Raw genomic sequence first — 288358 nt, forward strand, 5'->3', positions numbered from 1 at the left:
CACAAGTCCGCCGCACCAAAGGTCAGTGATAAACTGCCGATAACAAAACCTCTACCGTCACGCCAACAGAAATACGCCCACACTATCACGACACACGAATCCACGCAGCGGTCTTTGAACCGCGGTATTCCATTGGCGGTACACACCGCCACAGTCAAAATACACACACTCTTACAAAACACAGCCACATTGGACAATTCCAAATACACACACCTGATACACATACACACACCACTCCCACACACCCAATACACTATAAAACACACACCCACATCACCCACAAACCCTTCCGACAACAAATCACGACCGAAAGCCAGAGAGAGACACCACCATCAACAACACTAGCATCCACAGGCACACAACACCATCACCCACATAACTTTGACGCACCTCACACAACACCCCACTACATATCAGCACACTTATCACCCCACACACCACCCCACACATCACCTACACCACCCCATGGCACGGCAAAGACACCCCAGGTTCTCGGAGGAGGAGTTCAGGGTCATGGTGGAGGAAATCGTCCGGGTAGAACCACAGCTATTCGGATCACAGGTGCAGCACACCTCCACTGCAAGGAAGATGGAGCTATGGTGAAGAATAGTGGACAGGTTCAACGCAGTGGGACAGCACCGAATAAATCGGGAGGACATCAGGAAGAGGTGGAACGACCTATGGGGGAACGTGCGTTCCGTGGTCTCCAGACACCACCTGGTGGTTCAGCGAACTGGCGGCGGACCCTCACCTCCTCCCCCACAACTAACAACATGGGAGGAGCAGGTCTTGGCAATTCTGCATCCTGAGGGCCTCGCAGGAGTAGGTGGAGGAATGGACTCTGATAAGTCAAACCTTTAACTACTTCATCCCCCACCCACCTGCATGCTATCACCAACCCCCACCCTCGCCCTCACCCCATCACTCCTACTCCTCACAAATGTCCCACTATCACAAACCACACATCCCAAATCCAAGCCCTGCATGCAACACCAAAGCATGGACACCCATCACTAAAGCATGCCCACTGCACATACCCATACACCCCCTAAACCATCATCACACAAGGTCCCACACAGGAATGCTTGCACTGGGGTACACAGTCACCCACCCATTGCACACCTTGACACACACAGATGCAATAATCATGCCTTTATACCCCTGCAGGACCCCTACCCAACGTCACCAAACAGGAGGGTCCACACATGTCCACACCACCAACAGAAGAGGCCCACAGTGATGACAGCACCTCTGTCCAACTGGATCTAGATGACCAGCCCGGCCCATCGGGGACCTCGGGACAGTCGGTTCCCCACACCCAGTCACAGGCCACTACAGAGCTTCCTCCCTCTGGAAACACCAGCACAGCACCCACCCAGCGGGCCCATACCTCCGTCCCCAGGACACGTCAATCAGCAGTGTGTCCACCACTACAGGGAACCCAGGCTAACCCACCACCCCAACAACAACAGGGACCTGGGGGCAGTGGTAGTGGGCACACGGTCCAGGGAACGGAGGACCAGGAACACAGGGGAACTGGGAGGGCTGCTGTGCGACAGGGGGCGGACAGGCCAAGGGAACCCACTCTCCACGAGGCCCTCTCATCCATCATGGGAGCCTACCACCACTCCCAGGAGATGATGGCAACGGTACTGGCCAAGTTTCAGGAGACCCAGCGCCTGCAGGAGGAACAGTATATGGGCTTCAGGGAGGAACTCAGAACCATCAATTCCACCCTGGGCGCCATCGTAGGGGTGCTGAAGGAAGTACTCAACACCAGGAGGGACACTGTGGCACTACAAGGGGCCCCTGACACTAGCCTGGATGATGAACTGCCCACCACCTCCGCCGGCGCTAGTGGACAGGAGGCACCGCCACAGGACCACCACACCAGCACCCAACCCCATGCAGAGGGAGAACCACCTCGCAAACGGTCCCTGAGATCCAGGAACAAGACAGAGAACGATGCCAAGACCCCCACCAAGAAATAAGACCATCCTGATTGTCATCCTACTGTCCCACTTTGTCACCCTGTCCATCCTTAAACTGCCCCAGCTCCACTTCCTATGCCCATTTGGGCAATGCACCTGTGAGACGAATAGACTGGACTCTGCCATGGACATTCCTCCGCCATCACCCCTCACCATTTTGCTACCCCCTCCAATTTGGAGCACTAAAATAAACACCCTTAAAGCACAAAACAATTTGGAGTCTGTCTGTGATTTCGGAATACTGTATTAACAATAACTGTGGCAAAAAGCTCTTTCATTTGTAATGTCAACATACCTATGTCACACAGCTCTAGTCCATGAGGAATCAAAGCAGATGTCACACTGTGGGACCCAGATCTGTGAAATCGTAAGGGAAAGTGACAACTCAGTGACCATACACTGGGTGAAAAAGACAGACAATAGAGAGGTAGTAGTGTATAAATACATGTAGTAGCCAGGTTTGTATTCTTACCTGTGTTTCACTGGAAATATTGCTGGATCACTGAGTCCCTGTTGTCCATATCTTCTTCCTCTGCTTCCTCGTCTTCACTGTCCACAGGCTCCACAGCTGCAACAACACCGCCATCTGGACCATCCTCCTGCAGAAAGGGCACCTGTCGTTGCAAAGCCAAGTTGTGAAGCATACAGCAGGCCACAATGATCTGGCACAGCTTCTTTGGTGAGTAGAATAGGGATCCACCTGTCATATGGAGGCACCTGGACCTCGCCTTCAGGAGGCCGAAGGTGCGTTCGATCACCCTCCTAGTTCGCCTTGTGCCTCATTGTAGCGTTCCTCTGCCCTTGTCCTGGGATTCCTCACTGGGGTCAGTAGCCATGACAGGTTGGGGTAACCAGAGTCACCTGCAAATGGCGAGGGACAACTGTTAGACACACACTAACCTGGAGGGATAACCCCAGACAACCATTCCCACTGACTAGCTTCCAGGTGCTCACCTAATAGCCACACACGGTGCCTCTGGAGTTGACCCATCATACAAGGGATGCTGCTATTCCGCAGGATGTAAGTGTCATGCACTGAGCCAGGGAACATGGCATTCACATGGGAGATGTACTGGTCTGCCAAACATACCATCTGTACATTCATCGAATGATAACTCTTCCGGTTTCTGTGTACCTGTGGGGGGGGACCAAAGCCACATGGGTCCCATCAATGGCACCAATGATGTTGGGGATATGTCCCAGGGCATATAAATCACCTTTCACTGTAGCCAAATCCTCCACCTGAGGGAAAATGATGTAGCTATGCATGTGTTTCAGCAGGGCAGACCACACTCTGGACAACACGTTGGAAAACATAGGCTGGGACATCCCTGATGCAATGACCATTGTTGTTTTAAATGACCCACTTGCAAGGAAATGGAGCACTGACAGCACCTGCACTTGAGGGGGGATTCCTGTGGGATGGCGGATAGCTGACATCAGGTCTAGCTCCAGCTGGGTACACAGTTCCTGGATTGTGGCACGGTCAAGCCTGTATGTGATTATCACGTGTCTTTCCTCCATTGTCGACAGGTACACCAACGGTCGGTACACCGGAGGATGCTGCCATCTCCTCACATGTCCCAGCGGACGGTGCCTATGAAGGACAACAGCGAGCACAGAGTCAAACAACTCAGAGGTACGTACCCACAGCTTACACAGAACACCATTCAAACTCAAAAAGTGGCCTGTATGTGTGTTGAGTCTAGGCCTAGGTATGTGTGAAGCAGTTGAAAATGAAGCCATGTGGGACCCTGAAATGGCGGCTGCCTGACCTCTAAAGTGGGACAATGGGATGTAAGGTAACTGCGCTGGTGTTGTACACCGTTGCGGTAGGCGGTCGAAGACCGCGGCGCAATGCTGCATTGGTTAACAGTGGACCCTATGGGTCCCAGGAGCCAATGACGATGTACACCGGCAGTGACGGTACGCACCGCCGCGGACGTGACCGCCATTTTCTATCTGTTCAATCCCTCGATACCTGATCTTTGACAGGAGAGGACCTACACTGCAAGTGCTGCTGTGACCTCGGTCTAGAAGAGACAAGGGCTCGAGTGTCTGGGGAAAGGGCCCCTGCCTTCACATCGGAGGAGTTGGAGAATCTCGTGGATGGGGTCCTCCCCCAGTACACGCTACTCTACGGTCCTCCAGACAAACAGGCAAGTACACTGGGACCATGATGTATGGGCTATGCCTGTGTAGAGAGGGGTGGATGTAAGAAGGAAGGGGGGAGAGTGCGGCGTGCATGAAACGACAGTGAGTGCATGTGCCACATGGCAAGGGTAGGGATGGGGGCCAATCTCTTTGATGGTGCAGTTGGTAATAACTTTCTCTTCCCTCTGTACAAATCATGTAGGTCAGCGCCCACCAGAAAAAACATATTTGGCGTGCCATCGCCAAGGATGTCCAGACCCTGGGGGTCTACCACAGACGGAGCCCCCACTGCCGGAAAAGATGGGAGGACATTCGCCGCTGGAGCAAGAAGACAGCGGAGGCTCAGCTAGGGATGGCCTCCCAACGTGGGAGGGGTGCCCGTCGCACCATGACCCCCCTGATGTTCAGGATCCTGGCGGTGGCGTACACGGAGTTGGATGGGCGCTTGAGGGGATCACAGCAGCCACAAGGGGGTGAGTACACATGCATTCTGCTGACTTTGCGTGCAGTGGAGGGGTCTGGGTGGGGGTGGTGGGTTGTGGGTTTCCCTAGGCCAGGGTGAGTTCTGTAGGCAAGGTCCCTCCGTAAGGCAGGCCATGTGGCAGCCCACTCCACCTCTGTAGAGTGACAACTACACCTAGTCATGCCCCTGTGTCATCTATGTGTGCAGATGCCATCCATAGCCTTGTAGGCCATTTCCCAGGAATCAAACAGTGGAGCCCAAGAGCACGGCGTAGTGCAGGGGGCTTCTGTGTCTGTCGTGTCCGCCAACGGTAGCGGTAATGCATGCACTCAACGTGTCTTTCTTCTGTCGCCCCACCCCCTTTTTGTGGTCTCCCTGTTCTTGTGTGCATAAGCATCACCAGGCGGAGGAGCAGTGGCACTGGAGCAGGAGGGAGCTGCATCCCACATGGCCATGGAGGGCCACACTACGGACTTGGAGTTCACCAGTGGGACAGAGGGCGAGGGATGCTCCACGTTGGGGACAGGAGCTGGGACCAGTGACACGGACTCGTCCTCTGATGGGAGCTCCCTTGTGGTGGTGGCAACATCTGTGCCCCCCCATCTACAGGTACAGCCGCCACCCCACCTTCCAGCCCCTCAGCCTTCGCCCGTGCCCGCTCACCCAGGAGGGTGGGCATCACCTTCGCCCCAGGCACCTCAGGCCCTGCCCCAGTCACCGCTGCTGCCCTCAGTGAGGAGGCCATTGACCTCCTCAGGTCCCTCACTGTTGGGCAGTCTACCATTTTGAATGCCATCCAGGGTGTAGAAAGGGTGTAGAAAGGCAGTTGCAACAAACAAATGCATTCCTGGAGGGCATTCATTCTGGTCAGGCAGCCCTTCAGCAAGCAGCACTGATGGCAGCCATTGTCCCTGTGTCTAGCCTCCCCCCTCCAACTTCTTCCACCCTGACCCAAACCCCTGTACCTCAGCCTATCCCAAGCACACCTCTAGACCAGCATGCACACACGTCAACACACAAGGGAAGCTCAGGGAAACATAAGCACCACACATCCCACAGGCACTCAAGCAAGCATCACACACATGCAGACACACCAACATCCACTGCCTCCACTGTGTCCCCTCCTCCTCGTCTCCCTCCTCCCTCCCTGTCTCATCTACACTCACACCTGCATGCACTACCTCTACAGCCACTACGTCCCTCTCCAGCACACCCACCATCACACCCCGCTCACGTGCAGTCACCACCCCCACTACCATTCACACGTCCTCTGTGTCCTCTCCCAGTGTGTCTGTGACGCCCCCTCCGAAGATACACAAACGCAGGCACACACCCACCCAACAGCCATCCACCTCATGACAGCCTCCAGTGCATGCACCTTCACCCAAAGTCATCAAACGAACACCTCCTACAACCACAACCTCTTCCTCCCCTCCCAAACCCCCTCCATCTACCCGTCCCAGTGTGTCAAAAAAACTTTTCCTGTCCAACCTTGACCTCTTTCCCTCACCTCCCCCACCCCGTCCGTCTCCTAGGTCCCGAACTAGCACCTCAGCCACAACATCTCTGGGACCAGTGGTGCCTGTAGTGACCGGAATCTGGAGTGCACCGGCCACCAGGGCAGCCAGTGTGGCACGGAGCCACAGCACAGACAGTCCCCCACCTGTGAAGCATCAGAAGTTGGCCAGTGCCCGGCGGGAGAGGGGAAAGACTCCAGCCACCAAAGCCGCTCCCAGGGGACCCGGTGGGAGTGTGGATTCAGCTGTGACACCTTCCAAGGTGGGGAAGGGCCACAAGAATCCCGGCAAGTCTGGGAAGAGCAGCACGGCGGAGAAGACCGCCATCATCCCCGCTGCCCAGGAGGCCACCGCCAGGATCAGCCCAGTGCCCAGGAGGCCACTGCCAACATAAGCCCAGCTGCCCAGTAGGCCACCACCAGCACAAGCCCAGCTGCCTGCCAGCACAAGCCCAGTTGCCCAAGAGGCCACCGCCAGCACAAGCCCAGCTGCCCAGGAGGCCACCACCAGCACAAGCCCAGCTGCCAGCACAAGCCCAGCTGCCCAGGAGGCCACCGCCAGCACCAGCCCAGCTGCCCAGGAGGCTACCGCCAGCACCAGCCCAGCTGCCCAGGAGGCCACTGCCAGCACAAGCCCAGCAGCCCAGGAGGCAACCGCCAGCACCAGCCCAGCTGCCCAGGAGGCCACCGCCAGCACAAGCCCCGCTGGGCCATGAAGAACTGCCAGCACAAGCCCCGCTGAGCCATGAAGGACCACCAGCAAAAGGCCCGCTGGGCCGTGAAGGACCGCCAGCAAAAGCCCCGCTGGGCCAAGAAGGACCGCAAGCAGCTGAGTCCCTGCAATGGAGACCACCGTCTCAAGCACCGCTGAACAGGGCACCGCCGCCTCAAGCATCACTGAACAGGGCACCGCCATCTCAAGCACCGCTGAACAGGGCACCGCCATCTCAAGCACCGCTGAACAGGGCACCGCCGTCTCAAGCACCGCTGAACAGGGCAGCGCCGTCTCATGCACCACTGAACAGGACACCGCCGTCTCAAGCACCGCTGAACAGGGCACCGCCGTCTCAAGCACCGCTGAACAGGGTACCGCCGCCTCAAGCACCGCTGAACAGGGCACCGCCGTCTCATGCACCGCTGAACAGAGCACCGCCGTCTCAAGCACCGCTGAACAGGGCACCGCCGTCTCAAGCACGCTGAACAGGGCACCGCCGCCTCAAGCACCGCTGGCCCATGAGCGCCAAGGGCACTGACGCTACTGAGTCCGTCACGGGCAGAATGAAGCACTCTGGGCACCATGCCCCCTCCAGAACCAGTGGAGAGATCCATCCACTACCTCTGTCCTTAGCAGGATGAAGCACTCTGGGCACCATGCCCCCTCCAGAACCAGGGTAGAGATCCATCCACTACCTCTGTCCTTAGCAGGATGAAGCACTCTGGGCACCTTGCCCCCTCCAGAACCCATGGAGACTGTTATCCACTTGAGAGACTGTGGCTTTGCACTCCCCAGGATGGAACAGTGGGCAAACCCCCCACTGTAGAGACTTGAGAGACTGTGGCTTTGCACTCCCCAGGATATAGCAGTGGGCAAGCCACCCACTGTATAGACTTGAGAGACTGTGGCTTTGCACTCCCCAGGATAAAGCAGTGGGCAACCCACCCACTGTATAGACTTGAGCGACTGTGGCTTTGCACTCCTCAGGATGGAACAGTGGGCAACCCACCCACTGTAGAGACTTGAGAGACTGTGGCTTTGCACTCCCCAGGATGTAACAGTGGGCATGTGGCCCCCTCGTGGATTTGGTGTCGTGCACTCAAGCGGCTGAGGTGCCCCCCCTTTCCCTCCCCCTGAGGAGCCTGTTTAGTTGCTGTCTGATGCCTCTGCAGTGTTCTCTCCGTCATGGTCGGGGATCTTGTGTGGGCCTCGCCCATACGGTGTGGGCCCAGTGCTCCACCGACTTAATTGGAGCACTACCTGGACTACTATGCTTGGTATATATTTTGTAAATGGTGTATATATATATTTTTGCCTACTTGATTTTAATATATTACAATGGTTACTCTCATTTTCTATTGTCTTTGCATTCTTCCAGGAGGGGGTTGGGGGGTGTAACTGTGATGTATTAATATGCATTAGTGTGTGTGTTGTAGTGAGTGAGGGGGTGAGGGTGGGGTTGGGGGTGTTGCGTGTGTATGTCCCTGTTTTTTCCCTCCCCCTTCCCCTGTGTCGTAGGTGCAGTACTCACTGTGGTCTTCGCCGCCGGCGTTCGCGCTCCTGGTAGAGGAGCAGGAAGACTATTGCAGGTAGAATTTGGAGTTCTGGGTCCATGGTGTCCTCGTTCCTCGTGGGGTGTGTAGAGGTGAGCATTTTCCCTTCGAAATTCTTGTTTCCGCCGTGTTTTTATCTGCGGTGAATCCGCCCCAGAAAAGGTGGTGGATTGGCCTGTCATAATAGTGTGGGCGGTACATTGTCTCCAGCCTGTCTGTTGGCGGTGACCGCTGTGCTGTTTGTTTGTACCGTCGTGGCGGTCGGAGTGTTAAAGTGGCTGTCTTTGTTGGCGTTTTCCGCCACAGTCGTAATTGCAACATTTTTACTGTCGGGCTGTTGGCGGTCTTCCTGCCGCTTTAACACCGTCTGCCAGGGTTGTAATGACCACCTTTGTGTCCGTTCCTCCACAAGTGATTTAATAAGGCAATAGTATCTTGCCTGCATTCTTCTTTCGTCTTTGAAGCAACCAACAAATCATCAATGTATTGGACCAACGTTGACTGAAAAGGCATTTCCAATGATTCCAGGTTCTTTTTCAATATGTGATTGAAGATGGACGGTGACTCTGAAAACTCTTGAGGAATTCTGCACCAACAATAAACACACTCAATGAATTTAAAACAGAATAGAAACTGACTATTCTCGTGAAAAGGTACAGAAAAGAATATGTGGGATAGGTCTACTACTGTGAACCATTCAGCATCACATGGGATCTGAAATAATATCACAGCTGGATTTGGCACTACTGGACAACATTTAATCACAATAATTCAAAATTTTCCACATGGCTTTCGCAATCCCATTATGAGTGAATTACATGGGCTGCTAAACATTTCTTTTAAGACACCTTGGGGGTGATTCTAACTCTGGCGGGCGGCGGAGGCCGCCCGCCAGAGTTCCCCCCTCCAGAATACCGCACCGCGGTCGTAAGACCGCTGCGGTGATTCTGGGTTTTCCACTGGGCTGGCGGGCGACCGCCAAAAGGCCACCCGCCAGCCCAGTGGAAAACAACCTTCCCACGAGGACGCCGGCTCTGAATGGAGCCGGCGGAGTGGGAAGGTGCGACGGGTGCAGTTGCACCCGTCGCGAATTTCACTGTCTACAATGCAGACAGTGAAATTCAAAGTGGGGCCCTCTTACGGGGGCCCCTGCAGTGCCCATGCCATTGGCATGGGCACTGCAGGGGCCCCCAGGGGCCCCACGACACCCCATACCGCCATCCTGTTCCTGGCGGCAGAGCCGCCAGGAACAGGATGGCGGTATGGGGTGTCAGAATCCCCATGGCGGCGCAGCGAGCTGCGCCGCCATGGAGGATTCTTTTGGGCAGCGGAAAACCGGCGGGGGAATGACCCCCCTTATCTTACAAATTCCGTAATTATAGGTGAAATCCCTTCAATAGTGTCCTGTGTCATGTGATATTGAGGAATCAGGGGGAAAATTCCATTCGGCTTAGCTGGGACTTTGACAGGCTCAACTCCTCTTATGAGACCAATATTGTTTCCTGAAAAATCCCATACCTTCATTTTAACATTTCCCTGTAAGTCAGAAGGAAGATCTTGCACGTGAAAACAGGAAAGAAACTGATCAAGGAGTACTCTTTATTCACTAGGTTACAGTCTGTTGTCTCAAGCTGGTCATCTTCGTCATCACTATTTGTCTGGATGGCAATCCCATCATTTGAACAGGTAATTGAACATTTTGTTTTCCATAGCAAGTCCCTTCCCAGTAAGGAAACCAGACTCGAATCACAAACTACAAACGTGTAGTCCTCTGAAGTTTCCAAATTTACTGAAACTGGATCTGTAATTGGGTTTGTCAAATACTGGTTTGCAACTCCTACAATCTGTACTGTTTTCCAAAAAATTGTAAATTAGGGACTTCTGCACTTTTTACATTAGAGTGTGTAGCTCCTGTGTCAACTAGGAATGAAACTTAATGACCCATTACCTTTCCCTCCACATACGGACTCTTCTGATCTACTTCTAATGAAGCTGCCAACACACATTCGTCTTCATCTGAACTCTCACTCACCCAGTCATCATTTGTTTCAGCCTCACTGTGTAATGGATATTGGTGAACTGTGTTATTACTGAGATGAAACCTTCGACCTGTGCCCTGCTGAGGAAGCATCATCTGTTGCTGATCTATTGGGGCCTGAGGTATCTGTATTTGTTGCCTAGGTACCATTTGAACTTGGGGCTGCATTTGCTGTGACTGTGGAATCTGCAAAGGTGGCATTTCCATTGTGTGCATGGGCTGAGGACCTTGCACCTGATTCACATTATTTTGGAAACCAAAATTCTGACCTCTCACTCTGGGTCCTCTCATGTTTGGAAAATAATTGATTTCATTTGTCTGTGGGGCAACACCCTCCTGTACTAGCGTTGGAGACTCCCCCTTCCAATGTCTGAGGCCTCCGCAAATGTGACAAGGTAACAATTTCTTCATTCTCTGTACATCAATCTGATTGACTACAGTATTCAAATTGGGTCACAATTCATAGTTCCATTACCATTACGACCTTTACCTTTGGCCTGATTCTGAAACACCATGCTTCCCTCCTGTGGCTGCTTTGGAAAACTTCCTCGCATTCCTGATTGTGCCACTTTAATCTGCATCACCATTGCTTTCTCTTTCAACTTTCTCTGTTTCAATTAAATCTCATCACTACAGTACTTACCATATTGCAGTACTTCATCAATCGGCTTTGCTTGTCAACAAATCAAATGACACTTGATCATCTGGCCAAATTTCAGGTTTCAATCCTTCCACAAATGTAAACAAAAAATGAATCATGTCTTTAGGCTCAATTGGTTCCGTACCACATTGGTAATATTTTTAATTGATCGTCAGTCTGCTGCACATTAACAGTTAGATTTGCAGATTCCCTTTTCTTTTTGTCTCGTTGCTTTACCCACCTGCTTTCCCATTTATCTAATGCTCCTCATATTTAAATGCTCTGTAGTAATTCTCTAGTGGGGATTCTTATTCCCAGAATTCTCATATTCTCAATATCCTTTGAGTCAAATTCTAACCTGTAACTCCTTCTCAAATGCTTTGTCTTTTCAATTTCTATGTCATATTTGTCTGCTAAGTGTTCTAATTTCTGATGTACTACTCCTGCTCTGTTGGTGATTAGTTTGCACAAAAGGCGCAACTCATCTTCTCTGTATGAGTCAAGTCTATCTGCTCCAATGGTTCCCTCAACCAAGTCATCTATTTCGGATTTAAGTCTGGTCAAATTTAACGGACTTCCTGCGCTGGAATGTCCTGTTGTGCTACTTAACTTCTCCAGCCATTCAGTTAATTGTTAGGCTGTTAGACCTTGTAAAAAGACATTATTGTTACTTACACTGTGTCTGTTCTGTAATGTTAGACATGGAGCATATGGTGTCATCGAAAATGGGTGAAGACCTATTTCTGGCCTCCCCGGATTATTCGGTGGAGTCCTGGTGTAACTCAAGTTAATTAATGGGCCTGCCGTCTCCAATGTCGGCCTCATTGGAGTCATCATTCCTGTATGCATATTGAACCTTTCCATTTCTACACTCGGACTCAGGATTTTCTGCTTACTGCCCTTGTTGTTTCCCGATGCAAATAAGGGTATGACGGGACCAATAGTAACAGGTACTGACACAGCTTCAGGAGTTTTTCGGACATTTTGATCTCTAGGGTACATTCCTCCCGTATTCTGACTTATTAATGCAGACATCTCTGTCTGTGACCCTGTTATGGGGGTGTATCTCGGGACTGTCCGAGCTTGCATCGTGGACATCAAGTTAGGTGTTGATTCTAATTGAATCAATGTCAGGTTCTGGTAAACCTGTCTCATTTGGATGATTGTCTTGTCGGTACCATTAAGCTCGGTGTTGTGTTCACAGTAGGGACATCTGGGTAAAACCTAGGTATGTCAACCTGAGGTATAGAAGTCTGAAATATGGAAGTTCTAGGGACAGTATGACTAACCTGTACTTGTCTTGGTGTAGACTCATTTGGTGCCAGAGCTGTAGGATCTACACTAGTACTTGGACCTGCTTCACTTCCATGTGCTGCACATGATGGGGACGACTTCTCAATAACTGTAAAATAAACTCGTCATCATCTGATTCTTCATCGTAAGTCAAAGTTTTTCTCGACTATGTCCATCTCTGCTCTCTGTCATCTGAAGAATACGAATCTCCCTTTTTAGTACTCTTTCTAGCCTTGCTCTCGTTTTATTGAGTAATTGCAGGAAATATCACAATTCCCTGTAAAGTCTCTACTCTCCAGATTTTCTGTTCTCTATCTCATCTCGCGTCAGCTAAAGTTTTTTCAGCTTTCCTCATTCTCCTCTCAATTTTCTGTTGCTGCTGTTTTCTGGCAACTAACTCCCAAATAGCTAATGCTTCAAATTGTGCAGATCTCGGAGGAGGCTTTGAATCATTTTTTCTTTGGATTGGGTTTGTCATTACCTTTTTTCTGTTGATACATGGTCATTTTCTTCCCGAGAGATCAGCGGTTGAACAGGTGGAGGAGGTGTTGAAACCACATTTTTCATCACATACGGTTCGAAGAGACTTCGGATGGGATTGGGTGGGATAAAGTAATGTTTGATATGTACGGTCCCACTGAAATAATTCAAATACTGTATGTGCTAAAGTTATCTATGAATGATATAGTAATACCAGGCATTGTATCTGATGATTGGGATGCGAAGACAGTTGACAGAATTACAATATTATACTGTCTATGAAAATGAAGATGTTTACCAGTTTAAAGACAATTATGGTGACATGTTTTGCCATAATTATTATGGGCACCACTTCATACATAAAGCAAGTAGTCCAAAAATGATATTTGACTATACGCAATGGGAGCATTGCCCAACTCCCCCGCAAGGGAGTTCTAAAACTTATTTTGACAAATTTGAGTATTTTTCTGGGCATCATCAAACGAATGCTAAGTCATATTATTTTAGGTTAACTGCGACTAAAAATAAACAAATGTCGTTCACCAACACAAAATTTATATATTCGGACTGCTTCGTTTCCCGGTTATCAATTGAAGGTTATGAATATTGGTCTAAAAATGTGGATTTGAAAAGTGTTTGGGGAACAAAAAATTGGCAAACCAAGGGTAGAGAAACATTGTTTAGAGCATGTCTCATTCCTGTTCAAATTATTTTTTTAAAATTAAACAGTACAACAGACTAGCTGTTTAGGCTTAGCCACAATCAGCGAATTAAACATAACTAGTATACCTGCCCCTGCAAAATTTGATGACTGCCAAAAGTACACGAATGCAACTTTTAGTGAGCTTACTGAATGGGTCCAGAATGGTACATTTAATGCTTCACAGACACGTCTAGGTGGGTGGGTATTGTGGCCAATAGATACCAACGGGTGTCATCAATGTTTTGTCACCTCCTTGGGGGGTTTCAGAACGAGTAGGTCAGACCCTCGCTATATATCAGCAGAACATGCTGAAATAATTACAACATATAGGGGGTCATTCTGACCCCGGCGGGCGGACGGAGCCGCCCGCCTGGAGGGAACCGCCGAATGACCGCACCGCGGTCAAAAGACCGCGGCGGCCATTCTGGCTTTCCCACTGGGCCGGCGGGCGACCGCTAGAAGGCCGCCCGCCGGCCCAGCGGGAAACCCCCCTCAACAATGAAGCCGGCTCCGAATGGAGCCGTCGGAGTTGTAGGGGTGCGACGGGTGCAGTGGCACCCGTCGCGATTTTCAGTGTCTGCAAAGCAGACACTGAAAATCATTATGGGGCCCTGTTAGGGGGCCCCTGCACTGCCCATGCCAGTGGCATGGGCAGTGCAGGGGCCCCCAGGGGCCCCATGACACCCGTTCCGCCATCCTGTTCCTGGCGGTTAAAACCGCCAGGAACAGGATGGAGGGAAGGGGGTCGGAATCCCCATGGCGGCGCTGCAAGCAGCGCCGCCATGGAGGATTCCCTGGGCCAGGGGTAAACCGGCGGGAAAACGCCGGTTCCCCTTTTCTGACCGCGGCTTTACCGCCGCGGTCAGAATGGCCCAAGAAGCACCGCCAGCCTGTTGGCGGTGCTTCCTCTGCCCCAGGGTCAGAATGAGGGCCATAGTGTGGGAAAATTGTGCCAGTAATGGCTAAAATCATCCTCGTTAGATGCAGTTAAGACACATCTCACTCTCCTGTCTAATAACACTGACTTACAAGATTTTTTGTCAGGCCCGAAGACACCACATAGGAAGCGTTTCTTGTATGAAGTGTATAATGAAATATGGAAACTTTCCCAACAAGATGCTGCAGCCCGGTTAAGGCAGATAGATCAGGAAAATCTGAAAAAAGCATTAGCTGTTGTGGATAATGGAATTCACACCTTGTCCGACCGGATATATACAATTAACAACATTGTTTCTTCTGCTATGGACATTGTACGATCTGATGTGTCTTCTTTATATCATGGACAAAGTCAGACCAGGTCCATTATGCAGTTGGGTTGGACGCTTCAGACATTGAAGGCGGGTCACGTTCCGTGGCAGCACATCAGTGCCAGGGAAATATTTTTTTCCTTTAATTTAACGCGACAACAACAACTAATGGCTAAGAAGGAGGCGACTTATGTCATGCTCAACATTGAAAAGTTAGAAAGATTACCTTTTACTGTGGCCAAGATTCCCTCTGCAGAGTGGTTGATACACAGGGTTATTAATCTGCCTATTTCTACATTACAATTCACTTCTTGTTTGAAACATGTTCCGGTAGGCAGATATGAAAAGTTGGGAGATAGTTACATCCATGAGGTGTGGGAGCTTCCATTCTTGTACAAATGCCTCAATGGTATGAAATAAGTTTTTCTTAGCGGTAGTGAATGCAAGACTTCAGTCAGCCATTCGATGATTTGTAAGCAGCTGTCCTTGCATGGGGCGTGTAATGCCTCAGTGGCAGACTTGGCTTGCTATCTGAAGGGAGTTCCGGTCCCCTTGATTAAACGCACATTCCAGGTGCTTTCAAACGGCAGCTACGTCCTCCTCAATAGTGAAGACTGTTGTGGCATGCGGGCCGGAATAGTTTACATTGTTTCGGTCACTAAGTTCGTTACTTGCTGCAGGAGTGTGTTGTTTCCCCCCACTAAAATTAGGGAGGTAGCGGATATTTGGCCTCACATTGCTACTTCCAAGGTGAATTTCGACAAGTTAAGTAGACTGAAGGCTTTATTGTTTCAGAAGCATGTGGCCCTTACATCTGCACGCAAGACCTACGCACTTCAGGTGGCAAGGTCATCAGCGGAAATTCAGTCCCTGTTAAATACCAACTTTCCGAGCCACTTTGGTGAACTCGTGGGACATATATTTAATGCGTCCAGCACGGCTGGATTAGCACATTTTTTCAAAGCCATTGGTGTTGGTTTCGTTCACACCTTCTCTTCCATATTCGGTTTAATACCTTCGGCTATTCATTCAATTTTCAGAAGCATTTTTGGGGGATTTCCGATAACTTTGGCTTTATTAGCCGGCATTTTGCTGTTGCTGTTGTTTTTCCGCAATGGCTGTCCCGTCGCAACAAGGACGAATGTGGACACTCCCATCAGCGCAGCTGTGTCGTGAACGCATGATGCAGCACTTTGGAGCAACACTCCTGGAACATTTGGAGTGTGACTGGTCTCTGTCATTCAGACCGGTTTTGGATTGTGTGCAGTCCGTGTTTCGGTGCTGCTGGTGCGATTTTGAACATGCACTGGACGTCTGTCTCTCACAGTAATGCCCCCCAGTGGTTGATGCTGATCTGTTGATGTTCCCGATGAGGGCTCATGACCAGACATGCGCGCTGCGGCTGCGTTTGCTCCGAGAAGCTGATTACGAGATACCTTTCCTGGAGGAAGTTGATATTAACTCGTTCACAGGCTTTGCACGGGATGCCGCCTTGGTTGACACTGGGGCTTTGGAACACACTTGCTCCTTGATAGTCTTTGGTGTGGATTTTCCGGTTTTGTCATCTACCGAAGTGGAGAATCTCCTGCTTTCCATGACCACTGTTTGAATTGAACCTATTCTAAATTGACATTGTCATTTGAATTCGGCATTTTGCTGCATGCTCATTTTTTAAATTGAGGATTAATAAGCTTTGGTGTCCTCTTTACTTGTTGAAATTTGATAGGGTTTTAATCATATTTTAGCTTAGGGCATTTTTAGCTTCAGCTTAAACCACTTTCTACCAACAAGGGGAGGGTGTAGTGTAGCCATTTTTAATGTAGCTTTATGCGCGTTAGCTTAACGTATTAGGCCTCTGTGCACTTTGCCCTAGATGCATTTTATTCAACCTTGCACTGTTATTTTACAATAACCAGTTTCACGGTCTTGTTTTTATTTCAATCTATCACACTGTTTAGCTTACTTCAGCACTGTGTTCTCAAACAATACATTCTTGCTCGCTCTGTGCTTCCGTCAAGGCTACAGTCTGGTACATTGCCGGTAAACGTGGTAGAAGTTTAGTCTCTAGTGTTCGTAGAAAGTACACATCCTTACGTAGGGACATTTCTGAGAACATCTGCGTGTTAGTTATAAAAACACTTTCTAGTCCTAGTACATGTGAGAGGGAGATTCCGACCAGGAACCTACAACTAGATGCTGACTGCCCCGCTGCAGATGCTGATGCAGATTACAGGCCTTTGCTCAGGTATGAGGGTTGATGTCATCCTGGGGGAACCTGAAAGGCAGGCTTAGAGCTTCACATGCTGTGCTCAGAATATAACTTAGAGAGAACCTAACCTAGTTGCACTATGATAGCCTTATTCTTGTGCTTCACTCTCATTGTTACTATTTTAATCCTACTGTGTTGTGTAGTTCTGGTTATTGCAGCTCATGCTTTACTATCTAAAATGCAGTCGTTTTATTAAACCAATCTTTAAAACTTAAACTGCCTCTATCATTTCTATATGAGACCGCACTGTGTATGAGAGAACCGGTTGTGACCTGAGTGACCACGACTTCCCTGGGAAGTACTAAGATGTCATGCGCTCAGCTGCCCAATTGTCTCTTCCCTTCAGGAGAGATGAGGCACTGCTAGTTAGCCGGAGCAAAAACTGGATTTGGGGTGACAAGGGTCCTTCACCGTGGGTCAGACTTAGGGGGTCATTCTGACCTTGGCGGACGGCGGAGGCCGTCCGCCAAGGTACCGCCGTCAGAACACCGCACCGCGGTCGAAAGACCGCGGCGTTGATTCTGACATTTGCCCTGTGCTGGCGGGCGGCCGCCAAAAGACCGCACGCCAGCCCAGGGCAAATCAACCTTCCCACTAGGATGCCGGCTCAGAATTGAGCCGGCGGAGTGGGAAGGTGCGACGGGTGCAGTTGCACCCGTCGCGTATTTCAGTGTCTGCTGGGCAGACACTGAAATACTTTTTGGGGCCCTCTTACGGGGGCCCCTGCCGTGCCCATGCCATTGGCATGGGCACGGCAGGGGCCCCCAGGGGCCCCGCGGCACCCCCTACCGCCATCCTGTTCATGGCGGGAGAGCCGCCATGAACAGGATGGCGGTAGGGGGTGTCAGAATCCCCATGGCGGCGGAGCGCGCTCCGCCGCCATGGATGATTCAGACGGGCAGCGGAAAGTCGGCGGTACACCGCGACTTTCCGTTTCTGGCCGCGGCTGACCCGCCGCGGTCAGAATGCCCCGCGGTGCACCGCCAGCCTGTTGCCGGTGCTACCGCCGACCTCCGCCATGGCGGTAATTACCGCCATGGTCAGAATGACCCCCTTAGTCCCCCACACTGCAAATGATCTTGCCACCCAAAAATCCAGTAGTCTCATTAGGATAATGAGAGCCTACGCGACAGGACCAATAAGCAAAAAACTATAAATCTAAGATATAACTAAACAGTTGTTCACATGTCAATGATTGGTTCCTCTTCTTCTGTTCACATCATCAGGTTTTTCAGGTAACTCTTTTGTTGCAATCCCAGCTCTAATCAGTGTGGCCATTGCCCAAGCCTGAGAAAGTCTCTGTCTCATGCTTTGAATACACATTGTAACAACTTCTAGTACAAAACATTTCAACCGGCAGTTCTCATGCGAAAGTTAAAGGCATCTACAAATTGCTTGGACAACTCCGTGTAGACAATAGACAGTATTAATTCTCGGCTTTCACAGAACATGTACATTTATTTAATTATTATCGTCGTGCAACTTAGCATGAGGCTCTGTCGACTAGGCCCCAAACCTTGTAATTAATCAATGCCTAATATAATTTAGGTAAACACATAGTACTAATATGTCAGTACTACCTACTAATACAATTTTGTTTACGTGAGCACATCATTCAGACTATAAACATAAGCTCCTTATTAAATTATGTCATACTGATGGCGGCCACATCCGCGGGCACATTTTCTATGATACATTTTTTTTCTACGCTACCCTAACTCATGCAAATTCTTAACAGTTAATCAACGCTAATTTATTAGAAATTTATTCAGCTGTCACAATAGTTAGAGAGCACCATGCACCTAACTATCAAAAAACAATATTTTTGAATCACTTCCTGTCACTGAATCATCATGTATGCATCGCCAGCTAAAATACAAGCAAAACTAATAAATTGATATCATTTCAAAACCTGCAATTATCCTGAAGGTAATCTGTCAATCTTTCACTTACTTTCATATTTGTGTGTTTAATCATCTATCTTTGCAATCCTAGGTTCGCAAAACAATACGGCAGTGTGTGAGCCAACAAATCTCTTTTAAATACAAGTCCAAGCATTAGGAGAAGAGGATGCCCATTACTTGACTTAATTATAAGCAAATAAAAGTATTTTCAGACCCCTAAACAAACAGCACATATTCAAATCAAAGCCCCCACATCCACGCACTGTGTGTCTGCCTGGTGATCTTGGCGTATTTGTCATGCACCTCCTTAACAGAGTAAAACTTTTCTAGCAGCTAAAAAAGGCATTACCATGATCACTTGGACCGCTTCCTTTAAGCATCCCTTTGCAATTTCCAATCGTGCAATTCAAGCTTATCATATTTAAATTGGGACAACCAGATATCATCTTAGAGAACAATTAACACCTACGTCCCATCATCAATAATCTTTATCCGGTATGAGATAATCAACCATACATATAAATGAATAATACATATACAAATACATAACTAACACCTAAAAACCATCCACCAATATTTATAAACCTTAAAAATTCATTAAGAAGAGAATAAGACCGTCCCTTTTAAAAATAAAGAGAAGGAAAATAAAAAACTTTTTTCCTCCTGTTTTTTTCCCCTTTCTCCTCCTTCCCCTTCCCTATCCTTTTCACTTCCCTCCCTACCCCTTTTCTCTTTCCTTCTCTTTTCCCTTCCCTTCTTTCCCTTACTTTTTAAAAGATACTCTAGCATATTCCTCCAGGTAATGGCACCCTTCAAAAAGGACCCCAACCCACACCACACCAATGCATCCGATGCCATACGCGACCACATAAAAGCGGGGCGGTATTGCACAAAACCCTTTGACCTCAACAGGGGGAGTAAATAACGACACCTGAAAGGTGCATAAAAGTCACAAAACAAAGTAAAATGCACTAGAGACTGCACAGACACATAATCTCAGGGACAAAGACTAATTCATTTTTCATCGTACTGACCCAGCGGAAAACATAAGCTGCTCCTCACTATCCCCAGGCGGAAACGCGTAATGAGGCACCTTTCCCTCACATCCCTTAACTCTACGAGATAGGGCTCAGGGCCCACCCCCATCTTTATCATAACAAACTCCCTAACCAATTTTTTCCTTAGGGCTTCCTCCTCTCTTTTGCCCCCCCCCCCAGATTTTCAAAAAGTTAGCCTTGGCCTAATGTTTATCGCGGCTAGACAGACCCTCCGGAGCCTCAAACATATCCGGGCGCCCCAGGAGATAGGCTACCTTTCTTATGTACATCAACCAGGGGATATCCTTCACCCTATCACAGGCTAGGCAATCCCGCACGATCTCTCTGTTAAATGAGGCACATTCATTAGACAAAATAGAGATCCATAACAGAAGTGGAGCAAGCTGGATGGTGTCTTGTACAAACTCCAGAACTAATACGGTGTGTAGGCAGAACCCAGAATTGTTCTGGCCAACTCCCAGTAACCTTCTACAAAACGATTTTCCTCAACTACAGGGGCCCTGATATCCACATACCCTCAAAGAGCAGCACCATACAGGAGAACTGGAAGGCACTTGCGCCTATAGACTTCAAGAAGGGGTTTGATGGGTTTGGATCCCACCCTTGCAGCAAAATTAAAAGTGGCACCAACTGTAGCATTATAAAGTGCCCCTTGTCTAGAAATGCCTGGTTTCCAGGAACCTTTATCATCAAAGACAACCCACAAATATGGGAAATCCTGCACATTTGTTATTACTTGTCCTTCAACCATCAGCATCCCCACCCTACTAAGAGGCTTCCCAAGGATCATAAAGTATGTTTTTTTACAATTAATCTCTAAGCCAAGTGCTGTCATAAAGGAATCATAGGCTCTGACTGCGTCCCATAGGCCATTCATGGTACATGCCAGAATCACCGCATCATCTTCATAGATCAAAGCAGGGACACTTTTACCGTTAATGTTTGGGGCATCTCTGCAGTGCTCCACTAAAAAGTCAAACAATCCGTTAGTATACAACAGGAAAAGAGTAGGAGCAAGGACACATCCCTGGTGCACCCCCCATTGAGCTCACAAGTATCCGAGCGTTCCACATTGATCCCTACCCTTACATTTGCGTTTGTACCTGATTGAAGGTACCGTAGCAACTCCACAATGTGGGGATCCATGCCTAGCTGATTTAGCCTCTCCCAGAGCCTGGCCCGATTCACCTTATCAAAGGAACAGCTAAGGTCCATGAAGGCAAGATTAAGGTCCCTTTCCTAGCTAAGGTATATTTTCCAATCAACATAAGCAAATTTAGGCACTTTTCCTGAGTGCCAAGCCCTTCCCTGAAACTATACTGTGCCCGGCACCAAATTTCATTTTCAGCCATCCAGGCCTCAATGCGCCTAAGGATAATCTGGCCCAAAAGTTTAGCGGAGGAATCCAAGAGGGAGATTGGACGATAGGATTTAGGATCATATAATTTTTTGAAGACAGGAATAATGCAGGCCAATCTCCAAGAGGCAGGGTTTCCCACAGTAACCGCCTGTCACGGTTTCAGGCGGGTCTGATCAGGACTCTGGTTGGGACACCCCATGAGGTCACCGAATATCCTAAAGAGGCAGTATACTGGGGAAGAAGAGCAGCTAAAGGCATACACGGAAAGGACAGCTATGAACAGGCACAGGAAAGTAAAAGCAGAGCAACCCTTGTGTGAACAAACAGGAAACAGATTACTAATGGACAAACACGCTGAGGTTGTACACAGAGTAATGTGCAGAACCACCCACAGTGACAGGGAATGTCAATGCCTCTGTGCAGTTTGCTCTTACAGATAGTCACCCTGCCAGCCCCATAGAAAGGAGGCAGCAGAAGTGATTCTGTCTCTGGACCCTAGAGCACAGACAAGGAAAGTACTTACATACACAAGACACGCTCTTGTGGGTCCAGCTGGAAACACAGTGGCGATTCCTGACAAAACAGCAATAGCACACTGTCACTGTTAGGCACGAAAGACAACGTATAACACTGGACAAAGATGGGGGCCGGAATTGCCTCCTGGAAACCAGGAGCCAACCCCAGAACAAAGGAGGACACTTATACACTGGTGAAGACTGATAGAACACTTACCAGACACAAATAACCAAGAAGAAACAGAAACAGAAGGGAACAAACTAAGAGGCAGAGGCAAGAACTAGGAACAGGCTCAGGCTGAAGCAAAGGCAGGACTAGGACTTGAAAACAGGGCGCAAACCTCTGGCTGGGACAAAAAGAGACAGGACTGGGAAACTGAGAGCAGGCTCTGGCTGGAACAGGCAAGGACAGGGCTGGAATACAGGGAGTAGGAAATGAGCAGTACACAGGACTGGGAAACAGAGAGAAGGTTCAGGCTGAAACAAGGCAGGAGCAGGGCAGAGAAACAGGGAGCAGGCTCTGGAAGAAACAAGGCTAAGAGATAGGGAGCAGACTCTGGCTGGAACAATCAGGAGCAGGGCAGAGAAACATGAAACAGGATCAAGCTGGAACAGAACAGGAACAAAACTGGAACACCATCCGACAAAGGGTCTGTAACACAAAGGAATTGAACTCCAATGCACAACGGGGATCTTGAGGAAATGGCTGCTTGTAAGCAGTTCCAAGCTGGGCTACATAGGAGAAGTCTCAGGTGTGTGTAGTTTCAGACACTTGCAAGTCCTGGAGGAGAGGATCCGGTGAAAAGGGGCAACTGGACTTCTCCCATAGAAATCAATAGGAAACAGAATCCGGGCTTTCCTGACTACCAGGCTGTGCATTATGGGATTTGCAGTCCCAGGAAGCAAATGTAGTACTACACAAGTGTACCATGGAGGAAAGAGAAACAAACAGGAGTCAACAAGGGACTCTAGATAAGTGTTTAAGGTGATTCCCAGGCTTCTGACAGTCCCCTTACAGAGCCCCCTAGAAATGGGACGACAGAGTCGTAACACCACCACATTAAGAACATTTAACAGAATAGACACACTTAGCTGGGGACAAGATTTATAGAGATCCATGGGGATTAAATCCGGGCCCGGAGCTTTATTACCAGCACTATCACAGAGCGCCTCCCTAACCTCGTGAACTGTGAACCTAATGGCTATGTTAGGAGGAGCATCTAATTGGCTATCTCTAGTGTCTCTTAGGGGGTTCCCCTGAAAAAGTTTACAAAAATGATTCACCCAATCCTCAGAAGCTATATTACAGCCTAGGCTCTCTGAGGTTTCAGTTTCACTGAGACCCCTGTTTACCACCTTCCAAAACATGTCGGGGCTCTTCAGCTCAACTGCACATTCCAATTTGCTCAAGGCAATTTCCTTGTGCTTGAGTTTTCTTGCCCGCAGGACAATTTTATACTTAAGCCTCGCGTCACTAATCAGGACCCTGTCTCTGGGGTGGGTTTTAGGAGCCCTCCTCGAGGTTTTCTTCGCATCATAGCAGTCTTTGCTAAACCAACCACCTGCATGCTTACCAAGAGGCTCAGCAGCCGAGGACAAGCAGTCCTTAACAGCTACATTAACTCTCAGCATTGCGTACATTAATTCCTTTGGACCAGCTGTCTCAATTAGGAGAGTGCCTGTGAATAAATTAAGATTTTCCCCCACCACCCTTTCTACTGCTTGCTGGATATTTACATGTTTCCATCCCACTCTCCTGCCCTGGTCTTTTATCTTCACCAACGCAGGCCCACCCCATCTTGGTTTGCATAGGGTCTCTGTAGTATTAAAAAAAGCAACCAGGGGTTTGTGATCACTGAAATGGTTCTCCAGCACTTCTCCTCCTATCACAAAATCTTTCAAAGGAGGAGACACAAAAATATAATCAATGGTGGAACCAACTCCTCTTCCCACGAAAGTAGGGCGCTGCTCGGGGCCTACCATATTCAGATCACGAATATTCACAAGGCCCATATTCCTTACACCCTCAATCAGGACCAAGTCCCTGGCATCCAAAGCCCCTCAGCTAAATAGCCCTCGCACTCAAAGGGGTTAAGCACTGTGCTAAGGCCTCCAATCTTAGCATTGAAATATCCGGCCACAACAGTGCACAATTCCATCCCCACCTCCTCCATTCTACCCTTCAATACCTCCAGAACAGAGAAAAGGACCTTAATTTGACATCCCATGTCTTAGACAGCATTGTAAAAATTAACCAAGAGAACATTTGAGTTGTCGGAAAAAAAAAAAAAAAAAATCAGTATGCCCTGATGGTTACAGTTTACTTGGAATGCTCTCACTGTTTTGGAAAATCTAATCAGGGTAACCAAACCACCTTTGGGGCAGCCTCCACCAGACTGGACAGCCGGGACCGCAAACCCATGGTAGCCGCCCCAGACTGCCTGCCCATCCGACCAAGTTTCTTGGAGCATAACCAAATCATAATAAGACAGCCACCTGACCCATGCCCTATCTGAGAGTTTTGAGTCATAACCTGCAATATTCCATGAGTTGAGACTGCACTATATATGTTTCCTACCCAGTATCTCCCTAGACAAACCAGAATTATGGGGCACTACAGTGCTTGCTATGGGACTCTTTTTGTGGTGTCAGTCCACCCCTTACAAATCAGGAGTTCTGATGGAATACAAACTTCTACTAGCTGACTGGCGGGCACTCTGGTCTACATGAGAAATCCTACCCAACCCAGATAGAGGCTCAACACCTTGCCGCAAATGCTTATAAAAGTAGCACAGGGGAACCATATCAATCTTTCCCTCTCTTAGAGAGACCCTACTCTGTGTAGAGAAAAGGCGCTGAACCAGGTTGGGATATCGACAATTTATAATAATGCAATCCCCGACACCCTCTTTTTCTTGGGGTCCCACCCAGTCAACTCTTCTGACAAACAGAATATCTCTGAGCTCCTTCCAAGCAAAGGCACATTTCATACTCAGCCAATGGCCAACCTTATTTTTCAATTGGTCTGTGGATTCACTGAAGCCTGGGGCAAGAACGGGGACGTTTGGCAGTACCACCACATAGGGGGCACAGGCCGGAGGAAGCTCACATAAACCAAAGGGAATCTTTTCTTCATCACATACATACTGATTCTGTTCCCTACTGAGTTGTTGAGAAACCCCCTCGTTCGCCACCCGCCCACACACCAGTTGCCTTCCATCCCTAGGGCTATTTGCCGCCCTCACCTCTGTCGATGGAACAAATCGGGGGGCCAGCTTGGACTCTACACAAGAGACCAAAGCCCCTAGGTTTGCACCATTAGCTGGTTGGTGTGTTTCTTTCTCCAATGTCCCAAGAGCGCCACCATGAGCATCCAACTGCTGTGAGCTACTGGTGACTGAAGGTCCATCTACAAGGTGTCTAGGCTTTACCCACTCACGCTCAGATAGGGACAAACTAATCTCAATCATCTCCTTAAATTTTATCAAAAGATTGTTTACTTCAGGGAGAACAGGGACATCATTTGGGTCCATAGGACTGTCAGGTAGGGACAAATTTGATTTATTCTCAACTTTTTTCAGGGCCTTTCTCTTCCTGGGAGGTGGACTACAGTTCTCCAGGTCACAGACCGGGGGAGAGGCCAACAAGCACCTCTTACTTTTCCTCCGAAGACCAGGCCCACCATCAACTCCAAATTCTCCAGATAGGGGGATTTCTAAGACAACATTTACCACCCCTGTTCGGACCACCTCGGTTTCTGGAACCCCCAGAGCCTCATTAGCTACAGAAGCTTGTCGCCAATCGTCCATCTCCAAGGAGAGTCTCCTTTCTGCCAGGTCGATCTCCTTTGTCACAACCCCCACAGCTCTGGCAAGAAAATAATCTAATGTAGTATTTGTGCTTCCCTGACTTCCTCCACCACTTAAGGCTCCTGATTGCTGACCTCTTTTCCTACCCATCCTCACCAGGTATTTCCAGACTCACCCTCCATGTGAAAATCAAGGGGGATGGCCCAGCCCAGTCTCTGTCGGTCGATGATGGGCGAAGGATGGGCCTGCCCTTGGTCCGGGCTTTGCCCGGGCACGGCCCACGCAGCGGGAGGCTTGCCGCACTTTTAGGTGCTCCTGGGGCTAGTCACCGCCCCCTGCTCCTGCTCCTCTGCTCCACTGGCCTCCTGGGACTCGAAGTCCCTCTTGATAGTGTCCCATACATTCCAAACAAAATCACTATACCTGCGTACGATTTGTCCACCTAATTAATTTGTAGTCTTCAGTTTATGCCATCTTATCATTGTCAATACCCCCATGGAAACTGACACGGACATTACCAGCAACCATAATCACTCAGGCAGCCATCTTAAAGTATCTTCTTCTCACTTGGAGCCAGTCACATAATTTATTACCTTGCAAAAGTATTTTTTCTATTCCATCCCAGATGATTGATAAAACAAATGTAGCATTTTCCAGCAAACAGACAGTGGAAATACAAGAATTGTTTTTTCACTCTGTTTTGCTTCCTTTCAAGCGCACCCTAAAGTGTATATGTAAATCCAGCAGACTTTTTCAGACAGCATTTGACATTCAATCAGGATTTGACAATGTAATGCCAAAAAAGATGCCCATGTTCCCACCTTGCATATTTGGTGATGGTCAAAGGAGTCAAATCTGCATATTCAGGTCAGCCTATAGTTTGACCTAGTGACACTTAAGGGCATGTTCACAAGAAGGTTGTGCAGGGAAGAGCAGCAAGTGACCTTTCTGCACTGCCCTACACCACAGGGAAATGGCAGAATTGCACTGTATTTATGAAATATGGTCCATTTTTGTCTCCTCCCCCTGCACTGGCGCCCTTTTGGCTGCCTAGCGCCTACACAGGCACTTTTGCACCAGAGCGAAAGGGTGCCTGTGTTGCATACAGGATTGTTTATGTGCAGGAAGGGACTCCTTGCTGGTGCCAGACATAATTGTGGTGTCTGCAATACTCTCCTTAGAGCACTCTCTGAAACTGTGGAAGAACAGAAGAGAAATGGATCTGTTGTTTGTTACCTAAGAAGAGCCTAGAAGACTGAAGCTGCTCTCCCTTTTGTACCCAAGAAAAAGAAGTGGACTCCAAGGGTTTTAAGGCTGACCTCCCGTTCAGGCTACAGGGACACAACTAGCTGCAAGTGTCCTATTTATGTAACTGCCCAGCTGACCAGTTCCAACTGGACTTGCCCTGGACTCTGCTGATGGCCTTTACTTGGATGAATCTTGACACCCAAGTCCTGTCCCATGTTCCTGGCCCCTCAACTAATGCCAAAGCATGATTCTCCTACCATCTACTGCAGAATGGGAAGCCTTTTAACATAAGGAAACACTGGAGGACTGGGACCAACCTGCAAAGCCAATTTGACCAAGGTGTTGTGCAGCTCTACCAAAAATTCAAGCTGCTCCTTTTCTGAGTTTGCTTGTAGCAGCAAATCCTATTCAGCGTGACCTTGTGGAGGATGTACACAGTTACATGGAGCCCTTTTTGGCTACACCCTGCAAGCCTGCCCCACTTGAATCTGAGTTCAAAAAAATGTGATCCCTTACCCTTTGAGAGTTCAAAAGAAATATATGATTTAACAGCAGGTAGTTTTCAAAAAATGTTACTTTAATGTTTCATGTATTTCTTCCGAAACACATTTAGCTTTTGTGTTTCTAAGAAAAAACATTACTTTATTTAAAAGCAATGATAGGCATGTTGGTCTGCTGACCCTAGCATGCCACCACTCTTGCGATTACTATATTTCCTACTGGGTTGCAAGCAGTGACCTACCTCGTTAATATTCCTGAGGTAGGTTGATTTGCAACACACAAGGAATTCCTATTTTAATTTAGCGAAATAAGATTAGTGATTACCAAATAACAATTCAGTAACAATCACTATTTTGGAATCGCTATTCGTAATATGTGTACATCTGGCTCTTTGTCAGAAGGTATAAATCTTCATCGGGCAAAAGCGCCAAAAATATCCTACTGGCCAGGGACTTTCCGTGAGCGTGAAATTCAAATTTCTCACTCTCAGATATTTCCTCCCAAAAGTCAATGGCTTCAATGGCTCATCCAGCGCTTTCTGATGTTGTGGAGCACCTTCCCAGCACAGCCTTCTGCTTAAACCGCTGAGGATTTTTGACTTTCATTTCAGAGTCTATGACCGCATGTTAAACTTTTGACTGGATCAAATGTAGATTCTGCATCTAATTTGTGCTCCATCAACCATAGTTTGCTCCTAGGTATCAGTCAAGCACAACCAGAAGGCTGTGGTTTGAATGTAAGGTTGTTTGATGCTTTTTTAATATTTAACTTTAATTTTTGGATTTTTGTTGGTTAGGTATTTTTTTTAATCTAGTTTGTTTTTCTAAATTGGGTTGGGTCTTTTTCTGTTGTATTTGTTGTGTTATACATTGCCTCTAATGTAAGCCTGTTTGCTCTGTGCAATAGCTTCCCTGGGTTTAAGCTCAGGCTTATTTACTGACTCTATTGGTTCACTCTGACAAGGGTTGTGGTTATTATTTGAGGTCTGTAATGACACCCTCAAATAGTACTTCATCTTGCATAATCTATTTCAAAACTTTCATATTACTTTCTTGTCTCTCACTCCAGCATATAGGCCCATATTTATACTTTTTGCAGCAAAACTGCACAAACACAGTTTTGCTGCAGAAAGTATAGCGCTGGCTTGCTTCATTCCAAAGCGCCAGGTGGCAATTTAATGGAATCCTGCAAGCCATAGCTAAGATAGGGCTAGAGTCAGGAAAAATTATGTTAGCAGGGTGGGGGTGGCGGTATGGGGGAAGCGGGTTTTGCCTTGAAAAATGACACTAGGCTGGTTAGAGGCAAGAACAATGCTGTTAACCAGATTAGCGATATTTCCTGATGCAAAACCATCCATACCACATGCCTCCTGTCTAATAAAAGACAGGACCCATGCTCACTACCCCAATGGCCAGCAAAGGGGACCAGTGTTCCCTGGACATGACCATTGCACCCCGTGCCATGCAGGGCCCCCAATGGCACTTAATTTGTTTGTTTTTTAAATACTTACCTATACTTACCCTACTTTCCTGGAATGGGGGTCCCCCACCCTCTGGTGTCCCTCTGGTGTGGGTGGGCTTGGAGAGGGCACCTGTGGAGCCATTCCATGGTGTTTAACCATGGAAATGGGTCCATAGTTCCCCTAACGGCTGGTCTGACCCAGGCGTTAAATAATGGTGCAAAGTAAGCTTTGCACCATTATTTGGCGCCTCCACTCACCTGTGTGTCATTTTAGCACAGCAGGATAAATATGGGGCTATGGGGATAGCACCATTTTTTAGATGGAACGCCTACGTTGCATCTTATTTATGCAAGGTAGGTTCATGCATCCGAAAAATGGTGCAAACTCCAATATTTTGACGTTAGACTTCTCTAATGTCAAAATATAAATATGGACTTAGTTTTGCGCTGAATTTACGTAACAAAATGATGCAAATTCAGCGCAAATGGAGTATAAATATGTCCCATGGCGTCTAGCAGGGTATTTTTACACTCAGATACTGTTACTTGCTCACTTTGGTTAAAATTATACATTATTCAGTACAAAATCTGATCACAAATCGGTTGTAAAATTCCAATTCCTGTGCAGCTCAATTATTCAGTGATGGACTTCCAATTTATGCAGAGTTTAATCACATGGTCTGCTGCAAAAGACTCTGCATCGCTGCTGTTTTAAAAAAAGCATTGGTAAAGCCAACAGGTCAGGCATTGGCTGCCAGCGTTTTTGTTTTCGCAACTGTTGTTTGCTCTGTCATAGTTTGTGCAAAACCTTACTGTTGGGGAAGCAGCCAGGCCATCAATCTAAAAAAAACAACTGACTAAAGTCAAAAATATTTTTTGTTTCAAATAAGTACATATTACCATAGTTGTCCCTCACAGTCAAGAAGACTACTTTGTGTGTGGATGTGCTCCTTGTGAAAGCTATACCTGGCTGATAAGGCCTAATCAGGGTAAAATTAGACCTGATTCATGTATGTTCTGCTTAAGTTGGGAACTGACTAGTCTATGGACTGATTTGCATATGGCTGGGTACAAACTGAGATGGAATATTGTGCAGAATAAAGAGATACTGGGATGCGGCCCCAAGTAATTACAGGACGCATGGAATAAATTGGTCTACAAATATAAGTGTAGCCCTCGATTAAAACACATGCCAGAACACAGTAGTTCAGATAAAAATGCATTTAATTCCATACATACAAAAGAAGTGACAACTTCATGAAAACAGTTTCAAATGGATTTTGATCCAAGGGTCGGACTCCTGAAGGGTTGCAGGACAGACAGGCAGAGAGGGCTCACCAGTTGGAGTTTGAGAAAATGAGGATGGCCATAGAAGAGAAAAAAGTTATTGTTGGCTCATGAGCTCAGCTTGAGGGAGTTGGATCAGAGGAGGCAGTCTAGTAGGGATGGTGGCACAAATAACATAAGGGCAGCCTGAGAGGAGGGTGCACATTCCTTAGGAGCTTGTGAAGGATTACAAGAGGGAGGATGACATACTGGTGTGGTTTAAGGGGTATGAGTCTGCTCTCCATATGAATCTGGTCCCTGAAGGTCATTGGAGGGGGGGATTGTCTGTGGAAGCACTTTGAGGTAGAGGGAAGGGATACTCTGACATCCTTAGGGGATTACCAGTGGCTCACTTAACCTATCATGAAGGACGCCCTGATCACTTGATCAGTATAAGGACAAGTTTAGGTCCTATAAGAAGAAGGAAACCCAAACATGGCTGGAATGTGTTGATTGTTTTTGCAGGTCACTGGATGGTTGGGTGAAAGGCAGTAAGGTAAGAACGTATGAGGGGCTTTACAATTTGATTACTTGGGAACACTTGTACAGTTTATGTTTTCAAGAGCTGTGCCAGCACCTAATTGACAGCAAGCGGACTAACCCCAGGAAGCTTGTGCTGGAAGCGGACCATTGGGAGAGCCCCAGGGTCCAAAAGAAGTATGGTGGAAACCATGCCAAGAGTGGGCAGGGTCATCATCAGAAGAAGTGGAGAGGTAAGGGTAAACAGGGGGAGTTCCCTGGAGGGCCCCAACCTATTTCCCAGGGTAAAGAATCCCAGCCCCTAGTAGACAAGAAACCATTGATCTCTACAGGGAAACCTGCAGAGAAGGGGTCCCGCAAGTGCTTTGCATGTGATCAGGATGGTCACATGAGGGGGGGCCCCAAATGTCCCATGTGGACACCGGCACCCACTGGTGCTCAGTCACACAGTTTGGCCAGTGTAGCGCTTAGGGAGGAGTTGGCTTCAGGTGGGTGGGAGCCAGCTGAGATTACCCTTTTCTCAGTAGGGGACAGTGAGATGATCCAGAGGACCCTCATGCCTGATAACACTAAGAAATACAGGTGGTGGGTGAATATTAATGGACAGAGGGTGGATGCTCTTAGGGACACAGGAGCCAGTGTGACTTCAGGAGGGGTCACCTGGTGCCTGAAGAGCAGATAGGTCCACGTGTACTTCACCAAGTAGTTGCAGTGGACAACTCATAGCGCCTGTGCAGAGTGGCGCAGATTCCCTTTTGAATGGGGGGGGTCTCAGGTTCCTTGAAGGTAGCTGTGAGTGCGACCATGCCTGTAGATTGTTTGCTTGGCAATGACCTGAAGGATTCCCCTTGGCAGGAGGTGGAACATAGGTCACACTTGGAAATGTTGGGTCTGCTGGGGTGGGTGTGTGTGTCTACCCGGCCAATGGCAGCCCATCAGGGTGATCAGGAGACCCTGGAGCCTGAAAGAGTGGCCCAGGTGTCTACCAGAAGGAGGAAGGGCAAGGGGCGCAGGAAATCGGACCCAGCAGTTCCCAAGGTCCAGGAGGACGCTGAACCTGAGGGGGAGGCCCTGGAGCCTACAGGGGAACAGGTGGCTGAACTGGATGAGGTCCCTGAGTTGTCACAGTGACAGCAGGAAGCGGGCCCACCAAGGAAGCATTCTGTGAGTGTAGGAAAGTAGCCTCTTTCTAGCATGGTTACCCCTACTTTTGGCCTGTTTGTGAGTGTGTGTCAGTGTGTTTTCCTGTGTCACTGGGATCCTGCTAGCCAGGAACCCAGTGCTCATAGATAGAAACCTATATGTCAGTGTGTTTTGCCTGTCTCACTGGGATCCTGCTAGCCAGGACCCCAGTGCTCATAGTGTGTGGCCTAATGTGTATATCTGTGTAGTGCCTAACTGTGTCACTGAGGCTCTGCTAATCAGAACCTCAGTGCTTATGCTCTCTCTGCTTTTAAATTTGTCACTGTAGGCCAGTACCTTCATTTACCAATTTCAATTGGCACACTGGACCCCCCTTATAAGTCCCTAGTATATGGTATCTGGTGTAGGAGGCTGGCCTGGCTAATGGTGGGTGCCTGATGGTACTTACACCTTGTGGCAGGTCCAGTTATCCCTTATTAGTAGATTAGTAGTGTTCTAGCAGCTTAGGCTGATAGAAGGTAGCTATGGCAAAGCAGCTTAGGCCGAACTAGGAGACATGCAAAGCTCCTACTATACCACTTATATCATAAGAAACACAATACTCTGAGTTACCAAAAATAAAGGTACTTTCTTTTAGTGACAATGTGCCAAAAATATGTCAGAGGATATACTCCCTTAGGAGGTAAGTAAACTACACAAAATATACACACAAACCAAAATCAGGTAAGTAAACAGTTAGAAAAGTAGTGCAAACACCGTAGAATACAATAGGATGCAATAGACCTAGGGGCAACACAAACCATATGCTAAGAAAGTGGAATGCAAACCACTTAGGGACCCCTGGCCTAGTGTAGTGTGTAGAGGGTCGCTGGGAGTGTAAGAAAACACTAAGAGTGTCCAAGATACCCCACCCCAAGACCCTGAAAAGTAGGAGTAAAGTGACCCTACTTCCCCAGAAACACACTAAAATCGTGATAGGACATTCTGCAAAGACCACAACTAACTGCAAAGCACTGAAGAGGGATTCCTGGACCTGAGGATCTTTAAAGGAAGGGGACCAAGTACAGGTGTCACAAAAGTGTCCAGAGGGGGCAGGAGCCCACTAAACACCAGATGAAGGTGCAAAATGGCTGCCTCTGGGTGGAAGAAGCTGAAGATTCTACAACAACGGAAGATGCCAGGAACTTCTCCTTTGCACAGAAGTGCTAGAGGATGCAGAGTTGTTTCCTTGCAGAAAGTTCACAAACAAGCCTTGCTAGCTGCAAAGGTCACGGTTGAAGAAAATGGGTGCTGCCTGGGCCCAGGAAGGACCAGGAGGTCACCACTTTGAAGAGGAGGCAGAGGGGGCCCTCAGCATTACAGAGAGCCCATGCACAAGAAGGCAGCCCCCACAGAAGTATTGAACACGGGTTCAAGAAAACTGAGCACAGTGGTTTTCTCAACACTACAAAAGAGGGTCCCTCAAAGCCGGTGGTCAACTCAGTGAGTTGAGCAATGCAGAACGGAGTGCTGGGGACCTGGTCTATGCTGTGCATGAAGGATTCCTTGCAAAAGTGCACAGAAGCCCTAGCAGCTGCAGTTCACGCAGTACACAGGATTACTATCTGGCGAGGGGAGGCAAGGACTTAACTCCGCCAAATTTGGACAGATGAACCACTGGACTGTCGGGGTCACTTGGATCCACCACCTGTGTTCCAGGGACCACGCTCGTCTCGATGAGAGGGGACCCAGAGGACTGGTGAAGCTGAAGTTTGGTGCCTGCATTAGCAGGGGGAAGATTCTGTCGACCCACAGGAGATTTCTTCTTGGCTTCCAGTGCAGGGTGAAGGCAGACAGCCCCCAGAGCATGCACCACCGGGAAACAGTTGAGAAAGCCAGCAGGATTAGGCGCTACAATGTCACTGGTAGTCTTCTTGCTACTTTGTTGCAGTTTTGCAGTTACTTGAGCAGTCAGCAGTTGATCCTTGGCAGAAGTCGAAGAGGGAGATGCAGAAGCACTCTGGTGAATTCTTGCAAATCGTTATCTAAGGAAAAGCCCACAGGAGAGACCCTAAATAGCCCTCAGAGGAGGATTGCCCACCTAGTCAGGTAAGCACCTATCAGGAGGGGTCTCTGATGCCACCTGCTGGCACTGGCCACTCAGAGGCCTCCATTGTGCCCTCACACCTCTGGATTCCAGATGGCAGAGGTCTGGGACACACTGGAGGAGCTCTGGGCATCACCCCTGGGGTGGTGATGGACAAGGGAGTGGTCACTCCCCTTTCCTTTGTCCAGTTTCATGCCAGAGCAGGGGCTGGGGGTTCCCTGAACCGGTGTAGACTGGTTTATGCAAGGAGGGCACCATCTGTGCCCTTCAAAGCATTTCCAGAGGCCTGGAGAGGCTACTCCTCTCAGGCCCTTAACACCTATTTCCAAGGGGAGAGGGTGTAAAACCCTCTCTCAGAGGAAATCCTTTGTTCAGCTTTCATGGGACTAGGCTGCCCAGACCCCAGGAGGGCAGATGCCTGTCTGTGGGTTGGCAGCAGCGGTAGCTGCAGAGAAAACCCCAGAGAGCTGGTTTGGCAGTACCCGAGGTCCATGGTGGAGCCCCGGGGATGCATGGGATTGGCACCCCAAAACCAGATTTGGCATGGGGGGACAATTCCATGATCTTAGACATGTTACATGGCCATATTCGGAGTTAACATTGTGAAGCTACATATAGGTGATGACCTATATGTAGTGCACACGTGTAATGGTGTCCCCGCACGCACAAAGTTTGGGGAAATTGCCCTGAACTATGTGGGAGTACCTTGCCTAGTGCCAGGGTACCCTCACACTTAGTAACTTTGCACCTAACCTTCACTAAGTGAGGGTTAGACTTATAGGTGACTTATAAGTTACTTAAGTGCAGTGTAAAATGGCTGTGAAATAACATGGAAGTTATTTACCTCAGGCTGCAGTGGCAGTCCTGTGTAAGATTTGTCTGAGCTCCATATGGGTGGCAAAAGAAATGCTGCAGCCCATGGGGATTTCCTGAAACGCCAATGCCCTGGGTACGTAGGTATCATATACAAGGGAATTATAAAGGTGTTCCTGTGTGCTGATTAGAATTGGTGAAAATGGTCAATAGCCCATAGTGACAATTTTAAAGGCAGAGAGAGCATAAGCACTGATTAGCAGAGCCTCTGTGACACAGTTAATCACTACACAGGGACACACATTCAGGCCACAAACTATGAGCACTGGGGTCCTGGCTAGCAGGATCCCAGTGAGACAGGCAAAAACAAACTGACATACAAGTAAAAATGGGGGAAACATGCCAGGCAAGATGGTACTCTCCTACACAACCCCCCACCCCCCAAACGAGGGACAATAAGGCTAACCTTGCCCAGATGAGTCTTCATTGACTAAGTGGAAATATCTGGAAAGTCCATCTGCATTGCAGTGGGCACTCCCAGGTCTATGTTCCACTGTATAGTCAATTCCCTGTAGGGAGATGGACCACCTCAACAATTTAGGGTTTTCACCTTTCATTTGTTTAAGCCATAATAGAGGTTCGTGGTCTGTCTGAACAATAAAGTGAGTTTCAAACAGGTATGGTCTCAACTTTTTCAGTGCCAAGACCACAGCAAAGGCCTCTCTCTCTATTGCAGACCAACGATTTTCTCTAGGGGTCAACCTCCTGCTGATAAAAGCAACAGGTTGATCCTGGCCCTCAATGTTACACTATGATAGAAATGCCCCTACCCCTAATTCAGAAGCATCAGTCTGCACTATGAATTTTGTGGAGTAACACAGGCTTTTTAGAACAGGTGCAGAGCACATGGCCTGTTTTAGCTCATCAAAAGCCTTTTGACAGCTAGCTGTCCACAATACCTTTTTAGGAATCTTTTTCCTGGTGAGGTCATTAAGAGGAGCTGCAATGGAGCCATAGTTCCTAATGAATCGTCTTCTGTAGTACCCTGTGAGGCCTAAAAAGGCTCTCACCCTGGTTTGAGTTGTGGGGGAGCCCATTCCATAATGGTCTGGATCTTCCCCTGCAGTGGTGCAATCTGTTCCCCACCTACCAGGTGGCCCAGATAAACCACTTTCCCCTGCCCTATCTGGCACTTTGAAGCCTTGATAGTGAGGCCTGCCTTTTGCAGGGCCTCCAAAACTTTCCAAAGGTGGACCAGGTGATCATCCCAGGTGGAGCTAAAGACAGCTATATCATCTAGATATGCTGTACTAAAAGCTTCCAACCCTTGCAGGACTGTGTTCACCAACCTCTGAAAAGTGGCAGGTGCATTTTTTCAAACTGAAGGGCATAACAGTGAACTGATAGTGCCCTCCAATGGTGGAAAATGCTGTTTTAGGTTTAGCATCTTCTGACAACTTAATCTGCCAATACCCTGCAGTTAACTCAAAAGTGCTTACATACTTAGCAGGAACCAGTGTATCTATTAGCTCATCTGCCCTGGGAATAGGGTGAGCATCAGTTTTGGTTACCTGATTGAGTCCTCTATAGCCAACACAAAACCTCATTTCCTTTTTACCATCTTTAGTGTGAGGTTTGGGGAAAAGCACCACTGGGCTAGCGCATGGGCTCTCAGAAGTCTCAATCACTCCTAGATCCAGCATTTTCGGTACCTCTTGTTTTATGCAATCTCTGACATGGTCAGGCTGCCTATAAATCTTACTTTTGACAGATAAACTGTCTCCAGTGTTGATTGTGTGCTCACACCAGGTAGTTGTACCTGGGATCCGTGAGAAGAGGTGAGAGAATTGGCCTAGGAGATTTACACAGTTGTCCTTCTGCTCAGCAGTAGGGAAATCTGCAAGCACCACTCCCTCTACTAAACCATCAGCTTCAGTGGTGGAGAATAGGTCAGGGAGAGGGTCACTCTCTTCCTCCTGCCTCTAATCAGTTGCCATGAGCAGGGTTAAGTCAGCCCTGTCATAGTAAGGTTTCAGACGATTGACATGGAGCACCCTAAGGGGACTCATGGCAGTGCCCAGGTCTACCAAGTAGGCGACCTCACCTTTCTTCTCAACAATGAGATGGGGTCTACTCCATTTGTCCTGGAGTGCTCTTGGGGCCACAGGCTCCAATAGCCACACATTCTGTCCTGGGTGATACTGGGTCAGGACAGTCTTCTGGTCATGCCATTGCTTTTGGAGCTCTTGGCTGGCCTGAAGGTTTTTACTGGCCTTTTTCATGCACTCAGCCATTCTGGATTTTAGGCCAAGTACATAGTCCACAATGTCTTGCTTTGGAGCTTTTAAAGGTTGTCCCCAACCCTCCTTCACAAGAGCATGGGGACCTCTCACAGGGTGTCCAAAGAGGAGTTCAAAGGAGCTAAAGCCCACTCCTTTATGGGGTACCTCCCCGTAAGCAAAAAGGAGGCATGGCAACAGGACATCCCATCTCCTTCTGAGTTTCTCAGGGAGTCTCATAATCATACCTTTGAGAGTTTTACTAAACCTCTCAACCAGACCATTTGTCTGTGGATGATACGGAATAGTGAACTTATAAGTTACACCACACTCCTTCCACATGGCTTTGAGGTATGCAGACATGAAGTTACCACCTCTATCTGACACCACTCCCTTAGGGAAACCCACTCTGGAAAAGATTCCCAGGAGGGTTTTTGCCACTGCAGGAGCTGTCGTGGTCCTTAAGGGAATTGCTTCAGGATACCTAGTGGCATGGTCCACTACCACAAGGATAAACCTATTGCCTGAAGCTGTTGGAGGGTCAAGGGAGCAAACTATGTCAACGCCTACCCTTTCAAAGGGCACCCCAACCACTGGGAGTAGAATTAAGGGGGCCTTAGGTGTGCCACCAGTCTTGCCACTGGCTTGGCAGGTCAAACAGGAGCGACAAAACTCCTTAGTGTCCTCTGACATGTGCGGCCAGTGAAACAATGGGACAAGTCTGTCCCAAGTTTTACTCAGGCCCAAATGCCCAGCCAAAGGAATATCATGTGCCAAGGTCAGAAGAAACTCCCTATACTGCAAAGGGATGAACGATCTCTTGGCAGCTCCAGGTTTAGGGTCCGTTGACTCAGTGTAGAGGAGGTTATCTTCCCAATGGACCTTATGGGTATCAGTGATATCCCCATTCTGCTGCTTGGCAGCATGCTGTCTTAAACCCTCTAGTGTGGGACAGGTCTCCTTTGCCATACTCAGCTCTTCCGTAGCAGCCCCCTGCACCCAAAAGCTCAGCAGTGTCTGCTGCCAGCTTATCTGGTGTAGGTTCTGCACAGGGAGAGGATTCCTCTTTGTCAAGAAGGGGAATCTTCTGGAAGGGAGGGGTAGTGGGCAAGGAATTACCCTCCCTAGCTTTTGGGAGCACTTGGTCCATTGTTCCAGGATGCAAGCTACTCTGTCCTCTTTGCTTCTGGGCCTTGCCCTTGTGAGAGCAAAGATATGCCCTGGAATGCCCAGCATTGCTGCATGAGCCTCCATCTTCACTTCAGCCCAAGCTGATGTCTCCAAATCATTGCCTAGTAAGCAGTCTACAGGTAAATCAGTGGCTACCACAGATTATTTGGACCAGTAACCCCCCTAGTTGAGATTCACAACAGCCATGGGGTGGCTAAGAGTGTTGTTATGAGCATCAGTCACTTTGTACTGCTGACCAAGTAGGTGTTGATCAGGGTGAACCAGTTTCTCACTCACCATGGTGACACTGGCTCCTGTATCCCTGTAGGCCTCAACCTCAACACCGTTAATTAGGGGAAGTTGCTTATACTTACCCATATTAAGGGGACAAGCAACCAAGGTGGCAAAGTCAATACCACCATGAGAGACTAAAGTAGTCTCTGTGGTCTCCCTAACAAGACCAATCGAACCACATTACCAATAGTGAGCACAGCTACACTCTTTGATAGGCTATTTGTAGTAGACTTCCCACCACCACTGCTATTACTAGGGGAACTAGAGGACGCAGTTGGGGTTGTGGTAGTGGAAGCCTTGGTGTTTTTCTTTGGGCAAGTGGAATCACTTGCCCAATGGCCTTTACTTTTACATAAATAACACCATGGCTTATTTTGATTGTTTGAAGAGGACTTGGACCCACCTCCCCCAGAGGATTTTTGTGGGCCTGATGAAGACTCAGAGTGCTTTTTATCTTTATCCCCACCCTTGTCAGAAGACTTACCATCCTTCTTCTGGCCATCCTTGTCACCACCTGTATCAACTTTTCTGTTCACTCTTGTTCTGACCCATTTGTCTGCCTTCTTTCCCAGTTCTTGGGGAGAGGTCAGATCTGAGACTACCAAGTACTGATGCAACACATCAGACACACAATTATTCAAAATATGCTCTCTCAGGATTAGATTATACAGGCTTTCATAGTCAGTCACCTTACTGCCATGTAACCATCCCTCCAAGGCCTTCACTGAACAGTCTACAAAGTCTGTCCAGTCTTGAGAGGACTCTTTTCTGGTATCTCCGAACTTTATCCTGTATTATTCAGTGGTTAAGCCAAACCCATCTAATTTCATCTTTCAAAACCTTGTAGTTGTTGGCATCACTTTCTCTGACTGCAAGGAGCCTATCTCTACCCTTACCAGTGATAGATAGCCATAAGATAGCAGCCCACTGACTTTGAGGGACCAACTGTACCATACAGGCCCTCTCAAGTGCAGCAACCCACTTGTTGATGTCACCCCCCTCCTTGTAAGGGGGACTATCTTATGCAGGTTTCTAGAATCGTGTTCCCTTACAGGATTACTATCAAGAACACTGCTGCTGCCACCATGGGGAACTAACCCGAACCTCTGTCTTTCCCTCTCTACATCTAGAGATTCCCTGTCTAAGGCCAACTGCTGCTGTCTCAGCTTCAGTCTGGCCTCTTCCAACCTCAGCTTCCTGAGTTCCCTGTCTAGGGTGTTATCCTCAGCGTGGGATGCTTGGGAATTCTGAGACACAGAGGAAATATGGGAATGTGCAGAAGTGGACCTGTCTCTGACTACCTGAACCCTAGTTACCTGGCCTTTTGAAGTGAAAGGTACCCTACTAGTGTGTGACCCCCTCCTACTACCAGTGTCACTAGGTGGTTTGTCAGCTGACAGGTCTTTGGAGGAACCCTCCCCAGAGTCCTCAGGGCCCTCCCCTGAATCTTGCTGGGTACCCTCCTCCTCTACCTCCTGATCCTAGGATGGGCGAGACTGGTTCTGGTTACTTTCTAGGAGAAGGCTAAGGAGAAGATCTTTGGTAGGGTTCTTACCAATGCTTAAACCAATTTCTATGTAGAGACCCCTCAAACATTTTAAGTTAAAACTACCATAGGTTGCTGAACAACTGTGAGAGTAAGCTCACAGACATAGTTGTAAGAAAAGAGTTTATGATAGAGAGAAAAAAGTTTCTAGAACTTTTAAAGAAAAGAGGAAAACTTTTCAAACTTTTTCAAAACTTTTGCAACCTTTTTAGAACGTTTTTAGAAAGAGAGTTAAATTGTTTAGGTTAACTGTATATTTTTAAGTATTTGGAATATGTTTTTCTTATGAAAAGCACCAATGAAAAAGTGGTAAAGCAGTTACAAGTACTTATCCCACCGCTGCACCACCAATGTAGGAGGCTGGCCTGACTTATAGTGGGTATATGATGGTACTTACACCTTGTGCCAGGTCCAGTTATCCCTTATTAGTAGATTAGTAGTGTTCTAGCAGCTTAGGCTGATAGAGGTAGCTATAGCAGAGCAGCTTAGGCTGAACTAGGAGACATGCAAAGCTCCTACTATGCCACTTATATCATATAGCACTATATCATGAGAATCACAATACTCAGAGCTACCAAAAATAAAGGTACTTTATCTTAGTGACAATGTACCCAAAAATATCTCAGAGGATATACTCCCTTAGGAGGTAAGTAAAATACACAAAATATACACACAAACCAAAATCAGGTAAGTAAACAGTTAGAAAAGTAGTGCAAACACTGTAGAATACAATAGGATGCAATAGGCCTAGGGGCAACACAGACCCTATACTAAGAAAGTGGAATACGAAACACTTAGGGACCCCTGGCCTAATGTAGTGTGTAGAGGGTCGCTGGGAGTGTAAGAAAACACTAAGGGTGTCCAAGATACCCCACCCCAAGACCCTGAAAAGTAGGAGTAAAGTGACCCTACTTCCCCAGAAACACACTAAAGTAGTGATAGGAGATTCTGCAAAGACCACAACTAACTGCAAAGCACTGAGGTTGGATTCCTGGACCTGAGGATCTGTAAAGGAAGGGGACCAAGTACAAGTGTCACGAAAGTGTCCAGGGGGGGCAGGAGCCCACTAAACCCCAGATGAAGGTGCAAAATGGCTGCCTCTGGGCGGAAAAAGCTGAAGATTCTGCAACAACGTAAGATGCCAGGAACTTCTCCTTTGCACAGAAGATGTCCCATGGAGTGCTGGAGGATGCAGAGTTGTTTCTTTGGAGAAAGACCACAAACAGGCCTTGCTAGCTGCAAAGGTCGCAGTTGAAGAAAAATGTGCTGCCTGGGCCCAGGAAGGACCAGGAGGTCGCCACTTGGAAGAGAAGATAGAGGCGGCCCTCAGCAATACAGAGAGCCCATGCACAAGAAGGCAGCCCCCGCAGAAGTATTGAACATGGGTTCAAGAAAACTGAGCACGGTGGTTGTCTCAACACTACAAAAGAGGGTCCCTCAAAGCCGGTGGTCAACTCAGTGAGTTGAGCAATGCAGAACGGAGTGCTGGGGACCTGGGATATGCTGTGCATGATGGATTCCTTGAAAAAGTGTACAGAAGCCCTAGCAGCTGCAGTTCACGCAGTACACAGGATTACTGTCTGGCGAGGGGAGGCAAAGACTTAACTCCGCCAAATTTGGACAGATGAACCACTGGACTGTCGGGGTCACTTGGATCCACCACCTGTGTTCCAGGGACCACGCTCGTCTCGATGAGAGGGGACCCAGAGGACTGGTGAAGCTGAAGGTTGGTGCCTGCGTTAGAAGGGGGAAGATTCCGTCGACCCACAGGAGCTTTCTTCTTGGCTTCCAGTGCAGAGTGAAGGCAGACAGCCCCCAGAGCATGCACCACCGGGAAACAGTTGAGAAAGCCAGCAGGATTAGGCGCTACAATGTCGCTGGTAGTCTTCTTGCTACTTTGTTGCAGTTTTGCAGGCGTCCTGGAGCAGTCAGCAGTTGATCCTTGGCAGAAGTCGAAGAGGGAGATGCAGAGGAACTCTGGTGATTTCTTGCAAATCGTTATCTGAGGAAACGCCCACAAGAGAGACCCTAAATAGCACTCAGAGGAAGATTGGCCAACTAGTCAGGTAAGCACCTATCAGGAGGGGTCTCTGACTTCACCTGCTGGCACTGGCCAGTCAGAGGCTTCCATTTTGCCCTCACACCTCTGGATTCAAGATGGCAGAGGTCTGAGACACACTTGAGGAGCTCTGGGCACCACCGCTGGGGTGGTGATGGATAGGAGGGTGGTCACTCCCCTTTCCATTGTCCAATTTCACACCAGATCAGGGGTTGGGGGTTCCCTGAACCAGTGTAGACTAGTTTATGCAAGGAGGGCACCATCTGTGCTCTTCAAAACATTTCCAGAGGCCTGGAGAGGCTAATACTCTCAGGCCCTTAATACCTATTTCCAAGGGGAGAGGATGTAACACCCTCTCTCAGAGGAAATCCTTTGTTCTGCCTTCCTGGGACTGGTCTGCCCAGACCTCAGGAGGGCAGAAGCCTGTCTGTGGGTTGGCAGCAGCGGTAGCTGCAGGGGAAACCCCAGAGAGCTGGTTTGGCAGTACCTTGGGTCCATGGTGGAGCCCCGGGGATGCATGGGACTGGCACCCCAATACCAGATTTGGCATGGGGGGACAATTCTATGATCTTAGACATGTTACATGGCGATTTTCGGAGTTACCATTGTGAAGCTACATAAAGTAATTGACCTATATGTACTGCACGTGTGTAATGTGCACTCACAAAGTCCGGGGAAATTGCCCTGAACTATGTGGGAGCACCTTGGCTAGTGTCAGGGTGCCCTCACACTTAGTAACTTTGCACCTAACCTTCACCAAGTGAGGGTTAATCATATAGGTGACTTATAAGTGCAGTGTAAAATGGCTGTGAAATAACATGGATTTCCTGGAACCCCAATACCCTGGGTACCTAGGTACCATATACTAGGGAATTATAAGGGTGTTCCAGTGTGCCAATTAGAATTGGTGAAAATGGTCACTAGCCTATAGTGACAAGTTTAAAGACAGAGAGAGCATAAACACTGATGTTCTGATTAGCAGAGCCTCTGTGACACAGTTGGGGCCAGATGTAGGTAGAAATAGTTTTGCAACTCGCAAATTGCGAGTTGGAGTGACTCGCAACTTGCGAGTCGCAAAACCATATGCAGAATGGTGTCCCTGACACCATCTGCGAATCGTAAGGGGGTCGCAAAGACCCACATCATTAATATTAATGAGTTGGGTCGCAATTTGCGACCCCCTAGCGATTCCTTGCACTCACAGGGATGGTGGCCTACCAGAGACAGCAGACCTCCATGTCTGTGACTGCTTTTTTAATAAAGCAATTTTTTTTTTTGTATTGCAGACCGTTTTCCTTAAAGGAAAACGAGTTGCAATACACTCGGGAAAATGAAACCATTTGGTTTCATGTTTTCAGAGTAGGCAGTGGTCCATTGGACCACTGCCTGCTCTGAAAAAATATTTTTGGCGCCATTCACAAAGGGGAAGGGGTCCCATGGGGACCCCTTCCCTTTTTCGAATGAGTTAGCACCCACTTCACATGGGTGCTAACTGCGAATTGCTTGCGACCGCGTTCGTGGTCACAAAGCAATTCTGCATTGCGGTGCGAATCGCAAATAGGAAGGGGAACACCCCTTCCTATTTGCGAGTAGCATTCCCATTTTGCGAGTCAGTACCGACTCGCAAAATGGGAATGTGCATCGCGATGCACTTTTTGCATGGCGCAAACTGCGAATTTCGCAGTTTGCGCCATGCAAAACGCTTTTTACATCTGGCCCTTAGTCACTACACAGAGACACACATTCAGGCCACAAACAATGAGCACTGAGGTCTTGGCTAGCAGGATCCCAGTGAGACAGACATAAACAAACTGACATACAAGTAAAAATGGGGGTAACATGCTAGACAAGATGGTACTTTCCTACACCTAGGTACCCAGGGTATTGGGGTTCCAGCAGAGCCATATGGACTGCAGCATTTCTTTTGCCACCTATAGGGAGCTCAGACAACCCCTTAGACGGGACTGCCATTGCAGCATGTGTGAAATAGTGCACACACTATTCCACAGCCATTCTCACTGCACTTAAGTAATTTATAAGTTACCTATATTTCTAACCTTCACTTGCTGAAGGTTAGGTGTGAAGTTACTAAGTGTGAGGGCAACCGTGCACTAGCAAAGGTGCCCCCACATAGTTCAGGGCCATTTCCCTGGACTTTGTGAGTGCGGGGATGCCATTACACATGTGCACTACATATAGGTCAATACTGATATGTAGCTTCACAATGGTAACTCCGAATATGGCCATGTAACATGTCTAAGATCATAGAATTGTCCCCCCATTCCAAATCTGGTATTGGGTAGCGAATTCCATGCATCCTGGGGGCTCAACCATGGACCCCGAGTACTGCCAAACCAGCTCTCTGAGGCTTGCACTGCAGCTACAGCTGCTACCACCTCACAGACAGGGTTCTGCCCAGTCCCAGGAAGGCAGAACAAAGCATTTCCTCTGAGAACAGGGTGTTACACCCTCTCCCTTTGTGAATAGGTGTTTAAGGCTGGGGGTAGCCTCCCCCAGCCTCTGGAAATGCTTTGAAGGGCACAGATGGTGCCTTCTTTGTATAAACCGGTCTACACCGGTTCAGGAACCCCTTCTCCCCTGCTCTGGTGAGCAACTGGACAAAGGAAAGGGGAGTGACCACTCCCCTGTCCATCACCACCCCAGGGGTGGTGCCCCGAGCTCCTCCAGTGTGTCCCAGACTTCAGCCATCTTTCTTTGCAAGGTGTGGGGGCACTCTGGAGGGCTCTGAGTGGCCAGTGCAGCAGGTGACGTCAGAGACCCCTCCTGATAAGTCCATTCCTGATAAGATAGCCAATCCCCCTCTCAGGGCTATTTAGGGTCTCTCCTGTGGGTTCTCTTCGGATTCTGCTTGCAAGTTTCCATCAGGAATCCTCTGCAACAACTTCAAACTTTTCTGACCCCGGATCAACCGCAGCCTGCTCCAAGAAACGCTGTAACTGCAACAAAGTGTCTACTAGAGACACTTTTCTTCAGCAACCTCAGCTCCAAGTCAGCAACTGCAACAGTTTCCATGGTGTGCACGCTCTGGGAACTCCCTGTCTTCATCTTTCACAAGACGAACTGTAGAAATCTCCCGTGGAGTGACTAAATCACACTCCTGCTCCAAGCAGGCATCTTCCAAGGTGACGACCGGTACACTGGGACTCCTCTCATGGCAATGAGCATGCTCCTAAGGACACAGAGGGTGGGCATCATCAACATAAACTGTCCTGAGGTCCTGCTGATGTAATTTCCAACCTTCCAAGGCGACGACCGGTACCCTGCATCTCCTCTCACGGTGACGAGCGTGCTCCTGAGGACACACAGGGTAGACATCATCGACATAAACTGTCCTGAGGTCCTGCTGATGCAATTTGGAGAAGGAAAGACCATGGTGAGAACAACAGTACCCCGTCATATTGTGTCTTCTTCATGGCCTGACGCCTCTGTGCACTCTTTGCTAAATTCCTTCATGCACTGCCTGGCCCAGGTCCCCAGCACTGCACCCTGTGATGCTCAACTCGCTGAGTTGTTCTCCGGCGGCGTGGGACCTTCTTTTGTTGTGCTTCATCAACCATGTTTTGCACCTCCTTTGAACCCAGATCCTGCGGCTTCTGGGTGTGCTGGCTGGCATCCTGAGTGCTCTTTAAAGTTCTGAGAGCCTCCTCTTCCTCCTCACACAGAGTTGAGGCCCCAGGCCCCTCCTGGGTCCATTCAGTGCCATTTTGATTAAAAACACACATTGTCGTAGCCAAAGCTTGTTGGCGCCTTCCAAAACGAAATCTCATCTGCAACAATCTTCACGCCGTAGGACATATTTTGCATTACACAGGAACCCAGTGGCATCTTCCTAGGGTGCCTTTCTGCAGACTTCTACTAACTGGGGATTCTTCTTTTGCATCCTCTTCTGGGTTGGCAGGGGCTCCTGTCCTTTCTGGAACTTCTTTCTACTTCTGGACTTGGTCCCCTTCCTTTTCAGGTCTTCAGGTCCAATAATCCAGCAGTTGTTCTTTGCAGACTTGGTTTGGCTGCTGCAAAATCCACAACACGAGGTGTAGTGTGTCCTAAGGAAACTTGCAGTACTTTACTCCTGCTTTTCTGGTCTCTGGGATGGGGTAATTTACTTACCTTTACTGTATTCTTACTCTCTTAACAATTCTGCACACACTACAGTTGTCTAGGGGGGAATTCGTGATTCACATTCCACTTTTTTAGTATATGGTTTGTGTTGCCCCTAGACCTATTTTCTCCCATTGCATTCTATAGGATTTCCTACTGTTTGCATTGTTTTATGACTATTTAGTTGTCTAATTGTGGTGTCTAGTGCATATATTGTGTATAATACTTACTTCTAGAAGGAGTATTGTCTCTAAAATATTTTTGGTACTGTGTCATCCAAATAAATACCTTTATTTTTGGTAACACTGAGTATTGTCTTTACTTGTGAATAAATACTGTGTAACTATAAGTGGTATTGCATGAGCTTTGGATGTCTCCTAGTTCAGCCTAAGCTGCTCTGCTATAGCTACCTCTATCAGCCTAAACTGCTAGAACACTACTACTTCGCTAATAAGGGATAACTGGACCTGGTATAGGCTGTAAGTACCCAAGGTACCCACTACAAACCAGGCCAGCCTCCTACATTGGTGGTGCAGCGGTGGGATAAGTACTTGCAATTGCTTTACCACTTTGTTACCTGTGCTTTTCACAAGAAAAGCTTGCTCCAATACTTAGAGCATATATAATATATACCTAGAAGTAATTTTCTAACTTTCTTAAAAGTTCTTTAAACTTTGCAAAAGTTTTTACAAAGTTCTGGAAGGTTTTCTTCTTTTCTCTAAAAAGTTAGCTCTGTTATTCTACTAACTTTTTACTCACTTTCCCAAAACTTTTTTTTTCTTTCAATATGTCTTCTGTAGATGCTACCCCTAGAGTTGTGAAAACAACATATGAGAATCTAAACTTTAAAAGTTTGAGGGGTCTCTGTATTGAAAGAAGTTTAGAATAAGGAGTTCCTCTTAAATCTTCTCCTCCAAGATGACCATGCACTGGTCCAGATCAGACAGGGGAAGAGGTAGAGGATAACTCCAACCAGAAAGGCTCAGAGGAGCATGGTGACAATCCTGGGGAGGGTCCTTCCACAGACCTATCTGTCAACAAGCCCCTTAGTATAACTGACTGGTAGTGGGAAGGGTTTACACACAAGTAGGGCTCCCTTCACCCCTAGAGGCCAGGTCACTATAGTGGCCCCTGTTAGAGATAGGTCTGCCTCTGCACACTCTCATCTTACCTCTGTTTCAGAGGCTTAACATAATTCTAACCCTGAGGACCAGTCCCTAGATAGAGAACTCAGAAAGCTGAGGATAGAGGAGGCTATACTGAAGCTAATGCAGCAGCAGTTGGCCTTAGACAGGGAGTCCCTGGCTGTGTAGAAAGAGAGGCAGGGTTTGGGGTTAGTTCCCCATGGTGGCTGCAGAAGTTATAGAAATAAAAATGTTAGGGAGCCTTCATTTGATTCTAGAAATCTGCACAAAGTTGTCCCTCCTTCCAAGGATGGTGATGACATCAACAAGTGGTTTGCTGCACTTGAGAGGGCTTGTAAAGTTCAGAGGGTCCCTCATGTACAGTGGGCTGCTATCCTTTGGTTATCCTTCTCTGGCAAAGGTAGAGAAAGACTTCTTATTGTCAGAGAAGATGATGCAGATAATTACCAGGTTCTTAAGAATGCACTCTTGGATCATCTGGGATTAACAACTGAACAGTACAGACTTAGGTTCAGAGAGACCAGAAAGGAGTCATCACAGGACTGGACAGATTTTGTGAATTGTTCTGTGAAGGCCCTAGAAGATTGGTCACATGGCAGTAAGGTGACTGATTATGAAAGCCTTTATACTTGATCCTGAGAGAGCATATCTTAAATAATTGTGTGTCTGACTTGTTACATCAGTATCTTGTGGACTCAGTTTTGACCTCTCCCCAAGAATTGGGAAAGAAGGCAGACAAATGGGTCAGAACAAGGGTGAGCAGAAAAGCTCATAGAGGGGGTGACAAGGATGGCAAGAAAGATGATAAAAAAAATCAGGACAAGCATGGGGATAAAAGTAAACAAAAAGATCCTTCTTCAGGTCCAAAACACTCCTCTGGGGGTGGGGATAGAACTTCATCATCTTCTTCAAACTCTTCACACAACCAGAAAAAGCCTTGGTGCTATGTGTGGAGAAATAAAGGCCATTGGTCAGGGCGTAAGTCCTGCACAGGTAAAGCCCCTGAGCCTACCACCACTAAGACATCAGACTCTAGTGCCCCTAGCAGTAGTAGTAATAGTTGTGGGACTACTGGCAAACTAGTCAAACTAAAGGTGTAGTTGGGTTCACTTTTGAGTCAATAATGGAAACTGGGGTAGACAGTCCCAAGACAGTTTCTGTCACACCTGGTGGCATTGGCCTTGCCACTTTGGCTGCTTGTCCCCTTAACATGGATAAGTACAGGCAGTCAATCTTAATAAATGGCGTTGAGGTCCAGGCCTACAGGGACACAGGGGCCAGTATCACTTTGGTGACTGAAAACGTGGTGTGACCTGTACAAAACCTCCTTGGACAGAAGTACCAAGTTACTGATGTCAATAACTCCACTCAGTCTCTCCCCTTAGCTGAAGTTCAACTTAGTTGGGGTGGAGTTACTGGCCCTAAGCAGGTGGTGGTGTCACCTGGCTTACATGTAGATTGTCTCTTAGGGAATGACCTAGAGGCCTCAGGTTGGGCTGAGGTAGAGTTTAGTACCAATGAATCCATGCTGGGTATCCCAGAGGAATTGCTTTCTCTCATTTCTGGTGAAATGAAAAAGCAAAGGAGAGAAAAAGGCCGGAAATCTCAGGATCCCTCTCCAACAACAGGTAAGAAGGGCATCACAATATCCCTCCCCCACCCTGCCACTAAATATACCATTCCTGTGGTGGGAGAAACCGCTCCTGGGGTGGAACCTGTACCAAAGGAGCCATCAGCTACCACAGCTGGACTCCCAGAGGTAAAAGTACCTCCGTGTAGAACTACTAATCCAGATGTGCAAAATTGCACCATTTTAGTAAGTATCGAGCATCCCTCCAGCCCTCCCAGAGAAACTTTTGTGCAGCAGCCCTGCACTACCTTGAAACACTTAGGACAGCAGCCCTGTCCTGGTGTGGAGCTTATAGGGCAGCAGCCCTGCCCTGCTCCAACTCAAGAAAAACAGCAACCCTGTTCTCTATTACAGCCATATGGACAAAGTTTTTGCCCAGCTAAAGCTTTATTGAGACAGCATCCCTGTCTAGTATTTCCTGCATTTGGCATAGGCACAGTGGACCAATCCCACTGCCCAACTTTAAAACATACTAATAGGAACTCTGAGAATTTACACTCACACTGTTGGTTAGGTAAAAATCTCCAAACAGGGTAGCTTACATGCCCAAAGGGAAGTAACCATATAGTGGATGATAAAGGGATTAACCACTCTATTGCAGATCTACTCTTCACTTATCACCACTTAGACAATAAAGTCTCAACTGGCCAAGGTTGGCCTTATTGTCCTTCGTTTGGGGGGGTTGTGTAGTAAAGTAGCCTCTTTCTAGCATGGTGACCCCCCACTTTTGGCCTGTTTGTGAGTGTGTGTCAGTGTGTTTTTACTGTGTCACTGGGATCCTGCTAGCCAGAAACCCAGTGCTCATAGATAAAAACCTATGGCCCTCATTACAACCCTGGCGGTTGGTGGTAAAGTGGTGGTAATACCGCTAACAGGCCGGCGTTTAAAAAAATGAAATCATGACCATGGTAGAAACTGCCAACACAGACAGCCACTTTAACACTCAGACCGCCACGGCCGTATCAACAAACACCGCGGCAGACACCGCCAACAGACGGGTGGAACGCAATGTACCGCCCACACTATTACAAGGCACCAATCCGCCAGCTCTTCCAGGGCAGTACCAACGCCATCAAAAGCACGGCGGAAACAGTACACAGAAGGGAAACCACTCACCTCTCAACACTCAACGAAGAACCAGGACGCCAAGGAGCCCCAGTTACAGGTCCTGCCCATGTTGCTGTATCTATTAATACCCCACGAAGTGGAAAGAAGGCGGCGGCGGTTACGATGGCGGTGAGTACCGCACCTAGCACACAGGGGAGGAGGGAAAAGAGAGTGGCACACACAGGCAAAACACAACACCCCCACAACAACACACACACACACATATCCAATAACATCACAGATACACCCTGTCACCCCCTGGAAGAACGCAAGGACAAAATGAAATGAGTTTAACTAGCGTAATATTCGAACAATCGGATAGCCGAAGAGAACAGCAAAAAATCAGTATACACAAATATTTACAGCAAGTACACAAGCCCGTAAACTGTCCCATGAAATGTCCGTGGACCAGTGGTCCCAAAAATCATGGGCGAAGCCCACACATGACACCTGCCTCAAAAAGGAGAGAACACTGCAGGAGCATCAGGTTGAAAAAAAAACAGGCACCTCAGGGGGAAGGGGAGAGAGGGCACCTCAGCCGGATGATTGTACAACGCCACTGCTCCTCGAGGGGGCTCCATGCCCACTGCTTGCTCCTGGGGAGTGCAAAGCTACAGTCTCTCTCTCAAGTGGGTGGGATGCCCACTGCTTTCTCCTGGGGAGTGCAAAGCCACAGTCTCTCAAGTCTCTCAAGTGGGTGGGTTGCCCACTTCTTGCTCCTGGGGAGTGCAAAGCCAGTCTCTCAAGTCTCTCAAGTGGGTGGTTTGCCCACTGCTTGCTCCTGAGGAGTGCAAAGCCACAGTCTCTCAGGTGGGTGGTTTGCCTAGTGCTTGGTCCTGGGGAGTTCAAAGCCACAGTCTCTCAAGTCGGTGACATGTTCCACTGGTTCTGGACGGGGCTTTGTGCCCAGAGTGCTAAATCCTGCCAAGGACTGTGTTAGTGGATGCTTTTCTCCACTGGTTCTGGAGGGGGCTTTGTGCCCAGAGTGCTTCATCCTGCCAAGGACTGTGTTAGTAGATGCTTTTCTCCAATGGTTCTGGAGGGGGCTTTGTGCCCATAGGGCTTCATCCTACCAAGGACTGTGTTAGTGGATGCTTTTCTCCCCTGGTTCTGGAGGGGGCTTTGTGCCCAGTGATGCTGCACCTGGGGTGTGGCATGTTGACTTCGTCTCACCTGGAAGTCACAGCCATGCGATGTACATGGAACAGGTAGCATGATACTCCATGGAGGCAGACCCACACTCCATCCTGCGAAGACTTATGCTGCCAATTGCTGGTTCGTGTCAGTGCTGGAGGTGGTGTCTCAAGTGGTGTTTCCAGGGTCCAGTATGTCACTTGCAGACTCTGACGGCTGCACACTGGGGACGGGGCCGACGTCTGACAGAGTGGCATCGGCTGTGCACGTGGCGGTGCTGATGGTGGTGCAGGCGGCGGTGGCTGCCGCGGAGATGCTGCCAGTGCTGGCCATGGTGCAAGTGACTGTTGCAGTGGATGGAGACACCATACCGTCTTCGGCAGCCTATGGATGGCTGATCCTTGGGGAGGATGCTGCAGACTGACATTCTGGCAGTGGCGGTGCAGGTGGTGGTCGGAGCGGCGGTGGTGATTGTGGTGCATGTGGCTGCCATCCCTGATGATTTGGTGGTCACCAGCCCCTCACCAGGTGACATCGTGCCCAGAGGTCATGTGCTCTTTGGCTTGTGGCTCTTCCTCATCCTGACAGTCGCTGCAGGGACCTTGGCACTGTCCACTCTGTATTTGTGTGAGCCCCTGCTGGGCGGGTGGTGTGATTGTCCCCTGCTGGAAGCCGGTCCCTTTTTGAGCTTGCAGGTGATGGAATAGGGTGGTCTATCTTTTCTGTCGGTGGCACACTGGCAGCTCTGACGGGTGCCCCCTTTGACCGTACTGGAGTAGCAGGGACCACAGCGGATGCAGATTTGCTGGCTGCGGTGCTGGGCTGGGATCTAGACATCTTGGCCATAGGAGAAGGACGGTGGGGGGAAGTGTAGGGAAGAGGTTCAGGTTAGGTAGGTAAAGTTTTTTTGACACACTGGGACGGGAAGATGGAGGGGGTTAGGGAGTGGATGAAGAGGTGGTGGTTGTAGGAGGTGTACGTCTGCTGAGTTTGGGAGAAGGTGCATGGGTTGGAGGCTGTTGTGAGGTGGATGGCTGTTGAGTGGGTGTGTGCCTGCGTTTGTGTACTTTGGGAGGAGGGCTCACAGACACACTGGGAGAGGACAGATGGGGCGTGTGAATGGTAGTGGGGTGGTGATTGCACGTGAGTGGTGTGTAGTAATGGGCGTGCTGGTGATGGATGTAGTGGCTGAGGGTGTAGTGAATACAAGTGTGAGTGGAAACGAAACTGGGAGGGAGGTGGAGGTCGTGGAGGAGGGGAACACAGTGGAGGCAGTGGATGTTGGTGTTTCTCCATGGGTATGGTGCTTGTGTGAGTGCCTGTGGGATGTGTGGTGCTTATGTTTTCTTGAGCCACTTTTGTGTGTTGATGTGTGTGCATGCTGGTCTGATGGTGTGCTTGGGATAGGTTGAAGTACAGGGGATTGGGTCTGGGTAGTGGAAGTTGGAGAGGGGAGGCTGGACACAGGGACAATGGCTGCCATTAGTGCTGAGGCCAGAGCCTGAAATGCTCTCTGTTGGGCCTCCACCCAGAATGAATGCCCTCCAGGTATGCATTTGTTTGCTTCAAATGCCTCTCGACACCCTGGATGGCATTCTTAATGGCTGACTGCCCAACAGGATCTCAGGAGGTCAATAGCTTCCTCACTGAGGGCAGCAGGGCTGACTGGGGCAGGGCCTGAGGTGCCTGGGGCGAAGGAGATGCCCACCCTCCTGGGTGAGCGAACACGGGAAACACACTGAGGGGCTGCTGGGAGGGCGGTGCTGGTAGGGGGCGGTGGGTGGGTGATGTACCTGTTGTTGGGGTGGGCACAGAGGTGTCAACCACCGCAAGGGAGCTCTCATCAGAGGAGGAGTCGCTGTTGCTGGTGTCCCCTCTCCTGTCCCCATCGTGGAGCTCCCCTCGCCCTCTGTCCCACTGGTGCCTTCACCCTCCTGGGCCATGCATTCATGGCCCACGTATCATGCTCACAGTTTACTCACCTGTTTGTCTGGAGGACCGTAGAGTAGCGTGTATTGGGGGAGGACACCATCCACCACTTTGTCCAACTCCTCCGCGGTGAAGGCAAGGGCCCTTTCCCCAGACACATGAGCCATTGTCGCTTCCAGACTGAGGTCACAGCAGCACTTGCAGTGTAGGTCCTCTCCTGCTGAAGGTCAGGTATCAAGTGAGTGAACAGATAGAAAATGGCGGTCACGTCCACGGCGGTGTGTACCGTCACCGCCGGCGTACATCGTCATTGGCTCCTGGAACCCATAGGGCCCAATGATAACCAATGCTAAATTGCGCGGCGGTCTTCGACCGCCTACCGCAACACTGCACAACACCAGCGCAGTTACCTCATTTCCCCTTTTCCCTCCTTACAGGTCAGGCAGCCGTCATTTCAGGGGGGCACATGGCATGGGACCTAACTGCGTCACAGCACATTTTGTCAGAAATACGCACAAACTACGCCACACACGGATTTAATCACATTACTGCAAAAACACTTGTGCAACCTATGTGGTACATGACCCTCTGCTCACCATTCTCCTTCATAGGGCACATCCGCTGTGGCAGATGATGAGATGGCGTCATCCTCCAGTGTACAGACACCTGGTCGACCTGTCGACAATGGAAGACAGACACATCATTATCACCTACAGACTTGATCGTTCCACAATCTAAGAACTGTGTGCCCAATTGGAGCAAGACCTGATGTCAGCTATCCGCCATTCCACAGGAATCCCCCCTCTAGTACAGGTCCTGTCAGTGCTCCATTTCATGGCAAGTGGCTCCATTCAAACTACAGTGGCCATGGCATCAGGGATGTCTCAGCCAATGTTTTCTAACATGTTGACCAGAGTGTTGTCAGCCCTGCTGAAACACATGTGCAGCTACATCGATTTCCCCACGGTGGAGGATTTGCCCACAATGAAAGCTGACTTTTAATCCCTGGGACATATCCCCAACATCATTGGTGCCATTGATGGTACACATGTGGCATTTGTACCCCCGCAGAATTGAACAGGTGTACAGAAATTGAAAAAGCTACCATTCTATGAATGTGCAGATGGTGTGTTTGGCAGACCAGTACATCTCTCATGTGAATGCCAAGTATCCTGTGCATGACGCTTACATTTTGAGGAAAAGTGGCATCCCTTATGTGATGGGCCAACTCCAGAGGCACCGGGTGTGACTAATAGGTGAGCCGAAGGTCCCCACACAGTATGACTATGTGTCTGGGTATGGGGTAGTCACTAAGGGTTAGTGTGTGTCTAACAGATATCCCTTGATATTTTCAGGTGACTCTGGTTACCCCAGCCGCTCATGGGTACTGACCCCAGTGAGGAATGCCAGGACAAGGGCAGAGGAATGCTACAATGAGGCACATGGATGACCTAGGAGTATTATTGAGAAGATTTTCGGCCTGCTGAAGGCCAGATTCCGGTGCCTTCATCTAACAGGTGGCTCCCTATACTACTCACCGAAGAAGGTGTGCCAGATAATCGTGGCATGCTGCATGTTGCACAACCTGGCTTTGCAACGCCAGGTGCCTTTTCTGCAGGAGGATGGGCCTAATGATGGCATTGTGGCAGCTGTGGAGCCTGTGGACAGTGAGGAAGAGGAGGCAGAGGAAGAAGATATTGACAACCGAACCAACATCATCATACAGTACTTCCAGTGACACACAGGTAAGAGACTGGCACTGCTTATCTCATATCTGACTACTGTAGGACATTGTATAAGTCAGCCTCTTAACCTCTGTCTATGGACACTGACAATTCTCTTTGGCTTTCCATTTCACAGATCTGGGTACCTCATTCTGCCTTCTGCTATAATTACTCCTGCCCAACAACTGTCCTACATTGGTATGAGCAAATGAACATTTACATTGATATTTGTGGATGAAGATGTAAGTATACATTTGTGAAAGTACAGACTGACTCCAGATTGGTTTGCGATTCAAGGGTGTTTATTTATGGGCTAATGTGGAAAGGGGTGTGTGGAAGGGGCTGGGGTGATGGTGGAGGAAGGTCCATAGTGAGTCCAGTTTCTTGGTATCACAGGTGCATTGTCCAGTGGGGCATAGGAAGGGGAGCAATGTCAGTTCAAGGTGGACAGAGTGGAACACAAGGGTGACAATCAGGAGAGTCTTCTTTCCTGGCGGGGTCTTGGCAATGTTTTCTGTCTACTGCCTGTATCGCAGGGACCGTTTGCGGGGTGGTTCTCCTTCTGCAGGGGGTGGGGTGCTGGTGGCCTGTTGGTCCTGTGGCGGGACCTCCTGTCCACTAGCGCCGGCAGACGTGGAAGGCTGTTCATCGTTTGGGCTGGTGTCAGGGGCCCAGTGGTATGCCAATGTCTCCCTCATGGTGTTGGCCATGTCTGCCAGCACCCCTGCAATGGTGACCAGGGTGGTGTTAATGGACTTCAAGTCCTCCCTAATCCTCAGGTACTGTCCCTACTGCAGCCCCTGGGTCTCCTGAAACTTGGCCAGTACCGTGCCCATGGTCTCCTGGGAATGATGGTATGCTCACATGATATTTGATAGTGCCTCGTGGAGGGTCGGTTCCCTGGGCCTGTCCTCCCCCTGTTGTAAAGCAGCCCTCCCAGCTTCCCTGTTATCCTGTGCCTCTGTCCCCTGAACCGTGTGCCCACTGCCACTGACCCCAGGTCCCTGATTTGCTTGAGTTAGTGGGTTTGCCTGGGGTCCCTGTAGTGGTGAACACACTGCTGATTGACGTGTCCTGGGGACAGTGGCATGGGCCCACTGGGTGGGTGCTGTGGTGGTGTTTCCTGAGGGGGAGGTTCTGTGGTGGGTTGGGACTGTGGCAGGGGAACCGACTGTCCAGAGGGCCCTGATGGGCCGGGCTGGTCATCTTGATCCAGGCGTGCAGAGCTGCTGTCATCACTGTGGGCCTCTTCTGTGGGGGGACTGGATATGGCTGGCACCTCCTGTCTGGTAACTTTGGGTAGGGGTCATGTTGGGGTGTAAATGCATTGTTATTTTATCTGTGTGTGCCATCTTGTCCACTGGGTGTGTTTTCCTTTAATACTGTGCTTGCAATATCGCCTTGGCCCTTGTATGAGTGGTGATTGTGTGCCCTGGGTGAGGTTCTCCCTTGGACATGCTTTGGTGATGGGTGTCCATGCAAGTCTGTGATGGGTGTTCATGCATTGGTGTAACATCCAGGGCTTGGTGAGGATGGGTGGGTTGTGATAGTGGGTATATGTGAGGTGGTGGAGTGATGGGCATGAGGGTAGGGGTAGGAGTTTGTGGTGGCAGGCAGGTAGGGTGGGGGGTATAGTAGTAAAGATTTGACTTACCAGAGTCCAGTCCTCCTGCTACTCCTGAGAGGCCCTCAGGATGCATTATTGCCAAGACTTGCTCCTCCCATGTTAGTTGTGGGGGAGGAGGGTGGGGTCCACCGCCATTCCTCTGTACAGCTACCTGGTGTCTGGATACCACGGAACGTACCTTCCCCCGTAGGTCGTTCCACCTCTTCCTGATCTCGTGTTCTTGGATGCTGTCCCACTGCATTGACCCTGTCGACAATTCTCTGCCATAGCTCCATCTTCCTAGCAATGGATGTCTGCTGCACCTGTGATCCAAATAGCTGTGGCTCTACCTGGATGATTTCCTCCACCATGACCATGAGTTTCTCCTCAGAAAACCTGGGGTGTTTTTGAGGAACCATGATGTGGTATGAGTGATGTGTGAGGTGATGTGTGGGGTGATGTTTTGGGGTGTGTTGCGTTTTGTTGGTGGATGGTGTATGAGTGATGGTGGTATGTGCCTCTGGATGCTGGTGTGGCCTTTGCTTTTCTGTCTCTGCTTCTTCAAAAATGTTCATTATAAGGGGTTGTGGGTAATGTGGGTGGGTGTTTTATATTGGATTGGGCGTGTGGGTGTGGTGTGTGTATGTGTGTCAGGTGTGTGTATTTTGAATTGTCCAATGTGATGTAGTTTTGTAGTTATGTGTGTATTTTGAGTGCGGTGGTGTGTACCGCCAATGGTTTACTGCGGTTGAATGAACGCCGCGTTGATTCGTGGGTCGTGATAGCGTGGGCATATTCCTTTTGGCGTGAAGGTGTGGGTTTTGGTACCGCCAATTTATCACTGACTTTTGGTGTGGCGGACTTGTGTGGGTGTCTGTATTGTGGCAGATTTCTCCGTGTGGGTCATAATAGCAGATTTCCGCAGCCTACAGAGTATATTGGCGGCCGTCGGCACGGCGGTCAGTGGACTTTACCTCCAGGGTTGTAATGAGGGCCTATATGTCAGTGTGTTTTGCCTGTCTCACTGGGATCCTGCTAGCCAGGACCCTAAAGCTCATAGTTTGTGGCCTAATGTGTATGCCTGTGTAGTGCCTGTGTCACTGAGGCTCTACTAATCAGAACCTCAGTGCTTATGCTCTCTCTGCTTTTAAATTTGTCACTGTAGGCAAGTGACTTCATTTACCAATTTCAATTGGCACACTGGACCCCCCTTATAAGTCCCTAGTATATTGGACATCTCCATATAATTCCCGAGTATATGGTACCTAGGTACCCAGGCCCATATTTATACTTTTTGACGCAAAACTGCGCTAACGCAGTTTTGCGTCAAAAAAATTTGCGCCGGCTAACACCATTCTGAAGCGCCATGCGGGCGCCGTATTTAATCAATGACGTTAGCCGGCGTTGGATGTGGAAAAAAACGACGTACACCAGGCAGCGCCGGCGTAGGGGGATATGGGGCTTGGGCGTTAAAAAATGGGGCAAGTCAGGTTGAGGCAAATTTTTCGCCTCAACCCGATTTGTGCCATTTTTTTCGACTCCCAACCCCCATAGAAATGACTCCTGTCTTAGCAAAGACAGGAGTCATTCCCCCTTGCCCAATGGCCATGCCCAGGGGACTTATGTCCCCTGGGCATGGTCATTGGGCATAGTGGCATGTAGGGGGGCACAAATCAGGCCCCCCTATGCCACAAAATTTTTTAAAAAGAAAACACTTACCTGAACTTACCTTAATGTCCCTGGGATGGGTCCCTCCAGCCTTGGGTGTCCTCCTGGGGTGGGCAAGGGTGACAGGGGGTGTCCCTGGGGGCATGGGAGGGCACCTCTGGGCTCCTTCAGAGCCCACAGGTCCCTTAACGCCTGCCTTTTGCAGGCGCTAAAAAACAGCGCAAAAGCGGCCGTACGTCATTTTTTTTGACCCGCCCACTCCCGGGTGTGAATTTTGCCCGGGAGTATAAATACGACGCACATGCTTTGGAGTCAATTTTTTAGATGTGAACGCCTACCTTGCATCTCATTAACGCAAAGTAGGTGTCCACGCTAAAAAATGACGCAAACTCCATGGACTTTGGCGCTAGACGCGTCTAACACCAAAGTATAAATATGGAGTTAGTTTTGCGTCGGAATTGCGTAAAAAAAACGACGCAATTCCGGCGCAAACGGAGTATAAATATGCCCCCCAGGGTATTGGGGTTCCAGGAGATCCATATGGGCTGCAGAATTTCTTCTTCCACCCATAGGGAGCTCAGACAAACCCTTACACAGGACTGCCATTGCAGCCTGCATGAAATAGTGCACACACTATTTCACAGCCATTTTCATTGCCCTTAAGTAACTTATAAGTCACCTATATATCTAACCTTTACTTGCTGAAGGTTAGGTGCAAAGTTACTAAGTGTGAGGGCACCCTTGCAATAGCAAAGGTGCCCCCACATAGTTCAGGGTCATTTCCCCGGACTTTGTGAGTGCAGGGACGCCATTACATGCATGCACTACACATAGGTCAATACCTATATGTAGCTTCACAATGGTAACTCTGAATATGGCCATGTAAGGTGTCTAGGATCATGGAATTGTCCCCCCATTCCAAATCTGGTACTGGAAACCAATTCCATGCATCCTGAGGGCTCCACCATGGACCCCCAGTACTGCCAAACCAGCTCTCTGAGGCTTGCAGCCCAGTCCCAGGAAGGCAGAACAAAGCATTTCCTTTGGAAATAGGTGTTACAGACTGGGGAGGGGAGGAGAGGGGTAATCTCCCCCAGCCTCTGGAAATGCTTTGAAGGGCACAGATGGTACCCTCCTTGCATAAACCAGTCTACACCGATTCAGGGACACCTTCTCCCCTGCTCTGGCAGGAAACTGGACAAAGGAAAGGGAGTGGCCACTCTCCTGTCCATCACCACCCCAGGGTTGGTGCCCAGAGCTCCTCCAGTGTGTCCCAGACTTCCACCATCTTGCTTTGCAAGGTGTGGGAGCACTCTGGAGGGCTCTGAGTGGCCAGTGCCAGCAGGTGATGTCAGAGATCCCTCCCTCCCGATAGGTCCATACCTGATAAGGTAGCCAATCCCCCTCTCAGGGCTATTTAGGGTCTCTCCTGTGGGTTCTCTTCAGATTCTGCTTGCAAGTTTCCTTCAGGAATCCTCTGCAACAACTTCAGACTCTTCTGACCTCGGTTCAACCGCAGCCTGCTCCAAGAAACACTGTAACTGCAACAAAGTGTCTACAAGAGACACTTTTCTTCAGCAACCTCAGCTCCAAGTCATCAACTGCAACAGTTTCCATGGTGTGCACACTCTGGGGACTCCCTGTCTTCATCTTGCACCAGACGAACCAAAGAAATCTCCAGTGGAGTGACGGAATTACTCCCCTGCTCCAAGCAGGCATCTTCCAAGGTGACGACCGGTACACTGGGACTCCTCTCATGGCAATGAGCATGCTCCTAAGGACACAGAGGGTGGGCATCATCAACATAAACTGTCCTGAGGTCCTGCTGACGCAAATTGGAGGAGGTAAGACCTTGCCTTTCCCTAGAACAATGGTAACCCTGTGTATTGTGTCTTCTTCACCTCCTGAGGCCTCTGTGCACTCTTTGAAAAAATGCCTCCATGCACAGCCTGGCCCAGGTCCCCAGCACTCCACACTGTGATGCTCAACAAGCTGAGTTGTTCTCCAGCAACGTGGGACCTTCTTTTGTTGTGCTGCATCAACCGCGTTTTGCACCTCCTTTGAACCCAGATCCTGCGGCTTCTGGGGGTGCTGGCTGGCATCCTAAGGGTTCTCTAAAGTGCTGAGAGCCCCCTCTTCCTCCTCACACAGAGTTGAGGCCCCCATTCAGCGCCATTTTGATGAAAAATGCACTTTTGTCATAGCCAAGGTTTGTTGGCACCTTCCAACAGAAAATCTCATCTGCAACAATCTTCGTGCTGTTTGTCATCTTCTGCATCATGCAGGAACCCACTGGCATCTTCCTAGGGTGCATTTCTGCAGTCTTCTACTAACCAGGGACTCTTCTTTTGCACCCTCTTCTGGGTTGGCAGGGGTTCCTGTCCTTCCTGGAACTTCTTTCTATTTCTGGAATTGGTCCCCTTCCTTTGCAGGTCTTCAGGTCCAATAATCCAGCAGTTGTTCTTTGCACACTTGGTTGGCTGCAGCAAAATCCCCAAAACAAGGTGTAGTGTGTCCTAAGGAAACTTGCAGTACTTTACTCCTACTTTTCTGGTCTCTAGGGTGGGGTAATTTACTTACCTTTACTGTATTCTTAGTCTCCCAGCAATGCTGCACACACTACACTTGTCTAGGGGGGAATTTGTGATTCACATTCCACTTTTTTAGTATATGGTTTGTGTTGCCCCTAGACCTATTTTCTCCCATTGCATTCTATAGGATTTCCTACTGTTTGCATTGTTCTATGACTATTTACTTGTCTAATTTTGGTGTCTAGCACATATATTGTGTATAATACTTACCTCCAGAAGGAGTATTGTCTCTAAGATATTTTTCGTACTGTGTCACCCAAATAAATACCTTTATTTTTGGTAACACTGAGTATTGTCTTTACTTGTGTATAAGTACTGTGTAACTATAAGTGGTATTGCATGAGCTTTGGATGTCTCCTAGTTCAGCCTAAGCTGCTATAACACTACTACTTCACTAATAAGGAGTAACTGGACCTGGTATAAGGTGTAAGTACCCAAGGTACCCACTACAAACCAGGCCAGCCCCCTACAGTGAGGCACAGAAGTCATGCCCTACTCTGGAGGGTTTGTGTCAGGAGGCTGCAGACCACGCGTCTGGCAAGAAGCCTGCATTACCTTTGATTTACTGGGAGGATGGCCTCCCATATAGTGAGCCTAAGGCTCCTGAGGCTGGGTCCGCCCGTGTGTTGGTGGTACCCCAGTGCTTCAAAGCCTTCCTATTGGGTCTGGTTCATGACGTGCCTTTAGCTGGTCATTTGGGGCAGGACAAGACCAACTTCATAACAACCTATATGAAGTCTCTGTGGAAAATGTGTGTGATAACATACAAGTTCACCACACCTTACCACCCCCAAAGCAATGGTCTGGTTGAGAGATTCAACCACACCTTGAAGGGCATGATAATGGGCCTGTCAGAGCCCTTGAGGTGGAAGTGGGACGTCCTCATACCATGCCTTCTGTTTGCTTACAGGGCAGTGCCTCAAAAAGGGCTTGGCTTCAGTCCTTTTGAGCTGTTATATGGCCACCCTGTGAGGGGACCATTGAGTCTGGTCAAGTGGGCTTTCGAGGAAGCCCCTAGTAATCCTTCTCAGGATGTATTCAGTTACATGCTGGCTCTGAGAAACCAGACTTCCCGCTTCAGAGTTCCCGCACAAGAAAACCTGGGATCAAGCCAGGAAGACATGAAACGCTGGTTGAGTTTCAACCTGGTCAGAAAGTGTGGGTGATGGTGCCATTGGTGCCATTGGAGCCTATGGCACTCCAGGACAAATGGACTGGACCATTTGATTTGGTGGAGCGCAAGAGTGAAGTCACTTACCTGGTAGACTTGTGGTCTCCCAGGAACCCTTTAAGGTTCCTGTATATGAACCGGCTCAAGCCATACTTTGAGCGGACTGAATTGTCCATTCTCCTAGAAACAAATGATGAGGTGAAGGAAGAGACTGAGCCTCTTTCCTGACCTCCTGTCTGCTGGAGAAAAGGGATGGGTCTGTGGAGGGAGTGATCCTCTCCCGCTCCTTGACCCCAGAGCAGCAGAGGGACTGTCATCAGGTGTCGGGTCAGTTCACCTCTCTGTTCTCCCTGATCCCAGGGGTCACACACTTGTGTACACACGATGTAGACACTGTGGACAGTCCTCCTGTTAAACACAAAGTTTACAGAGTCACTGACAGGGTAAGGGCTAACATTAAAGAGGTAGTCTCTAAAATGTTAGTGTTGGGGGATATTGAGTTTTCCAGCAGCCCTTGGGACAGCCCAGTGGTTTTGGTCACAAAGCCTGCTGCTTCTGGTGCGACTCCAGAACTCCGGTTCTGTGTGGATTACCAGGGACTCAATGCGGTCAAGAAAACTGACACGCACCCCATCCCCCGAGCTGATGATCTCATTGACCGGTTGGGAGCTGCCAAGTACCTAAGTACGTTTGATCTTACCTCTGAGTACTGGCAAATCGCCCTGACTGAGGGGGCTAAGGAGAGGTCTGCATTCTCCACACCAGATGGGCACTACCAGTTTAGGGCGATGCCTTGTGAAATGAAAAATGCCCCTGCCACCTTTCAGAGGTTGATCAACCAGGTATTGGCTGGACTGGGTGATTTCAGTGCCGCCTACCTGGATGACATTGCTGTCTTTAGTTCCACATGGGAGGAACACTTGCAACACCTCTGTAAAGTGTTGGAGGCCCAGCCACACTATTAAGGCAAGCAATTGCCAAATAGGGCAGGGTTCTGTGGTATACTTGGGACACCAAGTAGGCAGTGGCCAAGTGGCACCCCTACAGCGTGTTAGACTTTGCATCTTTGGCATGGTGTCCCCTAACTTTTTGCCTCTACTTCCCAGGTTGTTTCTGTGTGCCGGACTATGTGTTTGCTGTTTTGTTTGCCCTGGACACTTATACCACTCCTAACAAGTGCTAAAGTGTAAGTGTTTCCTGTATAAATTGTATGTGTACATTGACTATCCATGATTGCCATATTTGATTTACCAGTAAGTCCCTAGTAAAGTGCACTAGAGGTGCCCAGGGCCTGTAAATCAAATGCTACCAGTGGGCCTGCAGCACTGCTTGTGCCACCCACATTAGTAGCCCTGTAAACATGGCTCAGGCATGCCACTGCAGTGTCTGTGTGTGCAGTTTTAAACTGCCAATTCGACCTGGCAAGTTTTCCCACTTGCTAGACCTAAACCTTTCCCTTTTTATACATGTAAAGCACCCCTAAGGTAGGCCCTAGGTAGCCCCATGGGAGGGTGCAGTGTATGCTAAAGGTGGGACATGTATGTATGTGTTTTACATGTCCTGACAGTGAAATACTGCCAAATAATTTTTTCACTGTTGCAAAGCCTATCTCTCTCATAGGTTAACATGGGGGCTGCCTTTAAAAATGATTAAAGCATAGATTACCTTTGGGAGCAGATAGACATGTGGAGTTTGGGGACTCTGAACTCACAACTAAAAAATACATATTTTTGTGAAGTTGGTTTTTAGGTTGTGTGTTTGAAAATGACACTTTTAGAAAGTAGGCATTTTCTTGCTTAAACCATTCTGTGACTCTGCTCTGTTGGAGGATTCCCTGTCTGGGTCAGTTTGACAGTTGGGCTGTTTGTGCCTCTCTCTAGACAGTGACAAAAAGGGAGCTGGGGTGTAGCCTGCATATCCTGATGAGCCATCTGTGCTAGGAGGGAGAGGAGGAGTGGTCACGTACACCTGAAAGGGCCGTGCCTGCCCTCACACAATGCAGTCTCCAACCCCCTGGTGTGTGTCTGGGGCCTGGCCTGGGCAAGTCAGGATCTGGAAAACAACAGAGACTACTCTTTGAAGTAGGCCTACTTCAAAGACATTAAGGAGTATAAGAAGAGCCCCCAAAACCCCTGAAAATCAGATTACTTCCGGAACCAAGAGGAACCTCTGCTAAGGAGAAGAGATGGAGAAGCTGGAGGAGGAGTACTGCCCCTTTGCCTGTGATTGTGCTTTGCTGTGTTGGCCTGCAATAGCTGTTTCTAACTGAGAGAGGACAAAGACTGGCTTTTGTATGAATTCCCACTGATGACCAATCTCCAAGTGCTTGAAACTGAGCTTGTCTCATGTTGTTGAAGTCTCAGGGACAGCAAAGACTTCTCTCTGCCAGCACTCTGCTGTGTCCTGCCTGCCAAGTGGTGCCCTAGCCTGTCTCTGGGCCCTTGAAAGGTGCAGCTGGATGAAAAGGACTGAAAACCATTCAAAGACCGCTGTGTGGGGTAACTTTCGACGCACCACCCACTTCGCGGCTGAAAAACAACATGCCGTTGGCCTTGCGGCTAAAAACGACACTTCAACTGCATCGCGGCTGAAAGATCGATGCAATGTGGCTGGAGAAATGATGCGCAACACCCGCAGCAGCTGCTGTTATTGATGCAAGCCCCCCCGCAGCGCGGTTTCTTGACACAGTGCACGGAAAATCAACGCAAAGCCTGCCAGGACCTGAGGTGTCCGTCCAGATCGACGCATCACTCACTTGCGGGAGAGAAGAAACGATGCACGTGACCCGACCGCAGGAGAAACGACGTATGCTCTCGCTTGCGAGTGAGAAATCAACGCATCGCTGCCCTTTTTTGTCACACGTTCGCCCGTGTGGCTTTATTTTGCCGCTACCCAGGTAATTTTGTACGCTTTTGCTTTCTAAATTCATAACTTGACTTGTGTATGTTGTTTTGGTCTTGTTTTGTTTAGATAAATATCTAGTTTTCTAAACCTGTGTTGTGTCATTTTGTAGTGTTTCCACTGAGTTACTGTGTGTGTTGGTACAGATACTTTACACCTTGCTTCTGAAGTTAAGCCTGCCTGCTCATGCTAAGCTACCAAGGGGGTGAGCGGGGGTTAACTGAGGGCGATTCTCCTTGGCCCTGACTAGAGTGAGGGTCCTTGCTTGGACAGGGGGTAACTTGACTGCCAACCAAAGACACTATTTCTAACACCCCTCAATTTGCCTGCCCAGAATAGCTGAGGAAGGCACCTGCCCCCACACCTCAAATCCTTTAGGTTCAACCCAAATCCTTCCATGTACTGTCATTCCTACAGCTGCATCTGAGGCTGAGCAGAATGTGTCCTCTCAGATCTTACAGGATTTCAGAGATTAATTTTGTAGGTTCTGAGATGCACATTCCAGGGATATGGCCGACCTCACTGCCTTCATCTCTTCCTTGGGATGCAGCCATATTGTCTGAGTAGGTTCACTATCCCACCCAAACCACTGTAGTTGTGTATCCCATTTCATGTTCCCTCTTTGTTTTCCTTCTCACCCCTGGCACCCCTCATGTTTGGTGCTCCTGTGGGGTGTCTGGTCCTCACCCACCAGCCAAGAGGTATCCACAGGGGCAGAGAACTTGTACATTATTGTCAAGGAGGACACTGAGGGTTGTCAGTGACTGGAAATTGTTTGGACTGTGGACTTTTTTTGTTTGTCCCTTGTACATAGACATGTTCCGCTAATGCTTCCTGATGTGTCATATTTATTTTGCCCACCCCCTCCAAGTTCCCTTGCCCAATCTGATTTATTTGATTTCCTTTCTCCCTTTCAAATGGACAGTTTTTCTTTTAATTTAAATACTATCTCACATACATTTCGAAAAACAAATATCAAAGTATTGTGTGTTTCATTATATCTGCTGCATTTAATGCATTGAGGTTTCATTGTACATTGGTACACAGATGGTGTACTAATCTACATGTCTTACACACATTTATCAACACTAATTGGCCTACAACTGGAGTAACCAAATGACCGTCACCAACTAATGCTCAACTCAATGGAAATGTGGAAGATATCTATTTATTTACAAATATTAGTGGACAATATATATTACAGTAATCATGGGTGATCCCTCTTGTGACTTCGAAATAGTGGTGCTGAGGATCGATGTGAGTAAGTGCATTTACTGTGCTGTTGCTGATTTGTGGGTGGGTGTGGTGCATCTGCCTTTGCAGCCTGTGGGTGCCTTACAAGGGGTGAGGGTAGCTGTACAGGTGGAAAAGGTACCTATACATGGGCTTTGGGTGGCTGCACAGGTGGAGCAGGTGTCTGCACAGGGGGTGAGGGTGCCTGTACAGGTCAGGCAGGTGCCTCTACAGAGGATGAGGGTGGCTGTACAGGTGGTGCAGGTGCATGTACAGAGGGTGAGGGTGGCTATAAAGGTGGAGTGGGTGCCTGTAGAGGTGGGGGATGAGATTAGGTGGAGGGGCAAGTGCAGGGGGTGGTGTCTATGGATATTAGGGGGTGCCTCTGCATGTTGTGGTACAGGTGAGTGGGTGGGGTGTGGTGCAGGTAGGTGTTTTGGGTCCCCTCCATGCATTGACCATGAAGGAAGACTGAAATAGTTTCAACATGCCCTCCATCATCTTTATGGCTTAGGCATGTTGTCTTGCACATACTTCCTGGTTGATAGCTGTGATGTAATTTTACTTCCTTGTCATGTCTTAGCACGATTTCTCAATACTGTCCAAGACATGGGTCTGTCAATCATCTGAGGAATTTACTGTATTTCCTGAACTGAGTCTGACATGTCAGACAGAATACCCAGCCTGCTGTTGGAAAACCCCATCCTCCCACTGGCCACCAAGACAATCTTCCAGGGTTGGCATGTGAAAGACTGTGCAGAGGAGATTGGTGCCCAGGGAATACCTGCTCCTCATCAGGGGTGTCAGGTTCCTCAGATGCTTGAGAGAAGGCCTGGGAGGCACTGTCATGGGAGAAGTGTGTGGAAGAACCAACATGTATAGCTTGGATGTGAGGGCTGTGAGGAAGAGATGGTTGTGTAGGGGTAGGTGAATGTTGTGGCTGGTTGGCTGACTGCTGGAAATGGGCAATTCCCAGAGGAAATGTGGGAGGTGCAATGCTGGCCTGACCTGGTGTAGTCTTTGTTTTTTTCCCTGCAGACCAACAAGGCACCCCTGAGACTCCTCTTCCTCGACCAGCACCAGATCATCTTCTTCATCCTCCTCTACTTCCTCCTCATCCTCCTCTTCTATTGCAGTGCTGGTAACATACACAGCTGTCACCCTCCACTGGTTGATGGTTTAGCTTCCTGAAGCAACTCATTGTCCTCAGCACCTGAAATACTGAGGTTGCAACAAGTATTTACCTTGGCATGTCATGTACTACAATACAAGGGTTGGGTCAAACAATCTTTGCATGTATCTTATGTTCCACATGTCACCTTGTTTGTGTAAACCTACATGTGGCAGCTCACGCTGTAGCACTGAGATGCTCAATGCAGATGTGCAATGCAAAATCAAATTCACTAGCTCCAGCCAGAGCTTTGTGTGATATTGAGATCCCTGACATGATGTCATCTGCTGAACCTAGCTCTTTGAGTATGTTGCAGAAGATGTGGTCCTTGATCCAGCAGCATCAGAAGGAAGTGACACTAAAATTAATCTTCAGCATGATTTATATGTGAACATGCAGGAATAACACAGATGTTACTGATTATGTTGTGAACATATTACAGGCCAACTTCAGATGTTACAAAAAATGGCATGGCAAAATCTGCTGATATTCTTTCACAAGGAGTTGGTTTATGGGCACAATTTGAGAATCAACAGTTTATAACACTATATGGCACACTTACCTGACGGGTGGATTGTAGTATGTCTGAATGCTGCAGCCAGGGTGTTTACCAAACCACTGGATGGTGTTGTCTGGATCACAGAGGAGGGCCTGACAGCAGGTGTAATGTGCCATGCATATCAACATTTCAATACAGTAGATGATGGTAATCATTTTACATGTGTATGTCATAGGTATAGACCAGTGATACTCAAATTACGGCCCGGGGATCACAAGCAGCCCTCCTGACCTTCACATGCAGCCACCATGGCCAACACAGCACTGGTGTGCTCTTAACTCAACATAGCACTGAGATTGAAAAGATGTGAAATTAACAGGCAAAAATGTATTTGAAGGTAAATTTAGGTTAATGAAAGGAAGTAACTGGGGTGTCCTGTATTGTTTAACGTTAGAAACACCTTGAATTGTAAAAACATCTTGAAGCATACATGCAAAAGAATGAAAAAGTATCTTAATTTGTCTAACAGGGAATTTCATTGATGTGCAGAACTGTTTCACCCTGGCACGTTCCTATTAAAAATAAACAACATCAGCATTTTTTATATCAAACACCGGAGAATGTTTTGTACAGCACACATCCTGAAGTCATGTCTTTCAAGGTTCTCTGATATGCAATCAGGATGAAAGAGGAGGGAAGGTGAAATGAATCAATTGCCTAGGATAACAAAATTTGGTCACATGGAGAAACAGGGATTAATCACACATATTCAGGTATCACGTTGTGCACTTTAGCCACCTGAAGCATATGGTTTGCTTCACCTACATCCACCTCATCACCAACCCCATCCACCCCCCATATACCAACAACGACCCTGCTCCTGTCAGTTTAAGCCTCTGCCACATCACTGACCATACATTTTTGCCCCTGGGAAAATGCTTGAGCGTATCCATAGTACAGACTTTCAAGCCAGTTGTGGCTACTACTCTTTAGATGAGACAGTATAGGCAATTTGGTACATATTGTAGTAATGTAACATAAACATGGAGTCATCCTATCACTACCCAACTCCTTCTGAAGTACTCTCATGAGCCATATCTGCACATATGGAGATGAATGATAACAGGGAAATTAGACACATGCCACATGCTACTGACATATCATCCAATATTTAAGAGCATGGGCATTTTGTGAAATCCTTATTAAGAGAACTTACCCGGGTCTGCCATCTGCCCAGTGTGTGGTGCATGACCAGATGTCACACTCTTCCGTGGAACAGAGATCACTGTAGTAGAAGTTTTTCTGGCTAGTGTCACAATGTCTGAAATTATATGAGTGTATTTAGTCTACATTCAAGGTGACACATGTAACATACTACATTTCCTAGTTCAGTTCACATGTTTGAGAGTATTGTTGGATTCTATGTAAAATATCTGTGGGTTGTCAGATTACAATGTAAGCAGAAGGGTCCCTCTTCAGGCCATATTTACGTACCTGTTGGTGCTGATGGAATGGGTTGATGTGCCCCATAACGCTGCTTGCCTGCAAATGCAGAGACCTCTGCTTCAGTGTGTATACCTACTCTGGCTGTATGTGGCAATGAAAATGACAAGTCAACAGATAATAGCAAGAAATAATGATTATGGACAACAATTTACATATTTACTCAATTACATTTACAAGGCAACAGGATGGTTACTACCTCAGGCACATTTTCTAGTGCAATTTGCCAGTGTAAAACCAAATTACCAGCAGTGATGGGCCACTGTTTGTGAATGAGAAAGTGACTATTACCATTTCTGTCACAAAAGATTCTGGGACTTGTAGTGAAAAATGAGACACTTGAGAGTCTAATTCAATATAAATATCTGAACAGCCTTGGAATGACTTCCATAGTCTCATTTGCATTGAATAATACACATATTGCATTTTGAGTCAGTGTTTAATTCTTCACATATTACCTGACACCACATTAGGTTCATCAGTCACAGACAGCCCATGTAGCAGTTGGAAGTGCATGGTGAAGAGAACATTGCCGTCAAGTGGTGTGACTCGGAGGAGGGTTCAGTAAGTCCACCTGTGAGAGTCTAGCCATCTCTCTCCTGGTGAACGTCTTCACCTGCCTTTTCTCGTCATTCTCAAAGGTAGCATGTTGTAAGAATTTCCAGGCAGAGAGCAGGCAGGTGTCGTGTTGGTGTGGATAGACCAGAGCCTTGAATGTATGCTGCCTTTATGTGGTCTGTAGTGCAGCGTTGCAGGTGATATTGATTGTCTGCAAGTGTCTGCAATTACAATAATTCCAGGCAAAGTGTAATGTCTCAGCCCCGAGTGTGGAGATTCTACCTTGAGTGAAGAGTCTCTACCCCGAGTCCGGAAACTGAACCCGAGTGGGTACATAAAGATACCACTCCTAACTTTCCTTTGTGAATACCGAAAGTCATAAACTTAAACTTTCAGTCTAAGCTTACCTTCGTGAAACAGGCCCACAGTGTCTTACAGTTGCTTCATAGAGTCAAAGTAAATGCTCTTTCTAATTTTGTAAGAATTAAACAGGAAAGAAAATGACAAGAAAATAGGAACAACGTTAACATTGGTAAAGTCCCACAATTCTCATGTCCACTCCTTCCATTTGGTTACATTCAAGCGATGCTCATTGAATTTAACCACAATGGTCACAATACATCTTTGCTCTTTTTATGTGGTTCTCGCAATACAGCTCATACTTCAAAGTGTTTCATACAGTTCAGTTGCTGTCTGCCAATCCTAACAAAGGATTCTCGAAATTTTAATCTTCGGGCCAGGAAGTAGACTGTGCAGGGTGGATCCTTTGATGATAACACTAGTACAGGGCAGCCCCAAATCCCTTCAAAACTATGGGGGTCATTACGACCCTGGCGGTCGGCGGAGAAGCGGCGGTCTTACCGCCAACAGGCTGGCGGTAAAAATTTTGAAATTATGACCATGGCGGTTACCGCAATGGTCATCCGCCACTTCTCCGTTCCGACCGCCAGGGCGGAGATGACCACTGGGCTGGAGACCTGGGTCTCCCGCCCGGCAGTTGTCACAATACCGCCGGCGGTATCATGACCCGGCTGACCGCCATGGATTTCATGGGGTTTGGAACCGCCATGAAATCCATGGCGGTAAGCACTATCAGTGCCAGGGAAGTCCTTCCCTGGCACAGATAGGGGTCTCCCCCACCCGAGTCCTTCCCCCCCCCACCACCCCTGCCACCCCCAAAGGTGTCAGGACCCCCCTCCCCACCCCTACCCCCAACATTACATTACACACCCGACATGCACGCAGGCACCACCAACACACATACCCGCACACACATCAACATACATGCCAACAGCCACACACACAGTCATACGCACACACCCACATTCAGACATACATGCACACATCCATACTGACATACACGCACTCATTTCGAAACACACAACACCCCTGCATGCATACACGCACTCACACACCCCCTCTACACACACACACGCACACCCCCATGCACGCACACAACACACAACACCCCCCCACCCCCCTCCCCTAACGGACGATCAACTTACCTGGTCCGTTGATCCTCCGGGAGGGGACTGGATCCATGGGGCTGCTCCGCCACCACCACACCGTCAACAGAACACCGCCACGCTGAATCACAGGACATTATTCGGTGGGCGGTGTTCTGTTGACGTGGCGGTGGAGGTGGAGCAACCTCCACTTCCCCGCCGCCCGCCAGTATGGCTGCTGGCGGCTCTCCGTCCAAAAAAGGACGGAGGGCTGCCAGCAGTCATAATACACCGAGCGGTCTTCAGCACGGCGGTCCCTCGGCGGTCTTGTCAAAAGACCGCTGAGGTCAAAATGACCCCCTATGTGTTCCTCACGCACATTACTAATTAATCATGCAATAACAATGAAATCTTAGGATCTGCTGTACCATCGGAAGCCTGAGGGAGGTTCTGCTTTTTTCAACCAAAAAGTTGTTGTCAATTTAGCATCTCCCATGCATATAATTCTATTGTTTTTGTGAGATGCTGACAGCCAGGTGGCCTTATTCCTAATAGGAATAGCCCTGGTGCATGCAGAAGGTGGTATCCCAAATCCTCCTTAACTGCCAATGTGATCTCTTTCCAGGACTAGGATAAACCTGTTTCTGATACAAAGATAGTAGATGGAAACATTTAGGTACTTTTATAGTGTAGTAATGCAATCCATATAGATATTTATGATGTATTTCTCTTATTTTCATGGAAAATGAGCTTTTGTAAATATCTCTCCATGGAATCTCCCAAACTTCTCGACCAACCACCTTCTCTCATTTATTTACTTATTTATAGAGATTACCAAAGACGTCACAGTGCTGTACAAAGTAATCCTTACAGTAGGGCTGGCAGATGCACAGCGCTTGGTCTGAGAAACTCTCCTTCCATCTGCTACACCGCCTTCACAGTGCAGCACACTGCTATCAGTGGCACATGTAAGTTATAAACGAAGCATTAAAATAATGCCTGCGCTACAGACGTATTGCCCCGAAATTAAACTTGCAGCGTTTAGGTCCTTCCAGTCAATGATAGGCCTAGCGGGCATGCAACAGTGGAAAGCCGCAGTGATAGACACAGTGGGAGCATTATCCCATGATAAAGTACTTTAGTCTTTTGATCACCTGCATAGTGAAGAGGGAATACTGACAGGACATTTCATAGCACACGCTAGGTTAACTGCCATACTGACTGAGCAATGGCACATAACCGACAAGGAGTGGGATCCTCATCCGTTAGTGCATGCGCTACACGTCACGGGCAGTGAGTAGAACATAATCACTTGTCTCAACCGGGCACTAGTACACACAACCAAAGACCCCCGGCAGCTCTTGCATGCAAGATTGGAACAGAATGTGAGGGGGCAGTTCCAAGATAAAGAATGGGATAGAGTGCTGATATACCACAAAAAAGTCTCCAGAAACGCTAAATTTCAATACATACAGTACAATATATTACATAGGGCTTATCTAACCCTGGACGTGCTAAATAGTATGTTTGGGACCTCGTCAGTGTGCCCTCAGTTGCCAATATGCTCCACATATTGCCCAGAATCGGTCAGTTTCTAGCAACAAATAGTGGGGTTCATAACAGAGTTAAATCACCGTACGACCTTTATAAGGCAGAAAGTGCCCTGCTGGGCCTCTTTCACCACTCCAAGCGAGCAGCTGTAACAAATCGCTTCATTGACCTGGCGCTCATTATAGGTAGAAGAGCTATTGCCATGAGTTGGAAATCACCCACGCTCCCGACCCTCTCCCACTTGGGTGCCAATTTGTTAAAATGGGGTAAAGCAGTGGGGACTGCACTTAGGCTGGAGGACTCCAGAGGATTACGCAGGGTTCCAATCACAAGTGGCATGTCTATGCAGGAGCTGAATGAGTACCGCAAATGAATGGTGCCTTAGGAAAGGTGCCTTCATGACAAGAGTAGGGATAGAGAGTCCTAATTGGTAAATATATTGACCCCCCCGCCCTCCACGCCCCCGGCATCCACACCCCAGGACTGAATGTTGACATCCCATATTAGGAACTGCGGACAGTGGACGCCACACTATCACAGACTGTAAAACGTTAGAGAATCAGAGGCTTGGGGACACCGTGGAGGTGTAGACATACCACCATACCATTTTAACAATACACAGAGACTCCTGTTGGATTGCGTGCTCCATCATCCTTAAGGATGTAATGTGCCTGTTTGTAATGCTGATGTCACACATAGCTATAAATCTTCCAGTTTGCCTGTTTTGCTTACATTAAGTTTGCTTATTAGTTCAGGTTAGAACCAGAAACTCCTGTGTTAACATAACAGCATGTATTTAAAACTGCCTGAGCACTGTTATAATCACTAACAGATATATACAGTACTATTATGAATGTTCTGTATGTCTAATAAAAAAAAAAAAAAAATGGTTCAACACTACAGTAGGGCTGGCAGTAGTATGCTTAACTTCCAAAAGTGGGGACTGATCAAGAGGTAAGTTTGCAGCAAAAATCACTGTGGGGAAGGATGTTCTTTCCGGGAAACCTTTCATTTGATGATGTTGAACATTCTGTTTTGGAATAATCTCTTTTACTAGTTTTCTATTAAGTCCTTGGGCAGCAGGTGACCAGCCAACCATGATGGTCTGTTTGGGTAGGCAGGTTATAGTGGGAAAAATCTGTTAATCTATTTTGATTCTCCCTTGGGGTGGCAAACGGGGATATTCTCTTGAGGAAAGGAGATTTTTTTGGGAAGAATCTGTTTATTTGTTTTGGTTATCCAGGTGATCAGCTGACTGGGATGGTCTCATAGGGCAGGGAGGTTTACGGTGTGAAGAATGTGTTCATCAAATGTTTTTGCACCCCACTTTTCAAAATGATAATAACAGAAGGTTTCTGGAATTTCAGGTTGAAGGGAATTCCAGATAGTCGGTGCTGCTCTGGAAATGATCAAGGGTAGGTGATCCTTCTCTTAAATCCCAGAGGATCCAGTAGCAGGGAGAGCTACTGCTAGGTATTTAGGTATACAAAAATGTACAGCATCAAACAGGTTACCTCTAGCATGCTTCTTGCATCTATGGGGAACCTGATGCAAGACAGGGAGTAATATGATCAAAGTACTGGTTGCCGTTCTTGCAGCTGCATTGAGGGTTGCATTGAGTAGGTCCAGGTGAGATTTCAGTGTACCAATTAGCGTAGCAAAACCATATTTTTGTTTGCCTACTACCAACACACCATTTGTTTTAAAATACCCATTTAAGGTTAATTTCTGATACTATTATCTATATCTTAAAAATAAGGCCTTTCTTAGAGGCCAAAGAAGGGAAAAGTTTTTTTGAACAATGTTTTTCCGTGTGTTGGAAGTAATTGAAATTCTGTAAGTATAAGCCAGTGCTTCAGCTGCAAGTACGGAAATCTCTCAGTTTCTTTTAGCTGAAAGACATGTTTTATTGAATAAATTACTTAGGGCCTGATTTAGAACTGGGCCGGTAGGTTACTCCATCACAACGGTGATGAATATCCCGTCTGCCAAAATCTAAATCCAATAGGACATGATGGGATTTAGATTTTTGCAGACTGGATATCTGTCACTTTTGTGATAGAGTATTTGTCCGCCAAGTTCTAAATCAAGCCCTTAATTTTGTTTTTATAAACGTGTCAGAAGCAAGTCAACAACTCCTTCTGGCCTTTTATCAAAAGGGCCCATTTGAAATGTTGGGATAAAGAACGTTGAAGTGAATTGATGTGTACCGAGAAGGGAAGAAAGTAAACTGTCCCTTTTAGTGAATGCATCCTAGACCTGTGTTGTTGGACTCGTGGGGGTAAATAGGATGGGCATTTCATGCTCTGTGCTCGCTTCATAGCCAGATTATATCCCATAGTGGTCTTGTCATTATTGCTCTCTCCATATACTTTGTTTGAATATTTGTTACCGCCTTGGATCATTGTATTATTGTGCTTATCTGTGTGGCCAGATGGAAACGTTTACAATATGGTAAGGTTAACCTTCCCTGCTGTTTACTTCCACACAATAGTTTAAGGGGCTACTCTAGAATGTGAGCCTTTTCTAATAAATGTAATACCTGTTTTCTGTAGAGACTTAAAGAACCCTCACCCCTACCAGAACAGGTAAGTATTGGAAGACGCACAGGACTCTCTGAATAGTCATTTTTATTACTTTAGTTCACCATATCCACAGTAGAATTTAGTGGGTCGGTCCACCCAGGTTTCCATGTATCTCCACAAGGAGAAAAGGGTATTTGGAATTATCCAAGTCTTGTATGTGTGGGGTGATTCTAACCCTTAATTATTTGACAAGTGTTATGGACAATCTGAATAAAAGTTTGCTTTAAATAGTGGTTACTTCATATAGGGATAGTGCCAAATTTAAGAATATGATTTCCCTATCTTGATGTTGTACCCCACATGTTGTTTATATTCTTCCAGTTGTTTAATTAGGCCGTTCAGTGAGCAGGCTAGGTCTCCCATTGTAAGGATAGCATTTTCAGCAAAGAGTGCTAACTTACATGTTTTAGTTCCATACATTATGCTCTGTATGTGATCTGCTTCCTACATATGAGTGTCCTTGCCATGCACAGTTTACTCATCAATAATTTTACTACAAATGTTATAGTGATATTATCAATGATGTCATAAAAGATGTCATGAGTGATGTAATATCTGGGGTAATTAGCAGTGCATGGTAAGGACGCGAGCTATAGTTACCATAGGGCACGAGTTATAGTTGCTTGAAATAACTCTAACAGCTGAATTTCAATGGTTTTATGAGTATACAATCTGAACCTAACTATAACCTCCCTGTAACCTTTGGCTTTTTATAGAAATTCTCTGTTTTTTAAAATTCTATTTCCTAACTATAAAGGCCCTGTAACCTTTGTTTTTTTGGGTGAATTTCTAGTTTGTTTTGTAACATTAGGTAAGTTGCCCATCGCAATGCACAGTGGGGGGCATTGGACGCAGGGCTGGCCTGACATTGTGCAACCCCTACCAAAGCTTGCTGCTCCTGCACCTCCCTCCTCTTTGCCATCCATTGCCCACTCCTCCTGACCTCTGTTGCCATATTCTCTGCCCCATCATTGTCCTGCTTAGCCTCTGTGCTTAGCTTGCTAACCCTACCCACCTTCCCCCTGCCCTCTGATGTTTGTGTGCATGCCCCTGCTCCCTTCTTTTTGCCCACCATGTTCCATGGACCTGTCACTGTCCCTCCTATCTACTCCAAGTGTTCAGTTGAGCTGCCACTGACCCTCCCACCTGTCTAGCATGGTCTACTGGAGGTTGCCTGGCCCTGCCACCTCCACCCTGCCTGTCCAAGTTCCATGACCCTATCCCCTCCCTCCTGTCCTCCATGGACCATTTTACTGTCACTCCTGTCTGCCCTCCATGCTTTGTTGTGCTGCAATTGCTTCTCCTGCCTGCCCTGCTTTGTCAATTGTGAATCCCTTTCCCCGGCCCTCTTTTGACTGTGTACAGCACCCATTCTTCCCTTCTATCCTCCATTGTCCTTTGTGCATGTACCTGGCCCCTCCCTCTTGCCCACCAAGGCAGTTGTTAGGAATGGGGTCTCTGGTTGGCAGTCAGTTTGCACTCTATCCAAGCAGAGACCCTCATTCTAGTCAGGGCAATGGAGGTACACACTTAAGATAACCCCTGATCACCACCTAGGTAGCTTGGTACAAGCAGTCAGGCTTGTCTCCGAGGAAATGTGTAAAGTATTTGTACAATCACACACAGTAACACAGTTAAAACACTACAAAAGGACTCAACACGAGATTAGAAAAACAGCCTTGTCTGAGTAAAACAAGACCAAAATGACAAAAATCCAACATACATAAGCAAAGTTAGGAATTTTGTAAAGATTACACTTCAATATAGGTCTTAGAAACACAAATGCTTCGAATTGGTGATACCACTGCGTCATGACAGATTTGTTCCCAACAATTCGGCGCCAATGGCACCGGTCACAGAGTTGCACGGACCCCCAGGTACAGTACCTTGTGAAAATGAGGAAACAGGCGTTGCTGGATCTGGTGCGGCATTGGTTCTGGTGCTGCGGAGTGAAGCAGTGGAGGCGTTGGTGAGAGACATCGGGCCTTTGCTGCAGAGCTGTAGAGGTGAGGTGGCGTCTGTGAGAAGTGTTGAAGCTGCGCACTTCTGGAGGGGTTGATATTTGGTGGTCCCGGCGTGGTGCGGTGAAGTCAGGGGTCACGGACTTCAGTGACATGGCATTTTGGGACTTACGGAGGCATGGACTTCAGCGAGGGTGCGGTGGCATAAGGCCTGTGGGACCCCGCAGCGGTGTAAGTCCGGGCGCTTCTAAAGTCAGGGCACTGGGTTTTTCTTAGTTTTCTATCAGCTTTGCCTTTCAAGGGCCCAGGGACTGGATTAGGCACCACTTGGCAGGGTAGGAGTCTCAGCAGAGAGTCCAGGTGCCGGCAGAGGAAGTCTTTGATGACCCTGAGACTTCAGAACAGGGGGCAAGCTCAATCCAAGCCCTTGGAGACACTTCATAAGCAGGCATATACCACAAAGTCCAGTCTTTGTCCTCTTTCAGACAGAAGCAGAAACTCCACGTCAACCCAGCAAAGCACAGTCACAGGGAAAGGGGCAGTACTCCTCCTTCAGCTCTTCTCCTTGACAGAGGTTCCTCTTGAGTTCAGAAGTAATCTAGAAATCTGGGTTTTCGGTCCACTACTTGTACCCCTTTCTGCCTTTGAAGTGAGCAAACTCCAAAGGAAAGTCTCTGTTGTTCACGATCCTGCCTTGCCCAGGCCTGGCTCCAGACCCACACCAGGGGGTTGGAGACTGCATTGCGTGAGGGCAGGCACAGCCCATTCAGGTATAAGTGTCAGCTCCTCCCTCCACTGTAGCCCAGATGACCCATCAGTATATGCAGCCTACACCTCATCTCCCTTTGTGTCACTGTCTAGTGGAGATTCATAAACAGCCCAACTGTCAGTCTGACCCAGACAGGGAATACACAAGGAGGCAGAGTCACAGAATGGTTTAAGCAAGAAAATGAACACTTTCTAAAAGTGTCATTTTTCAAACAGACAATTTAAAAAACACCTTTACCAAAAGATGTATTTTTAAATTGTGAGTTCAGAGACCCCAAACTCCAATCTCTATCTGCTCCCAAAGGGAAACTGCATTTTTATTTAAAGGCAGCCCCCATGTTAACCTATGTGAGAGATAGGCCGTACAACAGTGAAACCGAATGTGGCAGTATTTCACTGTTAGGACATATAAAACACATCAGAACATGTCCCAACTTTTGACATATACCTCACCCTGCCTACGGGGCTACCAAGGGCCTACCTTAGGGGTGCCTTACATGTATAAAAAGGGTAGGTTTGGGCCTGACAAATGGGTACACTTTCCAGGTCAAATTTGCAGTCAGTTTTAAGCTGCACACACAGACACTGCAGTGGCAGGTCTGTGCCATGTTTACAAGGCTACCCATGTGGGTGGCACAACCAGTGCTGCAGGCCCACTAGTAGCATTTGATTTACGGGTCCTGTGCAACCTCTAGTGCGCTTTACTAGGGACTTACTAGTATATCAATATGCCAATCATGGAAAAGCCAATTACACATACAATTTACAGAGGGAGCACTTGCACTTTAGCACTGGTCAGCAGTGGTAAAGTGCCCAGTGACCCAAAACCAGCAAAAACAAAGTCCAGCACACAGTCAAAACACACGAAAGCAGAGGCAACAATACAAGGGAGACTACGGCAAGGATGCCAGGTCTAACAGCGGTTGTGCTGCTGCTAACCCTCCCACTTGCCATGCATGTGCTTCTGTGTTGCCACAGTCTCTCCCACCTGCCTTGTGTAGCCAGTTTGCTCCCCCTGACTCCTTCACACCTTCCTCCGTAGTCTGTGTTTATGCTATTATGGTCTTACTATTGCCCTCCAAGGTGTGTTGTGCTTCCAGTGTCCATCCCGCCTGCCCTCCATGGTCAGCTTGCTGCTCCTGCCCTGCTCCATTGCTCCTGCCCTTCGTTTTCCAGTGCAGCCCCTATTCCCTCCCTCCTGACTTGTCTGGTTAGTTGTTGTGCCCCTGCCTCCTCCCTCCTCCCCTTCATAGTCCATTATGCTGCAACTGTCCCTCGTCGTATGGTCAGATTGCTGCCCTTGCCTCTTTCCCTTCTGCTCTCTGTTGGCCATGTGCATGGCCCTGTCCCCTTCCACTTGCTTTCTATGGTCCATTGTGCTGCACTGCTGTCCCGCTTGCCCTGAGTGGTGTGTAGTGCTTTTGCAACCTCTGACGCCTGCCCTGTAAGGTCAGTTTGGTGCCCCTGCCCATCTCTCTTCTGCCTTCTTTTATCTGACACCATGGCCCTCCATGATACAATATACTATACTTGCCAACATTTTGAACGTGGTAAGAAGGAGATTTTAAAAAACTGGGGAATTGATTTTTTCCCATGGACTTACATTGACAAAGAGGAGATTGTAGGTAGGCAGTAGACAGATAAAATAAAATATTACATCACTGATGACATGTTCTAAGACATCATTAATGACATCATTGATGACAACTCAAATGAATCATTATTGACATCACTGATGATATAAATGATGATATCATCCAAACTTCTTTTGAACATAGTGCTCTCTTTAAACATAAGCGGCAATAGAACTGGTTTTAGAAAATGGTTTTCTGGTTGGCAGAGGTATGCACTCTGTCCAAGCATTGACCACAATTCTAGTCAGGGTAAGTCATTAACAAACCCTAAATGAACCTGTGCTCACCTTCTGGTAGCTTGGCTCAGAGTAGTCAGGCGTAATGTAAGAGGCAATGTGTAAAGTATTTGTGCAACACTTCAAACAATAGAACAGTGAAAACACCTCACAAAAAGATACCACATCTGCTTAGAAACATAGTACTTAGTTTAATAAATGAAACAAGATGAAAAAGGCAAAAATCTAATAAGTAGAATTTGAGATATTATTTTTTAAAGAATAAACTGTAAAAAATCTCTTAGAAACAAGAAGCATGAACCAGGGGTATCTGGTTGTACCAGACCAGGACAAAGTCAAATGTTAAGGCCGAGTGCGATAACTAAACATTGTCCTTAATTTGGAATACAAAACAATAAACCAAAAATACAGAAACACAGTCACATACACAAATGATAACACATTTTATTTAATTAGCAAACAAACGCTGTAGCTTTTCTAAATTCAATTGAAGCCACACATCGTCCATACTAGATTCTGTTTGATGCACATGCACTGCTTCCACAAATCAACCTGAGGATACTAATTACATTTTTGCCCTCCAATTTCAAATTCCTTGACATTTATGTGCGTTTTAAAATGTTCAATTGTAGATATAGCCACTTTATTTACATACACTTTTTAATCTGCTAATATTATTTAATTTTCTAAGCAGTTGCTGACCACCTGAGGAGGCTTTGTGTACCCCCAGTGGTACCCGGACCACACGTTGGGAACCACTGACCAAAGCAGTTTGGTATTCTCACCCCTCATCTGCATTAACTATCTGATGTGCCTGCTGTCTGTCTGAACCCGGAAGTGAGCACCAAACAGGCATGGTCTCAGCTTCTTTGGTGCCCAGACAACAGCAAAGGTTTCCCTCTCTATTGCACTTCACTTCTGTTCCCAGGGAAGAATCCTCCTACTGATGGAGGCTACGGGTTCATCCAGTTCTCTTCATTTAGCTCTAAGACCATGTAACCTATACCATGCTCTGAGGTGCCCACATGCACAATAAACTCTTGGGAGAAGCTAGAGGCCTTTGGCATGGGTGCTGTACACATGGCTTCCTTCATGGTGTCAAAAGCTTTCTGCCACACCTCTGTCCAGATCACCTGACGGGGCTGCTTTGGGCAACAATGTTGCCATATCCCTTGATGAATCTTCTGTGATAGACAGGGAATCCTAAGAAGGCCCTCGCTTCTGTTTGGGTCTTGGAGTATTCTCAAGCCAGGATGGTTACAATTTTGGCCTGGAGGGGCTGCACCTTTCCCCCTCCCATTTGGTGACTCAAGTAGACCACTGAACTCTGCCCTATGTGGCACTTGCTGGCCTTGATAGTCAAGCCTGCCCTTTGCAAGGTGTCCATACAGAAGTTCAAAGGGGCTGAAGTCAACTCTCTTCTGCTGTACCTCCTAGTATGCAACCAAAAGACATGGCTCGAGGACATCCCACCTACACCTCATGGGTTCTGACAGATGAATAATCATGCCTTTTAGGGTCCTATTGAACCTCTAAACAAGCCCTTTAATTTGAGGGCGATATGGAGTGGAGAACGTCTTCCACATGGCCTTCACGTACCCTGATATGAAAGTGGAACCCCAGTTGGATACCACCTCCTTGGGGACCCCCCATGGGTAAAGATCCCCATCAGTGCCCTGGCCACTACTGGTGGGGTCACTGCCCCCAGAGTGATAGCCTCTGGGAACTGAACTGGGTGGCATGGTCCACCAAGACCAGGATGAACCTGTTGCCTATGGCTGTCTTGGGGTCCAGAAGCCCAACAATGTTGATGCCTACCCTTTCAAAGGGGGTGCCTCTAACAGGAAAAGGTTGTAGGGGACCGTACACTTCCCCCGGTCTTGCCACTGGCCTGGCAGGTAGGACAAGATCTGAGAACGCATCTGAGGCCTTCCTTATTTGAGGCTAGTAAAAGAAGGTAACAAGCCTCTCAAAGGCCTTATTCTGCCCCAAATGACCTGCTAGGGTACATCATGAGCCGGGCCCAGTTGGAAGGCCCTGTAGCACTGGAAGACCACTAATTCATGGGTTGCACCAAGCTCAGGAGCCCGAGGCTCACTGTACAGGAGTCCATTCTGCCAATAGAGCAGGTGTTTACCAGAGGTGTCACCAGCTGCCTGGGTCTCTGCCTAGTGCCACAGACCCATAGGAGTAGGGCATTTCCCTCTGTGGATTGCAGAACTTCTCCCTGGTTGGACCCGCTTCATGCTGCTAGTTTGTCAGCTCAGGCAGGTTTCCCGGTTCAGCCACATCCTCCCCTGTGGGCTCTGGGTTGTCCCCTCAGGGTCAGCCTTCTCCCGGACTATGGGAGCTTCAGGAGAGAGATTCCACTCCCCTTGCCTTTCCACTTCTTGGCAGGCCCCTGGGCCATTCTTTAAGGCCCAAGGTACTCATGACCACCCTCTTGGGCTGCTATGGAACATGTGGTCAGGCACACTCACTCAGGCAACCCTAACATCTCCAAGTGGGTTCTGAGCTCTACCTCCTTCCAGCTGGTATGCTCCTGGTCACTGCCAAGCAGATAATTCCCAGGTATGGATGGACTCACAGCTAACCTCAAGGAACCTGAGATCCTGTCCCCCATTCAAAGGGATCTAGAACTACTAGGTAGTAACTCTCATGGTTATTAGCTGCAACAACTTGGTGGAATACATCAGGGTCTACCTGCTCTGAGGACAGTAGATGACTTCTGACAGTTGTCATGCTGGCTCCAGTATCCCTCAGAACCTCCACCCTCTGCCCATTGATGGTGACCTACTGCCTATACTTCATAGTGTTGCTGGGCATGAGGGTCCTCTGTACAATCTCTTTGTCACCTACGGACACCAGGGTAACCGCTTCTTTGTCTCCCACATTACCTGGGACAATCTCATCCCCAAGCACTACACTAGCCAACCGCAGTGACTGCCCATGGGTGGGTGGGGGGGGCTGTGCCTGCTTGGAACACTTGGCATCCCCCTTGAAGTGCCTTTCCTGAAGGCATTCATTGCACTTAGGGGTGCCTTCGCTGAAGACTTACGATCAGGGAATAATCTATTTTTTTCATCTCAGCAGGGAGATGGGAATCCTGACCATAGGAACTAGTTTAGGACACTTTAGAGAACTCCTTACTTTTGTGTTTGTACCTTCCTCCTTCATCTGATGGGGATGCTGACCACTCTTGTTGTGATCCCACAGTTAACGTCTTTTGAACCCTGGTGCTGACTCATCGGTCTGTCTCCGTAGCAAACTACCTGGGGTCAGAGAGCTTACTATCTGGTACAGATCTGGAAAGCAAAGACTGAATATGTGCTGGTTTGCAATCTAGTTGTACAGCCCCTGATAATCTTTCACTTCACTGCCCTTCAACCAACCATTCAGTGTCTTGCAAAATGAATACACACAGGGCCTGATTCTAACTTTGGAGGACGGTGTTAAACCGTCCCAAAAGTGGCGGATATACCACCTACCGTATTACGAGTCCATTATATCCTATGGAACTCGTAATACGGTAGGTGGTATATCCGCCACTTTTGGGACGGTTTAACACCGTCCTCCAAAGTTAGAATCAGGCCCACAATTCCTTCAGAAATATTGGGGCAGCTTCTGCCTGTCTTTTCTGGGTTCAGACCATACATCCTGACAAGAGCTTCATTCATGGAGGGATACCTCATGCTGTAACCTGCATCTAGGGCCAGTAGAGTGTCCCTCCTCTCACTAAGAACATGCCTCCACAGACTAGCCCCGCCAACCCCCCTCAGGGATCTTGTGCATCTACCAGGCAATGTCTTCGCCCTCAAACTACATGTCAATGTCATCTCCCACAATAAAGTAGGGCAACAGACCTTTTGGAATATGGACCCTCCTCTCACCAGAGGACACTGAGGAATTGCTGCCAACATCACAGCTTTACCCCTCCACAGGTTGCAGTACCAGACATTCGTGTAGGCCTGGCTCTGATTCATCCTCAGACTCTTCAATCTCCTTCTCCTCCTGGTCATGTCTTGTGCCTTACAATTGGTGTCCATGCTCTCAAACTTTTTGCGGCTCCACTTTCTTGATTCCTTTCTTAGTGGACAAAAATCCATGAGCTCAGCCACAGTGTAACCCTCCAGGCGGGCAAGCTCAAATTCCATCTTTGCAGGTGAAGTCACAGGTAAAAACAGTCAGAGAGCGTAAGAATGAATTTGGAAAAATTAAAAAGGGAGAATTTAAACTCAAATTGGTCTTAGATGTGGCTTAGTAGTGTCACCTCACTCACCTGTAATGATGTTGGGCCTCCACTCACCTCTAAAACAGCATCCGGCTCAGAAAGAACCTCTGATTATCTGATGCTCCAGAAGGGAAGGGGGTTAGGAGGAAACAAACAAAGATGTAGACCTTTAACTCCAAGGCCTGTGTGAGGTTTTCAAAGGAGATCCTTTCGTTCTGCTCTACTTGGTCCTCACTCAGACCGCTGATCGTCTCATTGTGGGAGGATGTATACATCTGTACATGAAAAGAAAACAAGAATTGTGTTGCCAACATACAAGAGTCATACACCTGATTCACAAACTGTATATAATGCGATGACACTCAGTACTTACATTCAAGGAATCTATTGCTGCATAGAAGTAGCCTCATTAAATCTGCAACTGTGATATTGTGCCTTTGGAGTAGACTTCTTCTCTTATCAGGGCCCTATCAGGGTTGAATCTCTCAGCCATATCAATGTTGACTGTCTTTGAGTAAATGTCCATCTTGTAGATAAAAAAATCCTTTTCTAAATATCTTCTGCCCAAGAGTGTTCAAAATATTGGGGGTCATTACGGCATTGGCGGGCAGCTACCGCTGCCCTCCAAGCGGTAACCGCAGTGCGGTCGCCAATGCGGCGCACTCCCGCCACCCCCATCACGACATCCCCGCTGGGCCGGCGGGCGCAAACCAAGTTTGCGCCCGCCGGCCCAGCGGGATGAGGCCGCAACTTAGGAGCCGGCTCCTAATGGAGCCGGCGGTGTTGCGGCTGTGCGACGGGCGCAGTTGCACCCGTCGCGCTTTTCACTGTCTGCTATGCAGACAGTGAAAAGCTGGCCGGGGCCCTGTTAGGGGGCTCCTGCACTGCCCATGCCATTGACATGGGCAATGCAGGGGACCCCAGGGGCCCCAGGACACCCCTTACCATCAGCCTCTTCCTGGCGGTGCAAACCGCCAGAACCAGGCTGGCGGTAGGGATGTCATAATCCCCATGGCAGCGCTGCTTGCAGCACTGCCCTGGTGGATTACATCCGCCGGGGCCATTGTGGCGGTAAACCGTCGGCCCCGGCGGTGCGACCACGGTGCTACCGCCGCGGTCAAAATACGCCGGGAGGCACCACCAGCCTGTTGGCGGTGCTCCCGTCGTTTTAGCCCTGCGGTTATAATACCGCCAGGGTCATAATGACCACCATTGTGTATTACTCACAATGTTCAAGTGTATGCATTGTCCAAAAAAGAAATGTTCAAATCATGTGCATTGTCCTTCCTAGGTAAGTTAGTTCGCTAACCTCTTGGATACACGTGAAGTCTAGATCCAATCAACTTTTTTGTTACCTTTTCTTATAGGTGCTGTGACAATGGACATACTCAAATAGTGCCACTGCAGATGAAGGTTATTGCTGTGGAAGTGGCCCGTTGCTACAGGTAAGTGGAAGCAGGTAGATGTCCTTGGTTCTTTATGCAGAGTGCTGGCTTCCACGAGTGAAGAGAAGAGAGATACGCTCTCTCCATCCGGAACAAAGCCAAGTGCTGCCTGGTGGTTTATGTGCAGTATTTATACCGTTCTCAAATCTAAAATGGCCGTTGCAGCATGTCATTCAAAGTCCAGTGAGTTTTCGGGTGTCAAAAGGTATAAGGATGTGGACAGACAATCTTGGGCCTCGGGGAAGTGGTACACCGTAAACAATGACAATAGGGCCCGGGGGATTATGACAGTATACATGTACTGTGGAAAGCTAAGCTACCCTGAATAAGGTATCAAGCATTAAGTGTGCCCTGGAGGATTCATGAACCGCGCAAACCCAATTAAGCCGGGCCCCAGGGGATCACTATGTGGGCAAGAGTGCTGTGCACAGATGACACAAGAGGGAATGAGGGAATCAAGAAACATGACAGGTAGTGAACACCAATATACTGTATAGCACTGCACAAACACAATTCCTGTACTCACTGCAGATCATCCATGTTACCAATTGGGTTTCTGGTTGGCAGAGGTATGTATCATGTCCAAGCAGGAACCACAATCCTAGTCTAGGTAAGTCACAAGCACACTCTAATTAAACCTGTACTCATGCTCTGGTAGCTTGGCAAGTCAGGCTTAACTTAAGAGACAATGGCGGTCATTCTGACCCTGGCGGTCTTTGACCGCCAGGGCGGAGGACCGCGGGAGCACCGCCGACAGGCCGGCGGTGCTCCAATGGGGATTCCGACCGCGGCGGTAAAGCCGCGGTCGGACCGGCACCACTGGCGGGCTCCCGCCAGTGTACCGCCGCCCCATTGAATCCTCCACAGCGGCGCAGCTTGCTGCACCGCCGCGGGGATTCCGACCCCCCCTACCGCCATCCAGATCCCGGCGGTCCGACCGCCGGGATCCGGATGGCGGTAGGGGGGGTCGCGGGGCCCCTGGGGGCCCCTGCAGTGCCCATGCCACTGGCATGGGCATTGCAGGGGCCCCCATAAGAGGGCCCCTACATGTATTTCACTGTCTGCTGCGCAGACAGTGAAATACGCGACGGGTGCAACTGCACCCGTCGCACAGCTTCCACTCCGCCGGCTCGATTCCGAGCCGGCTTCATCGTGGAAGCCTCTTTCCCGCTGGGCTGGCGGGCGGTCTGATGGCGACCGCCCGCCAGCCCAGCGGGAAAGTCAGAATTACCGCCGCGGTCTTTCGACCGCGGAACGGTAATCTGACGGCAGGACTTTGGCGGGCGGCCTCCGCCGCCCGCCAAGGTCAGAATGAGGGCCAATGTGTAATTATTTGTGCAACAGGTACTGTTAAACAGTGAAAACATCACACAAAAAATACCACAGCTGCTTAGAAAAATAGAACTTAGTTGAATAAATACAGCAAGACCAAAATGACAAAAGTCCAATAAGTATAACTTGAGATATGAATTTTTAATGAATAACCTGCAAAATAGTGTTTAGAAACAAGAAGAGCTAACTGGGAATATCTGGCCACGCCGGACTAGGGCAAAGTCAAAAGTTCAGGCCAACCATGATGGAGCACTGGTCGGCTACAGGGACCCTGTTGGGCCGGCTGAAAAAAGTACCACTGAACAAAAGTACCTTAATTCTGGTTGCATCAACATCAAAGATGCAGGCAGCAGGCTTAAGCGATCCGTCTGTGTTGATCCCAGCAGTGGATGCGTCAACCTTCCCATGCAGTAGCGAAGATGTGTTGATTTTCTCCATGCAACATCTGTGATGCATGGGGTCTGAGATGCGGCAGTCCTGAAGCGATGTGCTGAGGTCAGTCCACGCTGGAGAGGCAATGCATCGACTCATGCATGCAATGAGGTGATGCACCCATTCTCATTCACACAACAGAGGTGATGTGCCGGTTTCGGATCTGCGCAGTGGTGGCGATGCATTGTTTCAGCTGCAGCAAATACCTTAAGCCCACGGCAAAGGATCCAGGACTGGGGTGGTACCACTTGGCAGGGTAGACTCAGATGACATAGTCCAGGTGTAAATGTAGGTAGGTTGTACATCTTTTATGTCCATGAGACTTCAATTAGGAGACAAGTAAGCTGTCCCTTGGAGTCACTCTGATTTCTGGGTTGGAGTGATGCAGGTCCATTTCTTCTCACTCCCAGGCAAGAGGGCAGCAGGCCAGCACAACAAAGTAAGAGTCCAACAGAGTGGTAGTCCTTACAGCAGCACAACAATCCTTCTTCCTGGCAGAGTATCCACAGGTTCAGAAGTGTACTGAAGCGGTGGTGCCAGCGGCCCATTACTTATACCAGGTTGGGCCTTTGAAGTGGGGGAGACTTCAAAGACATCCATTTGAAGTGCAGAGACTCCCTGCCCTTCCTGCTGTGGCTCCAAATGCACTACAGGGGTTCATGCAGCCCTCTGTGTATAGGAAACAGCCCGTACAGGTGTAACAGAGGCTGTGCCCAGCTCCTTCCTCCCATCCTGCCCAGGACGGCCCATCAAAATCCGTCAGGTCACACCATTGTATGTGGCTGTCTAGGGGGAATGTGAAAGCCCAGCTGCCATTCAACGCCAGCCATGTGGTCAGAGACAGGCAGCAGGCACCAAATAGCTAAAGTAGGAAAATTGTCCAGGATGCTTGTGTCTGGTCTAGGGAGGACATGGCCTGGTACTTCGGGCTGAGCTGTTCCCCTTGGGAGCAGGGTAAAGACTGCATATACCAGGGTCTAAACTAGGTTGGCATGATGGGCTAAAAAACAATGGATTGGGATGCAGCACCAGCAATTGCCAGTGGTTGAGATTAATTCAAGCATTCCACCCATCAATTTGTTGTTTTTGCATTTGCCGCCCTAAGTGTGCCGGGCAAGCCCAGAGGCAGGTACTGGGCTCACTGTGCCACTGGATTCAAGCTAGCCTGGCTGATGAGGAGTGATACCTCCAAAACGGTCCCAGAATGCTTGTTTCCAGTCAAGGGAGAACCTGTCCTGGCAGTTCGGCCTGGACTGTTCCCTTGGGGAGAAGGGTCAAGACTGATTTGCACATGGCTGGGTCCAAGCTGGTGTGGAATGGTGGGGAAAAAGTATGGATTGGGATGAGGTCCTAGTGATTTCTAGTGGCTGAGATTAATTCAAGCATTCTATCCATCACCTTGTTGTTTTCGCATTTTCTGCCCCAAGTGTGCCTGGTATGTCCAGACATGGGCTCCGAGCTCACTGTGATTTGGATTCAAGCTAGCTATATCATACATTTCACAGGTAAGCTAGTTCACATTAACAATCAACCACAGATATATGGTAAACCTCATTACACATGATGTTCAGAGTTCAGAGACTGTTCAGAGAAAGCCACGTTCCTCAAAATACTCATTGTCTGTTCTAAAATGAATGCCCTACCATTTATTTGTATCAATTATTATTCATATCAAACCCCTGTCAGTCACCAAACCTGCATGATCAATAAAGTTGATATGAGTGGAAAAGTGGGCACTGTAACTAGTGTTCACTCTAATTAGTGTTCACTCTATAGAGACAATTTACTTTGTGACACACTGTTTTCAGAAAAGGAATCTCTTATGAGGAATACACTACTAGTATTTAAAAGTACATACTAAGAACCGTGTACACTCTATGCAACAAGTGCCAAAAAAGGGCACTATTCACTTAAAATAACTACAGTCTGAATGTGCTAGAGGCCATTCTACCTGCAGTTTTCACACTGAGGTGAAAATTTCACATATAGACCATCTTCTATAGCAAATTAAGCACATGTACATAGGTTAATACCTGGTGCACGCAGACTTCTATGTTACATAGAATATGTCACGCTGAGACAATTCTGTCTAATAACGCAAGGCTGCTTAAAATACTTTGGACCTAATTTAGAACTCGGCAGAGGGGAAACTCCATCACAATGGTGACAGATATCCTGTCTAAATCCCATTATCTTCAATAGGATTTAGATTTTGGTGGATAGGATATATGTCACTGTTGAGACGGAGTAGCCCGTCTGTCAAGTTCCAAGTTAGGCCCTTAGTATGTAGTAAGCAGAATCTGTGCCCTGTTGCAAACTTTTTCTATAATGCCAATAAACTTGTGTGGAACATGCTGAACACCAGTCGTCAACTGTCACCTGTACAAAGGGTTACCTTTCAATGCAAAGATTTGTAATGCGTTCACTGCCTCTGCACAGCTATGGGAAGGGCATGCCCAGACGTGGGTCCCGTGCTTGCTCTCCCACCAGATTCAAGCTAGCCTGGCTGATGAAGGGGGATACCCTGAAACTGGTCCCAGGAGGCTTGTTTCTGGTCCATGGAGGACCTGGCCTGGCAGTTTGGGCTGGACTGTTCCCATGGCGAACAGGGTCAAGACTGATTTGCATATGGCTGGGTCCAAACTGGAATGGCATGGCAAGCAAACAAAATGATGGATTTAACCTAGATCTGTGACTGGGGTGGATGTTTGATTTGCTCTGCATTCTGTCCATCATCTGTTGTTTTTGCATTCTATGCATAGAAAATCATTCTTGACCCTGCTTCATGGGAACAATCCAGCCAGAACTGCCAAGCCAGGTCCTCCCTGGACCAGAAACAGCTGATGCATTAGGAGCGCATGGTTTATATTAGGAGCACATGATTTTGTGAACACTTACACCCATTAGCTGGACACAAGCTGTACAAATTAGGTGGAGTAGTGCTATGGTAGTTACCCACCACTATGTAAAATATAAAACAAGCTAACACACTCATTAGAGGATGCCATTAGTGATTTCATCATTGATTGGGATGCAATCAGTGATGTCATTAATGATGTGATGTAATATATGAGATCATAAGCAGTGCATATGGGATGTGAATATAGTTATCTCTATAGGTAGGTGGTATGTATAACTGGTGAATTTCATTTTTTTTTTTCAGTTCAAAATGTTAATGTAATCACAGACATATTCACTAATTATAATGTTACTTTAACCTTTGTTTTTTTTGTGAATGTGTATGTTTTAAAAAAAAAAAAAAACAGATCTACTTATCAGACCTAACTATAACGTTACCTTAACCTTTGATTTTTTTTCAGTGCAATTCTAGTTTTTTTTATTTATGTAAAGTAATGTTTTAATACCATATGTAAAGCCAACCCCTGCCGTACATGGCCTTTGGCCATGCACGGCAAGGAGTTGGTTAGAATGTTGGCTGTGGCTTCTGTCCTGTGGCAAGGTCCTGCAGCAAACCCATGACATACAGCCAACCCCACGTTGTGCAATGCAACCCACCCAGAGGCAGCCCACCTCCCTGCAAGCAGTGAAGCCCACGCTGTGTACGGCCGTTTAAAGCGAGCGATGTGGGGTTGGCCACAGCGCTTGGCTTGCAGCCAAAACATGCGTCCAAATCCCCGCAGGCAGTCACCAGGACTCAGCAGTTACCGCGTGTGGCCTTTGGCATAGAGTCCCTCTCCTCAAGCCTTCTTAAACCCAAGAGAACCCATCCACCAGGGCCAGGTACAATAAAAAAATGGAGGGGCCATGTGCCACCCTCTACAAACCTGCTTAGGCCCAGAGACCCCATACCTGGGATTCAAACCCAATAACAATATAGAGGGAGCTGCATAGCCCCCTTACTAAACCTTATTAGGCTCGGGGACCCCAACACCTGGGCCAAATATAATAAAAAAGAGGAGGGACCACATAGCCCCCCACCCCAAGCCATTTCACTTCCCTGGGGACCTTGTCTCCCTGGGCCATTCATTTTTTTCAAAGAGAAGGAAGGGCCATGTAGCCCTCCTTCTGAGGCTCCATGTACCCTATCCCCCAGGGCGCAATACACTTAAAAAGGTGAAGGAACAGAGTGACCCTCCCTCCCTGAGTCTTACTATGCCCTGGGTACTGCATTCTATAGGGTCGTATTCATTTCAAAAGGGAAATGGTGCCAATACAGCCCTCCTCTCTCAGCCTCCTCAGGCCCTAGTGTCCCCAATACTCCAGGGCCATATTTCTTTTAAAAGGAGAGAGGGGCCTTGTGGCTCCTCTCCCAAAGCCATCTCAGGCCTTGGAACCACATCCCCTGTATCCTCCAGGACACCACCAAGCCCAATGTTGGGTCTGTGGGGGGAGCCCCAGGACCCCCATGCCCCCAGCAGGCTTTCCACACAGTGTGGGATCGGCATAGCTCCAGCTAGGAGGAAGTAGCTATTTATGCTGCTCCCTCTGGGAGGGGAGCAGATATTTTTGCTGCTCCTTCCTGGGGAAGCAATATGTTGTTCTGCTTTCCCTTCCACATCAGGGCAGGTAGGAAAACAGATTTCAAGTCTGCTCCCAGCCAGTGGCATTTTTAAAGCTTCCAGCTGCTGGGGAAACATTTTGGCCCATATTTATACTTTTTGACGCAAAACTGCGGTTTTGCGCCAAAAATATTACCGCCGGCTAACGCCATTTCGGTGTGCCATGCAGGCGCCAAATTTATACTTTGACGCACGGCGGCGCAAGCCACAGGTGTAAGTCATTTTTTTTTACGCACACCGCAGCGTCAAGTCGTAAAGCAAAACAACGTTAACGCGCCGGAAATGACTGTGGGTCGATTTACGACCCCGCAAACCGGATATGCGGCGTTTTTTGACACAATAGCGTCAAAATTCCCCGCAAACAGCCATTTCAGCAGAGGAGAGACAAAATGAATCCCAGATGCCTGTACAGACCCCAGGAAGATGACAACTGACCAGGAACAAGCCAGGAGGACCCACACAAGAACCAGGACAGTTTTAAGAAGAAAAGAAAGTGTCGCTTCAGTGCAGAGGAACAGGAAATTCTGGTGAAAGAGGTGACAGAACACCAGCACCAACTGTTTGTCACCTCAAAGTTGCCAATCAGTGGGAGAGAGGCAATATGGCAACAAATTGTTGACCAGATTAACAGTGTGGCAGAAGTACGCAGAACAGTCATCGAGTGCAAGAAACGCTGGCATGACTGCAAGCGCAGGACAAAGGAAAAGATGGCCAGGAACAGGAAGGCAGCACTGCAGACTGGAGGTGGGAGTCCAGCACAACAGGAGGCCCTGGGCGACATGGAGGAGATGGTGGCAGCCGTCATCCCTGAGGAGATCGTCACAGGGATTGAAGGACAGGACAGCGTAGACTACCAGGAGACAACACACATGCAGGGTAAGACGCATGGGGAATTAAAATGCACTAATGTTAACTGTAAGCGGGGGGGATACCGACCACAAAATGCATGGAAGCCATGATATAGATGGAGTGGCATGGGTAAAGGGGTATGGCATGGGGGCATGGCCTGTACAGAGAGAAGCTGGGGCACACCATAACACAACACGAACAACAGTCCCATGGGGTTATGCTGCCATGCCAACGATGTAGCAAAGGCAAAGCCACGCCAGGAGGGAAATGCACAACATCAAACTGACATCCCGTCACACGTCAGCCACTATACCCCCTACATTAACTAAGGCCCACTTAACAACCTCTAGCCATACCAACAACTGGAATGTAACAGTGACAACAGTTGCCACTACCACCTCCGTTCTGTGTGCAGCTCAAGTAGCCAATGGCAGTAACGTCCCCATGGATCATACACACCTAAATTAGTGGGTTTAGGATGACAACTTTAACAATCCCCTGAAACAAGACAAATGTTCCAGTCCTGTCAATTGTGAATGCCCATAGTTGCCGCAAACATCAGCCAATGTCATCAACATTAGGAGGTACACAGCACTAATGTCACACCCATGCTGCATATGTCAGGGTCCATCCTGTGCCTGGGACACAATGCAACATCCCAAATGGCATACTGCTCAGACAACAGCATTGAGGGGGAGGACACATGTAACTGGTCACTGGAATTGGAATACACCTGCACAGTCAGAGGAGGAAATAGGACACTGCTACAACTATCAGGGCAATCCAATGTCCACACATTCCCCCACATCAGCTGTACACATTACCAATGCTGACATCCATATCGTGCCATAACAATGCTATGCATAGAATACGCTACATTTCAACTACATATAGGTGGATGTGAAAGATCAGAGACTGGGGCAGGTCCAGATTGTTAAGTGTGCTGGAAGTGCCATCTGGGCACCCACAGCCAGTGAAAGGACTCATCATGAGAATGGATGTAGACAGAGGGTTGAGTAGGACAAGAAGGTGGCAATTCACTATTTGGCCTAAACCAACACCTAGAGGAGATAATGCTGACAACTCTAATAACTTACCACAATACATGTGACATGCAGGTGGGGCATAGGCCTGGGAGAATGCCCATCTGACAGACTGGAGCAATAAACAGGAAACAATATCATAATGTGAAATCATCACAAGGCAGGCATGCCACATCACCAATGCCACAACACAGACACACTAATTGTACCCTATTTCATTACAGAGGACAATGGATCTCCTACGGATATGCCTGTCCAGGACTACCCTGATGACATGGATGACGAGCTTACAAACATCAGCCACCAGACCCTCCAAGATATCCTTGGAACCCTCCAGACCCCACCTTCTGTCACAAGGAGGAGCTCAGAAAAAGCAGCCATCACAGAGGACCCACCCACCACCCCAACTGTAAGACCTGCCAGCTCCAATACAGCTGAGGACTCAGATGCCACAGGCACCAGCTTTGAGAGAACTGTAGTCGGAGTACAGTGGGAGCTGGCCGAGGAGGTGCGGGTGGGGATGCAAACTATGGCAGCCAGCCTAGAGGGGGTGCGTTTGTGCATGATGTCAACTGAAGAACAGGCAGCATCTATGCAAGGGCGAACAACTATCTTGCAGGAACTTGAAAAAAGGCTGAAGGAAATCAGCACAGCTGTAATACAGTTGACCCAACACCTACAACCCTACAACAGCAATCCTGTCAACGCGTGCACGAATGCAACATTGAACCCCTCAGGGCCGATATGGCTGCCTACCATTGTGATGTGGCTGCTATTCTCAAGAACCAGCAGATCCTCCTTGCAGCAGTACTGCCCTTAACACCCCCACAGGTAGCAGATGTCTGACTCCACGTCTTCTAACACTGAGGTGTGTGTTGCCCCTTCACAACCACCACCACCAAGGACAGAGGAGGCAACACACACATCAGAAGAAGAAGACATGGAACAGATCACCTTCACACGGAAAAGTACCCGGAAGCACTAATCCCTGCCACATGGCCAACTATTACCAAGGTCCAGCGTTTTGTAACATGCCGGTGTTACAACAACTGTACTCAATGACTGTTCTGCAAACCACTGTATATTTTGTCAGCCTGCCCAGTGTTTGTCTCTCACTTACTCATTGGCGAATCCTGTCCCTCTGCACATCACCCCAGCATGTCAAATGCATTTTCCTTTAGCACTTGTGTAGGATCACAATGGAAGATGTCACTATAATGGACTCACAATCATGGACAATGTACATATAGCACTACAGCACTTTTCAATAAATAGCACTTACACAACCACTTTGTCTCAGTGTAATGTGAAACATCAACTGTGCAGTAGATAACTGAAATGTGCCTCCTGTCAAATTACATAGCTTGTTTAATACAACTGTCCTGAAATTATGTAGTCTGCTAACTATGAACAGTGGCCTGGATTGCACCATACTCTGCCCTTCCTGAGGGTAATATCTGATGAAAATAGAAACCATACACCATAATGCTGTGTTGGACAGAATAATGCTTCCTAAATGGATATCTAAGCCATTAAATAGTGGCAGCAAAATGTTGCCACCATGCAATACTAACACATATAGCATTGCCCACAAATCTAAGCAAACAGTCAACAAACTGCGTGAATTAAGGTCTCTGAGTTTACATCCAAATAAGTAATCATGCTGAACAGTGTCACAAATGATCTATGTGAGTCATGAACACGATACTACAAGAGTGCTTACTACCACTCAGCTAATAAGGGTTTCCTTGAACATCACACTGCAGTCAGACATAACACAGTGTCCCCAATCATAAATCTGGAAGCACTGTGTGTGACATTGAAAACATACTTAATGAAAAAAACACTTTGGGATCCATAGTAACTGTGATTGGTGGTTGCAATGAATGGTCGAATCTTTGCAAGGTAGCTCTGGGGTAGCTGCCAATCTTACAGCTCAGTTGGGATTTGTTCGTAGCATAGGACACAAATGTAATACAACAAAATTCATGTACACTTATGGCAAGGCCCTGATCTACAAGCATTTCACACATACTGTAAAGGGTTCACTACATATTTTGTCCATGAGGGGAGGGGGGTGGGGGGGTGTTGTGTGTTGTGTGCGTGCATGGGGGTGTGCATGTGTGTATGTAGAGGGGGTGTGTGAGTGCATGTATGCTTGCAGGGGTGTTGTGTGTTTGGGAATGAGTGCGTGTATGTCTGTAGGTATGTCTGTATGGATGTGTGCATGTATGTTTGAATGTGGGTGTGCGTGTCTGACTGTGTGTGTGGATGTTGGCATGTATGTCGGTGTGTGAGCGTGTCTGTGTGTTGGTGGTGCCTGCGTGCGTGTCGTGTGTGTATGAATGATGTTATGTTGGGGTTCGGGGTGGGGAGGGGGGTCCTGCCACCTTTGGGGGGTGGCAGGGGTGGTGGGGGGTAGGTGAGGGAGTTGGGGTGGGAGTGGGGGGGTGGGGGGGGGGTGGGGGAGACCCCTATCAGTGCCAGGGAAGGAATTCCCTGGCAGTGATAGTGCTTACCACCATGGATTTCATGGCGGTTCCAACCGCAGGAAATCCACGGTGGTAAGCCGGGTCAAAATACCGCCGGCGGTATAGTGACGGCCGCCGGGCTGGAGACCCAGGTCTCCAGCCCGGCGGTCGTCTCTGCCCTAGCGGGCGGAACGGAGAAGCAGCGGATGACCACGGCGGTAACCGCCAGGGTCATAATACAAAAAAAAAAGACTGCCAGCCTGTTGGCGGTCTTACCTTCGCTTCTCCGCCTTCTGCCAGGGTCATAATGACCCCCTAAGTAAGTAAATCCACTCAGACATGATGATACTGCATCCGATATAGCACGGCTAACTTTTACATACCATGGGTCTCCTGTGAAATTTACACACATATTTGCACACATTCAATGGCCCTAACTTTCCTGTGGTGGCAAACATGCTCCTTCATTAGTGAGTAGACATAATAATGGAGTGTATTCGTCTCATCATGTGCATCCAAGAGAGACATCCAAAGCCAGTTTCCTTGAGGAGTGCATTACCAGTCAAACAGCCATTGTGGCCATGACAAATGTATGACACATAGGTACAATGTACGGAGGGGCAGGGACATTTGTAAGCCCTCATGTTGTTACAGTTCCTTCATTTGAGTTGGCCCAGCTATGATGAGTTGCACCAACCATATATATATGAACCCATGTGCATACCTTTGGACTGCCATCCCTAAACGAAAGGTGGAACACTAAACACCAAAGACCAGTGTAAGATGTTAGCTGAGGGCACCTTGAACTTTTTCTCTATGTCTCCAATTCCAGATCTGACATGCATCCAAAATGATGAAGGACCACAATAATCCCTAACATTCATAGAACTTCTGTGAACGCTTTCCTCACACACTCACCAGACACACATGAGACATATGTCTGGGCCACATTGCTATCAACAACTGACGTGAAGCCTGCCCTAATTTTCTGCATCATGTAGTGTTTCTAAAGTCAGTTTAGCTGTTGCGTCAACAAAGGTCGGTAATGTTTTGGAAAATCTATACCTTACAGGCAAATGTGACCTATATATACATAATTGGCTCCTAATTTGTGTTGCTGTCTGACACAAAGGCGGCACCAACTTAAATTAAGCAAAATTATTCAATACGTTTACAGAGCACTTGCTTCCTGACAGCTAGCAATTGTGGTCCTTAACATAGTCCATCAATGACCCTGTATGTTTCCAAAGCATTCTACACACTCAACAACATAGCTGGAAGATATTGTCCAAATCATCTGATGTCACTACAGAGCTTTTAATCCTGCACATTTACATGATTTGTACTCACCAACAGGGCCACCAATCACAATTCCCAGGTGGTCCAGCAGATCTTGCTCCCTGGAGATGAGGTCAGCCCAGCAGTGCTTCAGCTAGTTTTCATTCCTCTGGCTTCGATTCACACGTTGCAAGTGATGCAGGATCTTTCCCCACCGGATTCTACGTGCCTCTGTGTGATACCCCTCTATCACCGGCCCCCCTGCCTCAATCATAAGTGGGAGGAAATGGCACACCAGCCATATGAACCCCCCAAGCTTCTCCTCACCCATCTTGCCAAGATGTGGTCTACCTAACATCTTAGCGCAGAAAAAGGGGAATAGAGGATAAAGAAGAACAAAGGAGAATAGGGGGAAAGTAGAATAAGAAAAAAGTAAACTTAACAACTAAAAGATCCCAACTATCCCCAAACTATCACTACCCACAACAGACACCAACAAACAACAAAGACAATACAATACTGGCCAACAGTACACAATAAACACTCAGACAGTATACAACAACAATATTTAATTCACAAACTAACAAGTAATGGACCACACAGGAGAGAAAAGCACAATTTTGCTGGACAAAACTCAGAACACAGCCACACAGTCGAGAAGAATCACAGACTGCAAAGTGAAAGTGAAAGTATCCCCACTGTACATAATCTGTAAACAGGATATCCTATTACATCACTTCCTGCTTAAAATGGCTGCCGTTTTTATCGTTATGCGTCATAATTGTTTTACACCTACAGTATGTGCGTCATTTTCTTCGACGCACAAGAGTAGAAATTAGGACGCATCCATATATTTGGAAATAGTCTTACACTTAACCAATTTTAAGGGCATAATGCATCGCCTTTCGGGCATAAGCGTCATTTTTTGACGCTTGTGCGTCATTTTTTGACACGTATGCGTCAAAATTTCAGGGCATTAACTGGGTTTGGGTCATTTTGCCATTTTAATGTAACGTTACATTTGTGACACAACTGAGATAGGCTGATTGCACCCACTTTGGTTTTGATGGTGTATGGTCACATGTGAGACATCATACTGCTGCGGACCATGATCCGCTACTTCCTTAACAGGATTTTCACTCTTGGCTGACCCACTAGATGGGCATATGTGTTGCCTACATATATGTATTGCACAAATTGGGCATGTTTGACGTAAGGAGAGGATAGCAATGGGACGCACATAAGTACAATACCTCAATGCCTATGGCTCAAAGTGTGTGCATTGGCTACTAATGTAGTTGTTGACCCAGTGTGTGTGCACCACAAGATGCATTAGTGAAAATACGCTTGGATGAATGTGAAGTCAATGTGTCCAAACCTTAGATGCAAGTCAGTGTGGAAATGAGAGAGGACATGTGTTAGTCATACATGTAGCAACATCTGTTGAGTGCACTTCCAAGATTTTGGGTGACGTAGACACCACAAATGACAAAGCATGCACCGGATAGATGGCAGACGCTTGTTCATGTCAATGGTCCAAAAGTTGCCCATCCCATGTCCTGGAAATTTGGAAACTGCTTCCTATGCACTTGTTGGTGAACCCACCGTGAGTCAGGCACATGTACAGACAAAGTGGGCACCATGTTATTGGCACAGACAGCCAAAGGTGACCCACAACTGTAATATCATGCCACAGTTGTGGTCATATAACAGAGCCACAACTCTCCTGTGGCAGTGGCGGACCAGCAGACCAAGCAGCATGTGGCCACGTATTTCCAGTGATCAATTGCACAGAGGTGTCTGGTTCATGTGTGTGGTGCAATGATGATCCTGTATATTTTTAGGGGTATATGTTGTCACAGTCATGTCCAGGTCTCATCATGAGTCAGTGGCGGCTATTCCTGTATCTACTGCGTATCCTTCTGAAATCAATGGAAGTAAAATCGATGAGGACATGAGAACCTACATGGGGATGGTCCCACCCTGTCACTGCAGATGTGTTATGAGACTGTCAACAGGGCAACCTTGGTGTGCTGAGTGAGATGATATCTCAGGAGTCATGTTCCGGCAGGTGTCATAACAACATTTGTACACAGGTTGGCCTGTAAAGTTCCCACTGCATCTGGGAACATCATAGCCTCTGTGTTGATTAATCTAGCAGCTATTCAGCATGCACAGCCCATCAATATGTTGTGAGCAATGTGATTCAGCGTGTGAACTGTCAGGGTCCTAACATGTGTGGACTTTTCATGCACATTATAAGAGGTAGCTGGTTCTGCTGGAGGCACGATACACAATCCCTGCATACGGCCCTGGTACTCTGTCACACTTTGTCGTTCATCCATACATGATACCCAGACAAGGGATAGGCCATGATTTTGCTATTCCAAGACAATTTTAAAAATATGGTACAATTAAAAAGCAGATGATGCTATATAATGTATTTGGGTATGCATTGAGGAAGCACCTGACAAAATAACCCCTGAGGAATCTGAGGTTTGGTAGAGCAAGTGTGGTACATATGTAGCCACAAGGAACCTTTAGGGTGATGCACAGACAGTTGCCAGTCTGGCTGACAGGATGCAGTGTCAATCGGGATCCAGCAATTTCACAAGGTACATTCTCAGTGGTCTGACTAAGACTGGTCCGAGGAAGAACAAGACAGTTGACATGGGAAACTGTGTTTGTCCTGTGTTTTGGAAGGTGACACATAAAACCAAGGACTGTGTTACACAGCTTAATTACTAACAATGCATAACAGTGTATGTGACAAAATGGCAACTTCTATGCTGTTCCAAGCATCTGCAGGGGCAGTGCATGTGCAAATGGGTGATGTACATGGAGGTGATCACAGGTGTGTGCTGCATCAGTTTCTCACAAGTCCTGTGGGTGAGATTCGAGTTCAAATGGCCAACAGTACCTTTCACACGGGAAGCAATCTACAGGTGATAACAGGGCTTAGAAACTACAAGCCAGTGTATTAATTGACCCGACGTCCATGCAGTCAGATATACTATGACAATGGTATACCATAGGAAAGGGTGTAGCACACTGTATTACTATTGTTAGTCGCTGTGTGTAGAGGAGGGAATATCGGGGTACACATATTACAATTCCAGGGACCTCTTCAGACAGGTGGGTTGAGACTAGGAGCATGGGTGTGTCAGGAATTAGGAAATGGGCTGACATGTACATGGAATGCCATGTGCACAATGCTTGTCATAGGTGTGACACTTGTGCTGTCTATGTTCTGCTTCTATGGAACTCTAGTTACAGATAGTCCTTGCAAAGATAGGTGCTGTGCGACTTACTGCTGTCAAGGGTTTGGACATACATTCCTGTTACCAATGCAATAGCATATCCACTGCCTCATGTATGAGGCTTTTTTTTACCTTATAGACTGATGGTGTCTTTGTTGTGTGCCATACGCTGCAATGAACCATGTTGCCAACATGTATGTGTAAAATAGGTGTGGTCCTCTGCTATTGCCCTTCAAAGGTGAAATGTACAGGATATATGTAATTTACAGTGTGTGTGTATGTGACTGTTGTATAATACGCATCACAATTGCTTTGGAAATTTCTGTGTCCTGATCGGTATGTCAGCAATGCTCCATGAGGCTACACTGTTATTCTGATAGTTAGAGATAAAGGTGAGCAAAAATGATTAGCCAGACCATTACATGGTGATTATTATCGGTGTTTATTTACATTAGTTAATACAGTGGTGATGGTGAGTTGTTTTAAAAGAAATTGTTCACAATATGTTGGCGCCTACGCAATCCAGCAGCTGTGTTTTGTTCTTCCCCCTCATGTTGCAGGCCAGCATCCTCCTCTTCCTCCTCTTCATGCATTTGTGGCTCTGGTTCTAAGAGGGGAATGTTCCTTCGTATGCAAATGTTGTGCAGGATGTCACATGTTAAAAAGATCTTACAGACCATTTCAGGTGAATATAGGAGGCTGCCACCAGTGATGTCGAGGCACCTGAATCTCGACTTGAGGATTCCGAAGGTCCTCTCCACTATGGTGCGTGTCCTCCTTTGTGCCTCATTGTAGGCACGCTATGCTGCAGTGCTTGGGTTGCCAAATGTTGTCATTATCCATGGCTGGACCCCATACCCCTGATCAGCTGAAAAAGAAAATGAATGGGATCATGTTGATGTAGCTTACCCCATTGTTATCACCTTGCATGCAGTAGTTGTCTTGTGTTGTCTATGACTCTTTTGTGTTATTGTGTTCCTTCCTAGGCTTGTAGGATGTACCATATGCATTGTGTTGTTTCCTTGTCTGAACGAGTGTTTGCCTGCTGACCGGTTGTCAGCAGTATGTTTGGGTATTTGCTGTACAGTGTGCACTCCCTAGCATTGTGACTTGTGATACAGGTGTCCCTGTGTCTTCACTGGGGGTGAGATGATAGTTCCATACACAGATTAAAATTGACAGTGGTGGTAACACGTTGGCATCTATGTACCCTGGACATCCCATACCTTTAGACCTATGCAATGGATTAATTTAGACATCAGTGAGACGCTTACATTTTGCAAGGTGACAATTAGCCAAACCTCTCCATACGTTGTGATCATTGACGTCTTAACATTTGACTGTACACTAATTTCAGATGTGTGACAGGTTCACTGCAGATCTATTAAACATGGCTAGCGATGTCACGACCTCAGTGTGTTCCTGTCCACATGTTGCTGTCATGGTGCATGTGTTGTGTGTCCTAGAGGGTTGCTGTGCAGTGTGTATAAAAGTAGGTTTTTGTACTTACCAACAAGTAGTCCATTGCCACATCGTCCATCCTGGAAGTGCTGATTGATGGTAGAGTGACGGAAGATGAATGATTCATGGACACTCCCAGGATACTTTGCCACGATGTTGGTGAACAATCCTTGGTGATTCACAATGGCTTGCACATTTATGGAGTGTGTGTGCTTCCTGTTGCGGTAGAGGTGTTCAGTTACAGCAGGTGGCACAAGGCGTACATGTGTGCAGTCGATGGCACCAAGGACGTGTGGGAATCCATTTATGATGTAAAACCCCTGTTTTGTCTCCTGCTGCTTCTGCAGTGTGTTTGGGAAGCAGATGTTGCGGGGTGTGAGTCCAATGATGGCATCCAGTACTTTGGGCAAGAAGGCAGAGAATGATGGCTGTGATATTCCGGCAACCAGGGCGCCAGTGCTTTGAAAGGAGCCACTTGCCAACATGTGAAGTACAGCTTCAAGGAAATAACACAATGCATATGGTACATCCTACAAGCCTAGGAAGGAAAACAATAACACAAGAGTCACAGACAACACAAGACAACTACTGCCATGCAAGGTGATAACAATGGGGTAAGCTACATCAACATGAAGCCATTCATATTCTTTTTCAGCTGATCAGGGGTATGTGATCCAGCCATGGATTATGACACCATATGGCAACCCAAGCACTGCAGCATAGTGTGCCTACAATGAGACACATAGGAGGACACGCACCATAGTGGAGAGGACCTTTGGTATCCTCAAGTCTAGATTCAGGTGCCTCGACATCACTGGTGGCAGCCTCCTATATTCACCTGAAATGGTCTGTAAGATCATTTTAACATGTGACATCCTGCACAACATTTGCATACGAAGGAACATTCCCCTCTTAGAACCAGAGCCACAAATGCATGAAGAGGAGGAAGAGGAGGATGCTGGCCTGCAACATGAGGGGGAACAACAAAACACAGCTGCTGGATTGCGTAGGCGCCAACATATTGTGAACAATTTCTTTTAAAACAACTCACCATCACCACTGTATTAACTAATGTAAATAAACACCGATAATAATCACCATATAATAGTCTGGCTAATCATTTTTGCTCACCTTTATCTCTAACTATCAGAATAACATTGTAGCCTCATGGAGCATTGCTGACATACAGATCAGGACACAGAAATTTTCAAAGCAATTGTGATGCGTATTATACAACAGTCACATACACACACACTGTAAATGACATATATCCTGTGCATTTCACATTTGAAGGGCAATAGCAGAGGACCACACCTATTTTACACATACATGTTGGCAACATGGTTCATTGCAGCATATGGCACACAACAAAGATACCATCAGTCTATAAGTTAAAAAAATGCCTCATACATGAGGCAGTGGATGTGCTATTGCATTGGTAACAGGAATGTATGTCCAGACCCTTGACAGCAGTAAGGCGTACTGCAAGGACTTTCTGTGACTAGAGTTCCACAGAAGCAGAACATAGACAGCACAAGTGCCACTCCTATGACAAGCATTGCGCACGTGACATTCCATGTACATGTCAGCCTGTTTCCTAGCTCCTGACACACCCATGCTCCTGGTCTCAACCCACGTGTCTGAAGAGGTCCCTGGAATTGTAATATGTGTACCCCGATATTCCCCCCTCTACACACACAGACTAACAATAGTAATCCAGTGTGCTACACCCTTTCCTGTGGTATGCCGCTTTTCATAGTACATCTGACTGCATGGACGTCGGGTCAATTAATACACTGGCTTGTAGTTTCTAAGCCCTGTTATCACCTGTAGATTGCTTCCCATGTGAAAGGTACTGTTGGCCATTTGAACTCAAATCTCACCTATAGGACTTGTGAGAAACTGATGCAGCACATACCTGTGATCACCTCCATGCACACCACCCATTTGACCATGCACTGCCCCTGCAGATGCTTGGAACAGCATAGAAGTTGCCATTTTGTCACATACACTGTTATGCATTGCTAGTAATTAAGCCGTGTAACACAGTCCTTGGGTTTATGTGTCACCTTCCAAAACACAGGACAAACACAGTTTCCCATGTCAACTGTCTTATTCTTCCTCCGACCAGTCTTAGTCAGACCACTGAGTGTGTACCTTGTGAAATTGCTGGATCCTGATTGACCCTGCATCCTGTCAGCCAGACTGGCACCTGTCTGTGCATCACCCTAGAGGTTCCTTGTGGCTACATTTGTACCACACATGCTTTACCAAACCTCAAATTCCTCAGGGGTTATTTTGTCAGGTGCTTCCTCAATGCATACCCAAATACATTGTAAAGCATCATCTGCATTTTAATTGTGCCATATTTTTTAAATAGTCTTGGAATACCAAAATCATGGCATATCCCTTGTCTGGGTATCATGTATGGATGAACGACAAAGTGTGACAGTGTACCCGGGCCGTATGCAGGGATTGTGTATCGTGCCTCCAGCAGAACCAGCTACATCTGATAATGTGCATGAAAAGTCCACACATGCTAGGACCCTGACAGTTCACATGCTGAATCACATTGCTCACAACATATATGTGGGCTGTGCGTGCTGAATAGCTGCAAGATTAATCAACACAGAAGCTATGATGTTCCCAGATGCAGTGGGAACTTTACAGGCCAACCTGTGTACAAATGTTGTTATGACACCTACCGGAACATGACACCTGAGATATCATCTCACTCAGCACACCAAGGTTGCCCTGTTGACAGTCTCATAACACATCTGCAGTGACAGGGTGGGACCATCCCCATGTAGGTTCTCATGTCCTCATCGACTTTACTTCCATTGATTTCAGAAGGATACGCAGTAGATACAGGAATAGCCGACACTGACTCATGATGAGACCTGGACGTAACTGTGACAAAATATACCCCTAAAAATATACAGGATCAACATTGAACCACACACATGAACCATACACCTCTGTGCAATCGAGCATTGGAAATATCTGGCCACGTGCTGCTTGGTCTGCTGGTCCGCCACTGCCACAGGAGAGTTGTGGCTCTGTCATATGACCACAACTGTGGCATGATATTACAGTTGTGGGTCACCTTTGGCTGTCTGTGCCAATAACATGGTACCAACTTTGTCTGTACATGTGCCTGACTCACTGTGGGTTCACCAACAAGTGCCTAGGAAGCAATTTCCATGACATGGTATGGGCAACTTTTGGACCATTGACATGAAGCGTCTGCCATCTATCCGGTGCATGCTTTGTCATTTGTGGTGTCTACGTCACCCAAAATCTTGGAAGTGCACACAACAGATGTTGCTACATGTATTACTACCACATGTCCTCTCTCATTTCCACACTGACTTGCATCTAAGGTTTGGACACATTGACTTCACATTCATACAAGCATATTTTCACTAATGCATCTTGTGATGCACACACACTTGGTCAACAACTACATTAGTAGCCAATGCACACACTTTGAGCCATAGGCATTGAGGTATTGTACTTATGTGCGTCACATTGCTATCCTCTCCTTATGCCAAACATGCCCAATTTGTGCAATACATATATGTAGGCCACACATATGCCCATCTAGTGGGTCAGCCATGAGTGAAAATCCTATTAAGGAAGTAGCAGATCATGGTCCGCAGCAGTATGATGTCTCATATGTGACCATACACCGTCAAAACCAAAGTGGGTGCAATCAGCCTAACTCAGTTGTGTCACAAATGTAACATTACATTAAAATGGCAAAATGACCCAAACCCAGTTAATGCCCTGAAATTTTGACATATACGCGTCACAAAATGACGCACAAGCATCAAACAATTATGCCCGAAAAACAACGCATTATGCCCTTAAAATTGGTTAAGTGTAAGACTATTTCCAAATATATGGATGCGCTTAATTTTTACTCCTGTGGGCCGGAAAAAATTACGCACATATTGTATGCGTCACAAAATTATGACGAATAACGATAAAAACGGCGGCCATTTTATGCAGGAAGTGATGTAATAGGATATCCTGTTTACAGATTATGTACAGTGGGGGTACTTTCACTTTGCAGTCTGTGATTCTTCTAGACTGTGTGGCTGTGTTCTGAGTTTTGTCCAGTGAAATTGTGCTTTTGTCTCCTGTGTGGTCCATTACTTGTTAGTTTGTGAATTAATTATTGTTGTTGTACACTGTCTGTTTATTGTGTACTATTGTCTAGTATTGTATTGTCTTTGTTGTTTGTGGGAGTCTGTTGTGGTTAGTGATAGTTTGGGGATAGTTGGGCTCTTTTAGTTGTTAAGTTTACTTTTTTCTTATTCTACTTTCCCCCTATTCTCCTTTGTTCTTCTTTATCCCCTATTCCCCTTTTTCTGTGCTAAGATGTTGGGTAGGCCACGTCTTGGCAAGATGGGTGAGGAGGAGCTTGGGGGGTTCATATGGCTGGTGTGCCATTTCCTCCCACTTATGGTTGAAGCAGGGGGGCGGGTGATACAGGGGTATCACACAGAGGCACGTAGAATCCGGTGGGGAAAGGTCCTGCATCACTTGCAACGTGTGTATCGGAGCCAGAGGAATGACCACCAGCTGAAGCACCTCTGGGCTGACCTCATCTCCAGGGAGCAAGATCTGCTGGACCACCTGGGAATTGTGATTGGTGGCCCTGTTGGTGAGTACCATTCATGTAAATGTGCACAATTAAAAGCTCTTTAGTGACATCAGATGATTTGTACAATATCTGCAGGCTATGTTGTTGAGTGTGTGGAATGCTTTGGAAACATACAGGGTCATTGATGGACTTTGTTAAGGACCACAATTGCTAGCTGTCAGGAAGCAAGTGCTCTGCAAACGTATTGAATAATTTTGCTTAATGTAAGTTGGTGCCGCCCTTGTGTCAGAGAGCAACACAAATCCGGAGCTAATTGTGTATATATAGGTCACATTTGCCTATGAGGTATAGATTTTCCAAAACATTACCTACCTTTGTTGACGCAACAGCTAGATTGACTTTAGAAGCACTACATGAATGCGAAAATGAGTGCAGGCTTCACGTCAATTGTTGATAACAATGTGGCCCAGACATATGTCTCATGTGTGTCTGGTGAGTGTATAAGGAAAGCGTTCACAGAAGTTCTATGAATGTTAGGGATTATTGTGGTCCTTCATCATTTTGGATACATGTCAGATCTGGATATGGAGACATAGGGAAAAAGTTCAAGGTGCCCTCAGCTAACATCTTACACTGGTATTTGGTGTTTGGTGTTCCACCTTTCCTTTAGGGATGGCAGGCCAAAGGTATGTACATGGGTTCATATATCTATGTTTGGTGCAACTCATCATAGCTGGGCCAACTCAAATGAAGAAACTGTAACAACATGAGGGCTTACAAATGTCCCTGCCCCTCTGTACATTGTACCTATGGTCATACATTTGTCATGGCCACGGTGCCTGTTTGACTGGTAATGCACTCCTCAAGGAAACTGTCTTTGGATGTCTCTCTGGATGCACACAATGAGACGAATACACTCCATTATTATGTCTGCTCACTAATGAAGGAGCATGTTTGCCACCACAGGATAGTTAGGGCCACTGAATGTGTGCAAATATGTGTGTAAATTTCACAGGAGACCCATGGTATGTAAAAGTTAGCCGTGCTATATCGGATGCAGTATCATCATGCCTGAGTGGATTTACTTACTTATGTCATCCTACACATAAGTGGTCATTATGACCCTGGCGGTATTAGAACCGCAGGGCCAAAACGACGGGAGCACCGCCAACAGGCTGGCGGTGCCTCCCGGCATATTTTGACCGCGGCGGTAGCGCCGCGGTCGCACCGCCGGGGCCGACGGTTTACCGCCACAATGGCCCCGGCGGATGTAATCCGCCAGGGCAGTGCTGCAAGCAGCGCTGCCATGGGGATTATGACATCCCTACCGCCAGCCTGTTTCTGGTTGTTTGCACCGCCAGGAAGAGGCTGGCGGTAAGGGGTGTCCTGGGGCCCCCTAACAGGGCCCCGGCCAGCTTTTCACTGTCTGCATAGCAGACAGTGAAAAGCGCGACAGGTGCAACTGCACCCGTCGCACGGCTGCAACACTGCCGGCTCCATTAGGAGCCGGCTCCTATGTTGCGGCCTCATCCCCGCTGGGCCGGCGGGCGCAAACTTGGTTTGCGCCCGCTGGGCCGGCGGGCGCAAACTTGGTTTGCGCCCGCCGGCCCAGCGGGGATGTCGTGAAGGGGGCGGCGGGAGTGTGGCCGCATTGGCGGCCGCACGGCCGCCCGCCAATGCCGTAATGACCCCCATAGTGTTTGTCTTTGGAATTGTTGGTCAGTGCACAGAATTTGAGCACATTTCTTCCTTCAATTCCTTAAAGGTGGACGCGCACCTTACACTGTGGGCGAGGTGGCTTCATTCGAGGACACCGACAACTCCAGTAAGTGTTGATATGTCTGTTATGTGTTGTGTTTGCTGATGATGTGTGATGGACTACTGTGTGTTGAACAAATAGCAAGGTGTGATGCGCTGGCCCATCATTTGTCTTGTTCCATGGGATTTCATTTTCTCAGAATTTTGGAGTTGGCCAATCCTTATCCTATTGTCTTATTTAGGGATTCTAGGTCATTCCTGTAGGCCCCGCAATGTGAATTGGGATGAGTCATGTGGATAACAATTGTATCAGAAAGAGTCGAACTGGAACTAATCTCAGATTTAGTCAGCCTGTCAGACACACATTCTCCAAAAATGGGGCAGCAAAATGCTTACCTACAGACTTCTGCTTCCCTATTCACTAATGTACTCATGAAACTGTAGGTTGAACTTCCTAGCAGCTTGTAGCTCTACATGTAGTGCTACGAGTATGTGGCACTTGAGTGCAATGGCCTAGGTGTGCATTCAAATCATGGCCAGGGGTGTTCTTGCAACTCTGTGTTAGTTGTAAGTCATGGCTTACTGGAAGTATATGATGTGGACAAAGTTCTGCATTGCAAGACATGTGTGGCGCTGGGATTGGGATTTGCTGTCTCCTATTTGTAAATACACCTTACCTGTGGTGTGTGTGTTGAGCCAAACACATGTCCAGCTTTCATAATCTTCCTGGGTGTCCATGTTGTTGGAAATTGCTAGTTGTTTCTCCACCCCGCCACCCTCAAACACAGACATGGGTTTGTAAATAGTGTACCTAGGACTGATGATACAAGTATGTTACACAGACATGTAAATCAGTGAATCTTTGGTCTGAACCTAGTATGCACACTCAGGTTTAGCACATGAGTACTATACTAGCAAGTCCATTTACAACTTGCAGATCATGTGGCCCTAGATTTCTATCCCGTACACTGCCATTTGTAGTCCTGGCATTGGCGGAGGATGTGCAGCATGATTGTTAGCTGACAACTGGCAGAACTCTGATGCCAAAATCATGCCAGTTGTTAGGGTTTGGATGTGCTACGTGTGATACGACCTTTGTAGGCTGGCCTGCCATGTAGTTCCTCAGGGATATTCAATGATCTGTATGATGATAGGAGCTGTTACAAGTACAGTAGATGTACTGTCTGATTTACTTCTTGTGCTATTTCACACAATGCAGTTCCTAATGTAATTTTTTTCATTTGTCTTCACAGCTGCTAATATGACACCCATCCAGGTGCGTGAATTCCAGAGGCGGGCAATGCGGTACCAGCATATCCTGCTGGTAGAGTCGGGGTACAGAAGGATGGCCCAAAGATACAGGACTGAACGGGCCTCCGGAGCCGGGACGGCTTTCCCACAGGGTGGCCCTTCTTTGCCCACCACAGCCACCACCAGCACCACCACCACTACCATCCTGGTGGCACCACCCACAGATGGGCCATTGTGCCAACAACATCTGCAAGTGCTCCAGGCCCTAGCAGTGGACCACCTTCAGGGCAGCCCACCGTCATTGACCATACACGGCCACACACGCCCTCAGCTGGTACACAGGCCACCCCAGCTGCAACAATTGACTCTGCTGCTTTTGTGGACATGCAGCACAAAATGGACCGTGTCCTCAGGAAAATGAGTCACCTGCGGCGGGATGTTCGCCATATCAACAGGCGTGTGCAGTCCATTAAGCAGACCCTCCGGAGGGCCAACCTCTAGACTTTTTTGATGGACATGATTCCCTCCGCTCCCTCCTTTTTCCTTATTCTTATACTTTGTGGGTTTGGGGGGCTTAGTGTTAGGTTAGTATAGGCTGTTAGTTTAGTTAGTGTTAGTCTGTGGGGGGGTCCTGATTATTTCTATTTTTTCTTTTTGAGTGTGTGGGTGGGGGGCTATGTTGGGATTCCTGTGTGTTTTGGATTTTTTTTTTTTTAAATATAAAAAAAATTACAAAAAAATATAGATTTGTTTAGGATAGGATAGTATGTGTTTAGGTTAGTATCTGTTGTCCTCCATGTGTCCCGTCTCATAATGGGGGTGGGGGTTGATGTTTAGAACATTTTGTTACATGTGATAAGTACGTTTAGCTTAGGTTAGTTAAGACAGTTGAGGGTAGGTAAGACTTTCCCCCGAGTTTTCTCTTCTGTTATTACCATTTCATAAATATGGAGTGTACCCTTTACAGTATGTGTGAAATGCTTGTAGATCAGGGCCTTGCCATAAGTGAACATGAATTTTGTTGTATCACATTTGTGTCCTATGCTACGAACAAATCCCAACTGAGCTGTAAGATTGGCAGCTACCCCAGAGCTACCTTGCAAAGATTCGACCGTTCATTGCAACCACCAATCACAGTTACTATGGATCCCAAAGTGTTTTTTTCATCAAGTATGTTTTCAATGTCACATACAGTGCTTCCAGATTTATGATTGGGGACACTCTGTTATGTCTGACTGCAGTGTGATGTTCAAGGAAACCCTTATTAGCTGAGTGGTAGTAAGCACTTTTGTAGTATAGTGTGCATGACTCACATAGTTCATTTGTGACACTGTTCAGCATGATTACTTATTTGGATGTAAACTCAGACACCTTAATTCATGCAGTTTGTTGACTGTTTGCTTAGATTTGTGGGCAATGTTATATGTGTTAGCATTGCATGGTGGCAACATTTTGCTGCCACTATTTAATGGCTTAGATTTCCATTGAGGAAACATTATTCTGTCCAACACAGCATTATGGTGGATGGTTTCTCTTTTCATCAGATATTACCCTCAGGAAGGGCAGAGTATGGTGCAATCCAGGCCACTGTGCACAGTTAGCAGACTACATAATTTCAGGACAGTTGTATTGACAAGCTATGTAATTTGAAAGGAGGCACATTTCAGTTATCTACTGCACAGTTGATGTGTCACATTACACAGAGACAAAGTGGTTGTGTAAGTGCTATTTATTGAAAAGTGCTGTAATGCTATGTGTACATTGTCCATGATTGTGAGTCCATTATAGTGACATCTTCCATTGTGATCCTACACAAGTGCTAAAGGAAAATGCATTTGACATGCTGGGGTGATGTGTCAGACAGTGCAGAGGGACAGGATTTGCCAATGAGTAAGTGAGAGACAAGCACTGGACAGGCTGACAAAATTTAAAGTGGTTTGCGGAACAGTCATTGAGTACAGTTGTTGTAAGACTGGCATGTTACAAAGCGCTGGACCTTGGTAATAGTTGGCCGTGTGGCAGGGACTAGTGCTTCCAGGTACTTTTCCGTGTGAAGGTGATCTGTTCCATGTCTTCTTCTTCTGATGTGTGTGTTGCCTCCTCTATCCTTGGTGGTGGTGGTTGTGAAGGGGCAACACACAACTCCGTGTTAGAAGATGTGGAGTCAGACATCCCGGTCGCTGCTACCTGTGGGGGTCTTAAGGGCAGTACTGCTGCAAGGAGGATCTGCTGGTTCTTGAGAATAGCAGCCACATCACGATGGTACGCAGCCAGGTCAGCCCTGAGGGGTTCAATGTTGCATTCGTGCACGCGTTGACAGGATTGCTGTTGTAGGTGTTGGGTCAACTGTATTACAGCTGTGCTGATTTCCTTCAGCCTTTTTTCAAGTTCCTGCAAGATAGTTGTTCGCCCTTGCATAGCTGCTGCCTGTTCTTCAGTTGACATCATGCACGAATGCACCCCCTCTAGGCTGGCTGCCATAGTATGCATCCACACCCGCACCTCCTTGGCCAGCTCCCACTGTACTCCGACTACAATTCTCTCAAAGCTGGTGCCTGTGCCATCTGAGTCCTCAGCTGTATTGGAGCTGGCAAGTCTTACAATTGGGGTGGTGGGTGGGTCCTCTGTGATGGATGCTTGTTCTGAGCTCCTCCTTGTGACAGAAGGTGGGGTCTGGAGGGTTCCAAGGACATCTTGGAGGGTCTGGTGGCTTATGTTTGTCAGCTCGTCATCCATGTCATCAGGGTAGTTCTGGACAGGCGTATCTGCAGGAGATCCATTGTCCTCTGCAATGAAATAGGGTACAATTAGTGTGTCTGTGTTGTGGCATTGGTGATGTGACATGCCTGCCTTGTGATGATTTCACATTATGATATTGTTTCCTGTTTATTGCTCCAGTCTGTCAGATGGGCATTCTCCCAGGCCTATGCCCAATCTGCATGTCACATGTATTGTGGTAAGTTATTAGAGTCGTCGGCATCATCTCTTCTAGGTGTTGGTTTAGGCCAAATAGTGAATTGCCACCATCTTGTCCTACTCAACCCTCAGTCTACATCCATTCTCATGGTGAGGCCTTTCACTGGCTGTGGGTGCTCTGATGGCACTAGCAGCACACTTAACAATCTGGACCAGCCCCAGTCTCTGATATTTCACATCCACCTATATGTAGTTGAAATGTAGTGCATACTATGCATAGCATTGTTATGGCACAATATGGATGTCAGCATTGGTAATGTGTACAGCTGACGTTGGGGAATGTGTGGACATTGGATTGCCCTGATAGTTGTAGCAGTGTCCTATTCTCTCCTCTGACTGTGCAGGTGTATTTCAGTGACCAGTTACATGTGTCCTCCCCCTCAATGCTCTTGTCTGAACAGTATGCCATTTGGGATGTTGCATTGTGACCCAGGCACAGGATGGACCCTGACATATGCAGCATGGGTGTGACATTAGTGATGTGTACCTCCTAATGTTGATGACATTGGCTGATGTTTGCGGCAACTATGGGCATTCACAATTGACAGGACTGGAACATTTGTCTTGTTTCAGGGGATTGTTAAAGTTGTCATCCTTAACCCACTAATTTAGGTGTGTCTGATCCATGGGGACGTTACTGCCATTGGCTACTTGAGCTGCACAGAGAGCGGAGGTGGTAGTGGAAACTGTTGTCACTGTAACATTCCAGTTGTCGGTATGGCTAGAGGTTGTTAATTGGGCCCTAGTTAATGTAGGGGGTATAGTGGCTGACGTGTGAGTGACAGGAATGTCAGTTTGACGTTGTGCCCTTCCCTCCTGGCGTGGCTTTACCTTTGCTACATCGTTGGCATGGCAGCATACCCCCATGGGACTGTTGTTGCCGTTGTGTTATGGTGTGCCCCAGCTTCTCTCTGTACAGGCCATGCCGCCATGCCATACCCCTTTACCCATGCCACTCCATCTATATCATGGCTTCCATGCATTTTGTGGTCGGTATCCCCCCCTGCTTACAGTTAACATTAGTGCATTTTAATTCCCCATGCGACTTACCCTGCATGTGTGTTGTCTCCTGGTAGTCTGCGCTGTCCTGTCCTTGAATCCCTGTGACGATCTTTTCAGGGATGACGGCTGCCACCATCTCCTCCATGTGGTCCAGGGCCTCCTGCGGTGCTGGACTCCCACCTCCAGTCTGCAGTGCTGCCTTCCTGTTCCTGGCCATATTTTCCTTTGTCCTGCGCTTGCAGTCATGCCAGCGTTTCTTGCACTCGATGACTGTTCTGCGTACTTCTGCCACACTGTTAATCTTGTCAACAATTTGTTGCCATATTGCCTCTCTCCTACTGATTGGCAACTTTGAGGTGACGAACAGTTGGTGCTGATGTTCCGTCACCTCTTTAACCAGAATTTCCTGCTCCCCTGCACTGAAGCGACACTTTCTTTTCTTCTTAAAACTGTCCTGGTTCTTGTGTGGGTCCTCCTGGTTGGTTCCTGGTCTGTTGTCATCTTCCTAGGGTCTGTACAGGCATCTGGGATCCATTTTGGCTCTCCTCTGCTGAAATGGCTGTGTTTGCGGGGAATTTTGACGCTAAACACTGCATATCCGGTTTGCGGGGTCGTAAATCGACCTACAGTCATTTCCGCCGCGATAACGTCGTTTTGCTTTACAACTTGCTGCTGCGGTGTGCACCGAAATGGCGTTAGCCGGTGGTAATATTTTTGACACAAAACTGCGCCGGCGCAGTTTTGTGTCATAAAGTATAAATATGGGCCTAAATGGACTGGAGGGGGGACCCTACTGACGTTTCCTTCCCCATATATATTGATAATAAACTGGCAGCTGTCTTTTTTTCTTTACTTCAGGACAGGGGACTAAGGCCCTAATTATGACTTCTACGGTCCTTTCTCAGACCGCCGAAGTCACGCCCGTCACATGACCACCAGTGTTGGCGGTCTTCAGACCGCCATATTATGGCTGCTGGCTGCTCGCTGTCACTATTTTATTTGGCGGGGTAGCCACCAGCATCCATACTGGCGTTCAGCGGTCTAGTGGAGCTTGCTCCCTCATGACCGCCACTCCACCACAACACCGCCTGCCGTATTACTACATTGTAGATGGCACAGTGGTGTTGTGTTGGTAAAGTGCTGGCAGCGGAGCAGGATCCATGGACCCCGTTCCCTCCCAGACGACCACAGGTAAGGTGATCAACCAACAGGGGAAGGGGGTAGCTGAGTGTTGTGTGCGTGAATGGGTGTGTATGTGTGTGTGAATGGAGGGGGTGGGGAGTGTTGTGTATGTTTGTGTGCATGTGTGTGCAAGTGTCTGTGTGCTTGTGTGCGTGCGTGGATGGTGGTACAGTAGAGGGATGGGGTCATCGCTGTTTGGGGGCTCCTGATGGGGTTGGGGTGAGGGGGCTCTGACATGGAGGGGGGATGGGTAGTCCAGTAGTGGCAAAAGGAATGAGTATTCCTGTTGCCAGTATCCTTACAGCCAGGGATTTTGTGGCGGGCCTGCTGCCATGGAATTCCTGGCAGTAAGAATACTCAAAATACCGTGGGCGGTGCAGGGAGGACTGCCAGGTCGAAGGTGGACAACCTTCAGCCAGGCGAGCCTACCCCACTGGCGGTACAGGTGGTGAACTGGCTGCAATGCAGCCTGTTCACTACCCTTGTCATAATTTGGCGGTCCTGCACCGCCACGCTGTCGGTGGTCTGGCCCACATCGCAGGGCAGGAGCACCAGGGTCATAATAACCCCCGAAGTCTTTTCTCATGTTGATGGCAGCCAATCAGAATGGAGGAAAAAAAGCTCCCCGGGGGCAATCAGAACTCTCTATTTTTTAATTGTCACTCTTGCAAGGCTCTCGTGAGCCTCTCACGGACCCAAAGGTCCAAATATACAAACATTTTTAAACCTTTATTTTTCATAAACTACTAAACAGATTTACACCAAATCACAAAAAGCACAATCTGTGGACGAAGATCTAGCTTCCTCCCAAATGTGGTTTAATTCCCTTCAGTAGTTTTTGTGGTAGCTCTTCTTAGCAGTTTATGGAAAATGCAAGGGGAAATTAGCTTTTTTGACCCCCCTTTTTTTCTATGGCCCCCGTGTGTGGACTTAGCCCTTTTGGTTAACCTGGCCTTCCGGCCCTGGCTGCTTGATTTACGCAGATACTAGATTATTGTGAGCCCAGGATATGAGAGACGAACCACAGGCACGAAGAATAATGAAAAGAAGCATTTTGTCACCTGACATGCAAATGGCATTATACTTTCTTATAACAATAAAGCTTATCTCAGAACATCAGGATTGCAATACATCATGCCCTTCACTTCTGGCATTTTAAATTGGAGACATACATCAGTAGAAATGAAAGCCTAAAATATCAGCCCATTCCCATTAGTGCCACCTATGGATGCATTGCCTCTAGTTACTGAAATCGCAGAGCTAATGAGCCACTCAAGATGAGCTCGCAAACTCTGCATAAACACAACAGGAGAACAAGTGCTCTGCCCAGTAACACACTCCTGTGGAATCAATTGCAGTACAATTACGAAAATAATTGACAGCTTTAGTCCACAGTACACAGGGGTCAGACTATTTCCTTTTACTTGTTTTTAATGAAGAGTCAATTATACTAATAATGCACAATATTGGTTGGCTACAATATGTCTTGCAGTAAAGAGGAAATAGACGTTATAATGTTGTTTTGCTGTAATACTCAAGAAATCAACTGCTACGTCTTTGCTCTTTGTTTTTACTTGATTTTGCATTTGCATCTCACACTATATAGAGTCTGTATTTTTTGTGTAAAAAGTATTGGCAAAGCCAGTTGGTCTAGCCTTTTAGATTTGTCAAGTCAGACTGCCTATATTTTTTGTTGAGACAAAAAAAGGGTAGTACTGATGCTAAATAGCATCAACAATTAAAAAGTGTGATGATGTATACGTGTGGATGCGTCAGCACGAATATGCATGAGTGTCATGATGCTACACCTGCTGCTTTGTGATGCTGTATATATATGTCCGTGCATCATCACACATAAACATGCATACATTGTGAAATCACTGCCTTTTTAGGGTTGAGCGCAAAGCGCTCCGTCCCTGTTGTTATCTCTCAACCAGCTTGTAACCACTCCCATGTCCTGCCCATTAGTTTGGTTGGTTCGTCGGCTTGTCTTTTACAATTCGCTTGACTTCATCAGTGGATGGCATACATACGTCATGCCTTTTCTGGTAAGCCCGCCTTGTGTGCACTGGCCAACTACTGAAAACATACGAGGCTCCATGTTTTCTGTATGGTTTCTGGACTACTTTTTCTCTTTAGTTCATAGGCAGCACGATCTTGCTGGCCACTAGTCGAGCACTTTGCATGACGTCAACTCAGTTACATGGATAATTGAAATTTTGCCGGTTACATGGGTAATTGCACTTTTGCCGGTTACATGGATAATTGCACTTTTGCCGATACGTTTCACTACGAGCAAACTTATGTTTCTTTTTGTGTGTTTGCTTTGCTCTATTGGCGGCCATCAGCTCGCTTACGAGAAATTGTTTTACTTTTCAGTTTATGTGGCAAAAAAAGTCCTGTTAGGAGTTGACAACGCTAATAGCTTTAACTCGAGTAAAGGCAAGACCCATTGCATTGGAAATGCTTGTTCTATTTGCCATTTCAAGAAACCCCTGAGGTTAATTTAAATAAAGAAAGACCACAAAATATCTTTGCAGCTGTTTGGCCCTCCTAAACATGCACATATAAATTACATAAATGGAGAGGAGAAGGGAAGAGATCAAAAAGCCAAATACAGTACAAGTAAGTGCTAAATGGTAACCGGAAAATGTATTTCCTTTGTGGTAAGCACTCCAAGGATACATGCCACCCAGTGAATGGCAGATACTATGCTCACCTAAGGCCTACTAAGTGCATATGTTTTAATGTATGGGAGAACAGGTCTTTTCACAAGCAGCTAAACCTATGAGTAGTAAAAAAAAAAAAAACGGTGACAACACGCACAAAGACATTAGGATTTCAAAAAATGACTCTATGGCCTTAGCTCCATATTTATTCCCCTGTGCTAAAATCATGCACAGAAGCTGGCTTTGCACCATTTTTTAACACCTGGGTCAGGGCAAGCGTTAGGGGACCTGTGGGCCTATTTCTATGGTGGAACACCATTGAATAAGCCCACAGGTGTCCTCCCCAGACCCCAGGGACACCCACACCAGAGGGACAGCAGAGGTTGGGGGACCCCATCCCAGGTAATTATAGGTAAGTACAGGTAAGTACAGGTAAGTTATGTAAGGTATATTTTTTTTAAGTGCCATTGTGGGCCCTGAAATGGGCCCCCCTACATGGCACTGGGTGCAATGACTATGCCCATGGCACCCTGGTTCCCTGTGCCGGCCATTGGGGTGGTGGGCATGACTCCTGTCTTTTCTAAGACAGGAGTCATGTGATATGGATGGTTTTGCATCAGAAAATGACTACAGACAGGTTAGAGTCATTTTTTCTGACTCTAACCTGCCTAAAGTAATTTTTTGGTGCAAAACCCCCTTCTTCCGTAACCGCCAGCCCCACCCGACTAACGTATTTTTTTTATACGCTAGCCTACACTTTGCACCAGCTTGCACCATTCCATAAATATGGTGCCCGGCTGGTGCAAAGAAATGGTGCAAGCCAGTCCTACACTTTTTTGTGCAAAACTGCGTTAGTGCAGTTTTGCACCAAAAAGTATAAATCAGGGCCTAAGTGTATATATTTTCATGTATGAGGGCAAAAGGACTTCTATCAAAGTCAGCTATAGCTGTGCAATCTCTTGCTCAGCCACTAGTGCTGTCTATTTTAACTCTGTCTTGATTGGTCTTGCTGAGACCCATATCTGAGGTCTGAAAACAATCCTACAATCACTGGCACGTTTTGTCCGTGGGGCCTAAAGCAATGAACATGTCTCATCTATGCTTGTTACTCTTCGCTGGCTACCCATTGAACCCATTACCAAATGAAAGATGGGTTGCGACACCGGCACGTCTGACACAATTCTACTCCTCGCTACTCAGTGGTCAAAATTAAGCTATCTCGAGCCACCACGCCATCACAAAATGTAGAAGCTCTGTTGCTTGAACTTCCAACCTTTAAAAAGGAATGATTTAAGACACATTCCTTCTAAAAGAATTAGACCAAAATATGGAAATAATTACCTCCGAACCTATGCAACACCATCTCATTGGCGATTTTCCAAACAGCCCTTAATACCCTTCTCCTTCAAAGACATTTTTGCTAAATATCCCCTTAGTTGCCCTCTCCAGTGGAAATGTGCTCTCACATCTATTGTTTAATTGGCCAACCACTCTCATAGAAATTCGCTCTCACATATGATGCATAGGTTAATTGCACTACCCTGACTTCATTTCACCTCGCCAGTTGATAACCTGCTCGCTGCTCCTAATTTTTTTGGAAAGCACTCCTACACATTTCGATGTCCATGCTATAAATAGTTGCATAAATACATAAATAAATAATAGTTTCTTATTGACGTATCACTTTCTCAAATGCATTTGAATAGTTCTTTATACAAACTTAGGGTGTGATTTGCAAGTCACAACTCCCAGTCAGGCATTTACTCTTTGAGTTGTACATGTATTATTTGCGTAAATGTCACAGTGTTTTAAGATTCACAAAGAATTCCAGTAGTACCCTTTAAGGACTGCTACTGTTGCAGTTTCCCAGGAGTATTCACATTTATGCACATTTACACAAACACATTTCTGCAAGTGTATTGAAACACAAAAGGTATTTTTATGGATGTTTTTTTCCTTATATAAAACACCTACAACTGCATATTCAAAAAAACCTTTAGGCTATTATATGCCCATTCCTACCCTGGATGCAGATTAACTCATGCACTTGACTGGGGCACATCCTCAGCCTAATTCATAGTTAAAATGTTCCTGCTCACAAGTTTGTTACCACACAACAATCTTCCAAGTATGTGGATGTTCACCGTCTTTAAAAGGGATCCACAACCTAGAACACTGATAACCTGCTCCTTTGAGCAGATCTACTTACCCAGAAAATTCTACATTCTGGAGGAATTTTAACTGTGTCAATCTATTTATGAATACACAACCACATTTTGTGAATCCCTGATGTGAAGGTGCATTATGTAGGAAAACAAATACCTTTATGAATTGGGCTCCCATTGACTTGGTTCACAATTTGCATTGGACCTTTTGGGATGGAGATTTTGGCCCTCATTATGCACATGGCGGTCTGGGCCGCCATGCCGGTGGTGGCGGTAATCATTGCCACCGGCATGGTGGCCTAGACTGCCATATACTATACGTGGCAGACCTGTCACTGGCGTAACTCCGCCACCACCAGGCTTCTGCCGCCAGGCAGCCTGGAGATGGCGGTGTTACATATCCGACAGGGCAGCGCTGCAAGCAGCGCTGCCCGCCGGATAATGTACCTGATTCCACCAGCCTTTCCCTGGTGGTTTACTCTGCCAGGGAAAGGCTGGCGGAATGGGTGCCTCGGGCCCCCCTGGGGGCCCCTGCACTGCCCATGTACTTGGCCCACAGGTCCAGTAGTGGACAAATCACCTTGGTGTCTGGATATGGATGACAAATCTAGCCCATCAGGCATGAGTGGTCAGTCCACCACCAACACCAGCCTCACCCTGCCCACAACTGAAACAACCTCCCCTGTGGCATCCATTGCACAGCAGAGCCCAACTTCTCAACCCTGTGTCCCAAGGTCACATCAATCACCAGTGTGCCCCACATGACAGGGGCAGGAGTCAACGGTACAAACCGAAGACAATGACGGTCCTGGTGTCAGTGGGAGGGGGAAAAATGCACCAGTGGCACTGGCACAGGGTGCAAGGGCCAGTGGAAGGGCAATCGTGGGCCAAGGGAAGAGGTAGGTACATGACAAGACTGGCCAGGAGGCTGTCTCCACAATCCCGGGAGCCTACCAGCAATCCCAGGACAAGATAGACCAGGTACTCACCACCTTGCAGGACACCCAAAGGCTGCAGGGGGAATACCACTAGGAGGTCATGCAGCAGTGGCAGGCACTTAATGCCACCATGGTCTCCATATTAGGGGAGTTCAAGGAACCGAACAACATCCTGAGAACATCCTCCACCCAATAGCAAGCCCCATCCAGTAGTCAGTCAACACCACTGCACTCAACATCAGCACCTGCTGTAATGGAGGCCCAGCAGGAAGTCCCACAGGCCACCAGAACCCCTACCACTGCAGCTAAGGGACCTCCCGTAAAAGAGGTCAGCCATCCAGAAATCCTGTAGGACCTAATGCAAAGACCAATCTCCCGACGCGGAAGAGATTCCTCTTCTGAACTGTCACCTTTGTGTGCCACTGTTACACCCCGTTGGCTGTCAAATACCAAGTTCCCATCATTCCGAGGCAAATGGATACAGGACCTGTGAAACAAACAGCTGTACCACCCACTCTGATCTTCACCTAGACCATTACCCCACGCCTTTAAACTGTGATTTTAAACACTAAATAAACACCAACTATCACAAGTCATGGTGCATGTCTCTTCATTGTATGTAGTGGCATTTCTGTTTACAAGCAACACATGTATACACATGTCAATACAACAATAATGTCAAAGTGACACATGTAGTGGGATACTCCAGTAGGTGTGTAACTACATCCATATTGTTGTAACATCCACTGTCAAGGATGCCAACAGGCAATTCAGTAAGCAGATTGCAAACAGAGATGTGACATGAAGAGGGAAAATTAAATTGAATTAGGCACAATGTTGTAAGGTATGTAATCCACAGTCATACATCAACAGCAGTTGAACAAAAACACAGGATGACTTTCCCTGCAGCTATGATACCACATATGTAAGGGGCTGCATTGTCACTCACATCCATGTGTTGGACAGGAAAGATGTCACATAGGTAACATCCTCTACTGCCCACCTCCCCGAGTAGTCAGAAACAGGTAGTTGCCACACAACAGCTGACAAAGCAGCATGACATGCAGAACAAAACTGATAAGTCCCCCTTACATTAACCCAAGCAGGCAGTCTGAGGACTCAAAACCTTAAGTACAACCTTAAAGGCACCAGCATTCAACACATGTCATTAGCAGCAATGCATTTCCACTACCCCTCATGGTAAGTCATCTACCTTTCAGGGTCAGAAAATAAGATGTAAGGCAGTAGTCCCCACACACACCTTGATGCATGCAAAGTCTGGGTACAGATTGGCATTAATAATACATATTCCAAGTGCAGATGACATACAAATTACACATACCTGTTCATCATTAAAAGTAGTGCCGAATCAGGTCAGTCCTGTTGTCATGTGCCTCATCCTCGTCTGCCTCCTCCTCACCATCAGAGTCACCTGCCCCAAACACTGCTCCAGCATCAATGTCCCCGTCCTCCAACAGTAGGAGGGCCAGATTATGAAACCTGCAGCATGCAACAAAGATCTTACATACTTTCCCTGGTCAGTATTGTAGGGCACCACCGGACACATGGAGGCAACGAAATATAGCTTTCAAGAGGCCGAAATTCCTCTCAGTCACTCGCATCGTCCAGCCATGTGCCTCATTGTACCTGTTCTCCCCTCCTGTAGTTGGACATCTAACAGGTGTCAGGAGCCAGGGCAGGTTGGGGTATCCGGAGTCACTTGTGTGGAAAAGGGGACATGACTGTAGGTAACAATGCTAGGCAGAGTGCAGACTGTGTTTTGAGGGGTACAAACATCTGACATGGAAGGAAGTATACATACCTATGAGCCAGGCCCTTTCTCCTTGTAGCTGCGACATCAATGCAGGGACACTGCTGTTCCTCACAACGTAGGAATCATGTACTGATCCTGGAAATTTTGCATTTGCATGTGTTATGTACTCGTCTGCAAGACACACCACTTGCACATTGAGCGAATATGTACTCTTCCGGTTTCTGTAGACCTGTTCATTGGCCCTCGGAGGTACCAAGGCAATGTGAGTCCCATCAATGGCTCCTATTACATGTGGGACATTTGATATATTGTAGAAGGTTGCTTTGACAGTGGCTATTCTGCATGTTGTGGGAACCTGATGTACCTGTGCACATGCTTGAGTAGGGCATCCAGCACATCCTGCAACACCTTACTGAACTTGGGCTGTGACATTCCTGCAAACTGTCCCACAGTCACCTGAAAGAATGTTTCTCATGCAGGTCAGTACCCACCAAAAAAATGGGATATGGAGAGCCTTTACCAAGGAAGTGCGGACCCTGGGGGTCCATAGACCTATAGGCAGCGGAGCACCCACTGCAGCAAGTGGCTGGAGGACATGAGACACTGGGCCCGGAAGACGGCAGAGGCCCAGCTGGGGACGGCCTCCCAACGTGCAAGGGGTGCCCTTCGGACCCTGGCCTTCCTAAAGGCCTGCATACTGGCGGTGGCATACCCAGAGTTGGATGGGTTCTTGAAGGTAGCACAGCAGCCACCACGGGGTAAGTGTAGACTGTTTGGTGATTTCTGCATTGTTGTGTACTGTGACCCTCACTGGACTTGAGATTTACGTGGTCAGATGAGATTTAGGGAGTGTACAGTCCTGGCTGTCACACCAATCATGTAAGAGTGTGATAATTTAGCTATGTAGAGCCATGCAGGAACAGAAGTGTGTGACACACATTTAAATGTACGTATGGGTCTCTCAAATGTTCTATTGTGTCATTGGCTGTATCTTCCATCTCTGCATGTACTGTAGTAGTACAAGGTGATCATATTGGCACTGTATTTGGGTAATGGCATGTATGTTTTGTTAACATTGCAATTGCTTCAATTGCGACATCAATGGACCTCTGTACCACATGTACTCCACACATTCCTGTCAGCTCAGATTTGTTTAATCCTGTAATGGATTACATGTGTATGGGTATGTTCTTGGGTTGAATTGTTGGATCAGTCATTTAGCCAGTTGAGCGGCATGTAGTAGTTTTCAATCAGGTGTATAGGCTGCATGATTGAGGTGATTGCTGATAAGTTTGGGTATTGCTTGCATGACTTTATTGTTATTAATTGCAAAATGGTCTCTTGTTTACCCTGCAGCGGCTAATTTATGTAATGTTTGTGTGTGAAGTGGAAGTGTGGGTTATCACAATTTCCTCCCTTTCTCTTTCTCCCACCCTCTTTCTCTCTCCACCTCTGTCTATGTGTGCATTAGCATAATCTGCCAAAGGAGGAAGGGCATCACGGAGTGGCGATGCGGCAGCCCATGGGACCCAGGAGGCTGGCACCAGCGAAGCCGAGGGGCAGTGGGACAGAGGGCAAGGGGAGAACCCTGGGGAGAGACTGGAGCAACCACCACATCAGATTCAGATTCCTCCTCTGATGGTGGCTCCCTGGTGGTGACGAACCCGTCTGGGACCGCCCCAGCACCATCCTTGTCTACCATCCCTTACCAGCGCTGCCCTCCCTGTAGCTCCCTGTTGCTCGTACCCGCTCACCCTGGGAGGATGGGCGTCTCCTTCACTGCAGGCACCTCTGCCCCTGTCCCCAGTCAGCCCTGCTGCCTTCATTGAGGAGGCTATTGACTGCCTGAGGTCCATCTCTATGGGGAAGACAACCATCATGAATGCCATCCAGGGACTGGCATCCCAGATGCAGCAGTCCAATGCATTCCTGGAAGGCATTTACAGTGCCTTGTCTGGCATACAGAGATCGTTTCAGGCTCTGGCCTCCTCATTGAGGGCAGCCAGTGTCCCTTCATCTTCCGTCCCCCCTCTCCCACACCTGTCCATGGCACACATACAGACCAGCATACACCCACTACAACAGACAAGGTGCACAAAAACAGACATAAGCATCAAAACGGACCCACAGCCCTGCACACACACAACACACAACACACATCTGCATATACAACAACAGACATTTCCTCCTCCCTTAAAGTCACATCTCCACTCACACCTGCCAGCACTGCATCATCACACACTGGTAATGCTAGCATTCCTGTCATACCCTCAATCACCACAACAGCAGACTCACAGACACTCACCCCACACACCACATCCACACTCACCATGACTACCTTATCTGCCACCTGCAGCACATCCACCTTCCTTGCACACACCACCTCAACATTCACTCACACATCTCCCCTTCCCTCTCCCTACAGCTCTACCCCTCCTCCCAAAGAATGCACACGCACCCTCTCACCCACTCAACATTCACCCACCACAAACATACGCACATCGCACACACCAGCATCCATGTACAGCATACCAACACATCAGACGAGCACTCCCTCTGCCTCCACTCCCAACGTCAATCATGTGACCACCTGTGTACCTAAAAATGTCTTCCTTGCTGCTCTTGACCTCTTCCCTACTCCCCTCTCACCCTGTGTTACCCCTAAACATCATGTCCCCCTGCCCCTCCCAGGCCCTTCCACCTCCCATTTCTCAGGTGCCCCCTCTTTGTGTATCACATGCTCCTCCACCCAGCAAACATTCCACCCCTCCCAGAGCTAAAGTCCCCATTTGCAAGCCCTAACTGAGACATGCCCCTTCCAAATCAAAGCCACCCCCACACCCACAAATCCCTGAGGTGCCTGCCTGTCCCATTGATGCCCCTATGACACGGAGGTCTATTTGTTGTCAGGAGACAAGATGGGGCCATTATCTAGACAATGTGTCCTGCATTAACGGACATTGGACTTGCCATTTGGCACATTTTGTATATAATTTATTTTAATATTTGGTTTACAAATACATCTGCCCACATTGCTGTGCTTGACAAGTTGAGATGCTTGTCCTGGTTTCCTTCTACATGATGATGTGACATCTGTGTGCAACGGTGTGTGTGGTCTGTGTATGGGTTGTGCCTGTGTTGTTACATGCTCTGGGTAGATAGGTTGTGCCATGTGCATGTTGTTTTGTGTCTGACTGCTTGCTTGTGGGATTGTATGGGTTGTTGTGTGTTCCCGTGTGTATGGTGCTGCATGTGTGGATTTCCTTGTATGTTGTTTGTACATGACGTGTCACCTGTGTCTTTGTGTGGATATGTGTTCACTGTTGTTGATTGTGAGTCATTGCTACATACAGTTTATGGTATGTGTGTGTGTGTGGTGTTTCACAACCTGCCTGTCTATGCCTGCATTGATATGTTTGTTTTCTAGTAGTCATTGTGTGGTTATGGGGTGTTGTGTATGGATGTGTATGACTATGTCGGTGTGCGTTGTGCTGTTTGTTTGGCATGTATCTGCTTGGCTTTGTGTGTGTATTGGATACTTGGCTTTGACGTATTTTGTGTGTGCCTGTGTGTGTCTGGATGTGTGTGCTGTTACGGTACATGTGTATGCGTGTGTGTGTAGCCTTCACTGTCCGTGCTGGGAATGTGAGTTATGTGTGGGTGTGTATAACTGCCATTTCCTCCACTCTGTGCTAGGGGTACTTACGGTTGTCGTTTTCGTTGTTGTCATTGGCCCTGAAGGTGTATGGCGAGATACAACGCTGGGAAGACTAGCAGTTCATTTGCCATGGCGGCCCCGGAGGCGTCTCTGTGCCTGGAGGTGGGTGTCTCCTGTTGTACTTTCTGTTTCCGCCAGGATTTTCGTTGCGGCCAGCCAGCCCCAGATATCCTGACAGTGTGGTGACTCGGAATGTGGTTGGCAGGACATAGGTTTCCACCTACCTGAAGTTGCCTACTGCCGCTGGAGGCTGCTCGTCGGCAGTAGTGGTACTGGCAGTCAGTTGTCTGTGTTGCATTGGGTTCACCACCTTACTAGTTATATGGTGGTCTGCTCCACCACCCTGGTGCCCGTCATAACACTGCCGCCGGCGTGGAGGTCAGGTGACCTCTAAACTCGGAATGACCACCTTAAAGTCTTTCACTGCTTTCAATTCCACCAAATACATTTTGATGTTTCCTGAAGTATGTTTCTTCCCTTAAAATTCCTCCCATTCAAACAAATGTGTGTAGTGTTATAGATATGGCACAGTGTCTACAGGCCTCTGGGAGCAAGATGCCTGGTGATTGTAAATGAGACATTCAAATGGGAGAAAATATAAATGATGATTTTTATGGAATCCATAAAAAGAAAGGCACAACGACTTGTGACAAAACATAATCACAGGGCAGATGCTAAATATTATTATTTAATTTGTTTGTTATATATTTTTTATTAGGTTTTATACAGATATGAAAGAAGTGAGCAAGTAAAATAGAACTTTGTGGACTGAGTTGAAGTGAAACAGGTGTCGTGGTTCTCCTCAACCTTTCCACCATGTTTGATACTGTTTCCCACTTTTGCCTACTTGGCTAACTCTGTGAGATAGGCATAAAAGATGGGGCCTTTGATTGATCTTTTCAACAATGGAACAGGTCAGCAGTGGTACCTCTCAAGGCTTAGTGCTGAGCCAAACACTTTTAAACTTTTACGCACCTGTTGATAAACCATGTGTTAGGCCTCTATTTCTATGCAGATCATACCCACTTGTTCTTACCTTCCTTAGATCATCCTACTCATATTCCTTCTCTGTACATTAAATGCTGTGTGTCTCACAGACATCATACGTGGATGGGGAACCACCAACTAAAGCTGAATTCTAGCAAAACAAAGGTCATATTTTTTAGAAAGTCAACCCACAACATTAAAGTCATCTTGAGTGGACACTTCACCTACTCAAGTCACTCATGCCTTACATTCTTTGAATTATCTTTGATCATCAGCTATCATTTTGGATACACATTTCTAAAATGGCTTCCTCTTTCTCTCCTTCCACCTACCACACATTTCAATGAAGATTTCACCTTTTTTTTTATCTGTATTAATCTTTTTGTTTTGGCATTCTTCACATCAAGAGTAGATTACTGTGACACTATCCACTTTAGCCCTCCTCACTTTGTGATCAAGCAGCTCCAGTACATGGAAGCTCTCTTGAATTTTAGTATTTCTCATTCTTATTTAAATGTGTCAACCCTTGAAGTCTTGTTATTGACTCTCAGTCTCTTTAGTGGCACACATTCCATTAGTGTGTCACATTTAAGATCCTTTGCGTCTGCACAATGCCAGGCTTCAAACTGGCTCCCTGTTCATCCATGACTGACGTGTCTTATGCAACTTCTTGTACTCTACACTTCTGATGTCAAAGCTCTTGTAATAGCTGTGGAAGCAGGGAAGCCAATTGCCTAGCCACCAAGCTCTGTAACGTTCTCCTTTTATCCACCAGAAAGATTTCCTCACACCTTTCTTTCTGAAAAGCTATATAAACATAGATGTTTGCAACTCATGTCATTTTGAATCTTTGTCAACGTAGGCGATATTTACTTTGAGTGGCACCAGCACACCTTGTCACGGTCACTACTGCATTTCACCAAGCAATTTCCTTTATTCATGCATGTATTCATTCATTCATTTGTTTATTCATTCACATGGAGGTGGATGGCATGAGGTTCTATCATGGCTGTTGTTTATTTAGGTAATTGACAGAATTAAAGTGAAGTGCAGGACTGGTCCAAAACCCCTACGTAGTCTTGGGGGCTCATGGTGATAAAAGAGCGTTGGGAATATGGAGACCTAGGACAAAATGGAAGAGTAAATTACCCACAAGGTAGTGATATGGTGAGTTGTGTGTGCTGGAGAGCAGGGCAAAGCCATACTAATAGGGAAGGGGTGATCTGGCATATTGACAGCCTACAGAAAATGGTGTCCAGATGGATGTACTGAGTGCTAAAAGAAGGTCTTGATCTGGACCTGACCTTCTATGTGAGGAATGTGAAAGCTGCCAGTGTGGTAGGCAGTAAAGTTGTTGACTTTAGGACAGTGTGCATGTATTACTGATAAAGATAAATGTAAAGAAGGCATGCCCTGTTAACTAGAAGAGTAGGTCATGAATTACTGAGAAGTGAGGAGTGCACAATACTAATGAGTTCTTAACTTTGAAGTTGGGTCATAGGTAACCAGAATGGTAGGTTATTAGATAGAGAGACCATGAGGCTGATTAACAGCGACTGTCAATCAGGAACTTACTTTGATGAAGATACACAATAGGCCACTTTGATTGACCTGAACGGGGAGGGTTGACTCACAGTGGGACAATCAGTGAGGGAGCTGCCGATCACCCTGTTGACACTACAGTGTCAAATCCTCCTTGAAGAGTCTGTCTGAGACACGTCATGTTATGTTGTGCTATGTAATGTTATGCTATGTTATGCGTATTTGTAAAGCGCACTTTCACCCATATGGAATCCTAGCACTGAGCAGGTTTGTGTGTCTAGTCCTGTCTCTGGTAGGTTGGTTAACTGAAAAGCCAGGTCTTGAGCTTCTTGTAGAACTCAAGTATAAAGTAGGAGGCCCTGATGTGGAGAAGAAGGCCTTTCCACTCCCTAGGAGAGATGTAAGAGAATGCTCGTCCTCCTGATCTGGTTCTGTGTATGTGTAGGATGTGTACGAGAAGGAGTACTGCTGAGTGGAGGTGTCTGGGTGATTGGAGGAAGGAGATGCAACTGTTCATGTTTGTGGGGTCTATTTGTGTAGTTCCCTGAATGTGTGTGTGAGTTTGAAATTAGTGCATTTAAATATTGGGAGTCAGTGGAGATCCCTAATGTGTGGTGTGATATTAGTTCTGCATAGGAGTTTGAGGATGAGTTTGGCTGTTGAGTTCTAGATGGTTTGTAGACCTGTAGTGATTTGCTTTGTGATGCCATCATAGAGGGTGCTCCTGTAGTCCGACTTGCTGGTGACTAGGGCCTGAGTGACAGTTTTTCTAATGTTGCTTGGGTGCCATTTATAGATCGTTCCCAGCATCTTCAGAGTGTGGAAGAAGGATAAAGTGACTACATTGAGTTATATGGTCATGTCCAGTTTGCTGTCAATGATTTTTCTTAGGTTTCTGGCTTTGGTACCTAGTTTGTGAATGGGTCAGAGTTTGGTTGGTGACCAGCTTGAGTCCCATGATGAGGTGTTGAACACTACTTCTTTCTTGTCGGTGCTGGGCTTGAAACAGTTGTTTTTTATCCAGGTCGCCACTTCAGTCATGCAGGCAATGAACCTGTTTCTTGTGTTGGTGGTCTTAACTGAGAAGCAGAGTATGGGTTATGTATCCTCAGTGTATGAGAGGAGTTTGATGTTGTGTGCACAGATAACGTTAAGCAAAGGATTATTAATGCATTGAAGAGAGAAAGGCTGAGCGAAACTTGAGGGACTCCATAGATGAGTTTGCAGGTTTCTGATGAGTAAGGTATCAGGCTGACAGCCTGTGTTCTATCATTAATAAGGAGCAGATCCAGCTGAGCGCGGGTCCTTGGATGCGATTCTCATGCAGGTGTCTGATAGGATGTGAGACAGTGTCAAATGCTGCAGAGAGGTGTAAGAGAATGAGGGCTGCCATGGTCCGGTTTAGAGGCTTTGACGGTGATTTTTTTAGAGAAAAATTGTGAATTCAGCTAGTGGCAAATGTCCTGTGAGGATGTGATGTTGCTTGTGGTGGCAAGAAGTGTAGTAAAACCTTTAATGATAGGGAATATTTCCTTGGTGTTTGTTAATGTCAACGTGGATGCAATTGGCAAGAGCTGTGGGCTTGGCATTTGTATCTGCTGGTGGTAGGCCCTTAAGGCTGATTTGAAGATGTCTTTATCTGTGGTGTCTTGACTTGTTCTCCATTTGTGCTTCAGTTGCTTGCAGTGGGATTTCTTCAGCCTGAGTTCCTTTGTGTACGAATTGGCCTGTGGTTGGGCTTTTGCCATTGGGTTGTGGTTAAGGGGAGCCACAATGTTGATGCATGCCTTGACCCAGCTCTTGAGGTTCTTGATGGTTTCAGCAAGTTGCTAGTGTTCTCAGGTGAGCGTGTAGAGAGTGCAGAAGCATGTAAAATGTTTGTGCCCTTTAAAGGGATCAAACAGGACCAGAACTCAATTCTTGTGTATACCCAGTCTGGTTGCTTGCACATTGCATTTTGGGCCTATTTAGACTGAGGCAAATAGAGACTACTGGAAAAGTAGCTAGACCATGTCTAAACCATTGGTTAGAGAGTGCCCAGAAGTAACCCCATCATTTATTGCCAACAATAAATATGACACCCAAAGGCACTTTCCTTATGCTCTAGATCTGTAGAAGTTCAGGAGAGGACTGGATCTACTCTCTATGACTTGAGACGTTCTCTAAAGGACTGAAGGACTGGAGATATTCCCTCCTTTGTCTAGGACAAAGAGATAGACTCAAAGGGTCAGGTGACTGAACTGTGTGGCTACAGGAACACACCAAGCTGCAAGAGGGCTTTCCTTGAAGTGCCAACCTGACAACTGGTAACTTAACCTGGACTGAACTTGCTGTTGGCCTCTGCTTGAAATCATGAGAGTCTCTAGGTGCCTTTCCTTGAGGTCCTGAGGATCACAGAAGTGTACTCCTGTGGTTGTTTCGACACCAGAAGGAGAAAGTTTGGAGACCTTTCCAAACTTTTCCTCTAGAGTTCCACACCTTCAGTGGGACCCACGGGTTAAAAAGTATCCAACTGGCAGTTCCAGAGCATCTAACAGAATTTCAGTTTGGTCCTGTGGAAAAGCTCTCTGTACTGCCGAAAAAACAACTAAGTTACATTCTACATTGGGACTTGGAAAATTTTCAGCGAGTAATCGCCAAAGCTCCTTCAGTTTGTTGTCAGCGGAAACAGTTTGAGTGGTGTCTTCAACATTTTTCTTCAAGAAAGTGATAAAGTGTCTTTCTGAAGGGGGAATCAAAGCTAGGTCCCGGGTTTCCACGTGCAAAGACTATCACTGGTGCTTAGTACATTCAGCACTATTTTTACTTAAAACATTAAAAATTCATATCTCTGGGTCCTTTTAGTATATCTTTGTTGTTTTAGTGATATTTTGTTTATTAAGTTTTAATCTACTTTTTAATCTTGTTTAGGATTTTTATTGCTTGGTGCATGACTTTTTTACTGCTTTAGTACACTTCACACATTGCCCTAAGTCAAACCTGTCTGCTCTGTGACATAGGGAAGCTCAGGTTAATTTAGTGACTTTAAGACTTCACCATGACAAGAATTGTTATTATTCCCTGAAGTAGACAGCCATCCGCCTTAAAGAATAATCATATTTCCTACACAGGTACACTCGGCAGAAAAGATTTGCACACCTGCAGAATATCTGCGTACGTTTGAGGGGTATGTAGCAAATAAATATTTAAGACTTAGATTAAAAGGTGATAACACGGCTTGAATTTTATAACATGCAAAGCTGGTTTTGTTGAGGATTAATGCAAATGATTCACTGGTGACGCATTCATCCATCATATAGTATGTTGAATTCAAGCAGAATATAACAATCACTTATAACAAATGATTGCTGTTTTTCTGATTTGTAATTTCAAGCACATGCTACAAAAACTTAAAAAAATTATACGACTGCCTAAATATGACCAGCACATCTTTGCTCTTATTCCACAAAGAAAAGGTAATATTGGACTTTAAGTACTGTAACTGAAGGCATTGTTTAAATACACAAAGATGAAAAAAAATAAAAATAAAAAAATATGACGATATAAAACATTGACAAAGGAAAGTACTGTTACACTAGCCTTTATATTGAAATGCACTTAATTTTAGATGGGTATGCACATATGTTCATGCAAAATACCACCACTCACATTACATTCGATGAAATCGGCTGAACCATTTGTCCATGCTGTATGCTCTGTGGGCGAAAGCAAAATGTAATTGACAGTGGGAGAGATCAATGAATGAAGAGAGCGAAGGACCGTCTATGTATGCATATATGTATAGATTTACATTTTTAATGTTGTTTTTGCTTACATGAGGCTAGTGTAACAGGTAAAGCTGCCTCAAGTCAAAACCTAAAACTGTGGAAATAAGAAACAAAATTGTGATGTGAATATTTGCTTTTTGACTAAATTAATATTGCATGTGATAAACTAAAGAAATGTTCGATGTCCACCCTGCTACAGTTAAAAGCTATGATCCTGATTCTGAAAGCAAAACATAAATCTACACTCACAAGTTTATAATTTTGCATAGGTGAAGATTTACACCTTTCAGGAATTCACAAGCATTTCCTTAAGTACTCTTGGAAATATGCAGCAGTCGTAGGTTTCCTGTCGTGATCCAAAAATAAAATCTGAATTACATTTGTTTTCTCATGAGAAAACATAGCTAAATGTACTTTTTATTTAGGAAAGATACCAGCTATGGTGAAAAATGCATTTGCTATCTTTTTTGTTTTTTTCTCTGAATGTGAAAAACCTTATTCCTGAAATAGAAAACCCTTCAAACTGATACCAAGTTAAGCGTGATTCCCTCCTTCTTGTCACCCTGGAAACACATTTACTTTGAGCCTAAATGCATTTTCTAGAGTGCAGTGTCAACAACTCACTCACTTCCTGCCATTCTGACTAGATTAATGCTTATATGAACATCCCTCACTGGAGCAAACCAACATTTCAGAATTTAAAAATTAGTCTTACTTGTTGAAAAGGGGTATTTATATACGTAAACCACGGCTTTGTGAATAGGGTCTAATATTTCTTTATATTTAGCAAGACCTTGGCCCTGCTTATGAGTGGGCAGAAGTTCTGTGACCCCTATTCACACCCCTTTTTGTGCAGGGGTCGGAATTCCAAGTTCTGTGGAGTTTGCAGCACCCAGTAATTCAAAGGTGCCATAAAGTCTGTGTAATGGGTTCTTTACCCCAAGTGAGAGAGATATTGGAATAACGCGACAGGCGTAAGATGTGAAGGGGATAACAGATTTATTTGAGTTCTATTTAAGGCGGACTTTTTATCTCCTATCTCTTTTTCACAAGGATTGTCCTGTTATAGTCACAAATTAAAATCCCTTTTCTCTTTCAGGGCTCTTGCGGTAGTCCCGGAGTGGTCTGGTCCAACTTTGGGAAGTGGTCCGGTCTCCCCCTTTTCCAGCGGCCCAGGTTCTCCAAAAAATATGGAAAGAAGAACAAAACGGGTAAGTGGGACATAAGGTAAAGTATAAGTAGGGTTAGTAGGGTGGTGAGGGAATGGGTAGAAGTGTAGGTGGTGAGGGGATAACTTTTCTTTGGTTGTGAGCTTCGCCTGCGTGCAATCCTCACAACAAGTACAATCCAATAAATTCCGAACCCCGAGGAGTGATATTTTATCAGGTGTGATAAATGGCACCTTCCTCCTTGGGCACTCAAAACCAGGACCTAAGGCAGCTACAAAATTCAGAACTAGATGATGATCAATAGTATTCAGCAAGTGGCTGGAGTATATGGAGTTATGAGAATTATAGTTGTCCGATGTCATTAAGAAACTAAGAAACAAAATCAAAAACAGCCAATCATGGTGGGGGGACAAACTTCGTGAAAGTTATTGTGCAGTTTAGTGTAACCTTGGTGTTCAAATAGAGAAAATTAAAAGACCAGGAAGCAACTAGTGCAGCATCACTTTTCTTGCGCCCCTTAGCGCCCCCCCTAATGCCACCATGTGTGTGCCGTATTTAGAAATATGGCGCACCATGACAGTAGTCAGGGGGACTAGTGTCATACTTTTTTATGCTAGACTGGCTCTTTGCAGGATTAGCTTAAAAAATGTTGACACTAATCCTACAAAGCACCCAGAGGCCCATTAAATACAATTAGAGCCTCACTTTAACACCTGCCCTTAGCATGCGTTAAAAATGCAGATAAAGAAGACGCAAAGAAATCTCTTAGATTTCTTTGCACCAATTTTTCAGCCCCCTAGCGCCGGAATGCCCCCCTTTCATACATTATGCCTGGCGCAGGCATAATGTGGTGCAAGGGGTTACAAAGTGGTGCAATGCAAGCATTGAGCCACTTTGTAAATAAGGTGCAGCGTTTTTGACCTTCCAACGCCACATTAGCGTAAAAAAACGATGCTAATGTGGCATTGGAATGGCGCTAGTCCCTCTTAAAAATGAGCCTATATTCCACATCCTGATTCACAGACTCAGGATGTGGAAGCTTAAAATCATAATGTGCATGTACAGAGGAAGAAAAAGTGCCTGTGTGGCTAGTTATAAAGTATTATCGTTCACAATTAATTTCATGCTACTTGCCTTAAGAAAGCGAAAAAGTCAGGCAGGCTGTCCCTTCAGCTTCTTCTGTCTGATCACAAGGTGGAGGGGGGTTGAGAGCCTCACTCAACCACCTTGTGACAAGCTGTGAGAGAGAGCAGGATAGAAAAGCAAGATACTGCAGGACAGCTAGCTGAAAGCTGGAGGCTGCGTGTTATCAGCCTGTTGTATGCACTGCGTAAGATTCAATGTTTAGTTTCCTGCTTTTCTGCAGTGCATCTGGGCCAATTTACCAAAGTGACTAGACTCAGAGGGAGATAAGTGCCTGCCAAGAGGTCAGAAGGTCTGTGGAACACCACCTGCACTGGTGGGAAAGGAGCTGAAGTGGGAGCTGAGAGTAAGTAAAAGAAAGTTCAACAACATGTTTGTGCTTCTGGGTGAGAACATGTGTGCCTATGCTCTATGCATGTCTTTGTGTATACCTGCTTCTGCCCTAATTATATATTATTTAAAATAAAAATGTCAAAGAGGGTATTTTATGTTGTAAATAACAATAAAGTGGGTTGTGCACCACCAACAATGTAAATAATAATAATAATAATATTCCAAGAAAGTCGTAGATTTTCGTAGATTCCTTCCAGAAAGTTTATTTGATGCCACAGAAAAATAATGAAGAGCAGCAAAACAGCAGCCAATGCGTTTCGCCCTATATACTTGGGCTTCTTCAGGGCTGCAAAAGTTAACAGATAGCCATAAGGCAAAAGTAAACTAACAAAGTTAATACTAACATCACAAAACCAAAACATATAGAGCAAAGACAACAATTACAAAGTATTATGTACAAAAACACCAATTACATCCAGTAAAAAGTTGTGTTTCAAAAAAGGGGAAAAGAATTGCTTCTAAACTGCCATATTAATTATGAGTCAATCTTAAGTTATACTTAATAAGTGGAACCGACAAGGGAGAAATATAAGAGAAAGTTTAATCTGATAACTCCAAAATGTGAATTCAAAGAATTACACAAGTCGCAGAACGGTGCACAATAGCAGCATGCCATAGCAGTTATACTGAGTAAAATAGTTACACAGATCTATAAATCAAGGTGCTGCCAACATTACCATAACACCAGATCAAGTAATCCATCACCAAAAAGTGTGATTGACTGAAACTCAAAAATGAAAAATCAAAAAGAAGGATAAACTGTTGAAATTGAACTGGAAATGTGCAAAAGAGTAAGAGAAAGTAAGTGCAGGAGGATAAATGAAGAGAAAAATAGTTCACTATGAAAAGACACATACCGAGTAGTAAATTCCAATAAAAGGTCGTTTTTGAACTAAGTGTAGGATGCCAATGAAGGTTCAAAGAACTGGAAATGAAAACAAAAAAATGAATAAAGAAAGGCGATCCATATGTTGAATAATAGGAAAAATAAAAGATAACTGGAAAAGGGAGGAGTTGAAAAGGTACAAAAAAAAATATATATACAAAAGAATATATAATGGAGAGAGGGCCGTTATCCACAAGTGCTACAATAAAGGATCGCTTCAATTGTAAGTAAAATGCCATTATCCAGCCTCACCATAGATAATGTTGTTGCAGAGTATCGTATTGCCGGCCGGAACAAGTGTAACAGGATGGGCCCGGTCGCGTTGCCGCCCGTCTTGTGGATAGAGTATACAACGCGTTCAAGAGTAAACCGAATACCGGCAGAGAACGCTGAAAATATATAAAAAACGCCGTGCGTTGAATACGGCAGAGTCGTGTGAAAATAGTAAAGGGACAAGGCCAGAAAGCGCCGTAGCGCGAGTAGTTAAAGCGGCGGCCATTTTGAAATGGTCAGTAGAAGTTCCTAAAAGAGTAAATGGAATCGAATTCCATAGTTAGAGGGCTATTGTCATTTGTAGTGATGAAATATATTGCAGAAATGGAATTGTAATTCCTAAGATGTATATAGAAAAAATATAATACAATTATAAATAAAAAATAATAAAGAAAGGGAGTAAAAGGAAAAGTAGAATAAAAAAGAGAGAGAAAGAGCAAGTGAAGGAAGCAATCCTCAGTGCAAAATTAAAGCCGAAAGAAACTATCAAGTTCCCAAAAAAAAGATAATGTCATAACAAATAAATGTATATAGTAATAGTGTGCAGTAAAATAAATAACAGAAAGGGGAGGGGCCTATGGTTGCTAATGTAGTCAGATCTCAATATAACAGGAGATTGAGTCTATTAATATGCAGTAAGCATACAAGTATATAGAAGATGTTATTAATACTGGTAGCAAATCATGTGTTGAAACCCAGTACAAACTCAGATAATAGATGAGAGATATTAGTATCTTACATGTGTAAACATCATCTTTAAACTCCTATAAGGTACAACGTTTTTGAGAAATGGCTATTAACATTCAATATTCAACTATGGCACTAGTAATGCCATTATAAATAATAGTGAAGTTCATGGTCAGTATTGTGCCCCAACTCAACCGTACGTAAGCGACAAATTCATGCTGCTTCTCTTTTGCGTAACTGTAGTTCTCTGTCACCTCCCCTGGGGTTTGGTGGAATATGGTCAATCCCATGGAATAAAATTACATCGTAATGTTGGTGTGTTGATGTCAGTTTCAATTGTCTTATGGTACTTCCCACATATATTTTATTACATGTACATTTAAGAATATAGATTACAAATTTGGTGTTGCAATTAATAAAACTCTGGATAGAAAAGACCCCTGTATTGTTGTAACAGAAAGTTCTGGTTTTATACAAACCGAAGGAACACACATTACATTCACGACATGTGTAAAAGCCCAAAGGCTTAGCTGGAAGCAAAGAAAGTACATTGGGTACAGACACATAGCTTGGACAAAGGAAATCTCTTAATGTTTTACCTCTTCGATAAGTAATTCGAGGTGTTGCGGGAAGGGACCCCTTAAGTCCGTGTAGATCAGTGAGTAAATACCAATGACGTTTAAGTATTTTGTATATACCCTGACTGTGTGCCGTGTATCTAGTTACAAAGGACAAACGTTCATTGTGTGTCTTATTTTTCTTTTTTGATTTCAATAGCAACGTGTCCTTTCTGGATGTTTTCATGATACGTTGTTCGGCATTACATAGAGTCTGATAATTGTAACCTCTGTTGAGAAATCTCTGTTTCACAAGTCTAATTTGCTCGTAAAAAAGGTTTTCAGTGCTGCAATTTCTGCGCATGCGTATCATCTCACCAAAAGGAATATTGTTAATGGTGGAGGGGGGATGTGCACTCGTTGCTTGTAAAAGACTATTGCAAGACGTGGATTTCCTGTACAACACACTCTGTATAGTGTTATTCTGAATGAAAAATCTGATGTCCAGAAATTCAATGCTATCCCTACTATAATGGAGACTGAGTCTTACATTGTAAGGATTATCGTTAAGAAATGCATGATATGAAATTAATTGCTCTATTGATCCATTCCAAATCAAAATGATATCATCAATGTACCTCCCCCAAAATACAATGAATTCAGTCCAGGGGGAGGCATGTCTACCCCAAGCATGTATTTTTTCGAACAAGCCCATAAAAAGACAGGCATATGAAGGGGCAAATTTAGAACCCATCGCTGTCCCTTGTGTTTGTTGATACCATCTAGTGTTATGTGTAAAATAATTTTTGGATAAGATGATATCAATCATGTCCAAAAGCATTTGATTATGATCATAATGGTTAGCAGAACGGGTATTAAGAAATGAAGTAACTGCTAGTAAACCAAACGATTTTTGAATACAGGTGTAAAGACTATTTACATCCATTGTAACAAATAGAAGGTCATTAGACCATGGAAAATCTTCAAATTTGTTCAAAATATCCTTGCTGTCCTGTATAAAGGACGGAAGATTACAAACAAATTTCTGTAAAAAAATGTCCACAAATTCCGATAGTCTCTCAGTAGGGGAATCAATCCCAGATATAATCGGTCTACCAGGAGGAAAAATACCTTCCTTGTGAATTTTTGAAGAATATAAATGCAGGGATATCTAGGATATTTAACAACTAGGTATTTGTACTCATGAACTGATAGTAGGCCTTGTTCGTGCCATCCCCATAGTTTATTATTAATATATTCAGTCAGTTCAAAAATAGGATTGCTGTTGAGACATTTGTAACATGCTGTGTCTGATAATTGCCTATCAATTTCCTGCATGTAGTCATGTGTATTCATAATGACTACATTTCCACCTTTATCAGCCTCTCGGATAACAATTGATCGATCTGTCCTAAGGTTAGTAAGAGCCTTCCGTTCACCAATAGACAAGTTGTCAATTTTGCGCCATTTAGTGTAAGAATTACCTAGAAATGTGTAAAGGTCAGATGATACTTTGTCCGCAAACAAATCAATATTACTATGTGCAACAGTAGGTATGAATTTGGAACGTGGTCTGAGGCCACTAGTTATATTAACATCCTCCATGATTCCTAAGTCTGTCCTAATGTTTTCAATGTCAATCTCACTGTCATTCTGTAAGGACATCAACAGTTGTATATCATACAAGTCCGATATGGATTCAGTCACTGCTGCAGTGTTGGTAGCAGTGATGTCAAAGGTCGAAGATGTGGAAGTTTGGCTAATGGTAGTCCCCCTATTATGAGTGGAAAAATAGTTCCTGAGTTTTAATAAACGGGTAAATTTAAATAAGTCCACAAAAATTTCTACCTGGTCATTAGTTTGAGTCGGACAGAAGCCTAGACCTTTGCTGAGTAAATTAGGCTCAGTAACGTTTAGGGACCGTTTGGATAAATTGACAATGGTCAAATCACTTCCAGAATCATTACTACGAGAGGTAGTGACTCCTAATCTCTCTTCGAACGAGTTCGAATCCCTTGTTTTTCTGAACTTTTTTCTCCATTGTTTCCCACCCCTTCTGGTCTTGTTTCTCTTCGGTTGATTTTTGTTCCGAGACGTAGTCGTTCCATTTCGACTAAAAAACTGTTGGTCGAACTGTGAGGGATTTGTTTAGAAGATTCACTGTCCTGTAAGGTACTACTGTCTACAGAAGCTGTAGAACAGCCACTGGAGAGATCAGTATCACTTGTGAATCTGCCCCTGTTGGTGCCTGGTCCAGAAATCTTCACATTATCATATTTGCGGGCAAAGGTGTAAACCCTGCCGAGTTTATAGTCAAGATCGTCGCGCTTGACCTTATGTAGTTTCTTATCACGTAGATAAATTTAATAGTTCTCAATTATTTTGTGAAGAATCTCATAGTTCTTATTTATTAAATCTTTTTGAGGGACTCCATCTATTTCGTTTTCTAGTGTTGCAATATCATCCTGTAACTTAGCCACTTTTTTATCCGTGTGTTTAATTAGAATGCGCATCATATTAAATGATGCATTTTGCAAATTGTCTTCCCAATCCTTAAGTGCTTCATCATCTAAGTCCTCGTAAGTAGGGAATATTAAGATTCTAAGACCCCTGGGTATCTTTTTATTATCTAAGTATTTTTGTAATGTGGTCCCATCCCACCATCTTGACAGTTCCTGTTTTTTTAATTTTTCTAATTTTTGAAATTTGACTTTTAGACTGTCAGTCTGTCGTGAAGTTGTGTTAGTTATGTTTGGGCCAGTTGAATATGTAAAAAGATCCCTTGCCAGTTCCTCACGGTTGTCCTTAAATCGTGACATGTTGGAAATGAATAGGGAGTGCGTATAGGCCTTGAGAATATCTAAATTGAAAAACAAGTGCAGTAGGCCCCAAGGAAAAACGCATCAATCCCTAGTAGTTTCTAAATATTTGAATTTGTACATCAATAACCTATAATACAGTAAAATGTAGTGTGCACTACCAGCAAAGTTCCTACTGCACAAAGGAACCAAAGGGGTGAAAGAAAAAACACCCCAAATGTTAAAGAACAATAAAGTGGGTTGTGCACCACCAACAATGTAAATAATAATAATAATAATATTCCAAGAAAGTCGTAGATTTTCGTAGATTCCTTCCAGAAAGTTTATTTGATGCCACAGAGAAATAATGAAGAGCAGCAAAACAGCAGCCAACGCGTTTCGCCCTATATACTTTATCCTCCTGACGCCTTCTGCGTCTGACATCATACCCCCGAGGCTCTCTCTGGTGCCCCGGGGGTATGTTACCACGGCCACCGCCAGCACTTGGGAACCGGTGTCAGGAGACGTCCGGTTACAGTCTGCACCTTTGTTAAATTTTGATCAATTCTGCTGCAATTAAACAGTGGAAACTAATCTAGTATTACATCACTCCAAATCCTCACAACAAGTACAATCCAATAAATTCCGAACCCCGAGGAGTGATATTTTATCAGGTGTGATAAATGGCACCTTCCTCCTTGGGCACTCAAGACCAGGACCTAAGGCAGCTAAAAAATTCAGAACTAGATGATGATCAATATTATTCAGCAAGTGGCTGGAGTACATGGAGTTATGAGAATTATAGTTGTCCGATGTCATTAAGAAACTAAGAAACAAAATCAAAAACAGCCAATCATGTTGGGGGGACAAACTTCGTGAAAGTTATTGTGCAGTTTAGTGTAACCTTGGTGTTCAAATAGAGAAAATTAAAAGACCAGGAAGCAACTAGTGCAGCATCACTTTTCTTGCGCCCCTTAGCACCCCCCCTAATGCCACCATGTGTGTGCCGTATTTAGAAATATGGCGCACCATGACAGTAGTCAGGGGGACTAGTGTCATACTTTTTATGCTAGACTGGCTCTTTGCAGGATTAGCTTAAAAAATGTTGACACTAATCCTACAAAGCACCCAGAGGCCCATTAAATACAATTAGAGCCTCACTTTAACACCTGCCCTTAGCATGCGTTAAAAATGGAGATAAAGAACACGCAAAGAAATCTCTTAGATTTCTTTGCACCAATTTTTCAGCCCCCTAGCGCCGTAATGCCCCCCTTTCATACATTATGCCTGGCGCAGGCATAATGTGGTGCAAGGGGTTACAAAGTGGTGCAATGCAAGCATTGAGCCACTTTGTAAATAAGGTGCAGCGTTTTTGACCTTCCAACGCCACATTAGCGTAAAAAAACGATGCTAATGTGGCATTGGAATGGCGCTAGTCCCTCTTAAAAATGAGCCTATATTCCACATCCTGATTCACAGACTCAGGATGTGGAAGCTTAAAATCATAATGTGCATGTACAGAGGAAGAAAAAGTGCCTGTGTGGCTAGTTATAAAGTATTATCGTTCACAATTAATTTCATGCTACTTGCCTTAAGAAAGCGAAAAAGTCAGGCAGGCTGTCCCTTCAGCTTCTTCTGTCTGATCACAAGGTGGAGGGGGGTTGAGAGCCTCACTCAACCACCTTGTGACAAGCTGTGAGAGAGAGCAGGATAGAAAAGCAAGATACTGCAGGACAGCTAGCTGAAAGCTGGAGGCTGCGTGTTATCAGCCTGTTGTATGCACTGCGTAAGATTCAATGTTTAGTTTCCTCCTTTTCTGCAGTGCATCTGGGCCAATTTACCAAAGTGACTAGACTCAGAGGGAGATAAGTGCCTGCCAAGAGGTCAGAAGGTCTGTGGAACACCACCTGCACTGGTGGGAAAGGAGCTGAAGTGGGAGCTGAGAGTAAGTAAAAGAAAGTTCAACAACATGTTTGTGCTTCTGGGTGAGAACATGTGTGCCTATGCTCTATGCATGTCTTTGTGTATACCTGCTTCTGCCCTAATTATATATTATTTAAAATAAAAATGTCAAAGAGGGTATTTTATGTTGTAAATAATCTGATATGCGTGAACATGATCCACTGTATGTTTTTATATTAGTGCTTTTCTGTACCTGGCTCAATAGTTCATACATTAAACACATACATATAAAAACAAAGAGTGACAGGCAGCAGCTGTAAGAAATTGGGTTATTAGTTGTGCAGGATGTGGGGACTGTGCAAATAATAGGCTCAAAACTTTCTTCTCACGGGAAACCAAGCACCCTAGTGTAGCACTTTACTCAGGGTAGTGAAGCATAGAAGTCCAAGGCCTTCGCATTCGCTGGTACACAAAAAATGATTGTCCAGTCAGTGCTATTAGTTTGAAAAAGAAAAAGAACATTTATTATACACACACTGGCAAGTACTACACATTAATTTTCACGTAAATAGATTAGGCAGATGGAAATACCTTTGGTGGTATTCTGAAGTTGCATTTGACCCCTATGGGTCCTGACTCCGAATATCACAGTATTCCCCCAACCTACATCAGATAGAACATTACAATATAGGTAGGCATCACTTTCAAGAAAGCAAGCCTTTTGGCTAAGTCAAGGGGTGATCACAATAAAACATAAGGCAAACCTATTGTCTTTGTCAAAGGGATCACCATATTAAAATATAAGACAAGCTATTGGTTTTGTCAAGATGTCAGCCCAAATGTAAGGCAAGCCTATTGGCTTTGTCAAGGATCTATAAAGCATTGCAAATTTTATCAAACACATTGTCAGCAATGTATTATCAACAAAGCATGGAAAGCAACATTACATGGGTTTGTATCTTTCTAATGCATCTTTAGACCACATAAAAGGAACTATAATGGCCCCTCTAATCTAGACTGTAGAATGAAATCTCCGATCTCAAAAATCTTTAAAAGAAGTTAAGGAGTCTCTCCAGGTCATGTATTCCAGGACCTGGAAGATGTAGGGTTAATTTTCTTCTAAGTTTTCCTGTAGAGATGCTGCCCTACTTGTAGCACCCACAACACTTCAAAAGTAATATGGAATTGGTCCTGCTCATCCCTGGGGCATGAGAAGCATGGGAAAAAATTAAAACAGGCTCCTGATGCTCCAGCCTGAGAAAGGTGAATATTTTAATAGCAGACTCTTCCACTCTGCAGTTTCTGTTTTTCTTTTTTTTTGTGTGTGTAAATCATGAGTGCACAAGCCCAGGTTTAAGGAAGGAGGTGGGGAAGTGTGGTGAGCCTATACGTGGTTGCCTTACTGGCTTCCCCGATCATGTGCGCACCCCTGTAGCGCAATACATGGGATCCAACATTTCCTTCGCTGTTCCCCAGCTGGAGCAGCCTGTCTCTTGCTGCCAGCAGGAGCAGCCATGGGTGGCTGAGCCTCATTGACCTTTGTTTCTGGGTCTAGGGATGAGGTTTCAGGAACCTGTCATTGACCTCAGGGCCCAAGGATGGGATCCTGGGCCCCATCCATGAAAGTGTAGCTCAGGTACTCTGGGGACAGGGGGTCACACATGTCTCCCCCCTTGACATAAGTAAATACTGGAGGTTATGCCAATCCCTGGGCACAGGCCCAAATTACTCAGAAATGGGGGTTGAGTCCAACACGCTCCGTTCATTGCAAAAAAAGTCAAAGGTCACTAGACTTCAAAGATGCATAACTCTGGTACCATTGGGCCAATTCCAATATGATCTTTGGCTTGTTGTACGCCCGGTGGCCAGTTCTTGTCACCTAGATAAAATTCAGCTGGACCTCTGACCTCCAAAGGGTACACTTTGGTGGTTTCCCTGGCTCCTTGCACTAGCTTTCATCTGTGCCTGATGCTCCACTCCTCCTGCTGGGGCATGGAAGTCCAGGTGCTCCCCTAATTGGTCTTCAGGGAGTGTCAATGGGCCTTCATCACTGGCCTTGGAGACAACCACTAGTCCTGGGGTCAGCTGCAGACAGAGTCCTCAGTCCATTGGGTATCATAGGGCTTGTCCTTCCAGTTGGCCACTGTGTTGCTTCTGTTGCAGTCTAGGTCCAGAGTCTTACTCTCCTTCAAGTTCTGGGGATGCCAGTGGTATGCCCAATCCAGCAGGTGGGAGGAGGACACACCTTTGTCTAACTCTAAAACTGGTTCTGGTTACTTCTCCATCTTCCATGGGTTTGGCACCAGCCTGGCCAATGAGTCAAAAGGCTAATGCAAAGTCTCTTTGTGTGTTCTGGGGAAAGTCCACTTGAAGTGTAATTAGGGCAGGGCACAACTCCTCCTCAACAATCCTGTCAGGATGACTCACTCTCTTTACTCCCATGCCATTTTGTGCACTGTCCGACTCCATTACAAAGCACAGGCAGCTGGAAACTCTAGGAAGGACCCAGAAACCTTAAGCAAGAAAATGAGAAAATGGCAAAGTTCTAAAAGTGTCATTTCTAAAATAATGATTTAAAATCTGAACTGACCATTAAACAGGATTTTAAATTACAATTCAAATTTGTGGAAGAAGTATTATTTAGCTGCTTCTAATCCGAATTTAACATTTAATAAATGTCACAATGTAGCCCAATGATTCCCTATGGAGCAGCCAGCCTTGCTACAGTGAAAATTATTTTTGAGAATATTTTACTGTAAGGACATGTTCACCATTAATTTCTACATGCCCTTCTTTTAAATGTCATGCACCCTGCCTTAATGGGCAATAAACGCTACATAAGGGTGACATATTAATATTTTAAAGTAAGGTTTGGACCTGTCAAAATGAAGTGGCTATTTTGAGAGGTTAAATGTGCAGTTTAAAACTGCCAGAGGCAGGTTTTCTCTGTGCAGCTACTAGGCTGCGCACAACTGTAGTCTCTCAAGTGCAACCTGCACTAGTACGCACACTTGTGTGCACATGTGTTTGTGTGTACCCAGACCAGTGACATTTACTCTAGCTGTGCCACAGCAGCGTTATCTTAATAGACAGAGACTGGTGGTAAACACACAGTCTGATTTAACATGACATTTCTGGGAGAAATTTCAGGTAGTGAAAATCGCCCACCATAAAGATCCACAAGCCAGGTGATCCAAAGCAAACATCTTTGCATACTAAATGTCTGGAGCCTAATTGCAAAAGCAACCACATATGATTACCTTTGAGAACTGGAGATATATGCTTAAAGAGCATTTTGAAAATGGGAGAGCAGGTGGTAAGGAGATCATATATTGTAATGTGCTTCTGACTAGTTAAAAATGGGATCTCTGCACACTTTGTGACTATGATTAGTCCACTGTCTTAAATAAATATAAGTATCATATGCTAATTCAGTCTGATAGGATATATGTATAAAATGTCAAAATGTCTTTCAGGGAACAAGAACACATTTGAACACAAAGGATGGCAGGATGCTCTTTTAATCTTAATGTCAGTGACTTTAACAAACATTAAAGAAGGAAAGGGTCAGATCTTCAGTGAAGGCAAACAAAACAAAAAAGACTGACTTCCATTAGTTCTTCAGACATTTGTGAATTGCAGCTAGCTTATCTTTACACAACATGAACAGCAGAAAAGCTCCTTTCTGTTAGAGTTTGTAGGCATGGCTGCCCTGTACCTAGTGTCTTTTGTCTTGTAAATCTGTAATAGGGAAAAACATAGATGCTGCCTTTTGAACTTGATTCAGCTGTAAGTTTGCTAACTATTCCCCTTGGGACATCAAAGGTAGTGCCAGAGCTAGACATTCACCAGAGCCAGGTTCTCCCTTACCCAGTGTTTGCCTATGGGCTTGCTAGCTGTTGGTATAATGGTGATGATTCTAACCCTTTGACTGCCATGATACATTCACTAGATACAACACTGGCTCTTGCATGCTGGTGTTAAGTTTTAGAATTTTGGAGGCCAGACAAGGTAAATTGGTGGATTGTCTTAAGGTATGTCAATTCTGAAGACCAGGCTTATTTGCCGCTCTATGTGAACACTGGATTATTTCATGGGTGCCCTATCGGAGCATCTGCTTTTTAGAAAATGTAAGTGAAAAAGTGCTGTACAATGCATTATGTGACCTCGTAGATTCAACATTTGCTTAGGGAAAGAAACCTTGCATGTGTCCGATGCAGTTGAAGTCCCTAACTTCTCTCACTAGCCCCTTGGAATTGAAGGCAGGTGTTGCATCCCACCTCTTTCAAAGACCACCAGCCACCATGAGCACATTCTAAACTAATCTTCTACACAAAATGCTTGTATTCAAAGTCTGTGCATGGTTTTCCATTCTTGTTAAATGTAGAGTTGGGTTGGAAAAGGTGAGCAGCAAAGCATATAAGTTTATATCTGTTCACATAAATTGTGCAAGGCCACTCCCACTAAAAACACTTGCCAAGTTCTTCTAATTATTAATATATCTGTGTGTCAAGAGTTGGAATATGGGTGTGGCAATAAGTGGTTTGTTCACAGGTATATATTTTTCTTGTGGAGAAAAACAAGGGAAAAAGTTACATGTGCAAAGGCACCTTTTTATCTGTATTACTCTTAAAAGCTTGGTCGGAATTCTACTTGAGTTAAAAAAGTACCCCAAATAATATAAGAATGTCATGGATTTACCTGAGTGCTCAAATTGATATTTGCAATACTCCAAAATGTCAGCTATTGTCTCCAAATGAACATATCCTTTAAAGCAAGATTTGATGAATCAGCCCCCCAGGGCTTGATTCCTAAAGCTTTTTTTCTGAGTAGGTGTATTTTTTGCTTGGCTGCCTTGGATGTTACGTATACAGGAATATCAAGGGATGATTAAAAAAGGATCTTCTGTTAGCTGCTAAGCCTTATATGAGGCTCACGTTTGTATTACTTCACTATTTCTAGAGGTAAAACATATCATGTTTCTTGGGACTCCTGACAGGCACCTAATCAACACCAACAAAGTCTATTATCAGGATCCTGGTCCATTTCACTCTAATGGTGCTTATATGAGAGACTCCAGAGGCAAAATAAATTAGCATGTCCAAATCTACCCTTTTCAGGTTAGAATTTACATTTGTTATGGAGACATATAAGTGTTAGCGTCTGTGAGTTTTGGTGGACATGGATATCGATTGATGGATCCACAGTAAAACCCATGATTATTTACTATATATATATAGTATATATACTATATGTGAAGCCTGATTAGAATTGCTGATCCAAAATCATGAAGTGCCCAGTGTGTCACTATTGCACCATACACTATGAGAAGACCCAATTGAAGTGTTTTTTAATATTTTCCTGAGATCAGCTCTTCGATTTAGAATTTCAGTATAGTTTCTGATTCATAAGTCCCCATTCTGTGCAGAAAGCATCAATATGTTTTTAACTCACAGATTATCAGCAAATAAATGATTTTGAGGGAGTTTTTGAAATTGAGAAAACACTTTCCATTAATTGATGCAATCTATGACTGCCTTGTAAATTTAGAGAACTATGTTGAATATTGGCTAACCTATCAACCTACTTTAGGGAGTGAAATAGAAAACATATTTGAGGATGCCTATCTCACCTTTGCTCCTTTTCTTCAAACTGCACCACAATGAGACAAAACAAAAAGTTTCAATGGCCCTAACAGGTACTTGGAAAGTCCGATGCAGGTTGGTCTGAGAGCCCAAAGGTAAAGAGCATCAAAAATTGCCTCTTAGCATGAAAGTTTTGTAATAATAATGTGTGACTCACTATACTGTATTTTGTGTTATATCTAGAGCTTATTGAAATTGGGATGAATTAATGTTTTTGTGTAAACCTCTTGAGATTCCTGTAGATAGCACACACACCTTATGAGTGACTTCATCTCCTGGGTAGCTCAAGGAAATCTACTTTTTATAGAGCTGAATATGTTAGAAGCATTACATTATTATACCAACATTACATTAATACACACATTACTGCATCAAATGTTTTTTCAACATTTCTAAACAGTGTTTGACTGACCTCAGAATGAGTTTAACCTTACTCTGGGTTGTTGATATTCATGAGCAATATCATCATGACTTGTAATCAAGAAAATGTGCTCCAATACAGAACATGCATTTTATTGGCAGACTTGTTAAAACAAGTACTGGCAAAGCTAATTGGTCTGGGTTGCAATTTGAGTCCTGATTAAAACATTAAAAAACTTTCTGCTGCAGTGAAAAACAATGCAAAAAAACAGTTTTCTCCATATGAAACTTCAAGTTTTTGAAGCATCTATGAAATGAGGAATTGAATATGTGATTAGTCAGTGTACATTTGAAATGTAAAACAGACGTTCATGCAAGGCAATTCAAGTATACCATAGGAAGTGGAATGATACACAGAACAGCTAATATTATGTAATGTAAGAGTTGTACTTCAAAGGGACGAGCTAAAGCACAGTTTCTGCATAGTTTAAGGAATTAGTAGCAATATGTATTGCAGACAGCTGCACTGTCAATTCGGACTTTCTGTTTGAAAAATGACTTACTTTTAAACATGACTACGTTGTTCCATATTTATTCATATTTATTTGTTCTCTCTTTTTCTGTATTTATCTATGGTTATGTTTAAATGGTGAAATATTTAAGATGTAACTAATGTATTTCAGCATTTGATTACATTTTGAATGCACACTCATGCTTTATTGTTTGTATAGTAGTTAGGAATTCCTGTGTCTTTTTTACCTCAAAGCTGTAATTATTGGTCTGGCAGTTATAATGTGCAACATATGAAGACACATACAATTTCTGTATTTTTAGCTCTTAAAATCAGAATGGGATACATCCCCTGTTTATTTATGTTAAAAAAAAAATCAATTAAACAGAAAACTAGGAACCTTGATTACAAACTGAAGATGAATGCTTGAATGTGAAACACATGAGTAGAAATAACAAAAAGGTGTTTTGACTTGTAGCTGGAGATGAACACTTCTTACCAAAGTTGGCCAGGTGGATAGATACACATTTTTTGGAGATATACCTTGTAGAACACTAACATATCGTTCATTGCATATTAATTATCTACAAGTGCATTTTGAAAAAAAAATGTATGTTTTATTGAGATAATTTTATTACTAATGTTTAAACCAAATAATTGTGTTACAAATCAGAGTAACTGGCTGTAAATTAATATTTTGGACACATTGTAAATTATTTATGGAAGGGTGTAACTTGCGCAGTTCAGTGTACCATAATTATGCAAACTGCATCACCCACATGGGTAAACATTAATTCCAAAATGTAATTTTGAGTTGATTCGGGCTGCTTGCATTAAAACACTGCCACTCACTTTGAGATTTGCATTTTTGCACTAAAAAAATACTTTAATGGTCCACTCAGGTGCAAAATGGACCTGAAATGTTTGTTAACCGCCCACATTATTGGAACTGTGGCTTGCATTCTTAACACTCCTGTTCACGTTCACATTTGTAAATTGCTCAAGCAGTCCACTGGGATAAAACAAATCTACCTGAAATGACACTTGCTTTCAAAAATTGCCTGAACTTTTCATCTTCTGTGAAAAGTTCGCCTGAAAATATGCAATGTGGCATAATGGCATAAAATATCGGTAATATAGCCCAATTTGCATTATGAACAATTTTGCCAATTATGCAGATATAATTAAAATTTCTCCACACTTCAAATTGTTGGGGTGACACAACTGGTATCTTTCCTAATCGCCCAAATAAAACTGCAATATTTTGGGGGAGAACGAAGGCTAAGGTATTTCTTTCCTGCTTCCTGAATTATGCTTATTTAGAGAAGAGAGTTAGGGGTAAGATAAGACCTGTCAGAAAATCACTTATCTGCAGTTGAGATAAGTACCAGCCTGTTACCTTGAAACAGTGCACACACAGATACTGGTGTTTTATACTATATTTTTATTATTCACCACTAGTCCATGGAGTACAAGAATAAGAATGGTTTTAAATAGTATAAACAGCTCAGCAAGTAATATTCATATGAGGGCGAATGCTAGATATGCCCCAATCATATTTCATCACACATCCCATATCAATTAGTCTGCTCTCTACATAGGAAATAATGAGCTGTCTAACAGCACACTTATGTTAGTTTAATATTACATGACATGTCACATGGAGCTTCCCTGCATACCTTTTATGACATCAGACCTAAGGGAGGGGGATGCTCACTTTTGGACAGCAACAGTTTTTTTCCTTATCCATGCTAAGTTGATCTAAATGTACACAGGTAAGGTGGGATGTACAAGTGGAGAATGACTGTGTTTTCTTTTTTTAGCACAGCTAAAGCATGGTGCAGTGAGCAGATTACATATTTTAGGACCCAACAGTCTTTAATTTGGCAGTTGGGAAATAAGAGGTCTGTGTGACTGAGTCAGGTGCTACTAGGCATATTGCCCAAGCCTTCTGGGGAAAACAGATACTAATTTCCTGCCACTTTTTTTGCACCCTCACCTGTGGCTCAGGCCCACTAATGGATGGTGACTAATTAATAGCTGTTATTTTTGACAGAAGAGACAGAGGCCCTCATTATGACATAGGCGGTAAATGCCACCTACCGCCACGGTGATGGCTGCCAAAAGTCCGACGCCGTGGCTACCTACCATCTGCCATATTATGACCTTAGCCGGAATTCCGCCAGAAGGCTGGCAGAATTCTGGCTACGGTCATGGCTGCGGACGGCGGTAAGGCCAAACCGCCAATGTCATATTTTGGGGAAAGGTACCGCCAGCCTGTTGGCAGTACCTTTCTCCAAAATAACGCCGTCTGTCAGGGTCATAATGAGGGCCTATGACTCCTAATCAACACCACCCAGAGTTCTGGTCATAGAGTCAGTCACCCCTCTATTCTTGTTAATAGCAGTCTTGCCCAGATCTCCTCATTTTTTAATATATGCTTGCACCAAACATTACCCTTATAATTGCCTGGAGTACCCAAAAGATCTTCTTTGGATAATATAAAAACATTTTTTTATCTGCCCTTATGATACCAGAGCCCATGGTAGCAGGGCTTCTGACTGTGAACAGGGTACAACAGAATACAGCGAGAGGCTAGTGCTAACAGAGAAGAGTTCTTTTTTTATGCATATACCTAAATCAGAAAGGGTGTACACAGTTCCATACAAAGGGGGTGATTCTAAGTCTGGCGGGCGGCGGAGGCCGCCCGCCAGACTTCCCCCCTCCAGAATACCGCACCGCGGTCGGAAGACCGCTGCGGCTATTCTGTGTTTTACACTGGCGGGCGACCGCCAAAAGGCCGCCCGCCAGCCCAGTGTAAAACTACCTTCCCACGAGGACGCCGGCTCAGAATTGAGCCGGCGGAGTGGGAAGGTGCGACGGGTGCAGTTGCACCCGTCGCGAATTTCAGTGTCTGCAAAGCAGACACTGAAATTCTTTTTGGGGCCCTCTTACGGGGGCCCCGCGACACCCCATACCGCCATCCTGTTCCTGGCGGGAGAACCGCCAGGAACAGGATGGCGGTATGGGGTGTCAGAATCCTCCATGGCGGCGCAGCTTGCTGCGCCGCCATGAAGGATTCATTTGGGCAGCGGAAAACCGGCGGGAGACCGCCGGTTTTCCACTTCTGACCGCGGTCGAACCGCCGTGGTCAGAGTGCCCAGCGGGGCACCTCCAGCCTGTTGGCGGTGCCCCCGTCATTTTAGCCCTGGCGGTCTTGGACCGCCAGGGTTAGAATGACCCCCAAAGTGTCTCTGAAGATAACAGGTAGCCGGAAATATAAAATATTTGGAGCAAGAGCCCTCACTCACCTTGCGGTGACATGCTTCATCATAGGGCTATGCTCCTCATCAGGCCGGCACTGTGCAATGCCTGATGGGCCCCACGAAGGGGCTCTTTGCTGGAGATATTTCTGGCTACCTGTTATCTTCAGAGACTCTTTGTATGGAACTGTGTACGCCCTTTTTGATTAAGACATTGTTGGGAGAAGTACACACAGGACCAGGAATTTTTTCCGAACCTCCAGCCTCTTATTAGCCCCCCCTCTCCCTTTTGTTGATTGTTGTTTTATGCATATACCTAACACACACAAATGTGGAGAAAGGTTTTTATGGACAGCGCTTTGACATGGTAGTGTACTGCCACACTAAGCTCTTGCATGGCTACTACTCTACTGTGTTAGTACTTGCAAATTCAACAGTTTCAGGCCATTTGTCCTTATAAGAAGTGAACCCAGTCTGTCCCTTGCTAATTAAGGAGCACTTTGATGTACTCCATTTACTTCACAAAATCACATTTACATACATTATGATAAAGGTATTCTAATTGTTTTAGTGAATTATTTGTAAGGTTCCTACACTTGGGCTTATGCCATGTCACAATTATGTAAATGGACACATTCATGCCCACTTAATACTTGTCATATGACCAAGGTGGTCATTACAATCCTGATGGCCGGTGTTAAAGCAGCGATAAAACCGCCAACAGTCCGGCGGTAAAAAATAATGGAATCACGACCGTGGCGGAAACCGCCAACATAGACAGCCACTTTAACACTCCGACTGCCAAGGTGGTACAAACAAACACCGCGGCGGTAACAGCCAACAGACAGGTGGAAGACAAGGTTCCGCCTATTGTATTACAACAGTCCAATCCGCCACCTTTTCCGGAACAGATTCACTGTGAACAAAAACATGTCAGAAACAGGACTTGGAAGGGAAAACGCTCACCTCTACACACCCCACAAGGAATCAGGACACGATGGAACCCGAGCTCCAGATACTGCCAGCCTTTATCTTCCTGATTCTCTACCAGGAACAACAAAGACGGCGGCAAAGACCACGGTGAGTACTGCACCTACGACACAGGGGGGGAGGGAAAAAAGAGTGACACACAACACGCAACACTCCCACCCCCACCCTCACACGCACACAAGTACATGTTGATACATTACATTAACAATCCCCAGCTCCCCCTGGAAGAATGCAAGGACAAAAGGAAATGAGTTGAACGTTTGCAATCTATTCAAAAACAGTGATCAAAAATATATACATTCATATACATATATTTACACTAGAAACAAATATATACACCAAGAATACAAGTTCAAGGTATTCCACCATCATAGTCCGTGGACCACTGGGCCCAAAATGCATGGGCGAGGCCCACACTCAATACCCGATCAAAACAGAGAGAACACTGCTGGGGCATCAGATAGAAATACAACAGGCACCTCAGGGAGAGGGGAAGAGGGGGCACCTCAGCCGGATGAGTGCACAACGCCAGATCCACGAGGGGGCTTCATGCCCATTGATGTATCCTGGGGAGTGGAAAGCCACAGTCTCTCAAGTCTCTCAAGTGGGTGGTTTGCCCACTGCTGCATTCTGGGGAGTGCAAAGCCACAGTCTCTGAAGTCTCTCAAGTAGGTGGTTTGCCCACTGCTGCATCCTGGGGAGTGCAAAGCCACAGTCTCTCAAGTCTCTCAAGTGGGTGGTTTGCCCACTGCTGCATCCTGGGGGGTGCAAAGCCACAGTCTCTCAAGTCACTCAAGTGGGTGGTTTGCCCACTGCTTTATCCTGGGGAGTGCAAAGCCACCGTCTCTCAAGTCTCTCCAGTGGGTGGTTTGCCACTGCTTTATCCTGGGGAGTGCAAAGCCACAGTCTCTCAAGTCTCTCCAGTGGGTGGTTTGCCTACTGCTTTATCCTGGGGAGCGCAAAGCCACAGTCTCCCAAGTGAATGCCTTTCTCCACTGGTTCTGGAGGGGGCTTTGTGCCCAGAGTGCTTCATCCTGCCAAGGACTGAGGTAGTGGATGCCTTTCTCCACTGGTTGTGGAGGGGCGTTGTGCCCAGAGTGCTTCATCCTGCCAAGGACTGAGGTAGTGGATGTGAATCTCCACTGGTTCTGGAGGGGGCTTTGTGCCCAGAGTGCTTCATCCTGCTCGTGGCGGCCTCAGTAGCGTCGGAATCTTTGGTGCTCACTGGCCTGCGGTGCTTGTTGCAGCGGTGTCCTGTTCAGCGGTGCTGGTGGCGGCGGTGTGCTGTTCAGCGGTGCTTGTGGCGGCGGTGTCCTTGGCAACGGTGCTTGTGGCGGCGGTGTCCTTGACAGCGGTGCTTGTGGCGGCGGTGTCCTTTGCAGCGGTGCTTGTGGCGGACTTGTCCGCCGTGCAGGTTTTCCCAGACTTGCCTGTTTTATTGTGCCCCTTCCCCACCTTGGATGGTGGCGCAGCTGTCTCCACACTACCAACTGTACCCAGGGGAGAGGCTTTGGTGGAAGATTTTTTTCCTCTCTCCCGCTGGGCACTGGTCAACTTTTTGTGCTTTTGAGGTGGGGGACTGTCTTTGCTCTGGCTCCTTGGCACACTGGCTGCCCTGCTGGTAGATGGAGGGGGTTTGGGAGTGGAGGAAGAGGTAGTGGTTGTAGGAGGTGTACATTTGGTGACTTTGGGTGAAGGTGCATGGGCTGGAGGCTGTCGTGAGGTGGATGGCTGTTGGGTGGGTGTGTGGCTGCGTTTGTGTACCTTGGGAGCTGGGCTCACAGACACACTAGGCGAGGACACAGGGGATGTGTGAATGGTAGTGGGGGTGGTGACTGCACGTGAGCGGGATGTGGTGGTGGGTGGGCTGGTGATGGAGGGACACAGTGGAGGCAGTGGCTGTTGGTATGTCTGCATGTGTATGATGCTTGTGTGAGTTCCTGTGGGATGTGTGGTGCTTATGTTTGCCTGAGCTTCCTTTGTGTGCTGACGTGTATGCATGCTGATCTGATGGTGTGCTTGGGATAGACTGAAGTACAGGGGTTTGGGTCTGGGTGGAGGAAGTTGGAGGGGGGAGGCTAGAGACAGGGACAATGGCTGCCATCAGTGCTGAGGCCAGAGTCTGAAAAGCTCACTGATGGGCTGCCTGACCAGAATGAATGCCCTCCAGGTAGACATTGGTCTGTTGCACTTGCCTCTATACACCCTGGATGGCATTCAAAATGGTAGACTGCCCAACAGTGAGGGACCTGAGGAGGTCGATGGCCTCCTCACTGAGGGCACCAGGGCTGACTGGAGCAGGGCCTGAGGTGCCTGGGGCGAAGGAGATGCCCACTCTCCTGGGTGAGCGGCCATGGGGCAAATGCTGAGGGGCTGCTGGGAGGGCGGTGCCGGTAGTGGGGGTGGCGGCTGTACCTGTAGATGTGGGGGCACAGAGGGGCTCGCCACCGCAAGGGAGCTCCCATGAGAGGAGGAGTCAGTTTTGCTGGTCTCAGCTCCTATCCCTGCTGTGGAGCTCCCATCGCCCTCAATCCCACTGGGGAATTCTGACTCCGTTGTGTCGCCCTCCACGGCCATGTGGGATGCAGCTCCCTCCTGCTCCGGTGCCACTGCTGCTCCGCCACAAAAAGGGGGGCGGGGGGACAGAAGAAAGACATGTTGAGTGCATCCAATACCGCTACAGTTGGCGGACACTACAGACACAGAAGCCCCCTGCACTACGCCGTGCACTTGGAGTTCCCTAATCACAGGGACATGGGTTACAAGGCTTTGCCTGATTGCTGCACACATGGAAGTCACAGTTCCAGGAGCCTGACTAGGTGTAGTTGGCTCTGTACACAGGTGGGGTGCCACAGGGCCTGCCTTAAGAAGGGACTTTGCTTACTAAACTTGCCCTGGCCTAGAGGAACCCACAGCCCACCTCCCCCACCCAGACACCTACAATGCGCGCTGAATCAACTGAATGAGAGTGTACTCCCCCCTTGTGGCTGCTGTGATGCCCTCAAGCGCCCATCCAACTCCGGGTACGCCAACGCCAGGATCCGGAACATCAGGGGGGTCATGGTGCGATGGGCACCCCTCCCACATTGGGAGGCCATCCCCAGCTAGGCCTCCGCCGTCTTCTTGCTCCAGCGGCAAATGCCCTCCCATCTTTTCCAGCAGTGGGTGCTCCGTCTGTGGTAGACCCCCAGGGTCTGGACTTCCTTGGCAATGGTACGCCAAATATCCTTCTGGTGGGCGCTGACCTACAGGAATAGTACAGGGGAAAAGGAGAAGATATAACCGTCCGCACCGTCACAGTCATTGGCCCGCATCGCTACACTTGCCATGACGCACATGCACTCACTGTCGTTTCATGCACGCCTCATTCTCCCCCTCCTATCTTTCATCCACACCACTCCAAACAGGCATTGCCCGTACAGCATGCTCACAGTGTACTCACCTGTTAGTCTGGAGGACCGTAGAGTAGCGTGTACTGGTGGAGGACCCCATCCACTAGTTTATCCAACTCCTCCATGCTCCTCCTGAAGGCAGGGGCCCTTTCCCCAGACACACGAGCCATTGTCTCTTCCAGACTGAGGTCACAGCAGCACTTGCAGTGTAGGTTTCCTTTTGTTGAAGATCAGGTATCAAGTGATTGAACAGACAGAAAATGGCGGTGACGTCTGTGGCAGTGCGTACCGTCACCGCAGGCGTACATCGTCATTGGCTCCTGGGACCCATAGGGTCCAATGTTAACCAATGCAGGATCTTCGACCGCCTACTGCGATGGTGTACAACGCCAGCGCAGTTACCTCATATCCCCTTGTCCCACATTACAGGTCAGGCAGCCGCCATTTCAGGGGGCCACATGGCATTATTTTTTACTGCGTCACACATATCTATGCCTTGCTTGAACACTAATACAGCCACATGTAGATTTTAAAACATTTTCTGATTAAGTTGTGTTTACGTACCTCAGTGTTGGTTGACTCTCTGCTCCGCTGGGGCAGGTGAGGAGATGGCGGCATCCTCCGGTGTACTGACTGCTGGTGGACCTGTCGACAATGGAGGAGCGACATGTAATTATCACCTACAAACTTGATCGTACAACAATCCTGGAACTGTGTGCCCAGTTGGAGCCAGACCTGATGTCAGCTATCCGCCATCCCACAGGAATCCTCCCTCGAGTGCAGGTGCTGTCAGTACTCCATTCCCTGGCAAGTTTGTCTTTTCAGACGACAGTGGCCATAGCATCAGGGATGTCCCAGCCTATGTTCTCCAACGTGTTGTCCAGAGTGTTGTGTGCCCTGCTGAAACACATGCGCAGCTACATTGTTTTCCCTCAGGTGGAGGATTTGCCTACAATGAAAGGTGACCTCTATGCCCTGGGACATATCCCCAACATCATAGGTGCCATTGATTGGACACATGTGGCCTTGGTAGCCCCCTGCAGGAGTGAACAGGTGTACTGAAACCGGAAGAGTTACCATTCTATGAATGTGCAGATGGTGTGTTTGGCAGACCAGTACATCTCCCATGTGAATGCCATATTTCCTGGCTCAGTGCATGACGCTTACATTCTGCGGAATAGCAGCATCCCATATGTAATGGGGCAACTCCAGAGCCACTGTGTGTGGCTATTAGGTGAGGACATGGACCCAATACAGTGTGACTAGGTGTCTGGGTCTGGGGATGTCCCTAAGAGTTAGAGTGTGTCTGACAGTTGTCCCTCGACATTTGCAGGTGACTCTGGTTACCCCAACCTGTCATGGCTACTGACCCCAGTGAGGAATCCCAGGACAAGGGCAGAGGAACGCTACAATGAGGCCCATGGGCGGACTAGAAGGATTATAGAGAGGACCTTCGGCCTCCTGAAGGCCAGGTTCCGGTGCCTCCATATGACAGGTGGTTCCCCATTCTACTCACCAAAGAAGGTGTGCCAGATCATCGTGGCCTGCTGTATGCTTCACAACTTGGCTTTGCGACGACTGGTGCCTTTTCTGCAGGAGGATGGTCCAGATGGAGGTGTTGTGGCAGCTGTTGGGCCTGTGGACAGTGAGGACGAGGAAGCAGAAGAAGAGGACATAGACAACAGGAACACGGTGATCCAGCAATACTTCCAGTGAGACACAGGTAAGAAGACAACACTGCCTGCTACATCTGATTTAATTCTTCTACCTCTCATCTGTTTGTCATTTTCACCCAGTGTATGGACACTGAGTTGTCACTTTCCCTTTCGATTTCACAGATGTGGGTCCCACTGTGTGACCTCTGCTTTGTTTCCGCATGGACTAGAGCTGTGTGACATAGGTATGTTGACATTACATTGGATATAGCATTTTGCCACTGTTATTGCTAATACACATTTTCGAAAGCACAGACTGACTCTAGACTGTTTTGTGATTTAAGTGTGTTTATTTAAGTGCAAAATAGTGGAGGGGGTTGTAAAATGCTCAGGGGTGATGGTGGAGGAATGTCCATGGCAGAGTCCAGTCTATTAGTTTCACAGGTGCATTATCCAAAGGGGCATATGAAGTGGAGCTGGGGCAGTTGATGGATGGACAGGGTGACAAAGTGGAACAGAAGGATGACAATCAGGGTGGTCTCATTTCTTGGCGGGGGTCTTGGCATTGTTCTCTGTCTTTGTCCTGGATCTCAGGGACCACTTGCGGGGTGGTTCTCCATCTGCAGGGGGTGGGGTGCTGGTGTTGTGGTCCTGTGGCGGTGCCTCCTGTCCACTAGCGCCGGCGGTGGTGGTGGGCAGTTCATCGTCCAGGCTAGTGTCAGGGGCCCCATGTTGTGCCACAGTGTCCCTCCTGGTGTTGATGAGTTCCTTCAGCACCACTACAATGGTGCCCAGGGTAGAATTGATGGATTTGAGTTCCTCCCTGAACCCCAAATACTGTCCCTCCTGCAGCCGCTGGGTCTCCTGAAACTTGACCAGTACTGTTGCCATCGTCTCCTGGGAATGGTGGTAGGCTCCCATGATGTTGGAGAGGGCCTCGTGGAGAGTGGGTTGCCTGGGCCTGACCTCGCCCTGTCGCACAGCAGCCCTCCCAGTTCCCCTGTTTCCCTGGGCCTCTGTCCCCTGAACCGTGTGCCCACTACCACTGCCCCCAGGTCCCTGGTGTTGTTGGGGTGGTGGGTTAGCCTGGGTTCCCTGTAGTGGTGGACACACTGCTGCTTGACGTGTCCTGGGGGCAGAGGTATGGGCCCGCTGGGTGGGTGCTGTGCTGGTGCTCCCAGAGGGGGGAGGCTCAGTTGTGGCTTGTGCCAGTGTGAGGGGAACCGACTGTCCCGAGGTCCCAGATGGGTCAGGCTGGTCATCTAGATCCAGTTGGACAGAGCTGCTGTCATCACTGTGGGCCTCTTCTGTGGGTGGAGTGGACATGTCTGGACCCTCATGTCCGGTGACGTTGGATAGGGGTCCTGCAGGGGTGTAAAAGCATGATTATTGCATCTGTGTGTGCCACGGTGTGCAATGGGTGGGTGACCCTGTAGCACAGTGCTTGCATTCTTGTGTGAGACCTTGTGTGATAATGGTTTAGGGGGGTGTATGGGTATGTGCAGTGGACATGCTTTGGTGATGGGTGTCCATGCTTTGGTTTTACATGCAGGGCTTGGGTTTGGGATGTGTGGTTTGTGATATTGGGACATATGTGAGGAGTTGGAGTGATGGGGGTGAGGGCGAGGATGGGGGTATGTGATAGCATGCAGGTGGGTGGGGGATGAAGTGGTTAAAGGTTTGACTTACCAGAGTCCATTCCTCCAGCTACTCCTGCGAGGCCCTCAGGATGCAGTATATCCAAGACCTGCTCCTCCCATGTATTGAGTTCTGGGGGAGGAGGTGGGGGTCTGCCGCCAGTCCTCTGAACCGCAATCTGGTGTCTTGAGACCATGGAACGCACCTTCCCCCGTAGGTCGTTCCACCTCTTCCTGATGTCATCCCTAGTTCTTGGGTGCTGTCCCACTGTGTTGACCCTGTCCACGATTCTTCACCATAGCTCCATCTTCCTAGCTATGGTGGTGTGCTGCACCTGTGATCCGAATAGCTGTGGCTCTACCCAGATGATTTCCTCCACCATGACCCTGAGCTCCTCCTCAGAAAACCTGGGGTGTCTTTGCTGTGCCATGGGGTGGTGTGGGTGATGTGTGGGGTGGTGTGTGTTGTGATGTGTGGGGTGATATTTAGAGGTGTGTTGTGTGAGGTGCGTGGATGTTGTGTGAGTGATGGTGTTGAGTGCCTGTGGATGCTATTGTTCTTTCTGGTGGTGTCTCTCTCTGGCCTTCTGTCGCAATTGTTGTCGTAAGGGTTTGTGGGTGATGTGGGTGTGTGTTTTATATTGTATTGAGTGTGTGGGAGTGGTGCGTATGTGTATCAGGTGTGTGTATTTCCAATTGTCCAATGTGGTTGTGTTTTGTAAGTGAATATGTATTTTGAGCGCGGCGGTGTGTACTGCCAATGGAATACCGCGGATGAAAGACCGCCGCATGGATTCGTGGGTCGTGGTAGTGTGGGCGTATTCCTGTTGGCATGACAGTGGAGGTTTTGTTATCGCAACATTATCTCTGACCTTTGGTGTGGCAGACTTGTGTGGGTGTCTAGATTTTGGCGGATTCCGAGCTCTGGGTCATAATGGCAGTGGCGGTATTCCGCAACTGCGGCGGTGTGTTGGCGGTCTTCTGCACAGCAGTAAGCGGCTTTTACTGCCAGTGTTGTAATGACCCCCCAAGTGTCTTTATGAACAGTCTGTTTCAAAAGTTGCTTCTCAAAATTTCTAACGACATATAGGATTAGAAGTACAATTATAATTAAACTGTTTGTAGATCCTAGTGCTGTATATAATTTGGTAAGTAAAATATTGATATCCTCCTAAGATCACTTCAGGCATTGAAATTACACAAAGGGACCTTGTTTGGTAGTATGCTTAGTCAATGTAGTTAGTTAGCCAGTCGCGAAGGGAGCATCTGAAAGAGACCCAAACCTGCAGTAACTTAAGTATTGCTTCTTGCACAGAATCCCACCCCCAGTTGCCAACTAGAGATTAGTTCAGTACTGCATATTACATAGCCAAATGTAAGAGCAAGGATTTTTTTTGTTTGTTTTAGTTATGAGCTCTTAAACATGAGATGATGTTGGTAGGAGGTTAAGGGCCTAGTTTAGAGGATGGCAAGGGGGGCAGATTACTCTATCCCAAATGTGACTGATCTGCTGTATGTCATATTACAAGTTCCATAGGCTATAATGGAATTTTAATATGGCTGAGGGGATATCTGTCACACTTGTGAGGGAGTAACCCCCTCCGCCAAACTATAAATCACAACCTAAGACACAAAGAATGCATACATCCCAACATGAATAGGCGTAGGTCCACTCATGTTGATACTGCCATCTACAATACTGTGTGGAAAAGCCCCAAACATACTCTGTCCACCAATCCTGGGTTTCCTGTATATATTGGTGTAGACACTGTGGAAATCATTCAATTGAATATCTTGTATATTTGTAAAATTCACAAATATACATTTTTTAAAAACTTTTTTACCCTATGTGATAAATCTTTTCTATGGGAAGGTTTCCCATAGCCTGCACTTCATGAGATGTTTTGGATCCTTTCATGCTCATGTATACACTTTTTGTGCCACATCTAATTAAACCTACTTTGCCAAGTGTTGACAATTAATGACAAGCTTAGTGGGTTTATTTGCCTTCCACACAGACCCGAAAAACAGACAAAATCAGAGAAGCTGGCTCAGATAAAATCCTGCCAATATAGCATTGCATCACTTTAGACCTGCCTGTGATGCCATACAACATAGTCATTTGTGGGGTTGTAGTTGTGTCTATTTCAACTGTAAAGTTAGATATTAAAAGTAATAATATAATGAATGAGAAAGCTACACAAGATTTATAAAGTAAGCGTAATGGGTCCAGTTCTCTTTCATTCCTATCTGCCAGGCTTTCACAGTAGTATTCCTAGCAGACACAAATGGTCTTCTCCTCCATAAGTGCTATTTTTTCACCCTACCTCAGGGAAACATGGGCCCTGTGAATTGTAGTTAAATATATTTACTATGCTCACAAAAGGAAAACAAAACACTTGCTATGTGATTAACCACAGTGTATTCGAGTTATAAAATGTCTGATCATCTAACTGGATAGACCATTGAGGTTAAAGGAAGCATACTGTTCTGCATATAGATCATCCATTCATAGGTGAACTGCTATGCATAGGTACTTACATAAGAGTTTCCAGCATTATTCCTCTGTCTTTGTTTTCCATTGTCCTGTTTTTTCTACGTGGTTCACTTGATCTGGTATGTTGTAAGATTTTTGAGTTTGCCACATGGCTAATAGTCAGTATACTGTATCACAGTTTGCCTATGAATGGATATTCTATATCATAGATGGGCCACATCTTATGACGTTACTTTATGGTAGGTTTGGACTTTGTTGGTTAGTGATTTCATTTAATTACTGATGGTAGTTTACTGCACGTTTCATGACACATCCTAAGATTCACCTTCTTTTTCATCACGGGTTCACACCTTTTTCTACATTCCTTTCTATGGTCTTTCTTCACCATATTTGGGTGCCTACCTTTTTAAATATGGTTGTGGTAATGGTCTTTACTCTTCTCAAAGGGCTACAGTTAAGGTTGGATGTCATATTCTCAATGAAGTAATACAGCTTGAACATAATTATGGCCCCCATTATGACATTGGCGATAAGTATTGCTTACCGCCATGCTGACTGCGCCAACATACCGCCGCCGCAGCGGTTTACGGCAACCCATATTATGACATACACATAGCAATCCGTCACTATACAGCCACACCAAAGGTCAGTGATAAACTGGCGGTAGCAAAACCCACATCGTTACACCAACACAACTAAGCCCACAGCATTATGACCCACGAATCACCGCTGTGGACATTCAATGGTGGTAAACCATTGGCGCTACATAGGGCCACGCTCAAAATACACACACACTAACAAAACAACACTACAATGGACAATTTGAATAACACACACCTGACACACACAACACCCACACACCCACACCACTAAAAAACACACACCCACATTACCCACAACAATTGCCACAAGGGCGATAGCAAGACCACAGACAAGACCACAGCCACACACCACAATCATCTATATACCATCCACGCACCTTACATCACACACTCCAGCACATCACCCCACACACCCTCACCCACACCACTCACACTACACCCATGGCACCACAACGACACCCCAGGTTCTCAGAGGAGGAGCTAAGGGTCATGGTGGAGGAAATCATCCGGGTAGAGCCACAGTTATTCGGATCACAGGTGCAGCAGACATCCATTGCTAGGAAGATGGAGCTAAGGCGGAGAATCGTGGACAGGGTCAACGCCGTGGGACAGCACCCCAGAACAAGGGATGACATCAGGAAGAGTTGGAATGACCTACGGGGGAAGGTGCGTTCCAGAGCACCAAGACACCAATTTGTTGTACAGAGGACTGGAGGTGGACCCCCACCTCCTCCCCCACAACTAACAACATGGAGGGAGAAAGTCTAAGCAATAATGCATCCTGAGGGCCTGGCAGGAATAGGAGGAGGACTGGACTCTAGTAAGTCAAATCTCTATTACTATCACCCCCCTATCTGCTTGCCATCACCGACCCCCACCTTCACTCCCATCACTCCACCACCTCACACACACACCCCACCATCACAACCCAACCCTCCCAATACCAAGCCCTGCATGTAACACCAATGCACGGTCCCCCAAGACAGACCTGCATTGACAGCCATCACTAAAGCATGCACAATATAGAGAATCGCCTAGCCCACCAAATAACTACTCACACAAGGCAAAGCTGCCAGGGCAATAGCAACCATAGAGGGCAACACACCTATGCACAAGATGTCACATGCAGAAACAATAACACTGCATTTACATCCCCACAGGTCCCCCACCCAACTTTACCAGAGAGGAGGTGACAGCAAACATCCAGTCCCCCCCCAGAAGAGGCCCACAGTGATAACAACAGCTCTGGATGTCTGGATCAGGATGACCAACCGGGCCCATCAGGGACCTCCGGCAAGTTGGTTACCCAGGCACACACCCATACAACCACAGAGCCTCCCCCCTCAGGAAACACCAGCACAGCACCCGCCCAGCGCGCCCATACCTCTGTCCCCAGGACAAGTCAATCAGCAGTTTATCCACCACTAGAGGGACCCCAGGCAACCCAACAAACACAGGACGACCAGGGACCTGGGGCCAGTGGCATTGGGCACACAGTTTAGGGGACAGAGGCATAGGACAACAGGGAAGGTGGGAGGACTGCTGTGCAACAGGGGGAGGACAGGCCCAGGGAACCGACTCTCCAGGAGGCACTCACCAAGATCCTGGGAGCAAACCACCATTCCCAGGAGACGATGGGCCAGATACTGGACAAGTTGCAGGAGACCAGCGGCTGCAGGAGGTAGAGTACCTAGGGATCAGGGAGAACTTGAAGGACATAAACACCACCCTGGTCACCATTGCAGGTGTGCTGGCAGACATGGCCAACACCATGAGGGAGGCAGTGGCAAACCAGCGGGTCCCTGACACTAACCAAACCAATGAACACCCTTCCAACTCCTCTGCCGCTAGTGGACAGGAGGCCCTGCCACAGGACCAACAGACCACCAGCACCCCTCCCCTTACAGAAGGAGAACCACCCCGCAAACGGTCCCTGCGATCCAGGCAGAAGCCAGAGACTATTGCCAAGACCCCTGTCAGGAAATAAGACTCTCCTGTTTGTCACCCTTGACTCCCACTTAGTCACCCTGTCCACCTTGAACTGCTATTGCTCCACTTCCTATGCCCCCTTGGACAATGCACCTGTGATCCACATAGAGGGGGTTATTCTAACTTTGGAGGAGGTGTTAATCCGTCCCAAAAGTGATGGAAAAGTGACGGATTTACCACCAGCCGTATTACGAGTCCATTATATCCTATGGAACTCGTAATACGGCTGGTGGTATATCCGTCACTTTACCGTCACTTTTGGGACGGATTAACACTCCTCCAAAGTTAGAATAACCCCCAGACTGTACTCTATCCTGGACATTCCTCCACCATCACCCCCAGCCCATTGCATATCCCCCTCTACTTATTGGAACTTAAATAAACACCATTTGAATAAATACAAGTATGGAGTCTGTCAAATGATTGAACTATGTATTTGTTTAACAAGTTTTAAGCACTGCAATACTACTGTAAAATAATGTATACATAGGAATGACCTGTAGTTGGCTGCAGTCAACACACCAGGAGTGATAGTGGGGCACAAATATATGAATATAGAGATGCCAAAGGATACAGTAAGTGGCCATAGAAGTGGGAAAAGTAGCCTGCCAGTGACAATGTCAAACACAAAACTGTCAATGAAAAGTGAAGTTACAGTGTCTTACCTGTATGTCATTGGAAGTATTGTCGTATTATTGCACTTCTGTTGTCCTTATCCTCATCCTCTTCATCTTCACTGTCTACAGGGTCCACTGCTGTCACACGCCCATCTCCAGCCTCACCCTCCTGCAGAAAAGGCACCTGGTGACGTAAGGCAAGGTTGTGCAACATACAGCATGCCACGATGATCTAGCAGACCTTCTTGGGTGAGTAGTACAGGGATCCACCTGTTAGATGGAGGCAACGAAACCTGGCCTTCAGGATGCCGAATATCCTCTCTAGGATTCTTCTTGTTCGCCAATGTGCCTCATTGTAACGTTTGTCTGCCCTTGTCCTGGGATTCCTCACAGGGGACAGTAGCCATGAGAGGTTGGGTAACCAGAGTCACCTGCAAATATCGAGGGACAACTGTTAGCCACACACTAACCCTTAGGGCCCACACCATACCCATACACCAACACCAACTGGGTGGGAACCAGGGCTCACCTATTAGCCACACCCTGTGCCTCTGGAGTTGAGCCATCACATATGGGATGCTGCTATTCCTCAGGATAAAGTCATCATGCACAGACCCAGGATACTTTGCATTGACATGGGAGATGTACTGGTCTGCCAGGTACACTATCTGCACATTCATGGGGTGAAAGCTCTTTCAATTTCTGAACACCCGTTCATTTCTCCTGTGGGGGGGACAAATGGAATATGTGTACCATCAATAGCCCCAATAATGTTGGGGACATGTCCATTGCATAGAAATCAGCTTTCACTGTGGCCAAATCATCCACCTGGATGAAAACAATGTAGCTGCGCATGTGTTTAATCAGAGCAGACAACACTCTGGTCAGCACTATTGAGAACATTGGCTGAGACATTCCTGCTGCCAAACCACTGTCACCTGGAAGGAGCCAGTTGCCAGGAAATGGAGCACTGATAGGACTTGCACAAGAGTGGGGATCCTGTTGGGCTGACGGATAGCAGAGATTAGGTCAGGCTCCAATTGGGCACACAGCTCTGTGATTGTGGCCCTGTCCAGTCTATAAGTGAGGATAATGTGCCTGTCCTCCATTGTTGCCAAGTCTACCAGGGGCCTGTACACGGGCGGATGTCTCCATCTCCTATTCATCCGCAGCAGTTGAAATCTGGACACAAAACGGGGAGCAGATGATCAGTATCCAATATTTTATTTACAAACACAACACTGCATTGCATGTTGTGACTGTAACAGTATATTGTTGAATAGGCCCAAATGGTGCATATGTGTACTGTGACACAGTTAGGTGCCATGACCTGCCCACCCCTGAAATGTCGTCCACCTGTCCTGTATCGAGGGACATGTGGAAATGGGGTAATTCCACTGACGTTGTACGCCGTTGCGGGAGGAGGTCGAGAACTGCCGTGCAACTCCTCATTGGATACCATTGGGCCCTATGGGTTACAATGGCCAATGGTGATGTACGCCGGCGATTACAGTACGCACCGCTGTGGACGTGACCACCATTTTCTATCTGTTCACTCACTTGCTGCCTGACCTTCAATAGGAGAGGACCTACACTGCAAGTGCTGCTGTGACCTGTGTCTGGAACCGATCATGGCTCATGCCACTGGGAGTTGAATAGACTGGTGGATGGGGTCCTACCCCAGTACCAAATGCTGTATGGGCCTCCAGACCTACAGGTGAGTACACTGTGAGCATTATGGATGGGGCATGAGTGCTGTGTGGGAGGGCCTCGTGTAGGGGGTGGGGTTGGTGGAAGGGTCCTGGGCAGTGTGCTGCATGTATGGTGGGCAATGTCTGTGCATAAGGGGAGGTGAGGGCTATGGTGGGCCATGAGTGTAACAGGCAGGATGGTCTGACTGATACCTTTTCCTATGTGTATTTCTTTGCAGGTCAGCGCCCATCAAAAAAAGGGTATATGGCGTGCCATCGCCAAGAACGTGCGGACCCTGGGGGTCTACAGCAGGCGGAGCACCCACTGTCGGAAATGGTGGTAGGACCTGAGATGCTGGGCATGGAAGACGGCGGAGGCCCAGCAAGGGATGGCCTCCCAATGAGGAAGGGGTACCTGTCAAACCCTGACCCCCCTGATGGCCCGCATACTGGTGGTGGCCTATCCGAGGCTGGATGGTCACTTGGGGGCATCACAGAAGCCACAAGGGGGTGAGCACAGTGCCCCAATATACTACTTGCACCTGGTGGGGTGGCATCCGGGTGGGTGATGTGGGCCTGTGGGTGCCCCTAGGCCAGGCTGGACATTGCAGGGTAGGTCCCATGTTGGGCAGGGTCTGACATGAACCTACTCCAACCAAGATAGTAGGCATCCACTACGGGGCATGAGTCTGTGTGTCTCAGGTATGCAGCAATTGGCATTAGGTATCCTTGTCCATGGGCTGGTGACTAGCATTGTGACTGGTAGTGCATTGCCTAGTGCGTAGGGCTGTTCCCTGTGTGTGTGTCGTATACGCCAACGGTAGTGTTGTTGCTGCCATTGACCAAGGGTATCCTTTGTCTCTTCCCCCTCTTTTTGTTTTGTTACCCTGACTTATGTACATTAGCATCATCTGGCAGAGGAGCAGAGGTACTGTTGTCGGGGAGAGCTGCATCCCACAGGGCCAAGGAGGCCGAATCCACCGATGGTGAGGGCACCAGTGGGACGGAGGGCAAGGGGAGCACCACGGTGGAGACTGGAGGGGACAGTTCTGACAGTGATACCTCCTCCGATGGAAGCTCTGTGGTTGTGGCCGACACCTCTGTGCCCACCCCAACTACAAGTACAGCTGCCACCCCGTACCACCACCGCCCTCCCAGAAGCTCCTCAGCATGTTTCCCGTGCCCGCTCACCCAGGAGGGTGGGCATCTCCTTCGCCCCAGGCACCTCAGGCCTTGCCCCAGTTAGCCCTGCTGCCCTGAGTGAGGAGGCTATTGACCTCCTACGATCCATCTCTGTTGGGCAGTCAACCATTGTGAATGCCATCCAGGGGCTGGCAGCCCATTTGCAACAAACAAATGCATTCCTGGAGGATATTCACTCTGGCATGGTGGCCCAACAGCGATCAATCCAGGCTTTGGCCTCCTCCCTGATGGCAGCCATTGTCCACGTTTCTAGCCTCCCCCTCCAACTTCCTTTACCCAATCCCATTCCCCTCAACCCCAACCTATCCCAAGCACACAGGCAGACCAGCATGCACACAAGACGATACACAGGAGTGGTTCAGGCAAACACAAGCACCACACATCATCCCACAGGCACTCACACAAAAACCATCCAGATGCAGACATACCAACATCCACTGCCTCTACTGTGCCCCCCTCCTCCTCCCGTCCACTTCCCTCCCCTTTGCGTCTACACTCACACCTGTATGCACTACATCCTCATCCACTACCACCATCACCATCACGCCTATCACTAGACGCCGCTCACTGACAGTAATCACCCCCACACATCCCCTGTGTTCTCTCCCACTGTGTCTGTGCCCCCTCCTCCCAAAGTACACAAACGAATGCACTCAGACACCCAACAGCCATCCACCTCACAAAAGCATCCAGCCCATTCATCTGCACCCAAAATCAGCAGACACCTCCTACAACCACTTCCTCTTCCTCCACTCCCAAACCTTCACCCTCTCCCCCTCAATGTCCCTAAGAAGCTTTTCCTCTCCACTGTTGACCTCTCTCCACCACTCCCCCCCACCCGTTCTTCACATGGTGGTCAGAACCCAGGCAAGCACCTCAACCACCCAGTCCACGGCAACAGTATTGTCGACAGCTACTGCAGGTGGGAGAGGATCCTGGGCACCAGTCAGCAAAACTGAAAGGGTGCCTTCACTAGCAGCATCTAGGAAGGGCAAGGAGGCACCACCAGCTGCGACAGGGAAGGACAAGGAGGCACCACCAGCTGCAACAGGGAAGGGCAAAAAGGCACCACCGTCTGCAACAGGGAAGGGCAAGGAGGCACCACCAGCAGCATCTAGGAAGGGCAAGGAAGCACCACCAGCTGAGACAGGGAAGGGCAAGGAGAAATTCCCGGCTGCTGACAGGAAGGGCAAGGGGCCTGCACCAGCAGACAGGAAGGACAGGAGGCCTGGTGCTAGGACTCATTCGGAGCCCCGACCACCAACCATAGTGGTTCAGCCATCTGAGGCTGCAAGGGAAGGGCTGGAGCCTCCCCCTACCACTGCCAGACCGCCACCAGCCCAGCCGCCAGCACCGCCCCAACACAACTGCCAGCAGCAGCAACTCCAGTGGGAAGCCGTCCGAGGCTGCAGGGGATGGGCTGGAGCCTCCCCCCACCACTGCCAGTACCTCCACCAGCACCACTGCCAGCAGCAGCCCCAGAGGGCAGCCGTCTGAGGCTGAAGGGGATGGGCTGGAGTCTCCCACCACCACTGCCAGCCCCGACGCCAGCGCCACCACTGCCACCACTGCCACCACTGAGCAGTCATCACCGCTGGCGGACAGTGTGTAGTCCTGCATCCATGGGCTGTTGTGCGTTCTTGCACCTGCAATTCCTGTGGGTCTGACATCCAGGTGAGATACTGTGACCTTGCACTCCTCAAAATCTGAAACACAGGGCACAATGTCCCCTCCAGAACCAGTGGAAGAAACGATCGACTCACCCTATCCTTCCCAGGATGAAGCACACTGGGCAGAATGCCCCCTCCAGAACCAGTGGAAGAAGCCATCCACTCACCCCATCCTTCCCAGGATGAAGCACACTGGGCACAATGCCCCCTCCAGAACCAGTGGAAGAAGCTATCCACTTGAGAGACTGTGGCCTTGCACTCCCCAGGACCAAGCAGTGGGCAAACCACCCACTTGAGAGACTGTGGCCTTGCAATCCCGAGGACCAAGGAGTGGGCAAACCACCCACTTGAGAGACTGTGGCCTTGCAATCCCCAGGCCAAGCAGTGGGCAAACCACTCACTAGAGAGACTGTGGCCCTGCACTCCCAAGGACCAAGCAGTGGGCAAACCACCCACTTGAGAGACTGTGGCCTTGCACTCCCCAGGACCAAGTACAGGGCATGTTGTCTCCTCCAGAGGCAGTGGGCAAACCACCCACTTGAGAGACTGTCGCCTTGCACACCCCAGGACATCGCACATGACATGTAGCCTCCTCCAGGACCAGTGGTGTTGTACCATCTTCCAGCTGAGGTGCCACCCCATTCCCTGTCCCCCTGAGGTGCCTGTGCATTTTCGACCTGATGCCCCTACAGTGTTCTCTCTGTGTTGTTGCAGGAATGTGGTGGGGCCTTGGCCTATGTGTTGTGGCCCTGTGGTCCACGGACATTGAGGACTGGGCAGAGTCCCTCCATTTGTAAATATGTATATACATTTGTATTTTGATGCACTTATTCCTAGTATTTTATCGTATTACACTCACTTTCTTCAAATCATTTTGTCCTTGCATTATTCCTGAGGGGTACGGGGTAGGTATGTTATGTTGCTGCTTCTGGTTGTGTGTATGGTGTTGGGGGTGGTGGTGTTGTGGGTTGCGTGTCGTGTCACTCTCTTTTTCCTCCCCCCCTTGTGTGCTAGGTGGCAGTACTCACCGTGGTGGTCTTCGCCGGCATTGCTGTTTATAATGCAGCAGAAGGTAGACAAGCATCGGAAATATGTGCAGCTCGGGCTCCATGGCGTCGTGGATGTTCCCTGACTCTCCACAGGTGAGTCCTTTGACTTCTGAGCTCTGTTTCCGCCTTGATTTTGATGTTGTTGGTACCGCCCCGGAAAAGGTAGAGGATTGTACTGTCTTAATACAGTGGGCGGTACATTGACTTCTCCCTGGCCGTTGGCGGTTACCACTGTGGTGCTTTTTGACTCTGCCGTGGCGGTCGGTGTGTTAAAGTGGCTGTCTGTCTGAGCGGTTTCTGCCATGGTCATAATTCTATTTTGGGTACTGCCGCCCTGTTGGCAGTATTACTGCTGCTTTATCACCGACCGCCAGGGTTGTAATGAGCGCCTGTATGCCTATTTCTGTACTTTACACCCTTGAAAAAGCCACATCAGTGCCGAAACACATGTTGGCCATTAATGAGCAAATTGATAACGAAGGACTGATTCAACATGATTGAAATTGTTAGCATCACAATCTTGCAATAAATAAGAATCCGCTTTTCAAGAAAGACTGGTCCGAAAATTTTGTGACTTCAAATGTATACAAACAATATCTACTGGGACTGAGGTTGAGTGGTGTGTTTAGACCTTGGTATTTGTATGCCTTGTATCCTGTTAAATACATGTTTATGCCTTGGGGTAGTAGGGCATTTACCCATCCTGCACAATTTTTTTATTACTATTTGTAATGAATACAAAATGTTATTTTACTGTTTGACACACAAAGGAAGTGCAGTTAATTTTCCATTACTACCCTTGTTTTGTTGATATATATATTTAAATATATATATAGCCTGGAATTAATACATCGAAAGTACTAGGCATAACTGTGATTTAGGCAATTGACTAATTTAATTAACAAGGACATGTTTATGATTTAACGTTTTCTACTGTCTTACCTGTGCTCTGAATATTTATTCGAGGTAACTGCCGCTCTCAGATTTTCGGAGAAACCTACAATCCTCATTTATTTTGCAATATTTACCATGTCATTTTCTCGAAACAACACAGACACAATTACACCGAAAGAATCACACAATACCCTTTTCCTTTAAAAATCCGATCACACGCTCAACACACAATGCGTCTTGGCAATCACTGGAGAGGTTCATGCTGCATTTGTGGTGCTCCTTTTACAGCTTACTCAGTGTGGAGGCTGCTACATACATCAAACACAAATTGTGTAGACGAAGTGGGCATGGGGTGAAACAGAGAAATAACAGGAAAAAACTACCTGTTCGACAAAAAGGAAACCTAGTTAATCATTTCACGCTCGGAGCACCCAGGGTTCTGTAATAAAGAACAAAATACATAAATCTTTATTCTAACATTTACTTTCAAGCATAATCCGTATGAAGCTTTAGAGCCTGCTCCTTCCCCAGACAAAAAATAACCCAACGGCATACTTGCCAATTATGATGTTTCTGCACTTTCCATTGCACATTTTGTATGCCTTTCTAAATCTGAAATTGTGCAATCTGACTTGTGCATTGATTTTCAGTATAATATTTTCTTTGCTAATTGCATTCTTTTAGACATTTTTTTCATTAATGCCTGCGACGTTTTTTGTTTATTTCTTAACGTAATTCTATTTTAAATGCTGAAACCGTTACCCATCTCTTATCTAAAGGAATGGCAAATTTCAGGGAATGTTATGTTTCATGTTTATTGATGTGAATTTATCTTCGAACTGATCCTAGGAATGCACATTATTGTAGGCATTAGTTTGATGTCACTTTGGCCCTCATTACAACCCTGGCGGTAAATCCCACTTTCCGCCGTGCTGAAGACCGCCAACATATCGTTGTAGCAGTGGAATTCTGCTACAGGTATTACGACCCACAGCTCGGACTCCACCACAACACAGACACCCACACAAGTCCACCACACCAAAGGTCAATGATAAACTGGCGATACCAAAACCCACACCGTCACGCCAACAAGAATACGCCCACACTATCATGACCCACGAATCAACGCGGCGGTCTTTCAACCGTGGTAATTCATTGGCGGTACACATCGCTGCGCTCAAAATACACACACATTTACAAAACACAACTACATTGGACAATTTGAAATACACACAGCTGATACACACACCACACCCACACACCCAATCCAATATAAAGCACACACCCACATCACCCACAAGCCCATACAACCAAAAATGTGAAAGGCCAGAGAGAGAGATTAGCTAACACAACACCAGCATCCACAGATACACAACACCATCACTTATACAACATCCACGTACCTCAAACAACACACACCAACACATCCCCTCACACATCACAACAGACAGCACCTCACACATCACTCACACCACATCATGGCACCTCAAAGACACCCCAGGTTTTCTGATCAGGAGCTCAGGGTCATGGTGGAGGAAATCATCCGGGTAGAGCCACAGCTATTCGGATCACAGGTGCAGCAGACATCCATTGCAAGGAAGATAGAGCTATGGCGGAGAATTGTCGACAGGGTCCACACAGTGGGACAGCATCCAAGAACACGGGATGACATCAGGAAAAGGTGGAAGGACCTACGGGGAAGGTACGCTCCGTGGTATCCAGACACCAGATTGCTGTACAGAGGACTGGCGGTGGACCCCCACCTCCTCCCCCACAACTAACAAATTGGGAGGAGCAAGTCTTGGTGATCATGCATTCTGAGGGCCTCGCAGGAGTAGCAGGAGGACTGGAGTCTGGTAAGTCATATCTTTACTACTAAATCCCCCCAACCCCACCTGCATGCCAATACATACTCCCACTCTTACCCTCACCCCCATCACACCATTATCTCCATATGTCCCACTATCACAACCCACACATCTCAATACCAAGGCCCTGCATGCAACACCTATGCATGGACCACCGTCACCAAAGCATTTCCAGTACAGATACCCACACAGACCCCAAAACAACTATCACAAAAGGGCAAACACAATTATGCAAGCACAGGAGTACAGGGTACCACACCCAATGCACAAGATAACTAAAATTATGCATTTACACCCCAACAGGACCCCTACCCAATGCCACCGGACAGGAGGTGCCAGACATATCCAGTCCCCCCCACAGAAGTGGCCCACAGTGATGACAGCAGCTCTGCACGCTTGGATCAAGATGACCAGCCTGGCCCATCAGGGACCTCGGAACAGTTGGTTCCCCTGACACAGTCCCAAACCACCACAGAGCCTCCCCCCTCAGGAAACACCAGCACAGCACCCACCCAGGGGGCCTATCCCTCTGTCCCCAGGACACGTCAATCAGCAGTGTGTCCACCACTACAAGGAACCCAGGCAAACCCACCAACCCAAGACAATCAGGGACCTGGGGTCAGTGGCAGTGGGCACACGGTTCAGGGGACAGAGGCACAGGATAACAGGGAAGCTGGGAGGACTGCTGTGCGACAGGGGGAGGACAGGCCTAGGGAACCCACTCTCCACGAGGCACTCTCCAACATCATGGGAGCATACCACCATTACCAGGAGACCATGGGCACGGTACTGGCCAAGTTTCAGGGGACCCAGCGGCTGCAGGAGGAACACTACCTTGGGACCAGGGAGGACTTGAAGTCCATTAATACCACCCTGGTCACCATAGCAGGGGTGCTGGCAACATATGAGGGACACAGTGGCACACCAATGGGCCACTGACACTAGCCTGGACGATGAACAGCCCTCCACCTCTGCAGGCGCTAGTGGACAGGAGGCACCACCATAGGACCAACAGGCAACCAGCTCCCCACCCCCTGCAGAAGGAGAACCACCCTGCAAACGGTCCCTGAGATCCAGGAACAAGATAGAGAACATTGCCAAGAGCCCCACCAGGAAAAAAGACCCTCCTGAATGTCACCCTTCTGTCCCACTTTGTCATCCTGTCCACCTTAAACTGCCAATGCTCCACTTCCTATGTCCCATTGGACAATGCACCTGTGATACAAATAGACTGGACTCTGCCATGGACATTCCTCCACCATCACCCTAGCCCATTTCACACCCCCTCCACTTATTAGCACAGAAATAAACACCCTTGAATCACAAAACAATCTGGAGTCAGTCAGTGCTTTCACAAATGTGTAATTGCAACATCTCTGGAATATAGCAATGTCAATGTACTTGTTCACATACCAATGTTACACAGCTGTAGGACAGCAGTAAACATAGCAGAGGGCACAAATTGGGACACAGATCTGTGAAATGGAAAGCCAAAATGTCAAGTCAGGGTTCATAAACAGAGTGAAAAAGGCAGAGTTGTGCTAGCTCCAACAACAGTATGAGATGTGGGAAGCAGTTCCATCTTCTTACCTGTGTCTCACTGGAAGTATTGCACGATGATGTTGTTTCGGTTGTCTACATCTTCTTTTTCTGCCTCCTCTTCTTCACTGTCCACAGGCTCCACAGCTGCCACAAGACCAACATCAGGCCCATCCTCCTGCAGAAAAGGCACCTGGCGTTGCAAAGCCAGGTTGTGCAACATACAGCAGGCCACGATTATCTGACACACCTTCTTCGGTGAGTAGTATAGGGATCCACCTGTAAGATGGAGTCACCGGATTCTGGCCTTCAAGAGGCCGAAGGTGCGCTCTATAATCCTCCTAGTTCACCCATGTGTCTCATTGTAGCATTCCTCTGCCCTTGTCCTGGGATTCCTCACTGGGGTCAGTAGCCATGACAGGTTGGGGTAACCAGTCACCTGAAAATATCGAGGGACAACAGTTTGACATCCTCCAAACATTAGGCAATCTCCCATACCCAGACACCAAATGGAAATGTGTGGGGACTTTAGGCTCACCTATTAGCCACACACGGTGCCTCTGGAGTTTCTCCATCACATAAGGGATGCTGCTATTTCTCAAAATGTAAGCGTCATGCACTGAGCCCAGATACTTGGCATTCACATGGGAGATGTACTGGTCTGCCAAACACACAATCTGCACATTCATAGAATGGTAGCTTTTCCGGTTTCTGTACACAAGTTCATTCCTGCGGGGGGGGGGCAAATGCCACATGTGTACCATCAATGGCACCAATGATGTTGGGGAAATGTCCCACGGCATAAAAGTCACCTTTCACTGTAGGCAAATCCTCCACTTGAGGGAAAACAATGTAGCTGCACGTGTTTCAGCAGGGCAGACAACACTCTGGACAACACGTTAGAGAACATTGGCTGGGACATCCCTGATGCAATGGCCACTGTTGTTTGAAAAGACCCACTGGCCAGGAAATGGAGTACAGACAGGACCTGCACTGGAGGGGGGATTCCTGTGGGATGGCGGATAGCTGAAATCAGGTCTGGCTCCAACTGGGCACACAGTTCCTGGATTGTTGCACAATCAAGTCTGCAAGTGATAATTATGTGTCTCTCTTCCATTGTCGACAGGTCCACCAGGGGTCTGTACACCGGAGGATGCCGCCATCTCATCACCTGCCCCAGCGGACGTGCCCTATGGAGGAGAACGGTGAGCAGAGGGTCATACAACACGTAGGTATCACAATGTTTTTTGCAAAAACATTACAATCTCTCCATGTGCCTTTGTCTGGCTGTATTCCTGGCCTAAATAGGTGTGACGCAGTTATTTGGCCTGCCATGTGGCCCCCTGAAATGGCGGCTGCCTGACCTGTAAGGTGGGACAAGGGGAAATGAGCTAACTGCGCTGGCGGCGCAATTCAGCATTGGTTAACATTAGGCCCTGTGGGTTCCAAGAGCCAATGATGATGTATGCCGGCGGTGATGGTACGCACTGCTGCAGATGTGGCTGCCATTTTCTAAGTGTTCCCTCACTTGATACCTGACCTTCAACAGGAAAGGACCAACAATGCAAGTGCTGCTGTGACCTGTGTCTGGAAGCGACAATGGCTACAGTGTCTAGGGAAAGGGCCCCTGCCTTCACTTTAGAGGAGTTGGAGTAACTAGTGGATGGGGTCCTCCCCTAGTACACGCAACTGTACGGTCCTCCAGACAAACAGATGAGTACACTGTGAGCATGGTGGATGGCACATGATTGTATGGAATGTCATGGATGGAAGAGGGTGGGGATGGGGACAGGCCAGCATGTGAGGATAGTGTGTGTATGTATGTCTGGGCCAGGGTGGGAGGTGTTTAGGCAATGAGTGAGAAGAACTGTACATGATTGTAACATCCATTCTTACTTCACTTTTCCTCTAGGTCAGCGCCCACCAGAAGAAGGGTATTTGGTGTGCCATCACCAAGGACGTGCGGACCCTGGAGGTCTACCATAGAAGGAGCACCCACTGCCGGAAAAGATAGGAGGACCTGTGCCGCTGGAGCAAGAAGGCAGGAGAGGCCCAGCAGGAGATGGCCTCCCGATGTGGAAGGGGTGCCCGTCGCACCATGACCCCCCTGATGTTCCGGATCCTGGCCGTGGCATATCCGGAGTTGGATGGGCACTTGAGGGCTTCACAGCAGCCACAAGGGGGTGAAGACAGTCTCATTCAGCTGACTCTGCGCTCTTTATGAGGTGTCTGGTTAGGGGAAGTGGCCTGTGGGTTCCCCTAGGCCAGGGCGAACTTGGTAGGGTAGGTCCCTTGTTAGGCAGGCTCTGTGGCACTCCAACCCCAATAGTGGTAGTTGCCATCTACACCTATTCAAGCTCCTGTGGGTTCCAGGTATGGGCTTAGACATCGTCCCCCATGGGCAGGTGATTTTCCTAAGAACTGTTAGTGCATGGCATAGTGCATAGGACTGCTCCCTGTGTGTTGTGTCCAACGGTAGTGATGTTGCATGCACTGACCATGTGTTTCTTCTGTCTTCCCCCCCTTTTTGTTTTGTCACCCTGTTCTTGCGTGCATTAGCATCATCTGGCGGAGGAGCAGTGGCACCGGAGCAGGAGGGAGCTGCATCCCATATGGCCCAGGAGGGTGAAGTAACGGTCTGGAGGCACCAGTGGGACGGAGGGCGAGGGGAGCTCCACGATGGGGACAGGAGCATACAACGCGACAGCGACTCCTCCTCTGATGGGAGCTCCCTTGCGGTGGCGGGCGCCTCTGTGCCCACCGCATCAACAGGTACAGCCGCCACCCCCCTACCAGCACCGCCCTTCCAGCAGCCCCTCAGTGTGTGTCCCGTGCCCGCTCACCCAGTAGGGTGGGCATCTCCTTTGCCCCAGTCACCTCAGGTCCTGCCCCAGTCAGCCCTGCTGGACTTAGTGAGGAGGCTATTGACCTCCTGAGATCCCTCACTGTTGGGCAATCTACAATTTGGAATTCCATAGAGGGTGTTGAGAGGCATTTGCAACAAACAAAGGCATACCTGGAGGGCATTCATTCTGGCCAGGCGGCCCAACATAGAGCATTTCAGGCTCTGGCCTCAGCCCTGATGGCAGCCATTGTCCATGTGTCCAGCCTCCCACCTCCAACTTCCTCCACCCAGACCCAATCCCCTGTACCTCAGCCTATCCCAATCACACCATCAGACCAGCATGCACACTCATCAACACACGAGTGGACATGTCAAATATAAGCAACACATATCCCACAGGCACTCACACAAGCACCATACCCATGCAGACACACCAACATCCACTGCCTCCACTGTGTCCCCCTCCTCCATGTCCTCTTCCTCCCTCCCTGTCTTGTCTCCACTCACACCTGCATGAACTACATCCTCAGCCACTACCTCCATCACCAGCACGCCCATCACCACAGACCGCTCACGTGCACTCACCACCCCTACTACCATTCACATATCCCCTGTGTCCTCTCCCAGTGTGTCGGTGAGCCCTCCTCCCAAAATACACAAACACAGGCACACACCCACCCAACAGCCATCCACCTCACGACAGCCTCCGCCCCATGCACCTTCACCCAAATTCAGCAAACATACACCTACTACAACCACTGCCTCTTCCTCCACTCCCAAACCCCCTCCATCGTCCCGTCCCAGTGTATCTAAGAAACTTTTCCTGGCTAACATTGACCTCTTCCCTACAACTCCCCCCTGTCCTTCTCCTAGGACCAGGCTTTCCAGGTCCCAGCCCAGCACCTCAGCCACCAAATCCCCAAGCACATTGGTGCCAGCAACTCTGGTCTCATCGCGTGCGCCACCCATCAGGGCTGCCAGTGTGCCACCTAGTGAGGCCAAGGAGCAGGCCCTTCCGCCACCTGCCAAGGTGAAGAAGGTGCCCACATACAGGAGGGAGAAGCCAGACCTACCAGCAAGCAAGGGCTCCTCCAAACCAAAAGGGTACAGTGGCAAGACACCAGCAGCAACAACAAAGGTGGGGAAGGGACACAAGCCAAAGAGCAGGTAAGGACAGGGCTCGGTGGCTCTGACCAGAGTCACCTCTTCTGTCAACCACTACACCAACCTATATAGCGGTGGACACCGCCACCTGCACCGCCACCATCACCGCCACCAGATCCGGCACCAGCACCACCACCTGTACGTCTGCTGCCTCAGCAACAGTCCCCAGCATCATCTCCAATGGGCAGCCGTCCGAGGCTGCAGGAGACGTCCTGCTGTGTCCCTCAACAGGTGCAGACACATGCACCACTGCCAGCACCTCTGACACAGACACCGCCGCAAGCCTCGCCACCAGCCCCGCGACATGCTCAGACAGTGCCACCACAGCTGACATGGCAATCATCCCCAGTAGGCAGACGTCCGAGGCTGCAGGAGACGTCCTGGACCCTGCCCAGCATCCATGAGGCATGACTCTCAGCACTGTTTGCACCTGCAGGTGGCAGGCGAAGTCGCAGCAGGGTGGAGTGTGTCTCTGCCTCCATGGCGTATCATGCTACCTGTTCCCAGGCAATATTGTGGCACACACACTCAGGTGAGGGAATGGGACCTGCCACACTGCATGTGAAGCACTCTGGGCACCAAGCCCCCTCCAGAACTAGTGGAGAAAGACATCCACTACCTCAGTCCTTGGCAGGATGAAGCATTCTGGGCACCAAGTCCCCTCCAGAACTAGTGGAGAAAAGCATTCACTACCTCATTCCTTGGCAGGATGAAGCACTCTGGGCACCAAGCCCCCTCCAGAACCAGTGGAGACTGACATCCACTTGTGAGACTGCGGCTTTGCACTCCCCAGGATAGAGCAGTGGGCAAACCACCCACTGGAGAGACTTGATAGACTGTGGCTTTGCACTCCCCAGGATAGAGCAGTGGGAAAACCACCCACTGGAAAGACTTGAGAGACTGTGGCTTTGCACTTCCCAGGATAGAGCAGTGGGCAAACCACCCACTGGAAAGACTTGAGAGACTGTGGCTTTGCACTCCCCAGGATAGAGCAGTGGGCAATCCACCCACTGGAGAGACTTGTGAGACTGTGGCTTTGCACTCCCTAGGATAGAGCAGTGGGCAAACGACCCACTGGAGATGTCGGGAAAGCCTCAGCAAGGCATGCTAGTGCAAGGGATTCGCCCTTCTCTGCACTATGTCCTCAGGCCATATAGTAAGAAGTTGGCACAGAAACTGAAATAAAAGACAATGTTTATTAAACCTACAAGAGGTGGTACTACAGTTCAAACAGCACCCTTCGGTAATGTTTGAAGTAGCACACCGAACTAAAAGAGCATGGTCCTTTTATCCCCACGCAAGGGCTCAAAAGAAGGTGGTACAATCATAGAAGCAAGATTTATATACATATAGGGTCATATGGAAACACACAGTCGATAAGTAGGAGGAGCTAACAGTTTTCAAGAACTAGTAGACACATTACAGTTTGTTACTAATTACTAATAGCTGCAGACCCTACTGGGCATATGCAAAAGTGGGGGATGCTAAATATAACTTGTTCGCTAGACAGATGTCAAGAGGAGTTAACAGGAAGGTAGGACAAAGCACATGGCGAGCAAATGGCAGCATGTAGCAGAGAAAATGGCTGCCACGAAGACTAATGGATTCTGCTAAATGTTCACAATAGTTGTTAAATACAAGATGTCTTCTGCTAATGCTTAATCTAATCGCTGCTAAATTACAACAGACAACCCTTTCAGCATTAGCTGAAGACATTCGTCTTTCTGGGATAATCTAAACATTCAACCTGTATATTTATGCTCATCGTCTCAGCTATTTCCTTATCTAACATATGTTGTGCTTTCATTTCTGTAATATCTCTCTTGATAGGCATACAAGCAGTGATACACATGGAGCAAAATATTGGACCACACTGAATACAGATACAGCATGTGAGAAATATTGCAATCATTACACACAGGATAGTCAGTAGTTTCCAGCCCCAAGCGGAAACAAGAGCCCAAAACCATCCAGCAAAAGTCCAAGTACTAGTCTCTGTGTGAATTTCTGCAGCAATTTTATGCAATTTAGATATTGCATCATATACTGAAGGTGAGTGATCAGGAATGAAAACGCAGCAACTGCTACCGATGATGCTACATGCACCACCTGGATCAGCTAATACCACATCTAGTACCATACGATTTTGGAGCGCTACAATCCTTCGCAATTTGGAGCTCCTCGGTAATATTCCCAAGTGCCAGAGCTGCCTGCTTGGTAACAGCTTCCACAACCCTAGTCAATCGTCTCACTTTCCTACTGTTTAATGCAGCACCAACAAAGAAGAACAAACCTAAATTAAAATCAAAATATTGTTGCAGGCTATTGTCAGTTTGGTCTACCTCATTTGTACTTATTGTCCTTTTATATCTATTTTTAATGATGCCATTGAACAGTTTAAAATCAGGTGATAATAGAAAATACGTCAAGAATAGAGGGATTTGGAGGATTCGAGGTCCAGTGTATGTCCTCCTATATAAGTTACTAATAAAGTGATACACTGTTCCTGAAAGAAAACATATCAGAGGACTGTAAGGCACGTGTTATGGGGTCCTATTAGTTAGGAGCACGAGTCCTCACACACCCAGTTGGGTGTCATGCTTCATCATCGGACAGGCTCCTCGTCAAACTGGCGCTGCAATGTCTGACGGGCACCACCCAACGGGGGGCTCTTTTCCGGAGATCTTTTCTCGATGATGCCACACTCACCCTAAGGAGATCAAGGGGAAGACACTGAGGAGGGTTGAAAAAAGAAAAAAGAAACTAAAATTGGTTCAGAACCCTAGCTATATATTTCACTTTATTCGATTTGTATAGGGTGGAGACCAAGATTAAAATATTAGTTACGAGAGTTGGACAGAAATAATGACCAGCCACTCTCTGACTAACTGTCTTATTATGGGGGTCAAGAAACTACAAGACCCACCTCAGCAATCGGGTCGACATGTTTTGCGTCTTAGCGGTCCACACGGATCCAATGACGCTTCCTCAGGACCTAGTATAAAGAAACTCCTCCTACTAAAAGCTGAGTAAGCTATTAACATATCAAATTTGACAGTCAAAAAACAGGTAAGTAACGTCAGTCACTTACATCAGTCCATTATGACCATTGGTTTGCTGCCTAATCGTCACCCCTTCTAATTCAAGTAAGGGCTTCCTGGGATCACGCAAGCCTATAGCCAGGTTCATATAGCAAGTTGAAGCTCTCCGGCTGGGGGTGGATTACACCTACCCGTGGTCGCGCTCCCGAAAGTCTAATAGAAAATATACATAACACACACCTGACCACCTAACAGGTAGTTGGTAATATCCATAGTTACCACAAACAAAATATGTATCATGTGAAGCTCTAAAACTACTGTTATTTACACCCTCACTAGTTAAAATCAAGGTACAATCACTTATCCCCACTGGAATTCGCCCAATGCTACGTATACATAAATCTGCTTTAGTTTTTGTAACAGAAATCACAAATTGTTCTTTCTTGTCAGAGTCTCTTATATTTCTGAAGACATATGGGCAGTCATTACAACATTGGCAGTAAAAGCCGCTTACCGCCATGCTGAAGACCGTCAACACACCGCCGCGGCCGCGGAATTCCGCCACAGCTATTATGACCCACATCTCTGAATCCGCCAAAATTCAGACACCCACACAAGTCTGCCACACCAAAGGTCAATGATAAACTGGCGAAAACAAATCCTCCATCGTCACGCCAACAGAAATACACCCACACTATCACAACACACGAATCCACGCGGCGGTCTTTCATCCGCGGTATTCCATTGGCGGTACACACCGCCGCGCTCAAAATACACACACTCTTACAAAACATCCCCACATTGGACAATTCAAAATACACACACCTGAGACACATACACACACCACTCACACATACCCATTACAATATAAAACACACACCCACATCACCCACAAACCCCCACAACAAAAAATTCAGAAAGAAGGCCAGAGAGACACCACCAGCAAGAACAACAGCATCCACAGGTAGACAGCACCATCACCCACACAACTTCCACGCACCTCACACAACACACCACTACATATCACCAAACTTATCACCACACACTCCACCCCACACATCACCTACACCACCCCATGGCACGGCAAAGACACCCCAGGTTCTCGGAGGAGGAGCTCAGGGTCATGGTGGAGGAAATTGTCTGGGTAGAGCCACAGCTATTCGGAGCACAGGTGCTACACACCTCCATAGCTAGGAAGATGGAGCTATGGCGCAGAATAGTGGACAGGGTCAACGCAGTGGGACAACACCCAAGAAATCGTGAGGACATCAGGAAGAGGTGGAACGACCTACGGGGGAAGGTGCGTTCTGTGATCTCAAGACACCACCTGGCGGTTCAGCGGACTGGCAGCAGACCCCCACCTCCTCCCCCACAACTAACAACATGGGAGGAGCAGGTCTTGGCGATTCTCAATCCTGAGGGCCTCGCAGGAGTAGGTGGAGGAATAGACTCTGGTAAGTCAAAGCTTTACTATTACATCCCCCACCCTACCTGCATGCTATCACATACCCCCACCCTCACCCCCAGCACCCCAACTCCTCACAAATGTCCCAACATCACAAACCACACATCCCAACACCAGGCCCTGCATGCAACTACAAAGCATGGACACCCATCACCAAAGCATGCCCACTGCACATACCCATACACCCCCCTAAACCACCATCACGCAAGCTCCCACACAGGAATGTTAGCACTGGGGTACACGGTCACCCACCCATTGCACACCATTACACACACAGATTTAACAAACATCATTTTATACCCCTGCAGGACCCCTACCCAAGGTCACCGGACTGGAGGGTCCACACATGTCCACACCACCAACAAAAGAGGCCCACAGTGATGACAGCCCCTCTGTCCAACTGGATCTAGATGACCAGCCCGGACCATCGGTGACCTCTGGACAGTCGGCTCCCATCACACAGGCACAGGCCACCACCCCCTCTGGAAACACCAGCACAGCACCCACCCAGAGGGCCCATACCTCGGTCCCCAGGAAACGTCCATCAGCTGTGTGTCCACCACTACAGGGAACCCAGGCTAACCCACCACCCCAACAACACAGGGACCTGGGGGCAGTGGGCACACGGTCCAGGGGACGGAGGCACTGGAACACAGGGGAACTGGGAGGGCTGCCATGCGACAGGGGGCGGACAGGCCAAGGGAACCCACTCTCCACGAGGCCCTCTCCTCCATCATGGTAACATACCACCACTCCCAGGAGACGATGGCAACGGTACTGGCCAAGTTTCAGGAGACCCAGCTCATGCAGGAGGAACAGTATATGGGCTTCAGGGAGGAACTCAGAACCATCAGCTCCACCCTGGGCACCACCATAGGGGTGCTGAAGGAAGTACTCAACACCAGGAGGGACACTGTGGCACTACAAGGGGCCCCTGACACTAGCATGGACGATGAACTGACCACCGCCTCCGCTGGCGCTAATGGACAGGACGCCCTGCCACAGGACCACCACACCAGCACCCCACCCCCTGCAGAGGGAGAATCGCCCCGCAAACGGTCCCTGAGATCCAGGAACCAGACAAAGAATGATGCCAAGACCCCCGCAAAGAAATGAGACCACCCTGATTGTCATCCTACTGTCCCACTTTGTCACCCTGTCCATAATTAAACTGCCCCAGCTCCACTTCCTATGCCCATATGGGCAATGCACCTGTGAGACTAATAGACTGGACTCTGCCATGGACATTCCTCCGCCATCACCCCTCACCATTTAACTACCCCCTCCAATATTTTGCATTTAAATAAACACACCTAGAGCACAAAATGATCTGGAGTCTGTCTGTGATTTCGAAATAGTATATTAGCAATTACAGTGACAAAATGTTTTTGAAATAGTAATGTCCACATACCTATGTCACACAGCTCTAGTCCATGAGGAATTTAAGCAGATGTCACACAGTGGGACCCACATCTGTGAAACCGTAAGGGAAAGTGACAACTCAGTGACCATACACTGGGTGAAAACAACAGACAGGAGAGAGGTAGTAGTGTAAAAGTACATGTAGTAAGCAGAATTGTATTCTTACCTGTGTTTCACTGGAAATATTGCTGGATCACTGAGTCCCTGTTGTGCATGTCTTCTTCCTCTGCTTCCTCCTCATCACTGTCCACAGGCTCCACAGCTGTCACAATACCGCCATCTGGACCATCCTCCTGCAGAAAAGGCACCTTGCGTCGCAAAGCCAAGTTGTGAAGCATACAGCAGGCCAAGATGATCTGGCACACCTTCTTTGGTGAGTAGACTAGGGATCCACCTGTCATATGGAGGCACCTGAACCTGGCCTTCAGGAGGCCGAAGGTCCGCTCGATCACCTTCCTAGTTCGCCCATGGGCCTCATTGTAGCGTTCCTCTGCCCTGGTCCTGGGATTCCTCACTGGGGTCAGTAGCCATGACAGGTTGATAACCCCAGACCCAGACAACCATTCCCATTGACTTGCTTCCAGGTGCTCACCTAATAGCCACACACGGTGCCTCTGGAGTTGACCCATCACATAAAGGATGCTGCTATTCCGAAGGATGTAGGCGTCATGCACTGAGCCAGGGAACATGGCATTCACATGGGAGATGTACTGGTCTGCCAAACATACCATCTGTACATTCTTAGAATGATAACTCTTCCGGTTTCTGTACACCTGTTCACTCCTGTGGGGGGGACGAAAGCCACATGGGTCCCATCAATGGCACCTGTGATGTTGGGGATATGTCCCTGGGCATAGAAATCACCTTTCACTGTAGGCAAATCCTCCACTTGAGGGAAAACGATGTAGCTCTGCATGTGTTTCAGAAGGGCAGACAACACTCTGGACAACACGTTGGAAAACATAGGCTGGGACATCCCTGATGCCATGGCCACAGTTGTTTGAAAAGAGCCACTTGCAAGGAAATGGAGCACTGACAGCACCTGCACTTGAGGGGGGATTCCTGTGGGATGGCGGATTGCTGACATCAGGTCTGGCTCCAACTGGGTACACAGTTCCTGGATTTTGGCACGGTCAAGCCTGTAGGTGATTATCAAATGTCGCTCCTCCATTGTCGACAGGTCCACCAACGGTCGTACACTGGAGGATGCCGCCATCTCCTCACATGTCCCTGCGGACGGGGCCAGTGAAGGACAACAGCAAGCACAGAGTCAAACAACTCAGAGGTACATACCCACAGTTTACACAGAACACCAATCATACACAAAAGGTGGCCTGCATGTGTGTTGAGACTAGGCCTAGGTATGTGTGACGCAGTTGAAAATGAAGCCATGTGGGCCCCTGAAATGGCGGCTGCCTGACCTGTAAAGTGGGACAATGGGATGTGAGGTAACTGCGCTGGCGTTGTACACCGTTGCGGTAGGCGGTCGGAGACCGCGGCGCAATGCTGCATTGGTTAACATTGGACCTTATGGGTCCCAGGAGCCAATGACGATGTACGCTGGCGGTGACTGTGCGCACCGCCGCGGACGCGACCAACGCAGACGTGACTGCCATTTTCTATCTGTTCAATCACTCGATACCTGATCTTCGACAGGAGAGGACCTACACTGCAAGTGCTGCTGTGACCTCAGTCTGGAAGAGACAGTGTCTGGGGAAAGAGCCCCTGCATTCACATCGGAGGAGTTGTAGAAGCTTGTGGATGGGGTCCTCCCCCAGTACACGCTACTCTACGGTCCTCCAGACAAACAGGTAAGTACACAGGGAGCATGTTGTATGGGCTATGCCTGTGTGGAGAGGGCTGGATGTAAGAAGGAAGGGGTCAGCGTGCTGCATGCATGAAAGACGGTGAATGCATGTGCCACATGGCAAGGGTAGGGATGGGGGCCAATCACTTTGATGGTGCAGTTGGTAAAGACTTCTCTTCTTCCCCTGTACATTTTATGTAGGTCAGCGCCCACCAGAAGAAAGATATTTGGCGTGCCATCGCCAAGGACGTCCAGACCCTGGGGGTCTACCACAGACGGAGCAGCCACTGCCGGAAAAGATGGGAGGACATTCGCCGCTGGAGCAAGAAGATGGCGGAGGCTCAGTGGGGATGGCCTCCCAACGTGGGAGGGGTGCCCATCGCACCATGACCCCCCTGATGTTCAGGATCCTGGCGGTGGCCTACCCGGAGTTGGATGGGCGCTTGAGGGCATCACAGCAGACACAAGGGGGTGAGTACACTCTCATTCTTCTGACTTTGCGTGCAGTGGAGCTGTCTGGGTGGGGGAGGAGGGCTGTAGGTTTCCCCCAGGCCAGGGCGAGTTCCGTAGGCAAGGCCCCTCCGTAAGGCAGGCCATGTGGCACCCCACCCCACCTCTGTAGACTGCCAAGTACAGCTATTCATGCCCCTGTGTCATCTATGTGTGCAGATGTCATCCATAGCCTTGTAGGCCATTTCCCAGGAATTTAACAGTGGAGCCCAAAAGCGTGGCATAGTGAAGGGGGCTTCTGTGTCTGTCTTGTCCGCCAACGCTAGCGGTAATCCATGCACTCAACATGTCTTTCTTCTGTCACCCCCCCCTTTTTGTGGTCTCCCTATTCTTGTGTGCATTAACATCACCAGGCGGAGGAGCAGTGGCACCGGAGCACGAGGGAGCTGCATCCCACATGGCCCTGGTGGGCGAGACTACGGAATCGCAATTCACCAGTGGGACGGAGATCGAGGGGAGCTTCACGGTGGGGACAGGAGCTGACAGCAGCGACATGGAAGCGTCCTCTGATGGGAGCTCCCTTGTGGTGGCGGCAACATCTGTGCCCCCCGCATCTACAGGTACAGCCGCCACCCCCCGTACCAGCACCGCCCTCCCAGCAGCCCCTCTGCCTTCGCCCCGTGCCCGATCACCCAGGAGGGTGGGCACATCACCTTCGCCCCAGGCACCTCAGGCCCTGCCCCAATCACCCCTGCTGCCCTCAGTGAGGAGGCCATTGACCTCCTCAGGTCCCTCACTGTTGGGCAGTCTTACCATTTCGAATGCCACCCAGGGTGTAGAAAGCCAGTTGCAACAAACTAATGCATTACTGGAGGGCATTCATTCTGGTCAGGCGGCCCTTCACCGAGCTTTTCAAACTCTGGCCTCAGCACTGATGGCAGCCATTGTCCCTGTCTCTAGCCTCCCCACTCCAACTTCCTCCACCCAGACCCAATCCCCTGTATTTCTGCCTATCCCAAGCACACCATCAGACCAGCATGCACACACGTCAACACACAAGGGAAGCTCAGGCAAACATAAGCACCACACATCCCACAGGCACTCACGCAAGCAACACACACATGCAGACACAACAACATCCACTGCCTCCACTGTGTCCCGCTCCTCGTCATCTCCCTCCTCCCTTCCAGTCTTGTCTACACTCACACCTGCATGCACTACCTCTACAGCCACTACGTCCCCCACCAGCACACCCACCAGCACACACCGCTCACGTGCAGTCACCACCCCCACTACCATTCTCACGTCCCCTGTGTCCTCTCCCAGTGTGTCTGTGACGCCCCCTCCCAAGATACACAAATGCAGCCACACACCCACCCAACAGCCATCCACCTCACGACAGCCTCCAGCGCATGCACCTGCACCCAAAGTCACCAAACATACACCTCCTACTACCACCACCTCTTCCTCCACTCCCAAAACCCCTCCAGCTACCCGTCCCAGTGTGTTCAAGAAATATTTAATTTCCAGCCTTGACATTTTTCCCACACCTCCCCCACCCCGACCATCTCATAGGTCCCGAAGTAGCACCTCAGCCACAACATCTTCGGGACCAGTGGTGCCTGTAGTCACCGGTATGTGGAGTGCACCGCCCACCAGGACAGCCAGTGTGGCACGGAGCCACAGCACAGCCAGTCCCCCACCTGTGAAGCATCAGAAGCTGGCCAGTGCCCGGCCGGAGAAGGGGAAGACTCCAGCCACCAAAGCTGCTCCCAGGGGTCCTGGTGGGAGTGTGGAGTCAGCTGTGACACCTCCCCAGGATACATCAGTGGGCATTGAGCCCCCTCGTGGATCTGGTGTTGTGCACTCATCCGGCTGAGGTGCCCCCCCTTGCCTTCCCCCTGAGGTGCCTGTTGTATTTCTATCTGATGCCCCTGCCGTGTTCTCTCTGTTTTGATCGGGTATCAAGTGTGGGCCTCGCCCATGCATTTTGGGCCCAGTGGTCCACGGACTATAAATGGTGCAATACCTGGACTTGTATTATTGCTGTATATATTTGTTTATAGTGTATATATATTTTGGAGTACTGGATTTTAATCGATTACAATCGTTACAATCATTTCCTTTTGTCTTTGCATTCTTCCAGGGGACTTGGGGGGTGTAACTGTAATGTATCAAAATGTATTAGTGTGTGTGCTGTAATGGGTGAGGGTGGGGGTGGGGGTGGGGGTGTTGCGTGTGTGTGTCCCTGTTTTTTGCCTCCCCCCTCCCCTGTGTCGTAGGTGCAGTACTCACCGTGGTCTTCACCGCCAGAGTTCGTGCTCCTGGTAGAGGAGCAGGAAGACTATCGCAGGTAGAATTTGGAGTTCTGGTTCCATGGTGTCCTCGTTCCACGTGGGGTGTGTAGAGGTGAGCCTCTATAACACCATCCGCCAGGGTTGTAATGACGACCATGGTGTTGAAACATTGTCTGGTTGATACTCTTCCCATTCCCAGTTAGTTCCTTTGGCTTTTTGATACCCATCTTTGTCTTGGTAGCATACTTTATTAAGGCAAAAAAGAAGTCTGCCCACTGTACGTTTTCCAGATGCAAACAAAAGCGTATCCCAAGCTTGACAAGATCCATTGTGTGAAAAAGGAAGAGGAATGAAAGGTGTTCCTCCTTTCTTTTGATGCGCAGGTATCATTCCACATACCCAACAGTTAGTAGTATTTGTAGCATTATGAATAGGATGCAACATCTGAAGGAAAGTATTATTGAAGTACGATTGACAGTGCTTCTGCTCATGATAGGGAAGTGTAAAGTAATAGTGATCCTCTGGTACTGGAGTAGTGATAACAAAAAGCTCACGAGAAGGGGCCATCTTTTCAACAGACCAGGTGATTGTTGCCATAACCACCAAAACAACAACAAACCCCATAGTACCAATGATCACTTTGTTATTCATTTTAGCAACAGCGATAATCAACCCTTCCAGAAACTAATTGAAAACAATCGTTGGAGCTCTTATCCCTGGGCAGTCGCTGATTTCTTCACCACGGGCCAAGACGGGTGTCACTGCTCTAATGTATGGCTGATTCCCCCCCCCCTTGCCACATTGGCTCTCCGTTTCACTAACCCAGGGCGGTAGCTCAACCAGCTTTCTCCAGCACTACAGATTCTTTCCTCAGTCTCAAATTATATTGCGGCGCTCCAGGAACATTATGGTTCAGGAAGAACTCCGCAGACTCGTCAGGTGATATAGCACGGCCTTTCTCCGTAGTCAAGATCTCTCGATGATCGGTCAGCACAGCAGGTTCCTCCAAGGAAGGTAGCACTCTCTTGCAGTGAGTACTATGGACCCAATTCTTTCGATTCGTCACTCGAACTGCTGTCCTGGCTCAAGGAGCACCTGCTCTGGGCCTCGCAACTTCGGTTCCAAGCTGCCTGACCTTTCAAAGGACTTAATCATCACCTGGTCACCAGGTCGGAGTTTATGGCCTTCACCTGTAGATCTCTCAGGAAGTGCTTCTCAAACCTGTTGATGAATAGAAACCAAACTGTCGGTTAAGTGTGCCAAATAATCATTCATCAGGACTCAAGGTACAATCTATATAGAGCTTGGCTTAGGAACTCCCCAAATGTTCATTGGCCTTCCAAATACTATTTCATAGGGGGTAAGGCCTATTCGAGAGTGTCGCACTGACCTAATAGACAATAATGCCAACGGTAGTGCATCTGGCCAAGTTAAAGATGTGGAGGCCTGTATCTTCGCTAACTTCAGTTTCAAAGTAGCATTATACCTTTCCACCAACCCTGCTGATTGTCGGTGGAAAACCGCATGAAACTTCTGTTTGATCCCTAATCCTTTCAGGACATACTTAATAACTTCCCCAACAAAATGAGGTCCGTTGTCATTCCATAAAAGTCTGCAAACACCAAACCTAGGGAAACATTATTTCAAGAGCACCTTCGCTGTGGTAATGGCTTTATTATCCTTTGTGGGGTACACCTCTATCCATTTACTGAAGGCACATACCACCACCAAGACATACTTTAAATTGTTGCAGTGTTCAAGCTGAATATAATCCATTTGCAGAACTTCAAAAGGTGCAGTTGGTGTAGCAAACCCTCCCGCAGGAGCTCATGTCCCTTTTCCAGGATTGTATTGTAAACAGATCAAACAAGATTGTACTACTCTCTTAGCTGTGCTGGAAATTTCTGGATGCTCCCAAACTTGCGTAAGCAACTTCGGTATTGCTGAAGCTCCAACATGTGCCAACCCATGTGCCATCTGAACCATAGGTTGTACAAAAGCTATAGGCAATTTCCATTTATCCATCTGCTTATTCCACCAACAGCCCTCATCATCCAACTCTCCTTCTTCAGACCATTGCTCACGTTCTTTCACAGAAGCAGATTTCTTTAAATCTAATACGTCTTGTCTAGCATTATGCCAACGATCAGCTTGTGACTTCACTACATACACAGAAGTAGTACTTTGCTGCATCGCAGTCTCACGTACTACGCGGTCTGCAAGGGCATTATCTTGCCTTATCTTATCAGTCACTTTCCTGTGTGCACTACATTTCACAATAGCTATTTTCTTTGGATATGTCAATGCAGTCAAAAGGTTATGCACTAATTCTCCGTGCATTATCTGCATCCCGTGGGATGTAAGAAAGCCTCTCTCCTTCCAGAGGAGGCCAAAATCATGAGCCACTCAAAAGCATAGCGGCTGTCTGCATAAATGTTCACACATAAGTCAGTGCTAAGCTCACATGCTCATTTCAAAGCTATTAGTTCAGCTGCTTGAGCTGAATTCTGTGGTATACGAGCTGTCTCCACTCCCATGTGTATTGTGGTGATTGCATATGCAGCTGAGGTCATACCGTCTGGCAACTTCAAACAAGACCCATCAACCCACAATTCCCCGTCTACATCTGGAAGGGGCGTATATTTGCAAATCAATATGACCCTTTGTCTGTTCTTCGGTAAGGAATATACAATCATGTATTCCTTGTGACTGAGGCTGAGTCACCGGGTATGGCAACAAAGTTGCTGGATTTAGTGTTGCACATCTCTTTAGTGTAATGTGAGGAGCCAGCAATGTCAATTCATATCCTGTCAGATGAGCGCTAGTTAAATGCTGCGTCTTTGTTTGATTTAAAAGAGCATCAACCGCATGGGGTACTAACACCAACAGCTTTTGTGACAAAACTATCCCTTCACTCTGACGTATTGACACAGCTGTTGCCGCAACTGAACGAAAACACCCAGGCAATGCTCGAGCGACAGGATCAAGTACTGCTGAAAAATATGCACAGGGACACTGCTTATCGCCATGTGTCTGCACTAAGACTGACAATGCAAATCCATCTTTCTCATGTCCGTAGTGTGCAAAAGGCTTTGTGTAATCTGGAGTACCTAACACTGGTGCTGAACAAAGGGCTTGTCGTAATTGCCACATTTGTCTATCCATGGGAGGGGCATTGGAGTATCTTCAGTCAAAAGTGCTAGCAAAGGTTTGACAATGTGTGAAAACCCTATTGTCCATTGCCTACGAAAAGAAGTAAGACCAAGGAATGCACAAACATCTTTCTGAGTAGAGGGTACTGGTGTTTCTAAAATTGCTTGAATATGATCTGATGTAAGTGCACGACCCTCCTTAGACAAAAGGTGACCTAAATAGGTTATCTTTGGTCTAAAATTTTGCAATTTCTTTTGTGACACTTTATAATGGTGTGAAGCAAGAAAAGAAAGTAAGGACAAAGTGCACTTTTCACATTGTTCAGGGGTATCGGCTGCCAATAAGATATCATCGACATATTGTAGGAGAGCCACACCTTCAGGCAAAACAAAAGAATCAAGTTGTCGTTTTAACGCTTGACTGTAAATACTAGGACTCTCAGTATAGACTTGAGGAACTCTGCAAAATCTATTTGATCGTTTATTCAAAGTGAAACCGAACAAATATCGGCTATCAGAATGAATAGGGATCGAAAAGAAAGCATTCTTCAAGTCTATCACAGAGAACGTAGTTGCTGTCGGGGGAACCAGAGTAAGAAGTGTTGTGATGTCAGAGACCACAGGATATTGTGGTACCACAATCTTATTCACTTCTCGTAAATCAATAATGAATCGGTAAACCCTAGTCTCAGTATCCTTTTTCAGAATAGGAAGAAATGGACTGTTACAAACATTATACGGAACTTCCTCAACAACTCCAACTGCAATCAGATCATGCACAATCCGTATGAGTGCTTCTTCGCCCTCCTGTGAAATTTTGTATTGAGGCAAACATGGCAATACAGCTCCCTCCTTGACACTAATATGTACCGGTGGAATATTCATTTGTCCCACATCAGTATCTGAAGTAGCCCACAAAGAACAAGAGAGTGAAGCTAATGCAATATCCTCTTTAAAAAGACAAGCTCTTTCCATCACAGGATGATTATCATTCAAAATAACGCGCACCCCTTCAGGAGAGCATCGTATTGTAGCCCTAAAATACTTGAGCATATCAAGACCCACAATATTGTCTGGTGTATTTGGAGAAAGCAAAAACAGACATGGAGTAGTAAATTTATCAACATGGAATGCAAGTGGTTGTGACAATGGGCTATGGGAAGGTGTTCCATCGAAACCTATCAATGTAATGATTAAGCCAGACAGGGGAGCCCTTGGAACCAATTGTTTAGACAAGGCGCTACGAGTAGCTCCTGTATCAACCAGAAACTGATCAGTAGAACCCAAAACATGTGCTATAACATAGGGACCCCTCTGATCTACTGGAACTTCAACTGATTCCTTACCCCATCCTAGGCAATCCTATGCATAAGCAGAATCTTGGAAATCAGGCTGCACATAGTTAAACATCTTGGTTACGTCTATCAAAAGTGAATATCCTGAGCGATTTCTCATTTGTCCCCGACCACGTGAACACTGCTGAACACGTAGTGCTGGACAATCAGCAGCCCAATGCCCAAATTTCTTACAATACGCACACTGATCAACAGACAAATTGGAACAAGTGTAAGAAGAACCATAAGATCCACATCCACCTCTATCACTACCTCTAAAAGGCGGACCATAAGCTTGAGCCAACATAAATTTTAATTCTTTAGTCTTTTTATCCTCGCTACCCTTTGCTTCTAATTCATGACGTTCATAATACTGAGCCATAGTCAAAAGAGAAACCGGAGTAGAGGTAGTCCATGAACTTTCACTAGCTTTTAGACGACTAGCTATTCCTGGTAACAGATTTGCGACATATTTATCGACAAACAGATGTCTGCCCGTATCATCTGACAATGACTGGCCGCTAAAATCATGAAATGATTCTTCAAAGTGTGTAAAGAAATCAGAGACCGATTCATCTGCCTTTTGCTTACAAGACACTAAAACAGTCCAATCTATCTTTTTAGGGGAAATAATTGTTTTTAAATTAACTAATATAGCTGTGGGAAGATCTAAAATCAACTGATAAGGCTTATTCGCAGGTTTCCTATCCTCGTCCATCTGTTCTAAATCTTTCCATAATGCTCCAAAAGCTACACGATCGTAAACTTTACGAACAGTTCTCCACATATCTGGCGGTAGTATCAATCCAAAAAACAAATCAATGTCAGCCAAAGTCATAGTACAAGAGCTAATGGCTCCCTCAACTTCCTCATAAAAGGCGGCTGGATTTTTCTGCGGGTCAGGTAATGCTGTTTTAAGTGCCATTACATCTGCCCTATTCCAAGGAGTATACACCCAATTATAAATAAAATAACCCTTAGCATCAACAGAAGTTGTATCATCACTTGTACCCGATCCGTTAGGAGGAACATACAGAGGCGCGGCCTTATGCATTGGTTTCGCGTGAACTATCATAGTCTTATCTGTTCCAAAGATGGAAGCTTGCACCCCGCCGGTCTGAGATGTCCGTGCAACTGCGTCCGTGGCCTTTTTCTCCTCTCGCAAACAGACTGCCTCAACACATAGTTTCACCAAACGCCTGATTGCATCAGCCGCCTGGAAGAAAACAAAAGGACCATCACGCATTTGCTTACGATCAGCTGTTACATCATCGGGCTCTAACTCATCAGAATATTTCCGAAATAGTTCAATAACTTCTGTGCCAAACGCCTCATTAAAATATAGCTGCTCCCTTTCCGTCCACCCTTTCATGTCGTTTAAAAGTTCAGAAGTGGAGACAACGCCACAAATTGCTTTACGAGCGATAGATCTAAGCTCGGACGCACGGTCAGCAGGCAACATAGAGCGAGTGTCTCGTATCTTCTGTTGCTCCGAACCAGAGTCCTCAGCTAACTCATGAGGGGCAGAAGGAATGGCATACAGAGGTGGAGGGCGATCTAGTAACAAAAAATCATTGTGCAGTTTATTACGGATAGGATAGAGAGGTTGCCGAACAGCGTATTGGCCAGTTACCTGTAATTTACGTTCTATCTCTTCTATCTCTTTTAAATCGTTTATTTCTTTCTTTCTCATTTCTAATGCTTTCGCATATACATTCTTCCACTGCTCTTTCTCAATCAAGGCTTGCTCACGCTTCACTCGTTCACGCACTTCTTTCTCCCACATTCGTACACAGGCAAACATATCTTGTCTAGACCTTCGCTTAAACATACATTGCTCCACATACTCAATCTTTCGCAAATCAAATGACCCATGCATAGGCCAACATAACTCAGGATCCGCACAAGTGTATTTATTCCATAATGTGCTGTATATTATAGAAGAAAGACCATGTTTAACATACATATCTCTATTGGGCATCCCCTCTGGGGGTGCCGGTTGCGATTCTTCCAGTCTCAAATTGGTACCATTACAAAAGCAACACATCCTACGAAGTGCGCAAAAAACAGGCATGCCAAAAATAGTGCAGAATATGCAGTTTTATAATCAAAGTAGCACTTAAGGTACCTCTAGAATGATGTGTCGTTCAAATCAAAATTAAATTGGAGAAAATTCTCTTCATTACCTGCCTATGTAAATTGCAATTTATATATTAATTCAAAGGACACAAATTGACTAGTCACCCAAAACACGAGAGCCACAGTAAGTTTTGCTAAACTACATTACCAAACAAAGGCATCAAAACCCACAGCAAGTGCCGTAAAACAACTCTTACCAATCACAGGGCATCCAGGTTCCAAATGCCAAGTTCTAAAATCGACCAAATGGTCACTGCACGGCGAATCAACAGAAGAGATCTCAGTCGAGGACCTGCGCCACCTGGATGGTCAGATCAGAAAGAAGGGAAAAACGCCATGGTTGCCAAGACTCGGGTCTCCTCAGGCATCGATCGTCCGCAGCGAGATCTCAATCCTTTGTCGCAACCAATCCTTCGGGCATCCGAGTCACCGATGAGTCTCTGTTCAGGCACCAATTTGTCAGAAAAGACTCAGCAAAGCCTACTAGTGCAAGGGGTTCGCCCTTCTCTGCACAAAGTCCTCAGACCATATAGGAAGAAGTTGGCACAGAAACTGAAATAAAAGACAAAGTTTTTTAAACCTCAAGAGGAGGTACTACAGTTCAAAAAGCACCCTTCGGAAATGTTTGAAGTAGCACACTGAACTAAAAGAACATGGTCCTTTTATACCCACGCAGGGGCTCAAAAGAGGGTGGTACAATCATAGAAGCAAGATTTATATACATATAAGGTCATATGGAAATGCACAGTCGATAAGTAGGAGGAGCTAACAGTTTTCAAGAACTAGTAGACACATTACTGTTTGTTACTAATTACTAACAGCTGCAGACCCTACTGGGCATATGCGAAAGTGGGGGATGCTAAATATAACTTGTTTGCTAGACAGATGTCAAGAGGAGTTAACAGGAAGGTAGTACAAAGCACATGGTGAGTACATGGCAGCATGTGGCAGAGAAAATGTCTGCCATGAATACCAATGGATTCTGCAAAACGTTCACGATAGTTGTTAAATACAAGATGTCTTTTGCTAATGCTAAATCTAATTGCTGCTAAATTACAACAAAGAGACTTGTGAGACTGTGGCTTTGCACTCCCCAGGATAGAGCAGTGGGCAAACCACCCACTGGAAAGACTTGAGAGACTGTGGCTTTGCACTCCCCAGGATAGAGCAGTGGACAAACCACCCATGGAGAGACTTGTGAGACTGTGGCTTTGCACTCCCCAGGATACAGCAGTGGGCATGGAGCCCCCTCGTGGAGCAGTGACATCGTGCGTTCATCCGGCTGAGGTGCCCCCCTCCCCCTGAGGTGCCTGTTTAATTTTGATCTGATGCCCCTTCAGTGTTCTCTCCGTTTCAAGTCAGGTATCTTGTGTGGGCTTTGCCCATGCATTTTGGGACACTGATCCATGGACGATGTTTGAGTAATATCCGGACTTGTGTAGTTGGTGTACTTATTTGCATATACTGATTTTTGAACTTGCATTTTCTGATTTTTATTGATTACACTTGTTACAATCATTTCCTTTTGTCCTTGCGTTCTTCCAGGGAGTGAGGGGGTGTATATGTAATGTTGCTGCATGTATTTGTGTGTATGGTGTTGTGGGTGAGGGTGGGGGTAGGGTTTTTGCGTGTTGCGTGTGTGTGTCACTCTCTTTTCCCTCCCACCCTCCCCTATGTTGTAGGTGCAGTACTCACCATGGTCGTTGACGGCGTCTTTCATGCTCCTGATACAGAAGGAGGAAGACCAGCATGGGCAGGACGTGTAGTTCGGGCTCGATGGCGTCCTGGTTCCTCATTGGGTGTCAAGAGGTGAGTGGTTTCCCTTCTGTGTACTGTTTCCGCCGTGCTTTTGATAGCATTGGTTCCACCCCGGAAAAGGTGGCGGATAGGCCTCTCTCTGTAGCCACTCCTCCTCAGAGGGCTATTTAGGGTCTCTCCTGTGGGTTTCTCATCAGATAACAAATGCAAGATCTCACCAGAGTTCCTCTGCACTTCTCTCTTTGACTTCTGCCAAGGATTGACCGCTGACTGCTCCAGGACGCCTGCAAAACTGCAACAAAGTAGCAAGAAGACTACCAGCAACATTATAGAGCCTCAGCCTGCCGGCTTTCTGAACTGTTTCCTGGTGGTGCATGCTTTGAGGGCTGTCTGCATTCACCCTGCACTGGAAGCCAAGAAGAAATCTCCCGTGGGTCGACGGAATCTTCCCCCTGGTAATGCAGGCACCAAACTTCTGCATGACTGGTCTTCTGGGTCCCCTCTCATCTTGACGAGCCTGGTTCCTGGAACACAGGAGCTAGATCCAAGTGTCCCAGACAGTCCAGTGGCCCTTCTGTCCAAATTTGGTGGAGGTAAGTCCTTGCCTCTCCACGCTAGACAGTAATCCTGTGTACTGCGTGAACTGCAGCTGCTAGGGCTTCTCTGCACTTTAGCAAGACTTCCTTTGTGCACAGCCTAGCCCAGGTCCCCAGCACTCCGTTCTGCATTGCCCAACTCGTTGACTTGGACTCCGACTTCGTGGGACCCTCTTTTGTTGTGCTGAGATGACCGCTGTGCTCAAATCTTCTGAACACCTGTTCAGGTGCTTCTGTGGGTGCTGCCTGCTTTTGCATAGACTCTCTCTGTTACTGAGTGCCCCCTCTGTCTCCTCCTCCAAGGGGTGACCTCCTGGTCCTTCCTGGGCCCTGGCAGCACCCAAAACCTTCAACCACAACTCTTGCAGCTAGCCAGGCTTGTTTGTGGTCTTTCTGCGTGGAAACAACTCTGTATCCTCCAGCATGCCGTAGGAAATCTTCTGGCCAAACAAGAAGTTCCTGGCACTTTCCGTTGTTGCAGAATCTTCAGCTTCTTCCACCCAGAGGCAGCCCTTTTGCACCTTCATCCGGGGTTTAGTGGGCGCCTGCCCCCCTGGACACTGGTGTGACTCTTGGACATGGTCCCCTTCCTTTGCAGGTCCTCAGGTCCAGGAACCCGTCTTCAGTGCTTTGCAGTCAGTTGTTGTCTTTGCAGAAGCCCCTATCTCGGCTTTACTGTCTTTTTGGGGTAGTAGGGTAACTGTACTCCTACTTTTCAGGGTCTTGGGGTGGGGTATCTTAGACACCCTTAGTGTTTTCTTACACTCCCAGCGACCCTCTACACACTACACTAGGCCTGGGGTCCATTCGTGATTCGCATTCCACTTTTTGAGTATATGATTGTGTTGCCCCTAGGCCTATTGTCTCCTATTGCATTCTATTGTGTTCTACAGTGTTTGCACTACTTTTCTAACTGTTTACTTACCTGATTTTGGTTTGTGTGTATATTTGGTGTATTTTACTTACCTCCTAAGGGAGTATATCCTCTGAGATACTTTTGGCATATTGTCACTAAAATAAAGTACCTTTATTTTTAGTAACTCTGAGTATTGTGTTTCCTATGATATAGTGCTAAGTGATATAAGTGGTATAGTAGGAGCTTTGCATGTCTCCTAATTCAGCCTAAGCTGCTCTGCTATAGCTACCTCTATCAGCCCAAGCTGCTAGAACACCTCTAATCTACTAATAAGGGGTAACTGGACCTGGCACAAGGTGTAAGTACCACTAGGTATCCACTAGAAGCCAGGCCAGCGTCCTACACTGAGTAAAACAAGATCAACATGACAAAACTCCAACAAGGAAAACTCAAGATATAAATAAAAATAAAGGCAATATAGTGCGTTAAAGTCAATAACGCCAAAAGGTGACTTGCGGTCACACTAGGTTGGGGTAAATCCAAAGTTCAGGCCATCTGCGATGTAGGGTAGGCCAGCTACTGGACCCATGCATGGCCCACTGAAAAAGTACCTTGGATGGAGCAAGCGTCTACATCGAAGACTCAATGCGTTGGTTCTGATTCATGCAGTTGGGTAGATGCGTCATGGTCGAGCCTCGCAGTTGGGTCGTTGCGGAACCGTTTTAGATGCAGGCACTGCATTATTTTCTAGCTGTGCAGCGTTATCTTCAGAGCAGTGCTGCATCATTATAGAGCCTCTCAGATGGCGAACACGTCGGTGTCGAAACAGCTCTGCGTCGAAAGGCACTGCGTCGGTTCTGATCAGCATAACTGTCTCAATGTGTCAGTGTTTTGTGAAAAACAGCTGCAGAGTCCACTCTCAAGACCCAGGACTGGTTTGGCACCTCTTGGCAGGGCAGGACTCACAGTGGCAGAGCCCAGCAGATAAAGCAGAGAAGAGGGAAGTCTTGAATGTCCCTGAGACTTCTAGAATGGAAGGCAAGCCAGCAAGACCTTGGAGTCATTTGGTTCTGTAGAGGATGTAGATAGTTAAGTCCAGTCCTTCTCACTCCCAGGCAAGAGGCAGGAGGCCAACACAACAAAGCTGTTCAGCAGAGTGACAGTCCCTCCTGGCAGCACAGTAGTCCTTCTTACTAGCAGAATGTCCCCTGATCCAGAAGTGTATTGATTTTGTGGGGTTTTGGGTCCAGCACTTATTCCCAGTTGAGGTCTCTCTTTGAAGTTGGAGAGACTTCAAAGAGAGGCCTTTGAAGTGCACGAGGTCCCGGTCCCTCCTTCCCTGACTCTGGACACTCTACAGGGGTATCCAGCTCTTTGTGTGGGGACAGACACAGACCTACTCTGGTGCATTAGATCCTCCCTCCCAGCTAGCCCAGGAAGGTTCACCAGCCTGGTAATGGGCCACCAGGAAGTAATTGTCACACCCCAGCTCCCTTTGTGTGTGACTCTCTAGAGGGACAGCACAAAGCTGAGCTGTCACCCACCCCAGACTAGTATTGAGAGACAGGCAGAAGCACAGAAAGGTTAAAGTAAGAAAATCCCAACTTTCTAAAAGTGGAATTTTCAGACTTGAAATTTAAAATCTGACTTCACGATAAGTTGGGATTTTTAGTTGTGAGTCCAGAAACACCAACCTCCAAGTTTCTATCCTGTCCCAAACAGAAGTTACGCTTAAAGGCTACTTCCCTATAATAACCTATGAGGGAGATAGGCCTTGCAGTAGTGAAAAACAAAGTTGATAGTTTTTCACTACCAGGATATGTAAAAAAAAAAAGTGCATGTCCGACTTTTTAAATACACTGAACACTGCTCTTGGGGCTAACTGTGGCCTACCTTAGGGGTGACGTATGTGTAATAAAAAGGAAGTTTTGGGCCTTGCAAGTGGGTGCACTTCTACCAGGTCAAAATGGCAATTTGAAACTGCACACAAAGGTTCTGCAGACGTTTCTTGGTAAGGTACCTATTAGTGATCCCACCATTTATTTTTGGTGCTGATTTGGCTGTTCAATCAGTTGGTTATAGGTCCCATCACCAATAAGGGGTCACTATTGTTAAAAGAGGCTCACATAGACAGTAAAGTAACAACACTACAATCCTTAGGACCATATTTATGAAATGTGTGCGCCGCCTAAGCATAATTTTTATTTAAGCTAAAGAGGCACAAGAATAACTCCATATTTAGATTTTGACGCTAAATCCATCTAGAGTCAAAATTTAGGAATTAGCACCATTTTAAGAGAGCGCCAAACCACCTTGCGTCCTTGAGGCAATGAGAAGCAAGGTAGGCGTTTCCTTAAAAAAAAATGACGCTCACCCTGGAGTGCCATATTTACCTACTGACACAATAACAAAGCTAACCAAGGAAGCGGACTTAAAAATTGGTGCTAAATCCGATTAGTGTCAAATTTTATTGTCTGGTCAGACCAGGCATAAAAAAGAGGCTTTGGAAACCTCCAGGACAACATGTAAGTGGTACTGCTCCAGCTTGGCACATGCCACAGATGTCAGCGAAGACAGCAGGTCCCTCCACCACCACTGCAGCAACCCCAAACACAACCACAGCAGCCACAAAGGCAGTTGCAGAAGGAGGGAGAAGACCATCCTTGGACTGAGGGAACAAGATATGATCTGGATGTACAGACTCAACCGGGAGTCCATTGTACTCTTGTTGCACCATATTGCGCAACACATCACAGCAAGGGTGCAAACTCCCATTAACATTCCACCCATGACCAAACTCCTTGCTGTCCTCCATATGCTGGCATCTGGATCATTTCAGATAACGGGTGCACAAATGGCTGGTATCTTCCAGGCATTCTACCTAAGGTCCTGGACGCTATCCTACCCCTCACACTCCACCACATCTGCTTCCCAAACACCCAGCAATCTGCAGCAGGAGACCAAGCAAGGTTTCTATCATATTGCTGGATTCCACATGTGCTGGGTGCAATGGACTGCACCCATGTCCAACTGGTGCTACCTGCAGCAACGGAACACCTATATAGGAACAACAAGCACACACATTCTATCAATGTGCAGACCATCGTGGCCCACCAAGGGCCCTTCACCAACATCCTTGATAAATATCCGGGCAGCGTCCATGATGCATACATAATTCACCATTGCACCATCAATGCGTGGTTCCAGGATGGCTAATATGGCAATGGTCTACTCATACGTAAGCCATATTATCAATCATAACACACAGCACACCAACCATCTAGGTCTAACAAGACAAACACCACACTAAATGCACATGGGCAGGGCCACATAGATGTACAGGCAACAACACATGCAACATGCCATACTACACTGCATACATTGCACTTCATAAACACATACACCCACATATACATAACACAGCCACACCCTGACTAGAACACCATATGTGGACAGATGGAGCCAAGTCCCCTTTGCATACAGAAGCTGCTCACAAACCACTACAAGTGCCCACAGTTTGACAACTAAATGTAGATCACACACACATTACACCAAACAAAGAAGCCCCCAGACATGTCAATGGCATAGGCCATGGTAATTTTGAGTAACTTACACATAGGCACAGTCCCACGTAAATCTTGGTGTGCAAGCCTCTGGCAGAACCTAAATCAAATGCCACCCAAGTGTTGCCATAACCATTACATATCATCTACACATATCTGTAGTGTACACATTCACCTGTCTGCTGCATTGTGTCACACACATACGTTTACAAAAATATCTGCCATTAAAGGCCATGGGGCAGAATCATGAGAATTGGGGCAGCACCTACTCCAGTGCCACCTCACATGTACCCCTATTCCCCCCTAATACTACCATGGCTGTTCTGTATACCAGAAACAGTCCACCATGGTGCTGAGTCTGTGAAAACACTGTAACATATCATGGATGCCATAGAGGGCACGTAGGATTATAGAGGAAATACCTGACCTTAGATGCAGTGTACTAAGAGACCCATGTGAAAAATAGCTGTGCCCTCTCCCAAAGCCTGCAGTGTGCATTTGTAGAAAGTGTCTGTGAGAAATCATGTACTGTAAGCTAGAAGAAGCTACTGCACCAAATTACATCATCCTACTAATGATACACATTATGGCTACCACAACCATCATCTGCCACAAAGGGTCACAAAGTGTCACACTGCATGCGTAGTGCCACATGGTAACATGGACTGCACAGCCTGGCTTTGTAGGGCAACTAGGGTGTCTCAACATCCGACACCATTGTGGTGCAAGGAGGTGGTGGGTCTAACAATAGAACACTACTTCAAATATGGACTGCACAACACATTTACCTGAACCATAACCATCATTTTGTGATCAACAGTAAAATTCCCAGGCCCTTGAGCCACTACCCAAGATTCGTCATTTCCATCAACACAGAGCAATGACACCATTTCACAAGAACAGGAATCTTTACTATACCACAAGCAAGTCTGTGTCACCTCTCCAACTAAAACTAACAACTGCCATGGTATTTTCCAAACCACTATCAAGACTTACCAACACATCTTGGCTCTATCCTTTGCAGCTGATCAAGGGTACGGCATACAGCCATGGGTGATGACCCCATTTGCCAATCCCACAATGGTAGAAGAGTGGGCCTACAATGAAGGGCACAGGAAAACTTGCAATGTGGTGGAGAGGACATTTGGGCCCCTGAAATCCAGGTTCAGGTGCCTGGCCCTGACAGGAGGAAGCCTCTTGTATGCTCCACCACTTGTTTGCAAAATAATTCTGGCATGTGCAATCCTCCACAACATCTGTATCAGAAACAAATATTCCCTGTGATGAACAGTTGATGTCCCCAACGAGGAGGAGGATGATCATGGAGCAGATAATGCAGAGGGAGAACAACAGAACACTGGTGCAGGAGTTTGTAGGAGACTCCACATTGTTGAGAACTTCTACACACAGGCACTATAACTAAAAGCATCACATTGTAAGTAGCACAAATAAAAATACTTTGTGCCTAATTCTCCTTGGTCTATTCCTTCTCCACTACATACACCACTGGAATGTGACTCAAACCTCAGTGAGCAGGTAAGTAACACAAAGGTGACAAGTATCGTAGCAACATCATTTGTGACAAAAGAGGGTCTAATGCCTCCATTTAACATATCAGTGACACACAATTTGCAGGCATGTGACCCCTGAAGGTCTGGATCCATGCACTACTACATATATTGTTCTGTCAAGTGAGCAAGGTGCCAGCCCACTCACCACAACAACACCATGCCTAACAGGATGTATGCAAGGGGGGCACACATAAGGTAGAGACTGTCAGGAAATGGATATTAAGTAATGTAGGAACAAAACACTGTCACAGCTCATGGTGACTGCAGCTTTGCCTGCATGGTAAATGTCTGACAAGGTTGGGACATCATTGGTAACTATGGACCTTCAGTAATTGTCCAGGAATTGTTAACAATGTCCGATGTTGAGCCTGCATAGTGTTTCCATCGGATAATGTCCTGGCACTGCCATTGGGCACACCCCTGACACATGGTGGACTGTACGGCACACACACGTTGGCTGTGGAGTTTGCAATGGCTTGCCACACAAAATAATCAGCTATGGGTGCAGAATCACTATCAAAACATGTGACCCTTTGTCTGGATCCAAGGAGTAATTGGGATTATGCACTACCAACTTTTTATCTGGGTCGAATTTAGTCAGAGTATCTTGCACTCACTATGTACATGAGGTGCTCACTTATCACAGAAATTCACAGTTTTGACACATGCCTAGAGAAAGTTCAGAGAAATGTGTGAAGACTGATGTACAGGTGTATATCCTAGGGAGCAACAGGTCTCCCAGTGTCAACAATGCTTGATCTGTGTCAGCATGTTTACCTAGTATGCTCTGTATAACAACATCACACAGCACATAGCAATACAAACCACTCATTGTCACTTACATGACAGAACAAGTGCATGATAGCAACGGTAACAATTTTTCCCATACATATTTGGGCTCCAACATCACAGTCAGGTGTGGGATGTGCTACTATATCCAGAATTTTTGAAAAATGTCTGAGACACAACATTAAACTGAGTGGGAGTAGACTTAGCCATATATGTTGTAATTGGCTAATGAACAGGACAGCACTGAGATGACTTCACACCCCAACATCATTCAGTCATGGTAAGAGTTACCTAGGTTGTGGCATGCTGGAAGAAATGCATACACATGTTCAATAGAGGTTGTGGATGAACAGCTTCGAGACACCCACAAATACTTACAAATACAACACAGGAGGTCAAATGGAGACAGCAAAAGTGCTATACCAGGACTAATGTCAAGTGTGTGTGGAACTCATTACATATCACAAATACTGTCAATGGAACCATAACTATCAAGCAGCCAGTAGTAGAAGATGCATAAATCTTCCAATTACACAAGTAACATGTTGCATCATGTATGACCAGACTATGCTGCTGTAGAAGATGTGTACAAAGTGCAAGCAGCCTAAAGAATGGGAGAAATGTAGGTGACAATACATACCTTACCAGTAATACAGGAATACATGGATAAAGGACACACAACGACCAATACTGCCTGCACAACACATCAATGTCTACATGTCAACATTTAACATATGTACAGAGAGGGTGGCCAGGTCAGTACACAACCAGTTATTTGGACACTAGCATGCAATGGTATTTGCCCATTGCATGCCACCTTGACAGGAGGCTGTGACAGACAACACCATCTGTACCCTGGCACGGTTCCAATATTGAAGTCACAACAGATATACAAGCACGAACAAGCAGCCCATGGAAACAACTAAGGACATCAAATAGTGAAACATGTCTTACATGTGTAAGCACCCGAGCTCTATACATGAGAGGGTAAAGCTGACATCAAGTACTGCAGAGGAAAATGTGATATCCTGGTCTGCATGACCACAATTGTGCATGTGTCTGTCTGCTGGGGAGTGTGCATAGTTCTGCTGAGTAGCAACGATGAAGAGGCTACATTCCTGCTCAATAAACGTATACACCACTGCTCTGGCTACATTAACGTATGAAATTGTCATGGGCCTGATGCATGTGCACAGGGGGCTGGGTAAACTGGAGCACCATTAACCAGCCCCTTCAAATGCAACCATGGGTTTATGTTGCCATACAAACTCACACAGTGGTGATGATGAGGAGGCTGGCTTCCATTCCAGACTGCAAGACTGTTCCACAGTTGTATCCCATTGTATGTGACAGTCATAACAAACATGAGGTTGAAAAATGTGAGTGCCCAGTTCGATGCATGCACTCATATATCACATATCTCAGGCATGGTAATGTGTATGGATTCTGAACAAAAGGCAACCTGACACAAAAATAAGATCACAAGATCACTGACAGAAAGAAATTATCTTCACATGTGTTCTGACAAACGGAAACATAGGTGGCACTGATGTGACGACACATGGATTTGTAAAATGCCAACATGTGTCTATGCAGGAAGATAGTAATTTGAATTTTCACATCCCATGACCACATCACTGTCGTCATATGTTACAAGAATTACACAACACAAGTCTTTACAAACACACGGCCTATACCAACCTTCACTAACACGTGTATAAAACATCTCCTGCAAATAACATGCATGGGGAACAAAATGACACCAAATCCAACAACACACCACAGAGTGGACACACATGCACATGAAAATTGCCAGGGGTTACATGATGTCAATGCAGTCCGAGTCAACTGAATACTCTGAGTACAAATGTCATGGTTGTCATTTGCCTTACCATGAGTTCGACATAAGCCACCATATACATTGTTTTGTAGGTATGTGTACATTTGTATCTCAGACACAACAATGTAGTCCACCCGCAAATTAGTACACACAGCACACATGTGCCAACATGTATGTGGACACAGTGTAGCAATACATGCACATATGCACAAGGTGTGAGTAATCACATGTAGTAGACTCATAAACAAACCTATTGGTTCAACGTACCAAAGTCACCATAATGACATTACTTGACAGTAATGCAAATGTAGCCATACCATGTAACATAACATGTGTATTTGTAAAGCACACGTTCACCCATAGGCCTCTTGGCGCTGAATAACAGATGTTTATTGTTACTCAATTCAATGGTACTCATTTTATCGACCTCAGAACTTGGATGAGTGGACCCGCCAGGATTTGAACCTGTGACCATAAGGTCAAATTCAGGCCCTTTTACAGGACGCATTAGTCCACTAAGCCACCAAACCCAGACACAACATTGTTGCACAGCCCATGTGACATGTTAAGTGAATCAGGGTGAACTCAAGGCCTACAATGCAAAAATCCATGCAATTCCGTCATGTGTCAAAAAAATGACGTGAACCCATCAAATCCACACTGCAACGTAAGTAAAATTCCCCTAAGCTAAAAGATGCTTGGACCCCGGAACGTCCATTGCATGTCCACGGGCAATTTCAAGCTAAAGGTGAGAAAAATGACGCATGACCGTCATGCATCAAGAAAATGTCTCATGGCTGGAAACGTGACACACACGCTCAGGAAGTGATGAAACAGGACATCCTGCCTGCAAACAAGGTACAGTGAGTTCACTTTCACTTTTACTTCACAGCCTTTTTGTCTGTGATTGTGTGAGGGTGTGTGGAGCTGGTGCTGTAGGGGTTTTGGAGTGTATGTCATGTTTGCAATGTTTATTGTGCTATGTCCTGTAGGTGTTGTGTTTTATTTGTCTTTAAACTTGTCTTTTGTATTGTAAGTGCACTGTTTTTGTTTCTGTATTTTGGGGGTGTTTGGGGTAATATAGTTGTTGGAGGTATATATCTTTTTTTGTTCTGGATGAACTGCATTTGCAGTCCATAATGTCTGGGAAAGGGAGGATGGCATGGATATTGGTCGATGAGCTGTGGAGGGGGGGTTCAACTGACTTGTTCAGCATGCTGCAACTGGACGGCCATGTCAGTCGTGGCTACCCCACAGAGGTAAAGCGGATGTGGTGGGGAAATGTGCTCCACCACCTCACACGGATCTTTGGGACAGGAAGGAATGACCACCAACTCAAGCATGGCTGGGCAGATCCTGTGCCAAGGGTGCAGGATCTGCTGGATCATCTGGGCATAGAGACTGGTGGAGCAGTTGGTAAGTCTCCCATTTCCATACAAAGTCCTTTCTATTGCATGTGCATGACAGTTGCAGATACGGTTGAGTGCTGCGTGTAATGGTTGTGGATCTGAACATGTTGTATGCTACCTCTATGAGGAGTCCCAGCGCCACCTTAGGCATGCAAGTCAAATGTATAAAAATGAAGCTGATGCTGGGCAGATGTACCATTTTCCCTGCACAACCATTACAAAGTGTTGTAATGCATGCATAAGGAAACTCGGTAATGAGCAACACCAACTGAGTCCTGCACCATGCATCATGTGTGGAAGGGAGTCCCAAAACCTGTTTGGGAGGCAAATGTATAAGCCACTGAGTAAAATGAGAAATCCCTTATTAACATTTTGCATGCACTCTGAAAGACTGCTGAGAACACTTGTGAAATATGGGGGCATAAAAAATGTATGAGACGGGCCCCCCATGTACTCAGCAGAAGTTGTGATGATCTGTTGCAAATCTTGCTGAGTACATCATTTACTTACACATAAATAGATGCAGTTGGACCCTACCTGCCTCATGCTGTGCCTTAATTCTCATTTGGTGCACACATGGCAGGGGTATGGGGTGCACAGAGGACCACAAGGACTGTATAAATGCAATTAGTGCTGCACCCCTGTTGTTCTATTGCCCTCTTTCTGTCATTGGCCAAGGCCATGTAAGGGAGCTTGACCATGCACTGGGTCCAGACTACTAGCACTTCCCTGTTCCTGTTCATTGTGTAACACATGCACCCTATACTATGTATATTACCACACACATGTGCAGAGTCAGTTCCACAAGCTTGCCGCTTCTCACTGACATTATGGGGCTGCCCTGCATCTGCTCCAACAATGGCATGTCACTCAGTAGCCTGCACCAACAAATGCATCCTTGGACCACAGAGCAAGTGTTTCTGTGTTGAGGCATATTTCTATGCCCATGTTCTTATCCCCCCCTGGACAAATAATGATATACTAAGCCAACAATGGCTGGCCACACACTATTGGCAATAGATCCATGTCAATGTGCAGGTAGGTACAACTATCTTCACATGAGTATTCTCCGATAGCATTATTGCTCATGTGTGTGCCTTGTGATGGCACACACATATCACTTACTTCTCTGAAGGATATATCACATCATTCATCAACATCTTGGAATACCCACACAACCCCTGGGCAGTAGGTTGCTGTGACAATGAGGTAGATGTCTACAACATCTGAGGCAGGCTCAAATGCTGTGCGTGTCACAATGGGATGGCAACTGCAGTAACTAGTGCATGCCCCTCAGATTCAATACACAGTGTCAAGCAGTTCCATATGGTCATGGAGGTGTAGAGCTAACAGACACCTGAATGACAATGTCATGTGTAAATGGCGCAGAAAGAAGCACCACAGGAGTGTCAGAGAAGTGATGGTTCGTTGGTGCATTATCGTTATCTTAGACTATGGCCCTCATTACAACCCTGGCGGTAAAAGCCGCTGACCGCTGTGCTGATGGCCGCCAACATACTGTGACCACAGCGGTATACTGTTACGGGTATTATGACCCACACAGAGAAATCTGCCACTATACAGACACCCACACAACTCCACCAGACCAAAGTTCAGTGATAAACTGGTGGTACCAAAACCCACACCGTTATGCCAACAGAAATATGCCTACAGCATTAGGACCCCCGAATCACCGCAGTGAAACCACGGGAAACCATTGGCAGTACACCCTGCTGCACTCAAAATACACACACACTAACAAAACTACACCACATTGAATAATTCAAACTATACACACCTGACACACATGCATACACCACACCCACACACCCAATCCAATATAAAACACACACCCACATTACCCACAACTCTTTACGACGAAAAAAAAATATTGCCAACTGAGAGAGAGACAAGCCAGGAGCACCCACTTAATCTGAGCCACATAACACCATCACCCATATACCATCCACACATCTCACAGCACACACCCCAACACATCACCCCACACACCCTCACACACACCACCCACATTACACCCATGGCACCATAAAGACACCCCAGGTTTTCAGAAGAGGAGCTAAGGCTCATGGTGGAGGAAATCATCCGGTAGAGCCACAGCTATTCGGATCACAGGTGCAGCAGACGTCCATTGCAAGGAAGATGGAGCTATGGGGGAGAGTCGTGGACAGGGTCAAAGCAGTGGGACAGCACCCAAGAACAAGGGATGACATTAGGAAGAGGTGGAATGACCTACTGGGGAAGGTTCATTCTGTGGTTGCAAGACACCAGGTAGCTGTACAGAGGACTGGCGGTGGACCCCCACCTCCTACCCCACAACTAACAACATGGGAGGAGCACGTCTTGGCGATCATGCATCCTGAGGGCCTCGCAGGATTAGCAGGAGGACTGGACTCTGGTAAGTCAAATCTCTACTACTATATCCCCCACCCTACCTGTATGCCATCACAATCTCCTACCCTTACCCTCACCCCATCACTCCACCACATCACATATACCCCACTATCACAACCCACCCATCCCAATACCAAGCCCTTCATGCAACAACAATGCATGGACACCCATCACAGTCCTGCATGGACAACCATCACCACAGCATGCACACTAGTGACAATCACTTAGCCAACCAAATCACAACTCATACAAGACAAAGGTGCCTTGGTAAAAACAACCATAGAGGGAAACATACCCATGCACAGTATAGTCACATGCAGATACAATAACACTGCATTTCATCCCCAAAGGACCCCCACTCAACGTCACCGGAGAGGAGGTGCCACCAACATCCAGTCGCCCCACCGAAGAGGCCCACAGTGATGACAGCAGCTCTGCACGCCTGGATCAGGATGACCTACCTGGCCCATCAGGGACCTCTGGACAGTCAGTTACCCTGCCACAGTCCCAACCCTCCACAGAGCCTTCCCCCTCAGGAAACACCAGCACAGCACCCAACCAGCGGGCCCATACCTCTGTCCCCAGGACACATCAATCAGCAGTGTGTCCACCACTACAGGGACCCCAGGCAATCCCACAAACCCAAGACAATCAGAGACCTGGGGTCAGTGGCAGTGGACACACAGTTCAGGGGACAGAGGCACAGGACAACAGGGAAGTTGGGAGGACTGCTGTGCGACAGGGGAAGGACAGGCCCAGGGAACCCACTCTCCACGAGGCACTTGCAGGGATCCTGGGAGCATACCACCATTCCCAGGAGACCATGGGCCAGATAATGTACAAGATGCAGGAGACCCAGCGGCTGCAGGATGGACAGTACCTGGGGATCAGGGACAACCTCAAAGACATCCACACAACCCTGTTCATCATTGCCGGGGTACTGGCAGACATGGCTAACACCATGAGGGAGGCCGTGGCACACCAACGGGCCCCTGACACTAGCCAAACCGAAGAACAGCCCTTCGCCAGTGCCAGTGGACAGGAAGCCCCGCCACAGGAACAACAGGTCACCAGCACCCCAACCCCTGCAGAAGGAGAACCACCATGCAAACGGTGCCTGCGATCCAGGCAGAAGCCAGAGAACATTGCCAAGACCCCCGCCAGGAAATAAGACTCTCCTGATTGTCACCCTTATGTCCCACTCTGTTACCCTGTCCACCTTGAACTGATATTGCTCCCCTTCCTATGCCCCATTGGACAATACACCTGTGATACCAATAGACTGGACTCTACCCTGGACTTTCCTCCATCAGCAACCCAGCCCATTGCAATACCCCCTCCACTAATTAGCACATAAATAAACACCCCTGGAACAAATACAAGTATGAAGCCTGTTGATTGATTTGAATATGTATTCGTTTAACAAGCTGTAAACATTGCAATTCAACTGTACAGTCATGTATACGTAGGTATGACCTGTAGTGGGCAGTAGTAAACACACCAGGAGCCAGAGTGGGCCACAAATATCTGAAAATAGAGATGCCAAAGGGTACAGTAAGTGGCCATAGAATATGGAAAATCAGGCTGCCATGTACAATGTCAAACACAAACCTGCAATGGAAAGTGAATTTACACTGTCTTACCTGTGTGTCACTGGAAGTACTGTTGAATGAGTGAACTTCTGTTGTCCACATCTTCTTCCTCTGCCTCCTCTTCCTCACTGTCCACAGGCTCCACCGCTGCCACAAGACCTCCCCAGGCTCATCTTCCTGCAGAAAAGGCACCTGGCATCTCAAGGCCAGGTTGTGCAACATGCAACATGCAACTATGATCTGGCACACCTTCTTTGGTGTGTAGTACAGGGATCCACCTGTCAGATGGAGGCAACGGAATCTGGCCTTCAGGAGGCCAAAGGTTTGTTCAATTATCCTCCTTGTCCGCCCATGTGCCTCATTGTAACGTTCCTCTGCCCTTGTCCTGGCATTCCTCACTGGGGTCAGTAGACATGAGAGGCTGGGGTAACCAGAGTCACCTGCAAATATTCGAGGGATACCAGTTAGACAGACACTCACCCTTAGGGACAACCCCACATCCATATACCTACATCAACTGGGTGGGGACCATGGGCTCACCAATTAGCCACACCGGTGCCTCTGGAGTTGAGACATCACATATGGAATGCTGCTATTCCTCAAGATAAAGGCATCAGAGGCACCGAGCCAGGATACTCTGCATTCACATGGGAGATGTACTGGTCCGCCAAACACGCCATCTGCACATTCAGAGAGTGAAAGCTTTTCCTATTCCTGAACACGTGTTCATTCCTCCGGGGGGGGGAGGGGGAACAAATGCTATATGTGTACCATCAATAGCACCAAGGATGTTGGGGATATGTCCCATGGAATAAAGGTCAGCCTTTACTGTGGCCAAGTCCTCCACCTGGTGGAATATGATGTAGCGGCGTATGTGTTTCAACAGGGCAGACAACACTCTAGTCAACATGTTTGAGAACATAGCCTGTGATATCCCTGAAGCAACGGCCACTGTTGCTTGAAAGGAACCACTTGCCAGAAAATGGAGCACTGACAGGACCTGCACAATAGGGGGGATACCTGTGGGTTGGCGGATAGCTGAAATCAGGTCTGGCTCCAATTGGGCACACAGTTCTTGGATTGTGGCCCTATCAAGTCTGTAGGTCAGGATAATGTGTCTGTCCTCCATTGTCACCAGGTCCACCAGGGGTCTGTACATGGGGGGATGTCTCCATCTCCTATTCATCCTCAGAGGTTGAAGTCTAGGGAGAAAAACGGGGAACAGAGGGTCATATTCACACATATGTTCTCATAAAAATGCATTTCTTCCTTTACAGAAACAATATGTGAATTCGAGAGTCAGTTGATGTGCCAATGTCTGCAGTGATGCAGTTAGGTGCCATGGCCTATGCCCCCTGAAATGGTGGCTGCCCGACCTCTGAGGAGGGACAAGTAGAAATGAGGTACTTCCGCTGGCGTTGTGTGCCGTAGCGGTGGGCGGTCGACGACCGCCGTGCAACTTTGCATTGGTTATCATTGGGCCCTATGGGTTCCAGGAGCCAATGGCGATGGCGATGTACGCCGGCAGTGACGGTACGCACCGCCGTGGACGTGACCGCCATTTTCTATCTGTTCACTCACTTGCTACCTGACCTTCAATAGGAGAGGACCTACACTGCAAGTGCTGCTGTGACCTGTGTCTGGAAGCGACAATGGCTCAAGTGTCTGGGGAAAGGGCCCCCGCCTTCACTTCAGAGGAGTTGGAGAGACTGGTGGATGGGGTCCTACCCCAGTACACTTTACTCTATGGTCCTCCAGACAAACAGGTGAGTACACTGTGAGCCATGAATGTATGGAGTGCTGTGTGTGTAAGCCTCATGTAAGGGGAGGCTGAGGTGTCCTGGCCAGAGTGCTTCATGCATGGTCAATGTATGTGCGTAAGGGGTGGGAGGGATATGGTGGGCAATGAGTATGACAGTCCAGACGGTATGACTAATCCCTTTTCTGCTGGAATTTTCCTGCAGGTCAGCGCCCATCAGAAAAAGGGTATTTGGCGTGCCATCGCCAAGGAGGTGGAGACCCTGGGGGTCTTTGACAGGCAGAGCACCTACTGCTGCAAACGGTGGGAGGACCTGCACCGCTGGGCAAGGAAGATGGTGGAGGCCCAGCTGGGGCTGGTCTCCCAATGAGGAAGGGGTGCCTGTCGTATCCTGGCCCCCCTGATGTTCCGCATCATGGCGATGGCCTGTCCGGAGTTGGATGGGCGCTTGAAGGCATCACTGCAGCCACAAGGGGGTGAGTACAGATTCTGAAGCATGACTTGGCATGCGTTAAGGTTGTACCTGGGTGGGGGATGTGGACTGTTGGTGCCCGTAGGCCAGGGCCAAATGTCAGGGTAGGTCCCTTGTTGGGCAGGCTCTGAAGCACTCCAACCCCAATAGTGTTAGTGGGCATCTACTACTGGGCAGGGTCCTGTTGGTTTCAGGTGTGCAGCTAATGGTGTTAGTCATTGTACCCCTTGGGCTGGTGATTAGCTTTGTAACTGGTAGTGCATGGCCTAGTGCATAGGGCAGATCCATGTGTGTTGTGTACGCCAACGGTAGTGTTGTTGCTGGCATTGACCAAGTGTATCCTCTGTCTCTCCCCCCTTTTTGTTTTGTCACCCTGTCCTTCTGTGCATTAGCATCATCTGGCAGAGGAGCAGAAGCACCGGCGACAGAGAGAGCTGCATCCCACATGGGCCTGGAGGCCGAATCCACCGATGGTGAGGGCACCAGTGGGACGGAGGGCGAGGGGAGCACCACAACGGGGATACGAGGGGACACTAGAGACAGCGACTCTCCCTCCGATGGAAGATCCCTGATGTTGGCGGACACCTCTGTGCCCACCCCAACAACAGGTACAGCCGCCGCCCCCATACCAGCACCGCACTCCCAGCTGCCCCTCAGCGTGTTTCCCGTGCCCTCTCACCCAAGAGGGTGGGCATCTCCTTCACCCAGGCACTTCAGGCCCTGCCCCAGTTAGCCCTGCTGCCCTCAGTGAGGAGCCTATTGACCTCCTGAGATCCTTCACTGTTGGGCAGTCAACCATACTGAATGCCATCCAAAGTGTCCAAAGGCATTTGCAACAAACAAATGTATACCTGGAGGGCATTCACTCTGCCGTGGCAGCCCAACAGAGAGCATTTCAGGCTCTGGCCTCTGCAATGATGGCAGCCATTGTCCATGTCTCCAGCCTCCCCCCTCCAGCTTCCTCTACCCAGTCCCAATTCCCTCAACCACGACCTATCCCAAGCACACCTTCAGACCAGCGTTCACCCAAATCAACACACAGAAGTGGCTCAGGCAAACACAAGCACCACACTTCATCTCACAGGCACTCACACAAGCACGACCCCATTCAGACACACCACCATCCACTGCCTCCACTGTGTCCCCCTCCTCCTCGTCATCCACCTCCCTCCCAGTTGCATCTCCACTCACACCTGCATGCACTACATCCTCATCCACTATCTCCATCACCAGCACGCCTATCACCACACACCCCTCACTCGCAGTCACTACCCCCACATCCATGCACACGTCCCCTGTGTCCTCTCCCAGTGTGTCCTTGACCCCTCCTCCCAAAGTACACAAACGCAAGCACACACCCACTCAACAGCCATCCACCTCACAACAGCATCCAGCTCATGCACCTGTACCCAAACACAGCAGACTGACACCTCGTACAACCACTCCCTCTTCCTCCACTTCCAAGCCTTCACCCTCTTCCCACCCCAATGTCCCTAAGAAGCTTTTCCTAGCCAACATTGACCTCTTCCCTACCCCCGTTCTTCACCTCGGGCCAGGGTGGCTAGAACCCGGCCCAGCACCTCAGCCACCAAGTCCACGCCCACTGTGGTTTCTGCAGCTGTCAGAGGCTTTAAGGAGGCACCCGTCAGCCCAGCCAGTGTGCCACCAAGGCCTGCCAAGGCCAAGAAGGTTCTGCCACCTGGCAAGGGCAAGAAGGGGACAGCATCCAGCAAAGAGAATGAGCCACAACCAGCCAGCAAGGCCAAGTCACACACTCCAGCTGGCAGACCCAAGGAGACACCCCCATCTGCCAAGGGCTGGAAGGGGTACAGAGCACCAGCCAGGGCACTTCAGCTGTCCGAGGCTGCAGGTGAAAGCCTGGTGGCTACCAGCACAACCGCCAGCACCGCCACCTGCACCTCGGCCAGCACCGCCACCTGCACCGCTGCAAGTAGCACCACTGCCAGCAGCAGCAGCCCAAGTGGGCAGCCGTCCAAGGCTGTAGGGGAAGGGTCATAGCCTCCCCCCACCACTGGCAGCACCCCCACCTGCACCGCTGCAAGCACCACCACCTGCACCTCCACCTGCACTGCTGCAAGTAGCACCACTGCCAGCAGCAGCAGCCCCAGTGGGCAGCCGTCCGAGGCTGCAGTGGAAGGGCTGGAGACTCCCCCCACCACTGGTAGCACTGACACCAGCACTGGTACTACCCACTGTACAGCCGTCCCCAACGGCGGATGAACTGTAGTCCTGCCTCCATGGAGTGTCATGCATCCTGCCCACAGAAAATCGTGGGGTCTGACACCCAGGTGAGTGACTGTGACCTTGCACTCCCCAAGATCTGCATCACAGGGCACAAAGCCCCCTTCAGAACCAGTGGAAGAAGGCATCCACTCACCCTATCCTTGGCAGGATGAAGCACACTGGGCACAAAGTTCCCTCCAGAACCAGTGGAAAAAGGCATCCACTCGCCCTATCCTTGGCAGGATGAAGCACTCTGGGCACAAAGCCCCCTCCAGAACCAGTGGAAGAAGGCATCCACTTGAGAGACTGTGGCTTTGCACTAGCCAGGAGCAAGCAATGGGGAAAGCACCCACTAGAGAGACTGGCTTTTCACTCCCCAGGAGCAAGCAGTGGGCAAACCACCCACTTGAGAGACTGTGGCTTTGCACTCCCCAGGACCAAGCAGTGGGCAAACCACCCACTTGAGAGTCTGTGACTTTGCACTCCCCAGGACCAAGCAGTGGGCAAACCACTCACTTGAGAGTCTGTGACTTTGCACTCCCCAGGACCAAGCAGTGGTCAAACCACCCACTTGAGAGACTGTGGCTTTGCACTCCGAAGGAGCAAGCAGTGGACAAACCACCCACTTGAGAGCCTGTGGCTTTGCACTCTCCAGGACCAAGCAGTGGCGTTGTCCCATCTTCCAGGTGAGGTGCCCCCCCTTTCCCGTCCCCCTGAGATGCCTGTGTGTTTTTGACCTGATGCCCCTGCAGTGTTCTCTCTGTATTGAGGTAGGAGTCAAGTGTGGGCTTGGCCTAGGTCTTTTGGCCCAGTGGGCCACGGACAATTTTTGTGTGGACATTGTCCCGCCTTTTGTATATATTGTATATATTGTAAATCCTGTTTTTGCTTTCTGCACGTATTTCTAAGTATTTATAATATTACACTCATTTGACTCCATTCCTTGTGTCCTTGCGTTATTCCAGAGGGTTACGGGGTGTATATGTAATGTTGTTTCATGTGTTTTTGTGTATGGTGTTGGGGGTGAGGATGGGGGTGGGGGTGCTGCGTGTGGTGTGTGTGTCACTCTCTTTTTCCTCCCACCCTCCCTTGCGTGCTAGGTGCGGTACTCAACATGGTCGTTGTCGCCGGCGTTGGTGCTCCTGGTATATGAGCAGATACACCAGCATGGGGAAGACCTGCAGCTCGGGCTCCATGGCATCCTGGTTCTTCCTTGAGTGTCGAGAGGTGAGTGGTTTCCCTTCAGAGTACTGATTCTGCCGTGCTTTTGATGGCGTTGGTACCACCCTGGAAAAGCTGGCGGATGAGTGGGTTGTAATAGAGTGGTGGTACATTTTCTTCCGACTATCTGTTGGTGGTTACCGCCATGGTGTTTGTTGCTACCGCCGTGGCGGTCGGAGAATTAAAGTGGCTGTCCATGTTGGCGGTTTCCGCCGTGGTGATGATTCCATTTTGCTTACCGCAGGCCTGTTGGCGGTGTTACCGCTGCTTGCACACCGACCGCCAGTGTTGTAATGAGGGCCAATGTGTGATTGACTGATCATAGATGTTTGTCAGTTGCTCTGATTTATCTCTAGGATGACTTGCTCACCCCGCCTAACAAGTTAACAGTGAACAATGTTGTCCGTTAACTGATATGTACAAATTACACTAGGCAATGTTTTCCATTCATGTCTTGCAGGTGGACCTGCGCCCTACACCGTAAAAGAGGTTGCCTGATTTGAAGACCCCAATGCATCCAGTAAGTGTCATCTTGGGCGTCATGTGTGCTAATCCAGGGTTTGGTGTGGGTCAGTCTGAAGTGTGGAATGCTATGAAAGATGGTTTTGCCTGACCAATGAAATTATATCATTGGAGAATGGATGGTGACATCATGTATGTTGGAATGTTGTGCAATGAGAATGGCTTGCTTGTAGGTCAAGGTGCAACGTGCTGGGATGGAATTGTGTGAAATAGGAATTGTAATGGCTGGCCACCTATTAATTTATGTCTGCCATGATAGATTTCAGGGCAGTAGTTTATGTATATAGCATGCCTGTTGACAACCACTTTGTCACAGCACCATTATCAGTACTGTGTGCCACACATAGCTTGCACTTACTGACAAGATGGCATAGATGTGGATTATATCTGCAGAGGTCTCTAGGGGGCTTATGAAGGAGAAACATACACCACAGGTGCCTCAGTACCCTTCAGATACAATGAGTCTGCAGTACTGCAAGGAGCCATATTGTGCTGCACAACAGTCAGTAGTGTCAACAATTAGTAGACAACTAAGCTCCAGATGGTTGTATGAAAAGTCTATGATTCTTCCCACACCAGATCTCAGCAGTTTTCACAACATGGTCCTGCCACCATGATATTGGTGAGTGATGTTGGTCACATCACATATGCATATGATGTGACTGTTGTGTGAGTACCTGGTACTTTGATGATGTCTGAAATGCATGTGCAAATGATGTACAATGTTTCTGGATACAGTTGCGGCTCCCAGCGCAGTGTCAAACTCACCGTGGGCCTCAGGGCATCCATACATCCACCATGTGTGTGCCATTTAACACATGTAGCACTACATAGCACAGGGTAGGGAGCTTGAGTTCTGCAAAGTTCTGTTTACAATGTTGATGTGCAGCTCAGGCTTTGGCCAAACTTTCTGGGGACATTTAATTAATTGTACATGTGGGCACATCATGGGCAATGGCGTGCCCCTTGTAAGTCATGCTCAGGCCACGTCTTATACCAGGACACATTAATGTTGATTTACCGAACCTTAGAATAGCAGTTGGGAAGCTACCAGACCCCCTATCATATGGCCCACACCTTGCCTCCATGATGACTGGGCAAGCCTTAATGTTTAACTAGGGGTGTTGAGGTGATGGATTGCATGCACACACCCCTTATGCACAGGGGCACAGGAAATCCAGACTTGTTGGGGCACGTGATCCTCACAAGTTAGAAGACACAAATGTTGATCATGGACAATTTTGTCCAATCAGCCCTGGGACCTGTTGGTTAACATTGGATTGCCTTCATTCCTGTGATATGCACATAATACTGTTGATGTCTGGTAGGGAATAGTCATAGATGAGGAGTAAGTGATTGTTGAGGAATGTGTGTTGGACTGTGTGTTATCTGTAGTTGCAGTGTACATTATGGCCTTCATTATGAGTCTGGCGGTCTTGAGACTGCCAGACTCACAGTGGCGGTTAGACTGCCACGGTCGGACTGCCAACACCACCAGGTTGCCACCAGCCAGCAGCCTGGCTGTCCCAAGCAGTTGTAATCTGCCATGGCAGCGCAGCAAGCAGCGCTGCCCTCCAGATTACGAGTCCACATACCACCAGCCTTTTCATGGTGGTTCCACCACCATGGAAAGGCTGGGGGAATGAGGGGCCTCAGGCCCACCTGGGGCCCCCTGCACTGCCCATGCACTTGGCATGGGCAGTGCAGGAGCCCCCATACACAGCCCCGTTGCGCATTCCATTGCTGAATTACGGTCAGTGGAATGCGCGATGGGTATTGCTGCACCCACTGCACCTCCACATTGCAGCTGGCGTGATTACGAGCTGGCTGCGATATTAAGGCCCTGTTCACTGCAGGGACGGTGGGCAGAAACAATGTTTCTGCCTGCTAGCCCTGTGGTGAACTCCAAATAGGGCGGGCGGAGTTTAGACCGCACTGGCAGTCTCTTGGCGGTTTGAGTTTGGTGGGTGGCCTCTGCCACCCATCAAGCTCTTAATGAGGGCCTATATGTTTGTACAACCTCCACCCAATGCTGATCCTGCTGCTTGCTTCACCTCATATTCCAGCTGCCAACATGACACAAGAACAGAGGTGAGCATTCCACAAGAGGGCCGAATGCTATCGCCACATAATGGATGTTGAGGCTGGATACTGCCAAATGGACAGGAGGTTCAGGAGTGAAAAAGCATCAGGGAAATGGCGTGCGTTTTACCATGGTAGACCTCCACTGCAGCCACACAAGGACGCTGGAGCAAAGCCAACTGGCGTGCAGGGGGCCACAGCTGGACCAAAGCCCTCCACGTCAGCTGCACCAGTCATCACGCAGCCACTAGTTCACCCACCTGCAGCAGTAGTCCTGAGCCATTTCGACAGGACATGTGAATGGACATTGGCAAGATTTTAGCCAGACTGAAAAAATTGCAGGAGGAATCAGCAGAGAAGCGGAGGATGTTGCAATACATCAAGAAGAAGATTGCGAAAGGCAGGAAGTGAACTTATTAGTATTGTGCAACCTCCCACTTCCTTCCGCTCCCTTTAACTGTTTTACATTGTTTTAAATTGGTTTTAGATGTGTAGTTTTAGGTTAGTGTGGAGTAGGCGTAGGTTAGGTTAAGTATAGTGTGGAGGTTCTACGTTATTTTATTGTTGGGTTAGGTTAGTACATGAGTAGTCACAGTTTATGTTGTCCTACTTGTATCTTGTCCCCTAAGGTGGGTAGAGGGCCAAGGTTAGAGTGTTGTGTTATATGTGTAAGAAACATTTAGAATAGGTTAGATAGGTGCAGTTGTTAATTAAGTATAGTTAGTATAGGTTAGTTTAGTGTAGGGTAGGTTTCAGCTATTCTTTTGGTTTATGGTTTTGAAATAAATCCTGTTCTCCTTAGCCCAATACGTTTTGTAATTTCATTGAGTGTTTGAGGCTTCTCATGAGTGCACTGGCCAAGCTGGGTGAATGTCCTAAGGTATGCTTACTGTCTTGATTTCCCAGGTTTCCAATATGCCTCCCCTATGACCATGGAGCTGTCCGAATGGCTGTTGTATACTGTTCACTAGTGCATACATTTGACATTCAGTGTTCCAGCCATTAACAATGTGTATGTATTCTTTATCTTGGGCATGTAAATATGGTTCTTCACCTGTCATTGGTGGGGTCCTGCTATTTCAGTGTTGACAAGTGTGGTACATCTGACAACAGACAAATTTGGAACTTCATCCTGCAACACTGGCGGGTGGCCATCACTGATAAGGTTAGCTTTTCCTGTCCCACACAAATAAGTTGTACTGGTACTCCCATCTGGGTAAATTACCATTGATTGAGTTCAGAGTCATACATGTCGTATGTCTACTTCAAAGGACATGGGTTCAAAATAATTTAGTGTACTCAGTAAGTTGGTTGTAGCCAACTACACTATCATTCAGCTTTCTCTTGTTCGGATCCTAGTGTGTGGCTTAGTGTCTAACAGTCATGCACTCGTACTGATATTCTGTTCACATTGGCATGGATTGACACAATGCTATCTTTTAGCTGAGTAGATGGATCACAATAAATGTAGAAATGGTAAATGTGGCCAAGGTGCTTTATTTACAGGTGCAATTGTAATTGTGATTTCTATACAATATCCATTTCACGGACCCTATGAGTGAGTGTTTGCCATATGTAGTACAATAGGAGACCAGGGTTGAGGGACATGTCATGAGACATGGTTAGGAGTAGGGTGCATTAGTGAGGAGTGCATACAATTCCCAATTGGTATGGAAGTGACAATGACAGCACATAGCAGACAATTCAACAGTGGTTAGATGAAGAAGGCACAATTCCTACTGTCACAACACTGGCATGATCATAAGCCCAGAACTAAGGAGAAACTGTCCGTGTGGCACAGACTGGTACTACCGGGTACTTTACCTTGTGAATGTTATTCCTTCCACATTTTCATCCACTGATGTGTGTGGTGCCTTATGTGCCATGGCTGATGCTGTTGTAGAGGTAGAGGGGGTCACACACACTTCAGGGGATAGGGATGTGGAGTCAAAGGTCCCGGCAGCTGCCATTTATGGCAACACATAAGACATCACTGCTGAAAGGAGGAACTGCTGATTTTTCAACACCACAGCAACATCATGGTGGTGAGCAGTCATGTTTCCATGAGGGAGGCCACTTCCCGCTGTATGGACTCCAAGGTATTCTGCATGCTGGTGGCATTTTGGGAGGACATTTGTTGTAGCATCTGCTTCATGACAGCAGCTATTTCTGCCAGAGACTGCTGGAATCCATGTAGAGAGCAGTGGGTGCCTCTGATGGCAGCTGGGTTGTCCTTCTTTGGACTGAGGCACATCTGCATTCCCTCTAGGCTGCCTGCCGTGGTCTCCATCCCCACCCGAGCCTGCTTTGTCAGCTCCTGCTGGACTCCTACCACTGTTCTCTGAAAGCTGATCTCTGGGTCCTCAGAGCCCAGCGCTGTGTGAGTACTGGCTGGTGGTGTATGTTGGAGGCTGGGTGGTTCATGTGGAGACCCCGCAATGCTGTGTGTCCTCCCTGCAACTGGAGGTGGTGTATGAAGTAATCCTAAACTATCCTGGAGAGTCTGTTCATTGATGATTGGCAGCTGGTTATACATGTTATCAGGAAAATCCAGGACAGGCATTTTGGCAGGAGGTAAGCCATCATGGTCTGCAATGAGATAGTGTAAAATCAATATTCGATCTCATTGGCTGTTGACATGGGACATCATATATTTGCCACTGGAGGCTCAGTGACATGTCACTGACCTAAGGTCATGGTTGTACTTATGTGTAGAATTGTGCATCGCACATGGGTCAAGGTCACTAGTAACGGAAAATGATTGAGTGCAATGCTGCACTAAAAGTGGCAGCACCCCACTGCATCATTTTCACAATGCAGGGATGCGCCGTACTCATTTGCATAAGTGCACCCCTGTGTTATCCCCTGAGCTGGCACTAAATAGAGTTGCCTAGCGCCAATGCAGGCATCCTTGTACCATCGTGTAAGGATGTCTGCGTTGAAAGGTGTTCGTTCCTGCACAAAGACAATCACTCATGGTGATTTGGCTCTGCAGCACACACAGTTGTGCCAAAGAGTATTTTTTAAATGATATTTAATTTGCATGAAGGGACACCTTCCCACACATTGACAATCATGTCCGGCATTTTGCTCTGTCTGTGCATGCTGCAGAATGCAGCACATATAGAAAAAGAAAAAACGAGGGGGGTTTAAAAGTATACCTCCTCGTTGTGCCTTGCTAACACCACACCTGGGGTGGCATTAGATTTTGGTGCTGACTCAAATTTACTAATACTCGGAAATCTGAGGCAGCTTCAAAATGCAATGGGTGTTGCTATGGCACAGCCTAGGACATCCCTCACTTAAGCTGGTTCAGTCCGTACCATTATTTTTTAATTTTCAGACAATACATAAAACTTAAGTGCAGTGCGCAAGTGTGAATTTCACATATCCATCAAACATTTGGTAATTAGACATACACATTGTATAAAATTCACCTTTTTCTGCATGGTCACCCCATTTTACATCTTTTGCTGGACCCTAATTTTCCTAGCTTTCACACTTTGTGCATTTCACCACTACAAGCAGCATTAAATCACCTGTGCTTCCATTTTAAAACATGTGCTCTACACTTGAATGGCCTATTTACCTTCCTTATAGGTCCCTGTTAGACCTGACAGCCTTAGGGTGGTCACCTCTAACTTTTTGCCTGCCTCCCTCCACTTTTGAGATACTGTTTTTGCTGGTTTTTAGACTCTGCACACTTTACCACTGCTAATCAGTGCTAAAGTGCATATGCTCTGCTCTCTCCCTTTAAACATGGTAACATTGGATCACACCTAATTGGGCTATTTAATTTACTTATAAGTCCCTAGTAGAGTGCACTATATGTGCCCAGGGCCTGTAGATTAAAAGCTACTAGTGGGCCTGCAGCACTGATTGTGCCACCCACTGAAGTAGCCCCTGAACCTTGTCTCAGGCCTGCCATTGCAAGGCCTGTGTGGGTGGTTTCACTGCCAATTCGACTTGCCATTTAAAAGTACTTGCCAAGCCTAAAACCCCCCTTTTTCTACATATAAGTCACCCCCAAGGTGTGCCCTAGGTAACCCCTAGGGCAGGGTGCTGTGTAGGTAAAAGGCAGGGCATGTACCTGTGTAGTTTACATGTCCTGGTAGTGTAAAACTCCTAAATTCGTTTTTACACTACTGTGAGGCCTGCTCCCTTCATAGGCTAACATTGGGGGGGCCCTCATACATTGTTTGAGTGGTAGCTGCTGATCTGAAGGAGTAGGAAGGTCATATTTAGTATGGCCAGAAAGGTAATACAAAATCATGCTGATTGGTGAAGTTAGATTTAATATTACTATTTTAGAAATGCCACTTTTAGAAACTGAGCATTTCTAATGCACTTAAATCTTTCTGTGCCTTACAATCCATGTCTGGCTGGGTTTAGTAGACAGCTCCATGTGCATTCACTCAGACACACCCCAAACACAGGACACTCAGCCTCACTTGCATACATCTGCATTTTGAATGGGTCTTCCTGGGCTGGGAGGGTGAAGGATCTGCTCTCACACAAAGGACTGCCACACCCCCTTCTGGGACCCTGGCAGACAGGATTGAACTGAAAGGGGACCTGGTGCACTTCTAAGCCACTCTTTGGAGTCACCCCCACTTCAAAGGCACATTTGAGTATTTAAACAGGGCCTCTGCCCTACCAACTCAGACACCTCCTGGAGAAGATACCTGAACCAGGACCTGCAACCTGACAAGAAGAACTGCCTGGCTGCCCAAAGGACTCACCTCACTGCTTTCTGAAGAGGCCTGCTACCTTGCTGTTGCCCTGCTGTCTTGCTGCTCTCTTGCTGTGCTGCAGAAGTGCTCTCCAAGGGCTTGGATAAAGTTTGCCTCCTGTTCCCTGAATTCTCTGGACCAAAATGACTTCTCTCCTCCTGCAGCTGAAATCCCCGTGAGGCAAAAATTCGATGCACCACTTGCCAAGAACGACGCACAGCCTGCTCACAGTGAAAAATTAACCGCACGCAGAGACCGGAACGACGCAGCCCCAACTTCACGACAGAAGATTGACGCAGCGCCAGCGACGTGACAGGACCTTCGACGCATGGCCCTACTGGATCTACGCACGCCGACTCAGAACAATGCCGCCCGACTTCCTGAGAGGAATCGACATAGCACCTGACGTGCAGAAGAAAATTCCACGTATCGCCTACCGAAATCGACTCAGCCCCTGTGACTTCACTCCGCAAGCCCATGATTCCACGCATCATCCCCAGGGCATCTGAAAACCCCGCAACCCGAAGAGAATCTGAGTCCTGGAGCCCAAAAACTTGCGCTGAGAAGCTAAGGACTGCAGGACTTTTCCCAACAGTTACAAAAAAAGGGCCTGATTTAGACTTCTGCATGCGTGTTACACCATCACAAATGTGACGGATATTCTGTCCCCAGTATTACAAGTGCTACTAGATATAATGCACTTATAATATGGTGGACAGGATATCCATCATGTTGTGTCGGAGCAACCCATCTGCTGAACTCTAAATCATGCCCTATGTCTGAAGGTAAAACCTTTAACTGGGTCAGTGTATCAGGTGTATCAATGTCCTCCATTTCATCTTTGCGGCCTGAAATTACACCTTTTTTCCATAACTTCACTTTTTCATGTGCTTTTTGCCTTAAAATGTTTTGATTCCAAGTCTCCTGTTCACCTTAATGACTTCTATAGATCTTGGTATGTTTTTGCTCATTACATTTTCCTCTTTCTAGAATGGTTTGGGAATTTTATTGCATTGTGTTTCATGCTACTTGTACCATTGCTATCATAGGTTGTGCACAGATTCTGTCAGAGCTGTGTTTTGACCTAACAAGAGTGGGTTTAATGAGTAGGCAGGGGTATCTTCCTCTCAAATTAGTAACCCCATTTATGGCACAAATATATTTAGGAATGATGCATACAGTGATGTAAATAAAAAACATTTTAAGTATGAGTTGATGCCTTGATGTGATTAGTGCATACAACCTTTTATTCTCAGTCAAAAGGCCCCTCTTGTGAGTATCTATCCCTAAAGAACAATGTTGACACCTTTACAAAGATGTTGCCCATCAGCAGATATAGAAAACCAGTTATACTGTTTTACTCTAAGAAAGATGGCTCCTCGCATGCTCAGCAGAAATGTCTATTCGCACATCTATGGCCCTTATTTTGACCAGCCTTTAGATTCTGGTGGAGCTGGTTCCATCGGAATTATGAAATCTGTGGGAACATCGAACATCTGTTTAATTCACTCAGTGATTTCTTTGCTGAAAACAGCTGAAATCTCTGGGTGAATGTTTGGATGAAAATGAGGATTTACCAAGACAACTGACCCAGAATTACAGATTCCACTGGTGATTTATCATTCCTTAGTGGGCCCTAATTGTCTAACTTGCAATGGGCTTTATTTTCCATAATCATGGAGTTGCTGTACAACCAGTATTGGTAACTTCAGGGGATCAGCAAATCTGGCCCAATTAACAGTTCACTGATAATACGAGAATCTGTGTGATTTGAGCTGATGTACTAAGTGATGGATGACAGAGATAACTCAGTGAGGGAGAATGTAGTGGGAAGGATAGGTATCAGGAAAAGTGGGTCATATCCTAAGATCAATAACACTGTATGACATTGGGTTATTGGTTGAGGGTTGTGGAAGCCCCACCCAGGAAACAACCACAATCAATGTCAAAAGTCAGTAAATTCATCTGGGCTTAAAGCTGTGCTAACTTGTCACAAAAACAGTCCAGCCTACTTTAGAGCCAAAGTATTAAGTATTTATGCAGCACACAGACAGTAATAAAGTAAAAACACAGCACAAGAAAAATCCCACACCAATTTACAAAAATAAAGAAAATGTTAGTAAGTTCCAGAATGGCAAAAATTCAATCAGTAGACCTAAACATACCAATTTCAAAGAGTCCCTAAAAGCAGAAAGCTCCAACTGAGGGCATTCAGTTGCTTTGGACTGGACAAAGTCACAAGCTAGGGTCAACTATGCTAGAGTGCAGGCCGGGCAAAGAACCACGTTTTGGCCCACTGGGAGTTGTACCGTATGTCCTTGGTGCAAGGGCTGCTCAGCATTGCGTTGAGAGGCTTTGCGTTGCTTAGAATCAGTTCCTATTAATCTTTCAGCAGTGTGGCTGGACTTTAAGGGCCTTTACATCTTTTAGGGTCGCATCTGATAAAGCTTTCAACTGTGAGGCCAGGCTTTGAAGACTTTGCATAACCCAGAATTGATTTTGATGAAGCTTTCATTTGTGTAACAAGGTTTTGTGGGGTTTTGCTTCACTCGGAGTAAGTTGTGGTGATACATTCAGCTTTGCAGTGAGGCTTTGCTGGGATTTGCATTGCTCTACATTGGTTCTGCTGAAATGTGAAATGTAGTTTTATGTAGCGTGGCTTATCACCCATAAGGGTCTTACGCGATGTCCATGGGCACTTGGAGATTAAGAGCCACATGTAGCAAGCTTTTTGCATGTAGAAAACAGCAAATTTCGCTGTTTGCGATGTGCAAAAAGCACATCGCAATGCATAAACCCCATTTTGCGATTTGGTAACCTGGTTACCAAATCGCAAAACGGGTTTGCGACTCACAATTAGGAAGGGGTGTTCTCTTCCTAATTGCGAGTCGCAGTGCAATGTAGGATTGGTTTGTGACCGCGAACGCGGTCGCAAACCAATCGCATTTTGCACCCATTTCAAATGGGTGGTAACCCATTCCTCGTGAATGGCACTGTAAAAAAAATTTAAGAGCAGGCAGTGGTCCTATGGACCACTGCCTGCTCTGAAAAAATGAAACGAAAATGTTTCATTTTTCGTTTTTGGAATTCATTTTGTTTTCCTTTAAGGAAAACGGGCTGCATTACAAAAAAAAAAACTGCTTTATTGAAAAGCAGTCACATACATGGTGGTCTGCTGTCTGCAGCAGGCCACCATCCCTGTGAGGGCACCCATTTGCGAGGGGCTCTCAAATTGTGACCAACCTGGGCATTTGCTGCCCCCTTGCAAATCGCAGATGGTGTCAGGGACACCATCCAACATTTGGATTTGTGACTCGCAAATTGTGAGTCACTCTGACTCGCAATTTGCAGGTCGCAAATCTGAAAGTTGCTACATGTGGCCCTAAGTAATTTGCCCAGAATCACATGACATTGCGCAGATGCCTGAACTTGAACCCGTTTTTTTAGCTCCCGAGGCAGTCACTCTGACTGCTGCGTTACATCCCCTCAACCAGCTGAAGCTTTTCAGCTGTGCACTGAGGCTTTGTGGGGTTTTGCCCCAGATTTGATGGAACCTTCATCTAGGTAAGGAGGAGTTTTAGCTGATGCCAACCAAGGGTCCAGAACCTTTCAGAGGCACCTCTTGGGGATAAAGGACTGACTCCAGCAGAGAATGACCTCTGGGACTTGTTGTGATCCTGTATTTCAGACCAGGAGGTCAGCAAACTGACCCTTGGAATCACTCAGATTAGCCTGGGATGAAGGGAGCAGGTCCAGTCTTTCTTCTCAAGGAGCAGAACAGAAAGAAAAAGCAGGCCTCAAGCAACAGGGCAGTCCTCTAATAGCGCCTGGTAGTCCTCTGAGGAACAATGCAGTCCTGCCTCTGTAGTGTGCACAGGTCCAAGAGTACACTGAAGAAAAGGATCAGGAGGTTCAATACTTATTCCTGGTGCCAGTTTTTTAAGTGGTGGTGTCATCCTGACTGCCCCCACAGCTGGTTCCAGAAAGTTCTTCCCTTCCCCGGCTAAGTAGTCTGGGTTTACAAATGACTTGTGACAGTTCTCTTTGTGTTTGTGCTGGAGGCAGTGGGGCAGGTAACAGCTCTGGCCAAATCAACCTGGCAGGATGGCTTATCCTTCCAACACCTTGTCCCCCTTTGTGTCACTGTCTGGGAGCAATACACAAAGGCCAAGCTATTCACAGTCATGTGAACCGGAATATAGGCATCAAGCACCGAATGGTTGGGAAAAGAAAATGGCAACTTTCTAAAAATTGCATTTTCAGAATTGTGACTTAAAATCAGACTTTACCATTGAAGAGGGTTTTACATTGCAAATAACTTCAGAGCAAACTTGACATTCTTATGTTTTCAATCAAACGTTACCATTTATTGAATGTAGAAAGTTAACCTAATGTCATCCAATCAGATTGACAGGCCTTATAGTAGTATAGGTTTAATTTGCCAGGTTGAACTGGCAGTTTACAACTGCATTACAGGCTGCAATAGCAAGTCTGAGACATGTTTTAAAGGTCTACTTAGGTGGGGGGCACAATACACAATAAGTTCTGTAGGCTCACTAGTAGTATTTGATTTACATGCCATGGGTACATGTAGTGGCTTATACTAGGGACTTATAAGTAAATTATATGGCAATAGTTTTAAGCCAATTGGACATCGTTTTAGGGAGAGAGCACAAACATGTTCCACTCGTTAGCAGTGGTAAAGTGTACAGGGTCCTAATGCCAACAAAAACAAAATTCAGAAAATAGGAGGGTTGTAAGCAAAATGTTTTTGGGGATCATGGTCCACATCTGTGTCATACTTGACTGAAATGAGACAGCTGCTCTCATCCTCCTCAATCTCTCTGACGCATTCACACCATACTGTCATCGCTAGACTCCACCACATCGAAATCAAGGGTGCAGCACTGAAGTGGATCACCTCCTACCTCACAGGAAGAACCCAATGAGTATGCCTCTCACCCTTCTCGTCTGAACCCAAAGAAATCATCTGGAGAGTCCCACAGGGCTTGTCTCTAAGCTCCACCTTTTTCAACACTTACATGACACCACTGGCCAACATCAACATATCCCAAGGGGTCAACATCATCTCTTATGCTTATGACACATAACTCATCCTCTCCCTCTCAGAAGATCCAACCAACACCAAGAACAACTTCCACAACTGCATCACCAGGGTCGAAAACTGAATGAAGTAAGACTACCTGAAGCTCAACACCAACAAGATGGAAGTGCTGATCTTTATAAACACTAACTCTCCCCAGTATTCCTTCTGGTGGCCCTTAGAGCTCAGCCCACACCAACTGAGCATACCAGAATCCTTCTAATCATTCTCATCAGCAAACTTACCATGGCCACATAAGTCAATGTTGTCACATCCCCTTGCTTTTTCATCCTTCACAAGCTACGTAAAAGTTTTAAGTGGCTCTCCCAGGTCTCAAGGGGCACCATCACTCAGCTCCCACGTCACAAGCATACTGGACTATAGCAATGCACTCTATACAAAAATACCTGCCCACCTCCACTTTCAGACTCATCCATCACCTCCTCCGACATATCCACATCACTCTCCACCTAAGGCAGCTGCACTGTCTCCCGGTTCAGAAATATTGCCACTTTGAGCTCCTCACACATGCTTTCAAGGCTCTGCACAGCACTGAGCCCTCAAACACCACCTTCACTTCCATCAACCCCCCAGACACCTTCACTCTGTCTCTCTCTCTCTCTCTCTCTCTCTATTACCCCGCAGCAAAGTCCTGAAACAACCTCCCTCTCAGCATCAGGACCTCCACATCACTGCTGGAATTCTGAAAGAATCTGAAGACCTTGCTCTTCAATAGCACTTTAGTCCCTTCAAAGTAATATGCTGCACTCTTCAAATCCACTGACATAACATAACAAGACCACACCGAGGATGAGAGGTCTAACAGGCAGCTATTGGAGAAATCTGCATAGTAGCTTTTCTTGGAGCATGATATAATGCCATCCACAGAAAGATTTACGTTTTAGTTAGTAATAGGTAATAACATTTAAATATGGGTGCCAAAGATATGAATGCATAAACTGGCATTGCAGTTTCCATCTTACCTCATTTTTGCTGTTTGCCAAGTGATCAATGTGTATCTTTATACAGTGTAGGTGTAAGAATGGAAGTTCCTCTCACAGCTCCTGCAGCTGTGTCATCCCTTCACAACAACTTGGGTGGGATAGGGAAAACAAGGGACTAGGGGAACACAAGTTCAGGCAACACCGGTACAGTGGGACTCATACAAAGTGACATTAGTCAGGTAAACATACTATATGACCTTTATAAGGAATGGCCAATATTCTGTGATATGCACGGTAAACCCTTGTACCACATATATCAGAATTAGGAACTTTCCATTTTCTTTGTACCCAGTAAATACTGAATGCAATAACAACTGCATCCCCCATTAAATCTCAGCAGGTCAAACCTGCCAGAAATTAAAGGGAGAAAAAGGTATGGAAAATTCTGGTGCATGTATATTTTGGCACAACAGGGATCTGCATGTTATGTTGCATTTCAAAAGAATTTGCAATAGGCAATAATTCTCACACTAATAAATATCAGACACCTCATAAAGAGGACCTCAGGGCCTTATTCAGAGTTTTTGCTGACAGGATATGCCACCAGAAAAGTGCCATGGTACCCTGCCCAACAAATTAACAACTCCTGTGGTCTCCTTGGACTTTGCGAAACCACCATGTTTCCCCTATGGAGCCTCCATTGGCTCCACTTGCAGAAACCTTTGACTGACAGCCTAGTGGACATTGACCATTTGTGAATGGACAACAAGCCATTTACGTCTTGAGTGTGTTACAGCATAATTAAAAAATGATCCCCCTACTTTAGGAAAAACTCTCAACATGTCTTGGACATTCCTTTTTTTAAAACAAACTCTCACATCGAACATGGAGCCCCCAAACAAAGCTTTGGTGCTGTATCATTTGGTGGTGGCTTCTCTGAAGGTACAGAGATCTTCTTGTGCTTGACTGAGTACTCTACATATGGCAGATATAGTCCTTCATGGATGTAGAGTACACCCCTCCTCTGCCCTGGCTGAACTGAGTACAGATACCCTTACATTCAATTATGCTCTAAGTCTGTCATTGCGAGAGTTGAAAGTCTCCCATTGTAATAACAAGAAAGGGACATTTGATACTGCAGGATACAGTAAGTCACAGGTGTGGTGTCACTTCACTATTACAAATTGAATCTTTAGATATTTGTCATAACTTGTGGGATTGGTGCTCACACACTGATTCCCACATGTCTAAGACAAAACAGACATTGTCATTACAAAGAGCAAGTTTGATTACTGGACTGTATCATCATGGCCTGCTGAGAAGGGAGCCCCCCGCCGTTGCCCAAGAAATCAGTAAAATGTCTTGAGGTTCTAATCGATGATGAACTATCAATAGTGCCTTAACTTGAGGCAGTGATTTCCTCCTGCATTCTACTGCTTAATAGAAACAGAAAAATTGCATACTTCCTCACCTTAGAGACTCTGATTCAAGCTGAAATTGCCATAGTTAATTTTTAGAATAGAGTACGTCTTCCTGAATGCCTTACTCGTAGACTTCACATTTTTCTAAGGCAGGCAGCCTGATTTATATTTCACCAACCCAGACACTGCCATATCAACCTCCTGATGAAAGATCTCCACTGGTTGCCTGTAGAACAAGGGGCTATCTTTAAAACAGGTTGCAACTCTTAATGGTAAACGTCTTGCCTTCATTACATCTCAAATACAGAAATACACTCCCACACGAATACTGTGGTCCTCTCTCATGAACTATTTGGCAGTACCTACGTTCAAAAAGAAGAGAATGGGTGGCTCAAGATTCTCAGTCATTGCTCCTCTCATCTGGGACTCCTTGCTCCTTGAAATTAGTACAGCCTTATGCTACAGGCTATTTAGACAATCCCCTAAAACTTGGTTATTTAGACAGGTATTGTTGGAAAGTGGATTATTGGTAAGGGCAGGTAGGTATTTACATTATAGACCTCACACCCCTACCAGGTCCAGTCAAGGTCTCAAAAAATTAATCCTGGCTCAACCCTTGGTAGCTTGGCCCTCGAGCGGTTAGGCTTGACCTAGGAGACAGGTGTAGCATTTAACATCAACAAAACAGTAAATAAGTAAAACACAACACACAATAATAATCCAACACCAGTTTATAAAAATAGAAAATATTTTTACCTTTAAAATGACACCAAAACAACAAAACCCCAATGTAGAGAACCGGAAATATGAACTGCTAGAGATTAAATGTAAAAAAATGCTTTCAAGCGCCTAAAAACCAAAAGCACCAACTGGTGACATCTGGTCCCAATCGACTAGGGCAAAGTCAGAGTTTGAGGCCAACTGCAATGAAGCCCTGCATGGCTACACTGAGCAGTAGGCCTCAGCCAAAATTTTACCTTCTTACTTAGTCACTTTTTGGAGCTTTTTCTCTTGTTGTCGGGCGAGTCTCCTCTTTAGGCAGGGCTGCAAAAAGATGATGGCAGCTTTGTTCAGAGTGGGGTCCCAGTCAACTTCTGGAAGTCTCATCGATGGCGAAAAGCTTCAGCGGGTCGAACCTGAAATTCAGGCTGGACCGCAGTTCAATGTGCTGGCTTGGCTCTTGTCAGTGGGTCGGTCATCTTATGGAGTTTTTTTACAAAGTTGCTCCAAACTTCTGGATGTTCTTCCACAAGTACTTTTTGGGCCCTCGACGTGTCCACAAGCTTGCTCCAAGTTTCCAGAAGTTCTGAGTTGCTCCTTGGAAGTTGGGACTACAGTTCCCAGAATGAACCTGGTCAGAATCCTCAAATGACCACTGGACACTGGTCAGCTTGCCTATTATTGCAGGACTTGATGTAGGGGACTCCGGGCAGATCCTTTGTACCTGAAGCTCACAGGGAAGTCACTCCTGGGGTTGCAGAAACAAGAAAAAATACTTTTGTTGTTGAAGCCCAACGTTTGCAGCTGGTGCAGTCATTGAGAGTAAAATGTCCAGGTGCAGGCCCAGGGTCCATCAGCAGGCCAGGGGTCCAGCAGGGCAGTCCTTCTTCTTCCGGTATCTTTTTCCAGCAGAGATCTGAATTGTAGGGCAGCCCTGTCATATTTTTCCTTGGCCCTAGGGGTGGAAATCAGGGGATGCTCCTGTCCAGTGAGGTGCAGGCCAACACCCTCCGGGGTGACCACTTCCTGTGAACTGTGGCAAAAATCAATCCCAGAAAGCAACATTCCTTAAAAATCCATCAAAAAGGAAACCTCTCCTTGAGGATTATATCTGGCTGAGCCCACCCACTGGTGTGGTCAAGTTCCCCTACCACACCTCATCCAGCCCCTCTCCTCATCTAATCAGTGAGGCTCATAGCTGTCTGGGGGTGCAGGAAATGGGGAAAGTCCAGTTTCGGTCACAAGTGGCTTTCCCTCCTTTGAAGACCAATTTCTTCCCCCATCCTGCTCTGCCATCTGATGAAGCAGTTCTCTTCCCCCAAGATCCTTGTGTCAACCCAGGTCACTTCACACCTCATTAAGGCAGCCTGGCTCAGGCTGCCAGAGGGTGACCTATCAGGAAAGGGCACTACAGGGCTGAATTTGGTAACTTTCAGAAAGAGATCTAAAACTCTTTCCCTGTACTAGCTATATTATTTCAACATTGAAAAGTTGTTGGATTTATTATAACATTTAATTTGGTACCAAACATGCTATATTTAGCTTATCTCTACTGAAAATGATACTTAAAAAAAAAATATAAAGTCTCCAATGTTAGCCTGTTGGGCCCATTGACTACAATGGGGAAAAACAAATATGCCTGTTTTTTCATCATGAGGGCTTATAAAACATCTTTTAAAAAGTCCCTGCTTATATTTACACTGCTTCCAACCTTGGGGGCCCTTAGGGCAGACCTTAGGGGTAACTTATATGTAAATTTAAGGTAATGTAGGACTTTGGAAATACTTCTGATTCCAAAATCGAAGTTGGGGTTATCTTTAACTTGAAAGCAGCCATCAGTGCAGGACTGCCTTTAATATGACATCGGACACCACAGTAGTGCACTATCTATATTGGGGTGCCTAAACCTACATCCCTTACCATATACTAAGGACTTACAGGTAGGTTGTCAGAACCAATTATAATTAGGTCTCATTTGCATACCATTTTGCACAGAGCACTAGCCCTGGGACTGGTTACCAGTGCCCAGGACACAGTCAGAGTTAATAACAACAGAATCAGTCTAAATGTTTGGGGGGTGATCAGGGTAAAAAAGATTACTTTCCCACATGTATACTATTAGTGCCTTACTCAGCAGCTTTGTATATGCGCTTAATAAATTCTGCTAAATAATATAACATAACAAAATAGCATAACATGTCTCCTGTATTGTGCTGCTGTTTTTCCTGTACATCTTTCGCCAATATTTTATACAATTTGTAATCCTAGTACAGCTGTTAACTCCCACTATCAACCAAATTGGAATTTTCTTCATTCCCATAAATAGAACTAAAGACGTAGGGATATTAGACTTTAGGACAAAAGCAACAGATCCATGCGTATTCATTGCGTTGGATATGCTGTCAAGGAAGCCAAGCCCATTGAATTTAGAAAACTACTATATTGTCTATTTGTGTTCATTTCAGGATTTGGTGATTAGGCAGAAATAGGCATTAATTTGGTCTGCATATGAGAAATGCTTGTAATCGTTATACCTTGAAAACATGAAAGCATTATTTGCATGCCTGTCATCTTCCATCTACATCGTCACGTATGTGGCCTCCCTGTTCTTGCAGCTCCTAACCGCACAAAAACACTTCATCCTGGCAACTAGAGAGTTCACCAACAGCAGCAGCACTGACCTACTACCCTCTGTAGTGGCCTCTGGAATCAGTGCCCGCGAGCCCTTGTGCCTCATATTGGTACACGTTTGAGACACATGACGATGCAAAGCACTAGCACCGCTTTTCACTAGGTTTAAGGAAAACTTCTCCACCACCTCTTGTCCAATGTTGGGTTTGCCAGCAGCTAGTTGATTTTTTAACCTCTGGTGACACATGGAAGATGACTGTGTGAAGTGCTCTCAGATAGTTGGTCACCACTTCTTCCTCCTTTTTATCCAAATAAGCCAGTTCAGTATAAGGCATGGATCTTCCAGCACATTCAGTGTTTGTCATCATTGCCTGAACTTGCAGAGAACTCGTGGCCAACAGTGCTGGGCGGAAGGTGCATGCTATGTTCTGCTCCCTCCTCCCGCTGCAACCCCTACCGTACTAGTAGCCCCTGGCATAAGCAAAGTAGTCACCCCCCATGAAGACTTACGAGGATGAAAATAGAAACATTTGCAATGTGTATGTTGGTGTTTGCCATATTAAGATATTCTTGTTGTGATTTTCTAGTCTTCACTCGTGTGTATTTCTTATGTATGAGGCTGTGATCTTTGATTAGGTATTATAGTTGAAAGTCATAGTTAAGATGGCCTTTAGATACCTATAATTGGCATAACATTGGTATCTAGGACATGATTGTGTCCCCCATTGTATAACGCAGGCGCTGGCATAAAGGAGTTAGTTACACACAGCGGTAGGTTACGTTGACATCCATGATGTGATGGTACCCACTTCTGGCTAATACTGGCTCTGGCATTATGCCGGCAATATTTGGCATAATGGTGGTAATTATTGACAGAACGTGGGCTTCCATGGCATGTTTGACCCCACCAGGAGCACAGCACTGATTGTGGCATAGTGACAATAACTGGACATTCTGTTAACCCCAACGGCATAAAGATGCCCACTCCTGCGCAAAGACTGCACTGGTATAATAGTGGTATTTCTTTCCACATTCTAGGCATTGCTGACCAAATGGAATGTGTGCATTGGTATAATTCTGGGAATTCTTCCTATTTCAAAACCATTGCTATATCTGTTCATGCTCGGCCTATAAGGCTGGTGTAATTTGTCTGTATCCTTTCATGCACTCAGTCATTCATCGGGCCATCTAACAAAGTTCTCATATTCCTGTATGTGCTCGCTAATTCAATGAATCATCCATGCGCTTACCTAATTATTATCCATACATTCAGTCACTCATCCATCAGGCGTTACACATTATCACATTCGCCCTTTCATCCACAAAACGGAAACATTAAGATCACAAGTCAATGAAGAGAAACTTTGACTTAGAACATAGCAAGAGTCATTGGCATTGCTTATGCTTGTTTTATTTTATGTCATTCAGTTTTTCTTGGATAGTTTTATATCGTACGAGAGAGGGCTTTCTCTTATTTCATCTGTGATAGACAAGCTCTCATACATGCGCACATACCCACAGAATAAATACATAAATGAATGCATCCAATAGTGATATCAGATGTAATTCTAACGACATGACATCTGGAAATGCATACATATTATGCTTTTTGCAACAGAGTAAAAAATTGTAAGGTACATTTTTAAGGACATCACAGACGGTAAATTTGTAGGTACAAGCATAAAAGGATGCCTGAAGCGTTAGATACCCCCAGGATACGTTAAAATCCATAATTGCTAGTCTTTGATCTTGGGACTCTCTGTGCACCAGGACGTCTCGGCTTTTCTTTGCAGTGCTCCCACACATGCTGCATGCAGACAATGCAATTAATTGATAAGAAACACCCCTGAAGGATTGTATTAACTTATACCTTGTGTACTAATATTGCAGCCATTCCATGAAGCAAGTTGGGCTTGCAGTTCTGAAAGTTATTTTTCAGAATTTAAATATGTGGGAAATAGTTTTAGTTAATTTTGTTGTGCGCAACCTACTATGCTAGCAATCTACTACACCCATTGCCGATATAATGTGAGGGAAATCAGTAAATTTGCCACATGCTCATTTTCCTATTAGGAAATAGAAAAAAAGGAGACAAAACAATATGAATAGGTTTCATTTAAATTCATTTAAAATATATATATATATATATATATATATATATATATAAATATATATATATATATATATATATATATATATATATATATATATATATATATATATATATATTGCCTACTGGTGATCTCCAGTAGGTAGTTATAGTTAGGACCTAGTTTCCATGGAAAAAGCATTTTTTGACTTCCCATAGCTTAGGCACCATTTGAAAAATCTTTAATGAATTTTCCCCAATAAACTGCATTCTAAGGTCTTGTTGTGCATGTAAATTTTCAGGATGATCCGTCAAGCGGAAGCCAAGAAAAAAGGGAGGGGGGGGTCAAAAAAGGGTGTTTCCATGGTAATTCCCCTAGACTCTTCAGACATGTCTGCAGCTTGAACCGCAGGATGGAATTACACCAAATTTGGTAGACAGGTAGCTTGTGGTCCACAGATGACCTTGGTTTTATTTGGTGTAAATCCTTTCAGTAGTTTAGAAGAAGTTAAAGGAAATCCAAGTGTGTACATATAGGGTTGCAACAACTTTGAAAATACTGCCCATCTCATAAAGAGATCTGATTGTCTGCCAACACTTTAAACAGGAAGTGTTGGCATCCATTTTGAGACTTAGCTTCAACGGGGTTTAAAAGAAAAAAGAAATCAGGGCAGAGTACCCTTATCCTAACTCCCTAGCCTCCCCAAGGCTAAAAAGCATTTTTTTAATTCATTGCAAAAATAGAAAATATTTACGAATTTCGCTGTGGATTAAAAAAATAAGGTATGGTTGTCTGCACTTGCTTTTCATTTTGCCAACGGGTGGGCTTGGTTCTGAGGGCATTTACCAAATATAGGAGGGGGGCCAGAGGCCCCCCTCCTTAGGGCTTATCAGAGCCCCAGGGACCACCATCTCCCCAGAGCTATAGTACTAACACGTGGATTTCCCTGCACCCTTGGGACCACCACCTCCCTAGGACAAATAATGAATGATTAATGGGGGGGCCGCAGTCACCCACAGGCCTCAGGGACTACCACCTCCCTAGGGCTACAATTATTTAATGTGCGGGGGAGGCACACAGACCCACTGCGCCCTGTTGACCGCCACCTCCATTGGGCCAAATTTAGTGAATTAGATGGGGAGGTACTCGGACCCCCCCCGGACCCCAGGGACCACCACCTCCCTGGAGCTACAATATGTAATCAGGAGGGGTCCGTCCAAGCTAACAGCTCCTGCCAGGCAAAAGCAAACATAACTCCGCTTTCAGCAAGTGAGAGCTATCAAACAGCTCCTGCTTGCTGAAAGCAGAGTTTTCATCTCCTAAATACACTACTTAAAATATCTCTCTGATTGCGGGAGCACTGTTGCCTCCCGCAAGACATGGGAGCTGGCTGGGACCGTGGGGGCCTTGAGACTCCCACCGCAGTCCCCGTAATGAAAAACAAAATAAAAAGATCTTTTCAAAATTTCAGATCTGCAATTCGATCTTGTACAGTTATCTGATAAAGACATTTGAGGACTGCAGCCAACCCCCACCACGCATGGCCAAATGCTGTGTGACGCAGGATTGGGTGGTTATAGGGGGTTGGCCGCAGTCGAGGCCCTGGGGAAAACCAGTTAAAAAAACATTGAAATTCACTGAAAAAATAAAGATTACAGGGACATTATAGTTAGAAAATACAATTAAACAAAACATCAAAATTAACATGGAAAACTAAAGGTTACAGGGATGTTATAGTTAGGCTCACATTTTAAGCATACAAAACCATAGAAATTCACCTGTTATTGTTAGAGTTATTTCAAGCAACTAAAACTTGTTCCCTAAGGTAACTATAACTCTCACACTCGTCATGCACTGCTATTTTCCCTAGATAATGCAGCACTCATTACATCCTTTATGACATCATTGATAATATCACTGTAACATTTGTTGTAAAATTATTCATTAAAAAACTGTGCACGGTGGAGGCATGATTTATACTTACCTTAGGGCAAGAGTACCATCTTGATGTAATCAAAACTGTAATACTATAAGCCTTTCCTTTAGAAATTATACAAATGCAAGGGCCTTAATCACATAGAAATTATGGTAGTGTTCTACAAAACTAAAATGAGGACATATGTTCTGAGTTTTCAAATAGCAACAAAGCACTTTAAATTATTTGCTATCAATGCTTTTTTTAATCCAGTAGATGTCTTGATTGTATGTTACACCTATGGGAGAGGATGTAGCATTACACCTATGGGAGAGGATGTAGCATTACCGCCAGAGCTGCAGAATTTGCAACTGGGGAACCAGGTTCGAGTTTTGGCATTAGCTCAACATCCTGTGATTCTGGGCAAACTACCTACTCTCCCCATGCCCAAAACTAAAATGAATGCGCCCTTGTGTAAAATAACTGATGCTCCTACTAAGCACTTACTTACCTTTGGGTCAAGTCTGCACCATATAAAACTGCAAGAAAAATCAATTAAGGCCCATTTTAACTTTTTTGTGCTGCATTTGCATCACTTTTTGACACAAAAGCGGCATACATTTACAAAAGACAATTACATTGTGTAAGTTTGCACCGCTTTTGCATTAAAAAATTACACAAATGCGGGGCAAAAAAATATAAATATGGGTCTAAGAGTTTTGCACACTTGGGCTACAATTGGGTGAAATTTAAGCTACATTTAGGCTCTTTTTCTTTGGTGGCCATCTCGGGAAATGTATTTGTTATGAAGCTCCCTAATTTCCTCATTTACTGCAGCATCCTCAGTAGAAAACACTTTCCGTTTTCCACTTTGATTCCATCAAGATGGTGTTCAGATATGCCACACTTTTGGCATGAATTCAGAATGTTAGCATTCTAGTTGATCATTAGAACAATGTAGTAAAGCTTCTCATTGCCTGGGAGTTAACCAGCAGTCTGCTACTGGTATTAAAAGTACATGATCCAGTCTGCATGTCAGAATGTTTTAATGAAATCGAAGAGGAAGATATTTGAGAACTCATTTAAGATGTGTCCTATTTCTTTCTTTCTACAGCACTAACCATAATTTCCATGACAAAATGAACTCCCCCCCATTTGTTCCTTTCCAAATTAAATGTTTTAAGTTTTACCAATTTGATTCAATCAAGATGGCTTCACGTGTGCCACATTTTTGTCATAAATAAAACCGTTAGAGCTCTAGTTGTTTTTTAGAACACTCTGGGAGGCTGCAGTGGAACACAAGGGTATCAACTGACAGGCTGTTCCTGTTGAAATTCCATGCTTTACTGCAAATGTTAGACTTCATTCTCATATGGCTGAGAAAGATAGTAGGAATTTACAGAAAATGTGCTCTCTTTTGAGCTTCTGGAGCACCTTCCATAACCTCTATGGGAAAATCATGAGAAAACAGTTTAATCTCAACCACACTTCATTTAATCCCAACAGAAGGCTTTTCACGGGGTTAAATCTTCTTAGCACTGCTAACGTGCCTGGTCCTTAGTAAGTAATAGGCCGATTAACCTTTTGGATCGCATGGAGTATCTTAGCCATGTGGTGACCAATGGCATCACTAATCAGTGTAATCAATCAATAACCACTGAGAGAATCATTAAACATGAGACAATATTTCAACATTCCATGAATAACCACAACTCAATAAATGTTTTAACAATTTATATTTCCCTATTAGATACAATTCTCAACCATTGGCTTAATTCAAGCTTTATTCAACCATCTCAGAGTTAATTCATTAAAGACCACCAATAACATAATCTAATCAGAACTTGAGAAAACATATGCTCTAATGCTTCAGCGTAAGCTAACAAAGATGAATATATCAATATTAATAGCAGAGTTCAGCAATCAGTGTGTCAATCATTTGTCACTGTCAGCGTCACCCAAAGGAACCTTACCTAACCCAGATTAGCATCAGCATGCGGGACTTCATGCAAAAACAATTTAGAACACGAATTTAGAAAACATCTAGCTAAAAGAAAAACTATTCAAACAGCGCAGTTGGTACCTAGAAAGAAAGGCACAAAGTTAACAGTCACATTATCATAGCTACCTATCCACAGAATGGATCAGCAACAAAGTCAATCTTCGTCTTCAGGTCATAAATCGATCAGCAACACATCAGGCTCTCAAATGCATGAGCCCAATAACAGATTCTCAATCGCGTCTTTTGACATCATCAATTCACCCCTCGCATCTCACATCTCATCTGAAGTTTTAGCCCACCAAATAATGATGCACAAATCACTGTGGCGGATAGTGGATGTCGAACGACCATAGGCGGTACGGACCACCACGGCAAGCAAGTCATGACTTTTTATTAAGGCTTTCCAGTCCATCCCCCTAATTCCTAATTGGTCAGTCAATCACCAGTTATAACCCTAACCAATAACTTTAATTTTACAAATCTATGAATTCTAATATTATGCCCTTCTCAGAGTGTCGATTGGTTCACTGTCCTCATCATCCGGCTCATCAGGTATCGAAAATGTTGCATCTTCTTCTCCAGTCAGTACTTCCATTGTTCAAGTCCTGGGAAAGTACATCGATTCTGTCTTACACCAAAGTTGTTACATACTCTAGTCCCTCATCTCCTGTCCATTGGTACATTGCAGAAAACTCTAGCAAAGCAGATTTTATTAACATATGCAGTTCATGGACAGTTCAACGCACCAGCTTCTCTGTAGTGCGCTGTTTCTGCATGAGGCCTGGTAACTAGGCCACAACTTTGGCTAGGTTAACTCTACAATATAATGCAAACCATAGGTTATATATCTTAATATGGCATACTACTACATTATTATTACACATTTTCATTATTTCACACATTTTGTAATCATTTTAGTACAAGTTTGTTTAAACTGGCAGTCACTCTCCGTGGGCACATTTTCAAATGTGCACATTAATGTATCCACGTTTAGTTTTCTTGTTAATCAAAACACATAAACATTCATTAATAATTTCTAATTAGCATATCCGCGTCAGCAGAACATTCCACAATTCCTAAAATGAGTGTGGTGCCAACAATTTTTTTTTTTTATTGTAACTAAAATCTGTTATCACCCTGCCATTCACTAAATTGCACTTCAATGGGGTGCTAGCATGTATATTGGTCCCAAGCTTGCTGCCAGCAGCTTCAGGTTGAAGGGCTGACAGCCAAGCAGATCCCCCTACAAAAAACTAGAGCCAACGGCCTATGAATGATATAACATATGATGATTCATATAACAGGACAATATGTATACTCATTGGAGCAACAGAAATACAACAATTTTGAAAATACTTAACACAATTTATTATTACAATAGAAAAAAGGGAATGTATACTTGGTACACAATCTCCTATGTATATACATATATATTTAACATATGCTGATAATCCGTCTAACTAGGACAACTACTGACATATAGTAGGGCCACCAACAAATTTCTTAAATACCTTCTTACTATACACTCACTCATGAACATGGAGTTTTATGTATATGAATTGATGTAAGTTATTTTGTTCTAATGATTATATTGTGTATATTAGGCATACTTTGCCATAGTTATCATCAAATGTTCCATCACGTTACAAGTTCTGCACCCTGAAGAAGGTGGCTTCCGCTGGGCAGTTCCACCAAAGTGCACGTCGGCGTAATGTGTGGAAAGAAGGACTGAGTTGATATTTGATATGATTATTCCCATTTGATGAGAGATTATTAATATAACCACATATCAGGAGTTATATTTATATGAATTGTGATTGTATAATTTTTCCTTCTAGTTCTCTTTTTACTTTGCAGTGATTCTTGACTTTTTGTATTAAATGTTAACTTAGTTTATTGTTATTTGGAGTTTATTATTCCTTCATTTATCTTTACTTATTCCTTTTTTCCTCAGATGTCTGGTTTTTAGTTGTGGTATAATTGTGTATGAGTGAGTGTATAATGAGACGGTTTTTAAGGATTTTGTCTGTGGCCCTACTATATGGAAATTACAATTGTCCTTGTTAGATGGATTATCAGCATATGTTTCACCATTCCAGGCACAGTATTACATCTTTGAATTGGTAAACTACCATTCAAGCCAACCTGGAATGATCAAAAGCAACCCCTGACACGTGTTTCACTATCATTATAGCTCTTCAGAGAGGTTTAGCTTTGTCCAGACATGAGGGAGCACCCAGTGTAAGTCAAAACAAAACACTTTCAGGGTTAAAGTACACATAATTAATGCAAAAGAGATGAGAGAACATGGGATAGTTCCCAAGTTTAGGTGGAGGACAGCTCCAGAATAGCGCACACTACAACACCATATCTGTTTTTCTAGCAAAGTTTTTAAGCATAGCACAGTGCCATCCACGCCGAGCTAAAAAATGACAAAGACCCTCATAATGAACATGGCAGCGATCACCACCGACCGCCGTGGCGATGATGAACAGAAGACAGCCAGTGGCAGCGAACAGCACACCACCGTATAATGATGCCAAAAACAGCATCCTCCAGCCACCGCCAGAGCCCATGATGGCGAAAGTGTTGTACACCTCACCCTGCCAAGCAGACAAGTCCTCCGCCCACCAAATAATGATGCACAAATCACTGTGGCGGATAGTGGATGTCGAACGACCATAGGCGGTACGGACCACCACGGCAAGCAATGGGACCCAACAACAAGAAATGCACACATTGGCAAGTTTGAAACAGGCACACCTGACATACATCCACGACACTATAAAACACTCACATACACACCCCAACAATCCTCTGCAATGCCAATTGAATAAATGAGACTGATAACACTACACGCATACACTTAACGCAGCATAACAAAAGTCATACACACAGATACACAAAAGCACCACCACCAATACACCCCTAACACACACCATGACACCCCCTAAGCAGAGATAGAGAGCTACGGACCATGGTGGACGAAATACTGAAGGTCGAGCCACAACTTTTCAGGGCACAGGTGCAGCAGATACCCATCGCCAGGAAGATGGGGTTATGGCAGATGATTTTCAACAGGGTCAACGCAGTGGGAAACCATCCACGCACAAGGGACGACATTGCAAAGAGATTGAACGACCTGCGCTGGAAGGTGAGATCAATGGCATCCAGGCACAACATTGCGATACAGAAGACTGGTGAAGGACCCCCACCTACACCCCAACTATACCGACTGGGAGGAGAAGGTACTGGCTATCCTGTACCCAGAGGGCCTCACTGAGCTCACTGGAGGACTGGAGTCGGGTAAGTCCACTACAAGTACTTTATATCCACAACACCTGTAATGCATGTATCACCCCACCCCTCCCAACACAACCAGGACCACATCCCGACCCAGGTCACAACATCCACATTCAGTCACTCTGCATGCCCACAAACCCACTAACAGGCCCACATCCCTCCCCCTGTGCACAGTCACCTACCCCTGCAATGATTCACATTGGCACTACTGCACCCACAATGCACCTTCACATCCTGTGCAAAATGAAAGAATAATTCCACAAAAGGTCCCTGCATGGCCCGACAGGGCAATAAAAGCACAAGATAGGGCAGAGCTATGCATCTATCTTCGAATTAGTACATCTTCCAGGTATGCATTGCATTGCTGCATCTGGGATGCTAGCCACTGGATGGCATTCACAATGGCTGTCTGCCCTACAGAGATGGTTTCAGGAGGTCAATAGCCGCTTCAGTGGGGAAGGGGATGAGGTGCCTGGGGGGAAGGAGACACCCACCCTCCTGGGTGAGCTGGCATGGGCAACTGGGTAGGGAGCAACTGGGAGGGTGGAGATGGCGTGGGGGTGGTGGAAGATGACAAAGTGTGGGTGAGCCCACTAGGTTCTGCCAGCACCAGGGAGCTGCCATTGGAGGAAGTATCAGAGTCCCTACCGCCAGTGGTAGTTGCCTCCCCTGAGGTACTCCCCTCGCTCTACAACCCACTGGTTCCCTTGGCCTCCGCAGACTCTGCCTCCTTGGAACCGTGGGCCGTTGCATCCCCACTCCCTGGTGCCTCTGCTCCCATGCTAGATGATGCTGATGTACACAAAGGACACCCGGAACTGACTGTGGTCTTGTGCTTAATTATTTGATGGGTGGTTGGGGCATTTCCATCAGCCTGTGGGCGGCCTTCCCTGTCCTCATCGCCACTCCAGTGCTGGCGGTGTGTGGCTAGACCACTACTTATTTCTCATGTGCTTCATTATTTGGTGGTCTGGACGTCAGCCTGTTGGCGGTAGTTTCTGCCACCGCCGGATAAGCGGTGTTTCCCGCCATGTTTTGCCATTTATACAGAGAAGTCTCTAAGCATAGGAATAGCACAGTACAATCCTTGCTGAGCTGTAAATGACAAAAGCCTTTCACCACTCCAGGCACAACAGTATTGCAGCTTTGAATTGGTAAAATACCATCGAAACCAACTTGGAATAAGCAAAAGCAATCTCTGACAAGTGTTTTGTTTTGCTATCAATATAGCTCTTCACAGAGGTATATATATATAATTATATATATATATATATATATATATATATATATATATATATATATATATATATATAGCTATGATGGATCACCCCCAAACTTTCCATATGCGATCAAGATTCATCAGGGCACTTTTTGGGGAAAAATTTGAGAAGATTCTTCAAACGATGCCAAAGAGATAAGCAACTCAAAAAAAGTTTTCTAAGGAAATGAAGTCCTAACTATAACTGGTGGTTGTTGCCAGTAGGTTACACACACACACACATATATATATATATATATATATGTATATATATATATATATATATATATATATATATATCATTTAACCAGCTTAACAATCAAGTTAAGGATGCCGCACTCACAGAATAGTGATTAATCCTCTTTTATTCGGTGAATAAACAACCACACCACCTAACACCAACGTGTTTCGACCTTCTCGGTCTTGATCACAGTAACTTGATTACTCCAAACCATGTTGTATTTATACTTTTCCACTAAGCTATGCCTCTACATACAAACTTAGTGAGAGCCTGATTGAATTCTTAGATGTGCAAGTACAAATAGTAGCAGGAACATTACAGACCACATTATATAGAAAACCCACTGCAACTAATAGCATCTTGCATGGTACCAGTTTCCACCCTACATCTCTAATTAGAAGTATCCCCTATGGTGAATTTATCCGCATAAGAAGGAACTGTTCAGATGAACAGGATATGAACGAAAAATGTAATTCTTTTTCCTAACTATAATGTCCCTGTAACTTTTGTTTTTTTAAGTGAATGTCTATGTTTTTTTTAAACGTGAATACTGTATGTGCATCCAAGCACCGCCACACTCGCCCTTCGTCCCTGCGTTGCTGTTTGCTGGCTTCAGGGCCTGCAGCTAACCCCCTATAACCACCCAACCCCACGCTACCCCTGCCTTTTACCATGCTTGGCAGGTGTTTGCCACAGGTTCTGCCTTTCTGGGTGTGAGAATAGGTGTGAGAGGGTGTCTCTGGATGTGAGAGTGGTTGTGACAGTGTCTGCCTGAGTGTTAGAATAGGTGTGAAAGTGTCTGGGTGTGAGAGTATATGTGAGATGGAGTCTCTGGGTGTGAGAGTGAGTGTGGGAGTGTCTCTGTGAGTGAGTGTGTGAGTGTCTGTGTGGGTCTGTGAGTGGGTGTGTGAGAGTCTGAGTGGGTGTGTGAGTGGGTGTGTGAATGTCTGAATGGGTCTGTGAATGGGGGCATGTGTTTCAAAGTGGGTCTGTGAGTGAGTGCATGAGTCTCTGAGTGGGTCTGTGAGTACCTGTATGAGTGTCTGAGTGGGTCTGTTAGTGAGTGTGTGAGTATCTGAGTGAGTCTGTGAGTGGGTGCATGAGTCTTTGAGTGGGTCTGTGAGTGGTGTGTGAGTCCCTGAGTGGGTGTGTGAGTGTCTAGGTGAGTATTTGGGTGGGTGCATGAGTGTCTGAGTAGGTGTGTGAGTGGGTACATGAGTCTCCGAGTGCACCTGTTAGTGAGTGCATGAGTCTCTGAGTGGGTCTGCGAGTGGGTGCATAAGCTTGAGTGGGTCCATGTCTGTGTGGGTGTGTCAGTAGCTGTGTGAGTGACTAGGCACCAAAGGAACCGCACCTGCCCACTTATCCAACAAGGGTCCACAGTTTTGCACAAAATGCTTACCCAACTGAGCTATTTTGTCCTGGTTAGTTACTAAGTGGTAACTCGTTGAGTAAAATTCCAGTGTGTATTCTATACTACAGCTGCATAATGGACCTCCCCAGATGCTGGAGATGATGGGGAGACCACCCCTGTCTGCTCTCACCAGCTCCCCGCAAGGTCAGCACTGTTGGAGGCTGCAGTGGGAACCTGCTCTTCACTTTGGTCTGCCCGCTCCAGTGGGCAGAGGCGTGTGGTTCTGCAGCCTTTGTGGACATACAGGGGAGCTGTGAGGGTACTCCCCCCTCTTTACTCCACCCATCGGGGGCCAGGGATGGGATACTGGCCTCCCTCTCACCATCATGGGGGGGGGGGGCACGACAATGCTTCCCGGTCTTGACTCTTTGTCAGGGCACCAGGGATGGGGTCCTGGGCCCCTGTACAGTTTTGCAGGACGGAGAGCCAGAATGACACTCCAGGTCTTCATTTCTTCCCTGGGACCCAGGGATGGGGTCCTGGGCCTCTTTCTTGCATCGCGAGGGGCGCAACGGCACTCCCTGGTGCAGTTTTTTCTCTGGGTTTCTTCTTTGGGACAGCCTCCTGGCCCTGGCCCACCCTGCTGGCAGAAATAAGATAAGGCGGCATAGTCCCATGTGCTTCGCTGCTGAAAGAGGTCATAGGTTGCCCCAAAACTTCTCCAGGGCATATCTCGGGCCCCAGTGAGCTGTTTTTGACAGTCCTAGTCTCCTTTTGCTCCTGGTGATGAATCCTTGCCACCTGGAGCACTTTCCTCAAGCTTACTGGCCTCAAGGATTCCAAACTTGGAAGGGAGCGAGTCTCACTGGCAGCCTGCACCAGCATTTCACTTGGGTGTAATGGGTCCAGCTTACCTGGTCTTGGGGTGTGCCCCCCTGGGCCTGGGGTTCATCACAGGTAGAGTCCTTGATGTAGTGATCAGTCAGGGGGTTCTTCCTTCCAATTGTCCATGGCACAAGCCTCCAGTCACTGCATGCTGCAGGAAAGTACACGCATGAGAGAGCTCTCTCTCCTGTGCAGGACCTTTTGGTGAGGGTGGAAGTGTCCAGCAGGGCTGCACCTCTTACTTATCCTGATGTGCCTCACCACCTCTCTGCCCCTGTCCCAACCTCCCTTCTGGGATAGCTCAAAGTGGCATTACCCAGGGGCCACATGTGCTCTGGGGGTCTCGGCTACACCCCTCCCTGATATCCCTGCCAGGGCTCCCCCAGCAGATCTTCAAAGGAGCCCCCCTCTGGTTTGGCTCCAGACACCCGGGCTCCCTCCTTTGTTGAGTGGTCTAGGGCAGGCCCAGCTCCTGGTACAGGATGACAGCTGGCTGATTGAGGCAGGGTCGTATTCCTGCAGGCTGGAGAGAACAGTAATTAATCCAGGCGAGCAGGATCTCAAAAGGCTTGAGTCCTGATCCTGAGCTTAGTCAAAGAAAAATGACATTCCTGGATGACCCATAAACTATGATTTACTACCCCACAGCAGTGTTGTTTTCAGTTACAATGTACATTGGTGCGACTCCGGAGTCTGAGAATCATAGGGAGCTGGAATTGAGCCCTAGGGCAGCCCTTTTACATGTGTACACCCACACTATAAGGCCTATGCTAGGTCATCACCCACTCTGCACAGTCCCTTCTGCACCAGGCTGCCTATGCACAGTCCTTGGGCTGTGCACAACAGGAGTCTTCCCTATGCAGGCCTCACATGTGTGCACACATGGTCACGTGTTACCAGCCATATGCCTCTTGCCCTTCCTGCAGTGCAGCAGCCTTGTCTTAAAAGGCGGGCACTGGTGGTAAACACATGAGGTCTATTTTGCTATGAGTTTGCTGTGGGTGAGTCACAGGCTATGAGGATTCCTTAGAGTAAAAGGTCAAAAACAATGTGATTTAAAAGCAAAAGAATCAGAGCGGAACAGATGGACAGAACTGCCTTCTCAAATTCATGTGGTACCAAATTTCTGTTTGGAAGGGACTCCTACCACTTGCCCCTTCCAAATAGCAATTAATAAACCATTTCTGAAAGTGTTTTATTGAATCACAAATACTTTTGTGATTCAGAAAATGGGTTTAGTACATAGATAAAAACATTTTAGCTTTCAAGAACGGACTAATTTAATTAATCGTAGTCCTTAGCTTAAACTCAAAGATAACGCAGATAGGAATGTTACAGTCTACTTGGCAAGATGGGTGATTTTTGGGTTTTAAAACTCTTGAGAGGGGGCTGTATACGGACCTTGATTTGTAATAAAAAGGTAGAAGTAGAAAGTAAGCTTTGTGGTTAAAAGCAGGTCGACGTCGGACAACATTTGTTCTTTGCTGGACCATCTGCATGTCAAGAGGGTGTGTGCTGCTAAAGGAGAAACGATGCCACACATCAGGGTAAATTGTTCTTTCCATAAAACTATGAAGACATCCAGGCTCAAATGCTCCCCTACAACAGCTTCAAACACTTAAGCCTCCACTGTACTTGCAGTGTGAGTCTGAATGTATGCAGGTTGCAAAAAGCTGCACACTTTTGGCTGGGTCTCAGCCACCACTACTACCTACTTTACTTGCCACATCTACTTCAGTTATGCTTTACGGCAGCTGGCAGAAAAAATCGCAGGCTCCTCCGCTCCCCTGTGTGTGGCATCATGTGCCCAAAAGATGATTCCTCTGTTGGCTCCAAGAAGGCCACTTCTCTGCCATCTCCAATATTGCATTGCTTCAGACTTCTATCACGATCTATGTTTGATAATAAATCTGGAATCACAAAGATGAACATGAGGTGGCATTCGCTGAGGCCTAAGCAGACGTAAAGTCCAATTGATATAAGCAAGTCCCATTATCAAAGACTTCATGCTGTGTACAATTTTGGTTTCTGCACAACAGACATGTTTTCATTTTAATAGCAATTTTCAGAAATTGCTAATATTGGAAAAATGTTCGTTCATGATTGATTGATTGTAACACTTTGTTTAAATACACATAAAGTAGAGACTGTCTTTTAAAAATGAGGGGAGCTGGTGCAGCGTGGTTCCACAGCAGCAGCGGGTGCAGAAATGGCCCTTTTGGATAGCAGCATTTCCTTTTGTAAGTGATCGTACCTGTTTTGCCCTAGATATTCCGAAAGGAGACACTTGAGCGATGTTTTCACATTCAAATGACGAGCGCTGTTTCCCTCGCTTGCTTATCAGTCAAAGCACATCATGGAAGCTGTCCACAGGCCACATTCAGAATAATATATTCCGGTGGCATTGGGCCCTTGCCCAGATATTTACATTTACTAAATGCAAGAGGACAGGCTGCCAGGGCGCAAACAATTCTAGATCCAAAGAATGTTCGCACGTTTGCCAATATCACTGTTGTGGTTGCGTACTTTATACTGAAAATATGGTGCCCGTGTTTGTAATTAAAATGTTTGGGTAGTGTCTGCTAAACTCATTGAAGCAGACAGACTCTACTAGGGACCGAATATGAACTGCCCCTTGCACCCAGAGCTACATTCTGGAGCACTCCGGGCGTCAAAAATGTTGCACCGCGTAGTAGCCATTTTAATATTTCATACATTTCTATTCATCCGAGTCAATAAGGGCTGTAAGGACAAAGCCTTGCGTTTTTTGTTTATGAGCAAAACAAAAAGGCCTCATTGGGCACTGTATGTCCAGGCGAATAAAAAAACACACTAGTCTATGTTTTATTATTACCATTACTGTAATTATTCGTTTTAGGTCTATAGAAAGGTAAAAACTCGTGCCTATGCAAGAAAAGAAAAATGCTACGTTTTATGCTCCGTTTTTTAAAATAAAATCTGTCTTTTTTTGCACTGTAACAGTTAGTCAGTAAAACACGATGCTTTCTCGTAATGTCATGCATCTCACTCACAATAATTCTTTCTTATTAACTGCTTGGGTACAATTTATTTTCCTCTCAGGCTATGAAGGCGAGTGCAAGAGCGGCCGACTCTGGCTGGCGCTGATAAGCCACCCCATTGAAGAAGCACTGCTGGTATGATGAGATTTGTTAAGGAGACGATATCCCATTGGCTCCCACAAACCATGCTGTATATCAAACCTATCAACAATAATATCTACAAAACAATGCTTCTTCTGCAGCTGCCAGCGTGCACAGAAAGCTCTCTGGTGCACCTTCTGGAAATGGGGTTTAATTTCTCACCCCCTCGTCTTTCGCAGCTTAAAGAATTAATGAAAATAAAGTCTGCCCAAACCGTGCTGTAGTTTATTTTTGATACATGCCAGACCGCACAGCTGTTAACAAAATGCGCTGTGCCGGTGAAATGCACAGTTTAATTTAAAACACAAAACAATACCATAACCTGTGACAATGCAAGGTTGTTTGAAGCAGAGGAACGGGAACAATACAATAACAATTGCTCATTATAATTACATAGTGCTTAGTGCGTAGTGCATAGTGATGAAGATGTAAGACTTTTGTTTACACCAAACCAGTGTGCATAATCCAAAATATGTCTTTACGCACTACTATTGTGTTGCAATTTTAGATCTCTCTCCACAACTAATATATAGCGCTTCTTTTCGAAATAAACAAGTTTACAGATCATCACATTTATGAGCACCACGTGACCAGATTAACATGAGGGCAGATGAGTGTCTTTATAAAGAAGCTGATTGAGTTGCGGGTTCAAATTCGCAATATGTGCTATATTTGACTTATCACATGTCCTCAGTGGAAAGACGCAACCTTTTCTATAGTGTGTAAAGCTTGAAGCTCTGTCTAGTTAAACAATAAGATCCACCATTACAGGTTTTAAGTCTAGAAGAACTAGCGGAGAACTACACTCAATGAAGACTTTATCGCAATTCTTACTACTTCTGTTGATTATAAGACTTGTGCAGTCTCCAATATAGAGCAACACTGTTAACATGATCTTTGACACACATTTACAATTGTTTTAACTTGCTGACCAGCAGCAAATACATTAAAGTATATCTTACACTTAAATGGTTCGGATTGTTTAGTTACATTTGGCGGACAAAGCCTTCATTAAGTTAGAAGCATTGTCTGCTACTGCAAATATTTTATTGTTATGATATTTGAGAAGTCCCCCTTCAGGCTCACCTACTTTGCTCGATGCTTTTTCTTTGAATATAATGGTGAATATGCTGTGGGAGCTGAAAAGTGACAGGAGACAATCTGAGATAACCTTTCCACCAATCATGTGCTCCTCCCCGCTGATGGTCTCTCTTGAATTGCGCCAAGCACCAAGTAACTCATGTTAATCGTAATGTGAAAGAAAACGGGTAATAGGGCACATAAATCTATGAAGCTTACCCATAAATACATATTACATTGATTGCTAATGCATGATGTACATTTGTGGCGATAACTGGAGACAATATGAGAACATTTGAAAGTAAGGTGGCATTTATAACCTGACTCCTGGAAAACAGGGAATATCAGAGACTCATGTGGTAAGGCTATATTTTTGTGTGGACAATATGGAAAGTACATAATATATACAAGCCGTCCAAGAAATTTGATAAATTAGGTACATTTGTGGGAAAGGTCACGTCATCATCATGGACACGTAGTAGAATTCGAATGTATCATTAGTGTCCAGGGAAATGAAAAGAGAAACAACTGATGTTTTGTATGCCCTAGTGATATTGTAGTGGGGAAGAGCAAAGACGAAAGCTAGAAGTAGCTAGCATGAAAATGGAGAAAATACTTCAAAGACAATAGAGATGTAATTAAGCCTGAGTGAAATTCAAATTATGCCAGCATAATTTGTGTAATTTGGGGAATTTCGCATTTTGCCTGTTAGACAAAATTTCTGAGATTCACACCTCAGTGCCACGTCACGTAATTACACACTGTTCAGAGTAAATATTTATTGCAAATGACATGGCACAATTTACTGCCAATGCATGTGAACAAAAGAGCACTAGCAGCTTTTGTTCACAGTGCTTTTGTTTAAATGCATCTGTGAGGCAAAATTGACATGAGGATGCATTTGATGCTACAATGTAGTGTGGAAAGACAGTGTTACATTTCATGACAGGCTACGGAGAGAAACTTGTTGGACGTTGGATGCAGGACGTTGGACGCAGGACAGAGGGGCGCATCTGTTGGAAGCTGTTGGCCATCGGCACAAGAAGCAGAGACTGGAGGCTTGAGGTCAGAGGCCGGACGCAGGAGGCAGGACGCAGGACGCAGGAGTTGGGCAGGCGTTGTGGAGGCAGTGGGACACGGTCGTGGTCTACGGATGCCATCTGTGCCGCCAGGAGTTGCAGTCTACAGTTGCCTGCATGCCGGCCTGGAGGTTGCCAACTGATGAGCCGCTGAGTCACAGACGTGGCAAAAACACAAGGCCATGAGGGGCACTGACCAGCTAATTTATGGCTTTCTTGTTGGTTCTTGGCACTTAGCGGCCGAGGCCTTTTGAGGAGACCCCTACCAGTACAGGTGAGTAAGCACAATTGCTAACGTTCACCCACCCGCGGATCAGCCTCATCTGTCTTGCCCGCCTTGTTGCCTCACCCCTGCTAAGCACTGTGTCAACTGCCTTTCCTTTCACACTATGCTTTCATAATCTCAGCCTCCCTGCCTCCTAGACTCCCCAGTCACTGCCGCACCCATAGACAAAGATGGAGGAAGCTTGGCACAAGGGTGTGTGATTGTGATTAGTTTGGATGTTAGCTCCCGCATGATTCTCTTCCCAGTAATACACTAATTTAACCAGCCATCACAGGACTTCAGTGGACTACAGCAGCCAGTTGTTAGCTGGACGTAGCAGACACAGGCAGGCCATGGTAGGCATCAGCAGGCTCCTGTAATCAGTATCAGTAATCCTACCCCTAGCAGCAGCACAACAAACCACCTCCTCGCCCTTAGAATTGTCAATTTTTACACTTTACCTCCTTATGAGTCAAGTGCTCTTTTTGCCCCGGAGCTGAGTTCTGAATGATGGTGATTTCACTGATGTCCTGAAGACGAAGACTGAACCTGTGCGCTGACCTAAACTTTGGAGGGTAATTATGACAATGCAATTGTGATTTGTCTGTTTGCTTTTCCTTTCTAGGAACCAACTGCTTACTTTTGACAGAGACCATAGTTAGTTGTTTTTCCAAATTGGTGTTCTAAATTGTTTTGCATGAAGCCCAACATGCTAATGCTAATCAGTGGTTAGGACAGGTGTTCACTAAACTGACGCAAATAGACAAACGACCAAATTTATGCTTTGTTGAACTGACGCATTATTGACACTCTGCTAAATCGATCTATGTTCACGCCGTGTTATGTTGTGATGTTTGTGATTCTCGCTTTAATGAAATCTTACCAAAGTTACCATATTGTGACTATGTTATTATGTTTCCTGGTTTTGAGACTGACGCACCTGCTATTAGATTTGTGAGCAAAAGGGAATAAAACTCATAAAATTCCACTAAACCGGTGTGGTTATTCATGGCTGAAAGGTCATGGCAGCGTTTTGAATTGATTAATGACTTTGAAATGCATTGTTGTGGTAAATATTAATGACATTATTGATGTATTGATTAACATATTGATTAGCTATCTCGTCCTAAGGTGTCTCTCAACTGGGTCAAAAGATTCATTGGCCTAAAACGAGTCTTGATGTGTAATAAAGTATCATAGAGGGACGCGTTAACAGTGACATAGAGAAGCAACAGGACTAAGCATACAGAATTATGGTCATCTGAATGAAGCCGCTTGGTAGCGCTTTTCAGCGGAGACAGGGCAACATGAAAATATACCATTAGCTGTAATGGCTGGGAGGCAGTACGACCTCACAATCTACACACAGGGAGACATGTCGACCATTGCTCTTGATAGCCAGAGCGGTCGACAGCCACAAGGTGACAAGTCAGAGTGGTGGCCTTTCATTTACTCAGGACCTGCCTCAAGCAATGAACTCCATAAGACAGTTCCTTCATACAACCACAGAACTAGTAACAGAGAGTGTACAAAAATGGCACAGAATATGGGGGTGGAAACCTGAACAGGCAGCCTGGTGCCTAGCTTGTTCAATGATACTGTGCTCAGTGCACCTGAAGCGGCAGTCCCAGGGGACCCTAGAGTATAACATCCCTCTCGTGCCTCAGCTACGTCGTAAGCTATCATGGACCTGAAATAACCAGTGAGGTTATAATGTATTCATGCCCGACAACTCCTGTGCACACCAGTAGTGATGATGACAAAATTGAAGATAAAACCAGCCTATATCCCAACTCACTTGCACTTTGCTCACCCTCATCAGGGCTTGAAAATAGCACAAAGCAGACAATGTTTGCCACACAAGTCATTCATGTATTGGAGTGGACTCCAGAGCTAATGCATTTGTCGCCAGAAAGCAAACACACAGAGTCACTTGATGACCCTGCTAGATACAGAAACCTTGCCTATAAACTCAAGAAGGGCGAGTTCCACAGACCAGGAACTGGGGGTGCACAAATTGATGAAACACTCAGTCAGACCCTGACGATAGGGCAGTGCAAAGAAGAAAGGGGAGCTGGTCCAGGACCTGGAAGATCACCCACTATAGACGTGCAAGAGCTGGCTGTGATCAGAGCCTCACAGGATACCACTGCAAAGGCTCTTCTCTGGAAGTCAGGCACAATGGAGTTGCAACTTGATCTGATAGAGTCTCTTGCCACACACATTGCTGAATTTGGGTCAAAGTAAAATTTATTGGAGGGCCATCTTAAAGCAACAGAGAGGATCATTCAGTGCCTGTGCTCCCCAATTATTGAAAAGATAAGCTCCCTACCTGTGATATTGGGCAAACTAGTTGGAGCAATCAAGGCAATAACAATCAGGGTAGAGACCTCAGCAGTGACAATGACCTCCCCCTTCAAGCGGGACATGAAGGCCAAGACCCAACTACTGTAGCTTCAGTCTTAGCACCAGGTAGCCCTCCCCAGCCATCCAGTGAGGCTTAATGCCCAGTTGCTTCGGAAACCACTCACACAGAGGAGATCTCATTGCAAGCATCTAGGGCTAGGCAAGGGCACCCTCCAGTCAGACGAGGTGACAGTGGCTCACCTGTCACAGCCCAGAGTGGAATAAGGGGCGCTCATATGGGGGAGAGGCTGCAATTAACCATTGAAGAACAATCAGAAAAAGATGGAGTCCTGGCAGATGCTGGCAACCTGTCTGCCAAGGCCTCCCAAGCCCCCTATCACAGAATAGAAGAGACTAAAAAAGAAAACCAAGATGCAGAGATGCCAAAGCAGGACAGTTATAAAGAACATAGTGACCAACACTCTAGAAGCACAGAAAGGCATTAACCCAGTTAGGCTACTTCTAATCTTCCTACATCGGACAAGTAAAACATTCCAGGTTCAAGTATGCACAGAGGGACCATTCTCATCTTCCCCAAGGAAAACAGTGTCAGTCGAAGGTGCTGGTCAAGTGTTACAACCTGATATTGACATTGGGGAAGTAGTAACCGCAGTGAGGAGTTTGGGACCTCGGAGAGTTCTTCTGGACCAGGGAACACAAACAGACTGGAAACTCTTGGAAGCAAAGCTGGAGACAACAGCAGTAGCCTCACCAATGAGTGGGTGCAAAACGGAACTCTCAAGATCAGGTAGCACTCATGTAGTTCAGTGCTCTGTGTACAATGGAGCCCGCATCACACAAACACAACAGCCCACAGAGGCCCCAGGACTATACTCCATTATGACCAGCGGGGAGGTGCCCAATGGCTGAGTAATGATTCAAGAGCACAGTGGACCTTCCAGGATGGATGCCCCCATACAGGTTAGATCTCCTGGCAGAAACTCTCACACTAGTCAGCTAGGGGTTCTGCAGGCCTGCTCAGTCACCAGGCATGCATCAAGTGACACAGTCGGGCAGGACCCCCTGAAACAAATTTTTAGCCCACGTTATACACCAAAAGGCCTTATGGATAACTTAAACAGAGGGGACCTATTACAGCTCTTTAGTCATGTTCCAGCACTCAAGCACACATCCTCAGAAGACTTTGCCTGGGTTAGGTTTGAGCCCCCTTCTTAAATTCAACTTTGGAAGCTACAAAAACAATCTGCAAAAGAGCTGCAAAGAGAGGCGTAGTATGGGCTGAAAGAGCGACTTTCGTGGATTGGTTGATTGCGGCATTGACCTACATGTACCTACCCCAGCAAAATATCCATATGTCTTATTAAATACAAGCTCCAGGGAAACCCCCAAAAGCATCCCTAAGGGGCTCAAGGGGGGGCAGCCACGGTTGGGCCGCCAAGCCACTTGGCTCACAATGTTTGCACGCAAAATCAGAGAAAGGTGAACCCGGATATGCAATAACTCGCACATAGACGGTGGAGGGAGCACAAGTCTTACGTATCTGAGGAATAGAGGCATAGGTTCCAGCCTCACGAGGGGTTCCATCCCACAGTTCCTGTGATCAGATAAATCACTGTCATTACTGTTTGGAAGGTGGCAGGCCTTTGGAGCATTACAAAGTGCGGGGAAGCACAGGCCTACTTGGACTCAAATGACATTCTTTGCTTTCAGGAAATCTGCGAACTTGCTCCCTCTTTACTGCCAGGTTATCATTAGATCTTCTTGCCAGCAACACACCCAAGCATCTTTGACCACCCATCTGGTGGACTATCTATCTTTATTAAGCACTCTGCCAATTTGGTAGCCACCAGTCCTCCAATCGACAGCAGTGTGGCCCAAGCAGTCACTATCAGAGGCCTGAAAATTGATAGTAAAAAGTAGAATTGATACTGGTCAACTGCAATATAAAGGCCCCAAAGAAATTAAAGCCTACAATAATTCAGGATTTGCTGGAGAGCTTGGGATCACTTATGCTCAACCACCCCAGTTATGAAATGATAATGTTGGGAGATTTTAACACCAGCGGCCTAAGGGGTCTATTGTATGTTGCCTCCATAGACAGAGGGTGGGAATCCATTAAGGACTGCCTGGTATCTTATAAATTAACTATGGCACAACAGGAAGCTCAACTATTGACTATGTGTTTCTGTCAAGTAGTCTGACCATGTGGCTGATTCATTTTGAAGTCACAGAAGAGATGGAGAGTGATTACAACCCGTTAAAATGCATCATATATCTCCACGTCCAACCCCCCGAAAATACAATTTCAGTGGATGATTCAACAGGTACAGAGAAGGTACATTTAGTCAGAAGAATCAGATGGAGACCAGAATTTTCATCCTGTGTAGATACCTGGCTAAACAACCAATCCCTCGAAACAAATTCGGTCTTCAAGTGGTTGGAGAAGATGGTGGATAATCTCATATTTCTCTTAAAAATGAAAGCTCCCCGCCCTCATCCAATTGGTACTGGGATGGCCAGAAGAATAGCTCCACACCCTGATAAACAAGTTATTAAGGCAAGAAGGGCTCTACGCAGAGCACAAACAAAAATCAACATCCGACATAGTGGCCCAGATAATAAACAACAGAAGAACTCTTAAGAAAATAACCTGGGAGTGCGAGGAGGCAAAGGTGCAAAAAGAATGGGAAATCTTATTACAATTATTAAAGGATCCAAATCATGTGCACTTTTCAGAGCACATGAACAAGCTGATGAACCACAAGTTGTCAAGGGAGAATGGCGTACCAGAGGATGCCTGGGCCGTCCACGTCACAAATCTTTACACAGAAAACCTGTCAGCTTCAGGTCTGAACCGCAAGTTGAATGAGACAATCTTGAATTCTCCTCCACCCACTGAAGCGCTCACTGGAGAGAATGAAGGAGGGATAGAGGAAAAAGTAGCGCCTGGGCCTGATCAGTTAGATGCTTCTGACAAATTAAACATGCAAGTACTGAATACATCACCCCTATGAAGATCGAAAACATTGTTAAGTCCATAAGGAAAGAAGGGGCCCCTGGACCTAACGTTCTGCCAGAAGTTTTGTTCAAATGCGCTCCAACAGACTGGGTAAGGAGGTTGACTTTGGGAAATATGCTGTGCTACCCTGTTGTTTTTGGGGACTCTGTGTCCCAGGATCCAGTGTCAGGAGAGGGGACAGAGCCTGAAATGCGATCGCTTCAAAGCACGTCACGCACCCCTGCAACGCGGGAAATTTGCACGCTGCCCTGTTGTTTTTGGGGACTGTGTGTCCCAGGATCCAGTGTCAGGAGAGGGAGAGGAGCCTGAAACACGAGCGCTTCAAAGCGCGTCACACACCCCGCAACGCAGGAAATTTGCTGTGCTGCCCTGTTGTTTTTGGGGACTCTGTGTTCCAGGATCCAGTGTCAGGAGAGGGGGCAGAGCCTGAAACGCGAGTGCTTCAAAGCGTGTCGCGCACCCCCGCAATGCAGGAAATTTGCTGTGCAGCCCTGTTGGTTTTGGGGTCTCTGTGCCCCAGGATCCAGTGCCAGGAGAGGGGGCGGAGTCTGAAACGCAAGCGCTTCAAAGTACCTCATGCACCCTGCAACGCGGGACGCGCGTGGGCCAAGGGCGGGCTCGTCAGAGACCGGAAGAGGCCGGGTCGGGCAACACCTCTTGATTTTAAGTATAAAATGGGGAAGCGCAAAGCACAAGGGAGTCATGTGACAGCAGTTACATCATCCAAAATTCCTAAATCCTATAAAAACTCAAAGAGATTCTCCAACTGTGCTACTAACGAAATTGACACTTTAATTGAAGAGGTAGAGTCTATGTTAAATGGGAAGGACACCCGAGTCGTAAAAGGGCCAACTAGTGCCCCTTTTGCATCCTTTTTCAGGCCTAGAACATCTAAAAAGGCAAACCCAGCTAGCTGTATGGATCCAGCCCTAAACTTGATAACTGCAGAGGGGTTGGATGATGCAGCAGATCTAGGGGCTAAAAGACAAAGTCTCGCACAACCAGTAGATGTGGGTGTGGCTGATGGAATTATTACAGAGCATGACATACCCTGTTCCAATCGCTTTTCTGCACTAGGAGACCTCAATCAAAACTCGGCAAACGGTTTTGTGGATCCTAATTTGCAAACGCTAAGCAGACATGATATGGGTGGGAATCTCCAGATGGAAGTGATCAACCTAATCATGGATCTAAAACAAGAGGTAAAGGAGCTACAACAGATGCTGTCCGAGGCTCTTACCTTACTTCACCCGGAGGTTAAGAAGAAGGTTGGGGAGATTCAGCTTGAAAAAAGTGACCACATAATCTATATGTGCAATGTCCCGAAATTAGCATCAACCACGCACGAAGATAGTCTGTCGTTAAGGAACAAGGCCACCCAATGGATAAGGCATGTCAGGGAATGTGGCTCCATTATCCACTCAGATATCATTTTTGCAAAGTTAGTTCTAGCTACTCCTGACTTGGTTAAAGGCCTGATATCCTTGGAGGCCTGGAACCCATTACGCAACGGATCGAACATTGTTTTACAAAAAGACTGTTCTGCCCAGGATACCTTAGCTAAGGAACCATATGCTATCCCGGAAAGTAGGGCTGCCATTATAGGTTCTGTTGAGCCATCTTCTACTATTCCAAAGGTCCCTTCTGCAGACACTCCCTGGAGGGACTGTGAGATCCGGGCCAAGCGGCTGAATTTTACAAACAATATGCCAAATTCTAATCTATCAGACATTGATTGACTGAAAGGAATAACAGTCCCCCTGAATATTATTCCATTGTACGAGGAAGGGAATTCATGTAGGAACTTGGAGGGTAGCTTCCAGGACTCCATTCTGGGGGTGTCACTCAGGATGGGAGCCCAGGGACAATAGATGATTTAGTAACCCTGCCTTTAGCTCCTCACCATAAGGGTGGTAATGCCATCCATCCCAGACCTAGGCCTCTCCACTCTTCTTTAATTTCCTGGAATATAGTGGGCTTACAGAACCAGATTGATGATCCGGAGTGGGGCACTCTTATTGACTCCTGTAGTATTTGTCTTTTCCAGGAAACTAAGGCTACTATTAACATACATAGACAAGGGTATATTTCATTCTGCAAAGAGGCCTTTCCTTCACATCCGGGGAGGGCAGGAGGCAGTCTTATTACGTGGGTAAAGATTTCCGAGGTAGGGGAAGTCAAGGAAATCTATGTAAATTCACCTGATATTTTGGCGGTCTCATTTAAATCAAAATTCGGCCCACCATTATTGTGTGTTAACTTATACAATAGACCAGGTCCCTCTAGCAAAATCTCAGAAACAATATCTCTGCTAAATACACTTGTGGCTAATTTATTTCCCTCACATTTTGTCATCATAGCCGGCGACTTCAATGCTTCCCTAGAGCCTAAGGGCCATATTTATACTTTTTGACGCAAAACTGCGCTAACGCAGTTTTGCGTCAAAAAAATTAGCGCCGGCTAACGCCATTCTGAAGCACCATGCGGGCGCCGTATTTATTCAATGACGTTAGCCGGCGTTAGCCGCCGGCGCTGCCTGGTGTGTGTGGAAAAAAACGACGTACACCAGGCAGCGGCGGCGTAGGGGGATATGGAGCTTGGGCATCAAAAAATGGGGCAAGTCAGGCTGAGGCAAATTTTTCGCCTCAACCCGATTTGCGCCATTTTTTTCGACTCCCAACCCCCATAGAAATTACTCCTGTCTTAGCAAAGACAGGAGTCATGCCCCCTTGCCCAATGGCCATGCTCAGGGGACTTCTGTCCCCTGGGCATGGTCATTGGGCATAGTGGCATGTAGGGGGGCACAAATCAAGCCCCCCTATGCCACCCAAAAAACAACAAAAAAATGACTTACCTGAACTTACCTTAATGTCCCTGGGATGGGTCCCTCCAGCCTTGGGTGTCCTCCTGGGGTGGGCAAGGGTGACATGGAGTGTCCCTGGGGGCATGGGAGGGCACCTCTGGGCTCCTTCAGAGCCCACAGGTCCCTTAACGCCTGCCTTTCCCAGGCGCTAAAAAACGGCGCAAAAGTGGCCGTACGTCATTTTTTTTGACCCGCCCACTCCTGGGCGTGAATTTTGCCCGGGAGTGTAAATACGGCGCACATGCCTCGGAGTCAATTTTTTAGACGGGAACGCCTACCTTGCATGTCATTAACGCAAAGTAGGTGTCCACGCTAAAAACTGACGCAAACTCCATGGACTTTGGCGCTAGACGCGTCTAACGCCAAAGTATAAATATGGAGTTAGTTTTGCGTCGGAATTGCGTAAAAAAAACCGACGCAATTCCGGCGCAAACGGAGTATAAATATGCCCCTAACTCTCTATTTACAGAGCTAACTCAGGAAGAAGATGCAACATGGGGAATTCCCTCCTTTTCCATGGCGAGAAGCCAGCCTAAATCTAGTCCAAGGGTGTTGCAGGTTATTGAATTAATGCTGCTATATGGCCTACGGCCAGGGAATTGGCCTTTCCCTTCAGATGTTCCAGCACATTCCACCTTTTCTAAAGGGACCCATAGTAGCCTGATTGATTATCTGCTTATTGATGCTAGAATTTGTCATGGAATTAAGGACCTTAAAGTGGGAGATCAACGCTCTAGTGAACATTTCCCCCTTTTCTTAGAGCGGGTTACGTGGTTTCCTGGCTCTGGGCCAAATAAGCAAGATCAGAGAGTTATGCCCTCCCTGGAGGTGGCAAGCAATCAGCGTGTATTAAGATGGGAGGCTTTCACGAACAAAGGAGTTTTAGTAGCTCAAATGTCTGATTTGGTTACTAGGCATACAGTTGCCCTTGTATCTAACCCCTACCCCGCTGACCAAATCATGGCTAAACATGCTGAACTCTTCGCTTCCCTGAAGGCCCTTTTTGCCAGTGAAAACAGGGGAAGCGGGAGATGTAGAGACCTTAAATGAAATCCATGGTTTAACAAGGCCTGTAGGAGGGCCAAGTGTGGCATTTTGGAAGCAGTTAGACAACAGGATAGACCTGCTATAATGATGGCAAGGCATGACTATGCTGCTGTAATCACGTCTAGCAAGGCACAGTGGGTGGAGGATATATGGCAAGAATTGCTGGTAGCAGCCAAGGATTCAGATACAAAGCGATTCTGGTCCCTGGTTTTCCAAGAAGGAGAAAATCTGAGCTCCAGGCCTGATTGCTACATCCCTGCAAAGACTTGGACCTCTTATTTTACTAAAATCTACAGCCAGGGCTCTATTCCTCCAGCCAACATAGAGGTGGTATATACAGATAAGTTTGATGGGGCAGGTGCTATTGCACCATTTACTAGGAAAGAAACAGATGTAGCTATTATGGCCCACAAACTAGGGAAAGCTCCTGGGCTAGATGGGATACCATCTGACCTGACCTGTATTGGTCTGATCTGACATTATGGGGCCCTTACATTAACAGAGTCTCGAATGCTATTTTGGAGAGCAACATCTTTCCCCACTCGTGGAGGGGTGCAATAATTGTCCCCATCTATAAAAAAGGGGACAAAGTGGCTCTAGGAAATTATAGACCGATTAGCCTCTTGGATAATCTTCAGAAAATCTTTTCCTTCCAGGTTTTGGGTAGGCTTAGAGCCTGGATGGAAGAGAACGGGGCTTTCAGCCATTTGTGGGCTGGCTTTAGGCGAGGGATGGCTACGGTGGACCAGGTTTTCCGCTTTCTGACAATTAAATGGAAGGTGGTGGACCTGGATGGTGGTAGACTGTTTGTCACCTTTGTTGATCTCAGATCTGCTTTTGATCTGGTACCCTGTCCCAAGTTCTGGGAGACCCCGGCAAAAATTGGAGTCCCGGGTACCTTGCTAAATTTGATTAGGGAGCTGTACTCAGAGAGTTTTGCTGGAGTAAGGTGGGGGAAGGATGGAGAGCAATCTGATGAGTTTTCCATACAGAAAGGTGTTAGGCAGGGATGTGTTTTGGCTCCAACTCTTTTCTTACTTTTTATAAATGCCTTTATTCCGTATTTATCTGATAGCTTAAATGATGCTCTGAAATTGGGCGGTACCAAGACACCGTGTCTGTTGTTTGCCGATGATACTTTAATTTTATCCCAAAGTGCCTCTGGATTATCTAGGCTTTGGGAGAAATTTTCAGAGTTTTGTAAGGAGTATGGCCTACAGATTAATTGCACCAAAACAAAATGTATGTTATTTGGCGACCCTAAATTTAGAGCAAAGAAGAATATAGTGCTGGATGGTGAGGTTCTTGAACGTTTTAGTGATTTTGACTATCCGGGAATTAGACTAGAAAATTCCCACAAATGGACATCACATCTGTCAAAGGGTATTATGTCCCTTAACCCCTTCGCTGCCAGGCCTTTTCCGCCTCCTGTGGTGAGCCTTTTTTTGGCTATTTGGGGCAGTTCGTGCTTAGGCCCTCATAACGTTTTGTTCACATAAGCTACCCACGCCAAATTTGCGTCCTTTTTTTCCAACATCCTAGGGATTCTAGAGGTACCCACACTTTGTGGGTTCCCCAGAAGGAGGCCAAGAAATTAGCCAAAATACAGTGAAAATTTCATTTTTTTTTTTAAATGGGAAAAGGGGCTGCAGAAGAAGGCTTGTGGTTTTTTCCCTGAAAATGGCATCAACAAAGGGTTTGCAGTGCTAAAATCACCAGCTGCCCAGCTTTCAGGAACATTCAGACTTGAATCAGAAAACCCATTTTTTCAACCCAATTTTGGCATTTTACTGGGACATACCCCGTTTTTACGATTTTTTGTGCTTTCAGCCTCCTTCCAGTCAGTGACAGAAATGGGCATGAAACCAATGCCGGATCCCAGAAAAGTGTTTCCTACAGAAAATAACAACTGAAAAAAAAAATATTGAAATTGAGGTGAAAAAATCAGCAATTTTTCTCTACGTTTTACTCTGTAACTTTTTCCTGCAATGTCAGATTTTTTAAAGCAATATACTGTTACGTCTGCTGGACTCTTCTGGTTGTGGGGATATATAGGGCTTGAAGGTTCATCAACAACTACTACTGTGCACCCTGCAGTGGGTTTTCATTCTGTACCGGGTATACAGCAATTAATTTGCTGAAATATAAAGAGTAAAAAATAGCTATCAAGAAAACCTTTGTATTTCCAAAATGGGCACAAGATAAGGTGTTGAGGAGCAGTGGTTATTTGCACATCTCTGAATTCCGGGGTGCCCATACTAGCATGTGAATTGCAGGGCATTTCTCAAATAGACGTCTTTTTTACACACTCTCTTATATTTGGAAGGAAAAAATGTAGAGAAAGACAAGGGGCAATAACACTTGTTTTGCTATTCTATGTTCCCCCAAGTCTCCCGATAAAAATGATACCTCACTTGTGTGGGTAGGCCTAGCGCCCGCAACAGGAAATGCCCCAAAACACAACGTGGACACATCCCATTTTTTGACAGAAAACAGAGGTGTTTTTTGCAAAGAGCCTACCTGTAGATTTTGGCCCCTAGCTCAGCCGGAAGCTAGGGAAACCTACCAAACCTGTGCATTTTTTAAAACTAGAGATGTAGGGGAATCCAAGATGCAGTGACTTGGGGGGCTCTGACCAGGTTCTGTTACCCAGAATCCTTTTCAAACCTAAAAATGTGGCTAAAAAAAACACATTTTCCTCACATTTTGGTGACAGAAAGTTCTGGAATCAGAGAGAAGTCACAAATTTCTTTCCACCCATCGTTCCCCCAAGTCTCCTGATAAAAATCATACCTCACTTGTGTGGGTAGGCCTAGCGCCCGTGACAGGAAATGCCCCAAAACGCAAAATGGACACATCACATTTTTTTACAGAAAACAGAGGTGTTTTTTGCAAAGTGTCTACCTGTAGATTTTGGCCTCTAGCTCACCCGGCACCTAGGGAAACCTACCAAAACTGTGCATTTGTGAAAACTAGAGACGTAGGGGAATCCAAGATGGGGTGACTTGTGGGGCTCTGACCAGGTTCTGTTACCCAGAATCCTTTGCAAACCTCAAAATTTGGCTAAAAAAACACATTTTCCTCACATTTCGGTGACAGAAAGTTCTGGAATCTGAGAGGAGCCACAAATTTCCTTCCACGCAGCGTTCCCCCAAGTCTCCCGATAAAAATGATACCTCACTTGTGTGGGTAGGCCTAGCGCCCGCAAGAGGAAATGCCCCAAAACGCAACGTGGACACATCACATTTTTTTAAAGAAAACTGAGGTGTTTTTTGCAAAGTGCCTACCTCTAGATTTTGGCCTCTAGCTCAGCCGGCACCTAGGGAAACCTACCAAACCTGTGCATTTTGGAAAACTAGAGACCTAGGGGAATCCAAAATGGGGTGACTTGTGGGGCTCTGACCAGGTTCTGTTACCCAGAATCCTTTGCAAACCTCAAAATTTGGCTGAAAAACCACATTTTCCTCACATTTCGGTGACAGAAAGTTCTGGAATCTGAGAGGAGCCACAAATTTCCTTCCACCCAGCGTTCCCCCAAGTCTCCCGATAAAAATGGTACCTCACTTGTGTGGGTAGGCCTAGCGCCCACGAAAGGAAATGGCCCAAAACACAACGTGGACACATCCCATTTTTTCACAGAAAATAGAGGTGTTTTTTGTCAAGTGCCTACCTGTAGATTTTGGCCCCTAGCTCAGCCAGCACCTAGGGAAACCTACCAAACCTGTGCATTTTTGAAAACTAGAGACCTAGGTGAATCCAAGATGGGGTGACTTGTGGGGCTCTGACCTGGTTCTGTTACCCAGAATCCTTTGCAAACCTAACAATTTGGCTAAAAAAACACATTTTCCTCACATTTCGGTGACAGAAAGTTCTGGAATCTCAGAGGAGCCACAAATGTCCTTCCACCCAGCGTTTCCCCAAGTCTCCCGATAAAAATGGTACCTCACTTTTGCGGGTAGGCCTAGCACCCACGAAAGGAAATGGCCCAAAACACAACATGGACACATCCCATTTTTTCACAGAAAACAGTGCCTACCTGTGGATTGTGGCCTCTAGCTCAGCCGGCACCTGGGGAAACCTAGCAAACCAGCACATTTCTGAAAACTAGACACCTAGGGGAATCCAAGATGCGGTGACTTGTGGGGCTCTGGCCAGGTTCTGTTACCCAGAATCCTTTGCAAACCTCAAAATTTGGCCAAAAAAACACTTTTTCCTCTCATTTCGGTGACAGAAAGTTCTGGAATCTGAGAGGAGCCACAAATTTCCTTTCACCCTGTGTTCCCCCAAATCTCCCGATACAAATGGTACCTCACTTGTGTGGGTGGGCCTAGCGCCCACGAAAGGAAAGGGCCCAAAACACAATGTGGACACATCACATTTTTTCACAGAAAACAGAGGTGTTTTTTGCAAAGTGCCTACCTGTGGATTTTGGCCTCTAGCTCAGCCGGCCCCAGGAGGGGGCAGAAATTGGCCTAAAATAAATTTGCCCCCCAGGGGAACGACCCTTGCCTAAGGGGTCGCTCTCCTTACGTGAAAAACGAGCAAAAAAAAAAAACTCCCTGGTGTCTAGTGGTTTCTGCCCCCCTTGGGGATTGGCCTCATAAAAATAGGCCAATCTGCCCCCAAAGTGGGCAGAAATGGCCTAAATATAATTTGCCCCCTATGGGAGCGACCCTTGCCTAAGGCGTCGCTTCCCACACCTAAAAAAAAAAAAAAAAAAAAAAAAAAAAAAAAAAAATCCCTGGTGCCTAGAGGTTTCTGCCCCCAGGGAGGGCAGAAAAGGCCTTAAAAAAAATGCCCCCCCTGGGAGCGACCCTTGCCCAAGGGGTCGCTCCCTCATGTCCATTTCATTTTGTAAAAGACATCCCTGGTGTCTAGTGGGCGTTTTGACAGCCGGATTGCTTTCAGTCCGGCTGCCAATACGCAGAGAGCGACTTCAAAGGGAAGGAAATACATTTCCTTCTCTTTGAAGCCTCTCTCGGCCTCCCCCACGTGATCGGAAGAGAAATGCAAAGCATTTCTCTTCCGATCGGCCTGGAAGCTGAGCTTCCAGCGCGATGGGGGAGGCTCTGTGACAAACAGCGGGCGCTCATGCGCTGATGTCACAGGGGGGTGTTGGGGGGGTTGGGGTGGAAGGGGAAGGACTTCCCCTTCCATCCCTGCCTTTGGGGGGGTGGGGGGAAGCACACAGAGGGAGCGAGAGCGCTCCCTCTGAGCTGTGTGCCGAGGACGTAATGGTTACGTCCTCGGCACAGCAGCACTGTGCCGCAGAACGTAACCACTACGTCCTCGGCACAGAACCGGTTAAACAAAAGTCAGGGGGCATCTTGAGATTTGCTGCAAGAACGCCCGCCTTTTCTATCACACCTGCAGTGGATATTCATAAAATGCAGGCTAGAGCGGGCGCTTTGTATGGTGCTGAGCTGTGGGGCCATAGTAAACTTGAGGATATTGAAAGAGCAGAGAATCTCTTTATTAAGGCCCTGTTAAAAGTTCCCTCGAGTTCTCCTACCATGCCTATCCGAATGGATTTAAATTCATATTCTATGGCCGATATTGCTGCCTTGAGACCGCTGCAATATTGGATTCCGATATGGTCCACTGCAGTGCTAGATCCTTATAGAATATGGTTAAGAGCACTTTTAAGAGATTCCCAGGTGGAGAAAATCCCATGGTGCCAGTATGTAAAAAGAGGCTTCCTTAAACTTGGGCTGGGCTCCTATTGGACAGATCCTTTGCATCTCCCCCCAAAAACGCACCACAGATTATGAAGGATGCATACTGGGTGAGTGTACAAACATCTACTCTAGAAGCTGTTCCATCGGGTAGCATGACGGACAACTTTTTATCATTCAAGTGTCATTATGAGTTTGATCATTTTTTTTATATCATTTTACATCCTACGGCACGTGCACTTTAACTAAGATTCAGATTAGGCTCCCTACCAGTGCGTGATCTTACTTCCAGATGGAAGCAAACTGTTAGTTTGTCAGATCTTTGCCTGATGGGGTGCAATACTAGGGAAACAATTATCCATCTTTAATTATTTTGCCCCGCATATAAAAAGCAAAGTGCCCGCTGGATAAGACCTCTTTGTAACTCCATGGGAATTAGGGATCGCCATTCGGCTCTTAGGATTTGTAGTACCAGTACTACTGGTGGTGTGTGCTGTGGCAAAGTTTTTAGCAGCCACATGGCGTATTAGAGCAAGCTTTTTATTGGCATACCATCTACTTAAGGGTGGAGACTGTGTTTTAAACTGACTTAACATTGTTATTTTTAGATTTTGATTATACATTTGTAACATATTAGATTTCTTTTTAATACAGGGAAAAACTCAGAAGGTCTTATGAATGTACATTTTTGCTCTCTAGTTTTTACCGTGTTATTTGTCTGCTCTAGAACATAAGTTTGTTTAAATATTTTTTGCCACTGCCTTATGAAGATTAAGGAAAACCAAGTCACACGTATTTTCCTATAGAGCAATTTGGTGTCTGATATGCACGTCCTGGGCCTTGTTCATGTGATTTTTTTTTATTTTTTATCTTAGGGTTTTATTATTGTATTTTTACATGTCGTATTGAGAAATATGGTTTTATGTATGTATTGTATTGTTTTTATGCTAGCTGCCACGGACATAAAGCTCAATTGATGATAATCTCACTTTTTAACAGTGCGTTCCAGTTGGCTCAGTCCTGGACTCATGGAGAGGTTCTATTCTCTGCTCAATTTACAAAAAGGGGAATTGTACAGCCCCCTCAAACTATCATTTAATAGTTCTCTTCAGTGTAGAGGCAAAAATATACACCCGTATATTGCTGGACCAATTGGACGCTTGGGCCATGGAGCAACAGATCTTGACGTTTTTTCAATCTGGCTTCAGATCCAGGACATCCACTGTGGATAATATAGTGGCACTATCATTTTTGAGACAACAAGGAGTCAAACATTATTCTGCTGTTTTGTGGACTATAGTGCGGCATTCAACATGGTTGACCAGGCAATTTTATGGAAGAAGCTGGCTGCATGGGGAATCCCTGCACAGCTCCTATGTACCGTCATTTCACTGTTCTAAGACACGTGGGTCCGAGTGACTACAGGTCCTGGTGCTACAACTCAGAGACTTGAACCCAACAGGGGCTTAAAGCAGGGGTGTGCCCTGGCCCCTTTGGTGTTTAACTGGTAAAGAGCCAATCTAGGGCAAAACCTGAAGGCCAGCAGTCTTGTCCCGCTGAAGATTGGCTCCACCTAGCTTCAAATAATCCAGTATGCTAATGACAGTGTGATAAGGGATTGCACAAGAATCGGATTACAGCGGACATTAAATGCCCTGAATGCAGTTAACATTGCCAATCAGCTTCAAGGGAACCAAGAAAAAATAAAGGTTCTCATATTTGGAAAGTATAAAAATAAAAAGAATACCTTCTGGCGACTGGGAAATGTGTCTTTCGGCACAGCCAGGAAGTACAACTACAGCTGCAGTTACCTATGAGATTACTTAACTGAACAAACAACTAAGAAGCACATCTGCAGCGCCAAATCTGAGATTAACAAAGGTGACTATTCCTTCCCACCCTGCAATAAGGACACTTGGCATATCTTGGATCCCTAGACCCAGCTTTGGAACAAGCGTATTGCAGGGCGTATGAGAAAATTTGACATCAACCAAGATATGTCCGACATTTCAGGTTGCGATTAGAGTTGGGCCCAGTGTCGCAGAAACTAGACTGCCAAGCATCAACCCTGAAGTATTATATCAGGGTTAGGAAGGCAGACACACTCTCGTTAAAATGCCCTCTGAAATTGATCTTTGAAACTACAGGCAAATCTTGGTACACACAAGTAAATAATGCACTGAAGACTTTCGAGATGGGAGACTTTATCCAGCTGGCAGAAAGCTCTCCTTATAACACCTGGAAAAAATTAATCAACAGATGACTAAAGAAAATCTTGAGAGTTATCATTAGAGTCTCACTTGTAGCACAGCCTCTAGAGACTCTTACCTGGTTGGGGATCCACAGTCATATTTATTGGAGTCAATAAGCATGGAAACCCGCTGGCAGATTCTCTATATGGGCATATTGGTCCTTAAGGACTTTAACCCTTTTTGGCCCACTGTTTCTATCAACATGAATCATGGTTACACTTTCTTTGTTGCCACCCCTCTGTAGATCCTCAGAGGAGACAGCTAATTAAACCAGTAACCTTGGCCTTGCGGGCACGCTCATGCCTGAAAGCATCTATCATCTGCTTCTCTCATTCAGCAGCTTGGGTCCTGGCCTGATGTGCTAAATATGTCACCGCACTAAGGTGGCTGCTCTCCTTGTCCACAGGAATGGTTAGTATGGAGGACGGAGGGCCAATAGTTGATAAACTAGTAGGTAGGGTAGTTCCTCCTTAAACAGTACCAGAGAGGGCTTGGAAAGTATGGGCATCAATACAAGCGATAATGTATGTGTTCTTGTACATACATTTTAATATTGCCCCTCCCCTCCATCCCTATTGCCTGATCGTTAATGCCATCTAATTTGCACAGGTCTTTCTGGAAAAGGGATGAATTACGGACATAGGCCTCCATTGTGACCCTGGAGGTCAGAAGACCGCCAGGGCGGCTGTGGCGGTGTCACCGCCGACTGGCCTACGGTAAATTCCGCCAAATTATGAGTTTGGCGGTTTGACCAAAGACAAACCGCCGAGCCTCCACCCGTCCCGCCACATTACCGCATTCTGCCAGGCTGGAGGGGAGCACCTGCAGCACGGCGGAAGGCGTACTACTGCTAGTGGTATCATGACGCGGGAGCCCATCATTTTTCTAGTGATCGTACCACCAGAAAAAGCTGGGGGTTTCGCATCCTGGTGACATTCCTTGATAAGCATTCCTGTCATCAGGATACACTCGCACACATGTCAGCATACCCACACACATGCACACATGCACTCACACACTTCTACACACAAACACACACCCAATCACCCACGCAAAGCTGACATACAGACCCATTCCCACTGATAAACAAACACCGCATACATGCACACAATCACTCCCCCCTTCCCCCTGTGCATACATACATTCACACACCCCCTTCTACTCCCCCAGTGCACATATACATTCACAACCCCCTCCTCCCTGCACTGCGTACACGCACTCACCCGCTCTCCCCGTTCACTCACACACTCACCCCCTCCCTGTCCACTCACACAAACACTTACCCCTTCCTCATCCACTTACACAAACACTCAACCTCTCCCTGTTACATAGACATACACATGCGTACACACACTCACCTCTTCCATCCGCTCAATTGCACTCACGCATTCAATCGCTCACACCCACACACACGAATTCATGCACTCACCCCCTCCTCCCATCCACATGCACTCCCTTCCCCCTCCCCCAGTGCATACATACATTTACACCCCCCCGCACCGCATACATGCACTCACCCGCTCTCCCCGCATCCAGTCACAGAAACACTCACTGTTGGAAAATGGGTTATTGGTAACGGCAGGTAAGTACCTACACTTAGCAATAGGCCACTACCCTCCACTTAGGTCCAGTTAGGTCTCAGTAAATTAAACCAAGCTCAACCCTTGGTAGCTTGGCAACGAGCGACAAGGCTTAACTTAGGAGACAAAGCATAAAGCATTTAAATATCACAAAACAGTAAGTAAATAAAACACAGGAAACAGTTTAAAAATCCGAAAACAATTTATGAAAATAGATTATATTTCTATGTTTAAAATGACACCAAAACAAATAAAATCGGATAAGGGGAACTGGAGATATGAATTTCAAAAGAATTAATGCTTTCTAGTGAATAGAAGCAACTAGCGCTCAAAGGGTTAAAAAAGGTCACACTGGAAAGGAACAAAGTCCAGAGTTCAGGCCACCCATGAGGTAACACTGTCACACTAACTTTCAGAAGTGTTTGATTCAGGAAAGTGGTCCGCAGCACCAGCCCAGGGTTCAGAGGCTCTGGTGTGCCTCTTGGGGCCTGGGACTACAACTCCCACAATGCACTTTTTCAACTTATGAAGTTGCTCCAAATGTCTCCAAACTTCTGGATCTTCTTCCAGAGGTCCTTTTTGTGTCCTAAATCCTAAACACACCCCTCTCCTAATCTAATCAAGGGGGCACCTAATTGTCTGGGTTCGCAGGATGTGAGGGTGTTGCTGGTTGCTCCAAATGTCCTTCTCTGCCTTTGAAGACCAGTTTGGCAGCCCTCACCCTTCCAGCTTCACCATCTGCTGAGGGAAGATCTCTTCCTCCAGGCACCTCTCTTTGTGTGGAGCCAGGTCACTTCACATCTCATCAAGGCAGCCTGGTCAGGCTGCCAGAGGCTGGCCAATCAGAGCACAGTAGCAAAAACACTGCAGGGCTGAAGTTGGCAACTTTTCAGGTAAAGTTTAAAACTCTTTACCTGAACAAGTTATATTTAATCCCACAACTGGAAGTTGTGGGATTTATTTTAACAATTAATTTGATACCAAACTTCTGGTATCTGTTACTTAAGGGGACTTTTAAAATAAAAATAAAGTCTCCCCATTCTAGCCTATGGAGGCCTTTCACTACAATGAGGGGAAAACGAATTTGGCTGTTTTACCTCACCAGGGCTTATAAAACTATTTTGATAAGGTCCCTGCTTATAGTTACATGGCACCCAGCCCTAGGGGCACATAGGGCACACCTTAAGGGTGACTTATATGTAAAAATAAGGTAGTTTAAGACTGTGGAACTAATTTAGTTCCAAAGTCGAATTTGCATGTAACTTTAATTTAAAAGCAGCCAGCAAGACAGGCCTGAAACTGGGCACCTCTGGGGTCCCCAAACCTACATGCCCTACCATATACTAGGGAGTTATAGGTAGGTTGACTTAGCCAATTATAAGTAGCCTAATTTGCATACTGATTTTACACAGAGCACAGACCCTGGGACTGGTTAGCACTACCCAGGGCACCATCAGAATCAGGAAAATACCAGTAAAAAGTGGAAAATGGGGGCAAAAAGTTAGGGGGCCTCTGCAATCAGCCCTGTTCTCTCACACTCACCTACCTCCCCTGTCCACACAAAATCACTCACTCACACATGCAGACACGCACCCACAAACACTCCCCCCACATTCACAACATAAACACATGCACTCACACACCCAAACACACACCCTCCTCTGTTGGACAATCCACTTACCTCTCCGTCCAGGAGGTCAGCCAGGAAGGGTCCTGGTGCTTCCACTGCCGGCAGCGCCTCACCATCTGGACACCGCCACATCGTATTACGAGTTGTAATACGGTATGCGGTCTCTTTTTGGCATGGTGGTACTGCCTCTGCACTGCCAACCGCCTGCATGATTGGTCTTGGACTTCTACCCGATTTCAGGTGGAATTCAGAGATCATTCATTTTAGGGCGGTCGTAAGACCGCCAGCACTGGTGGTATTTCGCCATTGGCGGCTTCGGCTGTCTTTGGAAAAAAGGGCCATAATCTTAATTGTATATGTCTTGCACAAGCACTTTAGGCTATTGACTTAGAGGCCTTCTTTGATAACTAAAGTCTCTTTTCAGATAATAGCACTTATTTTTCTTCTTTTATACAATGTATTGTTTCATTGCTGATACATTTCTTTCTTTTAAACGCATTGGTGATTACTAAGAATTTTATTCCAGACAGTTGTTTACTGTTGATTTTTACATTGTAATGGTTTTGATGAACTAAACAATAAATGTGATGATGATGATGATGATGATGATGTAATTATGTGCAATTTCAAGTAATTTTGCCAAGACGGTACATAATTATGCAAAAGCCAATTACAAACGTAGATATAATATGCCATAACCACGGATATACTATTTCAATGGCACACTTTAGGACTCAGTTTGCCTTCTCATTAACCCTCTAACATTTGTGATTTCTGTACCCCAATTTATGATATGATGAGTTTTGAGAATTATCTAGCTACCACACCCCATGCATGTTTTAAATTACGTGCTAAACCCTTCTATCATATGCGATTCTATTCTCTGAGTTTTTGACTAATATGTTTACATAAGGTCTTGTTTTTTGTACAGTTAGCCAGCCTATCTATATCCGTGCCAGAGTGCTCTGTTTTGAAAAGTGCACTTACAAGAAATACCTTATGTTCATTGTTGCCATATTGCTTTGTTTTGTTGGAAGTCACTGGTTCAAACTTGATACCTTCCCTGTTCATCTATGAATCTTTAACTCTTGAAGTTAACTGTTTATACTAATACATTGTAAGTAATATAAGCTGTTGTTATGCTGGCTACATGCTTTATGTAATGTATGTATTATGTAATGTGTACTAAACTCAAACAAGTTAGATGCATTTTCTGGCATTATGTTTCTAAATCCTAAATTTTTACATTTATATGAGACTGTAAAATACTAATAAAACTGTGTGCCATCTTTCACTCAATATTCAAGAAACCCTCTGTATCAACTATGTGGAGCATCATTGAGTGAGTTAGACATATTTCAGCATATGATTAAGCCCCAGATGGTATTGTTAGCTTTGCAGTATGGCCATATATGGAGTGGAACACTTGGCTTCAGGCCTACATGATTAGCTGGACTGCTGCAGATTTTACACCTGCAGAGAGATGTATCAAACTAACCCTTTTTTGAAAGAAAGGAAAATTACTTTTAAACATTAAGTAATCATCACAAGTAAGCTTTGTAGCCCAAAAAGTAGGGTGGCACATATTTAAAATAGAAGCATGTAAAAAATTATGTTCCTGCTGTGACTAGGCCTCCAAATATATTTTCACTGTATATAGGTGCAGCTGTTTACATGTTGGAACATCTAGCTAATTAGCTCTAGCCTACCTGCAGCTGCCTCCCTGTCAGCGCTTTCCCCTAGATGAAGTGTGAATACAGCTCCAATGGAAGAGACAATGGCTTGGGACTTTTTGTCAGGAGAAGGGCAGAGACAATGCCTTGGGACTTTTAGCAGGAAGACCTAGGAGTGACCATTGTCTCTCAGGAATGGCAGCTGGGGACGACTGAAGTGTTCCATTAACTTGAAAGGGATGAGGTACTACCTGCCCATTCATAGATAACTGTAAATTGAAAGAAGTGTTCTTTGATCCCAGACCCAACTGTAGCCACCCTCGCTCTATTGCAGTTTGAGGGAGTGCTGGTACCAGAACCAACTTCATGCAGTTGAAAAAGACGAGACTGCTCATATCCATGCTCACACTAGTGGTTGGTCAATAGCTTCATCCATGGACAGAAAGGTTTTGCAATCTTGATTTTTCCTGAGATTGATGAACCATGGAATAGTTTGCAGGAAAGTAAACAGGAGGCCCCACAAAAGGGAGAAGGTTTGCCCTTGTAAACGTTTCGGTCATTGGTAAGGGAGTGTCCAGGAGTCACCCCCATCCTCCTGCTCATGAATTGTTCAAATGTGGCACCTGTCCCCCAGCTCCTCAGAACACATATGAAACTATGTAAGAGCAGCAAAAGCCCAATCTCTGTGACCTGTGTGGAGACCTGAAGGCCCACATTGTACCCACGACTAAGAAGTGAAATCCAAGGGGCCATATGACCTGCTGTCTGGCTACAGGGACATCAAAACCTACAAGAAGCATTTTCTCAGGTTCTCCAAATTGGATGGAAATAATTTTTTGTATCAGTTATCATAGTAAATTCTCCTCGATTTAAGAAACTAGTTGTAGGATTTCCATTGTGTTGTACTTTGACTTTTCAATTCTTTTGTTATAGCTAAATACTTTACACGCATTTCCTTACTTTAAGCCTTCTTTCTCAGTGTCATAGCTACTAGGGGTTGAGTGCTGGTTGATCTATTGAGCTTATGTTGGCCCTGAAAAGATTTGGGATGTATTATTTGCGAAAGACTAATGTCCTCCCCAATTATTAACCTGTTTGTTACATTGGTGTCATGCTGAGGGATCCAGACCTTGTGTTCAGCAGTTGCCAATCAGTTTAAAAAATCAAAATGAAAAATCCCTCTATAACATTGACAGCAGAAAATGTTTTTTGATTTTTAATTGTCATAAGGTCTTCATTGGGTAATTTTTTTTTTTTCTCCACAAATGTAATTTTCATTCCAATGTTTGGACCTTAACTGTAAGGAAACACTGAGGTTGATTTGTCTACAATTGAGAGCCACAGCATTGAAGAGCTCAGAGCTATGTCCAAGCATAAAGTACTGCTGGTGAGAAGAGGGGTCAGAATGGAGTATTTTTAAACAGACTTCGGGACCTGTCAGCCACCATAAAGGTGAATGAGGAAGGCCAACCTATCCAAAGAAGGATTCCCATGTGGGACACTGGTGATGACATATCTGACCTAGTAGTACTGCCTGTACTGTCCCAGAAACAGGAGATAGGGAACCCAGACCAGGAAGCCTCATGCGGGATACAGAGCGGGTCACTCTTAAGTCTATGCCCATCCTTGATGTGCTGGACTACTATTCAAGTACTCAGTCACAGGTCTTTAACCCTAATGTGGCAGAAGCAAGAGATGAAGGACTTTAACCTTAATGTGGCAGAAGCGAGAGCTAAAGGAGGGTGTCTGGATTTGGATGGTATAGCCCCCAAGTCTGGAAAACCTTATAGGAAAGGGAAATATGCAATATCAAAGGCATTTAATTTAACTCAGCCAACAGTATTACTAAATAAACTAGCTTTAAAGAAATACTTGCATCTCTGTAGATGAAGATGATGCTGGTTAAAAAGCCACACCAACTGTAGAAAATTCAAAACGGGGGTGGATGACTCTGTTATATATTCACTTAGTCATATGTGCCATAATGTCACGGCGCAGGTTACATATGGTCCTAACAGATAATGATCACAACCCTTTAGAGGGGGAGAGGTTTTGGGCAAGGGTGCGTTCTTGCCCGTTTTTTAATTATGATATACCTAAATGGTTTAGAATGGGCACTGCTTTACATATTGGCTGGTCAAAATGTACGCCTGCCCTGTACCTGTGTTATTATATGAAGATAATGCTGTTCTTATGGCCCTTACTCCTTTTGACATACTGAAGTTGTTGGATACTTTTATAGATTTTATGGAGCATCTTAACTTGAAGTTCTACCTAAAGAAATCATTCATAATGACATGTGGTAAAAGAGCTCATGTTCTAAGTAATGTTTGGCTAAAGGGAACCAAATTACCAAAGACTGATACTTTTATTATATGGGGTTTCTCTTTGAATTATGAGGTAATTGGAAGCCATTACAGGTTGTTAAGGAACAGTAAATCAGGAAAAATGTCAAGGGTATTTTCAGAGTCATGTCTAAATTAGAACATATGCCCATTAAAGAAATCTGCATGATTTACTCTAGTAAATAAATCTCTGCATTAACTTATAGTTCGGGTATTTGGGGCTATACAGATTTCCAGAGTTTACAAGCTGTTGATGATTCTCTGGGCAGAAAATTATCCACTGATCCCAATAGTATTGCAGCTATATTGTGCACAAAGAACTTATATTACCTTATTTGGAAGATATAATCCTAGTGTATCCATTATATTTATGGAATTATATTTGGTCCAAGGATAAAACGGGTCTTAACAAATCACTCACAGAAGATAGTAGATCGTCTAAACATAGACAAAGCCTATTAAAACCAATGGTTAGCTCATATCAGGACTATGAGGAACATTACGACTTTGGCAGTCTCAGGACCCACATGTTGGCGGTGGTGGTTGAACTGTCAACAGGTTGGTTGGTGGAGAAGACCACCAAATTATGACCATAGCGGTACTTCCAACAGAATACAGCCAAACCACCACCGGCACCGCCAGTGCAGTCATGCCTCCACAGATGGCTGTAGCCACCTGCAGGCTGGTGGACCCCATGTTTCTGCAGCACAGCACCAAGGTTTCTCCCAGGTTTGCACCACCACAGAAACCCAGGTGGAAACCAACTGTATAAAAGGAGACACGTACCTTCAGGAGGCCATACTTGTCTGGAGTTGCCATGGAGCCAGAACTACACATCTTCCTGCTGCTCCTGCTCGCCCAATGACTACGGAACCAGCAACAATGACAGCAACAGTGTGTACACACACTTACCTGTTGTAAATTGTCAAAGCACCTACGCACACCCAACATTATAATTGGGAACAGGTGGCGAGGGTGACACACATTGGTAATCTCACACTGACGCGCACACTCACACACAACCACGCACACACCCACACATACATAGTTCACACACTATGGTCATCACACACACGTCAAAAACACATACCAAGCCCCAGATACACAGCACTGGCACAGTCATACATAACAACACACAACACCAACAAACGACACAACCACACCACAATTGCTACATCAGCATAGCATTGGCAAGCACCCACAATAGACTCTACCCCTTGACAAATCATACATACAATACTACGTATCAACACCAGGGAACGAACACTCACAATCACACATCCAAAAAACACAGCATCTAACATACCCCGCAAACACACATCACAACATATCTGTCATACCATTCTCCACGCACAGAGTCCAACCACACAAAATCACATGACACTGCAAAATACACATGCCAACACAAACACCACTCAATATCTACACAACAACATGCCCCCAACATACACATGGCCATCACACAACACACACCCATCACTGGGGGACAAATGCTCTGCACTCAACCACACATGCTGCCCAGACAAAACAAGTAGCACAACCACCAGTGACACACAAATGCTCACACACAAACAATGTCAGCCAAGACCAAAAAAGTAAAGAAATGCAGGACAAAGATAGAACGTTTAAACCTCTAGCAGGTTGGTCCAAATATATATTATTCCTATTAAAATACTAATAATGTCCAAGGCCAGAGTCCAGTCCAATAAGGTTATGTGCAACATGCACACTAAGCACATGTGTGTGCCTCCAACTCGAGTCCTGACTGCCATGTTACCTCCACAGGTAAGGGCATCAAGGAAGATGGCAGGCACCTCAGGAATTGTAGGAGCTAAAGGGGGGGTTTGGGTTTTGGATTGGAATGGGAGCCTTTGGGTTTGGGTGTCGGAGGGGGGGTTAGGTTGAGGCTTTGGGGGAGGGCTGGGTACTCTTTGGAGGGGTTGATGTCTTGGTGGGGAAGAGGCATGGGTACTTGCGGGGATATTATCTTTGTATGTTCTATGGAATATGTGATTTAGAAGCTTTGGTATGGGTATGTGAAGAGCCCATACCAGGTAAAACAGAGGACATATCTATGTGCCCCTGCTTTGTAGGTAGATTTCCATGAGCCTGACTTCTGTATCCTGTGTATTAGCATTGTATGGCACCATTGCATACATCCTGATGGTACTCTAAGCCATGTTCTAGGTGCTGATTGCAATACTAACTATGCATTTTTGTAGAACTGGATTTCAACCTCTTTGACATCTGTCCTGTAACATTTCTGTTGTGAGGATTCCCCTGCTGATGGAGTCCCCATTTGATGTCCATTGCAATAACTCTTCGATACAGGGGGACATGACCACACCAGAATTGGCATGCATGACTATTGTACATGGCTTATAAAGAACACATACACAGGACCTGTGTGAAAGTGTGCTTTATTGTGCATATCAAAAGGAAATCTGTAACAATGAGACTAACATAAATGAACAAACCATGAGCCTGACATCTGTATCCTGTGTATTAGCATTGTGTGACACCATTGCATACGTCCTGATGGTACTCTAAGTCATGTTATAGGTGCTGATTGCAAAACTAACTATACATTTTTGTAGAACTGGATTAAACCTCTTTGACATCTGTCAGGGGGACATGACCACACCAGAGTTGGCATGCATGACTATTGTACATGGCTTATAAAGGACACATACACAGGACCTGTGTGTAAGTGTGCTTTATTGTGCATATCAAAAGGAAATCTGTAACAATGAGACTAGTATGAATGAACCTAGCATGAGCCTGACTTCTGTATCCTGTGTATTAGCATTGTATGACACCATTGCATACATCCTAATGGTACTCTAAGTCATGTTCTAGGTGCTGATTGCAATACTAACTATACAGATTTCAACCTCTTTGACATCTGTCCTGTAACATTTCTGTTGTGATGATTCCCCTGCTAATGGAGTCCCCATTTGATGTCCATTGCAATGACTCTTCGATACAGGGGGACATGACCACGCCAGAGTTGGCATGTATGATTATTAGACATGGCTTATAAAGGACACCTACCCAGGACCTGTGTGTAAGTGTGCTTTGTTGTGCATATCAAAAGGAAATCTGTAACAATGAGACTAATATAAATGAACATATCAGTGATGGGTGAAGTCATGGTGGATGATTTCCTCAGGGTAGCTGCTACACTAATTGGTATCACAAGTCCTGTGTCCTTGTACAATGGTAAAATGGAGTTAGGTTTCAGAACAGTCAACAGGGTGTGTCTGCAGCACACAAGGGGCGCTAATCAGGTGAGGTCCACTTCCTGGCACTGGCATCCTGGTCTTGGCATCTGCTCCTGCTGGATGTCTGGGTGGAAGTCCATGTTTGCGGGGGGTTCTTCAACTACAGAGGGAGGGGTGTCTGAGGCATGACCTTCCCCTGGCAGGGCCTCCATTCCACTAGCAGCGGCAGATGTTGAAGGGGCAGATGCTACATTGCTAGTAGAAGGGGCCAGATGTTGTGTGGAGAAACTAATCAGGGTGCTATTAATGTCCCTCAGTAACCCTGCAACGGTAGCCATGTAAGCATTTTGTGCCTGCCACTGCTGCATGACTTCCTGATGGTGGTCCCTCTGCAGCCTTTGATTTTCCCCCAACACAGTGATGATTTGGCCCATCCTGTCTTAGGAACTTTGGCAGGCTCCCAAGACTTAGGAAGAAGTTTCCTGGTCAGTTGTGTCTCTTCAAGAGCTCATCCTTTGGCCCACAGCATCTCTCCAATGCACTCTACCACCATGTGCCTGTGCCTCTGACACAGTGTGCCCACTCACAGTGGTTGCAGGTCCATCATTGTCAGGGGCAAGGTTAGACTCAGGTACCTGTACTGTGGGACACTCAATAGATGATACAGTCCTTGGGACACAGGTTTGTAGGTGAATCGTTGCCTGTGATGTCGATGCAACAGGGTTGTTAGGAGTTGATGTGGGCAGGGTGAGGCTGAGAGTCGTTTACTGACCAGGTATCCAAGATGGGCCAGATTGTTTGCCGTGTCCAGACATCAAAAGGTGTTGTCCTCACTGAGGCCTTCATCCAGAGGGGGACTGACAGTATCAGGTATCCTCTCCATGGTGGCAATGGCAATAATACCTGTGGAGGGAGTGAGACACAGAGTACAGTTAGGAAAGTATGTTTGGTACCCTCTTTTTGTGATACAGACAATGGCTTAGCATGATTCCCAGCAATGACAATGACAGTTGCTGCACAGCATAGCTTGGTGGTACATAAGAGTCTATGACAGGAGTGCCATACTCCATGTTGTGTGCCTTTACATGATTCCCTGCAATGACATTGACAGCTGCTGCACAGCATACCTTTGTTGTACATACAACTCTGTGACTTGATTTCCATACTCCATGTCGAGAGCTGTTAGACTAGATTGGTACAGATAACACTCCAGATGGGATCTGACATTGCCTGATTATTGACATGACTTTTCACCTCTGTTACCTAGTGAATAGTCAGGCTTGATAGATATCACATATTAAAGCTGCACAATGCACAATGGTGTCCTAGTGGGAACACAGTATGTGAGCATGCAAGGGCCATTGTCATGATGTTGTGCATGTGCATCGACTCAGCCATCTAACTTTCTAACCCAGGTCAGTCTATTTCTGGCTTGGGATATTTGATCTGTGGCCATTATGAATGGTCACTCAGCTATAGCTGTGTTTTACTTTGTTTGCTATTGTGAGTGTGCCATTGCATTGCTGTCATTGCCATGTACTGTTCCTCACTTGATCAAGTCTAGATGGTGTAGCTAGTAATTTAGTTGTAAGTGCATTACTTGTGATGTGTTGTGCACATTCCAGAATTTCACAATGATGGGTTAGTGCATTCTGAGAGACCTAATGATCTGATCAGCCAGTAGTTTACGTGCCATTTCCAAGGGCTGTGAGGGCAGTTGGGCTCAGTGAAGCAGTGGCATGCCAGCGAAGGGCATTAGGTGATTTGGTGAAAGGTGTAGTGGCTAAAACAGTTCATTAGGCTGGGTTTGGGTAGTGAGGGGGCATGCGGGACAAGACAAATGTGTGACATATATGTTGTGGGTACTTACCAGACTCCAGTCCCCTAGGTTGCCTGTCAGGCCCTCAGAATGCAGTATGTCCAAGACCTTCTCCTTCAATGATGTGAAAGTAGGGGGAGGAGGTGGGGGCCCACCGCCAATCTTCTGTACGGCTAGCTGGTGACTGGATGTCATGGAATACACCCATAGGTCGTTCCATCTCTTCCTGATGTCCTCCCTTGTGCATGGATGACTGCCTACATAATTCACCCTGTTGACTATTCTTTGCCACAACTCCATTTACCTGGTAATAGATGTTTGTTGGACCTGTGCTCTGAACAGGTGTGTCTCTTCCCTTACTATTTCATCCGTCACGACTCTCAACTCATCATCTGTGAAACGTGGGTGTTTTTGTGGGGACATGGTTGTGGTTGAATGGACAGTGTGTGGGGTTGTTGTGAGTTTGAGGGGGCAGTGTGGGCTAATTGGTGAGATGTGGATGCTTCGATGTGAGTTGAAGATGCCTGTAGCGGATTGTGTGTGCTGGTGATGTGTGTATTCTGATTGTTGTGCTGATGTGGGGTGTGACTGAGTGAAATGTGTATGTGGGCTTATAGTGTACAAGTACAAAATCATTTAGTTTTGGCTTCTCAGTGTATGTGTATGGGGCTCTGGATGCAAAGGATTGTGGGTTGTGTAGGGGTGTGTTTTATCGTGCTGTGAGTAGGTGTGTCTGGTGTGTGTATGTGTGTCAGGTATGGGTTATTCAAATTATCCAATGTGTTTTTGTGTTATGACAGACGTGAATTGTTACCGCTGTGTTTCTGACTGCCAATGGTTTTCCGTCATGGAAGAACTGCTGTGGTGATTTGTTCATAATAATTTGGTGGGTAGAATTGTGTCAGGCTGGCGGTGCTGGTGGTGGAACCGTCTCTTTTCCATTCCCCAGTGTCCTGACAGTTTCAGAAATTGGCTGTTTTTTATCAGACTTCACAGTGTGACTCTTAATACAGCGGTCAGATAACCGCAACATGGCAGTCTTTTGGCAGCGGTCTTCCCAAAAGACCACCAAAGTCATAATGAGGCCCTATGTATCACACTATATAGATATTAGTTGGGTGTCACTGACCCAGGGGCTACTGTTAAGATGTTTAAATTAGAATTGAAATGTAAGTGTAAATTTGTGCTTGAAGAGAGAAGACAGTGTACTGAATATAGTAAAAGAACAGTAGTTGCACTTGAGCTGCTACTGACAAATGAAGCTGTACAGCTTTACCTACTGTATGTAACAAACAAGTATCAACATTTTTTATTGAGCCACTTTTGTCTTAATTTGATCCGTCACAACATTTCTTGAGATTGGTGTCTCTCAAACCTTTTCCTCATGATAGGACTTAAAAAAATGTCCTGTGTGCTTTTTGTGTAAATTCTACAAAATTCAAGATCTCAGTACATTAAGCCCTTAGGGCCTCATTACAAGTCTGGTTCTCTTCTGACCGCCAGACTCGCAGTGGCAGTCCGATCACTGCACTCCAGGTGGTCCGACTGCCAAATTACAACTGCCAGGAGACCACCACCAGGAACAAAGTTCCAGATGGGGTGGCGGTGGTTGGAGTCATAGTCGGCCAAAACTGAGCTGAGTTCAGTGCTGCCATGCAGATCACAAGTCCAGTTTCCACCAGTCTTTTCATGGCGGGGAGTCCGCCCTGAAAAGACTGGTGGAAACCCAGTACTGGGGGCCATGGGGGGCCCTGAAATGCCCACAACCGTGTCATAGCAGTGCTGGGCCCCCCTGCTCAGCACCCTCAGAATGCACACTGTCTGCAGAATGCACACCCTCAGTGTGACTGCACTGGCCTTGGCTCTATGAGGAGCCGAGGCCAATGCTGCTGCATGGTTTCCACAGGGCTGACAAGCAGGAACCTTAGATTTCTGAGGTTTCTGCTGGTCAGCCCAGTGGAAACATTGTAATAGGGATGGGGTGAGACCACCAGCTCAACAGTGGTGTCCTCTCCTTGGGGCTGGCCAGCTGACGGTCCGCCCATCAACCTCGTAATGAGACCCTTAGTCCAGAATTCAAATAATGTAGATCAGTACGTATTTTCTTGCAGAGATTAGAAAGTATGTTTATCTGAATGTCATTGATCGAATAGTTAAATACATCTCTTAGAGTAAGGAAATTAATGTGGAACTGCCTGGTTGTTTTAAGTGTAATAAATGGTTATCTGCATTTTTTATGGCAAATGTAATTTATAATATTTAATGCATAATGTATATTAATTCATTAATTATAAAATTGTTTAAAAGGCTTTATTGGTTTTTATAAACTGAATCAAGAGTATGGATTTACTAACCAAACACCTGAAGAGCAAAGAAGTAGACCCATCTGATCCATTACTAGTAGAAACATTTAAGTATTACTTCCTTACCTGAAACAAAGAAACAGAAATCATCATCCATCATCTTTGATTGATGACTACTGAACACTAATGTTGAAAAAGTCTGTAGTATGGAATTAATGAAAAAATAAAATGGTGTTAAAATAGAAATACAAGTTATAATTTAATTACACTGAACTCTAAGTAAAATATGTCTAAAGTTTATATGTTGTTTAAATATATTTTCAATAATATACTATTGTTTAACAAATAAAATAGCTTGTATGGGCTGAAAAATATTTTAAAAAATGTTTCTATGCAATACTTAAAATGTGTTCTCTGTTGTTGTACCCAAATTATTATGTAATTTTCTTTCCAGTTACAATTACTAAATATCAAATTTGTCTTGTTATTATGTGCAAGTTAAATCATGTCAAATATTTTTTAAATCAATATAAAGGATGCATATGTAAATAACATGTTAGCTTAAAATACAAACTTTATAAAATGCTAAAATATTTTTTCAACTTATATTTCACTAATTTCTACATATGTGTGTGCATTTAATAAAACAGTACTACCATAGGAGCCTAAGTTAATATTAGCAGACATATTGTTTGAGGGGGAGAGGGATCAGATGGAAATTATATACATATAGGGGACAGGATCAGATAATAGGTAACTGTATACACTTGCAGAGGCATCTTAACTATTCTGGGCCTGATTTTGATCTAAGTGGAGGGAATACTCCATCACAAACATGATGGATATTCCATCCGCTGTATTGCGATCCCCATAGGAAATAGTGGGATCGTAATATGACGGACGGAATATCCACCAAATTTGGTATGAAGTATTCCCCTCCACCAAGTTCTTAATCAGTCACTCTATCTCCATTCCCACAAACATTGGGGAGAAGCGCACATGCATAGAGCTGTGTAATCCATTGTTCTAATTATAGTCTGAAAAACA

Source organism: Pleurodeles waltl, chromosome 10 (assembly GCF_031143425.1).
Source record: "Pleurodeles waltl isolate 20211129_DDA chromosome 10, aPleWal1.hap1.20221129, whole genome shotgun sequence".
NCBI lineage: Eukaryota > Metazoa > Chordata > Amphibia > Caudata > Salamandridae > Pleurodeles > Pleurodeles waltl.